General features: G+C 36.5%; 1 protein-coding gene and 1 pseudogene across 4 annotated transcripts; both read left to right on the forward strand.

Moving 5' to 3' along the window:
• The first annotated feature begins 1,449 nt into the window (after window positions 1-1,449).
• Window positions 1,450-114,700, forward strand: ATP6V1H (ATPase H+ transporting V1 subunit H). Of its 4 annotated transcripts, none has more exons than XM_016146042.2 (14): window positions 1,450-1,674; window positions 2,846-2,993; window positions 11,861-11,963; window positions 12,925-13,014; window positions 15,939-16,052; window positions 18,293-18,397; window positions 21,523-21,576; window positions 32,150-32,247; window positions 38,267-38,459; window positions 59,360-59,538; window positions 61,837-61,962; window positions 72,888-72,989; window positions 91,078-91,191; window positions 114,257-114,700. In XM_016146042.2, exons 2-14 carry the CDS (start codon window positions 2,881-2,883, stop codon window positions 114,315-114,317), a joined length of 1,452 nt encoding a protein of 483 aa, XP_016001528.1. In that variant the 5' UTR covers window positions 1,450-1,674; window positions 2,846-2,880; the 3' UTR covers window positions 114,318-114,700. The 4 variants fall into 4 exon arrangements, with proteins under 4 accessions (XP_016001528.1, XP_016001546.1, XP_016001521.1 ...); XM_016146035.2 differs by having other exon boundaries at window positions 1,451-1,704; XM_016146060.2 differs by lacking the exon at window positions 21,523-21,576.
• A 52,930-nt stretch (window positions 114,701-167,630) lies between these two features.
• On the forward strand, window positions 167,631-167,749 carry LOC118612175 (annotated as a pseudogene).
• Window positions 167,750-217,441: the final 49,692 nt, after the last annotated feature.

The following is a 217,441-nucleotide window of genomic DNA, read 5'->3' on the forward strand; positions in this document are numbered from 1 at the left end:
AGAGGGTGACCATCTGCAAGTCAGAAAGAGAGCCTTCACTATGAACTGAAATGGCCAGCACTGTGATATCTTGGATTTTCAGTCTCCAGAGGTATGAGAAATAAATTCCTGTTTTTATCCCCTGGTCTATGGTGTTTTGTTATGACAGCCTAAACTGAGAAATACATGTTCTATTATTATTATTATTATTATTATTATTATTATTATTATTATTTTCTCTACAAAAAATATCGCACTAAAAACCTTTGTACATTTATCTTTGCACATTCATACTAATAGCAGCAGAGATTCCTGGGAGTCTGATTACCTGGTTATGGAGTGTGCTTGCTGTTGGGTAGATATTTATGCTATTTTTGGGGCAGTCCCCAGCTTTGTTCAGATGCTTTCATAAAGATGTCATTCTGTAATAGTAAGGCCATGTTCACACCACAGCCTGAAATCTGCCTTTATATTTGGAATGACAAGTTAATCAGGTAGAGACAGTCATCTATCCACTTTCTCTACAGGAGCACTACTGACTGACATTTTCAGCTGGAAAATGCCTGTGTGTGGTACTGTGGTGGTGTCCTTACCAACGTTTATTATTTCTATTCTCTGGGCACCAAATGCCAGGAACTCTCTATCCCTAGTCATCGCAATAATCCCAAAAGTTCCACACAGTTTCAAGACCCCTGAGGAAGTAACTTCCCCACTTCCAGAGCCTCTGAAACATCTATTAAGTTTAAAATACGATAGTTAAGGGAATAGTTTTGTGACCCATAGCTTTGTTACCAATGAGTTATTTTACTAAACTATCATTGAGGTTAGTATCTGCAATCTTTTTTTGATTCTATTTCCACTTTCACTCTAATTCCAACGATTATTTGGTAAGCAAGTTCATTATCAACTTAGGCTAGAGATTCACATATAAAATCTACCCATAGCATTCATTTCATTTTAAAAATTTTAGTAAATAGAACAATATAAGGGATTTCTATGTATCCATTACTCAGATTTAAAAAGTCAAACATTTTGCATTAGAGTTCTTTCAAAAGTGTTACTTTAGAACTATAACGGATATCATGTAAGGTCCCTTTGTATTTTTACTCAACTACTTATGTCAAATTAGTGTTTATCTTTCTCTCTGTTAAAAGCAAGAGAGAAGCAATCTATTTAAAACATTAAATTAAACTAACTTTTCAAATTTAAGATAAATGAGTTTCGGCCTGGTCCTCTGCCTCTGGCGGGCGACCTCGGGCCCGGGGCGGCTCGCTGGGTTTCGGGGTCCCCACCTGTCCCTCCCTCCCCACCCGCCAGCCGGGGCTGGAGCTCAGCGCTCCTCAGAGGCTCCTTTGTTGCGGGTCGTGCGGACTCTAACTCTGGGATCCAAACAACTCCCTCCAAAGCGCAACGCCCCTCCTCTGGCTATTTTGAGTCCTCCCGGCTTCCGCCTTCCGGGCGGTCACATGTCTCTGGTCACCTGACCCGCTCTTCTGTCATTCTACTGCGGTCGCTCGGCTGCTTTCTACCTGAGCAACTCTCGACGTGTCCTTGGTGCTGGACCCTCACCACGTTACGGCGTCCGAGTCTCCCGCCGCCGCTTAGGCCTCCAGACAGGAGCGATTGTGACTCCGCGCCTCGGCCTGGCGGTGGCCCTGACGTCCCGAACTGCCTCCTCCTCCCAGCCGCCTTTGGGTGCGTTGTAGGGTCCTCAGGATTCGCGAAGTAAGGCCACATTCATGTCGTTCCGTTTCGGGCACTGCCCAAGTGAATTGAACCCTGCGGTGAGGGCCGGTTTCTTTGCAGCCCAGACCCCTCCTGTCTTCTTGTTCTGGGTTCCCAGATTTCTTTTTCAGGCCTCAACTAGATTTACGAAACTGCGGAACCTTCCCCGTTGGGTCAAGGAACGTGAGGGGCAGCGGGCGGAGGACAGATAAAATACTTCCCTACGGTTGGGCCTTGGCCCCGGCCTCCTGGAGGTTCGAGTTGTTCAGGGACCTAGATGACAGCACTGAGGCACCTTCAGCTACCCCAAGAGGGGCGCTGGGGCTGAGCCGGCTTGGTTCCAGGGTTCCAGCTTGGCCTGGACGGAACCAGTTTCTGCTTGGGCCCTGCCAGTCAGTCCACCTTGCTCTTGTTTAGGCAGCAATTCTCCGATGCAGAGATTAAGTTTCAAACTGATTAAGGTCATTGGGGTCTTGGAATAGAATTTTCGTTTCTTTATGGCCGTAACCATGAATTTATATTTTATGGAAAGGAACCTCTATATTTTGTGTCATGTTAAAATCAGGCTTAAACGTTTATCTGTTAGTTTAGGAGTGAGAATTACTTAAATCTCTTTTGCTAGGTTCTTGTCATCAAGTTAGACACTCATTGGCTGTACTTAAATTGTAGTTGGTATTTTTTCCAAAAATTTCTCCTAAAATTGATTTAGAAAATACTATGAACTTTGGTTGAAAAGGAAATCTCTGTCTTCTAAGAAATTACATTCTCAATTTGGCTATTTTAATTTGACTGAATACTTTTAGAAAGGACATACAGGTTTTTCACATGTCACTTCAAAATGATGCTTAGTAAAAGTAAGTAAAATAAGTAAATGGTTACTTTAAAAAATCTTACTGAAATATTGTGCCAGTAATTAAAAAACCTTTCTCGGAAGAGTAAAGACCTATAGAGAACACTTTTATCGAGCAGTACCTAATTGGGCAAGATTTGAAATATAATGATATTAATATTTAATATTTAGGATATTTAATATTTGAGTTGAATGCCTGGGGAGATTAAAGTGATAATGATATTATTAATGACAGTAGTAGTAAAAAAATAACACCTAGTATTCTGGTTTTACCTTGCATCAAAACTGAAGATCTGTTGGAAAACATTCAAGATTATAAAATTTAAATGACTAAAATGGATATCCGGGGTGCCGTGGATGCTGCTGTACCAACCAACATTATTGCCGCCAAGGCTGCAGAAGTTCGGGCGAACAAAGTGAACTGGCAGTCCTATCTTCAGTAAGTACCGATTGGCTGTGAATCATGGGTAATCATATGCTTTTGCATCACGCTTTTTCATGGTCATGCGTCTATGAGAGAAATACTGGAAAAATACTAAAAAATGTGGAAGAAAATTCTTCCTTCTTAGAATAATTAACTGTTGTAGGGAGATAGTATAGTGTGGTGGAAACAGCTTGAGGCTCCAGTGAAGAGGCAGAGCTGGTCTTAGCACTTTTGACTTTCGCTGTCTGGAAAGTAGTGCCTTTTGAGTGAGTGGGAAACATCAGAGGAGTGTTAATGACTGTGAAGGGAGGAAGAGAATAATGTGCAGAGCCTGCCACAGGCTCAGTGTGCCTTGGTGATCAGTGTGGGGACAGATGATGTTGCACACTGGCTCATACAACTAGTAAAAGGTGTAGAAATCTGAGATCAAGACCTGGGCTCGCATTCTGGTTCTGTCTACTAGTTTAGTGATCTTAGGCAAATCCCTTAACTTCTCTGAGATTTATTAAAGTAAATAAATTGGAGATACGTATCCACAGGGTTTTCGTTGAGATAATGTATTTAAAGTATTAGCACAGTTGAATATAAGCATTAATACATTTAATACACTCAATAAATTTCAGTTTTTTCCCCCTTGTGTATATTAAGATTTAGCATGCGGGTATGTATTTATCTGTAACATAAGTGTTCATTTATTCTTGACCGTATTTTATCATATGGACTTTGCTTCATAGTTGTTTATTTTGGTATATTCATAGCAGTGCATTATTAAGGAAATTCAATTCAGATTTGCACATACATTTTGAAAACACATGGAGGAATGTTTAGTTTCATGTTTAGAAGTTTTCTTTGTTGTATGAAGGCTTTGCAGTATATAAAAATGATCCATTGTTTCTGTTAATTTCATCACTCTTCAAATGTTTATTGACTGCCAAGTCTGAAGCTTTTCCCAGGCTTTGGGGCCACGAAAAGATAAACTCGTAATCTAGTAGGGAAGTCTGCTTTATAAACAAATTATTTTAATTCAGTATGTTTCCTGATAATAGAAAAGCATGCAGAGAATGATGAGTGCACAGAAAAGGGGTAGTTCTTCCTACTCCCAGGAAGTTTTCCTGAAGGGGATGTTCAAAGGCAGGGAATTAAAAAACAGCATACTAGGTGGGGACTAGTAGGTGTTTTGGAGGCAGGCCAGGGGAAGAGCTGAGGCTGGAGAGGCAACTAGGAGCCAATCATAAGGCCCAGTGTGCCATCGGAAGGGGTTTGAACTTGATCTGGTCAGTCATTGCTTTTTAAACTGATTATGTCTTTTTTCTGAATAAAATTATTAGGTGAGATTGGTTAATAAAATCAAATAGGTTTCAAGTGTACAATTCAATAATTCAAACTGATTCTTAAGCTGTGAAACCCATGGGTGAAGTCTAATAAGGAATCTCAGCATATAAAACAGATGGAAATGACAGTTGAATGGAGGTGGGGGTGTACATCTCAGAGCTTTTGTTTGAGACCATTCATCATCCTCATTAGGGTTCTAAGAAGCATTTTTTTAATAAAAACACTTTATTGACATAAACCTTTACATAATTAAGGTATACAACTTGATGAATTGGGAGATAAGTATACACTCATGAAACCATCACCACACTCAATGCCTTAAATCTATCCATAATCTCAAAAGATTTCCTCCCACCCTCTTTATTTTATTTTACTTTATTTTGTGATAAGAACACAACATAAGATCTATCCCATTAGCAAAATTTAAGTGTGCAATGTGATATTGTTAACTATAGGCACTGCGACATACAAATACAGTAGGACCTACCTTGTATAAGTGAAACTTTATATCCTTTGACTAATACTTCCCTATTTCTCCCTCCCTCCAGCCCCTGGCAACCACCATTCTACTCTGCTTTTATGAGTTTGACTATTTTAGATTCCTCTTATAAGTAAGATCATGTAGTGTTTGTTCTTCTGTGTCTGACTTATTTCACTTAACATATAACGTCCTTCAATTTTACCTATGTTGTCGCAAATGACAGGATTTCTCTCTCTTTTTTTAAGACTGAATAATATTCCATTGTATGTAAATACCACATTTCTTTATATTCATCCACCCATCCATACTTAGGTTGTTTCCATATCATGGCTATTGTGAATAAAGCTGCTATGAGCATGGAATGCAGATATCTCTTTGAGGTCCTGATTTCAGTTCCTTTGGATTTATACCCAGAAGTGGGATTGCTGTATCATAAGGTATTTCTATTTTTAATTTTTTGAGGAACCTCTGTACTGTTTTCCATAGTGACTGTACCAATTTATATTCCCATCTATTCCCATCATCAGTACACAAGTATTCCCTTTTCTCCACAACTTCAAAAATACTTGGTATCTTTTTTTTTTTTTTTTTGATAAGCAACCTAATATGTGCGAGGTGATAGCTCATCGTGGTTTTGATTTGCATTATCTTGATGATAAGTGATGTTGAGCATATTTTCATGTACCTATTGACCATTTGTTTCTTTAGAACATATATTTTTAGATCCTCTGCCCATTTTTTAATCAGCTTGTTTATATTCGTTGTTGAGTTGTATGAGTTCTTTATATATTGTGGATATTAACTCCTTATCAGAGATATCTTTTGCACATATTTTCTCCCACTCCATAGGCTGCCTTTTCATTTTGCTTATTGTTCCTTTTGCTGTGCAGGAGCTTTTTAGTTTGATGTAGTCCCACTGGTTGATTTTCACTTTCATTTTTGTTCTTTTGTTCTCATATCTAGGAAATCATTGCCTAGGCCAATGTCAAGAAACTTTCTCCCTATATTTTCTTCTAGGAGTTTTGCAGGGTCAGGTCTTATATTTTTCATTAATCCTTTTTGAGTCGATTTTTATGTATGATGTAAGATAAGGATCCAATTTCATTCTTTTGCATATGGCTGTACAGTTTTCCCAAACCTATTTATTCAAGAGACTATCTTTTCCGCATTGTGTGTTCTTGGCATTGTTGTTGAAGATCAATTGACCATGTATGTAGGGGTTTATTACTGGAACCAAGGAACCAAGATTTTAAAATCACTGTTGTCAGTATTAGAAACAACTGTAGCTTGTCAAATTGGAGGTAGATGATCAAATTTATCTTTTGGTTGGATTGTTCTACTGACAATGTAGAGGGTAGATTTGTGGGTAATAAACCTAGAGCTAGGGAGAGGCTGTGGCAGTATTTGGGTTGCTGGAATGTATGTATTTGAATAGATTTGAGAAAGCCTTAATATGGATTTGATGTGTGAGAGTGAAAAAGAATTTAGTATGATTTTTCTGAAGGGAATGGGTTATCGTGGGCCCACTGACTCCAGGGCAGCAGGTGGGACTTTCTGGTGTTTTCTTTGTTCATCTCTATCTGTGTAATTGTTTAAATCCCCTATGAAATTAGGATTTTGAGCTATGTTTTCTAATTTTAGTCCAGAGTGCATTTAGACTAGAACAAAAGGAGTTTATGTTTATAAAGCATGATTCTGTTTATAACCTAAATAGAATAATATTATTATTGATTGCAAAGCACTGGCCGACTGGCAAAAGTTGCCTAACATTGGGATTTGGAACATTTTTAGGTGCATGGAGATTTTTTGCTTTTTTTACCCCCTCTTTAATTCCCCCCCACCCCTACCCCCACCCCCACCTCACCTCCACCCCTGACCTACAGACGTTGCCGTCTCCCCTTAAGAACTGGATCTCTGAAGGCAGGGTGTCTCCTCCCACACAGTCACGTCATGCACCTGGGGCCTGGCACACCGGGGCCTGGTGCACTGGGAGTATAGTCCATGGCTCCACCTGGGGCGTGAACCCAGGACCTTCTGTGTATAAAGCAAACGTGCTAACTGCTACACTATGGAACCACCCCTGCATGAAGACTTTTAATTGCTTTCCCTTCTGTTTCTCGTGTTCTAAGGCCTCTGTACTATATGTCATATTCTCCTTTCCTCCTATTTCTGTCCTTTATTCTGTTGTCTGTCTTGTGAATTTCTTTCATAAAACTCCTCAGTTTGTCTATGCTTTAATGCTCACCAGGTATACCTGCTGCTGAGCTGATCAGTGTGGGGACACTAGTGGGTGCGGAATGTGCCTCTTCTAGAAGCGTTTCAGATTGTTAGGGGCTGGACTATACACATCAATTATCAGTGAATCTTATATCACATTATATTCTGATAAGATAAAACACGTGGACGAGTACTCCAGCGTCAAAGGCTAATCACACTTTATCCCTCACAAATGAACATGTTATTATGAAAATACAGTGTTTTAAATATATTTTTATATTTGATTAAACTTTTTCTTAATAATTCACCAAGAATCATAAAATACCATCCTTCCCCTTGAGTTTAAAGTTGAATGAGAAAACAAATCTTTAACTAAAAAATTAAATACGTTCCAGTAAGAGTTAAATGGAGATGTATGTACAGTTTTCTCAGATAACAAAAAGAAGGCACAAATAATTACCTGGGAGCTTTGGGGGCTCTTCCCAGAGCACATAAAGGTACTTGTAGGAGTGTCTCAGCAGAGGAGCTAGGGGAAACTCCTGAAGAAAACTTCTTGTGGAGAATGAGACTTGGAAGAACACCAGTGCTTTGGGGGCTTCACATAGTTTGTGGCTCCTTGCAGGCAGCTGCAGGCCAATTTGTGGCACCTTCATTCACCAGTTTTGTGGGCCAAAAACCTAGGAGCCATCTTGGCTCTTCCCTTTTCCTCATGGTCCATATACACGCAGCCCATTAACAAATTCTTTTAGCTGTATATCCAAAACGTCCTGGATCTGACCATATTCCTCTAGTTCCACTGCTACTACCCTAGCGCAGGCTGTTATCATCTCTCACATGCCCTCTTGTTAGAGCCTCTTGCCCGATAGCTGTGTTAACACTTCTTCCAAAGCAGCAAATGAGAGTCATTTCAGATAACATGAATCAGATCATGCTGTACTTACTGCTCACAGCCCTCTAGCCACTCTGCTGTTCTTGCTCTTTTTCACGGAGCAAGCTTATTGCTGCCCCAGGGTCTTTGGGCTTATACTTCTTTTCTTTCTCTCTGGAAGTTCTTCCCCCAGATCACTTGGCTCATTAATGCCATTCAGGTATCTGTGTAGGTGACCTCAGAAAGGCCCTCTCTGAAATCCAACTAAACTATCTTTTCTTTCTTGTTACTTTCTAGCTCCTCAGTTTTTTTTTTTTTTTTTCCCCATAGCATTTACAATGCTGGCATTATGATGGTGTGTGGTATGTGGTGTGAGATGCGCACATGTGAGTGTGTGCGTGTGTGTGTGTGTATTTTTAAAAAGTATTTATTTTTGTGTTTGAGCATTTGCCCCCACTGGAATGTGAGCTGAAAGATAAATGTCTAAATAATTGTATGTTGCCCGTACTTAAAGGCACCTGGCACATAGTAAGCTGCCAATTAATATTGGCTGATAAAATGACAAATGAGCAGAGTATTCTTTGGGAAGTGGTGGTGAATGTTGGGAAAAGGAAGTAACATACCTGGTACATAACATACTGTTTCACATTATTTTCATAGTGATACTATGACAAGTTTTTCTAGTCTCATTTTAAAGATGAGTAGATAGCTGTTCAGATAGGATAAGTAACATGTACATGCTTCTATAGGTTTTGCTTATTCAGTTGATTAAAAAGATTTTTATTGAATTCTTCTGCCTAAGTGCTAGGTAGAACTGCCATTCAAATTCACAGTTTGGTACGAAAGGAGTAATCTGATCAGATGTGCACTTGAGAAAGCTGCCGGGTAGTATGTAAGAGAGATGTGGAAGGAGGCTGGACTGGAAGCAGGGGACGCGTTGGACTGTTGCCATACTCCGGAGGCGGGGAAGTCGAGAGGACAGTGATATTAGGTACGAGAATTGTGAGCATTGATGCCCGACTGGGTATGGGTTGTTAGAGAAGAGACCAGAGTCCCTAACCTGCTAGATTACAGAACCCTCGAAGGAAGACTCAGGCAGAAAAGAATTTAAACAAGAAAAATAAAAGAGGATTCTTACAGCAAATGTAAAGAAGTCAGACTTCAGAAGGAATGGGTTGCCAAATAAAACAGTAATTAATTTTTTTAAAATTTATTTACATTTATTTATTTATTTAACATTTTATTTATTTTTTCTCCCTCCCCCTCCTCCTCCTTTCTGGTAACCACTAGTCCATTGTCCATGTCAATGAGTCCCTGTTTGTAAAACATTTAATTATTTAAATGGAAAACAAAGCTGCAAAATTCCAAGATTACCAAGTGTAATCTTTATCATACACTTTCTCAGTGGTAGAAAAACTCATTTTTTTCCACATGAATAGCCTATTTACAACGGTTACGACATGGTTTTTTTACTCATTAGCACAGCAAAATTTGGAGGTAAAATTGTTTTAGCGAGGGAGTTCCAGTTTATGAAAAAAGATTTCATTCATTTTGGGGCCAAAACTAGACAGGATGACCTTTTTTCTTGGTCTGCTCTAGGGTGCAGAGTGCATTTTGTCCTTCCTGGTGTGTGACATATTTAGTCACATTGGCAACAGGGCAAAGTGTCTTTTTTTTGCTGCCTTGTTCCCATTTTGCAAGCTGGGGATGGAGCATGTGTGAGGATATATGTTAATGATCTAAGTTCTGCTCTTGTAGGGTCTGGAGTGCCTCTGTGATCTGTGGGAGGACAGGTTCAATACACACATGTGAGTGGGGGTTGCTGGAGGTTGACCCAGGGGACAGACTGTGAGCCAGCTCAGAGTGTAGAGGGGAGCACTCGGGGAGAATCCATGGGATGCAAAATGAAGAGAGCCTCCCATAGAGCCAGACCACAGGGTAGGAGATGAGCAGTCTGTGAAGAGGACTGAAGAGGAGTGACCTGAGGAGGATGAAGAGAGCCAAGAACCTAAGGAAGAGAGTGTCAGGAAGTGGGCACGCTGGCATTTGCCTTGGAGATCTAGAAATACACGGACTGAACGGTCTCCTTTGGGTTGGTAAGGAAGGGCTTGTTGGAAACTCAATGCATGAGAATAGTTTTTTAAAAAGCTGTGTTAAATAAAGGAGCCTATATGAAAATAAAGTTACAGTGCTTAAAACTGCAAAATTGATGGAAGAAAGACAGCACAATGGATTACAAAGTCCAGAGGCAAATTAAAAGTTTACAAAATAGTAACAATGTAAACAGAACCAAGAAGGGATAAAGTAAAAGACTGGGATTTTAAATATATAAAAGTCAAGATCTTTGGAGAAGCACGGTATTGTGGGTAGGGGTGGCAGGAAGTATGAGAGTTCAGCTCCCTTGTCTTGGGAAGGGGATAGCTTTGATCACCTCACCTTCCCACACTCTCCTGTGTACTTCGGGAAACGTGTCCTCTTCAGGATTTTGCTTCAACCCCACCTGGGCTCTTCGCTTCCATGACCTGTGTTCCCAACTCCATCCGTGGTCTATCTTGGGAGCACTTCCTCATGGATCATCCGTACACAATCTTCATCTCGAGGTCAGCTGCCACTGAGAACCCAGACCACGACAACTCTGAAAAAGGACCACGCTTCTATAATTATGCATCTTGGGAAACCTGTTTCAAATTTGATGTTTCCCTGGTCAGGTTTTGTGGAACACTAGTCCATCAACTGACTCTAGGGGCTGGGGATCTGAAGGGCAGCTTTTTAAACTGCTTAGTTAAAAAAATATATTGATGCTATTTGAATGATGAAGCATATTACACAAAATTTTTCTTTTTTTCAATGTGTTTATACCCACCAAGTGCTTTTTCTTGTGTTTTCTGATAATCACTCAATGGAGTAGGGCAGGTAGTATTGTAATTGCCTTTTTACTGGTGTGGAAAATAGTGGTCAAAGGGATAGTGACATGTCAAAGTTTCACAATTGGAGTTGGAACTCTTCCTCAGATTGTCTCAAATTCTATCCTTTTATTACCATACTGATGGTCTGAAAGAATTGACATATATCCTGAAGTGCCCAGTCTCACAGAGACTAGTAAGGCTGTTCTGCAGACATGTCTTTTCATAAGGAAAGGTTAGACAGGGAGTTCTCTGTGATGCATTTGAATACTTGGTAGAGTGTAGCAGTTGGGAGGTCAAACCAGCCTGGAATGGAAGGAGACAGGTTCAGGTGTGATGATGCTGAATTTGTGAAAATGATAAGAGATAGTTGGAGATGGTTTGGGAAAGAGAAAAGACAAGCATGTTGATTTTAATCTCACTGAAGGTAAGAGTTTGGGAAAGAAAAATGAGATTACAGAGATTAAGCCATGTGGAGGAATCTTGAAGAGCAAAGAACCATTGAAAGGACCCCTTGAAGTAGGAAAACAGTGTAGAGTGGGGTGACTGCTGGGAGGATTGGGGATCAGGATGAAGAGGTTATTTTTTCAGAGAGGAGGAGGATGACATTTTTTCTGAGTCTGGAGGAAAAGAATGTGCTGGAGAAAAATGATGATGGAAGTTCAGATAAAGTGGCTTTGATAAGTTAGAAGGCCAAGTAACTTGATTGGTTTGGGTGGGAATAAAGGTGAGGCTTTGGAGAGTGTTAAGAGGTGACATGTTATCGAGTGTTTACTGTGGGCCGGCACTATGCTAACTGCCTTATGCAAATTGTATAATTTAATCCTCAGTCGAACCCCTTAAAGGCAATGCAGTGTTGTTGCAGTTTTGCAGATTAATTAACTCAGGTCTGGAGAGGTCACATGATCAGTAAGTGGTAGGGCTAAGCTTTGAACTCAGGTCTGTTTGATGTTAGAGCCTGCACATCAACCCTCATGGTTTATTACTGAGGAGAGAGGAGAAAGACTGAAATTCCTATTTCACTTCCTCACAGTGGCTCTTCACTCTTACTGAATACAAACAACTTATTCTTACTTTCTAGGGGGCAGATGATTTCTGCTGAAGACTGTGAATTTATTCAAAGGTTTGAAATGAAAAGAACTCCTGAGGAGAAGCAAGAGATGCTTCAAACTGAAGGCAGTCAGGTAGTAGATATAAACATATCATGAACACTTTTCTGTGTCTTTAAAAATTCTAGAAATGTTTTTTAATGACCGTGTGATATTCCATTATAGATATGCGTCATAATTTAACTACAAATTCTTTTTTATTGGAAGACATTTGAGTGATTCCCAGATTTCCTTGTTAATTTTGGAAAAAAATGTTATATTCAGCATGTTTATTCTTCTTTTTTTTTCTGCATTTCCAAAAATCTTCTTAGAATACATTCCCAGAAGGGAAATTACTTTTTCAAAGTACATGTCTTTTTTTTTTAAAATTGCTTGACTTGCTTTTTAGAATTTTTTTTTTCTTTGTATTCTTACTAGAATAACATGCAGTTCCACCATCCTTTAGATTTTCTGATATGGGGCTCTGATTGGCTGAAAGAGCGCATATGCAGCCCCGTCTGATTCTCACAGCAAACTTGGGAAATTTATGAAGAAACATATTGTCGGTGCCAGTTTTTGTTGAAGTCCAGAGAGATTGTTACATTGATGATAAGTAGTAGAATGAAGACAGGTCAAAGTCTTCTGATTCCAGTCCCCAGTACTCCTGTTGGTCTGGTGTTCTGCTTCTCAGTAAATCCCTCCCTCCCATCCCCCTAAAAAAATTTAACACCAATGATAATATTTGATTGTTTACATAACTTAATTTTTACGTTGTAGATAATTAAGAGTTGATAGTGGCTAGGTCTGTATTTTTAAAAATAGTGAACATTTTGAAATTTTTCACTAGAAATTATAAAAAAATCAGTGCAAGTCATAGAATAGTCCTCCCATACTTAATCGCACTATTTGTAAAAGGTATACATTTTATATAGTCGAAACCTGTTAATAGCAAGTGTATCCTAATTTAGGCAAGCAAAATAACATTTTATTGAAATTCCATTAATATGTTGTGTTCTCAGTTGAAAACAATGACATTGATTTCGTTTTTTTATTCTAGTGTGCCAAAACATTTATAAATCTGATGACTCATATCTCCAAAGAACAGACGGTTCAGTACATACTAACTATGGTCGATGATATGTTGCAGGTAGGTATAGTCTTTACTTAATGCAGTTGGCGACGTCATCTTTTTATGTACTACACAGTAACATTTTTGTAAGGATTCATTTATAGCATTGGTTCTTTTCTAGAGTGTAATAATATATTTTTCTTCATTATGTGAGTTGTGATTTGCTAATCATGATAAAGATGAGAATGCCTACATACAGATTATTTTGTTGTTTTTCTATATGGCTGTTTTGGTTGTTTTCCATAGGTATTTTTTCCCCCACAATATCTGAGATTTTTGTTGAATGCCAGCAATGTTCAGTGAATCACTTGAGGCTTTCTGGACGCTCTGTGTAGTCCCAGATGATATGGCTCCTTCTCTTTCAGTTATTCCACAGATTTCAATTCTCCTGTGTTTCAGGCCAGTGCCAAGCACTGGGGCTTCACTGCTGAATGTAGGCAAGGTGCTTGCCCTCAAAAGCATTGTTCATTTGGAGAATGTTTTGCTAATCATCTGAGACTTTTCTAGTTGTATAACATCTCTATTTATTGCCTTACTGTCTCTGAACACAATTTTGTATTTTACACCAGAATATAATCTAGGTTTAAATTGTCAGTGTATAGAGTAATTCTTTTTGAAACAGGCTGTCTGTCTGCTATATCCGATGCCTGTCTACATGGGTTAGGAGACTTGAAGAAAGAGTTTCAGTCTGGCTCCTTAGTGGTGGTTCTGTTAGTTTACAAGGAAAAACATTTATTGATGACCCACCATGCACAAAGCACTGTGCTAACTATGATTGAGGATACAAAGGTTAGAAAGAAGGGTGCTGTTTGCCTAAGGGCCTTCATGCCATTTACAGGAATATAGTGATTTTATAATTAAGTGAGGATCAGTATCTAGTCTGGCTGATGATATACAGGGCTGATGCATGCCTGTCTCAAATGACCTTGGTCCTCTGAGCACTTTTTTCTTTTAAAAAGCAAAGTTAAGAAAAATGGAGAATGTTGTGGTTTTCCCTGGCTATTCTGGTTATTGTATAGGACTATACCTAGAATGAGGAGGCTGTGAGTAGGCATGTGACCTTATGTCTTTTTTTTTTTTTTTAATATTATACACCTGCATATATAGAACACACACAAATATCCTCAGTTTTTATACATAGCCACAAATCTATAAATTAAAAACCGCAAGTTCATACTTTCTCCAATTTCATTTTAGTTCAACACTACAGAGTTCATTCTAGCTACCCTTTTCCACATTTGTAATCTTTTCTGACGTAGTGAGATTGTGAGGTCCTCTTATTCTTCATCTATTAATTTGTTTTTTCTACCCTATAATACAAAGAAAGCAGTTCTTTGATTCATACAACTATGAAAAACAAGCCATTTACTCAGAGTTCAGTGTTTGTTTACAGTACTTTATCTTTAAACTGAGGGTATGTAGTCAGAGTATTATATTCAAGTTTTGTTCAGAGTGGTTATGTTGTTTTCCTTGAAATACAGTTGGATTCATTTGTTTGTTTCTATGTTAGTCTTTTTCTCATCCTTGTTGATTTTATTTTATTATTTTTGATTATGTACAATAGTAGCATGCTTCTCGAAGTCAAAACTATAGAGAAAAGTATACTCTGAAAGATATCCCCAACCCTACCCATTCCTTGCCACCCTATTCCCACCTACCTGTTATAGGTAACCAATATCCTAGAATTTTGGTTTATTCTTCTTGTTTTTCTTATTTTCTTTTTGCAAAAATAGGCAGGTACAGGTGTATTTTCTTATATTCCCCTCTTTTTTTTTTTAATACAAAAATATCTTTATTCAAATGTGGCTTTACTCATATTCTCTTAAAGGTCTGCATCAGGGGTGTCTGGGACAATGATAGCTGGTCGCATATTTTAAGCAGGATTTGAAACTATAAAGGACTAATTGAGGAAGATGGGTTTTAAACTTATCTAAATGTATAAAATAGGTTCTGCTCTTTATGTTTGTAGGATACTTTGTTCATTTACATGCATGCACAATGAGAGTTAACATTTTAACTTTGGAAATGATCCACCAGTAGAGTTAAAGATAACTACCTGAGTTTTGAATCCTTTGCTAAAGTCATTATCATAACCATTTCCATTGTTATTTTAAACTATGTTTATTACTTAAGGAGATGGTAGTTTATTCCTCAAATAGGTAACTGTTAGCACAGACCAAAATTAAAACCAGTGTATTTACAAAGAATTAAATGTTGATCTGAAAATTAAAATTATTTATGTGATTACTTGCACTTTTACCTAATATATTCACTTAGGGAACCAGAAAGTGAATTTCAGCCAGTAATATGCAGAGAAAATTTAGGTGAGAAGTAGCGTTTGCATGATTTGAACTAAGAATTGTTCCTCAGATCCTAAATCTACGTACTAGTATGATACGCTGTTTTCGGCTCTCTCTGCCCTGATTTTTCTATCATAAAATGCTAGTGGTAACCTTGAGCATTTGAGATTTCTCTAATTCCCTGTTTCCCTTGCCTGCTTGTGAGTAGCTTGAGATGCTTCCTGCTGATCTTTCTGTCCAGAGCTAATTTGTGATTTCTCTTCCCCGTTCCGATTTCGTTTGTGTGGAAACAGGGTAGAGGTGTTGGAACAACATTGGGAAAGGCAGGTCAGAGGTGCAGGCTGAGGAGACATGTAACTTAAGAGTGCTACACCTTGCAGGGCTAGGATCTGTTATCTTTGCTCACTTGAATTAAACTCATCATAATAATTAAAGGTGATTTTATTTTTAAAATATTCCTGCTCCTGGCACTATCCCCTACCCCATAATAATAATTGCAATAGGGAGACAAATCTCATACACACAGGAATAATAAAAAACACAGATTGATGGGATATAAATGAAAGGGTTGAGAAGAAGTGCACAATTGTTATATCTTTAGGAAAATACATTCTGATTAGTGATATTTCTTTTCTTTTTTAGGAAAATCACCAGCGTGTTAGCATTTTCTTTGACTATGCTAAACGTAGCAAGAACACTGCGTGGTCTTACTTTCTGCCAATGTTGAATCGCCAGGATCTCTTTACTGTTCATATGGTAAATTTTGAATTGATCCAATTTCTGATTTAGGGAAGAAACACATCTGGGCCATTTATGACTTGGTAACCTCGCAGTTCCCAGAGAGGTAACAGCTGTGATGCTAACTTTTCAAAGTAGTGTTTCCTTATTGATGTGGAAATATGAGAAAGACAAAGGGGATAGGGTTGCTCTGATACATTTGAAGTTTTGTAAAGTAGAATGATTTTATTAGCATAAAAGCCTTGTGAATACATGTGCAAATAGCTCTGGATAGCTATGATAGGTTTAACTAAATTTACTGTAGAAATTAAATTTTGCTTTGAAGTAACTACTGTGTTTAATTTTTAAGTAATTAATTGCTTTTTAATATCTTAAGTACACTCCTGTTTTAAATTTTCCATGAAAGGCTATCTTTGGAAGCCTTAATAATGAAGAATCTTTGAAGGAGTATGTGGAGAAGGTATGAGAGGAAGGTTGAGAGACTAAATCTTTGACTAAGCATTGCTTCCTCCCATGTGGAGTGAGCTCCGGGGCATGGGAAGGGGAAGCTCCTGAGGCCGCTCATTTTAGTACATGTCTTTACATTTTTCAAATCAAGAACTACTGCTGTCACTGAAACAATTTTGAGCATATATGCTCGTTCTCTCTCTCTCTCTCTCCTTACATATCTATATTCACTTATTTACTACTGTATTCATATATTTTATATATCATAAAACATTTATAAAAGAAATAAAAAGGATTCATGAAATAAATTCTATTTTAAAAAATACTTTTAAAAAACCCAATAATATATTTTCTTTCGTATTATAGAGACTTATTTTTACTGTCTGGATACCTGGTTTAAATGTCTTCCTAATTTTGGCGGTTTTGTAATAAAATTGACAAATATAGTACAGACCAAATATAAATTTAGGGTAAGGTTCATCATTATTAATTGTGTAGCCAAATCCATCAAATCCATGTTTTAATTTCTTTATGATTTCAGTTGCTTTTGGCTAATCTTTACAATTTTGAGAGTCAGATAGTCATTGGCTTTCCTAATGTGCTGATGAAGAGCTTACACTCTGAGTAGAAATGTCAAGTCTCTTCTTTCTTTGTCTTTTACATTTTGATCAGTGCTTATGTTGCTGATAATATTTTCAATCCCTGGTTTTTTTACAGGAATCTTTTCAAATTATCTAGTTTGTGAAAGTTAGGTCTGTTTAAAGTAAATAATGTATCTGTAAAATCACTTAGCTAGGCACATGAAAATGTCCATTTGTCACAACATAGTGAATGATTCAAGGTGCGGCTGTAAGCCCTCCATAGTGTAGAGTTTTGGATATATCATGATGCTTGAATGCCCGACATACTGACCTTGAAAGTGTACCTTCATCACCTTGCTCAGCTGTAGCCAAGTATAAGAACAAATATCAGTCTGCCAGCACAGAAATTATTTTGGGGTTAACTAGCCATCCATTCTTTACTGGGATTAATTTTTGCTCAGTAATTGGAACTTTGAAACATTGACTTTTAGATTGTACTGAAGAAATATTAAGTTGGGTTTGTGTGTAGAGAAGAGGTATTTTATATTGCCTACTTTTTTGTCTTTATATATATAGATATATACTTACATATATATTCAGATTTATTGTGGTGTAACTGACAAATTAATTATAAGGTATTTAAAGTTACGACATGATGATTTTACATAGATACACTTATACTGCCTATTTAATTAAAACACCACGATTAGTTTTATAGTTTGAAGAAAATTGAGAAGTCTTTGAGGAGAAAAGGGTATATTTCTATATATCAAGGGAGATGGCTGTTTAATACAAGGATGTATTTTTTACCAAGATACAGATTTTTTGGTGTGAAGACTCACTAGGGGCTTGGAATGAGCAAGGTACTGGCTGGGGTTTGTTATAGAGGTTTCTCAGAACTCTGGCATCTGATGCTGAGGAAGGTTTCTGTGCTCTTTTGATTTTTGCTGGTCTTATAATGAATCCCAATCTTACTTTTGAAACTCAAAACAATACAAGGAATGTAGTGAAATTCGTAATTTAACAACTAATTTTGGTTCATTGTAATGGAAATATTTGAAAATAAATTTTTACTATATAAATATATTTTTAAAAAGGAAATATAAATATATTTTTTAGTTGAGTGTTAAAAATAATTATGCAGCAAAATGGTTACAAGTCCTGATTTTTAAGGTATGTGATATGATTGTAGAATCAATGTAGTATTCAAGTGTATCTCTTATTTTTTAGGCAGCAAGAATTATTGCCAAGTTAGCTGCTTGGGGAAAAGAATTGATGGAAGGCAGTGACTTAAATTACTATTTCAATTGGATAAAAACTCAGCTGAGTTCACAGGTAAAAGACATTTCTTTTAGTATCTTTGAAGGGAGTGTAACATTGTAATTCTCTTAAGCTATTTATGGTAATTATGTGAAATTACAAAAATGTTATATTAAAATAGTGCCATTTTGAACTTGATAAGTAAGCCAAACTACTCTTAAGTTTGGTAGTATGCTTCACTTTTTCTTTCTTTGACCGCCTTCAAATGAAACCTTTGTCCTTTCTGCTACCTGGGATTCTCCATTCATGCTTTTCAGTGGGCAGGGAGTACCTTCCATTCAGGTGGCTGCCAAGATCACACAGGTTGGAGAACTGAAAGGGTTCTCACAGCTCTAAAGAACATAGTCATGTAAGGCTTGTGAGAAAGGAAAAGAAAGTGTCCTGCAGGGGAGGGAGTGCAGAGGCAGGCTTTGCAGCCCAGAGACTTCCAGGGTCAGTGCCCTCCTCATCTGCCTTGGGACTCTGGACCACCAAGATTTGTGTGAGAAATCTTGGTTTTGGGAGAGCTCTCCAAAAGTTTCTGGTGAGATCTTTCATGCTCTTTTTGGTCATATAACCAGGCCAAACTGTCTAACTAGTTATATCATTAAACAAACTAGCTTTGGATGTCACCAGGCAGGGGAGTTTCAAGCTGCAACCAGTTCATCAGTACTTTATAGATTAGTCAATCTGCTTGTTCTAGTCTTGGCCAAGAGTCAGCACCAGGCTTCTAGGTGCCCCTGGGTGAGCCTGGAGCTGCTTGATCCAGCTATGAGATAGCTGTCTCACACAGTGGCTTCTCAGGACTTCATGGTATTGTGGGATCGACACTTAGGCCTAAGGTCTAACATGAAGCCTGCTTATTTGCTGTCTTCCTGCTTTCAGGCCTCTCTAGCTCTATTTTCCCATAGAGGAAAATAGCTTTCTGATTTAATGGCTGGAAAAATAACAAGTTTTCTGTCATTGTCTTCATGCTTCCCTAGAACAGGGTGAAAGACAGAATGCTTACGATGGCTCAGTGGAGTGTTTCTTTCTTGTAGTTTTTCAGTGACTGAGTACTAAGTGATAAGGGGAAACTTGGTGGGAATGTTCATCAGAAAAGGAGTGAAATGAAGGTGTATAGGGGTAGAGTGTTCTGGGGAAGAAAAGGTAGAAGAGAATGAGATTTGGGTGCGGGGTTGGGTGACATGGAGGAATGAGATGAGGAGAAGCAGTAATATTAGTAGTTATCGTGTTCTCAGTGTTAGATTACAAATATATGTCTATTTGAAATATGTTTTTGGAAAGTGGTCATTTAGATTTCAGTGACTGTATTTTTTAATAGATTTTATTTTGAAACATAAGAGACACCATGACATTTTATTTTTTATCATTGTCTGTCTTTGGGGGGAGCCCAATAGGTTTTTATATTTGGGTAGGGATATTTTGAAGTGTTCTGAACAAAATTAAACATTTTTTTTATGTCAATAGCATAAATTTTAACACTCTTTAGCTCAATTTTTCAAACTTTTTATAAGGGCCACACATTTGCAGATTTTAGTGTTTGTGAGGAATTTCAAAAAATGAATTTAGAACATGAAAATCTCATCTCGTGAAGATGAGATTTTAAATTTCTAAATACATATCATGTGAGAGCAGAATGCTTAAATAAACAACACTGCCCCCCCTTTCTATTTTGAAATGAGTTCTTCCTTTGAATAAATGTCATTCTGCTTTATCATTAGCTATATGGTATATTGGTAAAGTGGCTCTATTGTAGCTGGATTCATAAAATGAGCATTGGTAGGAAAGAAAATGTACTCGTAATTTGCCACTAATGTTTTGGGTTATTTCAAATGTCTTAGGCTTTTCCTCATAGGAATAATACTTATATTGTGTCTTACAGATTATTTGTCATTTTTGGAATGATTAACTGTGGTTGTAACCTTGAGCAATGGGGGAAATATTTCTACCGTCACTAGTGGAAGCAAACATTTCAATATCTAGAACAGTTTTCTAGATATTGAATTAGAATTGAGCTTCTTGGCATTAGATAAATACGCTTAAAGACCTTTTCTGTATCTTTCTAGCACACTCTTTTATTACTGAGGCTTTGGCTTTGTTTAGTTATAGTATGGCATTTCTGCTTTGCAAGTCCTTCTGCTACAGAATGCCCAGGGTGCCCAGGCACAGTCTTGCTTTGCTTCTTAGAGTCCGATCACTGCTTCTGCTAGGCTCCAGATTGCACAGTCTATCTTGTTATAGACAGACACTTTTTTCATAACCCTTTACCAGGATTAAATTATAGACTTCTCGTTTAAAGAGTAAGTCATATGGTTATTTAGGATTTAATTTGCTACTTTGCTTAATGTCGTGTGATAGTGCTATATCTAGAAGGTCTCTTTTTCTCTATCATAAGTGTTTTCTCCCATGAAAAGGACCACAATTTCATGATTCCAATAGAAATAAACTTTCAAAAGTCCAAATTAGTTACAATTTGGATATTTTGTTCTTTGACTTATAGTGACATTTAGGAGCCATTTTTGAGTAGTTTAAGCATTATACTTGGGTCACGGCGGCTCGTGCCTGACACTTAGTAGATAATAATTATTGAATAAAACAAAATAAAAATTTCCTTTCAGAAATTCATTATCACTTTTCTCTTGCATATTCAGCCTTTGACTTTCTACCTTAAAATTTCTTTTGTCATTTCTATATAACATTTGAGATTTTGATTTTCATTATAACTTGTTAACATTACTGTGGATAACCAAATTTTGAGGTCTGTGTAGTATCTTCCAATCATCAGGCACCTATTTCAAAAGCTTTGCCACAAATATAGCGTAGATCAGCTTAAGACAGTTGTCTTATTGGAAATATAATACAGTAAGTAAATCTGAGACTTAGAAATTTGTACCAGCTTCGCTTATAAAATTTAGCCGGAGGTTGGTATTTGGTTTATTATTGTTCCTTTTGAAATAATTTATTGATTAAGATATCTGGAAGACTAATGATATTTAGAATATTTCATATCATTCCCATGCTTTTTATTAGTTGATGATACTCCATTAAGTAGGAATAGGAAAAAAATTATAAAATTTGCTTAGCTCCCTATCATACACTAATAAATTAAGATAAAATTAAAAACAAAACTAAGTAATAAGTTATTTATTTCGTAATAGAAACTGCGTGGTAGCGGTGTCGCTGTTGAAACAGGAACAGTCTCTTCAAGTGATGTAAGTACATTCCTTCTTAATTCGCTGGCCTCCTCACATCTTGAATATAAGTTATTTTTGAGTCACAGACATTTAAAATTTTGAATATGGTTACTAGTTCCCCAAATGTAAATCCATGAATTTGATACCACCTCCTGTTAGGTTAATGCTATTATAAAAACTATATCTAAATATTTATGGTCTGTAGTGATCACTTTTGTGTCGGTAGACATGAGACTTGTGCTTCCCTATTGCTCTTCTTTTTAGGCCATTTTATCTCATCTGAGAATCAAAGCAAAAGTGTGAATTCAGATATACAACTGGAGGGAATCATCATAAAGTTCCTCCCTTTAAGCTTCATTTGTCCGATAAACTAAAATCTATCTGATCAATATGTGAACACTGAGTTAGGCAGTTGAAAACAGTTCAGTTATCTGATGGCGCTAAAATTGTTACTGGTACCATGTTGCCAAAGGCTTTACGTGGGGCTACATGGTGGCCAGAAACACGCCACCCCCCCCCCCATCCCTTTTTTGGCCAATCTCTCCCCACATTTTTTGTAAAGCCAAAAGTTTAAAGGTTAAAAACTAATTATGTCTCCCCAAGTTCCTTTCTTGATTATAGTTGTCTTCTCTATTTGGGAATGGTTTAACTTCTTTGTACTCAGACTAGCTCAAAATGTGGCAATAAGTTTGGAGAAGTAATACTTGGCATGATTAGAGCTAGTTGAGGAAAATGGGGGGGGGGGACATTAGAAATGTAGGTGAGATGCAGCTAGCTTCATTTGGTGGGAATATCTCATTTGTTAGGAAACTGGAAAAGCATCTTTAGAGGATAGAGTCTACAACCTGCCTATGATAGACCTAAATGCAGCTTTGTGGAAGTCATTTAACGTCCATATTAATTACCAGTACTTACATATTTTGCATGGAACATAACCTGTATGTATTCTCTGAGACTATAGATGGCAGTGGAATGAACCTCTTTTCGAAGCCTACAGTGGGGCTTCTCTTTGGGCCTGGGTGGATGATTTGACAAATAGTGTGTTAGGCTGGAAAATGGCCAATGGCTTTTTGAAATGGAATCAGAACAAAGTGTGAAACTAGATGAGCAACCTTGGGGCCAGGGCGGGGAAAGGAGGTGGTTGGTTAGAAGATATTTAAATTGGGAATCTTTATTTTATATACTTGAATTGCCACCAGCTTGAAACTTTGAAAAACTGTTTAATTCGTGTATTAGACTTATTCGTAAATTTTTCAAAAAGTGTTTTTAGAATCATATGTCTTATAAATGAATTTGAGTGGTTGGTAAAAGTGTAAGTTATTAAAGCTTACATAATAAGTTGTAAGCATTGGTGGCAGAACATTCTTAATTTGCTCTTTTCTGTTTAGTGTATTAGAAAAATAAAACTGATTAATTGAATTGGCAGTGCATTAGTTTAAGTGGTTTCTCTGTAGCCTCACACACATACATTCCAAATGGAATTAGCTTTGGGGTAATTGTGAGTAAGGAAAAGATGGCCTACCATTTCCCACGTTCTTCCCTTTAGTGCCCTTCAAATGTGAACATACTTTCTGTCTCTTACTGAAGGTTCTTACTTTTTCAAATGGCTATCAACTTCAATAAGTTGAGGGTAGGGTGTTAGCCTTCCTTCGATATTTGTATTTTAATAGGGAAGTCTGAATGGTAGCTAATACTCTTTGAGCTCTTACTATGTGCCTGGCACTGTATTATAAATTTTACATTTACATCTCCTTGAATATTTACATGCCTTCTTTGTCAGAGTTCTTATTATAAGCCATGCTTTATTGGTTTGGAGGCTGCACAGAAAGGCACACCAGCTTGCCCCAGGTCATTTAGCTAATGAGTTTCAAAACCCTTGCAGAAACAAATTACTTACTGAGAGAATTACTTTTGAGGCAACTGAGCTGGAGTTGGATCGTAAACCCTTCTCAAGTCTTATAGTCAGTCTCCTTAGACTTTTGAAAATATTGATATTATATCTTAAAATCCTTTAAGGTTTTCAAGAGGGCAAAGAAAAGCAGTTTAGTAAGCTGCATTACATGGTATTGCCACTTGATGTCAGTATAAAACAAATATGTTTCACACTGCGAAATGAGAAATAAACATGATCCAACAGTCTTAACTTTTAAAATGGCTGTGGAAACATCATCATCATTTCTGAGCAGAACGTTACATTTTTATTTAAACAACATTACATAAATGAAATTTCTTTAAAATGCATTATACTGTCTTTGCCTGAATGTGAAAATAATAAATGACATCAAATAATAAATGACATCAAATACGTACTTACCTTAAGCTGTTTGCTTAGTTCTTTACTGGCTCTTGAATGTGAATAATCAATCTTTTGTTTTGAGGAAGCCGCAAAGCCTTGGAAGTTGGTTGTTGTGCTGATACCCTGATGAAAACAGAAATACTGTGATCTCTCACAAATTTGGAGGATTTATAAAAAATCTGGGATTTTTTTTGTTTGTTTGTTCCTGTTTTCTTTTTCCTCTGCCCAATTTCATTTATACATTTGTGTAGGGGAACAAGGTGACTCTTGGCTCACATATTTGACTGTGTCCTGTTCTCTAGCTGTTTTTGTTATAGACCTAGTCTAGCATCAATTACTGCCAGATGAACATTGTTTTGCTGATAGTAAAGTAACTTGATTAAGTTGCCACTCTCTCTGTTGGTTTATTTTATCTTGCTTTTTAATGTCCTGAAGCAGTTCTGTCCAATAGAACTTTCCATGATGCTGGAAATGTTCTGTATATCTGTACTCTCCATGATAGTAGCCACTAGCCACATGTGGCTGTTGGAGCGCTTGGAAATGTGGCAAGTATGAGCAAGGAAGTAAATTTTCAGTTTTATTTAGTTTAGTTGTTTTTTTTTTTTAAATAGCTTTATCAAAATATATTTTACAAACCATAAAATATCTATTTGCAGTGCAGTAGGTTTTAGAGTATTTACAGAGTTATACAACCATTTCCAAAATCTAATTTTATAACATTTTCAACACCTCAAAAAGAAACCCTGTACACCTTAATGGCTGACCCCCTAACTTGCTCCTGGTTCCCAGCCTCTGGAAACCACTAATCTATTTTCTGTCTCTTCTGGCCATTTCATATAAATGAATGATATGCTATGTGGTTGTCTGTGAATGGCATCTTTTACTTAGCATAATGTTTTCAAGATTCATTCATGTTTTAGCACGTAATAATAGCAGCATGTTAGAATGAGAGGAAAAAAAAACAAACATAACTTTTTTGGCTTTTGGCCAAATTCCTTAAATTGTTTCTGAGGCAGTTCTAATATCTTTGTTAATATGAGGTTAATTTTACTGCTTTGGCTTTGTTTTTACTTTAATACTATGCTGATGTGGCACTTCTCAGTTTTCAGAAGAGGTGGAGTGCTTTAGTGATTTAGTTTTTTACTATGTTAATAAGTATGTTAAAAGTGCTGCACAAGTAGTGGAAATAAGTGGGCTGGATCAGTAGTTAATATATTTCAGGACTGCTCTCTGTTATCTGCTCTAGCTGGTGAATGTAGTTTGTGAGGGAGGACTCAAGGTTATTCATAATCAATTAAATATCTTTGTACAAGTTAAAAGTGCATTGTTATTTACCTAAAGCAGTTCTTGGGTACTTTTCATTATTCAATTGCCTTTTATCTTCTTATCTTAAATGCTGGGAATTTTTAAAATAGATGCACAGAATAAATGTTAAGAAAAGGGGGAAAGATAAGAACTTTTGAGTTTTTTTTTTCTGATCAGATTTTTGGAAGGATCGCTTGGAGGTATATTCAGACAATGCAAAAGAAAATTAAATGGTAAGGAATTTTAGTATAAGACTTCCTTTTGCATATGATTTTCAAAATATAGCACCAATAATAATAATAATAATAAGGTAATCTAATATTATATGTTAGATGTGTTCTTGGAAGCTGTGTACAAAGCAAGAATTTATAAAGCAAATCATTTTCTTAAGCCACAATAATTTTCCTCTTAATAAGCAATCCCAATAGTCATACAATTGATTATATGACTGAATAAATTAATTGAAAGCAATACTTGAAGATTTGTAAATATGTAAATTAATAGTAAAGTTTGTAATAAGACAAGTCTAAATAAATTACCTTCAGTTAATTTACGTGTTAATTTAATTAGGTATTATTTGAGTGTTTACTAGAGTATCTTTCTTAATAAGCCAACTTCAAAGGAATTCTGGGGCTTACATTATATATATTTTAGTTCCTGAATATAAGGTAATAATAATAATAGTATACTTTACTATTGTTTTGTGTTATATAGAAACTGATTTGAGTAGCAGGTTTTTATTTATAATTTGGTAGAGCTGGTATTATTTTTCTTTATTGATGAGAAAATAATTTTGAAGAATTTAAGTGATTTGCCAAAGACAATTCAGCAAAACCTCTTCCTCTTTCCCTCTCTTCCTTTCTTCAGTCTTTTTTTTAATGTCATAATTTATATAAAGTAAAATGCACGTTTTAAATGTTCAGCTGAATGAATTTATACATTATGTGTCCTCCTACTCAATCCTTTACTTCAACTCCCCTAAAAGTTATCATTATTATGACATCTATTATTATAGATTAGTTTTCCCTGGTCTTGAATTCCATATAAGTGGAATCATATGTAGTATGAATTCCTTCGTGTCTGAATTCTCTTGCCCAATATTGTGTCAATGAAATCCATCCACATTGCATTTAGCATAATTCATTCTTTTTATTGCTGTATAGTAATCTAGTAAATGAATATTCTTTTTATTTCTATATAATAATTCTCTTATTGATGAACATTTGAGTTACTTCTAGTTTTTAGCAATTGTGAATAATCTTGCTATAAACATTCTTGTACATGACTTTTGAAGGATGTAATCACTTAGGTCTGGAGCACTTAATTCTAGAATAGAATTACTGGGTTATATGTAAATTTAGTAGATATTGCCAATCTGTTTTCCAAAACCAATATATAGCTCCACGAACAAAGTATAAGAATTCCAGTGGTTCAAATTTCCTACTAACACTTGATATTGTGTTATTTTTTAAAGCTGAATGATAGGAGCAAAAATTAAACATTCATATATGCACACTCACTTTTAGTTCTACAAGAAGATTCCTTTAGTAGTCATGAAAAATTAAGTACTTTAGAGACTGTTAATTAGCAGTCCTCTGTTTCATGTAAAACTAACTTCTGGAATTTATTTTAGTCAATTAAGTGTTTGAAAAGTTCAACTTGGTGCTTCACTGATACCACTGTCCTGTGTGTTTTTATTTTCTATGGGTAGATGCAGACTGGTTTTTTCAAGTGCCCATGATTCCAGAATTCAGATGAATATTATCTTTACTCTTTCTCATTTAGTTTATTCTTAAGTCTCAGCATTATGCAGAGGAATATTGAGAATTTGCATACATTTTTATAACATTAGTTTTATTTTGGTACAATATCACTGAAGTTTTTATGTTTATTTTTTGTTGCCTGTTTGGTAAATCTGCAGAATATAGATCTCTGAGACCATATTCACCAGAAGGGTGAATTCTGTCAGTTGCTAGTTTCCCTATGATGTGATTATTCCCCCACAATATAGGAGAGTTTGCATTTTCACCAACATTGGAAAATTTATCCAAATGATATTCTCTTAAAGGTGTTGAGAAATAAAAATAATTTTTCTCTACCACCAAGATTTGCTGCAGTGGTCAGTTCTCAGCCCAGAATGTCTAACTCAAGCATAAAGAGAGTGGACTCCTAGTGCTGACCTAAGATTAACTCACTGTTTTTATTCAACAAATTATATCTCCTTTTTAAGCCTTGGGATCCTCATCTAAAAAAGTGTGTGCCATAATATTTCTCTTTAATTTTTAATTTCAATTTTTTGATTGAAAGTACTCTGAAAAATATATACATGTTAATAAATTGTTTTTATAAAAAGTCCTTTTTTCTTTTTTGGTAGTTTTATGGTTAGTTGCGAGGGTTAAAAGATTCATTTTGATTATTAAAAAAATAAAAAGTTTACATCAGAGAACTATGGTTGAATGACATTCAAAGAAATAGTATTTGGGAAATAGTACAATGAGTCTCTGAAACATCTTTTTTGTGTGTATATATTTTTGTTAGGCCAATCTAAATACAGGTAGCTTTTCATCATTGGATAAATGAATTACTTTAGCAATTTAAATGGAAATTACTGTCTGGCTAACTGAGTTCTTTTATCTTAAATATTTTCTAGTAAAATAAGATGACATAAGGTATAGCTAAAACTGATTAGCAATTTATATTCTCAAATTGAGATAACTTAAATAATAATAATAAAAAAACCCCAACTAGTCGATTATATAAGGTTTATAATTACCAAACAAACTAATTTTTGGCTTCAAAAAGAAATAGGATAATAGTGCTATATTGTATATATTTCTACAGTATTGAATATTATCAGTATAAAATTTTTGATCAAACTTTTAATTATTGAACCATGTCTATTAGAGCCTCATTCATTTGGAATTAGTGTAAGATATGAAGGTTATATTTTTTTCATTCATTTCAGAAATATTTATCGAGTGCTACTAGGTACAGTGCACAGTACTGAAAGCATAACACTGAACCAGATTGGCATGACTGCTGCCTTCGTAGGGTTGCCGTGTATCCTGGGGAGGAGAGCATTAGACAAGTTATTACACATTTCAGTTATTTTACTATAATCCTTGCACGGATCTTTTGAGAGTGTGCAGGAGTATAACCTTATTTGTATTTAAAAAAAAAATGTACAGATAACTCTGAAAATCTCTACAGTTACACAGAACTCTAATAGTGGTTATATCTCAAGAGTGAGAGGTGATAAGAGTGATTTCTTATTTTATACTGTTCTATACTGATTGGATATTTTATGAGAACTATGTACAGGGCATCTCATGTAAAATTCAGGTCAATAAAAATTAATTACACAAATATTAATAAGGTTCCATGCAACTTGTCAAGTTGTACTTCTGGTTTATAATATCCAGAAACTGACATAAAGGCTCCTTGGGAGTTCTGAGCATAGGAGTCCAGGAGACTCAGGGAGAGGCCACCTGGGAAAGAAGAGGATCTCAGGGAAAGCACACAGATGCTCGTCCTTATTTGATTGTTTCTTGCAACATTTCTATTTGGAAGGGGCAAAATTCGATCACCTCAAATACTACCTTGTCAGTTTGGTGGTTCTTGATACGGTGCCGTAAGATTATTTCTCTGCCTTTTAGTTCTTGTTCAATTTGTCTTTGAAATCTTGTGAGATTTCAGGATTTTCTGTGAGCAATTATAGCTATTTCAAAGAATAGTTTTCAAATGTCATAATTCCAGGAAAAAGAAGAATATATACAGCAAGAAGAGATCACTTTTAGTGTTTGCATTGAACAATATTATGGAAATCCGTTTATGGGAAATGATAATATAGAATTTGGGGGCTTCTACATTTTGTCTTTTTTAAAAAGAACAGTATCTTGCTAGGTAGAAAACAAAAATGGCGTCATCTGGAGAAAATACATTTTGAAATTTTGGGTTCTGTTTTTTTTCTGTCTAAAATCAAATGGCAAAATAGAAAAAAATAAGAAGAAATGCAATGAATTTTTAATTATTCATTTCCAAACAAGCATTTTTAAAGTGCTGTTATTTACCAGGGACTGTGCCTAAGTGCTGAGATTTAAAAAGATTGCTTTTGCTCTCTGGCCTAATAGACTGATGCACAGCCTCCCCTCCCTAGCCCCCTCCCCCGCCCCCCCCCCCCCCCACACACACACAGGGCAAGAATAGAGATTTATACATGGCACCATGAAAGTGAGTATGGAGAAATCAGAATACAATAGTGGATGTAGCAGCAAACATTTGTTGAATATTATATGACAGATACCACTGAAAACTCTTTTATATGTTAACTAATAAAATTATCCCTACACCTCAGGGGATTTGTCCTATTATTCTCATTTTAAAGGTGGGAAGTTCATGCAAGGTTACATAGCTTGTTAAGTGGCTGAGTGTGGCAGACTGGTTCCAGAGACTTTGTTCTGAACCATTATGCTTTACTATTGCCTTTCTTTTATGGTAGAGGAGTTAATATTTTAATCTAAGACTTGCAGCAGGTGAGTCAATTTAAATGGAGAGGAGCATGGGGAAAGAGCTTTGCAGTAAGTAGTTGGAGAGAGAGGCCTAGTTCTCAGGTGAAAGTAGTTGTTGGACCTGGCAAATTAAGGTCACTGATGATCCTAGCATTTTCCAGGTTAAGTAGGCTAATAAGATATGAGAGGTGGACATTTGGTGATAATTCTTTCAAGCAAACCTTTATGTATTGAGAGGAAGAAAGATGTAGAGAGAAGTACAGGTTTAAGGATAATTTAAGCATGGGAAGGATTGAGTATATTTAGAAGCTGAGGAGAGGAAACCAATCAAATGGAGAGAATGAAGATACACGAGAGGGTCAGACTGATGGAGCTTTATGGGGAGGAATCGGATATAGACCTTGCTGGGGCTGTGGTCTTGGACAGGAGGAAATCTACCTGTCTCTCCTAGGTGAGAGAGAGAGGAAAGAACGGCTGTAAATGAAATTCAGTTTGGGGAATGAGATGTTGGTAACTGAGTGAATCTCTTACTAATGGTTTCTATTTTTTCTCTTACTGCTGAGAGTAAGGGAAGAGTAGGACGGAGGATAGTGGTGAATATGTGCCAGTGACTTGGACCGGCAGAATAGACTAGAATTGCTTGATGGCTTTGCATGCTTGAGCGATTTTCTGCAGCTGTATTGAGTTACCTTAGTGTAGGATTAGAGATGGTAATTGGTTGGATTGTTCGAAGGCTGATTATTTTCTCAAAAAATATTGAATAATTTATATATGAGGCTAATAAGACAATGTAAGCGAAAGATAAAGAAGTGATACAATTTACTTTGTTTAATCAAAGGCAATAATTCAATCATTTGCCAGTGTTGCTTTCATTATATACTTTGAAAGTAATTTCTGGGATAGTATTTGGACTACCTCACAGTGCGTAATAGGAGAGTGTACAGTTTTAGAACCAGCATTTTTTATATGCTCATTTATAATATGAACCTTGAAGCTATAACTACAAACAGATTGTATTTGAAATGTGTCATGTATTTCAACATAATATGGTAAATGGACATAGAAAAAACTTACAGTGAATCAACAAATTTTTGTGTTAAGAGGAAATAGTTGATAAATGGAAGAGGAAAGAGTGCCCTACTGTTGCATTTTTATTGATGCTATGTAGAAACCTTGCTTAGTCTGTTTCTCCAAACAAGAAAGATGGAATTCACTTTCACCGAGGATTACTACCTGCTGACTTAATTGAAAAATACACATTTTTTTCCCATTATGGAAGATTGTTTGAGAGCTGAAAAGTCACTATTTTTTTGTCATTAATTTCTGCTAATGTTTTGAGTTTTCAGGCAAATTATATTACTGGGTATATTGAGCTTTTGAGCAACTGTATTAAAATCTAAGATAACCTTTTCTTGATAACTTTTGATTATTCCACCAGATATACTTTTATTATTGTGTTTTTGTATATGAATGCCTGGAATTTCTTTGAAGTATTAACTTCTAACAAACTTTGTTTAAACTGAAATACAGAGCTTAGTAGCATTGTGTGCATTAGATTTTGTGAATTTATAGAACATTCACAATTCTCTCCTTTTTCTTCTTCCTTTTTTTTTTTTTTTTAATTAGCATGTTCTTTAAAGCTAGAGTCTGAAATGTAGTCTTGTTTCTCCATTTCTTACAGATGTAAAGTTAGTGGTAAATATTTAAAGAGGAGCCCAGGCCACTTGTTACTACTAACTTTGTTAAAATGGATGAGGCTGCAACTTCCTGGGAATATTATTCCTATTTATGTCAAGTTTCAGATTTAAGCATAATTTCTTTAAGACAGTGCTTTTGAACTGATAGTTTTAAAAAATCATTGATTTTTTTTTCAAGTGTTTAATTAGACTTTATATGCTGTATAGTTTTTTTTCTTTTAAGGTTCTTATTCAGTTTCTATGAAATTTCTAGCTGTATGCTAAATGAATTACTTTACTTAATTCTAACAATACTCTCTCAGGATGCTTGGGGTGTCATCCTCATGAAAAATGAAGAAACGGAGTATTGGAAAGGTTCAGTAACTTGCCCAAGATCATTCAAATGTGGGGCTATCTCAAAGCATATACTTTTATCTTCTTAACTTTATTATTTTTCTTTGATATTTCTATAATTTTGAAGAGCAATATTCTCTATATAGTGCCTTTATTCAGGGGAAGTAAAACATTGCAAAATAATTATTAAACCATATCAAAGATATAATTACTTTGTTCTTCTTTTCCCTAACTATGTGCGTTAAGTAGCTCAGACCTGTGTAGGTTTAATTTGGCAAAGGAAATAAGCTTTATTACTTCTAAGTGGCAGAGAGTAAAAGCAAAATAAGGATTGACTTTTGAAAAACATATTGGACTTTTGGATGTCCTGATGCTAAACTCTTTTCATATATGCATCATCTTATGACTTTCAATGCTTTCCAATTTTTAACCTTGTACTTCTTCTTGTGTAGAGCTCTCAGTATGTGCAGTGTGTTGCTGGGTGTCTGCAGCTGATGCTCCGGGTCAATGAGTACCGCTTTGCCTGGGTAGAAGCAGATGGGGTAAATTGGTGAGTACCCTTTTACTTTTAATGTAGAATATCATGTAAAAGCATCTCTCCTTGACATTTGCAAAGAAATTAATGCTTTTAACCATCCAAAAGAAGTATTTGGATTTTTTTTTTATATCTGTTTAACAGTGGATTATGCTTTCATAGAAATGAATAATTAATAACTACCAGACGGAATGTTTCCCCTTTCTTTTGCTTGGTCTGGGCTATTATCGTGATAGAACAAATTCCAGGTATTCAGAATAGAAAAACATTTATAAAAGTATCTTGTGGCAAATGCAGGCAAAAATCAGTAAGAAATCTTAAACAGAAAAGAATGTGAATATAAGCCATTCTTTTTAATGCTATATAATTAGTCCATTCTTTGTGGGGTTCTCATTTGCAGATCCAGAAACTTTGAGGAGCTGCCTTCTCAAGTTTAACAAACGTATTTTTACAAAGAACTCAAAAAACCCCAAAACACACAAATGAAATCCCCTTTACTACCAGAAAGCCAATTTATATATTCATAGTGAGAGATCTCACTGTTCTTAAACAGAATAGTCTTTTCAGTTAGTGAAGAAATTGTTTCTCTGTTGGAAAAATCTATATAGGAAGCTAGTTTATTAAACTAGAAGGTTGCTTGGTGAGCAAGGCTTCGGAGCAAAAAGAGTTGAGTGAATGGTCCTGATGCCATGTCATCAAATACTAGTAGGCTAATGTGTCCATCTCCAGTGTAGGGATATACCTGCCAAACATACCAGATACCCTAGATCTTCTCGGCCAATATTTGCATGCAGTTTTTTAGGGTGGGTTATTTCTGCAAATGGGATGTTCTGATGAATTAATTGCATTTGAATTGTCATGAACTACTCAGTAGCCATCTACTCAATAAATTAGTGATTTTGTATTAACATGAAAAATTTCAGTCTGTACTTATTTTAACCCTCAGTATGTCAGAAGAAATGATCATCACAATTTACCATCTAGATCCTTTGTAAATATATTTCATCATTTTATGAATAATTACTAGAATTAAGAATAAAGAGGTAGTGAAAAACAACCATTAGAAATTCTAATAAGGATTTTTTACATAGCACACCTTTTTGTAGTAAGTGAATTTAAGCGCATTAACATAAAAGATGAAAGAAACCATTGTATGTCCTTTTAGCAAAATGGAATGGTCCAGGTTCTTATTGCAAAATGTTTTTGAAGTCTTTTATGTTTAGTGGCTAACTAGATGAGGACACCATATTCCCTTTTTTCCTTTGAAATATATTGCTCACTCATTGATTCTTGAGTTTGAAAATGAATTTATAATATAGTCATCTGAAGACTCACAGTTTGAGATTTCACTATGTGACCAATTTCATCATTGTTAGAGATTGGAATGCTGTCTCTTTGCTTTCATCTTCTTATTCATCTAATAATTGTGAAATGCCTTTCACAATTATAGACAGAAAATAAATTCTGAATTCTCAGCTGTGTTCACACTGTGTTGGAAGACTCAACAGAAGGACTCAGAGACTCAGCATTTAGTTGTTCTCACGGCTATGATTTATTACAGAGACAGGGTAGGGATACACAGCTGGATCACAAAGGACAGAGTCACAGGCTGAGTCTGGAGACATTCATGTGATGCTTTCTTATGTGCTCTTTCTTCCACGAGGGGTCGCATAGCACACTCTTCCCCCAGCAATGAAAATGCAACAATACTTGTGTGAGGTTTCTGCCTAGGAAACCCACTAGGGACTCTACCCCTACAGTTTATATTGGAGATTTGTCAGATAGACACCCTCTGCTTAGCAAAATGCCAGACTCCAGAAGGGAAGCAGATGTTCAGCATAAACGTTGTGCAAACAGTTTAGGTATAGTGAGCCACCCTTATTATTTAGGGAAAGTTTTGTGTCAGTGTAGGAACTATTTCTAGACAAGTTCCTAGAAGCCAACCAAGGGCCAGCTTTGCAGGCAGACCTTTCTAGGGACAGTGGTCAGAGGATGATGATGTGAATAAAGACACTACAGAGATGGTGTTTCTAGACTTTTTACCTTCTTAAAAAATGATGCAATATTTTGGACAATACAGTAAAAAGAATAATTATTTATTTCATTGTTATATTATCTTCCTAAGTAATTCCATTCTCTAATTTTCTTATAATTTTAGTCTTTAAATATTTTTTAAGCATAATTGGGAATATGAATGAATAATGATGAAATAATATCTAGGATGATAAATACTGTAATTCTTCAAGTTCTAGATAACATAAAATTGCTAAGATCCGATAACATATCTTAGGTGTAATGGGCCTGTATAATAATCGCAAAATAAATTGAATTTTATTCTAGTAAACAAAAAAACTTTTTTTTTTTTGTTCTTTTTGTAGTGAGAATAAAAGCCATGGGACAAATTTCTACAAACAGTTATAATTGCTCAAAAAATAAAGTCAGAAACTAAAATTTGGTTCAGTAGACTCTAATGGTATACCAAAGCTAACCAAATGCTGCTCTTCTAATTACTGGCACACGGTATTTTGGAGGACAATAAGCAATATTAACCTTTCAGTTTAGCAATAAGAACAGGGATAAATACAATTTAGAATATTCCATGTTCAACCTACGTATTTTGATATGGTAATGACCACTAAAAAGATTAGCAGTGATCAGATAAAGAGACTTTTAGGCTGAGAATAGGCATTAATAAAAGCATAATAATATGTTAATTCATTGATAATACAGCGATTTAGAAAAGTCATTTAATCTTTTCATTTTTTTTTTTTAGGAAATAAAACATGTACTTTCTACTTTTCCATTTCTTTTGTTTAACATTGAAAGTTTACTTATTTTTCTTTTCTGGTACTCCTCAAATCACAAGGGAAATGATGTGAGGAGAAAAAAATTTCAAGTGTAACTTGTTTGAGGAATGTAGAAGAGTACCGATGTTTTTAAAACCCCAGTACATTTTATCTACATAGTTTTCTTTCTTTTTTTGGTTAAAAAGCCTATAATATGAATGATAAACACTATTTCCGAATGTTTATATACCTGTATAAGAACAAAAATATACTTTGCATTGTCTTGTGTATTGTTGACTTCACCAGAAAGGCAGAAGAAGATTAGCACTGATTTTTTTTTTTAAATATTGGAGCTAAAAGGGGCTTTTTCTGAGTAATTGCCTCCACAACTGGCATTTATGAAAATAAATATACCCCAAGATTTGAAATATTTTGCAAGTATAAAGAAGTGTGTAAATGGAAGGTAAGATTTTTTTTTAAACATCGAAACATTGCATCACTGAGTGACGTTGCATGATGAGGCACAAAGTACTCGTGGGTTGAAGAGCAGCAACTAGCTAAAAATGAGCAAGTCAACCAGTAAACTAGTTGCTTTTTCTCCTTACTCCTTACATCAGTTTGAGTTTTTAAAAAACTTTAATTAAAAAACAAAATAGAAAACTAGTTATTTTGGCCTCATGGAACTTAGCCTTCTTTCTAAACTTGGATTTGATGATGATTTGTATTTTTCATGCTCTCTTCATAATGTCGTGCTATGTATTATGAGGATGCAAGGAAACATATGTGATCCTTGCCTCTAAGAAATTTCAAAAGTAATGTTAAATACCTAACAAAGGTAGCATTTAGTGTTCTATAGCATCATTTCATAACTTTTTTCAGTGACTCTAACAATAACACTAAACTCACCAATTTGAGATTGGTAGCAGAGACCTAAATGGTAATTAATGCCTGCTTGTTCTTCAGGTCTCAGCTCAAGGGCCACATCCTCTGGGAAGCCTTCCCTCCTATAGCATTAGACTCTTAAGTTCCTTGAGAGCATGGACATTGTCTGTTTTGCCCCCCATTCTATCCCCATGCCTTGCACTGTACCTGCCATATAGATCCTAAACACATATTTGTTAAATTACTATATTAGGTTTTTCTTGGACTTTCGTCTCTCCTTAGTATACCCTTCACGTTCCACTGTATTCAGACTTATGGCTTTTCCTTATTCTAGTAAATAGGAGCTTTATTTTGCCTCATTAGGGTATTTCTTATGGTTAATATTTGGATATCGAAGACTTACTCCTTTCTTTATAGAATCATGTATATTGTAGACAGATTTTAAACTCTTCTAAACTTCTCTGCAGCATTCATCATTGTTGACTACTTCTTCCTCTGAAATCTTTCTGTCTTCCTTTCAGAAGCAATGTATTGACCCTGAGCTCTCCTTCACCCCTTTGGTCATTATAAGTTTTATATTTTAACAGAGATAGTTTAATGTGAACAATCGTTAACTAAGTATACATTTGTTAACTAGATTTCTGAAAACAAACAAAAGGACTCTCGTGTGTCAGAAAGGTAGGAAGTGTAGATACCCCCAAAGCTGGGTAACAAAGGTAGGAAGTTGTAGTTACTAAATTTACATGCTTCAGGGAGGGGCTAAGAGAAGCTGCAGTATTGATCTTAGAGGGGGCAGTACTGCTCATCCAGGACTTATGTCCCTCAGCTCAGAGGAAGGGACTCTTAGGTCCAGACCCAGACAGCTGGTGCTGGTATCTCTGAGGGTGAGCAGTGAAGCTTGTTCTGCCAGAGCAATTGCAAAATAAAGTCAACTGCTGCCACAGGAAAGAATGGTTGCTGCCAGGATGAAGAAATGTAGAAGTGATACTTAAACAGGAACAGGAAGCCAATAGGAGAAAGCTCCTTTTCCTCATCCTTGCAGTCAGCCTCTAGCACCTCCTATTGGCAGAGCCAGCTGGTAAAGCAGAAATGTGGCTGAAGGTCTCAGCCACAGCATCACAAAGTGAAGTGTAGAAGGCTTACCTTAGTAGTGGGAATAATCAGAGAGCAAAGGAAACCAGGTGTCAGTGTACTGATAGGGTAAAGTTACATGATTTTGCAGCTGTTGAAATACTGACATCAATATTACATAAACCAAGTCTTTCATAACAACCCAAAGTAGAAAAGACTCAAGGGAGAAATCATGCATGAGAAAATTAAGGGCAATTCAGCATATTTATAACTAAATACAATCACAAAAATGGAGAAATGGCACAAATATAAGCCTTTTCACTAACTTAGTAATTACAGATTATAAAATTAAATTTAAAATTTATATCAATAGAGTTATTTCTTAGAGTGGTTTTAGGTTTATTGAAAATTGAAAGCGCGGAGAGTTCCCACATATACCTGCCCTTTCATAGTTTTCCTTGTTATTTACATCTTGCATTAGTGTGCTACATCTGTTTCAGTTGATAAACTAATATTGACATGTTCTTATTAACTGAGGTCCATAGTTTACATTAGGGTTCATTCTTTGCATTGTACATTCTGTGGGTTTTGAGTTCCCCTTAATCCCTCTGGTCATTTTTTAGTGATCTACTTCAATGGTTTCTATCCTTTGTTGTGTGAATGTAGGCAATCCCCAGGGACGTTTCCTTAGTGCTCTTCCTTGGTGTAACCTCTTTCATTTTCATTTAGCTTTCCCAGTTTCTTATCAGTAAAATGAGAGGTTCAATAGAAGCTTCTGAGGTTCTAACCCCCAAATTCAGTGATTGGTATGTCAAGTTTAGATTCTTAGTGGCTTTTTCCAAACTCATCCCCTCTTTTCTCTGAGTTCCCTAAATATTTTTAAAGCTGTAAATGATCCTCTTGGTCGTCCAGACTCATCTCTTGACATAACATCTGACTTCAGCAAGATGTACATCCATCGTGTCACCATGTCCTGTTGATTTTAGCTTCTGTAATGTCTGTCAGATTCTTTTGACCATTTCTTCTGTTGTATTGCAAGTCCGTGTTCCCTTTCTCATCGCTTCCTTGCAGCAATTACTGCTGCTCGCTGAAGTCCCGTGTCTTTTGGGAAGAGGAGTAGGTGAAGCTGTGCTGCAGAAGGCCCACTATGAGTAGGGATCTAGCTTGCTTGTTATTGCTGGTAAAAAAGAAACTGAGGACATAATTGAATTCCATTAGTGCAAAAAGAATAATCAATTATTTCTTCTTTTTACACTGTCACATTTAATGTTTTCCTGATGTGTTTTCCTTTTCAGTATAATGGGAGTTTTGAGTAACAAGTGTGGCTTTCAACTCCAGTATCAAATGATTTTTTCAATATGGCTCCTGGCATTCAGTCCTCAAATGTGTGAACACCTAAGGCGCTATAATATCATTCCTGTTCTGTCGGATATCCTTCAAGAATCTGTCAAAGAGAAAGTGACACGAATCATCCTTGCAGCATTCCGTGTAAGTGTTTTGTGTATTTTGTGTGTGTGTGTGTGTGTGTGTGTGTGTGTGTGTGTGGCATTTTCACTGTGGAGTATATTTGAGGGCTTTTAGTGGGTGGGAAAAAGTTGCTTATTTTCCATAGTGTTATGAAACTATGGTGTATTGGTGAAGATAGAATAAAATATCACTAATTTGTATTTATTGGGAGAGGAGGAACCCATTTAAATGGATGAAAATGCATGAGTTATCGAATACTTGTAAGGAAATGTAATTATATTACATTCAGATAGCGGAAGTCCCTTTTCATTGCAATGTGTTCTAAGGGACTATTATTGATGTTTTTCTCTTATGAGCCATTATTGTAGTATGAAGTTCTTATTTCAGATTCTGATTTACTTGAATACTAGCAGTATTTCTGAGGCAGCTATAAAAAGCTATAATGATTTTGAACAGTGAAGTTATTTTATTAGGATATTAGAATTTTGGAGATTATCTAAATCAACTTTCTCCTTTGAACAGATCAGGGAGTTGAAGACAAGAGGTGAGCTGAGCTAGTATCTGAATTCTAGGTCTTTTGTCTGTCAGACAATTGTAACAGAATAAAGTATTATTAATCGGTTACCGAGAACCAATGTATTTGCTATAACAATTGCCTTTTGATAATTTTGTTGGTTGCGTTAGGATTTAAATGGGCTTCTGAAGGATGGCTTGGCTGACCTAATGTCTTTTAAGGATGCTGCCCAAGAGTAATAATAGTGTCTCATATAGCGCTTACGTGGTGCCACGCAGCATTCTAAGGCTCTCCGTTTGTTAACTCATTTAATGCATGCCACAGCCCTATTAACATGCCAGTTATTGTTGTTATTGTTAGTATATTGGTATCATTAGTGTTAGTGTTGGTCTTCTCCCCATTTTACAGATGGGAATCTGAGGCAGAGATGTCAAGTTGCAGGTAGGTGGTAGATATGCAAATCCAAGTTATCTGCTTCAGATTGTGCTTTTAACCATTATTTGTTATTAAGCTTTCTTTAAATAAACAACAACCAATCAAAAGTAAAAAGTAGTACAGATATATTGCAGAAATTTAAATAGTATCATCACATTTGCCAAATATAATTAACGTCTTTCTGATTTTTCTAAGCTCGTAGAAATAAATATATAAATAGGTGTGTATTTTCTTTTGTATTTAAAAAATAAAAATGGTATCACATGATAAATACTATTCTATAATTTTATTCTTAATGATATATAATGAATATATTTTCATTTTTATATGTATACATCTTTAGTTGTGTGTTTTTTTTTTAATGGCTGTAGTCTACTGTGCTGAGTAAAGTGGTTTATTTAACCAATGTTCTATTGTTGACCATGTAGAGTGCTTCTAGTTTCTTTTACATATATTTACTCACTTTGATGAATATTTCTGTTGGGTATGGTTCTAGAGATGGAATTGCTGCTGAGTTAAAGAATATACTTTTTTACAGTTTTGATAGATAATATCAAATTATCTTTCAGAGATATACAAATTTACATTTTTGTCAACTATACATTGGGAGTGTATATTTTCCCATTCTTTCACTTGCATTTTATATAATCTTTCAATTGTCACAAAAATTAAGTGAAAAACGAAATCACTTTCTTAAATTTGTATCCTGTTAATGAATGAAGCTGAAAATATTTTAATAATTTTATCAGCTATTTATAGTCTTCCTATAAATTGCTTATTCATAACATTTGTCACATTTTGAATTTTAAAATTTGGTGTGTACGAAATCTTTTCAGATATTCATAGTTAATAATAGTAATAACTAATGTTTATTGACGGTTTATTCTGTGTCAGGCACTATTTTAATTGCTTTAAATTTATTATGCATTTAATCTCCCAAGAACTCTGTGCCATGGGCGCTAGGCCACAAGAGGTTAAGTAATTTGCTGAAATAGCCAGGAAGCTGCAGAGCTGGAATTCAAACTCAGGCAGTATTACTCATGCTCTTAACTATCATGCTAACCTGTGTTTGATATTAAGAATAATAAATGTCATAATTTATTGAATGATTTTCATGCATTGCCTTATTTAATCTTTATGATAATTCAATAGGTGCTATTATTATTTTTATTTTATCTATGAGGAAACAAAGACTTGGAGATTAATTTCTCAGTGAGTAAGTGATAGGTCCGGAATTTCTGTGAGATTTGTGTGGCTCGAAAGCTATGTTCTTAGCCATTCTGTCATCCTTTTTTCTTTTCTTGGTGCATTTTCTCAGGAACCTTAAGAGTGGCATTAAAAGGAGAGAAAACCATGAAAAGGAGAACCATAAGTCAAGCGAGAGAGGAATTCAGGTTCCTTTGCTGAAAATACCAGTTGAAAGCATTAAACCCCATGTTTTCTCTAGCTGCCTAACAAAGTTGAACAAATGACTAAAGGCATTGAGAAGTGAAGTTCAGTGTAAATTCCATTGAAAGAGTGGAAAGTGAAATAAAGGTGTGAATTGCTAGATATGATTAGTGCCAATCAACTAACTGTTGACCAAGTGTTGCTTTTTCTATTAGATTTGCTTTGATTATCCTTATTTATAAAAAGTAATATTCATTTTCATGTAAAAATTGTTCTGTGACCTTTGAGAGGCTTACTCTTAAGATAGGTAACTGTCTTACTTCTCTGCTTCAGTGTATTGGCTCTGCCATTAGTTTTTCTAGCAAACTATCTATCTATCTGAGGTAAATTTCAGTCTTGTCTAGATAAAATAATCAAGTCTTAAATCTTCATAGGTTGTATTAATTAATACTCTGAAGTATTTTAGTAGCTAGACTGAATGTATTTTTTCTTCTACTCGAGTGTTTCATTATCTGTATTCTTATTTAGTAAAGATGAAAAATTCTAGAAATAGGGTCTTCTGACTGTCTCCTATTGCTAGACTTCAGTTTAATCCACAAACAAGTTTTGAATCCCATTTAATTCACAAACAAGTTTTGATTCGTTAGGGAACACAAAAACCCAAGATACAACTTGACACCAAAGGGCTTATTGTTTAGTGAAGACAGATATGTAAATAAACAGTTTCAGTGCAATGCAATGATAAGTAATGTACAAGAGTAAAAGTAATATAAAAGAGGTAGAGGGTAAGAATAGGGGGTTTTAGGAAAAGCTTCAGAGAGGAGAAGGCTTCAGTTTTTTGAAAGATGCATAGGAGTTTTTTAGAAGTACAGAGGTGAAGAGAGATTGATAAATGTTAACAAGTGAAGAAAAAACCTAGAATTGTCAGTAATTTGTTCTTGTAGAAGGATTGATTATTGCCTTCCTGTCCTCCCACTCCAACACTAAAGTGAATGTTAGGGAATAAATGGTGCACATAAGTATAAGTGTGGCTCTTGAAGATACAATCCTGGTGTTTGTGGCCATTTGCTTCTGAAGGAACAGACTTGGCTGTGCGAAATGGAGTTTTTGCTTTGCTGATCTCTGTTACCATTCTGGGCATTGAACCGGGGGGCTAACATAAATCTTTCAGCCATCCTATATTGACTCACCTTGACTTGTATTCATACTCATGGGACTTTACCTCCAAAGCCAAGTGTCTTTGAGTAACACGCTGTCAGCTGTATGTTTGCTGCTTTGTTGTGTTCTCTGCCTGCTCTGATGGAGCATGAGTAAAAGCTGATTCTGCTTTTACATTTTATTCTCTGTGGTCAAACGTATATTATGTCTTTTTAACTTGATATATTCATTTTTCAGACAGCTTAAAATGCCTCCTATTTGTCCTTGTTTTGAGTTTCTCCCTTGTCTTTCCTCCTTTCTGTCCTACTATAGTCACAGGAGCCTTTATTTTATTAAACTCTTCTATTCCAAATTAAGCACCTACCATTTAAGAAAACGGAGATAGTTCAATCTTTTTCATGCTTATAAAAATAATATGGTCTTACGGTTAAAAAATAAGATAGTATAGAAAAATGTTAAGCAAAATGTATGAATTAAACATTAGTGTCACTCCCAGATATAGAAGCCTGTTGGTATTTTAATACCTGTAATTTATAATTTTTATTTCCTTCCCACATAGGAGAATCAACTCTGAATGAATTACAATCGGCACAGAAAGGCTGAATAGTTAATTAAGTTTATTGGGGTAACATTGGTTAACACAATTAAGACTGAACAGTAAGGAGTCTGAGTTCTCGTAAGATCACGCGTTACATCAATTATTGTGAAGACCGTGTATGATCAGGCTGGTTATGTTCATGCCTGGTGTGTATAGGGGAAGTCAGGTTTGCTGTGCCCTTGGGCTGGCCTCTGTACCTTCAGCAGGTTCCTTAGCCTCTCCGTGCTTCAACTTTGTTCCTGTATGTCTGGTGAGAGTAATATCTGTCTTAAATCAGTCATTGGACTTTATATATGTTAATGCCTTTTGAGAAAATAATTGTTGGCTAATGAATACTTGGCATATAGTAGGCCCTCAATAGATATGTGTGATTGAATGAGGGAGTGAACAAAAACACTGAAGTAAAAGTAGAAAAACCTTCTATAGGAGTAGAGTAGTGGTATTGAATTTATGGATTTTTTTATTAGTTTATTGTTTGAGTTAAATTTCTTTTAAAAATTTTGGCTGCATTGTTTGTTTTCCATATTTAAAATTATGATGATAAAATTTTATGACACCTATTTGCTTGGAGCTGCTTCCACATTGAGAATGAACTTACTTCAAAGTCTCCTGCATCTAGTTTACATGAGTATGTTAAGATTACAGATATATTAGAGTTTGTTAAAATAATCCACTTAAAACACATCTCAGAAAGCAAGACTACAGAGAGTCTCTATTTTCTATTAGCACATGGACTTTTTGTCTAAATTGGAAGCTGCTTATAAAGTTGGCATGAAAACTTTGGAAAATAAACTGTTAGGAAAGATAGTTAGTTACCCTTGACTCAGTGTTTTTGCGATTAGATATTTATGTCTTAGATTATTTTTATTTTTTTTTTCTTTGTATGACTTTGACTTCTGGGAAACAGAAAGATCAACATTTACCTAAGTAATTAACATGGAAGTGAGTAGTATTTTTTTCAGTTTATAGCTGCTACCTATCCTTTTTTGTGTGTTATGTATTTTTTCAGTTAAAAATATCTGTTATTCCACATATTGAAGACTATAAATATTTATCAAATTACTTCTTTTGATAATTTATTAATAAGGTAACATTATCATAGGGTAAAATATAGATATGGGAAACAGGTGCTATAGAAATCAGGGTTTTATTCGAGCTGTTCTGTTGTTTCAAAGATTATCTCTACACTTGTCTTTTTCCCTGTTTTGATAAATTTACCTGGGTTTTTATAAGTATTATTTAGATAATATAATAAGTGCTGTGAGATTTAATCTAAAGTGCAGCATAAGGTGCCTTAAACCTAATATATATATTATGGCTATTCTATCAGATCTTCGCATGGACTCCATAGACTTTGTTTAATATTTTGTCTCTGCCTAGTTTCTCCTCCCTTCTAATGATTTGTATTTTATATCATTATTTTGTAAAATAAAAGGGTCATTGAAAGCAGGTATCTCTAATATTGTTATACAATTGACCTTTGAACAACACGGGATTGAACTGAGTAGATCCTTACATGTGAATTTTAAAAAATAAATTGGAAAAATTTTTGGAGATTTGTGACAATTTGAAAAAATCACAGACAAACCACGTAGCCTAGAAATGCTGAAAAAATTAAGAAAAAGTTAGGTACGTCATGAATGCATAAAGTACATGTAGATACTAGTCTATTTTATCATTTACTACCATAAAGTATACACAAATATGTGTTAATAGACTGTTTATATTATTGGGTAAGGTTTCCGGTCAACTATAAGCTATTAGTAGTTAAGTTTTGGGGGAATCAAAAGTTAAACTCGAATTTCTGATTGCCTGAGGGGTTACTGCTCCTAACCTCGGAGTTGTTCAAGGGTCAACTTTATATTAAGTTCGAGATATTAGTTATCCTACCTTTCAGCTATTTCCTCTCTCTGTCTCTCCCTCCCCTCCCGTCTTTCCTTACCTTACCTTTCCTCTTCCTCCCTATTCCCCATTCCCCATATCTGTTCACCTGTCAATGCACTGGATGTTTACTGAAGACCGGCAATGTGTTAGTTGCTGAAGGTATGGAAGGATGACTATGACAAGACACATTTTCTCAGGGATCTTGTATTTTGTTTAAATCTTTGTTTTTCATGAAGTTACCATGAAGAATGTTTACAATATACAAAGCTCAAAAAGTCACAAGACGTTTAGAGCCCGACTGATATTCTTAGCTTTCCTTTTGACCTGATTTAGGAGCTCTCTAGATCGATCATCTATTTTTTTATGGAAAGTTCAGAAGTACAATAGAATAGCTCTTTTCAAATTTTCCTTTCAGCATGGTTTTTAGAAAGAGCGTAGGCTCCAGAGTGGACAGATCTAGATGTGAATTCCAGCATTAGATTGTTGGGAGAATGGCTTTGACTCTCAGAGATAATTTCTCCATCTGTGAAAGGTGGTTAATAATACTTAATTCACTTCAAGACTGAGGAAAGATTCAATGAGATAACAAATGAAGTGCCTAGCAATGGAAAATATATAATCTGTATTTATTTTCTTGCCTTTTTTTCTCTGTAAGAGCATAGAATAGTATCACTCTGCCTCTTAAAGTCCCCTACCTCTGTAAATTGCATTCTCGCCAAAGATCCAGTGCTCTTCTATTTGATATAGGAGAGGAAGGATGATTATTTTACTAATGTTTAGCAAAATTTAAAAATCTTGTTTAAACTTTATTTACAGTTTCAATTTTTTACTCACAATGCATGAAACTTATGCTAGTTTCTGGGCATCTATTTCATATTTATTTATTAAAAATTAAATTGGTACAGTTAATAACATTATACAAATTTCAGGTGTAGAACTTTATAATACAATATATGCGCACTGTATTTTGTGCTCCCCACCCCAAAGTGATGTTCTTATATCACCATATATTTGACCCCCTTTACTCTCTTCATCCTCCTCCCACCCTCTTCCCCTCTGTAACTAGCATTCTGTTGTCTGTATCTATGAGTTTGTTTGTTGCTTTTTGTTTTATATCCCACATATGAGTGAGATCATATGGTTTTTGTCCTTTCCTGATTTATTTCACTTAGCATAGTACTTTCAAGATCCATTCATGCTGTCACAAATGGCAGTATTTCATCTTTTTTATGACCTATACTATTCCATTGTGTATATGTACCACATCTTCTTTATCTAGTCATTCACTGAAGGGCACTTAGGTTGTTTCTATCACTTGGCTAGTGTTAATAATGTTGCAGTGAACATAGGGGTACACATATCTTTACAAATAAGCATTTTCAAATCATTTGGTTAGATATCCAGAAGAGGGATTGCTGAGTCATATGGTAGCTCTATTTTTAGTTTTTTGAGGAATCTCCATAGTATTTTCCATAGTGGCTGTACCAGTTTACATTCCCACCAGCAAGGTAGACTGTTCTCTTTTCTCCACATTCTCTTCAACACTTGTTATTTCTTGTCCTATTGATAATAGCCATTCTAACAGGTGTGACGTGGTATCTCATTGTGATTTTGATTTGCATTTCCCTTGTAACTAGCAATGTTGAGCTCTTTTCATGTATCTGTTGGCCATCTGTATGTTTTCCTTGGCAAAGTTGTCTGTTCAAGTCTTCTGCCCATTTTTTTAGTCGAACTGTTTGTTTTTTTGTTGTTGTTGAGTTGTATTAGTTCTTTGTAGTTTTTGGATATTAGCCTATTATCAAGGTGTCATTTGAAAATATCTTCTCCCATTCAATTGGTTGCCTTTTTGTTTTGTTCATGGTTTCTTTTGCTGTGCAGAAGCCTTTTAGTTTGTTGTAGTCTTTTAAATTTATTTTTGCTTTTACTTTCCTTGCCTTCAGGGTCAGATTCACAAAAACCTGTGGAGACCAAGATCCATAAGTCTAATTTCTATGTTTCCTTCTATTTATTTTTTTATTTCGGGTCTTGAATGTTCAAGCCTTTAATCCATTTTGAGTTAATTTTTCTTTATGGTGTCAAATAGTAGTATAATTTCATTCTTTTGCAGGTGGCTTTCCAGTTTTTCTAACCTATTTATTGAAGGGACTTAACTTTCTCCATTGTATGTTTTTGGCTCCTTTGTTGAACATTAATTGCCCTATATGTGTGGGTTTGTTTCTGAGTTCTCAATTATGTTTTGTTTTTGTGTGTGTGTGTGTCCATGTGTCTCTTTTTCTGCCAATACCATACTGTTTTTATTACCATAGCATCGTAGTATAGTTTGAAGTCAGGGAGTGTGATACCTCTGGTTTTGTTCTTTTTTTCTCAGGATTGGCTTTGGTATTTGGGGTTTTTTGTGCTTCCACACAAATTTTAGGATTTGTTGTTTTATTTCTGTGTAAAATGCCATAGAGGTTTTGATGGGGATTATGCTAAATCTGTATGTTGCTCTCAGCAATATGCCATTTTAACAATGTTAATTCTTTCCTTCCACGAACATGAAAATCTTTCCATTTCTTTGGTTTCTTCAGGTTCTTCCATTTCTTCAATTTCTTTCAACAGTGTCTTCTGGTTTTCAGTGTACAGGTCCTTCACTTCCTTTGTTAAGTTTATTTCCAGATATTTAATGCTTTTCGTTGTAATTGCAAACGAGATTGTTTTATTCGTTTCTATTTCTGATATTAGTATATAAAAATGCAACAGATTTTTGTATTTGATTTTGTATTCTGTGACTTTATTGTGTATTTTTCTAATAGTTTTTTTTTGTGAAGTTGTTAGGATTTTCTATATATAGAATCATACTATCTGCAAATAGTGGTAGTTTCACTTTATTCCCAATGTGGGCGCCTTTAATTTCTTTTTCTTGCCTAATAGCTTTGGCTTGGACTTCCACCACTATGGTGAATAACAGTAGTGAACGTGAACATCCTTCTTTTGTCCCCGATCTTAGAGGCAAAGCTTTTAGTTTTTTACCATTGAATATGATGTTGCTGGGGGTTTGTCATATATGGTCTTTATTATATTGAAGTACTTTCCTTACATGCCCATTTTATTGAGTGTTTTTTTTTTATCATAAATGGATATTGTATCTTGTCAATTGCTTTTCTGCATCTGTTGATATATTCATATGATTTTTATCTTTTATTTTTTTTTACCATGGTGTATCATATTGATTAATTTGGGGAAGTTGAACCAAATTGGCATCCCTGGAATGAACTCCACTTAATTATGATATATGAGCCTTTTAATGTATTCAATTTGCCACTATTTTGTTTAGGATTTTTGCATCTGGCTCATCAGAGATATTGACCTATAACTTTCTTTTTTTGTGTTGCCCTTGCTTGGTTTAGGTATCAGGGTAATGTTGGCCTCATCAAGTGAGTTAGGTTGAGAAGGATAGCTATCAACTCTTCTTTGAATGTTCGTTAGGATTCATCAGTGAAGCCATTTAGTCCTGGACTTTTGATTTTGGGGAAGTTTGTGATTACTATTTCAATATTCTTACTAGATTTTCCTTTTTTAATGATTCAGTCTAGGAAGGTTGTCTACTTCTAAGAATTTGTCCATTTCTTCTAGATTATTGAATTTATAGTATTCTTGTGTAATTCTTTGTATTTCTGTGGTCTGTTGTAACTTTTTTTCATTTCTAATTTTATCTGATTATTCTTTGTTTTCCAGAGGTTTGTCAGTTTTATCTTCACAAAAAGCCAGTTCTTTGTTTCATAAATTTTTTCTATTGTCTCTTTGTTTTTATTTATTTGTTTGTTTGTTTATCTATTTTTTTATCCATTCATTCATTCATCCATTCATTCATTTATTATTCATTTATTTATTTATTTTTGTTCTCTAGTTTTTTTAATTTTCTCCCTTCTACTGACTTTGGGTTTCATTTGTTCTTCTTTTTCAGGGTCTTTTTCAAGGTATAATGTTACATTGTTTATTTGAGATTTTTTCTTTTTCTTGAGGTTGGTCTATAGTATTATAAACCTAACTCTCAATAGTGCTCTTTCTGCATTCACCAAATTTTGCTTGTCGTTTTTTTCCTGTTTCTCTGTATTTTTTGATCTCTTATTTCTTCTTTTACCCAATAGTTGTTCAGAAGCATGTTGTTTAATCTCTACATATTTGTGTTTTTTCCAGCTTTCTTATAACTAATTTAGTTTTATACCATTGTGGTCAGAAAATATCTTTGATATGATTTTATTCTTAATTTTATTGAGAGTAATTTTGTGCCCCAACATATGGTCTATTTTTCAGAATGGTCTGTGTGTACTTGAGGGGATACATGTTTTGTCATTTTCAGACATAAAGTTATATAAGTATTAATTAGTCCATTTCATCTAATGTGTCATTTAAGGCAGATATTTCCTTATTGACTTTCTGTTTGAATGATCGAATCGTTGTAAGTAGAGGATTCAGGTCCCCCACTATTACTGTATTTTTGTGATTTCTTCCTTTTGGTCTGTTAGTAATTGCTTTATATATTTTAGTGCTTGTAGGTTCAGTGCATAAATTAGTAAGTGTTATATTTTCTTGTTGGATTATCCCCTTTATCCTTATTAAATATCCATCTTTGTTGTTATCTCTTTTTAAATCTTGGAATCTGTTTTGTCTGATATAAATGCTGCTACACCCACTTTTCTCTGGATACTGTTTGCTTGCAGTATTATTTTCTACCTGTTCACTTTGAGCCTATGTTTTTCTTTGGAGATGAGATGAGTCTCCTGCAGGCAAGGTATAATAGAGTCATTTTTTACTCCATCCCTCTTCTCTGTGCCTTTTGATGGGTGGGTTCATTCCATTTACATTTAGGGTGATTATTTATATATGAAGACTTACTCCAGCCATTTTTTTCTTTTGTTTTCTATTTTCCCCTCTGTTTCTTCTTTTTTTTTTTTTTTTTATGTTTTGTGTCTCAGCTCTGGACTTTTGTTCTGTAGTTACCATTAGTTTTGTGTAAAATGTTTCAAATATACAATATTCCTTTTTCTTTGATCGCATATTATACTCATTTACCCATAGGTGTTCAGTCCTTTTCCTCCTCTTCTGTTATAATTTTGTTGTCAACTAATTATCTTTTTATGTTGTCCATTCATTACCAGATCTCATTATTGTTATTGTTATTTTTTAATGCCCTCTTCCTCCCTTTTAATATTTATGTTATAATTAAGTGTTTAATATCCTATTCTGAAGTAGAGTTGCAGTTTTCTGCTTCTGTCTGTCAGTCTTCTCAAAGTTTTGTATACATTTGTCTTTTTGTTTTTGGTAGAAGATCTCCTTTCAACATTTCTTGTAGTGCAAGTCTTGTGGTAGTAAATTCTCTCAGGTTTCATTTGTCTGAGAAAGCTTTTATTTCTTTTTCATCTCTAAATGATAGCTTTGCTGGGTACAGTATCCTTGATTGATGGTTCCTCTCTTTCAATATTTTGAATATTTCCTTCCACTCTTTATGAGCTTGTAATGTTTCTGAAACTGATGATAATCTAAGGAGGTTTCCTTGTAGGTTACTATTTTTTTTTTTTCTTCCTGGCTGCCTTGAGAATTCTCCTTTGTCACTAATTTTTAACAGTTTGAACAAAATGTGTCTTGGAGAGGTCTTTTCGCATTGATATAATTAGGTGTTCTGTTAGCTTTCCCTTCTGAAGTCCACTTCTTTCCATAGGCTTGGGAAATTCTCATCAATAATTTCTTTGTGGAGGCTCTCTTCTCCCTTCTCCTTCTCTTCTCCTTCTGATATACCCATTATCCTTATGCTGCTCTTTCTAATGAAGTCAGATAGTTCTCATAGAGTTCTTTCATCATTTTAAATTCTTAGTTCTCTCTCTTCCTCCTGAGTCATTTCTAGACTTATATTCTCTTGCTCACTAATTTTCTCTTCCATCTGGCCGGCTCTATTTCCAGTGCTCTCGAATGCAATGCTCATCTCATGTATTGAGTTTTTCAGCTCCAGAATTTCTGTTTAGTTCTTTTTTATAGTTTCAGTCTCTTTGGTAGAGTACTCTTATTCATTTATTCTATTCCTGAGCTCATTGAATTGCTTTTCTGGGTTCTCTTTTCTCTCATTGAGCTTCCTCATAACTGCAGTCTGTCGTTTAAATCAGTCTCCCATGACTTTGAGTTTGATTTCTGGAGACTTTTCATTTTCTTTCTGTGCTCTCATGTTATCTTGGTTGTTCATTGTATTTGTTAGATTGTTTCTCTGACTTCACGTTTGAAGTAATGAACTCTTCCCTTGTTTAGATATTGTTTTGTTCCAACAATTTAGCAGGTTGAGAGATAGAGTAATTTCTTTTGTTTTTTAGTGAACGATGTTATAGTGCAAGTTTTCATTTTCTTTTACCTGCACTATTTCTGCCTCTGGGTTTGTGGTTGAGTGTTGTCACTTGGGTTAAGGAAAATGCCCCATACCCATGGGATGGTGAATGTCTCCTCTGTGACCACCTCACCTCAGTTACAGGGAAGTACTATGGTGGGAAAATGTGTTGGATGGCGGAGAACCGGTTTTGTGAGCTCTCAGTGCTGCTTTCTTTTTACTGATGGTCCCTGGCTCTGCTGTGTTTTTGAAAGCATTTCCACTGCTTCTACTGGGCTCTGTTTGGATGAGTGGCTGGCCTCTGTTTGGATGAGTGGTGCAGGGGAGTTAAGTTTGGGATTTGCAGGACCTCCCCCACTGCCAGCAATATCTATGGACACCACTGTGCTGTTTAAGGTTTCCCAGCTACCTCTTCTAGGGTCTACCAAGATGGGGAGGTGAAAAGGGAGATGCCTTTTTTGGGGAGGAGCAGTGCTTTTGCCCCTTACACTCCAGGCCGTACTATGAGGACTGCAGCCTGAGTTCTCCACCACCACCACATTCACTGGAGCCAAAGTGGATGCGAACTGTGTCCATGTTTACTATCCCTACTTTTCTCCCCATTCCACTTCCCTTACTTATCCCAATATACCCACCTTCAAATGTACTGATGCATGAATCCTTCAAGCACGTATGTGTGTTGAGCAGGGCATTCTTTGTCGAGTTATGGTCCGACTTGTAAATTTAAGGGAAGAAAGAAAGGCGTCTTCTCACTCCACCATAATGCTAATGACATATTCTCTGGACTTCTGTTTTCTAATATGGATTTGAGATTATTTAAAATAGACCTAAACTATTGGCAGGAACATTAGCTTTTTGGACTCTCCTGTGCTAAATTTGGTACAATACAGTCTTTAAGTGAATATACTGAGGACTGAAAATTAGAAGGACATCTTTAATGTACACAAATGAGTTAAATTTGAGCCATTAAAGAGGACATAGTAAAGCCATTTGATTTAGACTATCAAATGAGTGAAAAAAAATTATGTGTTCAATTTATCATTCTTAAATTCCTATCAACTTTAAAAAATATTTCACTGATAAGGCTGTTTAAGGGTGGTCCACTTAGATTTTTTTCCCACAACTTGAAACTCAGGAAGGAAATTTTTTGTACTGAAGTCTTAGGAAGCTTGCTGAACTGCTATGACCTGAAGAAATCTAGCAGCTACTAATTATCTTTTTTTCTCTTTGACTGGATGAGTTTTATTTTTGAAAATGTCAGTCTCACTTATTCATAGCAGTTGCTGAACTCCAGGTCTCTAATAATGTTATATTATTGGTTAAATCGATTTGTCAATCTTTAGTTCCTAAAATAAATTAAAATGTTTTAAGGCTGTGACTGAGAAAGACATTAAAGATAATATTCATTGTCTAGAGTTTTAAATTTATTGTGTTTTATTTCTCATTTTGGCTCTGCTTAATCAAGAACCTACCTTATACATCAGATAATAAGATAAATTATATTTTTACAATTATGTGGTTTTCAGAAGAAAGGCTTAGAAAGAAATAACATCAAATTGAATTTTCATTAGTTATATTAATAATAATGTTTAAGTTTCACACCCACACACATATAGACACACAGACAGACATGTACATAAATACATCCTGTACAGACAGTTCATAGTCATAAACCTTTCAAAGAGGCCCACTCTAATCTGAGTGTATGAGGACTGTTTTGCCCACTGCTTTGGAATGGAAATTGTATTCCTAAGTATATCCCTCATTCCTTATTTCAGGAATTTCTCAGTCTTACTTTGATGTGAGATTTGGATAAGGTCTAGTAAAACAGGCATTTTTAATCTTGAGGTGAGTCCTTTAATCTAGTGATACTTCTAGTGTGGTCTACATGTCAGTCTAGTGCTATGAACTGTTGGTTCGAAGTCTGCAATGGATAAGTACAAAAGTGAGGGTAAACATTTAGAAACGTAAAGTAATTTGACTGAATAATTGTATGTCTCAAATTTAATATTATAAATGTGAGCTTGTATTTTGCATGTCTTTTAAAATTTATTTTCCTATAAGTTCATTTTTATTATATTTTATAAAAGTAATTCATTCATGACTGAATGGAAATTAAATAAAGCTGGTCTTCACCACAGATGGTTTGAGAAACACTGCTTTAACATATATTTTACGAGGCTACCAGTTTGGTTGGAGGAAAGATCTGACTTGTCACTTGATTCAACTTGTTAGTGTAGTCACGATCCTTCTGCACCATTTCTTGGACATAGGCCAAAATGAAAGCTGCACTTTTGATTTTGTTGAGGTGAAGATGCCATTGAGTTTTAGGATGGTGACAGGTGGTTACTAAACTTATTGTGGTGATCACTTTTTAAGGCGTATAAATATTGAATCACTGTGTTTAACACCTGAAATGTAATATCGTATGTTACCACCACCACCACCACCACCACCACCACCACCACCACTACTAATAAAGAGTACCTTGCTGTCAGATTTTGTAGGTTTGTTTCTGGCAAATTTAGTTTAAGTACTTTCATTCTTTTTTTATAACTGAATTATAGCCCATTGTTTGTATGTACCACTTCTTTATTCATCTATTGATGGACATTTAGATTGCTTCTATATCTTTGTTATTATAAATAATCCTGCAATGAACATAGGGATGCATATATCTTTTCGAATGAGTGTTTTGATTTCTTTTGGGATAAATACCCAGAAATGGAACCCTTCTTCATCTGGATTCTTCATTGTCTCTTGTTATAGCCACGCCTTTGTTTTAAAGTCTGTTTTTTTTTCTGGTGCAAGTATTTCTACCCCAGCATTTTTGTTTATTTCCATTTGCATTAAATGCTTTTTTCATCCCTTTACTTTTAGTCTGTGTGTGTCTTTCAATTTGAAATGAATCTCTTGCAGGCAGCATATATATGGGTCTTGTTTTCTTATCCATTTGACCAACCTGTGTGTTTTGATTGGGGCACTTAATCCATTTACATTGAAAGTAATTGTTGGTAGACATATAGTTATTTTTATTATTCATATTTTTTATCTTTTTTCTCCCTCATCTTCATCTTAAAGAAGTCTTATGAACATTTCTTGTCATACTGGTTTAGTGATGATGAACTCCTTAACTTTTCTCCTCCCTGGGAAGCTCTTTATCTGTTCTTCAATTCTAAATGGCAGCTTTACTGGGTAGAGTAGTCTTGTTTGTAGGTTCTTGCTTGTTATCACTTTTAAAATATTTTGTGCCAATCCGTTCTGGCCTGCAAAGTTTCTTTTGAGAATTCAACTGACCGTTTTAGGGAAGCTCCCTTGTAGGTAGGTAACTGCTTTTCTCTTGCTACTTTCTAGATTCTCTTGTTGTCTTTGACTTCTTGCATTTAAATTATGATGTGTCTTGGTGTGGACCTCTTTGCGTTCATCTTGTTTGGAACTCTTCGTACTTCTTGGGCTTGTATGTCTATTTCCTTTGCCAGATCAGGGAAGTTTTCTGTCATTTTTTCAAATAGGTTTCAGTTCCTTGCTCTCTCTCTTCTTCTGGTATGATGTGAATATTGGTATGCTGACATCTATTAAACTGTTTTTTTTGTAGTGTTTTATTTCTTAGAGGTTATTTTGGTGTCACAATATACATCCTTAATTTTTCCTATTATTTATAAATTAAAATTATACTATCTTATGATCTTATATAAAATATAAGAACATATATTCATATAGATCTCTTTTCCCTTTTTTATACTATAGTTGTCATATATTACATCTACATATGCTAGAAACCCTATAATATAGTGCTTTAACTCTTCCTTTAAATGGTCTTATTTTCTTATTTATATTATGGAAGTTAAGAGAGGAAAATTATTTTTTATATTTATCTATCATCACCGCAGTTCTGCCTTCTTTTCTGGTCAGCTTTTGATTTGGCAGTGTCATTTCTTGTCACCTGCAGAAGTTCCTTTAGCCCAGGGGTTAACAAACTACAATAGCTCATGGGCCAGATCTGGCCCACCACCAGTTTTTGTAAATAAACCTTTGTTGGATCACTACTATGCTCATTTGTTTTATATATTTTATATGGCTGATTTTCCACTACAGTAGCAGAATTGAATAGTCATAACAGATCTTAGAGACTGAAATATTTACTATTTGGTTATTTTTAGAGAAAGTTTATCAGTCTCTTTTTAAATATATCTTCTACTACATATCTGCTGGTGACTAATTATCCTAGTTTTCAATATCTAAAAATAATTTTAGTTTATCTTCATTCTTTTTAGAGATATGATTGATATATAATGAATATTATTAATTTCAGGTATACAATATAGTGATTCAATATTGCATAATGATTCAATGATTGCATAATGATCACCATTAGAAGTCTAGTTATATCTGTTACCACACATAGGTACAAATTTTTTTTCTTGTTATAAGAACTTTTAACAACTGCTCACTTAGCAACTTTCAGATATACAGCACGGTATTATTAATTATAGATACTATGCTGTACATTATATTACCAGGACTTATTTATTTTATAACTGGAAGTTTGTACCTTTTGACCACCTTCACCCATTTCACCCACTTCTCACCCCCTACTTCTGGCAATCACCAGTCTGTTCTCTGTTTCTGAGTTTACTTTTTAATTTTAATTTTTTATTTTTAGTTTTCATATATAAGTGAGATTTACCATATTTGTCTTTCTCTGTCTGACTTATTTCACATAGCATAATTCCCCTAGGTCCATCCAAGTTGTTGCAGATGGCAAGATTTCTTGCCTTATTTATTGCTGAATAATATTTCATTGTATACATTCCATTTTCTTTATACATTCATTTCTTAATAGGCACTTAGGTTGTTTCCATATCTTGGTTATTGTGAGTAATGCTACTGTGAACATTGGGAACGTGTTTTCTTTTTGAGTTAGTGTTTTTGCTTTCTTCAAATAAATACCCAAAAGTGGAATTGCTGAATCAGATATTAGTTCTGTTTTTAATTTTTTGAGGGGCCTTCATACTATTTTCCATAGTGGCTGTAACCAGTTTACACTTGCATAACAGTACACAAGAGTTGCCTTTTCACCACATCCTTGCCAATACTTTTGTCTTTCTGATGACAGGTGTGAGGTGATGTTATGATTTTGATTTGCATTTTCCTGATGGTTAGTGATGTTGAGCACCTTTTTATGAACCTGTTGGCCATGTATATGTCTTTGGAAAAATGTCTATTCAAATTCTCTGCCCATTTTTAAATTCGGATTGTTTGTTTTCATTATTGAATTGTGCGACTTCTTTATATATTTTGAATATTAACCTTCTATCATATACATTGTTTGTAGATATTTTCTCCCATTTTGTAGGATGCCTTTTCATTTTGTTTATTGTTCCTTTTCTGTGCAGAAGCTATAAGTTTGATGTAGTTCTTGCTGATTTTTGCTTTTGTTGCAAGTACTTTTGGTGTTGTGTCCAAAAAATTGTTGCTTTACTCCATTCTCCTAGCCCCCCAAACTACCCTTCCCTCTGTCTGTCACCATATTGCCCACTATATTTGTTAGTCTGATTTTGATTGTTTTTTTATTTCTTAAATTTCCCATGTAAGTGAAATCATATAGTGTTTATCTTTCTCTGTCTGACTTAAATACCTTCTGGCTTCATCAAATGCCATATCTTTTCCCATCTCCTTCCTTTTCTTATGTAGGGGTCTTGTTTTCTTATCCTTTCAGCCACTCTATGTTTTGGTTGCAGCACTTAATTCTTTTCCATTTATGGTACTTATTGATAGGAATGTAGTTGTTACCATTCTTTCTTCCTGTTTTTTAATACATGTTTTCTCTTCTTAAAGAAGTCCCTCCAACCTTTCCTATAATACTGGCTTAGTGGTGATAAATTCTTTTAGCTTATTTTTGTCTCGGAAGCTCTTTATCTGTCCTTCAATTCTAAATAATAGCTTTGCTGGATAAATTATTCTTGGTTGTATAACCTGGGTCTTCATCCCTGTTGAATATTTTGTGACGAGCCCTTCTGTCCTGCATAGTTCTTTTGAGAAATCAGCTGCCAGTCGTATGGGTGTTCCCTTATATGTAATTATTTGTTTTTCTCTTGCTGCTTTTAATATTCTTTCTTTGTTTTTAAACTTTGGCATTTCAATTTTGATGTGTCTTGGTGTGGGCCTCTTTGGATCCCTGATTTTTGGAATTCTCTGAGCTTCCTGGGGTTTTATGTCTATTTCCTTCACCAAGTTAAGGAGGTTTTCCATCATTATTTTTTCAAACAGCTGTTCAGCATCTTGATTTTCTTCAGTTATGCCGATCAGATGAATATTTGGAGCCTCAATAGTGTCCCATATCCTCCTTACATTATTTTCATAGTCCTGGCATCTTTTTCCTTGCCAGTCTGATTAAATGTCATGATTGGCTTTCCTAACTTCTAGATAGTGCATTTGATCCTCTTCTTTATTCACTTTGTTTATTCCATTTAATATACTTCTCATGTCAGATAAGATGTTCTCCATTTCAGACTGGTTCCCTTTTATAATTTCCATTTCCATTTTTATCTCTTTGTTGGAGTTCTGTACACTTCCCAAAAGTTCATTGAGCATCTTTATAACTAGTGTTTTGAACTCTGTATCTATTAGATTGCTTGACTCCATTATATCTGGATCTCTGTTCTGTCATTTGGTTTCTGCTTCTTTGTCTTCCCATTTTGGCTGCCCTTGTGTGTCTGTTTCTATGTACTAAGCAGAGCTCCTAAGTCTCCTGTTCTTATTAGTGTGGATTTGTGAGGTAGGTGTCCAGTGGCACAGTCCTGAGAGAAGTTCAGCTGCAGGCCAAGTTTAGCCCAAGCCTCTACTTCTCCGGGGCTACCTGTTGCCTCAAAAGACCACACCAGAAACCGAGCCAGCTGCCTCCACCAGTGTGAGTTTCAGCAAGAAGCACCTGACTGTCTGAGGATACACCTGGATGGGGCTTGGGTGGGGCCTCAAGTTGGAGTAGGCGGGGTTTCAGGGAATCCTTTGGATGGAGCCACTGCTGTTATCCAGTTTGATGATCTCACTGCTATGGCGGCACTGTTTCTGCGCACTAGGATGGAGAAGGCTCAACAGGGAACAGTAGATATTGCTGGCACTTCAGTATTGAGTGAGTCTCATCTAGGCCCTCACTCTGACAATGTCTCCCTGTAAGTCCCTGTTGCTCACTGCACGCAGCTGAATTGGCACTGGTGCTCAGAGCGAGCAGGTCCGTCACTGCAAAAATCCGCTCGTGGATGCGGCTCCTTTAAGAGGTGTCTGCCGCTGCCACAGCCTCCATCTCACTCAGCCGCTTGATACTGGGCAGCCTCATGATACTGGGCAGCCCCACGTCCTTGCTCCGTCCTACCTTCTGTCATTGCAGGGTGCTTTCTTGGATTTCTCCATAGTTGTATGGCTTGCTCATCTAGATCCCAGGCAGTTTTTCCTTGTTGCTGCTCCTTGTTTCCATCCAACTTTGATTTGTTCACCAGAGGGATGAACAGAGACTTTATCATCAACCTATGTGTAATTTTTAAAATGTAATCATTGTACAGTTTTGATTACTGTAGCCTTGTAGTTTAATTTGAAATCATAGTGTGATGCCTCCAGCTGTGTTCTTCCTCAAGATCGCTTTGGTTATTAGGAGTCTTATGTGGTTCCATACAAATTTTAGGATTTTTTTTCTATATCTGTGAAAAATGCCTATGGAATTTATGTGGGGGTTGATCTCACTAATTTTCATGTGTGCTTATTTAGCATAATTATTAGGAATAGAACTTGCTTATAAAACTAAGTAAATTTAAAATTTAGTTACAGTTGATTTGAATTAATCGTTATTACAAGATATTTTTTTTGTGTGCCAGGGAGGGGAATTTCATTTGATAGGTCTTCTCTACCAAATTGGTGAAGGTTGATTTCTTAAGAACTTTCTTGTTCTTGTCCCTAGGCCTTAACATGGTCCTTGCTCAGAAATTTTTCGATGGACATTTTGTCTCTATAAATACTGAGATTCCTTTGTGGGTTTCATAAATGTTATTAAAAATGGAAAAATCACAGAAGAAAAGTAGGGAATTTGAACATCACAAAACTTCTGATAATTTTTCAAGCAAGGGAGTTTTTTTAAAAAAAATTTTATTGTTGTCCTTTGTGTACTTTGAGGCTGATTGGAGGGGGGAAAAAGGTGACTATTGAGAAACTAGAGAAATACTTGAAGAAACAGTCTCCCTTAGTATCATCCTAAGTGCTCTAGGTGACCAGTGAATGGAGAGTTTACTGTGGTGTGCACAAGAGCAGGACTGTGAGAAAGGATTGGGGTGGATTTCATTGTAAACATGTTAAGTGTTTTGAGGCTTGTCTGGGCCAGTAATTTAAAATGTTTAGTAGGCCAGTAAGTAAGCAAGTAATTAGAAGTACACTCTTGATATGGCATCGATGCTTAGGAAAGAAGTAAGGATTTGCAATACAATATCCACTTAAAGATGAAGTTAACTTGAGAATAGGAAGAGAGAGGATATGAAAGGAAGTACAGAGGTCTGAGAACACCAGATAACAAATATAGTTTCTCATTATGTCTTTGTCTAACCCAGAACTTTTTAGAAAAATCAACTGAAAGAGAAACTCGCCAAGAATATGCTCTGGCTATGATTCAGTGCAAAGTTCTGAAACAGTTGGAGAACTTGGAACAGCAGAAGTATGATGATGAAGATATCAGTGAAGATATAAAATTTCTTTTGGAAAAACTTGGTGAAAGTGTCCAGGATCTTAGGTGTGTTGTTCTTTTTAATTCGCATATATATTGGGCTTATATTGGCTGGATATAATGGGCTTTGTTTGACTTGTCTAGTATTTTAGGGAAATCTAAATTTGTTACTAACTGTAAACTCAAAAGATTTCATTAAAACATGCCATTTATTACATATTGGGGGATTTGGAAAAACTGGTCCATTACCATGGCAGCAATTAGTCAGAATTGTGTATTATTTCTTCCTTTTTTGGGGAGATTCCTACCCTTCTGTGCTAAAATCTGACTGGCTATACTACCACAGGTTGTTGGCACCACCACAGAACCTTTTGCGAATCTTTCCTGGTTTAGAATCTTTTTAAGCAATAGTAGTTAATTAGTGGAGAAGGTTTGCCCATATGTGGAAAGGATATTTTTTTTCGGGCTGTTTTAAGTTCCCGTTTGATTTCTTTATGTTTTCGTATTAAACATTATGGAAATGATATACATGCAGTAAAGAAAACAAACAAACAAACCCTTACACAGTACAGAAGGGACTCCATGCCACTTCTGCCATGTTCCCCACCTAGTCCCATCCTCCTTCCTCCTGGTTTCTTGTATGTGCCTCCATAAAACCTCCTAGTCCTCTGCCTTTGGCATGTGCCCCTGTGTGCATGTGCACACATGGGGTTCTACACATTTTTCTAGACCTTGTTTTTTGTTGTTGTTTAATAATATCTTGAGGATCTTTCCCCATAACTCTTATATTCTTAGATTTTTAGCTATTGACACATTTTTAAAAAAGAATTATTCTTTAGAAATAAATCTTTCTCTGTAGGTGGATTGGGTTTGGGAGCCAGACTGACTCCCATTTGAATTGTTTGGCTATTTTTTCCACGCATGACCTTGAACAAGATTCCTGACATTTTAAAGTCTCAATTTTTCTTTGGTAAATTAACAATAAAAATTCTAACTTTGTAGGATTGCTGTGAGGTCTCAAGTGTCCCAAAAATGCCTTTAGTATAGTATGTGTTCCAGAAATGTATTCACCAGATAATTCAATGCAACCAATACCCAAAGCTTTTATAGAGATGGAAAATATAACCCATATCAGTGGTTTGTAACAGAGCTTTGTGGAGGGAGGTAAATGATTTTTGGTCTTTCTATAATTTCAAATATGAATAAGTTGATTGTAATATAATAGGCTAGCAATAGGCTTACAGTTTTTATAAATTCTATTTTGTTTATTTTTTAAAATTTATCAGTTTTTCTGGAATAATGATTTAAGATCTTTTTTAAAAATAAATAATACTAGTGATAGCATTCTAAATTACTTAATCCATGTTATTGTTAATACAGTTCATACTTACTGATTTTTCATGCTGAATTTGGTCATTTGAAAAATATTGTATTGCTATTCATATAAAACTAATAGGATGATAGATACAGTTGAAAGAAATGTTTTTGCTGTTTTAGGTTTGGGAAATTAATGTTAACAATACTAGTTTACTTCTTATACTAACTGGGCTTACATTAAAGTAAATTACATATTTATTCAACAGGACACTGATCAATTTAACCAGGAAATCCTGGTTATACTGAATTACCATTTGATATTAAATGACTACTTTTTAAAGAAGTTTTTACTTGTAAGAAAGTCCAAGCATGTCTTGTCACTGTGTTCGTCCACTGGATAATTGAGTAGTTAAGAAATTTGATGCATAATAAATGATTTTTGAATTAAAGTGCATTGCAGTTTTGTGTACAGAGGTTTTTGTTTTTAATTAGTCTATAGTTAATTATTCAACTAATGAATTCCCTCTTCACTTTTGGAAATCACATTGTAAAATATTGTACTGATATGTGTGTTTTGTTTTTATAATGCAGTTTCCTAGTTTATGACGTTTATAGTGCAATGGTATTAGAATATACTATTTTATCTTCAAGTAATATACTTTTATATCAGTTTATATTAATGTATTTCGTGGTTTGGCAAATACAATATTTTAAGTTGCATGATAGCAACTTTGCTAGATTATCAGATATTTTACAGATATGCATTTATGTATATATTTGGGTAAGAATTTTGAAAGCACTTGCTCCTTTTAGTATCTCATGACAAGCATTCAAATTTGACCTTCCTACCCTGGATAAATTTCACATGATTTGTAAATATTATTTAAGCCGTTTAAACTTTGTTTAGTGGTAGTGTGTTAATGTACAAAGGATGGTCATCAGTCTTTGTAGTTAAAAGTCATCATCAATGAAGATGTTTTATTTTGATTAATTTTGGAGGATCTCTCAGATTCTTATAAACTTTGAATTCTTTAAACATTTTTATAGTTCATTTGATGAATACAGTTCTGAACTTAAATCTGGAAGATTGGAATGGAGTCCTGTGCACAAATCTGAGAAATTTTGGAGAGAAAATGCTGTGAGGTTAAATGAGAAGAATTATGAGCTCTTGAAGTAAGTTTAAAATTCCAGTTTACATTCTAATACCTATTTTTCCACATCCTCATAAACACATTTTTGTCACTCTTTAAATTTTGGGTATTCTGTGGTTTTAATTTGTATCGTGATTGTAATGTGATTGAATACCTTTTTATATGCTTATTGGCTATTTGGATACCTTTTTTCTAGAAGTGCCTTTTCAAGTATATTACTTATTTATTTTTTAATTTAAAGGAGTTCTGTTTGTGTTCTGAATAGGAGTTCTTTGTATATATATTTATCACAACTGTTTTTTTTTATTCTAGCACATGGCATTTCGCTCTTTAATTTTTAATGTAGCTTAGTTTATTAATCTTTTACTTTATGGCTAGTGCTTTTTTGTGTAATGGTCAAGAAATTTTGCCTACCCAGGGTCATAAAGATATTTTTCTATATCATTTACTAGAAGCTTTATTCTTCAGCCTCTCACATTTAGATATCCATTTCATCTGGAATTGATTTTTGGGTAAGGTATAAAGTAGAGGTCATAATTAATTTTTTTCATTACATGGTTATCCCATTGAAACAGCACCAAAAAGAAGCCTTGTGTCCTTTACTTATCAGCCGTCTATTTCACCCATCCACCTAGCCCTTAGTAACCACTGTTTACTTTCTGTCACTACAGATTTGCCTTTTATGAAAATTTCACATAAATAGAATCATATAATATTAGTTCTTTTGAGACTGGATTCTTTCACTTGCTGTGAAATGTTCAAAGTTCATTTATGTCATAGTACTTATTAATACTTTATTCCTTTTTATGGTTGGAACAGTATTCCATTATATATCACATTTTATTTATCCACTCAAAGTTGAGGGGCATTGGGTTATTATGAAAAACGCTAGCAGTAAACATTTGTGTAAAAGTTTTTGTGTGGCTTTGTTCCCCCCTCCCTCCCCGCCCCTTTCTTGGGTAGATACCCAAGAGTAGAATTGTTGAATCCTGTGGTAACTGTATTTAACCATCTGGGGAACTGCTAGACTGTTTTCCAAAGTGACTGCACAATTTTATATTCCTGCCAGCAGCATACAAGGGTCCGGATTTTTCCATATTCTTGTCAATACTTGTTATTGTCTGACTTTTTGATTCTAGCAGTCTTAGTGAGTGTGAGGTGGTATCTCGTGATTTTGATTTATATTTCCTTGATGGCTAATGATGTCAGGCATCTTTTTATGTGCTTATTGGCCATTTTATATCTTCTTTGAAGAAATGTCTATTCAGATTCTTTGTTTTTTAATTGGGTTGTCTTTTTATTTAGTCATAAGAGTTTATATGTATGTATATATGTATGTGTGTGTATATATGTGTGTGTATATATATGTGTGTGTGTGTATATATATATTTTTTTTGGATACAAGTCCCTGATCAGTTATATGATTAGCAAGTATTATCTCTCATTTTCGTTTTGTTATCATCTCACTTTCTTGATAGTCACCTTTGAAGAGGAGACATTTAAAATTTTGATGAAGTCCAATTTATTTATTTACTTTTGATTCCTCTTGCTTTTGGTGTCATACCTAAGAATTAATTGCCAAAACTAAGTTTATAAAGATTTACTCCTATGTGTTCTATAATATTTTTATAATTTTAGCACTTACATTAGGTCTTTGATCTATTTGTGAGGTAAGGGTCCAATTTCATTCTTTCGTCCTGGCTATCCATTTATTCTAGTAACATTTGTTGAAAAGAATATTCTTTCCCTGTTGAATTGTCTTGGAATTCTTATTAAAAATCAGTTGACTGTAGACACATGGGTTTATTTCTGGACTCTCAATTCTGTTCTGTTGGGCTATATAATTATCCTGATACCAGTACCACACTATCTTGATTATTGTTGCTTTAAAGTGTGTTTTGAAATACAGAAATGTGAGTCCTCCACTTATTTCCTCTTTTTTTTTTTTGAGGTTATCTTAATTTATTTAATCAGTCTTTTATTGATGGATATTTAATATTGTTGCCAGATTTTGCTGTTGCAAACACTGCAAGAATTACTATATACACACTAACTTTTAAAATTAATAGACTATAATTTTTAGAATAATTTTAGGTTTATAGAAAAACTGAGGAGAAAGTACAGACTTTTTATATACTTTCTCTTTCCTCACCAGGCACAGTTTCCCCTATTTTTAACATCTTTCCCTAGTGTGGTACATCTCTTACAATTCACAAACCAGTATTTATACATTATTTTTAACTGTAGTTCATAGTTTACATTAAGTTTCATGCTTTCTGTGTTACACATTCTCTGGGTTTTGACAAATGCATAATATTACATATCCCCTATTACAGTATCAAAGAAAATAGTTTTCACTGCCCTAAAATTTCCCTGTATTCCACTTATTCATTTTCCTTTCCTCCCTTTCCTGAACTCTCCCCGCTACAGTCTCTGACTTTTTAATATATCTATAGTTCTGCCTTTTTCAGAATGTCATATAGTTGGAATCGAACAGTACATAGTCTTTTTGGATGGGTTCTTTTCCTTAGCAATATGCATTTGAGGGTCCTCCACGTATTTTTGTGGCTTGATAGTTCATTTCTTTTTATTGCTGAATATTCTATTGTATGACTGTATCATAGTTTGTTTATCCATCGAAGGCTATCTTGGTTATTTCAAAATATGGCAGTTATAAATAAAGTTGCTGTGTCTGTCTGTCTGTGGAATTTTGTGTGGACAATTTTTCAAATCATTTGGGTAAATAATGTGGTAGCTTAGTTGCTGTATTATATGGAGAGACTATGTTTAGTTTTGTAATAAACTGCCAAACTGTCTTCCAAAGTGATTTTATTGTTTTGCATTTCCCCCAGAAATGAGTGAGAGTGCCTGTTGCTCTATATCTTCTCCACAATTAGCCGTCGTCAGTGTTTGGATTTTGGCCATTTAATAGGTGTGCAGTAATGTGTTTTTGTTTTCATTTACAGTTCTTTAATGACATATGATGTTGATCATATTTTCGTATGCTTATTTGCCATCTGTGTATCTTTTTTGTGAGATGTCTGTTTGGGTCTTTTAACAAGTTTTAAATTGAGTCATTTGTTTTATTTATTGTCGAATTTTAAGAGTGCTTTATGTATTTCAGATAGAAGTTTTTTATCAGATACATGCTTTGCAAATATTTTCTCACCATCTCTGACTCGTCATTTTCTTCATAGTGTCTCACAGAGCAGAAGTTTTTAATTCTAATGAAATCCAATTTATCTTCACGGATTGTACTTTGTTGTTGTATGTAAAAAGTCTTTATCATACCCAAGGTTGCCTAGATTTATCCTATATTATTTTCTAGAAGTTTTATAGTTTCATGGTTTTCATTTAGGTCTATGGTTCATTTTGAGTTAATTTTGTGGAAGGTGTAAGATCTGTGTCTAGATTCACTTTTTTTGCATGTGGATATCCAGGTGTTCTAGCGCCATTTGTTAAAAATATTCTCTTTGCTCCATTGTGCATAACTTTTGCTTCTTTGTCAAAGATCAGTTGACTGTATTTATGTTAGTCTATTTCTGGGTGGGCTCTCCTGTTCAATTGATCAATTTGTCTATTCTTTCACCAATATCATACTCTGTTGATTACTGTAGCTTTATTGAAATTGTAAGTCTTAAAGTTGGATAGTTTCAATCCTCTGACTGTTCTCCTCCAGTATTGTGTTGGCAATTTTGAATCTTTTGCTTCTCCTTATAAAATTTAAAGAATCAACTTGTTGATAGCCGTGAAATAACTTGGTGGGATTTTGATTGGGATTGTATTGAATCTATAGATGAAGTTGAGAGGAACTGAAATCTTGACGATATTTAGTGTTCCCGTTAACGAATGTGGAATCTGTCTCCATTTATTTAGTTCTTCTTTGATTTCTTTCATCAGAATTTTATAGTTTTCCTCATATAGATCTTGGACATATTTTGTTAGATTTATGCTTAAGTATTTCATTTTTGGGGGGTGCTAAGTAAATGGTATTTTGTTTTAAATTTCAAATTCTATTTGTTCATTGCTGGTATAAAGGCAAGTGTTTGACTTTTATATATTAACTATGTATCCTGGAACCTTGTTATAATTGTCTAATTCCAGGAGTTTTCAAATAGAGTCTTTTAAATTATTTACTTAGACTATGATGCCATCTGCAAATAAAGACGGTTTTATTTCTTTCTTGCCAATTTATATGTCTTTTATTTCCTTATCTTATTGCATCAGTTAGTACTTCCACTACATGTTGAGAAGGAGTGGTGAGGGGACATCCTTGACTTGTTTCTGATCTTATCAGGAAAGCATCTAGTTTCTCAGTAAGTTTGATGTTAGCTATATATTAGTTTTGGTAAGTGTTCTCTTACCAAGTTGAAGTTTCATCTATTTTTAGTTTGCTGAGAGTTCATTAATGGGTGTTGAATTTTGTTAAATGATTTTTCTGCATATATTAATCTGGTCATGTGAGTTTTATTCTTGGTCTGTCGATGTGATGGGTTACATTTATATATTCTCAAACCAGCTTTGCATACCTGGGATAAATTTGAGTTGGTTATGGTATGTAATTCTTTTTATACATTGTTAGGTTTGATTTGCTGCTATTTACTTGAGGATTTTGCAATTCATGAGTGATATTGTCTGTCATTTTTCTTTCTTGTGATGTTTTTGTTTGATTTTGGTAGTACAGTAATGCTGCCTTCATAGAATGAATTAGGAAGTGTTCCTCTGCTTCTGTTTTCTGGAAAAAGCTGTAGAGAATTAGTATCATTTCCTCCTTAAGTGATTGGTAGACTTTATTAATGAGATCATCTGGGCCTGTTACTTTCTGTTTTGGAAGGTTATTAATTGTTGGCTTCAATTTCTTTAATGGATATATATTTTTTAACAGATACCTATTCAGATTATCTATTTCTATTTGGATGAGCACAGTGAGGATCCAGTATGGCTGGATGTCTATATTAGTTTTTATCTTTCAAGCTAGTCCTTTCTCAATCTTCAACAATTTGTCAATCACCCTTCAAGTGTTCCTTCTAGTTGATTGATCCAGCAGTAGCTTCTCCTCCCAGTTAGATTTGAGTGCTGTATTTGCCTGTTTCTTTAGCTTACGTGGCAGTGGTTTTCCCTGGAACCTGTTTTCTCTTGGAACTCAAATGAGGTGTTGATTTTCAGTTTGTTCAGCTTTTTCTTGTGAAGATCAGAGTGATGATGTGTAAGCTCTTTACATGTTGAACTGGAAACTGGGAGTCTGGTTTTCTTTTTCAAGATGGTTTTGGCTCTTCTGGGTCCCTTGCCATTTCATATGAATTTTAGAATCACCTTGTTAAAACCTATAAAGAAGTTGGTTGGGGTTCTATTAAGGATTGTGTTGAAGCTGTAAATCAATTTAAGGAGTATTGCCATCTTAACAATATTTAGTGTTCAGATCCATGAACACGTGATGCTTTCTCATTTATTTATAGCATATTTGATTTCTTTTTTAGCAGTGCTTTGTAGTTTTCAGACTATATTTTGCATTTTTTTTTTTTTGCTAAATTTATTTCTAAATTTTTTTTCCATGCTGTTGTAAATGAAACTGTTTTTCATTTTTGATCATGACAAGTTTATAGGGATACAATTGGCTTGTTATATTGTTCTTATATTCTGCAATCTTTCTGCACTCTTTTTGTTAGTTTTAATAGTTTTTTTTTTTAGTGGATTCATTTCTATTTTCTATATACAAGATCATGTCATTTGTGAATAGAAATAGTTTTACTTCTCTCTTTCCAAACCGGATGCCTTTTATTTCTTTTCCTTGTCTAATTACCCTGCCTAGAATCTCTCCTATGCTAATGTCTTCCTGAATTCTTTCTTCTGTTCCATCATTTGTCTGTTCTTGCTCCAGTACTACAATAATTGCTGTACTTTGTAGTAAGTCTCGGTATCTGACAGCATGAGCACTCTGAATTTGTTGTTTTTCTAAGATGTCTCGAGGCCTTTGGGCTTTGTGAATTTCTATATGCATTTAGAATAAACTTATCAGGTAAACAGTTCTAGTAGAATTTTGGTTGGAATTGAATTTATAGCTCAATCTAGGGGGAACCGATATTTTTTAAAATTTGGGGGGTCTCCAGTCCATGAACATGGAGCATCCTTTCATTTATATAGGATTTCCTTCAGATAACGTTATGGTCTTATCCATCTTTTGTTAGATTTATTACTGTGCATTTGATTTTTTGGCAGTCCTGTCAGTTGTGCCATTTAAATTTTTTTCATTTTCTGTTTCAGCTTCAGTAGAACTTTTTGTGACGATAGAAGTAGTTTATGTTTGTGTCGTTCAGTACAACACAAATGTTGCTGGTGTGACTGAGAAACTGAATTTTTAATTTATTTTAATCTCAATCAATTTAAATTTAACCAGCTCCTGTGGCCAGTGACTGTTGTATTGGGCAGCACAGTTTGAGTCTGGTTTATAGAAACATTGAGAAACAGTTCTGTGTTTGAAATTAGGTTGCTGCTCAACTTCCTTTTCTGCCAGCTTAATTTTTGGTTTTCTCGTTATTTAGCATTTGTTCCTCTGACTTTTCATTTAGTATTTTGTTACTATTGCTTTATTTTCCATATCGTTTTTTCTTGTGGGTTTATGGCTTACGAAGAAAATTCTTTTACTGTCATTTTAGTGAGATGTCTAGAAGGAGCAGGGGAGGTCTATATGTGTAGCCAATTAGTATTTTCTGGCAACTCTATTTCTATTGTTTGACTTTATTTTCTTTGTGTTACCAAAGTGGCAAACCAAAATAAGTGGTTGATAGATATTGGCAGGATTGATGGAGAATAGATAAATGGGAAAGAGTGGATTATCTTTTCAGTATTGTTTTGTCCCTTTGAGTTTTTAACAACTATAGCAAAATGAGCTCATGTAATGCTTTTTAAATCTAGTCTTTGGAAAATCAATAAAAAAGGGGAGCTTTTTACAATTTATTATTAAAGCATTACATGTATTTTCATTATGATACACTAAATGAGCTTTTTGAAGTGTATGTTCTGTTTTCTAACATTAGGTTTTAATTTTTATGGCTTTCTTAAATTACCCCTTTTACTTCCGTATGACCCTTTGTGAATAGCCAGATAGAATGACATGTGACACTATAGATTTTTTTCTATTTTTATGTGATGAGAAATTCAAAGTTATTGTTTGTCTTTAGTTTTTATTCCCTTAAATTATCTGCATGAGGATGATTGATAGGAGGGGCATAGTAGTGCTGCCCTTTAAACTAGCTGATAAAATACATACAGATGAAATCTTTATTCTGCTATTACAAAAGCACAGTGCGTACTGGCCTTCTTTTTATCTGTGGAGAACTGCACTTGCATCAGGCTCTGACCTATTTTCCAGGTAATTCCAAAATGAACAAGTATGTGATATACGTTCATTTTTTCCTCTATCACTACTGAGTATGATAGTATTCAGAAACTACTTTGTAATCTTGTTATAATTTTGCAATTATTTTGAATACTTTGAAATACAATAAACCATGTGGATTTTAATTAAGAGAAAAGCAAAAGCTGAATGAGTAAGCAAGTTTATAAACTGAGGAAAAGCAGGAGCATGAGAGAACAAGAGCAAATTTGTGGAGTGGTCAATTAGAATAATAATGTAAATTCTATTTTGGATTTGAATAGACATCTTCCAAGATTACATTTCTAGCCAATGTCAGAGTCAACATTCACATTTGATCTAACTCCAAAGCTGTGATATGTTGCTGTCTGGATCACATCGTAGTATCTTATGGAATCTCAGCTTGTGGTTAATGTGGTGCTAGAGATTTGGTTTATGATTTATGAATCTGTTGTTGATATAACAACTATATTCATAGATGACTCAGGGAAACTACTCGTTTTGCCTACTATAAGAATCTCTTTTTGAACTTCTTCTTTTGAACATTTTTATTGATGATTGCTCATTGAAATAGAAAGCACGGTCAGCAGATTTACAGGTAATAATATAAAAACATGTTCATTGTTGCTGAAGGTATTCAGTGTACTAAATGGCCCTAAAGATAACCATTAAAATCGTTTCTGTGTTTACAAGAATATTTGACTAGAAAGTCTCTGTGATTCCTTCTAATTCTAGCATTCTTTGATTCTAAGTATATGCTTTTAATGTTTATGCAGATTCTAACTTAGTAGGTCTAAGGTTGGGTCTGTGGTTCAGCATTTTTAGTAAGCAGCCAGGTGATACTGTTGCTTTTGGTTTGCAGACCTAATTTTGAGTATCACAGGTCTCATCCATGTGGAGAATGACTCAGGTCCCTGAAAATAGTTTAAGGCAGGCATTGGCAAACCTTTTTTGTAAAGGCCCAGGCGTTGTGAGCCATTCAATCTCTGTCACAACTACTCAGCTTTGTTCTTGTAGTGCCAAAGCTCCCATGGACGATGAGCAGACTAATGAGTTCTGTGTTCCAGTAAAAGTTTATTTATAAAAATGGTGGCTGCCTGGTTTGGACTTAAGCTGTAATTTGCTGACCTCTGGTTTAAGGTATTCGGAACAAATCTGTTATGCTTTTAAGGATCTTATGTTAATATTATTTTCTTATTGTTTAATAAAATAATTAATAGAATTTCAAAATAATAACATCAAAGTAATTTAATCTTTTGAGATCATTAAAATATTTCAATTAAATTAAACGTAACTTTAGAATAATTTTCAAGTTGGCCTTTTTTAAAAAGAATGTTTGAAATTTAAAAAATGTAAATGTGTGGGAGAGCAACTGTATGTCTTGGTTTTTCTTAGTAGATTTTCATGAGGTCAAGTGAACGGTCATCAGGGTGCGGTTATGCTTTGTGTGGGTTAGAATCAGCGGATGATAATTCAGACCTTAAGTTTCAACATTTGCAGTGTCCTTGGCAGATTACCTCACGTCTCTAGGTCTCATTTTCTCATTTATGCGTTGCTGCAGAGGAATATATTTTCACAGAGTTTGAAATGTGCGTGTATAATAAATGCTCATTCTTTTATTTGGAAATGCAGATTTTCCAGTTAGTCTGGAAGAAGGCGCGAATTACTTCATAATGAAATGATTCTTTGATTGACAACGAAGTTCTGTGTCAGTGCTTCCTGTTGTTTATAGAGTTTAGCTATTCAACGGGTAGGGCTGATGATAGAAAAAATTAGAAATTAGGCAGAGAAACCTTGAACCCCAGTCTTAGGGGATGCTCCAAAAACTAAGTAAGCAAGCTTCATAGATTCATACGGATTTTGAACAAAATAGAGTTTATTACTTTTAAGTATTTCCTTTAATGCAAATGATATAAGCCAAAATAGTTATGGTTCAAGTTTTCTAGTAAAGATTAAGAAATAAGATATATATTTTGTAAATGAATAATTTATATGTAAACAGACAACTAAATGGTTTCAAAACTTTTTCCTCTTAAATATTTTAAATATAAATTTCAACTTAATTTTAAATTAGCAATATTAAGAGAGTTTAGCATCTTGAGCATCTTGGTAAAATTAGGTAATTTTCTTTGTGTGTGTTTGTTACTAAATCTTAGTATTCTAAGTTATATCAAAGAGCATGGACCAAGTTATTCAAGCACTTTTGAAGGCATACAGAACTAAACTGAAAAGGTTTCTTCACTGCTGTTCAGTCTCAATCTCCTCCCCAGCGGTAACCAGAGTGTCAACAGGATACAGTCTCTAATTTTTTTTGTTCAGTGACATATCTGTACCTGTACCTTTGTATAGTCATTTATACATGTCACCGATGTGTTATAAATGTGTTAACCTGTGACTTGTCTTTTTCACTTTCTAGGGCTTGGAATCTCTTAACTTAGTCTCTTTTTCCCCCCAATTTATTAAGCCACGCCTCAGTTTACCTCTTTGTAAAGCAGGGAGATCTAATAATCCTAGTAGTAAAGATTAGATAAAATGGTGGACGTTCAACTGCTTTGTACACAAAGTTATCATTGTTGCAGGAGAAAAAGCAGGTGTTGCCAATGTGGAAGAAGAAATGGAGGGAAATCCTAACCCTTCTATGTGGCCTTCCCTCTCTGGCCTCTTCTCTTAGCCATTTTTCAAGATATTTTACACAGACATCTTTATGGAAATATGAAAATATTTCTGTTATATTGATTTCTAGAAATAAACTTGCTGGATCAGAAGGTCTGTGTATTTTAAATTCTATTCAGAGCTGTCAAAATTGTTTCTCCCAGTTGGCATCACCATTTTATACTTAATTTATTCATTTTTTTCAACAAGTGTTTATCAAGCATCTGTTGTATGGTCATTACTATTCTGGGTGTTGCAGATACCATGCAAAAATAAGAGTTCTTATTCTCATTACGCTTACATTATATTTGGGAGAGAGAGACTAAACAAATAGTCAAGTAAATATATAACATAATGATTGGTGGTAATACTGTGAGAAAAATAAATCAGGAAATAGGAGTAGAGAATAATGATAGTTACTCAAGAGAGTAGGAGAGGGAGTCCCTGATATTTTGGAAACAATGAATGGCAGGGGGTCCCCAACCTCCAGGCTGCTGACCAGTGCCAGTCTGTGGCCTGTTAGGAGCCAGGCCACACAGCAGGAGGTGAGCGGCAGGCGAGTGAGCGCAGCTTCATCTGTATTTGCAGCCGCTCCCCAGTGCTCGCGTCACTACTTCAGTTCCACCCTAGATCTTCAGGCGTTAGATTCTCATAGGAGCACCAACCAGTCCCCGGTATACCGACAAGGTTGGGGACTGCTCGTGCATGGTATACACTGCAAACCTGAAAGTGACCTGTCATATATGTATAAAGGTTTGAAAACTGGTAACTTACGTGTAAGTTATTATGTGTAATAGCAAAATCTGAAGAAAAAATGATCGTAAATGTCTGTTTTCAGGAAAATATCTGCATTATACCTGTGTTTTACTACGCTCTATAGAAGAATCAAAAATTGATCTCTCTTTGCATTAAATTTATTTTAGAATTTTGACAAAACTTCTGGAGGTGTCAGATGATCCACAAGTCTTAGCTGTTGCTGCTCATGATATTGGGGAATATGTACGACATTATCCACGAGGCAAACGGTAAGAGACAGGCCATTAATTTCATTTGGGTTTCCTGAAACATTTGACATAGAACTCCAACTAATGTACTTATCTGAAATAGAGCGGTTTAGCAGAGGAACTAATGGAGTATATGAAATCAAGTTTACTATAATATTGGGGAATTATGATAACCCTAATTAAAATGAGTATTATAAAAATATAAGTACACATATATAATACTATAGTGGAGTAGCCAACAGAGATCACATTAGAAATTTCACATTCATGATAGCTATTGAATGTTGGGTTGTAAATTCAATAGCTATTTTGTGAGCTCTGGTTGTTTTTTAACTACCATTTGTAGTTACAGAGATGAATTAGACATTGTTATTGAACTCAGTAGGTTTAAAGTATAAAAAGAAATATACATCTGAAAGAAGAGTTACAGTAGATGTATAATAATAGAATTAATGTACGCATTTCAAAGTTTTGAAGAGAAATTCCGTGTGAGAAGAGATGGGTAAGGCTTTACAGAAGAGGTAATGCCGGTCACGTAACCTCTAGGTATGGAGGAATGGGTCTGCTTCACAGTTGGAGTTCTTAAGAGCAAATGAGAGAAGAAAGGAACATTTGGTAAGTGGCATATGAGAAACTACTCAGGGTATTAGTACATACTTTAGGGAAAGTAGAACATTATTTAATGCACTGAATGAGTGTTTGAACTGCAGGACATTTTCATTCTTACCCAGCAAACCCTTGTTACTGGCCTTGCAGAGAACTATATTTTAGGTGTACTTCAGAAGGCAGATGGCATGGATACAGATTCATAAGTCTGTATACAGAGTAAAAGAGCTTAGTACATTATAAGAAGCTTTAAAAACAAATAGTAAATGTTTTGAGGAAAAAAGCTTGTTTTGGAGAAAAAAATGACAAAAATAAAAGAAATTAGATTCCGTCTCACTTCGTATATAAAAGAAAGCATTAAAAGATTTAACACTATTTCTCGCAGCATTATTTGTAATAGTAACAAATTTTGAAAATAACCTAAATGTGCCATATTAATGACATAGTGTCATATGAACACTATGGTACATTCATATATAATGATAATAGGAATTTTTGATGGTGACATGGGAAAATGCTTGGTATAATATGCAATAAGCTAAGCATAGTACAAACTCTGTTATTAGATATGATATACACATACAACATGAAACATGTGTATTAACAGTTATTAAAAGTGTTAACAGTTACCATATCTCACCTGTAGGATTACAGATAATTTCTATTATTTTCTTTGTAGACTCTGTATTACCTAGTTGCAAGTGGGAAAGGGAAACTAATATTTTATGCATGGGGCCCTTTGGGCCAGTGCAGTGATCTGTCGTTGTTACTGCTGTATCTAATGCATATGAAGAATTAATGTGTATATGCTTCACTTTTCTATGCCATGAGTATGGGAGGAGGTTCTTCCAGTTAGGAGGAGATATATGTAGAAAGTATTATAAGGACACACAAATCCTTCCCACTGTCCTTTGGAATGGTGCGGATTTAGTGCAAGTGTCTCTGGCCTTTGGTGGCAAAAATTGCCACTGTATATATAGATGTATTAGTTAACAAGCCTCAGTCTCAGTGGCCCTGATGCAGAGCTATCACATTTCTGCCAGCTATGGTGGGTGATATACTCCAACAATATCCAGGGGGCTGCCTGCCAGGTAAAGTTTCTTAGGACTACATAGGCAGATTCAAAATGCTCAATTCCTCCAGCACTCAAGGAAAAACTGCTATCTTTTCAGCCTCTGCTTCCAAAAGGTATAGACTCTTTTGAGTTTTGAAAACAATATGGGCCGCACGTTGGCTTTCTCATTGGTTTATGTATTGGCTAACCTGCAAATGAATAGCCTTTGAGGAGGGCCCAGACCAACTGGCTGCACTGTGACACGTTCTCTACCTTTTGAGAGCTATTGTCACTATGACACATTCTCTACCTTTGTGGCCCTTTGATCTACAGTCTGTGTGACTGATGATTATGCCAACTGGAACCTCGGACAGAAGAAGGTGGCCTCCACCTAGAGGCACCTATTTTGAAAAGCAACTCTTTGCCTGCTACCTAAATATATAAAGCAGATATTAACAGAGCTGAAGAGAGAAATGGCAGGGAACTTCTATATCCTACTTTCAACATTGATAGATCATTCAGACAGCAAAACTGGCAATCTGGGCAGTGTGAATTTTGATCAGCACTGCAATTACTTTCCATAGTTCTCAATTTAAAGGGCCGGGGGGTGTCTCCAATATATTAGGCTATCGTTTTCCAAGTGTCAAACCAAGAAGCTAGACCATTAGCAATAGCCCAAGTGTTAGGTCTCAGTAAAAACATAATAGTTCATCAAGGAAATGATGGCCAGAGCTACAGGAAAGGCCTGGAGTCTGCCCACTGAATCGAATGACTATGTCTATGTTTCATTCTGCACAGCTGGTACTAAGGTCGAACAACAGTGGCAACTCAGTGTATATCTTCGGGTTTCAACTTCGGTGAACCATCTGAAACCCAGGCCCAGGCACTGGGGGCAACCTCTGTAAATATAGGGCTCAACTGAGCCAGCAGGTTTGCTTTAGGTGATGCAATGAAGGTGTAGTTTCCCCGAAGAGATGGCTTTCACTTTTTAAAATAAAGCCAAGATGCTGCTGGGGCCAGCTGAGTAAGAGAGGCGTAGATCAAAAGGCCTCATTTATATTTAATTGTTAACAGGAAAGGACTTATTGTTGTTGTTTTAATTGTTATGACTTTTTAAAGTTCCTTTGTTCCTTTGTGATTTATTTTTTTGTAATGTTGTGCTTTAATTCCTTTCTCTTTCTCTTTTGATTATCTATAATGTGTTTTCCTTTGTGGTTATCTTGAGGGTTTCATAAAGCATCTTATAGATATAACAGTCTATTTTCAGCTGATAACAACTTACCTTTAACTGCATATAGAAACATACTTTTACTTCTTCCCCCATATTATATGCTGTTGATGTCAACTTCACATCTTTTTATATTGTGCATCCATTTACAAATTATTGTAGCTATAATTTTTAATATTGTCTTTTAACTTTTACACTAGAGATAAAATGACTCATAGACCACCATTACAGTAATAGGGTATTCTGAATTTCACTACATATTTACCTTTACCACTAAGTTTTATCTTTTTATGTTTTCATGTTGAACTACCTTTAACATTTCTTGTAAGGGTGGTCTGGCGGTGATGAATTCCCTTAGCTTTTGTTTGTCCGGGAATGTCTTTCGCTTTCATTTCTGAAGAACAGTTTTTCTGGGTATAGTATTCCTGGTTGGAAGTCTCCCTGCCCCTCATCCTACCCCTTTCAGCACTTTGACTATATTATCCCACTCCCTCCTGGCCTACAAGATTTCTGGAGAAAAAGCCAATGGTGGCCTTACGGGGGTTTCTTTGTATATAGTGAGTCATTTTTCTTTTAGTGCTTTAAAAATTTCATCTTCATATTTGCCTTTTAACATTGTGATTATAATGTGTCTTGGAGTAATCTTTTTAGGGTCGCTCTTTCTTGGGTCCTTTCAGTTTCCTGTACCTTGATGTGTAGATCTCTCCCAAGATTTGGTAAATTTGGGGTATTATTTCTTTAAATAAACTTTCTACTTCTCACCCTCTTCTCTTTTTGAGACTCCCATTCACTCTATGGTGTCCTATAATGCATGTAGTCTTTCTTCACTCTTTTTCATTTTTTTTCTTTTTCTCTAATTTGACTAATTTCACATGATCTGTCTTGAAGTTCAAAGACTCTTACGTGATCAAGTCTGTTGTTGAATGTCTTTCATTTTTCAGTTCTATTATTGTATGCAGCTTCAAGGTTTCTATTTGGTTTTTTTTTGGTTTCTCTTTATTAAGCTTGTCATTTTCTTCATGCATTGTTTTCCTTGTGTTTATTTGTGTTCTCTTGTATTTCACTTAGTTTTTTAAAAGATGGTTATTTTAAATCCTTTGTCAGAAAAAAAATTATAGATCTCTATTTCTTTAGGATTGGTTACTGGAGCTTTATTTTCTTTTGTGGTGCCATATTTATCTGGTTCTTTGTGATCTGTGTAGCTTTGCATTGGTGTCTCTGCATTTGAAGGAGCAAATTCCTCTTCTAGTCTTTAAAGACAGTTTTCAGTAGAAAATGACCTTCTTTTTGTTCCCTGGGCTGCTGGGATTACCTTTGGAATTGCTTTCATACTAGATTGGAGCTGTTGTGATATGATCACTGGGTCTGTAGTGGGGTCCACAGTTGGCAGGTTTGTTACCGTTGTCTCAGGTGTGGATCCTGTCTATTCCCTAGGTGGATGGGACTGCCTTCAGTACTTTGTTCAGTAGAATAGTGTTGAAGTAAGGTCCGCTTCAAGCTCTATAGTTGGGACCTCAGACATTGGCCTATTAAGTGTGGACAGGTGTAGCTCTTGCCAGGTTCAGGAAGGACTGCTGCCTGGTCACTGAATGGGCCTGTCAGTAGGACGGATTGACCCTAGACCATGCCTGAGAGGGGCTAGAACTGAGCCCCAAGGCTGTATCAGGTTCTCCCAGCCTTGACTGAAGTCTACAGACCTGGTTCTGAAGGCATGGATGGGCATTTCTCCCACCAGGTCCCTGGGTGAGCTAGATTGTTCCCTGCCTGTGGCTGGATAGGCTGGAGCCAAGTTTAAGGCTATTTCAGGATCTCTTGAGGTGCAGACGTGTGTGTCTCCCACCATGTCCCTATGTTGGCAGGACTGCTTATGACTACGGCTGTGAGGAGCTGGAACTGAATGTAGGAAACTTTCAGGATCTCTGAGGGTACAGGTGGGAGTATCTCCTGCTGGTTTCCTAGGCCAGCAGTGCTGATCGTGCACTATGGCTGGGAGAGGCTGGAACTTAGTATAGAACTCTTTTTAAGGATCTGTGGAAGAGCTGATAGGAATGTCAGCTGCTTGGGTCTCTGGCTGGCTGGTCTGGCAGGCTGTATTTGTGATGGAGCCAGAGCTGGATATAGGTCTCTTCAAGATCTGTAGGGGTGCAGCTAGCAGTGTCTCCTGCCAGGTCCGTACTTCAGCAGGACTGCTTGTAGACTATGGTTTGGAGGGGGCCGGAGTCAAGTTTCATGCCCTTTAAGGATATCTGAGGCTGCAGACAGAGTGTCTCCTGCAGGGTCTCTGTGTCAGCAAGGCTGTTTGGAGACTGGCTGGGGTGGGCTGGAGCCAGGTAAAGGGCCCTTTTAAAATCTACGGTCTGACTGAGTTTGTCAGTCTTACCTATAGGGACTTCCAGACTGCAGCAGAGAGGGGCCGGAGCTGGTTCACCGACTACTTCAGGATCCAGTTTAGGGTTTAGAGCTGGGACTGAAGTCTTTGTGTCTATTACCTGATACATGGATGAGTGTGACTCTTCCCAGGTCCACTGACATATGGTGCTGGTGACAGAACCAAAGCCATATGGGGCTGTATCTGAATTCTCAAGGGTATGGAGCTATTGGTGGCCTGTAGTTGGTGAATCAGCGGCATGCATGCAAGCTTGCCTTCTCAAAATGGCTCTCCTTGGTCTTAGTCTGCATTAGTGATTCATAATCTCCTATTTGAATTCCACAGCTCCTGTGAAGGCACCTTTTTTCTGTGGCTGGATGCCAAATTATTGTTGTTGGGTCGGGGTATGTATGAGGGGTGTCTTATTTAGCTGTCTAACTGACGTCGCTTCCAAAGCCCATCTCTGCAAGTTTTATAGCAATGCTCTTTTCTCTGTTGTATCTGATACTTCCAAACCAAAGATCTGGATATAGTTAGGGAATAATTGGAGAAAAAGTGATGTTATAGCTACTGTAATGGAACACACTGGTTTTGTAGCAGTGGAAGGATAATAGCTTCAGCACCTGCTAAGAGAAACACATCAGATACCAGGAGACACAGGGAAGGGAGAGACATTAATGATGTTTATCTTTCAGTGAATTGTCCCTTGAGCTTTCTTTATGAAGGAAAACATGCAGATATCCCAAATTGTTCCATGGCTTATGTTTAATTGATTGCTGGCCATCATCTACTGCCAGACAGCTCTGCCACAATTCGATGGCCATTTCTTTTAAATTTATTGATAAATCTACTGAAAACTGAAGGGATAATAGTAGCTCTTGTACCTCCCAAGCAAAATGCCTGTCAACAGCTGTTTATGTCTTTCCCATTCCTCACCCTGAAGCCATTTCATGGGGCCAAAAAATGTCACCCAGTTGGTGGTATAGACAAATAGGGAAATCCCTCTTAAAACAAGAACTAGACCGAATTATTTGAACCGAACTGGGGCTCCTAAGGTTTACTATCCATCTGGGAAGCCACTGAAGGCACCGTCAACTTGTGCCCTGCCCTCCCAGCTGATGAAGATCTCACTTGGGTGGCCCCAGTGATTGTAAACACTTTCTTTCCAGGGACAACATGAGTACCCGTAGTATTGTACTTCTTTATGAAGGCCAGGCATTAATTTGCTTCTCTTCCTGTAACCGCAGTAATTTGTACCTTAGGAGTGGTCAGTTATAAAGGCCATTGAATATTTAGGGAAACACTACCAGCAGATCCTGTAGTTCTCAGATGAATGTGGAAATCTCTGCAAAAGCAGCTACCTTTGCTCATTCAGTGGAGCTTCCCAGAAAGGAGTGATCAATGACACTGCATCGACCCTAAAAAATACTTAATTCAGCCTCAACTCACTGGCCCGCATTTATTATGGATAATAGAATTATCCTAGACTTCTTTCTTGGGCCAAGGAAGAATCTCTGCATCCTTTACGTATCCATCTGTACCTGGATTAATGCCAAGTACAAAGGTCAGTACAGAAATTTAAGGGGAAAACCACTGGATTTCATAGTAGATTCTGATGTTTTATAGAATTTGTTCAACTGGTTAGTTCTAGAACCTTGGGGGTCATGGATAAGGTCATTACTACAGATTGGCCTTATCTTGGTGCTTGGAGTCTTATAGGTAGTAGCCTTAATTAAATGGCATATGAGACAAATTGAATGGATTTGTTCCCAGCCTGTGTCAACCAGATGAATCTGAGTGACAAGTACAGTGACAGGTAAACTTGCCAGAAGGCAAGATAGTGTCGAATTGAGGTGTTTTTATGTAGAGAGACATTTCTGTCACCTTTCTGCACTTCTTATACTTTGAGGCACTGAATACCCTTTTCAAAGAGATGTGTCTGCCTGCCTAGAAGCAAAGGGCAGCCATGCTTACTGCCCATAATGAGATTCGGGTTCCCTAAGGTCAGATATCCTCATCTGCATACTGTGCGTGCAGAGCTCATTTGGTTCTCTTCATGTTTTCCTGTGCAAATCGAAGCTTGAGAAACCAGCACAAACTGCAGATATTCTTGCTACTGCTATTGCTGTGAGTTAATAATGTTCCTTTTTTCTCTGACCCAAGAGTGTTGTGACTTCTACCAGCATCTGTGAAACTATGACAGATTTACTTGTTAGCTTTCAAGTAAGATAAAAACTAAGACTTTTCATAGTCCTTGACATTGTGATGTCAGGAACCATCTAAGAATACCGTTGAAAATAGCCTATTTTATTATGGAAAAATTAAAGACCTTTAAGACAAAGACAAATTTTACTTTAATATAAAAATAGCTATTAGCCAAGGTCCCTAACTCATCCAAGATGTATTTAACATGCCAGACAGATAGATGATTGATAGAACCCTCTTGGTTATATAACTGGGCTTATTTATAGTACTTCTGGGAAAGGAAGCTAAAAATCAAATCTAGATAAAATATCTTAATTCTAAAATCATAAAAATGAAAATCTTATTTAAGAATTTACTTTCTCACAGAAAATCTTATTTAAGAATTTACTTTCTCACAGGAACCAGCTAGTGTTTTAAATGTCTTTTTGGATCCACTGTTTATACCCCACGTGCTGTCTAATCAGAAGCCTGTTATGCCTTCATATAATTAAGTTCTACTGCCCCATCTCTTCCTTTCTCCCTTCTTTACTTCTCCCCCTATTATGGATTATCTGTCACACGATGCTTTACTTTCTGCAGACCCCCTATTGCTGGCATCATCCCCTGCAATTGTCCTTAGTGCTAAAACACTTTCCTAAAAGAGTCTCTGATCATGTTACACTTTTTATTTGTCCTTCCAGTGGCTTATGTGGACCTATGGACCAGTATATTTAGTCTTTATTCTGAAGCCCCTCAGTAGTATGTCTCAGAGTAACCTAAATTCTGTGCAATCTCCTGCTCCTTTTTGAGATACATTTTCAAATTATTTTCTCCTCATCACATAGCCTCTTGAAGACTCTCCTTCTCTTTGAACCTTCTTGAAATAAGGTAGAGTTTTCTCCTGTGAAGTCATTCCTATATCTCTCTCCACAGGAGTGTTCTTCAAACTTAATAGGTCTTTAGTGGGTTTGCAGACCAACAATTTGAAATAAATATTTTAAAAGATTAATCAGTACTCAAAAAATTTAATTGCAGTTTAAATTACTGGTAAGTCTAGAACAGAATGCTTGAGTCATACATAAGTCAAGTTCTACATTCAATCACTTTCTTTTCTTATTCTTTATTGCTACGAAATTAGAAAATGCCAACTCATTACTCTAAGTTGGCAGAAATGGCTACAAGAGTTTAAAGGCTCTTGCAGATAGTTTTGGGTATTCCAATCATATGTAGACCCAGAAAGACTTCTCACTAAAGTCTACTTCAGTAGTTCATCAGACACTAAGTTGACCAGCCATTTCATGTAAAAGCAAGAAAACTGAATGTTGTTACTTGCGAGATACAGGCAAAAAGATTCTCAACTTAACTCTGGTTGCGTTTAGCCATATTAAAGTATTTCTTTAAATTCAATTGTCACTTGTGGATATGGTTTTAAACTATAGTCTTCATTATTTTTTCCTCTATGAATAAGTTAAAAACATTAAGATTTAGAAAATTAAACTTTCAGTCATATATTCATTTTCACCACAATTCAGTCACACTAAAAATTATTTTGGTATTTCAAATTTGATGTCGATAATCGGAACGGGAGGTATTGTTATTGATATTTTTAGCCTATTCAAGATAATGACTTTATTGCTAAGTTGTTTAAAATAAGGTAAAGGACACTTACTGGCATTATCGGTACAAGTGCTGTCTTTTGTGCATCATAAAGCCAGTAATGATCATTTTCTACTAGTTATTAAAGTAAAAACAATGCCAGTAAAGAAACTGAGTTTCCTCAAAAACAAAAACAAAAACAAAACATGGCATGCTTCTGTTTGGAAAGACAGTCTTATTCTCCCTCATGCCCTTCTTCACATAGCACTCAATGCTTGTGACTGGATCATATTCACACTTCTATTTCTTTCAGCACTAACAAGATTAGTAGGCACATATTTGACTTCCAGTTCAGTTAGTACAATCTGTTTATCCACTTAGCAGTAGTTTTTCCTGCTACATATAATTAGTTCTCTGTCAATACGGAGTCCAACAAATTATTTTTTGTTCAGATAATGTGCTTCCAGAGATACCAAGCATACTTCCTCCATCTATACATGCACAGTACATATGCTAATCGCTAATGGGCACACACTTTATTATAGAATCATGCAGCGTTTTAAGTGCACAGACTAAGTATTGATGTTCAAATCCCAGCACTGCCAGCTAGTAACTGTGTGACCTTGGGTATGTCACTTAACCTCTTTCTGCTTTAGTTTTCTTATCTGTAAATGTGAGGACTAAATGAGTTAATAGTGTATGCACTTAGAAAAGCTTCAGCACATACTAGTAAGCACTGTTTAGGTGTTTGATAAATCAAATGAATAGTTTTGTTCAATTGTTAAGCGAAATCATCTGCTATCCTACATGGTAGCAATTACTCTCCCACACTGTATGTTTTTGATATTCTGTTATTTTTAAAATTACTTAATAAAGTACTTTGGTTTTCTCCAAGAACATGATGTTTGTCATTAACTTCATGGTGGGCTTTTTCATTTTCCTACAAGTTCCTTGGAGTAGAATGATTTGTACTCTCAACACACAGTAGGAGTATCAGAATGTTGTCTCTTTTTGAGTTTTGTCCCTTTCTTCATCTCAAACAGTAAAATTTACCAATTGACAGAAATTCTTATCAAAAATTTCTTATCAAAAAAAATTGCAGACTGCAGGTGAATATGTTGCTGGTCCAGCGATCAATTTTTAGATGCTTAATATCTTATTTTCTATCCATCATTTTCTTTCATTGCACTGAGATTTTGTCTACGCATGCAGATTTACATACAATATTCAAAATGGAGTTCGGTTTACTGTTGTTTTACATATTCTTGTTTTCATGGCTCCTTTGGTAATTCAAAGAAGCTCTTTTGATCCAATAACCTATTTTGTAAATTTGGGTGGAGAGCACAGCACAATTGTGATTGTCCCCATCCCGAATGCAAATTTAATAATTGTACTCAATAAGTGCAAATAACATAAAAATAAACTATCCAAATGAATTTATCCTATAACTGTACTGGCTAATTCAGTTCTTGTAAAGGACCTATAACCTTTAAGATTATAATGATTTCCAAGAAACAAATACAATTTATCATTAATCTTACTTTTCACATGTATATGGCATATGTGAATAAACCTGATCCATGGCTTTGTCTTCCAAAAGCATAAAGCCACCTATGGCCCTCACAGGTGCCCAGAAATCATACTTCGGTGACATTGCCCAACAGTTGATCCTAAGAGAATGTGCCCCATTTGCATACATGACTCAGTAGCATAAATGGTGTGGTGAACGTTGTTCTAACAGTCAAAACATTGCAACAGGCACATTGAAGCCACACCAGGCCCTCATAGGGCTTGTGCAACTGCAAAACCCTCTCTCTGACAGGAATGCCATAATGATCATTTATCTTTTTTTTTTTTTTTTTTAAGGAGTACAACATCTAAACCACCTTCTCATGTTTGAGAAATTCCCTACCTTACCAGGCATGTCCTCTCTTCAAGTGCAAAAGATAAAAATGTCAGCAGTTTACTTTCCTAAACTCCTTTACATCTCATGACATGCTCATGGCCTAAGCTCAGCAAATCAGATGTAGATGCCCCAGACTTCTAACAGGAATGTGAAATGGAGGCACATGGAAACAGCAGGTGTTCTCTTCAGGCAATAGTGATGGCCGGGCTTGGTGAGGAGGGGAGATAGCAGGTATGGAGTCTGGGCATGAGCAGAGTAAACTCAAGGTCAAGGGCCTAGTGGATTACTAATTTGATAGTTTGATTTAGATTGTGATTCAGCCTGGGTAGCCTTCCAAGTATGGTTCCCAGCCTTCTAAGGTATCATTGCCTTTCAGCAAATTCTTTTGCTGCTTTATCAAGTGTGTTTCTGCAACTAAAAAATTCTGATACAAAAGATTCTTCTCTTTTTAATGTGCCAAGCCAATATACTGCCATTAAAACAAAAAACAAATGTCCAATTTTCTGTGCTTCCATAGTGTTTGTATATTTCCCCATTATAGAGCACTTTGTACAATGATAACCTATTATATCTCTTTCCCCAACTAGACTGTGAACTGTCCAAATGAAGAAGTATGTCTGACTAGGCATAGTATTTACCACACAGTAGGGCATAATAAATGCTGAGAAAAAGAGCTACCAAAAGAACTCATACTTCTTCTCTTAAAATGTAGACTTTTATATGAGGTAAATACTTTTATTTTTCTTTGTACAAAGCTTAGTGTAGCACAAGCCAATCAAAATTAATGAATTGCTTTGATGGTGACACAAAGCTTTTATCAACCAAATCCAACTAATTTGTCTTTTCTGAATTATAGTTATCATGAAAAGTAACAAATGTTCATTTTAGAGAAAAACAGAAAAGAATAATGAAGAAAAAACATCTGTAATACTACAACCCTGAGATAAAAATAGTTTATTTATTTTCAGTTTTTTTCCTTAATCCATATATGTATATTTTTTTCCCCAAAACTATGGTCATATGACTTCTCCTATTTTATTCCTGTTTTTATTTATCATGGGTATTTCTTGACAAATTTTTAAAAATATAACTTAATGTTACCTATAAAAAATGTATTCCAGTTTACTCAAATCTTATTGGTAGATATTTGGTTTGTTCCCAATTTTATTATTATGAAAACAACTTTGCAAATATTTCTGATTATTTACTTTTGTGGGTCCCCTGAAATATATTTAATGAGATGAAGTATGTAAGTATTTTGATACTTTTAAAACATTAAATATAGACCAGTCCAGACTCCCACCAGTAATAGATGAGAATAGCATCTTCACTACCCTCTCAGCAGTGCATTGAATGCCATTATTTCTCTTTAATCTCTCACAAGAGAGAATGACACTTGGTGCTTTTAGTTTATGTTTTGATTACTGACATGATTTATGAGAAATATTAGCTGCCATATTTAACAAATATTTTTGAAGTTTGCTACTTAAATTTTTATACTCATAAAATTTTTAGCATACATGAATTTCAGTTACTACACAGTGAATTCATTCATTCACTAGTCATTGTTTTATTGAACATCTGTTATGTGCTACATACAATTCTGAATATTGCCCATGGAGCTTAGATTTCAGTGACCATGTTTGTAGTTTCTTCCACTACTTTCATGCTTAGAAAGAACTTTGCCATTTATAAATCTGGTAAATGTTCTTCTCTGCTTTCTTTTGTTTTTAAAAATGTTATCGACCTTTCTGATTTTGTGGGGAACAAAATAAACGTGATTTCTGTGCTCATTGAACTTACAAACTCTAGATGGTATATTACTACATAATTATGAAAGTATATCCTTTCATATAACTAGAATAATACATGCAACTTACATTTTTAGCAATATGTTGTAAAATCTGAATAGAATGCTAAACAACAGAATCTTTATCAGGATATTTTTGTAACTATATTATATATTATAGAACTATATTAAGAGGGGAAAAGACCTTTAAAACTAAAATACTGCTGTACTTTTTAGGATATTTAAAATTTACTCCAAAATTACATATCTCTATTTCATCAGCTGGTACATTCCTAAAATGTTCTTGCCAGCATTGAGCTTATTAATCATGTATTGTAATATTCCTAGTCTTTAAAGCTTGACATGCTGTTGACTCACCTTACTTTGAAATATGAACAAGGTTTTTCCCTATTAGGCAATGGCTAATTAAGTACTCAAATGTAGTTCTAAATTAAATTATCTAAATATCCTGTCTTTTTAATGATATCATGTCTTAATCTGCTAACTGGAAAACTTTCTCACCTTTTTTTTTCCTCAAGCATTATTTTGGATATCTGTATAATCTGAAAGTAATTGGTGGTTCAATTACATCTTAAATTGAGAAGATAGAAATGTCTGTTTATTTTATAGTGGTGTCAGTGGAGTGGAGATTGTCCATCTCTCTGTAAAACCTGTTGGAATTTCTGGGGTGGAGGGCAGTAACCTGTATAGTTTGAGAATGATGCTTAATAAATCTAACAATAAATTATTAAAAGCAAAACTCCTTAAAAAATCTTGGTTGGTGATAATATGAGAAGATATTGTAAGGGGTAAGGTTTTAAAAAGTCACAAAACACTACATTTTAGAGGGATAGGCAGTACATTTATTGTGAGGATTATAGGCAGTAAAAAATATGAAGCATTTAGCATAGTGCCCAACGTGTGGAAAAAGTGCTATTATTATTATTACTATCATCATCATTATTATTATCATTGGTGTGTGATGTTATCTCTTTGTTTTTTTAAGTTGTCATATTTTACACATAATATGGCAGCTTTCTCAGATTACACTTATTCGGTTGATCCTCATTTTTATGGATTCTAGATTTGTGAATTTGCCTACATGTTAAAATTTTTTTTCTAAGCCGTAAGTCAATACTTGTGCTTTCACAGTCATTTGTGGACCTGTGAGAGCAAATGAAAGATTGAGCTGCCTGACACACTCATTCCCAGCTGAAGGCAAACAAGGCTATACTCTCTACCTTATGTTAGGTCTTGTACTATAAACGAGTGTTACTTTTGAGATCTGTTTAGTGCCATGTGCTTTCGCATTTTTGTGTCTTTTGTTGGTGATTTCATTGTTTCCTACCCCCGAGTGTAGTGCTAAAGTGCCGTCTAGTGTCCTAAGCACAAGATGGTTGTGAAGTGCCTCATGGAGAAAATATATGTATTAGATAAGCTTCCTTCAGACATAATTTACAATGCCGTTGGCTGTGAGTTCAATGTTAAATGCATCAATGATATATATTAAATGAAGCATCTTTAAACAAACACACATAAAACAAGGTTAGTAGTGATTGGTAAGTGACAGTGTTGTGACCAGAAGTTTGGAGGAACCTAACCCTCTGATTTCCCTAGGATTTTCAGTATTTACGAAATTAGCGTTAATGGCAACTATATAGAACGTAACTACCGTGAATACTGAGAATCAACTATATTTCCATGTGTTGGAGGTATCCAGAGAGGCCCAATAAATAATCCCCCTCCTGCCTGCCTGAATTCTAAATTATTTGAGAAAGGACATAACATATGGAGGCCAAAATAGAATCTTTACTGGTAAAGTCAATATTGAAGATTGTGGTTTATGTACAATACACAGATGGCATTCCTGGAACTGGACTAACCCATTAGTCTCGGGTAGCACTGGACTGATGTGGAAGAGAAAGGTGGGGTATATCTGTGCATCTGGATTTCTGCTTCCAAACTCCAGTTACAAAAGTCCCCCCTAAGAGGAATAAGTAAGCGAGGGCATGGGGAGACAGGGGTGTTACTTTAAACAGCAGGAGTAAGAAGCTAACCTTGCCAACCGCTCAAAGTAGCTCATCCATACTAACACCAGAATGGTCAGTTGAATAAGCAGTTTATGGTGAAATAAGAATAACTTTATGTTTGTTTCCCCAAATTCCTTTAAAATTTATTCAGAGATGATAGTCTTTCCATGCCTCTGGATGAAAATCTAGGCAGCTTCACTACTTTTTCCTTCACTCTAGATAACAGCCCTATCGTCATTTTAAATCACGAAAAGGGTTTAGTCCAAGACATTTAGTAGCCCTTCTCACTACTGTTGGAAAGTAGGACTTCTCTTCCTTCTAGCCCTGATGCCCTCTGTAGGTGAGGGCCTGCAGTCTTGTCCCTTCCTGGCTCTGCTTCCCTGAGCTTCCCTGCTGTTATCTCAGTCTCCCTAAAGCTGATGACTGGGGTAGGAGGAGGCAACGGGGAGAAGCAGGATGCTGTCGGTGGCTTATGTGCCCTCACCCTGGTGGGTGTCTGAAGCTGTTCCCTTGGGAGCACTTTTGGAGCTTCATTGGAGGCTTCTTTTCTGGACCATTCAACTGCAGTGTCCATAGGCTGGGCGAGCTATTGATTGTGTTTCTTCTGGGTCATGTTGACAGTCAAGCTCTTTTACCTGTGGGCTCTGGGAGTGTAGGGTGATCCCAAAGAGCCCCTCGACCTTGCTTTTATGGTTTGCTGTGACCTCAGGCTTGTGCCACCCTCTGGCACAGGCCACTGTCCTCCAAACTGCACCAATATACACCCGTCTCTGCATGTGGTTCCTTTGGCATATAGTTAGAAGCTGTCACCACCTTTTTCTTCTCTGTAGCGCAGGGACCTACAGTATGGATTGGTGCCCTCCGCAGAACACTTACAAATCACCCTTCCCCTCCCTGGATCCTTGAATATTCACAATAGTATTCCCTAAGCGGATTAGGAATTGTTCGAATTCTTTGTAAATTTGGAGTGAGATGCTCTCTCACAGATTCACTTTAGTGTCTAATGTCTTAATTAATTGAGTGTCTGTTAACTGAGACAGGAGTTCCATATTATTAGCTTGTCGTATACATGTATACATATCAGTTTCAACAGTTCCAAAAAATTAACATGAATATAAAGATGTTGGGTAAACTGATATTTACTTAGATAATTCACCAGCTTGGACCGATCAACATTTTCTAGTGTCACAATGGATAATTCCAAGTACATATGAGAGTAAGGAATGTTGGACCTTGTGACTTTCTTTTTTTCTGATGTTACTCTTGATTTGTATACTTTTTTTTTAAACTTATAATCTCTATCATTTCTCCTCGTGGCCATCCTAGGCTACTAACAACTCTTAAAAAAATTAATAGTGGAAAGTGCTAAGACAAGTACCTGGAAGATAGTCAGTACTATGTAAATGTTTGCTATTATTATTATTATTATTTGGAATTCTAGTAATAACATGCTATAGCAGTTGAGAGAGTGTTGTCTGGCATTAAAAGTTTTGCTGCAGTAAAAGTCTATCTTTTTTAAAAGCTTACTTGTTTTTTTAACAGTATTTTGACAGAAAGAGAAACTGGACAATAATATATACTAATTGTTATTAAGATAATACATATTAATATAATTAATAGGTATTTGATGAATGCCTTCTGTCTTGAGCCCTAGGAACATAAAGTAAGCAAAACCATGCATAGTTTTGGCTTCTTGTTCAATGGGTAAGACAAGTTTGCTACTTTAAAAATAATCATTCAGGTATAAAATTGCAACTCAGATGAATACAATGAAGGAAAGATACATAGTGCCATGAATAGGGCATAGTAGGGGATTAATGTAATATGGGTAGAGAGAAGGCTTTCCTGAGGAAGCGACAATTGAGTCAAGATTTGATGATATATAGAAGTTATCTACATGAAGAGGAGTGGGAAAGCGTCTGGGAGAGAAAACAGCAAGTGCCGAGACCCTGTGGCCAGAGGACCTGAAAGGAGGCTAGTGGGGTCAGAGTGCAGAGAGCATGCGGTGTGTGAGTGTGCTCTATGAAGTGAAAGAGGGGCTCCGAGTCAGAGCGTGAAGGGCCTCGTTAGCCATTGTTTTAAGCAGGACAGATTATATTCTCTTCACTGCAGTGAAGAGAACAGATTGAAGTGGAGCAGCCTCTGTATCCTCCTCATTGTCGTTTAGCAGGAGACATGGGCTGTATTTCCTTTAGTCTTCATAGCAGCACTGTAAATGAGCTGTTCCTGGTATTCTCATTTGGCAGGAAGGGATTTACTAGATTGAATGTGACATATCTGATAAAGAGCAGAGCTGATATATTGTTTTAAAGCACAGTACCTGGCACATAACAAGCATTCAATTAATGTTTGGTTATAATTATACTATACTTTTTTTCTCAATTCAGAACATCTTTTTTTTTAAAGGATGCTTTAAAAAATAAAGTCTAAAAAGTTATACAGATAAAAGCTCTCTCATTTCTGATCCCTATCCACCCATCTGTGAGGTTTGCTACTTTAAAAATAATCATTTTGCATTAAGATGTCGTCACTGACGATGTAGTAGTTATAGCTCCCACATGGCAGTACGGAATGGAGAATCCACACTGTCGTGTAGGAGTTAAGAGACTTCCCAGTTCTATCCATAGCCACACCCTTGCAAAGATCAGAGAACCTCTTTCCATTCATGAAACAAATAACCATATTTACCTTACTTTTACATCTGTAGTAACTGGATTTTTCAGGGTGCTGGAGGTACAGTGATAGAAAGCAATGTTGGTTGTCAGTCATCTTGGTGCTCTTGACAATAGGAAGGTCATGTGGCATATTCCATTGTTATAAGAAGGGCAGATATCTTAAAAATCAGTATATTTTTTTTTCAGGAAATTAACATGGCTTCTACTGGGTGCTTTTTAACCCTGCGTTCCCTGCTATCTACATCTGAGCCCATGTCTGTCTCACAGAATGGCAACTAGTGAACTCAATATTGATCTGTTATTGTTACAGATATTGTATGGTGTTCAGTGTACTGATTTGAAGTAAGCCAGAAATACTGGTAATAAAAAAGTTAATACTCAGCCACCTAGAAAACTATAATCTGGAAATCCTACAACAGTCTATGAGATATCCAGGTAGGTGATAATTAGGAAATGAGATGATAATTAGGAATTTAAAAGAGAAAATATTTGAATACTTCAAGTCTGTGATTCGGAGAAAATGGTATAAAAAAGATACGTTTGTTTACTTACCTAGATAGTAACTTTTCTTGTCAAAATCCCTTGGCACTTTGGGATTTGGGCTTTCTGTTGACTGGCAGCATGAGCTGGAAAGTAATTGTGCTGTCTTCATGAAGTGGCTTCTGTTCTGCAGGGTTATTGAACAGCTTGGCGGGAAGCAATTGGTGATGAACCACATGCACCATGAAGACCAGCAGGTTCGCTACAACGCTCTTCTGGCTGTGCAGAAGCTCATGGTGCACAACTGGTAGGTGCCGGCCTTTTCCTTCTACTCACACTGGTCTGCGAGACCTCACTCGTCCATTCCACAGGTTCTTATGAAATGCTCTGATGAATGGTAATTTTTTAAATCACCGATTTTGATGATCTAGAAACATTTTAGCAATTCAGAACAATGACATGATAATTTTTTAAAAAGCAACTGCATTAATATCCTGAGGAAATTTACGTATATTCAAGGTACTAATATCAAACACAATTTCAGGAGTAGCTAAAAGGACCCTTATGAGATAAGTGAGTCAATCGTTTTTTGGAGTTGAATGAAATCCAGCTGGACTATACTGACTAGAGACTCTACAATTTTGCAAGGTTTAACTGTTGAGCATATGGTTAACTTTTATGGATTTTACTAGTTTACATGATTGATTTAATAAGATTTAACTCTCATATTTATTCATTATAGCCTTTCACTTTTGAAATAACCAAAGTCATTTTTAAAAAATCAAAATTATAGGCCTTTTTGTATTTTGCAAAATACAAAATTAAATTGACCTTTTAATTTAAAACAAGATAAATTAAAGAGTGACTGCTTAGATATAATGCTGAACTATTTGTATACATGATGGAACAAACCAGGATTCCCTTTGGTATGGCACATTTTAGCTTTAAGTTGGAGGATAGGTGCTTTCAGCACTCTTCTAAACACTTCAAATGCCTCTCTGTCCCCCATTCTGTGGAGGGATGCTCCAGTGTTAGACTGTTTTTGTTAAGGCACAATGAACAATATACATTGCCTATAACTAACAATAATGCTGCCAGTATTTCCAAAGGATTATGGTGCAAAAGAATTAATGTTGCATTAGAATATGTACATTTGAAAGATGCAGGTAAATACAGTACAGGAGAATATTATTCAGGAGTGCTGCTGTGGCATTATATATTAAATACTATAATCTTGCCACTTAAGCACGTTCTCATAAATACTGACATTTATTTATTCTTTCAACAACTACTTTTTGAGCTCTTACTTTGTACCCTTTCAAGGTACTGGGCTACAGATATGATGGAAGTGGGTGCAGCTTTACATAGGATGACTAGAGAAGGCCTCTCTGAGTAGCCCGAACAGCTAAGCTGAGGTAATACAGATAGAGAACCAGTCATACAGCTCCGGTATTGGAAGTAAGCATTTCAGAGAGAGGGAATGAGAAGGAAAAGACCATGAAGCGGGAACTAACTTGGCTTCTTTAAGCAATGTCTGGAGACGTTTTTATTTGACAGTTGGGGGTGGTGGTGGCACTTAGTGGGTAGAGGCCGGGGATGCTGCTAAACATCCTGCAGTGCACAGACAGTCCCCTACAGCAAGGAATTGTCTTGCCCAATATGTCAATAGTGCCAAGTTTGAGAAGCTCTAATTTGAAGGATGGTATGAGGCCAGCATGAAAAAAACGGACGAGGAGAGCTTGGCAGGGATATGATTGTGTAGGGTCTCATAGGCTGTCATTTGACCATTTTATGAGTTGAAAACCATTGAAAGATTTTTTTAACAAGGGAATGGCAAGATTTGATTCATGTTTTAAAAAGACCACTTAGGCTACTCTGTGGAGATCGGATTGTACAGGGGTAAGTGTGAAAGCGAGAAGACCATTTTAGTAGGTTCTCATTGTGGTCTGGAGTAGAGATGGTTAGTGACTTGGGCTAGAACTTCGAAGTTGAGATAACAAGAAATAGATGAACTTGGGATAGATTTCAAAGCTAGTGCTGGTAGCATTTGATGCACTGAAAATGTTTTTACTTTGTTCATATCCTCAGTGCAAGAAGAATGGGATCAAAGCAGAGGGCACACAAAAAATAGTTTTTATCTATTTAGCAGAAGGAAAAAACTTTCAAGTCTGTCAGTAAAATATAGAATACTCCCCTGGATTTTCTCCACTTGTTTCACTTTACCCTTAGCCACTTTTTTCAAGACAAGTGAATTATTTAGTAATGTATTTCTTGGTTTATGTCTCTTTCATGAAATTAGTTTAAAGAATGTTGGCATTTAATGGAGTTTGAGGCTGTTGCAACCAGTGACCTTAGATTTGGCCAGGTGTTTTTCTAAAGTTTCAGTGAAATGCAGTTTTATTTTCTCTTTTTGTTAAAATTAGGACTCCTGAAGTATAATTCCTATTTTATTAATAAAAATTGATTTTATTTTAATGATTCTTTATCTTGAAGAATTTGTTGATGGATTTAGCTTTTTAAAAAAGAGTATGTTTCTGTTGTGGAAGAAAAGATGGATATGAAATAGGATGTTGACCTTTTCTCTTTGGCAGTGGAGAAAGTGTTTTGGTTGAGAATTTTTGTTGTTCACATGATCATGCATTGAATATGAAACATTTAAAATTTGGATTTTTTCTTTGAATTTAGGGTCTCGATTTAATCTTATAGTATATTCTTTTTGATGGATGAGTACAAAAGGAAAAATAAATGTCTTTATAGACAGAAGCTAGTTTATTTGCTCTTTATCATTGACTAGCTGATGGGAGGATGTCCTTTGCCCCACTCTCTAATTATGTGCCAAGCTATTTTAACTTCAGCATTTTAATTATGGCAAATTCCCTTTTATGGAGAAGCTTAGTGTCAGTTTTTTTCTGATATTTTTCTTTATAAAGGGATTTTCATGTAAAGAAAGATTAGAATTCACATGTGACCTATAAATTTTGTCACGTCATATGTTCCTATGGCTCTCTGTGCCAGAGAATGAAATTAGTAAAGTAATAGCAGTTTTATTTCAACATCAGATCATCATGAGACCAATTGGAATGCCATTTGGAAAGTAAGTGTTCTGCAGTGTTATTCCCAAATGTAAAAGGATTTTGAATCAATATCTTTATGCAGGTGACCAAATTGTCTTTATTAAATCATGCAGGTAAAGACTGCCTTTCTACTTACCTAAAACAGAGGCTTCTTTTTTAACCTAAAATATGGTACGGTTGTTCTAAAGATGTTTCGTACCAAGTAAAAAACATGAAAGCACAGTTGACTTTGTTTCCTCTTAGCATTTTGTTTTGATTTAATTACAATGAGTTTTTATAAATGCTTTACTTTAGTACTGCACAGTAAAATAAATTAGTTGAAAATATAATAATGGATAAAAGTAAAATAAAAATGCCTGAATGGCAAAGCAGCAGTAGCTTTTCATGAAAATTTTGCACATTATTTGTAGTTATTGCTTTGCTCCTAGCTCATAATTTCAGATTTCTAGCATGCTCTTGATTTTCTTTTACTTTTCTACCATAAATTATTTTTAGATTTTTGATATTGCATTATAATTATAATTTTGGATATAAAGTTAACTTTTATTTTTTATTGGGGGAGCTGCAGAATAGAGTTGCTCGAGAAGGAGGGGATGGCTGGCACACACTGGTGTTCCTCAGTTCAGGACGCCAGGAGCAGGTCATTGCTATTCACAACCCTCCTAAGTGACACACACAGCTCTCTGATCTCCCTGTACCCACTGCGCACCCCTGCTGGGTCCCTTGTTCTTTTGAGCAGCGCTGGATTTTTATGTTCATAATTTGGCAGAATATATAAACAATAACAACTTACTCTAGAAAACTTTTATAGATACCCGCAGTTTATGATTCATAATTTAACATCATAAAATGTCATCATTTTTCTCCTACAGAATGATTTTAAATGTAATCAGCCTCTAATTCAGAAGCAACAGTATGTGCATATGGACAGCTCAGGACTTCAGGAAAGAAACACTGAATTTTGTAGGTAGAGGATCTCATGTAGAATTTTCTATTTGTTTCTAGATTCTTTTTCACCCTTATTTCAAGCAGAATAATAAGTTCTAAGAGTGTTACCCTCTCTAGATCTTTCCTGTATAGATAAATAATGTAACAGAGAAGAACTCTCCCAGTGGCGATGGGTGATACTGCTTTTGTTCTCTAATGTTTATATCTGCTTAGGATATTTTAGTTACTTTGTAAGTACATAGCCATAAATACGGTGGTTAAAATAGTTACTTGTGAACCAAATTGAAGAAAAAAAAAACCTTAGGTAAGTTTAGCCTTTTAGTATTAATAATCATATTAGTAAAACATTTCATGTGATTTCTAATAAACATATGACATTTCCAGATTTAATATTTTCCAGAATTAATTTAGAAAATTACATTCTCTATTTGAGTGCCTAGAATTTTTTACATTATCCTTATGACATTTTTAGTGGAGGAATCTTTGACATTTTCTTTAAGGTCATATGTTTTATGTATTTTCAAAACCAAATATAACTTGATTTACAAAAACATATATCAAAACTAATTCTGAGTAAAAAGGAGTTTTTTATAGCTTTTGTGTCATTATCACAAGAGCTCCCAATCTAAAACTGCTTGTACTTTGCTACTTAGAGATGTTTTGAGGCTCTACTAAATTCTTATTTTTTCATATCACTTAATTACAATCGATTTAGAAATGCCATGAATTTTAGATTGTTGCAAAGTACCAGTCTAAAAAATGAGCACTTTGAGAGTAAAGGAAATAAAACTACTTAGGGATAATAGAGTCTATGTACTTTATTAATTAAATTAAAAAATCAAATTCAGATTTCATACATAGGTGTATGTGATTAAGGTGTAAATGTCTGTGAATCAAATGCATATTGTGATTATTTGATTAGGATGGGCTTCTTTGATGTACAGACACCTGAACTGGGTTTTGAAAAATTGATTAAGCATAGACAAAAGAAAAGACTAGTAAGGAGAGGCAGAGAAAAATGAATTGACTCGCTTTGCTTTTAAATGTTTTCTTTCCTTTCCCTCTCAGTGGTCAGGGCAGTTACATTTGTGGTCACATGGATATTTCATTTAATGCTCTGTGTGTGTGTGTGTGTGTGTGTGTGTGTGTGTGTGTGTGTGTGTGTGTCTGTGTGCGCGCGCGTGTGCGCGCTTTAAATAAATAAACTTCAATAGAATGGAGTATGCTAAAAATTAAAGATTAAGCAAACTTTATATTTACTCATCTAAGTGATTTTCAAAAATTTTTTTGTTAGCTTCCTTTTGTGTCACCCATATGTTATGTTGATGGAGAAAAATTCTCATGGATAACAGAAATGAATTGGCAAGTTTTTACCACCACCAAAAACTTGAATTGATTTAAAAATGGTGATAAGCCTGTCATCTTAAGAAAACTTTTTGATGTAAATATTCTTTAATCAAATTTTGATTAAATTTATATTTTAAAAGAATTATTCAATGGTTCAGTCGGTACCTACCCTAAATTTAAACCTCCTTATCTGAATTTAATGACGTTTATTGCCAATCTTTACTTATATTTAAAAAAATGAATTCAGCAAGAAGATACCAAAATGTTAATATGAGGCCTGGAGGTTTTCCAAAAATTTCATATTTCTTACATCTTCACAGTATTGTTGCAGGAAGCAACACCCAACTGAGGAATTTGGATGCTCAGACAACTTTCTTAGAGGAAGGAGAATTTATTAGGTCGGCGGAGTGTGTGGGGTTAACAACTCCATGCATGAGCTTGGTCTGGGTAGATTTATTACAGTTTATATACTTTTGCAGTGTCCATGCAAGGGACACGTGATTCCTTTGTCTGAGATTTTACATGTGCTTCCTTTCTTAGGATGGGGATGGGGAGCTTTGGGTGAGGGGCTGCAGGGGGAGGAATTTTCAGACCACTGGTCTTACAGGTTGTTTGTTTTGCAGAACCCGCAACCTTGGAATTATCAGCACCATTATAGGATTCTCGAACAGAGAGAGAGGAGACATTGAGGCCATAAGTAGGAAGCAATACTTATTAATTCCAGCACCTGCTCAGAAGATTCCTATCCAAATTGTAACATAACAAGCAGTTTTTACCCAGTTTTGTCATTCCTACACAGCTACAGAGATAAGAACATTAGTTGGATAGCAAGCTGTGAATCAATAGATAGGAGCTAGAGAGTGGGGAGACGGCAGTCAGGAATGGACTCTAACTGGCTGCATCAGTCATTTCTGCAGGCCTTTTCCTTTGCTTTTTTTTTTTTTTTTCAGATGCCTCCTCTCCTCTCTCATTCCCCTCTTTGAGACTCTAGACATTCTATTTTTATGCTGGAGTCTCACATTTTCCATCTAAACTATCCTGAGGGATCTCCTGATTGTGGTGGGTAAAGTATTTGCAGGCTGCAGCTCGCTGCTGTACCATGGCTTCCACCATGCCTTTCAAGCTTTTTATTAGCTGGGGCAGTAGACACGGCCCTATCAGGCAGGTTCCTAGTAGTAGTAAAACTGTTCCTATTAAGGTTTTAAACCTACCAAAGGCTGAAAACCATCCTCAAAAAAGGCTATTGGGGTTCCATTCATGCCATACTTGCATGGGCACGTGTGCCAGTTTTATCATTTTTTTTCGACAAGGTCATCAACTGCTTGGCCCTGGTCAATCTATCTGTAGGCAACAGTTGATGAGATTGAATTTTCTATACACACCTCCTTCTGGTGTTAATAGATAGTCTAGTACCAAACTGTTTTGGTAGATAGCATTTCTCTTCTAAGTTTGTTGATGTGCAAGGAGGGTTAGGGCTCTCCTAGTCTCTTTGGTAATGATTTTTAAGACTGCCTGCAGATGGATAATCTGGTTTAATAGGTAAATGGGGGTATGGTATCGCCAAGATCTTCCTTTTGCCTAAGTGGCAGGCCTATAGTATTGGATTATCTGCTCTGGGAGCCACTCATTATTTTTCTTGTCCCCTACTTAGAGCTCTCTTTTTATCCATGGTAAGGGTTGTGGGACTGAGTAACTAAGCAGTTCCCATATTTTCAGAGGTAAGAGGAAGAAGGATGACTTTATCATGCCAATTATACAGTTTCCTTCTTAATTTCTGGGGAGGTGGATGTAGGCCTTATTTCTACAAATCTAGTAAGCCTATGTGGAGCTATCTAGTCTTATCTTTTATCAGAGTCTCCCTACACATATAGCAGAAAGTGATATTCAAGGTGTGAGCTATTTCCTCAGTCAACCTTCCTTTGTTCTGCAGGTGTCCTCCTGGCCTGCCTTCAGGGCTGATCAGCACATTGTAGTCTCCAAATGCGGCCAGACTAACACCTCAATTTCTCCTACCTCCTCCCTACATTATTTCCCTTCAGATATTTTATTCCCTTAATCTTAATGGAATGTTGAGGAAGGAAGAAGATCCATCTTCTGTAACTTCTTCAAAGCTGAGATAGGTAGTCCCTGCCTACTGGGAATAAAAATCTCCGAAAGCCTATTCTAAGGGCCTCGGAGGCAGATAACGTGAGGTTGTTCTAGCATGTAGAAGTGGTAGGAAACCTTGTAACCTAGAAGATATAAACTTAGCAAAAAGATAGAAAAGACAAGTCAAAAATCACTAGTAGAGGTAATTGACAATGAAGTTACTTTTTCTTGGCAATTTGTTAATTCAAGGTACACTGAAGTTCCCTGATTCCCTGGAACCTGTGGACTTATCTAGTTTCTAGAACAAGAGCTTAAGATCTTCCATGGGTTCACAGGAGTGGGCTGCACTTTCCGGTTTATTTTCTGGGGGAACCTGTGAAGACTAATGAGAAACTGGTTTAATGTGAGATAAATGTACCCAGCTGTGGATTCCTTATAATTTGACAGCAGTTAGGAATTTTACAAAACTTGGTAGGCCCTATTCTATTTGCCTTGAGGGCTGACTTTCAACAGATTGCAAAGGTAGTTTCTCTGCTAGTAGGAAACCCTGACATAGAGGCCGTTGTCTATGAATGGTTTAGCCATAGGGCTTTAGGTTCCCTATAAACGTGGTCTGTGTGGTGGGCAAGGGGGCTGCCCCCCTTTTTTGGTTGTGTCCCAGTTTTCCAGACGAGGCACTTTCCACACTGGACACTGGTCCTAATGTGTGGTAGAGAACTTCATTGCTACTCCTGGTCTCACAATGGGAAAAGTAAATTATGTTAGGCTATTTATTCCTGTCACTGTGCAGTTAGCATTGGAGAGAGGCCTATGGAATAGGTCAGGACAGAGTAGGTAGCTCTAGTATCTAGTAAAAAATAAGTTTTTCCTTCTTGCCAGGTTGAGGATGACCTGACTGAGGTTCCACTGTTGTGATCATGGTGGATTTCTCTAGGACCGAAGCTTGCAAGTGCTTGGGCCTCTATTGTTGGAGGAGGGAGCAGCCCCTTCATGAGAGGCTTGCTGCATGGGGCGAAGGCTTATGAGGTCCACCCCTTCCCAGCTTCCCAGGGCTAGATGGGCATGCACCCTGCAGTGTGCACATTGATTATGCCTCAGTACCACTTATGGCCAGCCAAGATCGAGGCCTTCCAGGCCTGCAAGGTTTTTATTGCCAAGGGTCACCTCGAGATGGTCCCTGTATTATAGCAGCTAAAATTTGCACCTTTTCTGTACTTTGCTTCCTTCTCTGTCCAGTCCCAGTTATTGGACACCTGAAAGACCTCTGGCACCAAGGCAGTCTATGGGGTTGGGTTTTAGAGTTTCCTTTGAATATTTGGCACAGACTGAGTTATTAAATGTATAGCTAGGAGTGTCTGGCCCTCAGACTTTGGGCTAATGTTAGTATATTCTCCAAAAGCCTCAGAAAACTGAGGCAATGGAAAACACAGAAATTACTTTGATTAAGCATGGAATCCTTGTTTTCTACTCAGAAAAACATTTTTTTTTTAACATCAATAGCAGACTAATAGTCTAAAAAACATTAAAACACAACTTTAATTTGTATTAACTTACTTTTGGCATTTAAATTTCCAATATCGTTTAGCTCAATCACATAAATTTCCTGTCAGGATTTCTCTTCACAAACCTTCTACTCTTCCTTCAGTTTGCCTCTTCTCACTCATTTAGAAATAACCAACTTTAAGACAAACACCTTTCCTTTAATTTCCTTCAGAATAAATCTCAATACTTTATACCTTCTGTTACTAAAAACATACATTTTCCTTTCCATCATAATTAGAATTCTTATCTGAACCACCATATTACATATAACACATTCAAATATAGATCAGAGGCCATGCACATACCCATAATTCCCCATCATCAGTATTTGTAACTTCTCTGGGGGTGCTTATCTAGTTTCCTCAGGGAGCAATGAAATAGATGGATCCCTAGAGAACTTAGACCTCCTCAGAGTCCAAGGGTGAAGGGGGAGGAGAAAACTCCTGATTATTTTGAGATCTCTGGGAGGGTGCTTTTATCATTGGGCCATTTAATAAGTCTGGGTCTTGGTAAAGGAGCATAGAAGCTTATATGTAGGGGACTTCTTTCTATTTTCCAGTTTCTTGCAAAATAAGATCTAAGTGGAGGATAGTAGTGTAGTTTAGTGAACCTTTTACAGGCTAAATTTCTTGATTCCCCTTTCATCGTTAGTTTGGAAGGAGGAGGGTCTACTATGGGTCCTCACTGCGAGGAATTGCTGCCTCTGTATTTCATTGACAGCAGGACTGTGGGGCTGTGGTTTCTGCCTTCCCTGCAGGGCACAAGCTGGGAAATGATCGTGCTGCTGGTGAGGAATGAGGAAAAATATTCTTCCCTTACTGAGAGTGAGTCGAACCTGAGCCACCTGGGCACAAGCATTGAACCTTAACCCCCAAGATGCCAGGGAACACAATCCTAGCTGTGTCTGAGTCTGAAAGCATGTTACTCACCCTGAGAGGATTGTGTGTGCGCCCTGTGGCACGGTGCTGGTACCGCCTGGAAAGGCTGAAGGGGGATGGGAGACGGCGGTACTGGTCTGGGAGTTTTAGTCTGGGGAAGGTAGTGAGTGCCTGTTTGATTTTTTTGTTGTTGTTGTTTTCTTTCAAAGACCCTTTGTTGTGTAGATTCCCAGAGTAGGAGCTTCTATTCCCCTCCCCCCCACCCCCTGCCTTTTTGGCTTCATAGAGGGGTTTAGACACATGTGTCAAAGGTAATTTGAGTTTGCATCTCTCCTGGGGTCAACTTGACCCTGTAATCCCCTGAGAAGCCTTTCTTAAAAATTTTTAACCTACAATTTTAGACAGTTGGCTTAGAGGAACCTCTTCCCCACATTTGCCTAAGGAAGCTTCCTAATGGAGGGGGAAAATAGACCTTAAAATTTCAAGAAAATAATTTAACAGAGGGCCCCTAGGTCAAAAGGGCCATTTTATCTCATAAAGGGTGCAGAGTTTCTGTAGGGTGAGTTTAACTCCATAATTTTCTGAATAACCCTTTTCTTGAAGCTCTGGACCATCGTGGCCAGGGGAGTAGGCTTTCACCGTGTACCTGCCCCCACCCTCACCCCAATGCCTTCCAGTCAACAATCACTCCACACAGAGGTTTGGGGGATAGGGTCGGGGCAACTTCAGAGGGGACATCACTTGCTTCACGCATCTCTAGCTGCTCCCCCACACAGGAATCTTTTAGGCGCCTCTTAGCAATTGGTGGGTCGGTATAAACCCCGACCTGGATCACTGGAGTAGACTCCTTACAGAGATCCAGTGACACCACCTTAAGCTATATGAGGTTTGCCACTGAACCGTGGATTGAGGCTCAACTCTCCATTGACGGCTAGGCCTAGGCCGGTCTCAGTGATTCAGCATTCACTCTCTTTCATACAACCTTCCACCATTCCTTAACCTGTCCTGTGGGGAGTAAGCAGTCACTCCTCTTAACCTGTAGAGGATGCGTGGTTACTTTCCAGAAGGTAATTGGGCCTCCCTTTGCCCAGTGTTAACCAAATACATTCCACCTTCTGCCCTATGTACCTGTAAGGTTGCAGTTTCCCCTAACTAATGTGGAGTACTCGGGTGACCTCGGGAGGTAATCAGTGTCCTCTTCTGCCCTATGGGGCAGGAACTCAGCTAGCTACCCTGTGCCCGTTTTTTTCTTACCATAGCTCTGATGTGTCCTAGTTTTCTTATTCCACTATTGTCTGATCCTTGCAGAGACTGGCAGCTGGGGCTTCCCCTTCAGTCCTGTGAGGCGTCTACACAGGGTAATCCCAGGGCACACTCAGAGCAGGTCAGGGTCTCTCCAGTGGGGTACCTGAAGTCTGCCAAACACAGGCACTGTTCCTCCTCGCTTTCAGGCCAGTGCACCAGAAATCTGCTTTAAACACCCGACTGAGGAATTTGGATGCTCAGACAACTTTCTTAGAGGAAGGAGAATTTATTAGGTCGGTGGAGCGCCTGGGGTTAAAAACTCCATGCATGAGCTCAATTTGGTTAGATTTTTACAGTTTATATACTTTTGCAGTGTCCATGCAAGGGACACCTGATTCCTTTGTTTGAGGTGATGCATGTGCTTTCTTTCTTAGGATGGGGATGGGGAGCTTTGGGTGAGGGGCTGCAGGGGGAGGAATTTTCAGACCACTGGTCTTACAGGTCGTTTGTTTTGCAGAACCCACAACCTTGGAATTATCAGCACCATTATAGGATTCTCGAACAGAGAGAGAGGGGACATTGAGGCTATAAGGAGGAAGCAATACTTATTAATGCCAGCATCTGCTCAGCAGATTCCTATCCAAAGGCTGAGCTCTAATTGTAACATAACAAGCAGTTTTAACGCAGTTTTGTCATTCCTACACAGCTACAGAGATAAGAACATTAGTTGGATAGCAAGCTATGAATCAACACATGTGAGTTGGAGAGTGCTTGAGGTAGGGGAGGTAGCTATGGGAAAACATGTTAGCTGGAGAGTCCTGGAGGTGGGGAGCGGGCAGTCAGGAATGGGCTTTTACTGGCTGAGTCAGTCATTTCTGCAGGCCCTTTCCTTTGCATTTTTTTCAGATGCCTCCTCTCCTCTCTCAGTATCAAAGCTAGAACATTTCCCTGTACATCTCGTACCTGCAGAAGCTTCTTGCCTCATTTGCCATAACAACGACTAGGTATTTGTACATGCTGGAAATGAAAATAGTCTCTTATATGATAGTTTTTCCTACTTTGCTTAAACAACCCAGAAACACCTATGAAAAAACATTTTAGTGTTTGGTTTAAACACTGCTGTTGCATTTGTACCTAGTTACTTTCCCAGTTGAGGAGTGTTTACTTTTTATCACTGTAAGTAGCTCTTCCCTCTCTAATTTAGGCAGCATACTTATTAGGTAAGTATAAGAATTATTTACTAGATACTTCAGTATGTGCTACATAGAGAGATGCGAAGTAGAAAACAAAGGCACAGCACAGCACACAGGTTCCGTGTGGTGTCATGAGGGCAATGACAGAAGTATGAATAGGTGTCATAGGAGCCTGGGAGCTGTGCCTCTTAGTCCATCTATCCTGGGCCTTCAAAAGGGAAGGTTTCCAGAGGAGGTGATGCTCAGACTGTATGAAGGATCAAGATGGAGTCAGTTGGTGAAGATGAGGCTGGAGTATAGGAAAGATTTCTAGGCGGTGGCAGTTTGTGAGTTTGCTGTATGTGGAAAGCACAGCAGTGTCACCAGAACCAAACTGGGAGTCTGGGAGTGGCTGAACTAATACTAAAAGGCCACCTTTGAAGTCATGTGTATTCTCTTTGTATTGTAGGACGATATAACTGAATACCAATTTTTTTCTTTTAGGATTTTTTTTTTAATTATTAAGGGATTTCTCTTTCTTATGTTAATGTACACTGTATGTGTTGGCAAGTCCAGAGCAGGTACAACAGCTCAGCTCAGCTCATAAAAGAACCAGGATCCTTCAGCCCTCCTGCTCCCCTATTGTTAGGATGTAGATTTCATCTTCCTGTTTGCAATAGAAAAAGGAAGTGTGAAAAGAAAAAAATTTTTCTTAGGACAATTTTTTTTTCTTTTTTAAAACTTTTTAATTGCAAAGAATTTCAGCTACTGAAGAAGCGCAAGAACAGTGCAATGAATTAGTTTACCTTTCGTCTAGTTGTGTTGACATTTTGCTGCATTTGTGTGTGTATGTTTATTGGGTGACATTTATCAACAAAATCCCATAAGTTTCAAGTGTACGTTCAAGAGTTGGTCATATATATATATTTATTGCATTGTGTGTTCACCACCTATAGACTTCTTTCCATCACCACATATTTGACCCTTTTTTTAATCTCTATCCCTCCCCGCCTTTTCTGTGGTAACCACTAGTTCACTGTTCATGTCCATGAGTCTCTGTCTGTAATGTATGTTTGCTGCTTTTAGTTTTATATTACACATATAAGAGATATATGGTTTTCAACTTTTTCAGTCTGACTGATTTCACTTAGCATGGTTATTTCCATATCCATCCATGTGGTTGTGATGGGCAATATAAAATCTCTTCTTATGGCTGAATAATATTCCATTGTATATATGTATCACGTCTTCTTTATCCAATCATCTATTGTAGGACACGTTGGTCGCTTCCATGTCTTGGCCACTGTGAGTTAGGCCGCCATGAGTTTTCTTTCTCTCTCGTACTCTCTCTCTTCCTTTCTGAACTATTTGAGACTAAGTGGCAGATCTTGTGATCCATCATCAACTCTAAATATTTTAGCACATATCTCTTAATAGGAATAGAGAAGTTTTCTTGCATAACTGTGGTTCATGAATGCAATACTATAATATATAGCTCATATTCAAAGTTCCTTGTCTATAGCAAATATTTTTTGTCTAATCCAGGATCAATCAAACATTGCGTTTAGTTATCATGTCTTTTTAGTCTGCTTTAAATACATTAGCTCTTTGGTCTTTATCTTTGTCTATTTTGACATCAATATTTTAAAAGGCTACAGGCTGTTGCTTTGTAGAATGTCCCTCAATTTTACATCTGATGTTTCTTTCTGATTGAATTCAGGTTATGCATTTTTGACAGGAACACCACAGAATAGATGCCATGTCCTCATCGTTTCTCTCAGGAAGCTCTTGAGTCATTTTGCTTTATTATTGGTGGTAACTTTCACCATCTACTTAAAGTGGTATCTATTAGGTTTCTCCACTGTAAAGAACTTTAATGAACTTTTTCCCCTTTTGTAATAAATAATCCATGGGAAAGTATTTTGAGACTATAAATATCTGTGTTTCCCAGCACACTTTCATTTTTTTTTTCTTCTTTAACCTGAATTATATCCAGGGAGAAATAAAAATAGAAAGAACACAGTGAGAGTTCATCTTTACAAGATACTTGTCAGGGCTTTCTGGTGGTATTCAGATGGCTCTGCTCTGCAGCGAGCCCGTCTTCTGTTTTTGTCTCTTCTCTGCCTGTTTTCATTGTCAGTGTCTACTGTTCACTGGCCCAGTCATTCTTTTTCTTTGTTTCTCAAGTCCTTGCCATTTCTTTCTGATTTCAGGCACCATGTCTGCAGTTTGCTGAATTATTTAATTTTTAAAACTCTCTTTTGCTTTTTGTTCCTCCCACACCCTGGCTTTTGTGCAGAAAAGTGGCTGTGTGTAACTCTTGCCCAGCAATCAGACACTCCTTTCCTGTGCACAGGAACTAATGGATCGGCCCCAGTAGGTTGATTGCCTGGCTTTCCCTTCTTTTTGCTTCATTTAATCACTACCTACTGCTCCTGGTCTTTGTTGGTGGAAAGAGATGTCTTTCTACCTCCATTTCCTGACTTGACTTTAGGTTTAGAGTAGTGCTTCTGTTGCCACTGAAAGAGAAAGTGATTGACTTCACAGGTGTTCAGAAAATGACTTCTAAGGAAAACTGCCTTACACCTAAGACTTAAACATTTTCCCCCACTTTTTTTTTTTTTTTCAGAGTGGGCAGAATGTGAGTTATAATGATTGTGGTAAGGTAAATCTAGCTTTTATCACAGCCTTTTTGCTTTTTTTCTTTTTTTAGTAACTTGGCTTTTTAAGTCATGTGGCTGATTTATCTCAGTTAATCACTTTGTTATGCCCATTTAATGATGAAGTCAAGAAAATAATTTATGTAACTTAAATGTAGTACTTTAAAATATTTAAAAACCTATATTAAACCTATATTAAATACTCATTTAAAAGTTTTTACAAGTAGTGATTTATAACCTGGCAACTTTAAGACCTGTGTTTTCTTTTGCAAGTACCTGTATTTGGAATTATGTTTTATTATTTATCATCATGCACTAAAAAAAACACTTTTATCATTTGTAGTCTCTTTGAAATAATGTTTTTATTTATTTAATTAAATCATTATTTTTTAATGCTTTAATTTTTAAATACAGAAGTTATTCTTTGGGTGAGATTAGAATGTGTTAGTTGTTTGGGCCTCTTCTTTAATATTCTGAAGTTCCCCTTGGTAGCATGGCAGAATAGTATCTACTCAGAATTTGATAGCTAGCAGATTGGAGGGTTAAGACTGGAGGAAAAATGCCAGTAAGAAGGCTGCAGATTCAATCAATTTTGAGAATGTCCACTTAGTAAGGCAGGATCCGGGCTTGAAGAGGATAGAATCTGTAAAGCTCGGTGACAAGTTGGATGTGGGGGGAAAATATGAGAGAGAAGGCCAGTGACTACCAGGGTTTATAATTGATATCTTAGTTACAAACAAAATCGGATAAACCCAAAACCTGTTATCTCTTTGTACGTAGTGTTCCAAATTTGCATAATCTGCTTATTCTTTAGATAGCTCTGAGATTCCATTCATTTTGGAGGAATAACTGGTCCACATGTTTTGATGTATTTTAGTTTTTGCATATCTTGTGGGTCAGTGATTCTCCGAAGAATAATTTTATAGATCTTTTATACTTAATTATAAAGCCAATTTAATTCACTTTCCAATACATATCATTAAAACATTGAACTTGCCTTCTAAAATATTTTCTTCACTGTGGATTTAGTTGAACCTTCTTATATTATACGCAGGCTCTAAAATCATTGAAAATTTTGTTTGAGCATTCCTTCAGTAATGGACTGGTTTTAAATGCTGGCATCTTTGTCTCTCCTGGTGATTTAGTACATTTCTCCATAGGAGGAAAATGCATCTTTTTTCAGGTTCTAACTTCCCTGTAGGATTCTTCAACTACTTTTCATTTGAATAGTTATTGAGCTCTTAGAATATGCCAGGCACTGATCTAAATACTGGAGAAAGATAAATCAGACACCCTCTTCTCTCTGATTCACTTAAGAATCTTACATTCTAAATATAATTGAAGAAAAAGTCTATAATAAGCCTTAAATGTGGACTTACTATCTTTGTAACTAATGTAGAATAAACTGTATTCTTAAAAGTCCTTATAACAGCACAGATATTTCTCTCACACTGCACTTGTATAAGTAGAATTGTATGTAATGAGGTAATTTGCGGGGAGGGTGTACTCTACATTGTAGATTGCTTTGGGTTGTAACTACTTGCTGATCAAGAACCAGAATTTAAAAGGCATAGGAAGGACTTCTGGTTTCCAGTTCAGCATGTAAGGAGCTTGGAAGCTGCCACTGCATTGCAACAAGTAAAAAGCTGAAAAGACTGAAAAATCAACAACTTTTATTGGATCCATAGAAGAGAGCAAGGAGGACACAGGGCAAACCACTGCTCCCAAGATTGGAGAGACAGATGCATATAGGGGATTGAGGCTTAATGGAGCAGAGACTCTTAGCGGAACTAATGAGGAAATCAGTGCCTGAGTAGGAAAACCTGACTGTATTTGACAAATGGCAAGAGGCTCAGTGTGGATAAATCTGAGAATTAAAATCTCCAGGAGGACCAAATTGTAAGAGGTCCAAAAGCTAGACCAGGTTTTCATAGTAAATATTGGAGAAAAATCCCCTTTGGCTTGGGGGAAGGAAAACGGAACCATTTTGAAATGCACCAGAGCACTCTGTTGTTTTTACTTAATAAGGCTTGTCCTCAGGGGAAAGTAATTAACCAGAGCCTTACCTGTGGGGATATTATCACAGTCTACTTGACCTGGGAAAGGGAAATACCCAACTGTAGCTGATACTGGCCATTCTGTCCTATCCAAGGGGGGAGAAAAATAAAAAACAACCCTAAGAAATACTTGGAAGTTCATAGTTCAGGGGCACAGGCTCATCAAAGACTGAGTCCTAATCATAGGACTATGGGATGCTTCCCCTCCCCAGCATCACCACCACATTACTAGACCTGTTTCTCCAGTTCCTTTACCCAGTTCATCATGTCCAGCTATCAAGAAAATATTACGAGGCATACTAAAAGGCAAACATACAATTTGAGAAAACACAGTAAGCAACAGAACCAGCTATGTCAGTGCTATTGGAATTATCAGACAAGGAATTTAAAACAACTATTATTAATATGCTAATAACTTTAATGGATGAAGTAGATAGCATACAAGAACAGATGGGCAGTGTAAGCAGAGAGGTGGAAATCTTAAAAAACCAAAAAGAAATGCTAGAGATAAAAGACTCTGATGTAGTTACTTTTTAAATATATATTTTCCCCCCTTTGGGACTAGAACTCATATAGACTTTACTTTTAGAATCACTGACATCTTTTTTTTTTTTTTTTTTAATTCCATTGATCATCTCTTTAGGGTTATTGCCACTCTGTTAATCTTTGAATTTAGATACTGTTAGAAAATGAATTGGCATCCTGCAGCTGTTAAAGACAGATTTCCAAATGAATATACTTAGTGTCTCAAGGTATTTATCCTCTGTGCATTTTTAGCCTTAAGACATAGGACAGTACATTCCTCTGCTTTTCATGGATGAGGGGGTGGGGGTGGGGAGGCTAGCTCAAAGGCTCTCCAGAGACCTAATAATAGTAATTTTTTAAAAAAGGTGCTGCCACAGGAAAAAGTCTCTCCGATGGAGACATCTAAGTCCTTAACACTTGTAGAATCTCTGCCACAGTGGCAGAAAAAGAAGCGTCTTTAAAATGTGCACCTTAACTCCTATGCAAGTTCTGCCAGCATGCTTTAGAGTGCTTTTGGAGCCCAGTATTGATCATGGAAAGTATAACATTGCAAGAAGAAAGAGACCTCGGGCCACAGAAAATTGAAGGGGTTTGTTTATTTAAATAAAGATGTCAATTTGTGTTAAAGAAAATGAAGTGGCTAGTGATTATGAAAGTATATTTGAGAAAATGAAAAGGACTAACATTGTGATTTTGTTAAACTCCTCATTCTCTCATCTGTACAATAATATATCTTAAGCCACTAGGAGGTAGAATAATGTACTATGAAGCAGTACTATTTAGTGATCACGACTCTGAATTTTAAAGTCAGACAGAACTGAGCGCTGCCACTAACTAGTTATCCTAATGTTAACGAAATGTCATTTATCATCGCTAAACTCCAGTTCCTTATCTATAAAATGGGGCTCATCTGTAACTTGTATGGATATTATTGTGAAGAGTAAATAAAAAATGTATATCAAGCAGTTAGTAGTACAGTGCTTAGTAAAGAGCAGGCCTAAAAAATGGTACATGTTTTGATGCTGATCACTATTTTTCCTAGACTGAGATTTTAAAATAGTGTGGAAACAGTTTGACTGTATGTACTTACTTTTGGAATTGAAATATGTTTCTGTAAATCAGATGTAGATGAGAGAGCACTGTGATTTTTACATAGTTCAGTTGTTACAGGAAAATCATAAAAACAAAATTCATTCATGTATAATCAAAATTATGATAAAAGTTGGAATAACTCAGTTTCTAACTAAACTGTAGTGAATTAGCATTAAAGAAAACAGGACTGTATAAAATATTTAAATTTAAAAATTTATTTTTTCTCTTTACCAAATAGAAATCTGTATCATAAACAACTATAAAGTCCATATTTTCTAAGACGAATTGTTTATATACATGAGAGGAATATTTCATTTATGATGAATATTGTACTCATTTGATTTTCAAGACAGTTTAGGTAAAGGCTAAGAGAAATATAATTATGACTCAGTTATACTTTGAAAATTATTATGATAAACTCTCAGGAAGACATGGGATATAAAATTCTAGGTTCATTATAATTTTAGTTAGATAATTTATACACTAAAAGAAGACTAGAGAAAATAATAGAAAAATGATTACAGTAGATTTTCTACTGAGCTTCTTGGCAGCCAAGGCAAAAAGGAAAATAAGGGAGACTGTAGTTTTCATAGATTAATGTTTGTTAGGAGAAAATTCACTTTTTTCTTGGCCCTACATTATGTAGGTGAAGTTACCATGTGGTTTTCAGCACTAAATTATATAGCCGAAGTTACTGTGTGTTTATGCAAATGATAACATGGTGTCTTCAACTATAGTTTTAAAGAAATAATAATAATTTTTAACTCTTTAAACAACCCTAAATATAGTGAAAGTTTGGCACTTAATTGTAATGCGGTGAAGGCCTTTCTGTTGTTCCAAGAGTTAATGTAGGCTAGGGAAATGCTCGCTGGTGCCCTGGCTTCTAGCAGAATAGAACCTCAGTGGTTAAGGTCATCCTCAGACCACCTTCAGATCTCAGCTTTATCAGTGGCGCTTCATGGGAACTGGAAAGCAGTGCTTCAGCATTATGATAGAAGCCGAAGTGTCGATCTTTTATGGCCATTACAAGAAGACGAAGTAGGTATTTGCTAATTACATGTAAACTGTTTCCCAGTCTACAACATAGTCTCTCTTGTGAGCTGTTTTGTACTTAGATTTTTTTTTAAGGGAAATCAATTTTCAGACTGCCTCTTTTGTCAGTTTCAGAACAGTGGAATCCCAAGTGATTTAAGTGATAGATGACGTTAAAGAGAAGAAAAATACTTCTCAAATTTTGCTTCTTAGGTCATAGAAGCAAAGATTTAATGTCAAATTTCTTTAAATCACTGGTACAAATCAGGCACTTTATGGGTGAATTATAAGTTGAATTTTTAATGTATCGATCTTTGCGTATGGAAAGACTGAGTAAAAACTCAGATTAATTCATTTAAACTAGCTCTCTTGAGGTCTTTGTTATAGATACGTTATAATCCCTTGAAACAAAATCCGTAAGTTTTTCATTTTGTCTGACAGTTATGTAACTTTAACCTGAAGAAGTTATTCATACCTGTTTATTATTTTCTAATCTGTAAAAATAGGAACAGTGTCTGCTTTCTGTACCTTCTGGGCTCTAATTGGAGGCTAGGCAGTCTCACAGTAGCAAGAGAATAGGCTCTGAGCCTTGGCCAGGCCGTTTGCTCACTTTGCCCCTGAGCAAGTTCCTGGAGTTTTCCCAGGCTCCATTCTCTCCCTGCTAATGGCAATAGTGATGGTAACACCCACCTCACAGAGATGCTGTCAAGGTGAAGGAAGGTAATGTGTGGACGTACTTGTAATCATGTTTCCATGGTGGTTGTGATAAAGTGTGGAATGTAGCAACCATTCCGCGCTCCCAGCCCCAGGCATTTGCTGTCAGGACTTCCCTGGCTGGGGTCACAGAGAATGCAGCAGCTGCCTTTGGTGAATTTTGGGAATGTTTTAAATTAACTACACTTTGCCATTTGACACCAGAGGAGCAGACTGTAACATTTTACAAGCCAAATTCAAAGGAGTAGATTTTCCCCAAAGTTTTGTTTAAGACCTCTTTCTTTTGTATAAATAGGTCCAATATCTTTTTCAGTTGAGCCTCAGTTCTCTCTGTTTTAATATCCTTCTACTTTGCCCCTATTTCAACAATGTCTTTTTTGTGAAGAAATCAGTTATCTTCCCCACCTCCAAGTGTTCATTACTGTTCCCAAAATATTAGTTAAATCTGGTATGGGAAATGAACCACCATTCATGTCTCTGAAAGGGATCAAGCCCCACAAGGACCCTTTCTGGTCATTTAACAGTTCACAGCACTGAGCTCTGGGAGGCCCAGCCATGTTCTCTTACTAGTTGTCTTGGAAACTTACATTTAGAACATGGTCCTTGACATGGTCCTTTATTGAAAGAGTCACAACTGATTATAATTGAAAGGTGGCATGGTATCTTTGAGTATACTTTTTATATTTTCTAAAATCACTCGTGTATGGGAGGAAAAATAATTTTCCCTCTACCCTCATGAGTTCTTAGCTGAGACTCCTGTAATAAAAGACATTAACAAGAGAAAAAATTTATTTATATGTATATCTCTATATACGTGGGAGATACCCGGGTGGGGGGAATGTTTAACTCCAAGGGGTAGATTTAGAAGTTAGGCTTAAATTCTATCTTAATAGAGAAGGGGGGTGGGCAGTTGTAGGCCTCCTGGAGAGTAAATGATTTATAGGAAGCTGGGTGGGCCCTTAGAAGAACAGATAAGAGATATGAATGTTTGTGACAAAGCCTGTCTGGATGTGGTGTGGACTTCTAGCCTCTTCTCTCATGATAAGAGTCAGTGCTCTCTGGCCGATGAACTCTTGGGGAGGGGTTTCTGACCATTGAGTCCTTTGTAAAGAATCTGTCTTTAGGCAGTTAAGGGGGTTCAGAGAAAGCCTCTCTCTATATTTGCTGTTTTTCATGTGCTTGTAGCTGAAAACAGTCAATCTGCCAGTGTGGGGGTGGCATATTCTGCTGCCCTTTATACTAAATAGTCTGACATTCAAAACTAGAATATTTAGAGGTTTTCCTGAAATGAAGCATATCTAATTTCAGGCTTATTAATTACTTAGGTATATATAGGAATACACACACACACACACACAAATAAAATCTGGAAACTCTACTACCCCACCAGCAAAACAAAACCAAACAAACCTGTGCTCTCAGATATTCCCTCTGGTATAAATTATGTCTGAGAAGTGCCTAGTTAACATAAGAATATGTTATGGGCTTTAATGTGACTCCCAAAATTAATGGGTTGCTAATAAGAACTTTTCTATAAGGATTTAAAAAGATCATAAGCCATTTTCATGGCATAGCATGTTTCAGTCAGTCTCACAGTATTTTAGAGCATAGCTCACCTTTGCATGCCATCTGGTGGGTTCCTGACACCTCACCTACACCAGTTCACAGAATGCCCTCTCTCTTTCCTATTCCAGTCTTGCTGCACAGCTTTGATTACTTTGGGCTAAGGTGTGATATCAGGAGGAAGAGCAGAGCAGTAAGACACTTAGATCACCCCTCTCCCCTTGTTTTTACCTCTGTGGAGAAAGGCAGGATCACATTTATTAGTAAACACTGGGAGCTCAATGGAGAATTCTAGCTTTAGATTATTTTATTTCATTGATTTCCTGTAGTTTTATTCTTGGCTTTTAGGCCTCGGGTCTGTTTTCTTTTAATACTTTTTGGTTTAAATATTGCCAGTAGATACTTTATTTCTATCCTGGTCTGAAGGTACTCAGACCAGGAGAGGTTGAAAGGCCAGTTGATGAGGAGAGGAAAGGGTGACATGGACCCGTGAAGGACCCTGCTCGCCTCTGGGCCAGGGGCTTCACACTCAGTGCTGCATTAGCCCTCAGTTAACATTACGAAGTGTCTTTGTCCCACAGCCCTGGAGCCAGCATGTCCATGAAGTGGCAGAGCTGGAATGTAGACCTCGGTCTCTATCCAAAAAGTCATGCTTTTTTACTTTTTATAAGAGGGAATCTTTTAAATATTTTTTTAAAACTCTCTTTTCTTGTCTGAAATAGTAGTTCGAAAACAAGAGTTTAGGCAAATTCTCCACAGGAAATAGAAAAAAATTGTTTTCTGTGCTGGAATTAAAGTGAGACCTGTATGTAATTTAGAGCGAAGTACACACATAACAATAGTGGGCGCGTGTTTAATTTCTTTTCTGAAGGACAACGTGATGCCCCCATCAATAAATGCCTCATCTCTGTGAAGGTTTTAGACTGTGCCATATGTAGTAAGTGCTCCCTAACAAGCAGCTCTGATTAAATGTGATTTTTGGTGGTTTGTTTTATGTGCTCTTGTGTTTCTTTCATCCCTAAGTATAGATACTTATATCTGACGTCAGGAAGTGTGGTTTTCATGTATCAGTCCTCTTCCTTGGAATCATACTTAAATTGATTTTTAAACTTCTCAGATTGCAGAAGTGGCAGCAACAGTAAACAAGGCTTTTACAAAACTAAACAGGAAAACAGTCTTTACCCGAGAAATAATTACATTGCCTTGTAATTATACTCAAAGTTACTTGTTTGTGTGTGTGATGACTTGTGTGTCCGGAATTCATATGGTATAGGTACTTGAAATTTGGAAAAGATTTGTTTGTTAGGGTGAGTTTATTAATTTTTAGATTAATATCATTAAAGTACATGACTATATATTGTGTCTCAATTTTGAAAGAGATTCGTTGTCATTTAAATTCTAATTTACCCTGTTATTTTATGCCTGTTTTTTTTAGGGAGTATCTTGGGAAACAGCTCCAATCTGAGCAACCTCAGACGGCTGCTGCCCGAAGCTGAACTGTTTTCTCCAACCTTACCATGCAACCTGTGACAGAACACCTGGAGTGTGAATCTCAGTAGTTAAATAATTTTTCATTTTACTTGTAATTTTCTTCTGTTATGTAGCTTTTCCCACTGCTGCTTTCTGATAAAAAGTGTTCGCTCATTAAGTTATGTAAAAGTAGGTGCTTTCTGTATCCAAGGAAAATATTACTGTTACATTTACTGCTTGAAATTTCTGTATTTATTGTTCTCTGGAAATGAATATAGTTATTAAAGGATTCTTACTCTAAATATAGTTTTCTCTTTACTTGGACTTTAACAAAAATCCCCGCTGTCCCCATGAGATTGGAAGAATTGTTGTAAAGTAGTGAATGGCAAATAAATGTTTTGAGGTTATATGTCTCTGTATCTGTTTGTCTGTTCATCTGTTCATCTATCCATCCATACCTACACATTGTAGCAGTTTTAAAATTTTCGATTAATTTTTAATATGAAGCTGTGGTCCAAAAGATTTGTATATGGAGCTCAATGAAGAATCTTAGCTTTAGATTATTTTATTTCATTGATTTCCTGTAGTTTTATTCTTGGTGTTTAGGGCTCGGGTCTGTTTTCCTTTAATACTTTTTGGTTTAAATATTGCCAATAGATATTTTATTTCTATCCATCTCATCTCTATTCTGGAACTACTGGCCTTCAGCAGGATATACAGAGCATGTAGGTCCCCGCCCCCCCGCCCCATACCCCACCCCAAATCTGAGCTTTTTGTTTTTTAACCTTGTCACCTGATCTCTCTGAGTCTCATTTTTTCTCTTTTCTGATGATTTCCTTTTTAAATTAGTTTCTAGTATGTGAGTCTCATTTTAAATTCATTTTCATTTTATTTTCACTTTTTATTTCTATCAGTTCTCTGTCAAGTTGTTGAGAAATGCAGTATGGCTAATAAACGGTTTATTTCGGTAAGTATTTTCTCCTGAATTTATTTTGGTAAGTTTTTTTCTCCTGTAGAAGGATACTCATTGAATTCATCTCCGTTTAAGGATCAAAGATTGTTTCATTTTCAGCATACACATTATATGGGAAAATTATTTGAAATGATGTATTTTTTTTTGGTCAGTAAGTTCATGTGATTTTTCTTAATGATTTTTTTTAAAGAGTTGATTTCATATTTGCCAAGAAAATAGGTAATCTGATCAAACCAAATTTTCTTGACTGAAAGTTTAAAAATTTTTAAATTGTTTAGACCTAGATATTTTTACTTTTCAAAACATGGAAAAATACTAGACAGAACTTCTCCCAGTGGTAATTACATTTTGCATTAGCAAAGGATCAGTTTTCATGTTAAAGTGTTAATGGTCTGTAAAATTATTAGGTCTTTTAAGACACTCAATTTCTTTTTAAGTTCTGGTAACCAGAGATATTGCAGTCTTCTGAATTTCATAAGGACACATTGATTCTTTGATATTATATGTTCTGATTTCTGTCTCATTTTGCATGGCCCTATAGTCCTCAAGTAGATCTCACTGACTATCATTTTGGAGGAAGTTGTTAGTGCTTTCCTTCCTAAGACGTGCTTTTGTACTTGGGAAGCCATACTTTCATGTTCTCGTGTTTTAATTATGATCCATATATTAAAATCAACTATCTACGCACCTTTTTCTCCTCTAAATCTTTACTCAGCTTACAAAACTTAAAACAATTACAAGAATAGTCACTTTTATTTTCTTTTTTGCTTAATGTTTTTAATTAACATTCAGTGATTAAAAATCCTCCTAAAAATTTAGTACCACTTACATGTTCAATTGAACTGCAGACATCTAACAGAGTAGACTGAAAAATCTGACATACAAAATCAAAGTAGTAAATGCTTATAAATGTAACCAGGAATATATAGGAGAGAGCAAGTTCTGTTAAGCATTTTTTAAAAACAGCCTAAACAAAGACCACAATGATTACAAAATGTGTTACTCTACCTGCATAAACACAATTTATGCAAAAATCATCAATATTCTAGGATCGAATAATTTATTTTTTCTGTACTTTTAATATATTTCTCTTTTAAAATCCTTTTGTGTCTCATTGACTATCTGTCTATTCTCAATTTGTCAGAAACAATTTCACTAAAAGCTGAAATATATTAGAAAAAATTTGGTGTAGAATTTAGGTATTGTTTGAGTGGAGTTCTTGTTGATGGCACAAAGTTTTACAGCAAACGCAACTAAGTAAACCAGTTTTTAAAATATCCATTAATTCTTTCTAATATAATCAACCTTGACTAGATATGCACAATAATTTTAAGGGGGGAAAAAACTTTTGGATTTTCAGCTCTTGAGAGGCATATAGACATTCACATTAAAGGGAGAATGAATTCATGCCTTACTTTTTAGTAAGCGCCTTTTTGAAGTATTGTTGACCCTCATATTTTAAAATGTGTGAAGAGTCTTCCCATTTGCCAGTGAAGTTTGCTCCCCCACATTGCACCTGCTCAGTCACAAATATCAGATTTATAGACTTTATCCAATTTTAAAAACTCTATTTTGCCAGACTAGAGTAATTGAGGTTGATTTTTATATAAATAAAATTTAAGTAATTTTGTAACCTCTAGATGTCACTTGGAAAGCACAGAATCAAATTTTGAAGCCTTTGGTTTATTTTATAATTACTTAAAAGATTCTCTATTCTCATTCTTTGCCTTTGAAACTAGAGAATATTTAAGACTAAATTTTGGAACGACTCAGTAGGTGTCAAATCTGAACCTTGTGATGAAATCACTTCTTAGTTTGAAATTTCTCTCTTGTTTTGCTATACAAAATGTTCTGTTCTGGTTAAGAGATGTGGTTCCTTTAACTTTCTGGACAAGTTTCCAATGGAAAAGTCATTTAGAAAGAAGAAAGAGCTGCAAATAATGTTGTTACTTCAAAATTTATGCAAATCTGACACCGAGTTCATAGAAAGTGTTGAGTACTGTTCCAAAAATAAAAGTAGAAGCACTTCTATAATTTAAGGAATACTTAGATGCTTTACCTTCCCAGTAACTATCTGTGCCTTTGTCTTTAACCCCCTCTCAAAGGAAGAAAGGCAATGTCAAGACATTTGGTTGAATCAGTGTACAAAGGTTACTAAATCACAATGTAATATAGGTAGAAATAAAATCTTTGCAACAGTAGCACAAAGGTTGTGTGTGTGGCGAAGGGGGGGGAGGAAATGGAATTATACTCATAATGTTCTTACATTATACATGAAGTGGGGTAACAAAATTAAGTAGACCACGATGAGTCAAGGATGCATATTTAATTCCATAGAGCAACTACTAAAACAATAAACAAAGAGGTATAGCTAGAGTCATTAGTGAAGATAAAATGGAATACTGAAAATGGTTTGATTAACCTAAAGAGGACGAGAAAAGAGGAACAGAGAGGGGACACAGAGAAAATAAATAGCAAGATAATAGACTTAACCCAACAATAACAATAACTACATTCATGGGAGGACTCTGGGATTCCCACCATTACACATCCAGAACTTGAACCGTTCAGCACTGTCACCTCCAGGAAACCCATTGCATCTAGTTCCCAAGATATGGAGAGAGATGGGCATTCTAGTGTGCTAAGTGGCTTGTTTCTATCACCTTCCCCATTTACCCCTTTGCAGGCAGTTTAGAGTGGAAAAAGCAGAGGCCTAAGTCAGACACCTTTTGTCTGTCCACTCTCCCGCTTCCAAAATGTTCTTGACAGCACTTGATGTCATCTTTTTGATTTGTTCTTTGTTTATTCCTTTTTAAAAATCCTTTGTAGCTTTTTTGAGTGGGTAAGAAGCAGAGATAAATGTGTGTGCTTAGTTCGCTATGTTTAACCTGTAGTCCCAAAGGTAGTATTTTTAATCAAAGTTGATGTGTAAGGTCCATATTAGAATAGAACTAGATTAAATTTGAGAGTAGGGGAGCAGATGTGCCAGTGTGTGACTCAGAGTTGGAAGGATTTTAGAGGCTGTCCGTTCTAACAATACTTAACATCTATGAAAATTAAAATTAGTATGTGAAAAGGATTGAAAATAGATTGTACTCATTACATGTGATTATTTTAGGTAGCTTGGTAGAGAGATATCCTCTCTCTCCTTGATTTATACCAGTGACGGGCAACCCGTTTTATTACAAACAGCTCTAGTTAGAATGTTTTCTCTCTTTGAGCCAGTTATCTGTTTCTAGTAATTCAAAATTTGGGCCAAGTCCTACCTTTGGAATAACATGCAACAAGTCTTATCCTTAAAATTTTACTTTCTTTTAAAACATTTATTCTAAAACAATAATTCTTTATTTTGGTCATTTAAAATTTTCTATTTAAATGCTAAACATTTTAGATCACATTTGACAGAAAGGTGAAGCAAACGTGTCACACACGTGACATGGTAGCAGTGTGGCTGTGACCCTCCTCCCCAGGCAGCCGAGACATCAGGAGGAACCATCTGGAGAAAGAATTGCAAAAGCAAGATTTCGAGTTGGTTGGTGGTCACAAAAGAACTTTAAAACAAGACATTTGCATGCATTCCAGGTGGCTCCCTTGAGGGCCTGCTTTCTTAATCACCACCAAAAGAGTCGTCTTGAGGAGCTCTGCACAGGTGTGTTGCCATGGTGGCACTCTGTGACCCTCTGCAGCAGCGCAGCTGACTGGACCTGTGATCCAGCCCTGCCCAGGCCTTTCCTGGGTGCTGGCTGGGCTTCTGCAGTCTGTCTCCTGCCCCGCTCTTCGTCAGGGTGCACTTACCTGTTTCCACCGACCTGGTTAACCTGAACATTCCTTACGAATGGGCCTGACACACAGTGGAAGATGCACAGTGTGTCTTTTGTGTGGACTTAATTCACATTAGGTTGACGAGAAGATGCTGCAGTCGGGTTTGCATAATGAAAAATGGTATAAGCTTGTCTGGGAAAAAACAGATTTTTGTCACTTCCAAATGCAAGGGTCAGGATGGTTGTATAAGAGAATGAATTTTGCAGAGTCACAAAGTATTTAAAACCCTTCCTTGACATCAAGGGAGGCTTAACCTTGTCAATCCATCTTTCTTTCTACATGTCAGTCTGTCTATCCATTCTCCCATTTTCCATGTGAATCATCGTATCAAAGTTCTTTTTATTGCTACTAATACCTAAGTGCTTTTGAAGCTTCACGGTGATTGCAAGGAGGATACAGAATACAAAGCTTTCTCTCAGTGACTGTTTAGTCTACTGGCCTCATTGAATACTCCATGGCAAGGACTTCCAGCTCTCACTCTCCAGGAGCTCCCCCTCCCCGACCCAACAAGGAAGCCCTGGCCCCAAGGTGGGTACTCTGCATTCCTGTCCCGCTGCCCAGGGGTGACAGACTCCTGAGGTAACCACTCCCAGAGACCTTAGAGTTAGGATTCATTGGGACACATTGGTCAGTCTCTGCAGTATAATAGACCCAGGTGCTGATCTGTTTTGATACAATATTATTCTTTATTTTGATGTCATTTCAAGTTTACAGAAAAGTAGCAAGAGTAGTGCAAAAAGCTCCCTTGTGTCTCTCTACTCAAGTTCATGCTAGCTTGATTATGGATACTTTAAAATCCACCATAATATCTAGTGCTGGGGGGTGAGTCTCATGTTATTTTGCTTTGTTTTGTTTTTTGGTCAGCTTATATTTCTGGATGAGATTTGAACTATTTATTCAAGTTTCAAAAGATTCCATTTAGGTTTTGATGTATTTTTTTTTAATCTATACATTAATTTGGGAAGGCTCTTGTAGTACTAACTTTTGCCATTCAAAAAATAGAATCTCTCTTCATTTAGTCACTGTGTCTGAAGTTATTGTAGCCTCAACATATAGATTCCACAAATTTTGTTAAAGCTATTTCTATTAGTTCTTTTACTTTTGTTGTTCTAAAAAGGATTTTCTCTCATTATATTTTCTAAAAACTATTGTGGTTATGTAGGAACATTATTTCTAAATGTATATAAATAATTATCCTATGTGCAGTCAATTTACCATATCTTCCAGTCTTGTGTATTTTGGGGTATATAATCACATTATCTTGTAAGTAATGACAATTGTATTTCTTTCTTTCCAATAGGTTGGCAGGTCCTTTCTGTTCCATGTCAGTAATGATGAGATCTAAGTTAAATATAAGTTCTACTTGTACTATCGATTAGATATTATCAAATTTCTTTAGGCTTCAGCTTTGTTATCTGTAAAACAAATGATAGTACCTGCTTCACAGAGTTGTCAAAGTTAAAGGAGAGGGTGTCTGAGCTTATATGTATAAGACCTTAAAAATGCTCCTTACTACTTATTGTATTGGTCTGACTCACAAGATAGTGCTACTTAATAAGGTATATTTTGCAGGTCTTAATTTTTAAGGTGGTGTCTCCAGTGTTTTGATCTTATACAAAATTCAGCTGTTGGTCTGAGACAATTACCATGTTAAGGAGAAAGATATCTGTCCCTGGCCTACTCCAAGTTTACCCCCAGTCAGTGGTAGATGCTGAATTTTGTCAGCGCCCTTATGACAGCTATTGGAATAATTCCATGGCAGTTTGTATTTGACCTATCAAGGTGATCTCCTAAGGTCACCCTCAAAATAATCTATGGATTTCCTAATGCTAAGATACCTTTGTAGTTCTTGAATATATAAATCTGTAATATATAAATATATAAATTTCGTTACAGCAAATTTTTCTTTTAATATGTAAACAAATTCGGCTCATATACTCAAATCCTTAGTTTGATATTTAGTTTATTAGCAATTGCTCTCAGCCTTGACCACCTGCACATTCGATAACTATAACTTAATGCCCTCATCCAAGTGGTTGATGAAGTGTGTTAACCAGACTATGGCCAAGATTAGAAACCAGAAATGGTATGAAGTAACCCAAAATTCCAATCAGAAGCTCAGTTCTACAGTTTATTCCTCCATATTGTACAGTTTATTAACTAAAAGGCCACAGTGAACAGATCTGGAAATTTTGGTTTGCTTGAACAACTTTGGCGTGAAAAGTATTTACTGTTGAGTAATGAAGTCTAACCTTACATAGATGTGTCCTTTAAGGTGCTTTGGCCTGCAAGTAATAGAAAACTTGCCTCAAACTAGCTTAATTCACAACCGAGTCCCACATGCAAAGCCCAGGGGCTCCGCGCTTCACTGTGCGTGTGCTCTCTGTGGGCCGACTCCGCAGACGTCACACCAGACCCTCTCACCGCATCTCTTTTTCTAGCAGACATCCTATCACTTCTCATGGCCAAGAGTAGTGCACGGCCAACAGCGGGCAGTGGGCTTAACTGGGATGGCTTCGCTTGCTTTGCAACCAGCATCTTGCTCTGACCAAAACGAAGCTTCCACTGGCACAGGAGGAGTTAGGGAGTGGGTGGGGACTGGGCTGGCATTGTGCGTGCTGCAGCCGGTCAGGTAAAGCAGGAACTCTGCGTACTGGATGTCAGACAGAGTGACTGACATGGAGCCCTGGAGGGTTGGAAGGAAGTCAGGGCCCTTGTCAGGGTTCTGCTTACAGGCCTGGACTTTCAGTTTACACTATTGCCGGTATGAGGAACAAGTCACCAGGACGGCCACCTCTTAATGTAAGGCTGATGTGTTCACCGTCCTTCCTCAACAAGGCTATGTTGTTAGTAATTCAGAAAAAAACCTTTACTTTTTATATTTATCTGGTATGCACTAAACTTAGCTTGGGTGAGAAGGCTCATAGGATTTCAAGTGTGGAATCTGTTGGTCTAGGTCCAGAAGCCAGAATCTGTCAGCCTGATGCTTTTGGCTTTCAAAAGGTACTCTCCATCATGAATTTCTCTATCAGGTAGAGTTGTCAGTAGTTAAGAAAGTGAAGTGCTGAGCGTGCAAGAAGAGGCTCTGAGAATGACCCTAAAATGGAAGTTGATCTAGCCATGCATAAAGCTTATCCTAACAATGATTGCAGCATCCCAGCCTGGTCTCTGGGACACTGAGCCCTCTCCTTAGCGGAACCTGGACGGAACCTAACATGGCAGCCCTCGAAAAGTGATGCTGCAGGCTCTGGCCTTCTTTCCAAACACGAATTCCAACAATAAACAGCGGCAGAGAAGGACACTCCATGAATATGGGTCTGTGAAGGGTAGCCAGCTATTCTTGAGGCTGAGACTTTGTATTTGGAAACACTAGTCTGAACTTCCAGTCTTTTCCATGGGGCACCTTTACTGAGGGAAATCCATTCCCGACTTTGGGGGCAGAAACTCACAGGTGTGTTTCAAACTATGTGAATATGATCCGCAAACATTTTACTAGATTTGGCTCTTAACATCTGTAGATGTACAAAGGATACAGAATGTTTTTGGCTTTATTTTAATGTGTGTTTTCTAAAAACCATCCCTCTTCCTCACAGCCTTGGATGCTGTTCTCAAATGTTTGTCTTGTGCCACTGTAAGCACGGGTGTGGGTGGCACCCCCCCCCCGCCCCCACCCAGGGCCGAGTCCAGGTGCCCAGAGACCTGAGAGATGATGGATGGTCTCCTTTCATAGGGACTGAATTAAAAAAACAAAAGTCCTTCAAAAAACATCCTCTGCGAATGTAAATATTTGAGCCATACTTATATATAAAAATCCCATTTTACAAAATGCCATTGTAATAAAAGTTGTTCTGAGAGGAAGTTGTCTGAGTGACTCTGCATATTCAAATTGTAGAGTCACTATGCAGTTTTTATTTGTGCTTTTAAATTTTGAAAGTAAGAAACAAGTCTCCTAAACTCCTGTGTATCTTGTATTTTCCTACCAAGTTGCTGCTAAATATAAATGACTATCAAGGAATGAATATTTATCATATGCTAAGCACCCTGAGCTCGGATGGGAAAAATCAAACAAGAAGGCTGAAACTTATTTTCCAATTCCCATGAACCTAAAACAGGACATGTTTAATCTTACATAATACCAGATATATACATATATATATTTTTACTAAAATAATTATTTCACTCCCCAATGATAAGATGTAGGAAGACCATAAAAGACAACTTTCATGAGTATCAGTTGGTACCTAGATGGGCTGCCTGCAAGAAGCGTCTTGGTTAGAGCTCCAGAAAGGTGCTAACATTGGCACCTGGAGTGGAGCTGGTAGCTGCCGAACCCACGTGGTGTGGGTGAACCTGGGGTGGCCCTGCTCTATGCCAACGACCTGCGAATAAAATGGGCATGGAGTTTGTCGACAGCCGATGACTGCTGGAGCCACGTCTCCATCCTGTACTTTGACATTTGAGGCCAGGAGCAGCATCAGCAGTGGTCTCCTGACATTGGGGCCCTAGCTTCAAAAACCTTCCCGCCACACTGAAATCACAGTCGTTTTCTATAAGAAAACTACAACCCCATTTGGAAGGCAGGGAGGAGAAATGATATATGGAGAGTTATGAATCTCCCAAAAGGCAATGGTATATGTAGAGTAAGAGTCACAGACCAAACTTACCTCTTCAGCGTTTGGGGCACCCATTCAGCTTGGAAGTGTTAGGTCGGCTTCAGAAATGAAATCATGCTTTATTTTCTATTTATGTAATATAATCACTGCTTTCTTCCATTAAACACACCAGTCTCAAGTTGGTCTTGTTGTGTCAGTACTTGGACTTGATGCTCCATGCTGAACTTCCCATGGCTTCCCTGACTACACACCCACATCTAGCGTCTGCAGACGCCACTCTCTGGAATGTTCCTGGGCTCCCAGTGCCTTTCCTTCCTTGAGTTTTACAGGATTGAGGTATTTGCGTGCCAAATGGTAAGCTTCTGAAATGTCTTTCATACAGGTCACATTATTCCCATTGTGGGTATTGCTTCTCCCTACTGGATTTCATGAGTCCACAGACAGTACAGGAAGAGGCCTTCTGCCTGTGCTGCCCAGAGCCCGGAGCACTCCCTCTGGGCATTGTGTGTGTGTGTAGGGGTCAGCCTCATGTACTGATGACAGTCATTTTGAAGAAGGCTGAGAAAAGAAACAAGGAAGAATAAAAGTGCAAAAAAAAAAAAAAAATTCAAGAAGATTTGGCTCAGAAAATTTAAAAAGAGGTCTGCATGGCAGAGAAGCTATGAAGGCATCAGTCATTGTGCAACGTTCTGGACTTTGGTGAACGTAATGCAGAAGGGCTCTCTCCATAGCTGAAGGAAGTGCCTCTTTATGTACTTGCTAACACATGCTCAGCAGATGGTAGGAGTTCACATTTTCATGAACTGGCAAAAATCTACATTGCCATATATAAAATATGTGCATATATTGTATGATTTTAATTTTCCCCCACCTCCCTTTCTTTAAAACTTTTATCTTAGCAGCCCAGTTTTTACCAACCACAGTCTTTCCAAGAACTTGAGCTCAGAGTTTGGAAGGGGTTTCAGTGTTGTGTGTGTGTGTGCGTGTGTGTGTGTGTGTGTGCGCGCGCGCGTGTGTGTCTGGCATGACTACACCCAAACTCCCCCAGGAAGGACTGTTTTTACTTATTCTAGAATGCAGCTCTCCTGGTGACCAAGGAAAGTTCTACCCTCTTCTGTTGACTAAATCAGTCTATTGATTTAGTATTTCTGATGAGTTGGTATTTTTCTAGTACACATTTTTATGACACACTTTTGGGAGAGAACTCAAAATAGGAGAAACAGTAATTGATGCATGTATAAAGCAGGACGTGGTTGAGTTGAAAGTAGAATCGGACATGACAAAAAGGAGAGAAGGGAGCTGGTTTACCTGCCGTGGAGACTGAGCAGCAGTGTGAAGGAGGTGATGTGTGAAGGAGGTGATGTGTGAAGGAGGCGATGTGGAGAGTAGTGACGTAATCGGCTGGAGCAGAGGGTGAGAGTGGTGGAGAGAGACAACTGGTGGCACCGAATGTTGGGAGCCTGTTTTCAGGGCTTTAAATGCTCCATTAAAGAGCTGGGCTTTGTCTTGTGGACAAGAGGCATGGACGGCTTATGAATAGTGAATGATCTTCTAAGAGTGTTCTAGCGAGATTGCTCTGATGACGGTGAGATCAAAATGGTTGCAAGCTTTCACTTTCATTGTTATGTTAAATTCGTGATTGCTTTTATCCTCTGCAGAAAGGGGGAAGAGCCATGACATTACATATGTATCACGCACCCAAGTCTCCCATGCCCCCACCCTCTTACTGCCGGCCCCAAGTTCCAGTGCAGACACAGAATTTCTTCCACTTAACTGGAGATCCATTAAACACCCTCACCTGTTCTCCAGGTTGCCCTCCTACCTGTTTTAGTCATCACCCATCATGCACTATGCATTCACTTTTCTCCCCAAAGCAAGAACGTTCATCCCTCTCTATTGCCCATCCCCATGTCCATTGCTCCCCTCCAAGTTTCTCCTTTCAAGCGTTTCTTCCAAATGTGGACAGACAGCCACAGATGCAACCACAGAATTGGCTCAGCTCCATTGACATTTGAGATGGAAGCACTCTGCCACGTGACATGGGGCAAAGAGTTGGAACTTCCTCAGTGGGGTCATCTCATAAGGGAAGATCCAGAGGCATGTTTTCAGGGGATTTGGAGTTTTAGTGACTTATAAGGGAACAGCATTTGAGACCTCGTGAGAGTGTGAAAATGGAAGAGAAGGGGGAGAGCAAACTGTCAGGGCTGCGTAGTGCCGCATACCGGACTCCTCCTCACCCCAGGGAGACTCTTCAGGGACGAATCGTTGGGATATCCCCACAGGATGGTGGTAGTGGAGGATGTGGTTCTTGACCACGGTTGCTGGTACTGCTAGAAACACTCAAGATTCAGCTAGAGGAGGGTTGGGAGCCACGGAAAAAATCGGCAATATCAGGGTAGGTGCGGGAGTGTGCACATGGGCCAACGGAACACACTTCATCTGTTGTAGCAGAGACTGTGGTCTAGAATTGTAGGTTTTTAATAGCACTCGTTGATAGCTAAAGAGAGATAATCACTGAGAGGCTAGTGAGGAGGTACATGAGGAGTCCAGGTGTGTAACATGCAGACAGACAGGCGAGGAGGCATTGGAGGTAGTCCAGGTGTGATGTGGAAATGGCTGGACCACAGTCGAGATAGGAGAACTGAGTTCTCATCATGTGCCAAATGCCAGACAAATGCATTCTATTTCTTGTTCAGAAGAAGCCCGTAACACAGGGTCTCTTTATTTCCTTTTATAGGTGAGGAAAGTAAGTAACAGATCTGAGAACTTTTTCAAGGTCTCTTTACTAGTAAATGGCTGAGTTTGGACTCCAAGTCTGTCTGAGTTGTTTTAAATCATTGTTCAAATTGCTCAGAAAGAATAAATAGGATTTGGGAACTGATCATCTGTTTGGGGGAAAGTGGTACGGTTTTGAGCCCCAATTCCTGGGAACATCTCTATTTTATTACTAGAAGTGGGAAAGGGAGAAGGTAGGCTGATCTTGATGGTGTTGGGAGTAAGAAGCAGATGGAAACGCAGAACCAGAGGAGAAGCTGACCAGGGCTGTTGCAGACAGATTCAGTACCAGAGCAGGAAATATTCTGAGAGAGGGTTAAGAGAAGAGAGCGGAGTCCTCCCAGCATTTATACAACAGAGAGAAGAAAAAGAAGCAATTCAGAAGCCATGAAGTATGTAGTTAATCCATCACAAAGTGTACAAAGGGCAGCTGATTCAGAGTGGGTCAGTTACCAGGCAAGCCTTTCCTCGTCCTCCCGGCGTTGGGCAGATGTGTCCACGGTGATGTCCAAGTGCTCACGAGAGCAGCCTGGGAGGCGGAGTCAACATTGTCTACCTCATAGCTACATATAGGGACCACTCTGATTATTTCTCTGAAGGAAAGAGAAGATCCTTAATTTTCACTTGGCTGTGCCCGCCAGGACCAGGCCTTTCGTCCAGCCGCAGCGCATTTGGTTCAGGGCTACGTGGACCGGGCAACAGCGCCGCCCTTGTGGGCGTTTGCTGCCATCGCAGTGCTCCCACAGGCCACGCTCATGTTCATTTATTTATTTTAATTCAGATCTTCCTGAATCCTAAAAAAGTTTGAAGGTGCTTATCACTTGGTATATATTCAAAAGTTCCGATCCCGTATTTTGCAGCTTTTATTCCAAGTTTGGGAGGAAAGGTTTCAGCACATGAATTCTATGTATTTGACATGTCACCTCACCGAATCCAAATCACTGTTAATTTCACAGTGAAGTGGTTTCCTGGGGAAGCCGACAGTAACCAGTAACTTTGCCTTAAGCTGTTGGCTAAGCAGAGCCAGCCTGGTACATTCCCTCCTACCACAGAGCAGGATTAGAGTACTTCTTTTTTTTTTTTTTACTTTAGCAGGAAGAATGGCATAAAATAAACCCAAATATCTATTTATTTATTTGCTTCTTTACATATTTAAGTAGTTTCCTTCTACTCAGAGAACTCACAACAAGTATATACACCTCATGCTGAAGGCAGGGAGCTCACCAAATATCTCCCAGATAAGCACAGAAATATTATTATTAGAAATTATACTAATAATACTACTATTAGACTTTTTAATAAATGCTCTTATTAGGAATTATGCCATTGTTTCCAGGATGAGTTTAATGTTAACCATTTATAATAGAAGAGGCATATCTCTAGTCTAAGAAAGTAGGTTTAATGCATTAAGTGTTAATGAACATGCTGCCCCCTTGGTTTTGGAAATCCAGGAATTGGTTTTGAGTCTTTGGGAACCTCTCTGGTCTGTCCCATTTACTTCCTTTCTGGCTCTTTCTCTGCAGACATCCCAATATCTCCTGTGTGTCTTTGAATTTTAATAGTAGAGGCTGGTTTGATACCTAGGAAGGGGTTGGGGAACTGCATCCATAACAATAACATCAACCAAATCCCAACCAAACAAACAAAGTAACAGACCATTGCAGCCAAAACATGTCTACTTGCTCACGGGACCACCTATTTTTTCCTTTGGAAAAAGAAATTGTAACTGCCTCTCCAAATCATTCAAGTTTTTTGTTAGTTATAACTGGGCACATACTCATATATGGTTTATGTGAATAAAAAAATCCAACAAAAGATATTATTTAAGTGTACTGACTGCTAAATAGATAAGAATGGCTTACTATCCAGCACTTCTGAATTTGTTACATCAAGATGATGTAACATTTGTAGGGCAATGAAATGACCATGCTGTATATGAATGCATTTGTGCTAAATATTAAAACAGGTTTTACATATATTTCAGGTTTGTCAAGAGGCTTTTGCTGAGACTATGTGGTATATAATTACACTAAGCTGCAGGGCTGCCTTAAATGGAAGTCAGCGTGGCTCATAAATCACTGTAGAGAGCTTGTTGCTCAAGACCATTCCTGTTAATAAGGAGGTGTTGATGTTCCTTCCCATCAGCTCAGAAATCTCAGCATTCAATTCAGTTTGAAGGCTTCTGCCTTTCTTTCTCTGTTTTTGCCTCAGTAATCCTCAATCTCACCTAACCTCTAATACGATAACAGTTTTAAAATTTTTACTAAAGTGCAAGAGTGAGAAAACAATTCCTCAGGAGCTCCCATGATTTAAGAGTATGGGTTTGGTTTATACCAGGCTATCAATCATAATGTCACTAGCATCTGTTACAAATAAAGATGAATTCTGAAGGTCTAGGCCATTATCAAAAAACTTATGGCTAATTCCATCCTGAAGCTGTTAGATGATCTAGAAGCAAATAGAGCATGCATGTAATGCAAATTCATGGTTTTCCAGAGGAAGTCTTGGTGTGGAAAAACCATGGATTAAGGAAAATCAAAGATTATTGATCAGGGCTTTTAAAAAAGCTGTCTCATTCTTTGAAAAGACCTTTAGAAAACCATATCTGTGCATCATGCTCACCTTGCCTGACACTACACCACTGCTTAGTAATTACTGAAAGAAGTGCTTTATTGATGAACAAAATTGAGAAAGTACCCTACTGCCACACTTTTTTTCTTCCATCCATTTCTCTGGACTCCACATCCTTGACTTTTTCTGTCTCTGGAGGTCTGCCTACCATACTGGGTCCCAACACCGGTGAACACGTGGGCATCCTCATCAACAGGAAATGGGATGAATCTTATCTATTAGGACATTATATACCTTTATGTTATAGGAAGTTACATATATACAAAAGAAAATAATCTGTCTATCTGGAAATGATTAAGCTTTGTGAAATGGTGCAGATATCTATTTCTGGAATCCCAGCAAGAGTTCTAGAAATACATTTGAAAATGTCAGAAATCAATTATTAGAGCTTAGGAATATCAGAAAATGCTACCTAACTAGCAAAGACAAATAGATACAGGGTCCTTAACGTGGAAATTAGCATTGTCCTTAGTTTCTAGAGGTTGACATTATTCTCACAGTCTGAGCACATGAAAAGCACATGAAAGACTGCTCTTCTGAGGGGAAGCAATATATATAATTTTCAGGCTGAGGCTGCAAAAAGCCCCTGGCAGCTTCTCTAGCCTCACTTTCCTTACCTTGGCAATCAAGAAGGCCACATGTTCCAGCCTTATGAAATGAGAGATATAAGTCAGAGTCTGGAAGAGGATACAAAGGGACAAGCAGCCTTTATGGTGATTGCAGCATTTATGAAAAGAGACTGTCCCATAGAGCAGGTGAGAAGTTCCCTTCCATAAAGACAGATTAAACAATGCTCCAAAGTCTGTGGGTGCTGGAAGGAGGGAATACTTCTATTTGCCATTCGATGTATCCCTGAACTGCTGTGTTAGCTGATCTGCCCTTATACTATTGCACTTGAAAAAGGCTTCATGAGGAGTGGGGTGAGAATTTGGCCAAGTAGAAAGAGGAGCTAGACTCTCTCTCTGGGTGAAAGAGTTGGGGCCATGGAGGCAGTAGGTTTGCTGGAGGTCACCTCAGTGTTGGAAAAGTGGGCAAACAGAAAAGTAGGTAGAGAATTTTTGTATGTCTGAAAAGGTCTTAATTTCTCCTTCATATCTAAAGGAAAGCTTAGCTGGACACATTATTCTAGGCTGGTAGTTCCTTTTACTTAATAGTTTAAATGTTTGATTTCATTCCTTTCTGGCTTGTAATGTCTACCCTGAGAGGTCTGAGGATAATCTAATGGATTTTCCTTTATAAGTTATCATTTTCTTCCCCCTGGCTGCCCTGAGAATTCTCTTTGTCATTGATTTTTGATAACTTTAATACAATGTATCTTGGTGAAGGCCTTTTTGTGTTGAGGGTGTTCTGTTGACTTCTTGAATTCCAAGCTCCAGCTCATTCCTTCAATTTGGGAAATTCTCATCAACTACTTGTCTGAAAATGCTTTCTAGCTCCTGATCTCTTTCCTCACCTTTGATAATGCCCATTATTCTTACGTTTCCTCTCCTGATAGCATCAGCTGGTTTGTGTATTTCTCTTTCATTATTTTTCATTCTTCCATTTCTCTCTTCTTCCTTCTTATTGATTTCTAGGTTTCTGTCTTTGATATCACTGATTTCAGGCAATTATTATCAATAAAACAGAGTAGCTGTCTCACTCTCACCATTTTCTTGCTTATATAATGAAATAGCAGTTAAAACTACCTTGGCAAACTCAACATGTGCAGAATCATGTGGGCAATTGTCATTTTTCATCTTCTTTTTCCTCTTTCCAACAACAAAGGGGCAAGCCGTTGAAAGGGGTGAGACAACAGAATCTTTCTTTATTCCCAGTCCTCCAGCACCAGGAGCTGTGCATTCAGCAGGAGGAAGCACTGGGGAGAAAGAAAGAGTAATTTCAATTAATCGAGAGATTGACATGTTGACCAGATTGTTTTAACAATTAAAAGTGACAGAGAAGTATAGAATCATAATGAAATGCCATTATGGAGCTAATTTTAGAAAAGGAAAATTTGTTGGAGAAAATTAATATAGAAACAGTTTCTTGAAAGAAATCATATCATTTTATGTATGTATTTCAGTGGGATTTCTCAAACCAATCACATATTCTTTCTATCTATCATCTATCTATCTATCATCATCTATTATCTATTTATTTATCTATCTTCTTTTTAATGTTCTCTACATTAGATCGTAAGCATCATGAGATTAGAGACCAATCCTGTTTTATGCACCAAAATATATCTAAATCTCAGTGAAGCTTGGTAAATATTTGCTCCATGGACGTTAATGGAATTCTTGTCAGGATCTGTCTTGTCTCTACTATTGATTACTACAGATTATAAAAATGTCGATTCACTTTGCTAACTTCACTGGAAATGATAAAAATAGAAACTAAAATATATTGCTAAGCACTGTGATAGGTGTTTTACATGAACTGGCCCACCTGTACCCACATAAGAATGCTGTGAGGCAGATGTTAGTCTCACTTTACAGCTGAGAAAACTACAGCTAAGAGGGGTAATAATGTACCAAGTCACAAGGGACAAAACTGGGATTTTTGTCCTAGTTTTGGGACAAAACTGGATTGAGTTTAAAATCAAGTCAGTATGTTTTAATTTTTACCCTGTAAAAGATCTTTATATCTGAAATCTTTATCAATCACTTTCTCACACTTGTTCTTATTTTAATGACTCATTACATCTTCTATGAAAAAGAGTGTGTCTCTAGACTCTTGGATTATTTTAGATGAAATAGAAAATCAAATGTATTCCTTTTCCTCTTAAAAGTAGAGTAGGATTTCTGCTTCTGCCCCTGAAATATTAAGTGTTTAGAAATTTGCTTATTATTTATCTATTGCCATGTAACAATATTACCAAAAACTCAGCAAGTCGAAATAACACACATCTATTATATCACAGTTTCTGTGGTTCCAAAGTCTGGCCATGGCTGAGCTGGGTCTCCTGTTTTAGAATTTCACAAAGCTGCAATTGGGTATTGTCCAAGGCTGTGAACATCTGAAGTTTCACTGGGGAAGGATCCTCTTTCGAACTCATGTAGTTTTGGAAAAGTCCAGTTCCTTGTATGCTGCTGATTTGAGTGCTTCAGTTTCTTGTTGCCTTTAGTCAGAGGCTTTCCTCAACTCTTTGTCATGTGTTCCTCTCCCACTGGCAGCTCACAACGTGGCAGCTTGTTTCTTCAAAGCTGTCGAAGAAGAGAGACAGGCATTATAATCTTATGTGATATAATCACATACATGTAGTCAGATATAGCCCATCGCCTTTGCAAAATCCTATTGATTAGAAGGAAGTCATGGGTCCTGTCCATGCTCAAGGGGAGAGACTCACACAAGGGCATGAATGACAGGATGTGGGAATCACAGAGACCACCCCAGAGTCTGCCCACCACACCCTCCCACTATAAACAACTAGAAAGTGTGTGGGTATATATACATATATACACACACACGTATGTACACACACACATATGTACACACACACAGACACACAAACACACACATACATATATGAACTCTTTCAGACATTGGACAGTAAGTAGTACAGGAATGTGATGCCTGAGATAAGGAAAGGAGGTACACCCTATAATTGTTTTGGTTAACTGCCCGGAGGTGGTTTTGAGACCACAGTGCAGTGACTAGCAGTTCTACTTATTTGAAGAGAAAGATCAGCTTTTGTAGAGATCAAAGCAGCTTGAATTTATGGGCAGAATACTGGACTAGAGGGTCCCGAGTAGAGCAAATTCTGAAGATCTGGCTGAATTCATGGGATGCACCTCTAGAAGGCTGAAAGGCAGTAAGCTGGACACCTCCCAGGGCTCACACAAGGCTGGGGAGAGTATGTTCCCTTCTGCATGAGGGAGAGAACTTGTAATATACGGAAAATCAGATAGAGTCCTCAAAAGTGTCCTACTCTCTTTGTGGGGCTAAATTTCCCCTAGACTAAAGGTTCCTCTAGATTTTCCCTAACAAGGCTTAAAAGCAACTGAAAGGATCCCTGTCCCCAAGTAACTTGTGTGCCAACTCCCTTAAATTAAATTTAGTATATAGCAACTTAGAAGTCACAATATCTGGCATCCAATTAAAACTTCATAAAACATGAAGAAAAAAAATGACTCAGAACCAGGAGAAAAATTATTCAGTGGAAAAAAAAGGGCAATTATAAAATAAAAGTATTAGCAAAGAGTGCTAAAAAACAAAAAAAAATGATTAGGATATTCTCCAAATGCTCAAGAATGTAGAGGAAAACATGACTGCAATGAGGAGAAAAATCAAAGATATTAAGAAAGAACTGAATGGAACTTACAGAGATAAAAAATATAAAATCAGAGGTGAAATATTTGATTTGATTAACAGTAATTGTGAAAACATAGCAGTAAACCTAAAATGAAGCACTGAGAGAAAAAACTAAAAAAGTAAGTCTCGATGAGTTGTGATATAATTTCAAGTGGTCTAACACATGTGTAATTAAAGTATAAAAGAACAGAAGAGAGAAAAGAAACTAAAAAATAGGAAAATAATGGCTATAAAATTTCACATTTGATGAAAACTACAAAACTATAGATCCACGAAACTCAATGAACCTCAACAGAGGAAAAAAAAGAAAAAAGAAAATTCAAATAGCCCTAAATCTACCAAAGAAATTCAATTTTTAGGTAACAACATCCCAATAGAGAACAGAAAACTCCACATCCAGGTGGCTTCACTGGTGATATATATCACATTTTAAGGGGAGAAAAAAACCAAACAATTTTACACCAAGTCCTCCAGACAAAAGAAGAGGAGGAAATACTTTCCCACTCATTTTCTGAGACCAGAATTATAACATCACAATCAGGAAAAATATTATGAGAAAACGATAGACCAATATCTTTCATGTACGTGGATATAAAAATCTTAAAATTTTAGCAAACTAAATCCAACAACATGTAAATAAGATAATATATTATGTCCAAGTGGGGCTTATTGCAGGAATTTGAGGTAGATTTAATATTTAAAATTTAATCAATATAATTCACTAAATTTACAGGCGAAAAAAAAAAAACCAAGATAATTTTAATGTATACAAAGAAAGAATTTGATAAACTTCAATACCAAAAATTCTGACAAACTAGTGATAAAGGGAAACTTCCTCAATGTGACAAAGGGCAATTATTAAAAACCTACAGTTAATGATATATTAAGTGGTGACAAATTGAATGCATTCTCCTAAAACTAGGAAGTGGGCAATAATGTCTGTTCTATTCAACACTGTAAGAGAAGTCCCAGTCTGTGCAATATGGCAAGAAAAAAGAAAGTGTGTAAGTTGGAAGGCAAAATGTAAAACTTTATTTATTCACAGAGGAAATATACATTATGTAGAAAAACTGAAGTAATGTATAAAAATGCTTAGAACTGATCAGTGAGACTAGTAAGATCATAGGATGCAAGGTCAATATATAAAAGTGCATTTCTCTATACTATTGACCAACAATTGGAAACTTCAATTTAAACTAGTGTAAAATTACTTTAAAAATACAACAAAATATATGCAAGACCTACGCACTCAAAATCATAAAGCATTGCTGAGACAAATTACAGATACATCATAATCATGGATTGGGAGATGCAGTATAGTTAAGATGTCAGTTCTCTGCAGTTGATCCATGGATTCAATACAATCCCAATAGAAATACCATAAGCAATTTTAGTAGAAATGTATAAGCTGATTTTAAAATTGAAAATGCAAAGGCACTAGAAGAGCCAAAACAATTTTCAAATGCCAATGGTAACTGGGCGTATATATCTTGACAGTAAGATGTGTGAAACAGTCTTGAAGACTTTCACACTAGGTGTTGTATTCTTGGTTGTAGTTCCTTGCTTTTCATCACTGAATATTTTGTGCCAATCCATTCTGGCCTGCAAAGTTTCTGTTGAGAAATCATCTGACAGTCTTCTGGGAGCTTCTTTGTAGATAACTGCTTTTCTCTTGCTGCTTTTCAGATTCTTACTTTGTCTTTAACCTTTGGCGCTTTAATTATGATATGTCTTTATGTGGGCCTCTTTGGATTCATCTTGTTTGGGACTCTGTACTTCCCAGGTTTGTATGTCAGGGGGAGGTTTTTCTGCCATCATTTTTCAAAATAGATTTTCAGTTCCTTGCTTTCTCTTCTCTCCTTTGGGTACTCCTATGATGCAAATGTTACACTTCATGTTGTCCCAGAGTCCCCTTAAACTCATTTTGGGGGATTCTCTTTTCTTTTTGCAGTTCTGATTGGGTGTTTTCTGCTACTATATTTTCCAAATCCTTTGCTTCATCTAATCTACTGTTGATTACTCCTAAGGTAGTCTTCATTTCAGTTATTGTATTCTTTATTTCTTACTGGTTCTTTTTTGTGTTTTCTATCTCTACTTTCATGCTTTCTCTCTCTTTGTCAAATTTCTCACTGGGATCATTGAGCATTCTTATAATCAGTGTTTTGAACTCTGCAAATGGTAGATAGCTTTCTCCATTTTATTTAGTCCCCCCCCCCCCCCCTGGATCTTAGTGTTCTGTTCTTTCATTTGGAACATGCATGTCTCCTCATTTGGGCTGCCTCCCTGTGTTTGTTTCTGTGTATTAGGTAGAGATGTTATGTCTCCTGGTTTTAATAAAGTGGCCTTATTTCGTAGGTGTCCTGTGGGGTCCAGTGGCACTATCTTCCCTGGTCACCTAAGCTGGACGCTGTGGGTATGTCCCTTGTGTTGTATGTGCCCGGCTATTGCAGTCAAGTCTTGGTTGCTGTTCACATATCAATTAGGAGGGATCAACCCTCAGGCTGATTGATGTGAGGACTGGCCCTGACTACAGTGGAGAAACTATTATGCAGGAGCCGACTCTATGGGGGACAATCCACTTTAGCAGAGCTCTGGTGTCTGCCAAGTCTGCCCTTTAAGTATGTTTGTGGAGGTGATTGGGTGGTACTCTGGTCTGGTCTGAAGCTAGCCACCAGGTGTGTTGGTTTTGGGGCCTCTTGGGAGGACTTCGTTGCAGGCCAATGTCAACTGCTTCGTGTGCCCTGCCTGGAGCACTTTGTTAAGAGCTACAAAGTGCTCTGCAGATGGTTGCCACTTGTACTGGGCTTGGATGTGCCCGGGAGAGGCTACACTGCAAAGTGAGACTGGCTGCTGCTAAGCTGAGGGCTGCTTAACAAGAGATATGGGTAACACTGAGGTCAGGTGCTGCTTGTTTGGGATTTGTGAACCTTTGAGAGATTTTAGGGATGTCTGCAACATAAGTCAAGATAGGCCATTTGTATAGAAAGAATATTGAAAGTGGCTTGAGTGGACTCACAAGTTGGGTGGCATGGAGTTTCAAGGAATCACCAGAGTGGAGCAAGCAAATGGTATTAGTTGGGTTGATAGAGACTCAGATATGGTGCCCGACTACATCTGCATGCTGGGAGGGAGGAGAACTCAACAAAAGAACCTGGCTTCTGGCAACATTTCTGCCTAGGAGAAAGCGGCCCCTCCAGCCCTCACCCTGAAGCCAGAATATTCAATTCCTTTCTATATATCCCTGACACCTTTCGAGCTGCTGCTCCAGAGCTGGAGCTCAGAGTGAGTGAGTCTATTTTTGATTAAGTCTCTGTGTAGGCCTTTAAAGGGGAATACCTAGAATTTCAGCAGCCCTCTATCTCACTCAGCCACAAAGTCTGCTAGTTTTCACAGCCAGAAGTTATGGAGACTTCTCTTCCTGACATTGAAATCCTGTGCTGCAGAGCTTGCTGTTGGGCTGAGATGCTTTACTCCTCAGAGGGGACCTCTGCAGCCGAGATGGCCCCTTCAATTTTTAACCACCACACATGGGTGTGGGACCAGCGCAATCTCTGTCTTCTCCCCTCCTACTGGTCTTGATGTGGCCTTTTTCTTTAGGTACAGGACTTCTGTTCAGATGGACTTCAGGGGATTCTCAAGGATGGCTGCTCTGTAGTTTAGTTGTAAATCTGATGTGAGAGGAGGTGAGCACAGTATTTACCAACTCTACCATCTTGACGGGAAGCCCTCGGTCTTTACTATTGAATATCATGTTAACTCTGGATTTGTCTTAATTGACCTTATCCTGATGAGGAAGTTCTCTTTTGTTCCTAATTTTCTGCATGATTTAATTATAAAAGGCTCTTGAATTTGTTAAATGTCCTTACTGTAGCAATTGAGATGATCATGTGTTTTTCCCCCCTCTTCATTTTATTAATGTAGTGTATTCAGTTTATTGATTTTCATGTGTCGAATCACCCTTGCATTCTGCAGTAAATCTTATTTATTTTTGTTGCATAAATGCTGGATTTAGTTTGTTGCTCTTTGATTGTGGATTATTGCATCTATTGTCATAGGGATACTGGTCTTTAGTTTTCTTGTAGTATCTTTGCCTTTGATATAAAAGTAGTAGCATATATGAGGAAGTGTTCCTTCGTAGTCTATTTTTTTAGAAAAGTTTGAGAAGGATTAGTGTTAATTCTTTAAAGATCTTGTAGAATTTACAAGTAAAGCCATCTAGTCCTATACTTTTATTCTGTTAAAAGGTGTTCGACTGATTTAACCTGTTGCTTTAGTCTGTTGAGATTTTTAATTTCTTGAGCCAGTTTTGGTAATGTGTATGTTTTTAGAAATTTATCCCTTTGATTTAGGTTATCTAATTTGTTGCTATACCATTTTTCATAGTATTCTTTAATAATCCTTTTTTCTTGTAACATTGATAGTAATATTCCCATTTTCATTTCTGGTTTTAGTTATTTGTGTCTCCTCTCTTTTTGTTTTAGTCAGTTTTGCTAAAGATTTGTCCATTTTTGTTGACCCTTTCAAGGAACCAAATTTCGATTTCTTTGATTCTCTGTATTGTTTTTCTATATTATATTTCTTTATCATTGGTCTCATCTTTATTATTTCCTTTCCTCTGGCTCTGTGTTTAGTTTGCTCTTTTTTTCTAGTTCCTTAATGTGTAAAATTAGGCTATTGATCTGAGATCTTTCTTTTTTTAATGTTAATACTTACAGATATAAATTTCTCTCTGAATATTTTTCTGCATCTCATAAGTTTAGTATGTTGTGTTTTAATTTTCATTCATCTTTAAGCATTTTCTAATTTCCTTTGTGATTTCTTCTTGTAGTCATTATTTTGAAGTGTGTTATTTAATTAGATGTATTTGTGAAATTTTTAGTTTTCCTTCTGTAATTGATTTCTAGCTTTATTCCACTGTGATTGGAAACCATGTTTCTTATTATTCTAATCTTTAAAATTTATTGAGAATTATTTGTGACCTAATATATATATGGTCTATCCTGGAGCGTTGGAGAAGAATGTTTATTCTGCTGTTGTTCGGTGGACTATTTTATAGATATCTGGTAGTTCTAGTTGGTTTATAGTGTTGTATTCTATTTCCCTATTGACTTTATATTTAGATATTCTATCCATTTCTTGAAAATGTGGTATTAAAACCTTTAACTATTATTTTAGAGCTGTCTATTTCCCCCATTCATTCTGTCAGTGTTTGCTTTATGTATTTGGGGGATCTACTGTTTGATGTGTATATATTTATAAATGTCAATAAAAAATGTCCTCTTCCATCTTCTTAAAATATTTTTGACTAAAAGTCTACTTTGTCTGATAAGTATAGCTACTCCAGCTTTTTTTGATTGCTATTTGCATGGAAAAAATTTTTTCGACCCATCTATTTGTGTCTTTGGATCTAAAGTGGGTCTCTTGTAGATAACGTATAATTGGATTATGTTTTTCATCCATTCTGCTAATGTCTTTTTTTTTTAATTGCAGAGCCTAAATCATTTACACTTAAAGTGATTATTTATAAGAGGAGACTTACTTCTGACATTTTGCTATTTATTTTCAATATGCTTTATATATTTTATGTTCCTCAGTTTCTCCAAATGGCCTTCTGTTCTGTTTGATTAATTTTTTTTAGTATTCCATTTTGATTCCCTCTGCATTTCCTTTTTGTACACACACACACACACACACACACACACACGCTCTAGGATTTAAAATTAATATTCTAAATTTATAGCAATCTAGTTTGCATTGGTACCAACTTATCTTCAATGATAAATAAAAGTTGCCCCTATACTACTCCATTCAATTTCCCTTTATGGCATTGTCACAAATTATATCTTTATATATTGTGTGCTAATTAATATACAATTTATAGTTATTGTTTTGAATAACTTTTTGAGTTTGTTTTTTGAGTAATTCTTTTAAATTGTTTTTAAAATAATATAGAAAGCAAAAAGAAAAGTTAAAAACCAAGAGTACAATTTACATTTACCCAAATAGTTGTTTATACATCTTTCTTATTTTTTCATATGGATTTAAATTGCTGTATAATATCCTATCATTTCATCCTAAAAGAGTCCTTTTAGTATTGCTTCTAAGGCAGTCCTTTTAGTAATTATCTTCAAGTTTTGTTTATCTAGGAATCTAATTTCTTCTTCATTTTTGAGTGATCATTTTGCCACATATAGAATTCATGAATGACAATTTTTTTCTTTCAGCATTCTAAATATGTTATCGCACAGACTTCTAGTTTCTGATGAGAAATTGGCTGTTAATCTTGCTGAATGTTTCTTGTACATGGTGACTGATTTCTCTCTTGCTAATTTCAAGATTCCCTTTTTATTTTTGTCTTTTGAAAGTTTAATTATGATGTGTCTCAGTGTGTATTTTTGAAGTTATCTTACTCGGAGTTTGTTGATTACCTTAGTTGTGTAGATTCATGTTTTTCATCAAATTTGGGAAATCTTTGGTTATTATTTTTTCAAATATTCTTTCTCTTGAACTGTCATATATATGTTGGTTCACTTGATGGCTTCCCACAGGTCCCTCAGGCTCTGCTTTTTCTTCACTCTTTTTTTTTTAATTAAATTTATTGGAGCAACATTGGTTAGTAAATTATACAAGTTTCAAGTATACAATTCAATAATACATCCTATATGTATATTGCATTGTGCATTTACCAAAGTTACATTTCCTTCTGTTATCACATATTTAACCCCATTTACCCTCTAGTAACCAATAAACTGTTGTCAATGTTTATGAGTTTTTGTTAGTTTGTTTTGTTCATTTGTTTCTTTCAGTTTTATATCCCACATATAAGTGAAATCATATGGTTTTCAACTTCTTCTGTCTGACTTAGTTCACTTAATGTAATAATCTCAAGATCCATCCATGTTGTCACAAATGACAGTATTTCATCTTTTCTTATGGCTGAGTAATATTTCATTTTATATATGTACCACCTCTTTTTTATCCAACCATCTATCAAGGGACATTTTGTTTGTTTCCATGTTTTTGCCACCATGAATAATGCTGCAATAAACATAGGGTGAACATATCTTTACAGATAAATGTTTCCAAATTTTTGGGGTAGATAGCCAGAAGAGGAATTGCTGGGTTGTATGGTAATTCTATTTTTAAACTTTTTTGAGGAAACTCCATACTGTTTTCTATAGTGGCCGTACCAATTTGCAGTCCCACTAGCAGTGTGTGAGGGCTCGTTTTCCCTCACCATCTATCCATCACTTTTTATTACTTGTCCTGTTGATAATAGCTGTTCTACGAGGTATGAAGTGGTATCTCATTGTGGTTTTGATTTGCATTTCTCTAATAGCTGGTGAAGTTGAATATCTTTTCATATGTCTGTTGGTCATATGTATGTCTTCTTGGGATAAGTGTCTGTTCAGGTCCCTTACCCATTTTTTAATTGGATTGTTTTGTTGTTTAGTTGTATGAGTTCTTTATATATTTTGGATATGAGCCCTGATTGAAGGCATTGTTTACAAATATTTTATTCCACTCTGTTGGTTGCCTCTTTGTTTCGTTGATGGTTTCTTTTTCTGTGCAGAAGCTTACACTCTTTTTATTTCTCCTCCTCAGACTAGATAATTTTAATTGTTATATCCTCAGATTTACTGAATCTTTCTTCTACCCATTCACATCTGCTGTTGAATTCTAATAAATTTATCATTGCAGTTATTGTATTTTTCAGCGCCAGAATTTTTATTGATTTTTTTTCATAATTTCTATCTCTATTGATATTCTGTATTTGTTCATAAATCATCATTCTCCTGATTTTCTTTAGTTATTTCTCTATAAATTCCTTTGGTTCTTTGAGCATATTTAAAACAGTTAATTTGTAGTCTTTGTCCAGGAACTCCTATAAAGTTTTTAAAGTTTCCTCAAAGATGGTGCCTATAATTTCTTTTTTTTTTTCTCCCAGTGCGGGACCATAATTTCTGGTTTCTTTTTATGCCTCAAAATTTTTGTTGAAAACTGGATGTTTGAGTTATATAATGTGGTAATTATGGAAATCCGATTCTCCCTCTTTGCCAGCATTTGCTGTTCTACTTGTCGAGGACTGCAATGATCTGTTTAGTGACTTTTCAAAAATACTTTGACAAAGACTGTATTCCTTGTCATCTGTGGTCATTGAAGTCTCTGTTCAGTTATCTCAGCAGTCAGCCAGTGATCTGACAGAGTTTTCCTTAACTGTTCAAATTAGCAACCTCTTTCTTAATTTGGCTCTTCCCTGGTTGCTGTAAGAGTTTTGTTAGATGCACTGTGTTCTGAAAAAGTTGATTCTGAATATATACATATATTTTTTGCTAACTTAATGTTTACCTTAGTGGAGGACTAAATCTTGGTACTCCCTGTGCCACTGTTTTCTGTGATATCTCTCCTATGTTTCTTTTCTGAAGGACTAATAATTTTACATTTAAGTCCATAATCCATTTTGAGTTAATTTTTGTATTAGATAGGAGATAATGAAACTTAGATTGAGATTTTTTTAAAAAAAAGTTGTCTATTTATGTCTAATTCCCTCAGTACTATTAGTAAAAAAAAAAAAAAAAAAAAAGTTATCTTTCCCTCATTGATTTGTTTCTGTACCTTTGTTAAGAAATGTTAGGGACATTTATTTAAGTTTGTTTCTTTTTTTTTTTCTTTCTGTTATGTTTCATTGATTATATGCCTGTCTTTTCCTCAAAACCACACAGTCATGATTGTTAGTGCTATAAAATAAGTCTTGAATTTGAGTAGACTTATTTCCCCACTTTATTCTTTTTTTTCAAAATTGTATGTATTATAGTTCCTTTGCCTTTCCATATAAATTGAAAAATAAATTTTGTTTGCATCTATAATAATCATGGTTAGATATTGATGAGAATTGCTTTAAACCTTAATTGGGATAATTGATATATCATGATATTGAGTTTTCCAATTTATGAACATGGTATGTCTCTCTATTTATATAGGTTTCATTTGATTTTTTCATTAGTTATTTTGTAGCTCTTAGCATAAAAGTCTATACATGTGTTGTTAAATTTATACCTACGAATTTCACTTTCTTTGTATGAGTATAGATGATATATTTTTTTAATTTTTGGCTTCTACATATTCATTGCTAAGATATAGAAATATAGTTTTTTAAAAATGTTGATCTTGCATCCTGCAACCTTATTAAAATAACTTATTAATATTAGAATTTTTTTAAAGAGTTTTTGGGGTTTTCTATTGAGAAGGCATATAATCTGCAAATGAGGACAGTTTTATTTTTTATTTTCTAATCTATATGTTGCTTATTTAATTTTCTTGCCTTATGCATGGACTAGAATCTGTTGAATATGAATGATGAGGTGATGAGAGCATTCATCTTGTTTCCAATCTTAGGAGGAAATGCATCCAGTCTTTCACCATCAAATGTAATTTAGCTTTAGGTTTTGTGTGTGTGTATGTGTGTTTGAAAATGCACTTTATCAATTTGGGTCAATTCCCCTCTATTCCTATTTCTGAGGTTTTTATCATGAATGGATACTGGATTTTGTGAAAAGTTTTTTCTATATCAGTTACTATGATCCTGTAATTTTTTTTCTTTTTTAACCTGTTAGAGTGGTAGATTACATTGATTGATTTATAAATATTGAACTACATTTGCATCCCTAAAATATAGCCTCTTGATTATAAATCTTTATATGCAATACTGAATTCTATTTTTTGATATTTTTATCTCTTAATCAGGAGGGATATTGGTCTCCAATTTTCTTCCCTTTTTAAACCTGTCTTTGTCTGGTTTTGGTGTCTGGGTAATGCAGTTTCAATAAATGAAATGTTCCCTCTTTAATTTTTGGGATGAGATTATGTAGAATTGTGGCAATTATTGTGTGGTAGAATTCTACACTTAAACAATTTGGGCTTGGAGATTTCTTTTGGGGGGGAGGTTTTTATTAATTTATTTTTATGAATTCAATTTCCTTAATAGTTATAAGGTTATTAAAATGATCTATTTCAAATGGGATGAGTGGTTTTACAAGAAATTGGTCTATTTCACCTAAGTTGTGAATTTGTGTATGTTTAGATTTATTTACAGTATTTCTCATTTTTATTTTGTTATCTCAAGAGTTTGTAGTTATATTTCCTGTTTCATTTCTGATTGATAATTTGTGACTTTTTTCTTGGTCAATCTATCCATAAGTTTGCCAATTTATTGATCTTTTCAATAAACCAGCTATCTTTTCATTTATTATCTTTACTGTTTTGCTCATCGACTTCACTTATTTTTACTCTTATCTTTATTATTTCCTTCCTTCTGGTTCTTTTGGGTTCATTCTAATGTTCTTTTTCTAGTTTTGAAAAATCTAGCTTAGATTATTTATTTGAGATATTTTCTTTTTCCTATTTTTTTAATTTAATTTTTTTTATATTTATTTTTTTACTAGATTTATTGGCATGACATTGGTTAATAAAATTATATAGATTTCAAATTTTAAAAGATTGAAATCATACCAAGCATTTCTCCAATCATAATGCTTTGAAACTAAAGATCGACTGTAAAAAGAAAGTGGAAACATTATATCTTAAAAACCAGGAAAAGCAGAACAAATGAAGCCCAAAGTCAGTAGAAGGAAGGAACTAATAAAAATTAGAGCAGAATTAAATAAAGTCGAGTACAAAAAGACAATAGAAAAAATTAATGCAACGAAGAGCTTTGAGAAGATTAATAAAATTGACTAACCATGGCTAGATTACTAAGGAAAAGAGAGAAAGAATAAAAATAAACCTAATCAGGAATGAAAGAGAAGTTACAAGATACTGGCAAAAACTAAGAATCATAAAGAATACTATAAAAGATTATATGCCACCAAATTCAATAACCTAGAGGAAATGGACAAGATTTTTAGAAATATACAACCTTCCTTGACCGAATCATGAAGAACTGGCAAATCTAAATAGACTGATCAACAGTATGGAAATTAAAACAATAATCAAAAACCTTCCAAAAAGTAAAAGTCCAAGACCAGATGGCTTCACCCATGAATTCTACCAAACATTCAAATAAGATTTAATATTTGTTCTTATCAAACTTTTCTAAAAATTGAAGAACAGACAATACCTCATAATCCATTTTATGAGGCCAACATTACCTGGATACCAAAACTTGCTAGATAACACAAAAAAGAAACTACAGACCAATATCTGTCATGAACACAGGTGCAAAAATTCTAAACAAAATACTAACAAATCAAATATGACACATTAAAAATATTATACATCATGATGGAGTGGGGTTCATTCCAGGGCCACAAGAATGATTTAACATACATAAATCGATTAATGTGATACACTACATAAACAAAATAAAGAATGAAATCATATGATCATACCAATAGATATAGAAAAAGCATTTGACAAGATACAACATCCATTTATGATTAAAACACTTAATAAAATGAGTATAGAAGGAAAGTATCTCAATATAATAAAGTCTACATAAGACTCACCTAACATCATACTTAGTGGTGAAAAACTGAAAATCTCCTTAAGATCAGGCACAAGGTAGGACTGTTTGCTCTCACTACTATTATTTAATATATATTAAATATAATATAGTCCTAGATAGAACAATCAGACAATAGAAACAAATAATAGGCATTCACATAGGGAATGAAGAAGCCAAATTATGACTTTTTGCATATGACATGATTCTCTATATAGAAAACTCAAAAGACCCACTAAAAAAGTATTAGAAGCAATAAACAAATCCAGTAAAGTTTCAAGATACAAAAAAACTGTACAAAAATTCATAGTTTTTTATACTCTAACAATAAATTTTCAGAAAAAGAAATGAAAAGATCAATTCCCTTAGTAATTACAATGAAAAGAATACCTAGGATTAAACCTAATGAAGCATATGAAGAACCTATACACTGAAAACTATAAGACATTATTAAAAGAAATTGAGGAAGACACAAAGAAATGGAGAGATATTCTGTGTTCATAGATTGGAAAAATCAACATAGTTAAAATGACCTTATTACCTAAACAATTATACAAACTTAATGCAACCCTAATCAAAATCCCAATGACATTATTTTAAAGAAATAAAATTAAAAATCATCATATTTATATGGGCACAAAAGATCCTGAACAGCCAAAACAATCCTGAGGAAAAAGAACAAAGCTGGAGATATCACACTGCCTGACTTCAAATTATACTACAAAGCAGCAATAATCAAAACAGCATGGTATTGGCAAAAAGACAAACACAAAGACCAATGGAAAAGAATTGAGATTCCAGAAATTAACTTCTGTATATATGGGCAAATAATTTTTAAGAAAGGAGCCATGGAGGAAAAAAAATCCTTTTTGATAAATGGTGCTGGGAAAATTGGAAAGTCACATGCAAAGGAATGAAACTAGACTGTCACTATACACCAAATTTATTCAACATGGATCAATAACCTAAATATAAGACCTGACACAATAAATTGCATAGAAAAATACATAGGTACTAAACTCATAGACCTTGGATTTAGAGAGGATTTTATAAATTTGACCTCAAAGGCAAGGGAAGTAAAAGAAAAAATAAATGAATGGGACTATATCAAACTAAAAACGCTTCTGCACAGCAAAACAAACCATCAACAAAACAAAGAGGCAACCAACTGAATGGGAGAAGCTATCTTCAAACAATGCCTCAAATAAGGGGCTTATATCCAAAATATGTAAAGAACTCATACAACTAAACAACAACAAAAAAAAACCCATTAAAAAATAGGCAGAGAACCTGAACAGAGACATTTTTCCCAAGAAGACATATGAACAGTCAACAGACATATGAAAAGATGCTCAACTTCACCAGCTATTCGAAAAATGCAAATGAAAACCACAATGAAATAGTTTCTCTTTTCTAATTAAGCATTTAATGCTGTAAATTTCTCTTTTAGCTATGTCATACAAATTTGGATATGTTGTATTTTCATGTATCTTTTATTATCCTTGAGATTTTCTCTTTGACCCATAGATTATTAAGAAGTGTGTTGTTTAGTTTTCAAGTGTTGGAGATTTTTCTATTATAATTCTATTATTTCTATTTTCTATTTTCTATTATGGTTGGGAGACATCAATATTTTTTAAAAAATTTGTTGAGGTTTGATTTATAGTGCAGGATATTACCTATCTGTGTATATGTTAAATGAGCACTTGAAAAGGTATATATTCTGCAGTTGTTGGGTGGAGTGCTCTGTAAATGGTAGATTATGTTGGTTGTTGATGACGTTATATTCTTGTATGTCCTTGCTAATTACCTATATAGTCATTCTAACAATTGTTGAGAAATGAATGTTTAAGTCTTTAACTAAATTGTGGATTTTTGTATTTTTCTTCAGTTCTATTAGCTTTTGTTTCACATATTTTATAGCTCTTTTATTTGATGCATATAAATCCATAGTCTCTTGGTGAATTGACTCTTTTGTCATTGTATAATGTCATTGTGTTGGATCAACAATTCTCTGACACTACTCGGGTATCCTACAATTCACATAAGCTTTAACTCTTTGAGAACTTTTTCAGCTCTGTTCTCTTTCCACCTCCAGAACTCCAATGACATGAATGCTAGATCTTTTGTAATAATCCCCAATTTCTCTAAAGCTTTGTTCTATTTTTTTTTAGTCTATTTTCTCTTTGTTGATTATATTGGGTAACACACAGTTTTACTTTCCAGTGTACTAATTTCTTCCTCTGTCCTGTCCACTCTGCTGTTGTACTCATCCATTGAGGTTTTTTTATATTTCAGTTATTGCATTTTTTTTTTAGTTCTTACGTTTCCATGGTTTCTCCTTTGTATCTTCTGTTTCTTTACTGTGACTTTTTATTTCTTTTCTGAGAACTTCTAGGTTCTCATTTGTTCCAAACATGTGTGTATTTGCTCATTGAAGCACATTTACGATAGCTACTTATCATATTATTGTAATAGTTCTGTCATCTTGTTGTGGAATCTATTGATTGTCTTTTTCATTCACTTTGGATCTTCTTGGTTCTTGGAATGATGAATTTTTTTGATTGAATCTTATGAAGCAAAAAGAAAAAAATTAAAGAACTCATCATTATGTTTTTCCTTGAATTCTGAGGTTCCTGGATGACTTGCCTTCTCTCCACTTTTCGGAGTCTTCTTATTTTTCTTTTAAAAATATGTATTCTCTAAGATTTTTAGTTTAATTTAGCAGGTGGAAAAGATAAAAGTACATCTCCTCCATCTCCCTAAAGTGGCAGTCTTAGAAGACCACATTACTGAATCAGCCTGGGGCAGAGCCTCAGACTAAGTGAAGCAGGCAAGAACCAAGCAGGAGCTGGCAACAAATGGCAACAAAAACCCCTTTATAGAACCCCTTGCAGGTTGTATTGGTAGTGATCTCAGGACAATACTACAATTCAAATAGACTACAGGGGCAAAGTCAAATTTTATAGTATCAACCTGGCAAAATCTTTGAAGTCTATGATTAGATTTATTATGTTTTTTTTGGTCTTTTTTATTTCTTTGTTTTTCTTTCCAAATAGCAACTGTCATTGCCTGAGCTGTATGCCTTGATCAACTTAGAAGTCATGTTTTCATGAGGTCTGAACTGGGAGAGGGACAAACTTTAGCAGGAAGCCACTGAGGTAAGATTTATGAGGATGAACCTGATTGTTGAGCGCCTCATTTTGGGGTTATGTAATTTATTTATACCTTAAGGCCCCTCCTCTCCATCTTGTGGTCTAATAGAGAGGTAAGATACCAGGATATTTTTCCAGAGAGTCAGGCAACAGTGCAGTATGTGTCAGAGTCACTCAGGGACCCAGGCATACTGCTTTGGAGTACTTATTTTCATCTTCTTTCTAGAGAGTCACTAGTTACTGATATTTCTGTTATTTTCTATTATCTTTCTCTCTGTTTTTGTTGCCACTGCTCCTGTCATCCAAAGCCTGGAATATAGTAGATGCTTCCTCACCACTTGGATTTAGACGTACTTGTCCTTGGTTACCATTTTTATCACTCCATTCCCTGCTCAAAAACTTTTATTTGTTCTTTATTATTTCCTATCTTTCAAGGCTTCACAAATCTGGTTGTATTTTATCTATTTCTTGTCATCCTTCATGTCTCTGCTTACCTTTCTTGTGTCTGAAAACTCATTAAGAAAAATAAGAGACTAATAGCTCTCATTTAAATAGCACTCTACAGGTTTGTGGAGTGCATATAACTATTATCTCATTTAATTTTTTCAACTACTTGGAAAGTTGACCAAATAATGATGCTATTTTTATTATTCAGCGAGAAAACTGAGACAGGAAAGTTAAGTTAGTGAGCTTCAAAAACATCAAACCTGGTCCCTTCCTCAGGTCAGAATCTATGCAAGTGAAGCCTGGTGATTGGCATGTCTTAGAGGCTTCCCAGGTGAGTGAGGTGCAGGCAGCACCAGAAATCAGTGGGTGAAATGCTTCACCTTAGCTCACTGAGCTAGTGAGTAATGAGATTTGGTCCTCTTATGCAGGGGTTAACACTTTGATTCAATCTTCCAATCCACTGACCACGTTTAGAGACTGTTTCTTCACAGTTTAGTTTATACATCAGTGTTTCTCGAAGTGTGATCTCTAGGCCAGAACATTATCATCAGTTCAGAATTTGTTAGAAATGCAAATTCTTGGGCCCTACCCACACCTAATGAGTCAGAAGCCATGAAAACGGGCCCAGCAATTTGTGGTAAACAATCTCTTCAGGTAACTTTGACATTCCCTCCTGTCTGGGAAGCATTCCATCTTTCCAATATACCCTCCTTATTTCTTATCAGTTGTTTCTTCTCCCAATAGTCTGGTGCTGTGATTCCCAGCCTTAGCTGGGTAGCTTATGAGAATCTCCTGGAACGCTTTAAAAAATGCTGATGTCTATTTCTTAGTTCAAAACAATTAAACCAGCCAAGTTGGGGATTACTGTTAGACTGCAGCTGCTCCCTCAAAGTTCACCAATGCCCTCCTAATCACAAAATCAATTGCTTTCCCCCACACCTCCCTCAAGCCCTCTGCAACAGTATACACATGACTTTCTTGGCTTGGGATTCTTGCTCAGGATGCTGCTTGATCAAGGCCTGTCTCTTGGTTCTGTCTGTTCCTAGCTCTTTTTCCTCCTTCACCTCAAGGCTATGTCCTGAAGCCCCCTCTGCTCTGTTTGTTCCTTCAGATTTGGCCCTCAAACCTTTGACCCCGATCTTTCATGAGATTTAGTACTACTTTTGCTACCATCCTGATGTCAGCAGCTCAGGCTTGACACAAATCGACCCACATCTCATTTAAGTGCACCTTTGTCCTCTCTGTCTGTTAGGGGCACACCATTCCCTCAGTCACTAAGGTTGAAAAAACCCAGAATCCCCTTTTGACTCATTGTCAAAATTTTTCAATTTCCCAAGTTGTGTAGACTCTATTTTATACATTTTCCAAGTACTGTGCAAAGTGCTGACATTACCAAGATAAATAAGAATTAATCCATGCCTATGAGGAATTCATAGTCTAGCCACTGAGATCTAGATGTCATTTAATTTTAAAACACGGCCTGTCTTAAATTCCAATTGCTGCTTTGTACTTTGATCTTATAACCTCTCAATTGGTGAACAGCCAAGATGCCTACTTGACTTTCTAATTTGTGTGTGTGTGTGTTTTTTTTAACTCAAATCAATTCTGTATGCTGTTATTAGATGATTTTTTTCCCCCAAAATCTTTGCTCCTATCGCTTCCCACCTTACTTTTTAATCTTGGCATCCAAAGGCCTTTACAGTATGGTCCCTAGTGACCAGTCTAGCTTAGAGTCCACACTACTCTTATATGATAACTTATGAGCCAAATGACACTTAGCCCTGTTCCCTAAATATAGATCACATTTTAACCCTTTGGTGCCTCTGCTCTGGCTCTTCTTTTTACCTGGAATATTCTTTGCCCCCATTCTCTCAAGACTTACCCATTTTCCAAACCCTGGTTCAGGTGCAACTTCTGTAGTCTCCTCTGGTCCCCCCAGGTGGGTATGTTTTCTCCTTTAATCTCATGTAAGTACCTGTGCCACGCTGATGTCTCTTCTCTCACTTTGCCGCAAATTAGTGCTATGTGCTGTTTTTTCTCTCTTCTCATCCTTTGCCATGAGTACCTGAATGTGAGGGCCATGTCTTCCTTTTACCTTGCAAAGGGTCTTGCATTGAGCAAGTATGCTGCCTTCAGCAACCACCAAGATCGCCCTGCTAGTGTGAATTCCTCATCCACATTGGCAGGAAAGCTGAAATCTACTCTCTCCAGATTTCCTGCTGTATTAACCCTGTATTATATTTCTTAAATTCTGATGCTTTGACTTCTGGAGGCTTGCTGATCTTGGAAGGACAGCTTCTCCCAGGGCTACACAATTCTTAGAGATAGTGAACAACTCGCTTGTCATTGTGTCTTTTCAAATGCAAACCAAGCAATCCAAAGCCCAGACCCTGACCATCTCCCTTGTTGGACTCCCATTCTGGGCCACTATTCACCTGCCCTAATCACCCAAGACAACTATGGACAGACAATTCTTAGTTCCAGAGCCTACTAAAATTATTCAAGCTAGCTGATCCTAAACTTGCTAGGCTGTGTTGCCTCTTCCTTTCAGAAGAAACCACATTAAAGACTTTCTTGCCCACTGTTCTTCTCTCTCTTTGCTTTCAACCAACCTCAGTATTTTTCCCTGTGGCCCTACTTAGTGTAGTGTGTACCCACTTCTTGGGAACTGTTAGTCCTTTCCTAACCTGTTGACCTTCCTACACCACACATTTTCTACTAATACACTATATTTTAAAGCCTGATGCTAGGGTTCTGGACAAGAGTGAGAATTTACCATTAGATGAGATCTGAGAAATGCCATTGAAGCAGGTCCCGTCTTCCCGGTGTCTTGGCTCCTCATGTGGGGGAGGTCAAGCTTTTGCAGCAGCACCTACGTCCAGTTCTAAGGTCGAGGCGTTTCAGAGCTGGTTAATGTGGGGATAGCAGTGGTTTCCTGATCCTTCGTTGCAACTGTGGTATGTGCTCTTTATGCAACGAACCCAGTGGCAGCCTCTGGCTCCCCACATTCCTGACAGTGACCGTGGTGGTGGCATCCTGACCTTCCTGTCCTAGGAGTCAATCTTGAAGGTTCTTCCGAGAGCTTATTGCTGCCACCCTTTCGGTAAGCAACTAATTCCCTCTATTAAATGTCTTTCCTGCATCTTAGTCCTGGCTTCTACACAACTCAATACATTTTGTTTACTTGAATACAATAATAAGAGAAGTTGTCATTCACAGAAGAGCTTTTATATAGATACTACTATTAGCAATAAGTGGCCAATTGCGAATCAGAAGTATATATTATAAGTAACACAGAAACACAATAAAGAGGTTTGCATTTTGAGCAATAAGATATAACTGGGTCCTGAACTCATGAGGTCAAGGTGTAGTCTTAGATGATGGGGTTGTTCTCTGCATAGCACCTGTTTGAATGCATCCACTGAGAGAATAAAGGAATAGACTACGTGAACAAGGATGACTTACTCAGCACTGCCCAGGAGAGAGTAGCTTTGCCAGCCGACCAGATTCTAGGGCATCTTTTCAGTATGCTGACAGGAATTATATAGCCTATTTTAATTTCAGGGGGAACTTGCAGGGGGTACTTGCAGGAAAGCACTCCTAACCAGTCCCATGCCAGGAGGAAGAGAAATTCTGTAATAGACCATGGAAAACTATTGAGTCGTACTGTAGGCTGAAGAAGAAAGTGTGTTGGTTTGGCATTGTGAACATGAGTCCTGGACACTTGGCTTTCTAGACCAGAGAACTGGCATTTTGCTTACATGCAACTCTCTGTTGAATTGAGCACTGGAGAGGATGATCAGCTTTCAGTGTTTTGGTAAAATCATGGTTTGGAGACTGAAAAGTTAAGCAACAGATCTTGGAATATGGATATGTGAGAGAGGTGGACTTATGAGAGGCCCATCTGCCTTGGCAAGCACCACTTCAAACAGACATGTGTGATAAATCTTCAGGTTGTATTCAAACCACTGTTTGCCAAGTATATTAAAATTCAGTTAACATTCAAGTGAAACTAGCCTAAGCATTGAGCTCTAAAAGGCATGTTGTGCGTATCCAAGCTTCAAAGGGATATTTAATAAGCATATGATTAATGTCTGGTGCAGATTTATTCAAATTAAATTTTATTTTGAAGTGAGATAGAAATAAATCAAGTGATTAAGAATAAAGTTTCTGTATTGCCACTGTATAATCCAGCAATAAATCAGTGAAATAGAATACTTTTTAAAATGTTAATAATTTTTTGATGTATAATATATTGATTCAATTCAAATCAACTAACAGTTATTAAAAAACTAGTATGTGCACGACTGATCTAAGCACTTATTATGTCTAGGTGCATGTGGTGGGTGAATAAAGGGATGTGCGAGAGACAGTATCCATCTTCAAAGAGTTTATAGTAGATATAGAAAGATGAATCATGGCAATAATATAAAGGCAAATGTGATACACAGTGTAAGAAAAACTTAAAACATTTCATGTAGGTGCCAGGAATGATATATTGCTTCTGTTTGGAGAAACTTAGAAAAACATTAAAGAAGAAATGATGAGATTTGAATTCTGTAACATTTCCCTGGGGCTTTTTTTTTTTAAGTCCTCAGCTCACTGTCATCTGGCTTCCTACTGCACTCGTCCCAGTGTAACTGTTCTCAATTACTTTACCGATGACATCCTTGTTGGTAAATGGAATGAGTACTTGTTGGTTCTCACATCAACAGACTTCACAATATTGTCATTCTTAACTGCCTCTGCTTTCTTCGAAGATGATCCATTTTCAGCTTTGACTCTAATCCCAGCAAGAAGAGAGCTCTCCCACCCATTCAGGAGAGAGAGAACCACTGTGCTCAAGTGAAAGAGCCTCACACAACCACTCTTGGTATCATCTAGCAAAGATGCAACTATTAAATATGGCACTTTGAAAAATTGTACCAACTGGAAATGGGTGTTTCAGAGAAGAGTAGATCAGACTGGCTGGGCAGAGGCATCCTGGGACCCACAGAAGAGGACCCAGATCAGGCCGGCACAACAATAGAAGATCATCACCTGTTCATAGTGAGGAGGAAGCAGACAGTGGTCTCAGCATCCACCTGCATCTTTTATGACAGCACCCTTCACATAAGCCATGCCTACAAAGTCATGACTGTTCTTATAATACAGGAACAAGCTGAGATGTTGGTGCTGGTAAAGCTCTTTCTCAAAGTTCCATAAACCCATGTGAAGGTTTCTGGCATTCCCTGTCTTAAATATATTTAAGTTAACAGTGAAGATGACACTAGAAATAGTACTTTGGTCCATATTGGGATGTTCTGAATTCAGACATATTGCAGAGTGAGGCAGTGTGAGAATGCCACTTTTTATTTTGTGCTTCATATTTCATGCCCTGAGCAAGGCATCCCTCCTTAGGGAGAGCTCCCTGAGAGCAAGGCTGGAGAGTATCATGAAAGGATTAAAGGGCAGTAATGCCATGACATCTTATCCATCTAGATACAAGCAAACCACAAAGCTCCAGGACGTGTTTGAAGTATCCATGGAATCCAATATTAAAGTCTTGTGAAAAACATCCAAGGAAGCATCATCCACTCCCACATGAGCCCTCTGCCTTGTCACCATTCTTAGAAATGAGACAGATCTCCCCTTTTCTTAGACTGTGTCTCAGTTCCCAATCTGGTATGGTTTCAAGGAAGAGGAGATGAAAAGATTCATATTTACTTCTGGTAGATAAATGTTACAACTTTTTAAAAAGGCAGGTATACCAGAGATACATTATTGTTTTATATTTTCACAAACTTTTATTTAGACTCACATAAACAAAAATTTTCATTCGTGTTTGCCAGATTACTGGAGACTGAGAGTACACTGCACTTAAAAATTATTAATATATCTTTTGTAAGCTCCATACCTACTAGTAACACACTAGCATCTCTTCTTTTTGCTGTTTATTTCTACAGAGAAAATTATCTTATACTCTTAAAAGGAGAGTGTCTTAAGCACGAATAGAAACAAAATTTCCTCTATATTCAGTCAATACTCTGACTTCAGAAAACTAGTTTAATTATAGTTAATTCTCACTATAGTTAGTCTTAGCACATTGTAATTATGTCAAATTCATTATTTTAGATTTAACCATTCAAAATTATTAACTATTGTTAATTTATTTATGTATAATAATTCCTAAGTATTTTGTCTACATTAAGGCAGGTGCACACAACAAAGAATACGGAAATTCAGTATGAAGCTGTATATTTTAATTCATAGTTAAGGAGAAAAATCCTAAAATATGAAATATTCAATTTTACATGTTTTGTTTTCACCCTAGTTGTATATTAGCTCCATAAACTAGGTGTTTCTAAGTTAAAGAAAATCAAGCACAGTAAAGAGCCATTTGATAAGTCAAGGAAAAGCCTTTTTCTGAAATGCTTTCTCCACACTAAGCAAGAGAATGACTTGGTAACAAAGTATTTTGACAGTTACATGATTTTTAAATCTTTACTTTCAACATAATTGAAATAGAACCTAAGTGAATTGTCAGTCAACAGACCATTTAAAAATATTTTTTTAACACTGTCAATATGTGCCTTTTTGAGGTGTATAACGGAAGCACTTCAGAGAACTCAGTGGCAGTGCTATAACAAACTCCTTCCTTTCCCATATGCTTGTTATGTGGCCAATTGTTCCTTAACACTTAGAGACATATAAATGAAAAATGGCATATAAGTAATGTTTACCCATGCTCTTATTTTAGTAATCAATAAACTTCGTGAATGGATGCAAAACAAACAAACAAACAAACAAACAAAAACAAAAAACAAAAAAAACCACCTAGCCCCATTAATTTAGTGGAAATTTCACTTATGTTTAATAATTATTAAAATTTGTAAAATATTGATGTGAAGACCTCATTCCAAGAGAAGATGCTTTTCATATTTAGAAAACAAGAGTGTTAAGAAATTAAAAAGAATTCTATCATCTATCTATCTATCATCATCATCATCTATCATCTATCTATCATCTATCTATATCATCTCTCTGTCTCTGTCTCTCATCTCTCTGTCACCTAATCTATCATCTATCATTTATCATATATCTATCTATCTTTAAGAAAAGTGATCAATAAAAGATTATAAGCATAAGATTCTAAGTTGGATAAAACCCTGCAGAGGAAAAGACTGAAATTAGGAATTTGAGAGGAAAAAAGAATGATATACATTTTCTATTACATAATAGAGCTTCCATCAGTATGTAAGCAAATTAGTGCATGATTCTGACTTCTCAAAACATTTTTTTGCTCCTTCAATAAAATCTACGTCGAAGAAATAATTTAGGGATGGTTTTAATAGTCATATGCAGATTGTGTGGACTTCACAAGTTTTTCCTGAATTTAAAGCTAAAATTCTGGTTCCTAGCCTCTCAAATGAAGAATGTCATTTTATAGGAGCCTTATTTTGGGGGATTATCTCTTAATAAATTGTAGCTCTGTCTGGATGTACTGTGTGTCATTTAACCCCATATGTTTCCAACACATAATGTTTATACCAACTTCATAGAGTTTATGGGACAAATCTTTTTTTTATCTCTTTTTATGGTAAGAATAATGAGACTAGATATGAGTGGGTTCTTAGTTGTGGAATTCTTAACTATATTCTCAACTCTAACATAAATTTATAAGTTTTAACTTGCAGAATTAATTTTTAACTCTATAATAACCTCAAAGATAGTACAAATTCCAGAATAAAATTTTACTGAAAAAGTAACTTCAGGTTGCAGTTATTACAAGTATGAAAACAGAGTGGTAGGATCTGTGGAAAGAAAGGCGTGGGAAGACAGTCACCGTCTCTTAGGCTTGCTCCATTTTAACTCCTATGGGATACTGCATTGCAGTTAGCATTAAACTGTCCTCCTGACCCTTGGGGACCGTATCACTGTCCTCTGTGCTCATCCTGGTGCCATAGGATGCAGGGGAGTTCTCAGGCTCCCCCTGAGCTCTACACAGACCCTGCTGCTTTGACATCTCTGTAGCACAATATTTTTCTGTTTTTCCGTAGCTTTGCAAACTATGGAGGTGGTTTTGAGTTTCTGTCTGCTCTGAGGAGTCAGCTTCTTCAAGTAACAGGCATTAAGCAGCTTGTCTAAGTTTAAAAATTAAACTGTACATTTAAAAATTGTTAAGAGTAAATTTTGTTATATGTATTATCATGATTAAAAAATAGTTGCTAATTCCTTCAATGTGATAAAATTAATTCCTAGTTGTTTGTGTCAAGGAAGCAGAACCTCAACATAGATTGCTGAAAGCTGGAGAAACCCAATAACACCTGGTCCCCTGGTCTATTTGTGAGGTTATAGTTCATTCCCACTAGGAACAGGTCTGTGACTCTGAGCCAAAAGGGGCCCTGTAGGGTGGATAGTCCGTTACATCAGAACTGAGCATGCTTGAGAATGGGCTTGACTATAACATAATTTCAAAAGCTCAATATTATACACTGAGATGTGTAACAAAGTACCAGACTGAGTAACTTATAAATAACAGAAGTTTATTGCTCACATTTCTAGAAGGTGAAAGTCCAAGTTCAGAGTGCTACCATGTTTAGGGTAGGGCCCTTTTCTGGATTGCAGCCTGCTGATCTCTCATTGTGTCCTCAACACAGTGGAAGGGGCCAGAGATTTCTGTAAGGTCTCTTTTATAAAAGCACTAATCCTATTCATAAGGGCTCCACCTTCATGACCTAATAACCTCCCTAGGCTCTACCTTCTAAAACCAGCACCTTTGGGGGCTAGGATTCAACATATTAATTTTGGGGGGACACGAATATTCACATCATAGCAGATGGCGGCCTGAGAGTCAGGCCTTCAGAAATGCACTGGCCTGAGGTTGAATCTTGGCATGGTGACCCACAGGCTATGTGACCTTGGGCGAGTTACTTAACTTTGTAAGATGCTTGTTTTCTCTCCTCTAACTTGATTCATAGTAATAATACTTACCTTAGAGAGTGATTGTGCGAATCAATGAGTATACTTCCGTGACAAGGGGACTGTTACTGTGATCTCAATACAAGTACCATTGTGACGGCCCACGGGTGTTTTTCCAGCTCTACGTTTGGAAATCAACCAATTTGCAATATAGATCAAGACTCAGGGATGTGTCAAAATAAAGGTCTGCAAAGAGGAAAATTACAAAAAGTTAATATTGTATGAAATTCACTCATTCATTAAAACATTTATTGAATGTCTGTTAAATGCTGGACTTTGAATCACGGTCTGAAAGTTGAACTCTGTTGTTAATGATGCTGAGAGAAGCACGGTGTAGGGACCATTCAGGGACCACAAACTCTGCATTTTTAAAAAACTCAGCCCCATTTTGTTTTGAAACGTTAATGGCAGAAAGATGAATTCAGGTCAAGTCAGTTAATTTAGGCTTTTCTGAATCAGTCCAAAGTTACCTCTTCTCTTTTTCCTCGGAATTGCTGTCACTTGGCAGTTCCCTAGCATTGGTGGCAGCCCTTGGTCACCTCTTCCTATCTGTGCTGGCACCTGCTGAGATGGCACCTGCATCCTTCCTGTCTCTGCCCAGAGGACATAACTACTCTGTGTCCCCTTTGTCCTGAGAGGCTTCCTTGGCCTGCCAACTCTTGCGAAGTCACAGTGAAGTTCCTTTTTTAATGCTTTTTTTCTTCATTGGCACATAGCATGCTTCAAACATTATTTGTTGAATAAATGAACCTGTCCTCTAGAGGGGCAGAGAGGGATTTGCGAGAAGCTCAGGTGCTTTCCCGTTGTTCTGAGGACATGAAGGTGTGGACTCTCTCTGGCCTCATCAGCATCTCAGCTCCTCCCCCCTCTCTGATTCTTCTTTCTCAACTTGTGATATATTTATTATTAAGTCTGCCTTTTCATCAGTGCTGCCTAAATCTGTTGTTTATCTGCCACATCTATTTAGAGCAAATTGTCGCACTTAGTAAAGACACAGAATTTCTGGATCTAAATCAGGGTTTCTCAATGTTTTTGTGATTTCATAGATCCCTTTCAGAATTTCATGGACCTTCTTTCCCTCAAAATGCAAAGAAAATGCACACATAATTTTACATACTATTTGGAGGGTTTTGTGGGCTTTTTGAAACTGAGGATTTCATGTTCTTGGTGTCTGCTGGTCTTGATAATACATCAGGCAAAAATTTCATTACCCAAATTTCCAGAACACAGAAGACTCTTCAAAACAGAATATACTAATAACTATTATACTTTGAAATTATGGAGCATAGAACAGAAAATAATAGGAAAAGTTTTAGATGTCTTTATTTCAATGATATTTCAATGATTTTATAGACAATAGACGATTGCCCCAAGTCACTCAGCTGCAGATGAAAGATAAATGTTCAAGCTCCTGTCACTTGTCACATATGCTAATGAATGCTGTTTAGTTTGTACAACTCTCTTCAGGCAGGAACAACCTGGTCTCAGTAATACAGGTAGGACTTGACTGTCACTAACTAGGTCATCTGCACTGGTCACTTTCTTATTCAATCCATATGTTTTTTTTCTTATGTGAGAAGTAAGATTAGAAACTAACAAACGAACTAGGTAGCTTACTCCCTCCTTTTATCCCTCTCTTTCCTATCTTCCTTCCTTCCTTCCTTCCTTCCTCCCTCCCTCCCTCCCTCCCTCCCTCCCTCCGTCCTTTCTTCCTTCCTTCCTTCCTTCCTTCCTTCCTTCCTTCCTTCTTCCCTCCCTCCCTCCTCCCTCCCTCCCTCCCTCCCTCCCTCCCTCCCTTCTTTCTTTCTTTCTTTCTTTCTTCTTTCTTTCTTTCTTTCTTTCTTTCTTTCTTTCTTTCTTCTTTCTTCTTTCTTTCTTTCTTTCTTCTTCTTCCCTCCCTCCCTCCCTCCCTCCCTCCCTCCCTCCCTCCCTCCCTCCATCCCTTCCTTTTTCTGTTTCTATTTCTTTGTTTCTCTTTCTTTTTGGTAGCTTTTTTTGCTTTTTGGTTTTATTGATTTCTTTTTTTCTTCTTTTTTTCTGTTTCTTTCTCTCCTCCCTTTTTCCTTTCAGTTCTCCATAATTCCTATTTTGGTAATTTCTTACTGTTGTAAGTTAGACCATCTAAGAGTAGTCAATGAGGCAGTTTGTGGTGAAAGATATGTATTATGGATCAACAACTATGAAAGGAAGAAGGAGGAGGCAGTTTGGGCAGAGGAAGATAGTGAGCTATGATGTAGGCCCTGCGTAGCCCTGCCTGCCCACCAGGGAGTCTGGAACAAACATTGTCCCAAAAGGTTGGGCCTTTATACCTCTCTGCCTTGCCTAGTCTGTCCTGGGAAGGGCTGTGAAGCTTTGGCTCTCTGCAGCTGAGCCAGGCCCTGAAAGTGAAAAAACATCCAATGCTGTCTGCTCACCATGCTCTCTGAGGCTGGGCTGCATGTTGCCCCTGAAGGAACACTGGGCATTTCACATATGTGTAAGGAGCAAGTATCCTGGGTCCCTCTTGCTGAGGGGAACCTCAAGGAAGTAAGCTGGTGGGACAGACGGCAGCCTCTGCTGTTGCCGCTGGTCTGGTGGTAGCACAGTTGATGTTCATTTCCTCTTCCCTTCATTACCCATCCTAGGTGCTCCTCACCCTCAGACGCCACCTTTGCTGGCCTCAGTTGTGTGCCTGGTTGTATGTCGCAGACTCTCATCTCTGGGTGAATCAGGTCCTGCTCTTCCTGTCCATTTGCAGCTATATCTGGGCAAGAGATGTTAGAACATCTCTGTGAAGGAACTTGGCTCCCTCCAGGCCCAGGGGCAGCTGCTGCTCCCAGTAGACGACACATATTTGCTAAAGTTGACAAAGTTCCCCTTATTCGTTATTGAAAATAATGTGGAGGGGAAGGGCAAAGGATTTGGTGTATAAATATCTGGAACATTCAAGGACAAGACAAGGCCCATGGATAAGGCAAGGCCCAATCAGCATCAGAGAGCTCTGTACAGTTCTGAGATTTACAACAGGCACAGGGCACGGAGTGCTTCCGGGAAGGACCCGGCTTCTCCCCAGTCAAGATCGTTTTGGGATTTACCTGATTCCCATGGTATGGCAATGTTATGTGCTGATAAAATCTATAATTCCAGCAAGTAGTCTCTGTCTCGGTTTACGTTGCTCCACACCCCAAAAGAGCTACAGTGTTGGCAGGACGTGCTTGGGTTGCACGGTGAGTGCTTTCAATAGCCCTAGAAACTACCTCATTCCTGCCTCATGACAAATAATAATTTATTCCAGAGAAATAGAGATGGTTGATATCACCTTAGGAAAGGAGCTGGAGTAGGTATGAAAAAAATGTAGCTAGACTTTACCATGTTTGAGTAAATTGTCAGTGAGGACTCACGGGTGACCAAGTGGACCAACCAATCTGGATACTTTTGGCACAGAAAGTAACTAATAATGCTGAGGAGAACTGATGCCATTCAGAGTCCCATTTGACTTAAAGAGCATCATAAGACACAGAATGAAGGCTATCCCTCAGTTTGCTCCGGAATGGAAGGAAAGTGCTAGCCCAGTGAAGAAAAGAAGAGAAAGCAAGAGAAAAGTGAACCGATACTGACTTCTGGGGTGGAGACAGGGAGTAATTAGAAACCCTGTTTTAGAAGGTGATAGAGCAATTCGTTTCAAGATCTTTAAAAATACTTGTACCCTTTGATTCTGTCATTCTATTTGTAGGAGTCTATTGGAAAGAAACTGTAAGTAGTACTCACAGAGATTCATCAAAGCTATTCATGGAATAGCTATTCTAATAGACTAAAAAACAATCTAAACAATTAATAAGGACATTTATATGCTAGGATACTACACAGACACTGGAAATATGTTTAAGACTTCTTAGCGATACAAGGCAACTTTGCATGATATTTTAGGTACAAAAATAAGAAAAGTAAAAAATAGATTATAATTTTAATTATGTGAATTAATAAATGCCTGTATATATTTATAGAAAGCAAATCCAGATTTTGGATTGTATTGAAAATGTAGACCTGTTATAATCACAATGTACTATTACAACCTATGTTAGGAAGAAAGAAACCTTACACATGATTTTTCACAACTCTGTGAGGAGATATACAGTTTATTTTGTTATTTTGGTCAATTAAAACAAGGCCAACAAAGTCAAAGTTAGATTAGCTACCACGAGTTCGACAAGAAACTTTAAGTTTTTAACACCCATATGATAAATAAGTAAAATGTCTCACAAATAAGTAGAACAGCTATTACAGTCTTAAGATCAGAAATTTTGTAACAGTTAACCATTTTGATTAGATTATAAGTTCACAACAGTATTTGTTGTAATTTTCTCTATTTCATGGTGAAAAATAAACACAACTTCAAAGAATCTTCACTTGACTTGGCTCATTTGATGACTTTCAGTATCTCCAAAGAATCTGACTTGTCATGTTCTCAAGAATTCTTTCTTCTCTTTAAAACAGGCCATAAAGTTTGGTCAGTACATTCTCAAGGTTATAAAGCTCCACCTTGATTGTGTTTGGAACTTGAGTCCTTCAGTTTGTTAAAAAATAAACTGAGACATTTTAAACATTCTAAAAGTTTATTTGAGCAAAAATCAATTGGAATCAGGACAGCACTAATTGGAAGTGGTTCGGGACGCTCTGCCAACAGGTGCTTGGAGCTCAGGAAAGACTGATACAGAGAAGCTAGCAAAGAAAGGAAATTATGGATTGATTATGTTGGCAAGCTTAGTGGCTGTTTGTGGTGGTTGCTTGTCCTTAGGTTCAATTCCATAAGCTTGAAGCATTTACAGGCAGCAGGGCTTGGTTTGCTTATGAGGCTGCTAAGGCATTAGAACAACTGCAATCTAATCCACTTTGTGTTTTCCCCGAGAATATTCGCTGTTGGCGCTGGTGGCTACAGCGCTTACCCCAAGATAACTCACACATGACAGTCCTGACCTTACCTCCAAATTTTTCCATGAAATATCTTGCTTTTATTATTATTTTTGCATCATTCTAGTATATAAATAGTCTTTGGAAACAAATGACATTCTAGTTATAACATTCTGTTTTTAGTAGTGATATTTCCATTTACGAAATATAGTAATTCTCAATCGCTGAAAATGTCAAATTCTAGAAAATGTAGCATTCTTACACGTGATATTAACATCGTTGTCAAACAGTTGTTAGCTGAAGATTCATTTGATGAATCTGATTTATGTATACATTTTTGTTACATTAGGATTAGAGACAAGTTCTGTTTAGAAATAACTCTAAGAACAGTTTTTATACTTTATTTTCACATTGAAAACCAGTCAGATTTGCTTCAGCAGTGAGTTTATGTAAAATTAAATTAACGCTGGCAGTGAGCTTGCACTCTTTTTTTCCCCTGGAACTGGGCTAATGCTCTCCTTATTTAATTGATTCAACAGGTTTTAATGAAGATTTTAACTGAAGCTGAATAAAATTATTGAATATCGGAACTCACACTTCCCTCTTTATACCTACATTTCTCCCAATTTTACCTATGGAATGTACTTTGGATCAGTGGCTTCTCTTGATCCCCACACCCACCCCCTTCCCCTCTGGCTCCCTGCGCATTTCACTTGAGGGTCACTGGGTCTTGGCATGTCATTCCCTGCTTAGACTTTCTGGTGTGCCCTGCTTCACTAGGGCCCAGTCCCAAAGTTGACCTGGCCAGAGAACAGGACCCTTTCTCACCCCAGCCCCTAGAGTTTCCTTGTAGGTACCTCTTGCTTCTCTCCTGGTGACAACTACTAATTACTCTAGTCTTGGTACTAGATTCCGCAAAGCTGACTGATTTCCTCCTAGACTCCTTCCCCAATCCCATTCTAATTAGTATTCTCCCATTATTCTTGTTCACAGCAATCTCTACTTTCTTTCAGTAACTTGATGACAAATTATAATTATGTTTTTTTGTTGTGGGCTTTTTGGTTGCCTCTCTCTAGGGCTGTGAGCATCTTAAAAGCAGAAGATGCCTTTGACCATCCTCAAGTAAACAGCAGATGCCCAATTTGTGTGTGAATAACTTACCTGGGGAGTGAAATAATGTACAGAAAAAAAAAACCCCTATCAATAGATGATCATGTTGTTCAATAGTATTTATCTCTGTTGGGTTGGATCATGGGTGGTTTTAATTTGCTATTTATACATTTTTGTTTTATATAATTTTTCTGTAATGAGAATTAATTATTTTCGTAATCCAGAAAAGCCTTCAAAAAGGAAAGCCATCTCAGGAAAGAAGGAGAGGGAAGGGATTCCAGGGCAAAACCTCAAGAAGATCTTGCTTGGTGGGTCCCTGAGGAGGTATGGGTTCCAGTGTTCCCTTGGGAAGTAGAAGGGGACAGGCTGATAAGCTGCTTCTGCAGTCCCAGGCCTTGGGGCACTGGGCACTATGGAAGACAGGCAGCATTCAGCTATTGATTGGCAGAGAGGTTGAACAATGGAAAAAGAGGGACACTTTGAGATTAAATTGGCCTCCTTTTGAAGTAGTCAAGAGGTAGAGGATGAGTTGCTTTTTTCCTTCCATAGGCAGAAGGGCTGGGAGGCATGAGATGGGGTAGTGAGATGCCTCCAGTGAAGAATGGTAATTTGCATCATGCTTCCTGGAGCATTTTTCGAGCTGCAGTTTTCCATCAATAAAATAGAATTAATGCTTACCGGATAGCATTGTTACGAAGATAAAATGAGACCATAAATTTGAGTTAAAGGCTTATTACAGGTCCTTACACATAGTTGGTGCTCAATTACTAACTCCAATAGTCAAGAACAAGTTAATGGGATCATCTTATAAGAATGAGACTTGCCAAGGTTGGACTGACCTTCACAGCTATCATGTACAGTTCGGTTTAGAATCAGATTTGGGAGCCATCATCGTGAAGCACTCACTAGTCTGTAATTATTAGTCCTATACTTTCTCATGACCTAAATTTTCAAGCTGCGTGGTTGTTTTCCTAGTTACCTGCCAATATCCGCTTTTTGAATAACACTTGGCAATTACTGTTGCTACGTTAATTTAGGTGAATAAAACACAGATGGGTTCTTTTTCAAATTTCCATTAATGCAAATGGGTTTCTGGAGTTGAATATCACGGCCTTGTTTTGGTCGCTGTTTTGTGGTGGGTGGACATCGTGAAATGTCATTCCCAATAGCTGGATTGCTTTTTCTAGAACCCTGACCCACAGTGAAGTCTCTGCTATTCCATTCAGGGAAGGAGACAATGAAAATGACATTTTGTACTCTTGCTTGCTTGCTTTTGTATGCACATCTGGACAAATTGAAAGCAGAGCGGAAAGCTATGCTTTCTTACACTTTTCAAAGGTGCATTGAAGATAAACGTCATTTGAATGGTCAAGTCACTCTTCATAATAGAGGAAAGAAAATTAGGAGCAGCACAGAAGGAAAACTGGGGCAAACAGACAAAAGAGCAAGGTGTGACTGAGTCCCAGCCTGCTCCCTGCAGATCTGCGTGTGAAGGGCATAAGGACAGACAAAGGTGAAGGTAAAGACTGCAGACTCTTGGCTGATTCCTTTGGTCCAGCTTGAGATTCTTAACTAAAGCTCTTACAGCCCCTGTTCATCAGTTTTATAAATAAGCAAACAACTCGTAAAGACAAATTATTTATGCTAGTGAATACTACAGATAAATTCAGGCCAAACAGTAAGCACACATTATATTTTAGTAGTAGTTTCTAGCAGAAACATCAAATAGAGCCCTTCACACCCATTCTTGACTCTATGTGGTGTTTATGGAATGCCTCTCTAGCTTTATAGTAGTCACATCTGCTCCCTTAAATGCTCTTGGATGACTGACCCCAGGCCAGCAGTGGGGAGGGTTAGAGGTGTGGATGGGGTATGTCCTACTCAGTTCTGTAGGCACTGCTGTAATCCAGAGATTAGGTGAAGTTGGAATGTGTATCAGGATGTGGTAGTAGGGACAGATCACAAAAGCTGGGGAATGGAGTCCAAGTAGATCTTTAAAATAAAAGGCCATAGAAACATACACGGAAGCCAAGAGACTAAGAATCAGGAAGGAGGGACAGGATACCTGGGATCAGGCGTTGCCTGTGGGGTTTTCTATGGGCTCCCACCAGGGAAGTGGGTGAATAGGATGGCTGTGCTCAAAAGCCCAGGATGGGGGCCAGGGGTGCTTTCCAGATCACAGCAGCTGTAAGGTAAAAATTTCTGCATGCTCATGATCAGGATCTTTTTGTCCAGCCAGGTGAGGCTCACCAGAAATGCTTTTCTTGCTTTGTGTAGATATTTCCTCACCCAGGGCACACTCAGGAGCATTCATGGGCATCAACGAAGCATCCTGATACCCCGTGACTGGTGGCCCTGCAGATGGCTAGCATTCGCATTTGTACTGACTCTGATATATCAACCCCGGTGACATTGCACCAGAAAACCGTTTCCCACTCTAAAACTCAAGGTGCGCCATCACATGTTTTATCCCTTGCCAAGGTGGTATGTTAGAAGTCTGGGCTTCGGAGCCAGTCAGCTTTGGTGTAAGTTCTGGCTCTGCCACTCACTAACTTTGTGACCTTGGGCAAGTGACTCAACCTCTCTGTGCTTCTGTTTTTGCTTCTGAAAGGTAGTGATAATAGTACCCAATGCAGAGAGATGTTGTCAGAAAGACATGCAATAATACAGGACCTTAGAATAGACCCTGGAGAAGTGCTAAACCCATTCATTACTGACTGATGGCCCTGTATGTTTTTTGGATTCTCCGAACTATAACCATAAACACCATCAATAACAGCTGACACTTCTAGCATGAATGACAAGTGAGAGCCCCAGGCTGAAGATCTGAAGAATTTAACCAGGAAATAAAGCTTCGTTGTTTCTTTTATCCAGCCCTAGAATCTGGGGCTGAATTTCCATCAGCCATTTTATTCCATCCCCTGCTTTTAAGCCCAACTGCCTCTAACTCATTTCAGATTGGCAATTTATCTCCATGATCTCTGGGAATGATCATCCACTTCCTCCTGTAATAATTTATTCTAATCACATTGGCTTGTTTTGATTCTCTGTTGCTAAGCAATACTAATTGGAGTCTTTCTCTTTTCCTTTTCTGTTCTTCTTCCTATCTAGTTTAGTACAAGTTGCTCCTTTTGAACCAAGCATGGGATAGTTCACAAAAGCAAATAACAAAAGAGAATGAGTGTCAAGGGGAGTGAAGTGGTCTCAGCCCCACTCTTCGGGAAGCCCTGAGTTTCTGAGGGTTCGGGCAGCAGGCAACTGAGTGAGGAGGATTGGGAAGGGAGTTGTGTTTCTGCCGAGAGGAAACTTGGCAGGTGCTCAGACATGTAAGCTCAGCCCACTGCCAGCTGCATGGTCACCTTGACAATGCTGAGGACTGCCTTAGTCTCTCTCCCCATCTCCTTGTGCATGTTCTCTCCTGTCCCTGGCCTTAGTGTGAGCAATATGGAGCGGGGAAGGCGGGCTCCTTACTGGTGTGACCTTGAGCCCAGAAGTCTCTAGAATTTGCCTCATAGAATGTGAGGTAAAGGTCATTTGATAAGTTTATAGAAAAGCTCTTCAGCCCAGGAATGTTATGGCCTTAACCCAAATGCTGTAACACAGTCATTTGACTTCTGGTTCTGCCCAAACTCTGAGTTAGCCACCAGGGGCCATACTCAGTGCACATTTTTCCAACCTATAAGTGAGCTGAGTGCTGTACCTCCTTCTGGAGCACAGATGGGACCACTTTCTCTGTGGAAAGAGGCTGCTTAGAGGTCATAATTGTTCTAGTATTTATTTATTTTTCTAAAGCACAGAGGAGGCCAGTATCAGGAGCCACCAAAGGATGCTCACTCACAATGTTCTATGTCAGATGGATTTGCATCCCTCTGCTGGAGCTAACCTTGGTTCTGGAGCATCATCTGACCTATCCCATTTATATGCAAAATGAGAAGCCAGAAAAGTTCCATGCCCGGGCAGCCAAGCGGGGGTCACTAATGTTTTCTGCCTTTCTAACGGTAGTTAAAGCGATAAGAACCAATACCACCTCTTCACTTGCATGGGATCTGACATCTCTTTGTTTCTCTTTTTGAATCATAAACTTTTTTTTTTTGACATTTTATCATTTTTATTATCAGGATATACCTGTCAAATCAAACCAAAAAAGGGTGGAATTAGAATATTCTATCTTTGTCTACAGCCATGCCACCCTGAACAAGCCCAATTCTGTCTGATCTCGGAAGCTAAGCAGGGTCAGGTCTGGTTAGTACTTGGATGGGAGACCACCTAGGAATACCAGGTGCTGTAGGTGTAAACAATAAAAAATAAGGAATTGTAAACTGACAAAGTCCTTGAAATCTGTGAGGTCAACTAAGGGTTGCCTTGCCTAAAAAATAAAATAATAGAATATTCCATCTTTAAGGTATAGTGAAGTATGGATTATTTTGTTGCCAAATTAGATGGCAAAACATTATTTATTATGCAACGAACCTGTATCTGTGCTATAAAAATACAGTATGTCGACATTACCAGACCAAGAACTCATCACAGTGTCACCAAATCACAAAAAACATTCAGGAAAGTTACAAAAACTAAAAGCTATATCTCATCATAGTAAAATTCTTCACAAAAAAAAAAAGAAGAAATGAAGGAAATGAAGCTGCAACCAAAGTACATGTCCAAGTGTCTCATTTGCTAGCCATGCAAGAAATTTAACGTTGATTGATTATAGCAGCTGAAAAATGTATCCAGGAAAAATAAACCTGTTGAAGACCATTAGCCTTTGGGTAAGAACAGCTGATTAAAGTGTTGAGACCACTGGGAACAACATCAATAGTCAATTTAAATTATTTAGTGAAGGCAAATTATTTTGAGTGGTTTTCCTTGGCTCGTAATAAGTTGACAGGTGGCAGGATACTGTTCATTTGTTACTGTTTATTCGGAAGTTAATATTTGAAGTGACTGAAGAATTAGCCTCTCGTAATAGGCTACATGAAACAGGTGAAAATATTTTTGAAGAAGCTGAGAAAACACTAATTTAATATACATGAAAAAAAATCAGCTCTGCTGTGTTACAACTTATGGAAGTAGAAACAGGTTTAGTTTGATAGATTTACACTTGTGAAAATGTATGTCTGGAAAGGTCTTTATTTCTCCTCCATATCTAAAGGAGAGCTTTGCTGAATACATTATTCTTGGCTGGTAGTTTCTTTCACTTAATGGTTTGAATGTTTGATTCCATTCCTTTCTGGCTTGAAAGGTTTGTGCTGAGAAGTCCAACGATAATCTAATGGGTTTTCCTTTATAGGTTGCCATCTTCTTTTCCCTGGCTGCCCTGAGAATTCTGTCTTTATCATTGATTTTTGATAATTTTAATACAATGTGTCTTGGTGAAGGCCTTTTTGGGTTAAGATAATTGGGTTGAGATAATTGAGATAATTGTTGACTTCTCGAATTCCAAGGTCCAGTTCATTCCTTAGATTTGGGAAATTCTCAGCTACTATTTGTCTGAAAATGCTTTCTAATCACTGCTCCTTTTCCTCCTCTTCGAGAATTCTCATTATTCTTGTTTCCTCTCCTGATGGTATCAGCTAGTTCTTGCATTTCTCTTTCATTATTTTTTATTCTTCAATTTCTCTCTTCTTCCTTCTGATTTATTTGTAGGTTTCTGTCTTTAATATCACTAATCTTCTCTTCCAGTTGTTGACTCTATTTCCCAAGCTTGCTTTTTCATTTTTCATTTCTTGCAGTATGTTCTTCACCTCCAGAAGTTCTATTTGGTTCTTTCGAGGGTTTCAATCGCCTTGCTAAAGAATTCATTCTGCTCATCTGATTGTTTTTGCACTTCCTGAAATTGTTGCTATGACTCATTTTAGACCTCACTGTTTTTTTTCAGAAGTGTCATTCTGAATCCTATATCATTTAAGCCACATATTTCTATGTCTGTGAGCTAATTTTCTGGAGATTTTTATTTTTCTTTCTGAGCTGCCTTGTCACCTTGGTTGTTCATGATGTTTAATGGACTATTTCTCCACCCGGGCATTAATAGAAGTGTATTCTGTCCCCCCCCCCCCCCAGAAAGATTTATTATATAAAGGTCTCTCTTCAACCCATTGCAAAGAAGGCATTTTTGTTTTTGTTTCCAATAGGTGACATCTAAGACTCTTGGATCCCTGCTTTATATACAGTCTTAATAATGCCTTTTTTTTTTCTTATGTTCAATCATGCTCACTACCTTCAGTCTCAGTCCCTGTCAGTGTTAGCAACAGTTTTGGGAGCATTTGCTCAGATTCACCTGAGGCTCTGTGGTGTTTGGTCTCAGAGGGTATGGAGAGAGTGCCCCTATGGGTTGGGGGATGGGGACTTTGGCTCAGTTTCCCATTTTGCAACCAGGGCTGGTAAACATTAACCATTGTTTCTCTGACAGCTCCTGAAATCCTTGTAATCTCCAGAGTGATGGGAGCGATAGGGACATCTTATACAGAGTTCCTAAATCTCTTGGTATTTCTTGGATGATAAGAGCATCTTTTCTTCCAATGAGGCAACAGTTGGTGGACAATTCTTTGGGGCTGGCTACCAAGAAAAGCAAGCCATGATTCAAAGCTTAACACTTTTAGCCCTAGCCATCCATTCTCCAGGGAGGGGAGAGAAGCTGGAGATTGAGTTAATAAATCAATCATGCATAGATAATGAACCTCTATAAAAATCCCTAATGTACAGTATTTAGAGAGCCTTCATGTTGGTGAATACACCCACCTGCCAGGAGGTGTGCATCCCAACTCCATGGGGACAGAAGTTACTTTGATCACAATCCTTTTAGACCTCACCCTATGTATATATCCATCTGGCTGTTCATTTGTTTCTTTTATCATATTTTTATTATATAATATACTAGTCAATGTATATAAGCCTTTTCCTGATTTCAGTGAGCTGTTCTAGCAAATTATCAAACCTGAAAGAGGGGATCCTGGGAACCCCTGATTTGTAGTCAAGTTGGACAGATTGTGGGTAACTTGGGAACATCTGAAGTGGGAGCAGCCCTGTGGGAATAAGCCCTAAACCTGTGGGATCTGATGTTAACTCAGAATTGAGTCAAATCGTAGGATGCTTAGCTGGTGTTGAAGAGTTGGTTGGTGTTGGAAAAACCCCACACATTTGATGTCAGAAGTATTGAATGAGTCCAGATCAGTTTTTTTCTTTTACAAAACTTTCTGGGAAAGTGGGCCAACACTGTATATCACCCCCGCATGCTCTCAGTCACTATGCCACATAAGTGGGGGTTCAGGAAAAAGAAATAAGAGTACAAAAAGCTACAAAATTTGTGCTTTATAGAAGGCTGTCATGAAGTTCTAATAGAACATTGGCTAGAATTTATTTGTATACAGGGTTACAAATTGTTACAAATCTTTCGGACTTATTTAATGCCCACAGTATTTTATCAGCTGTATTTCATGAAAAAGTGGTATTGTACATCCACTTCCTACATTGACTGGGTGAGCATTATTTGTGGTGTGTGGAAAATCACCCAAGAACACTACCAGGAAAGCTGGCCCAGAGGTCACAGAATAGAAGGGCTCATGGACCAAATTAAAATGCTCAAATCACAAGGTTTATTTAATAAATTTATATTGCAGTGAGAAGCAAGAGAAAAGAGAAGGGCAAATTAAGACACTCAGGATAAAGTGTACTCTCTGAACATTTGAGTACTTAATGCGTATTGCCTGGGATGAGAACAGATGTTAACAATGGGTAGCCAAAGGTAGGCCTCATGATATTAGGTACTTATGTGTGTTCAGTACGACCTCCTAGGTAGGGGTTTATGAAGTGCCTCTTGTACGAATATTACATTATGAATATTTAGTAACCAAGTTCCTCATGATAGTAGATCTATCCTAAAACTGCCATCTATCTATGTTTAACATACATGGTATACTTACTAACTACTGACGTGTAACACACTTACGAATTATATTTATGTTGAGCAAACTTTTTACTTTGTAGCTTCTCATCCATTTAAAATATGTGAACAAGTTTTACTTGTTTGAAGCACCATAAATTTCTTCCTCTGATAGAACTGAATAATCTTAAAGCAAATGTGCAATACAGTTTGTAAAATGGCAATTTCAGGAATCATTATTTTTGTCTGTTTTAAACAAAAGAAACATATCTCTGTAATTAAGGTAGTTAACAGTTATATCTAAGAATTGAGCATTAGTGGAGTTATGTTATTTTACTTAATGTTTTAATTATCTAGATTGTGTTGTCTAATAGGGTATCCACTGGACACATGTTGTTACTGAGTACTGGAAATGTGGATGGTCTGAACTGAGATGTGTTGTAAGTATAAAATATGCACCAATTTAAAAATAATAGCATGGAATAAAGAAAGCAAATTATTATATTAATAATTTGTATGTTGATTGCATATTGAAATATTTTATTATATTAGATTAATTAAATCTATTAAAACATTTCAACTGTTTCTTTTTATTTTTCTGAATGTAGCTTCTAGAAAATCTAAAATTACATATGTGGTTTGCATCATATTTCTACTGAGAAGCACTCAACTAAAAAATAGCACTATTTAATTGCTTCTTAGGTTTTGAAATAGACCCATAAAGTGGATTAAAAATCCCCCTGTTGGTTTTTCAAATCTTTCTTAACTTACTGAGACATTTAAATAAAGTTTTTTTTTTTTTTTTGCTCAAGGATGGCTGTTTTTTTTTTTTTTTGTAAAAAATCAGTAACAGAGTTCTAGTTCAAGATGGCAATACAGAAAAATCCTAAACTCACCTCTTCTATAAACACATTGAACCAAAGGTACATATGGGACAATTTCCTCTGAAAATACCTCCAAACTAGCTAAATGACTTCTGTACAAGTGAGAAAAAAACCTACATCAAAGTGGGTAGGAGAGGCTGACACGGTGTTGACATAAACTTCACACCTGATGTGTCAACCCACAATTGGGAGGAAACTCAAAACCTAGAGCTTCTCCCTAAGGAATGAAGGGTTTGAACTCTGTATTGGGGACCCCAACATTTAAGACCTGAAACTGAGACAAGCTCCCACAATATAAAGCTCTGAAAACCAATGAGGCTTGCATCCACAAGACCCATAGGCTATAGCAATCTAAAAACTAGCTTTTAAAGGGCTGAGGTGCTTGGACTCACCTACCCCAGGGCCCAGGGCAGACACAGCCCATGACAGGTGCCCAAATTTTATGTGAAAGAGACCTATTTGCTTATCTTAAAAGTGCTGGCCTGAGGGGCAGGCATCTAATTTAACACTCATTTAGGGATACTCTGTTAGAATGGAGATCTTCCTATGCCCTTCTCCAAAATGCCAGTATCTCCCAGAGGGGAGCTTTTACATGCATCTAGTGCTCCAGTTTTTATTGTTTTGTGATCAGGTTTTTGAAGCCACCACCCAGGGTATACCCCTTGACTGCCTGGCTCTGGTGTCTAGGGGGCTTGCATTTTGGGTTCCTTTGGGACAATAACAATAGAAAGACAGTTCTTGGAAGGCTATCACTCCTGGGACACTGCACAGACAGCAGACTGAAATACGCCCCCAGTCTTTCTGTGAAAGAGGCCTATTTGCTTGTCCGAGAGATTCAGCCTGAGGGTCAGGGTTCTGGTTTGGCACACATCTAACAGCTTATGAGAGGCCTCTCAGGGAATGGAGGGCAAGTGATGCCATATTTGCTTCCTTCCTCTGCCCAGCTTCAGCTTACCAATACATCCCAGAAAGAAGCTTATACCTTATTTGGTGCCCCAATTTTTGTGGCTGTTGCCAGGGGACACATCTAGGTCACCTGGCTCTGGTGTGAGTGGGGCTTAAGCCAGAAAACAATTGCAAAATGACAATAAATACACATGCCCATCAATAATTACTTTAAATGTAAATGGAATAAATTCTCTAATAAAAACACAGAGTTGCTGAATGGATAAAAAAATAAGTAAGACCTATGCCTAAGCTGCCCACAAGGTATTAATTTCAGATGTAAAGACACACACAGACTTAAAGTGAAGTGAAAGAAAAAAAGATATTCCATGCAAATGGAAACTAAAAGAAAGCTGGGTAGTTATCCTTATTTTGGAGACTGTAATATGAGACAATCAAGGGCATTACATAAAGATAAAGGAATCAATCCAACAAGAGGATATAACATTTGTAACTATTTGTGCACCCAACATAGAAGTACCTAAATATATAAGGCAGTATTAACAGACCTAAAAGGAGAAATAGAAAGCAATACAGTAATAGTAGACTTAAATAGTCTATTTTCATCAATGTGTAGGTCATCCATACAGAAAATCAGAAGAAAACATCTGTCATAAATGACACATTAGATGAAATGAACTTGAGATATATACAGAACATTCAAAAGCAACAGAATACACATTCTTCTCAAGTGCACATGGAATATCCTCCAGGTTAGATCATATATTAGGCCACAAAAGAAGTCTTAATAAATTTAAGAAGCTTTAAATCATATCAAATATCTTTTATGACCACAATGGTATACAACTAGAAATTAATTACTAAAAAGAAAACTGGAAAATTTATAAATATGTGGAGGTTAAAACAACATGTCACTGAACCAACAATTGGTCAATGAATGGCTAAAAAGTTAACCAAAAAATATCTTAAGACAAATGAAAATAAAAGTACAACATACAAAATATTATGATATGCAATTCTAAAAGTGAAATGGCTATATCAAGAAACAAGAAAAATCTCCAGTAAGCAGCTTAACTTTATACCTCAAGAAACGAGAAAAAACAAAGCCCAAATTTAGTAAAAGGAGGGAAATAGCAAATATCAGTGGCAATAAACAAAATAGAGACTAAGAAGACAATAGAAAAGATTAATCAAACTAATAGCTAGTTCTCTGAAAAGATAAATAAATGGAGAAATCTTTAGCTAAACTTCATAAGAAAAAAAAGAGGACTCAAATAAATAAAATCAGAAATGGAAGAGTTGACATTATAACTGGTATCAAAAATAAAAGAATCATAAGAGACCACAGTGAACGATTATGCAACAATAAATTAGACAACATCAAAGAATGAATTAAATTTTAGAAACATACAATCTACAAGGACTGAATCAAGAAGTAATAGAAAATATCAACAGACCTACTAAGAAGATTAAATCAGTGATAAAGAACTTAGCAACAAACAAAAGTCCAAGACTAGACAGTTTCCCTGGTGGAGTCTACTAAACATTCAAAGAAGAATTTATACCTATTCTCAAGCTCTTTCAAAAAATACAAAAGAAGACAATACTTCCAAACTCATTTTCTGAGTTCAGCATTACCCTACTATCAAAACCAGATAAGGAAGCCACAAGAAAATGAAATTACTGACCAATATTCCTAATGAATATAGATGCGACTATCCTCAGCAAAATATTAGCAAACCAAATTCAATAATACATTAAAAGGATTATATACTACGATCAATGCAAGGATGGTTTAACATCTGAAAAATCAATAAATAATATTATGTTAATAAAATGAAGGACAAAAATCATATGATCATCTCAATAGATGCATAAAAAGCTTTTGACAAAATTTAACGTCCACTGATGATAAAATATCTCAACAAAGTGGGTGTAGAAGAAATGTACCTCAACATAATAAAGGCTATATTTTATAAGTCCAGAACTAACATCAGACACAATGGTAAAAAGGTAAAAGCTTTTCCACTAACATTAGGAAAAAGATAAGAAGTCCCACTCTCACCATTTTTATTCAACATAGTATTGGGAGTCCTAGTCAGAGCAATTAGGCAATTAAAAGAAATAAAAGTTATCCAAATTGGAAAGGAAGAAGTGAAACTGTCACCGTTTGCAGATGATATGATATTATATGTTAAAGAACCCTAAAGACTCCACCAAACAACTTTAGAATAAATAAATTCGCTAAAGTTGCAGGATACAAAATAAATACACAAAACATGTTGTATTTCTATATACTAATAACTATCAGAAAGAGAATTAAGAAAACAATCCCATTTATAATTGAATCAAAAAGAATAAAATACCTAGAAATAAATTTAATCAAGAAGGCGAAAGACCTGTACAACTGAAAACTAAAAGACATTGATGAAATAAATTGAAAAAGACACAAATAAATGAAAAGATATTCTATGCTCATGGATTAGAAGAATCAATATTGTTAAAATATTTATACTTCCCAAAGCGATCTTGATATTCAAAGCGATCTCTTTAAAAATTCCAATGGCATTTTTCACAGACAAAGAAAAAATAATCCTAAAATTTATAATGAACCATGAAAGACCCCAAATGAATAACCAAACCAGTCTTTAGAAAGAACAAAGGTGGAGGCATCGTGGTCCTGGATTTCAAATTATATTAGAAACTGTAGTAATCAAAATTTTATGTTATTAGCATAAAAACTAACACATGGATCAATGGAATAGAATAGAGAGCTCAGAAATAAATCCATACATATATGGTGAATTAATTTTTGGCAAAACAGCCAAATATACTGCAAGGATAGTCTCTTCAATAAATGGTGTTTGGAAAACTGGACAGCCACATACAAAAAATAACTCAAAATGGATTAAAGACTTAAATGTAAAACCATGAAATTCCTAGAAGAAAATTAAGGCAGTAACTTCCTTGATTCCAGTCTTAGCAACAGTTTCTTGTATTTGACAACAAAAGCAAAGGTAACAAGTGCAAAAATAAACAAGTGGGGCTACAACAAACAAAAAAGCTTCTGCATAGTAAAGGAAACCATTAATAAAATGAAGGTATCCTACTGAATGGAAGAAAATGTTTCAAATTATATATCTGATAAGTGGTTAATATCCAGAATATATCAAGAATTCATACTACTTGATAGGAAAATAAACAAAAATGAACAGTGTGACAAAAAAATGAGCGGAACTAAATAAACATTTTTCCAAAGAAGACACATAGATGGCCAACATGTACATGGAAAGGTACTCAACATCACTAATCAGCAGAGAAATGCAACTCAAAACTACAATGAGATGTCATCTTACACCTGTTAGAATGGGTGTTATCAAAAAGACAAGAAATAACCAGTGTTGGTGGGGATGTGGAGAAAGGGAAACCCTTTGCACTGGTGGTGGGAATATAAATTGGTGCAACCACTATGGAAAACAGTATGGAGGCTCCTCAAAAAATTAAAACTAGAACTACCATTTGATCCAGCAAATCCACTTCTGGGTGTTTATTTGAAGATAACAAAAACACAAACCCAAGAAGATATATGCATTCCCATGTTTATTGCAGCATTATATACAATAACCAAGATATGAAAGCAATGTAAGTGTCCATTGATAGATGAATAGATAAAGATAATGTGGCATATGTATACAGGAGAATGTTTTTCAGCCAAAAAATGAATTAAATCTTGCTATTTGCAACAACATGGATGGACCTCAAGGGGATTATGCTAAGTAAGTTAAGTCAGACAGAAAAAAAACAAATACTGTGTGATCTCATTTATATGTGGGATAAAAAAACAAACAAACAAAAAAAAAACCCAAGCTGATAAGTACAGTGAAGAGATTGGTGGTTGCCAGAGGCAGGTAGGCAGGTATGCAAAAAGGATAAAGGGGGTCTAAAGGTACAAACTGCTATTTAGAAAATAAATCAGTCTTGGGTATATAATGTACAACATGGTGACTGTAGTTAATAATACTGTATTGTGTATTTGAAAGTTGCTAAAAGAGTAAATCTTAAAAATTCTTATAATAAAAAAATTGAAAATATGTTAACTAGACTTATTGTGGTGGTCATTTCACAATATATATAAATACTGGATTATTATGCTGTAGTATTATACATTATAACAAATATAATGTTATATGTTAATTGCACATTAATAAAAATATAAAACAATGTATTAGAAAAATAATCAGTTGTACATTTTCAGATTACAAACTAATGACGCCTCTTTTATAGGAAAAGGCTCTAGCTCTTAATTATTCCAAATGTATCTAATTAATTTTTCTTTTTCTTTGACTTTGTCCATGCGGACTTGCTGAATATAGATAAATGTAAATGTTTTCTTCAGTGGAGTTTATTCATGCAAGTAATTTAACTAACCCTCCACTTAGTTTTCCTTCCTCATGCTCTCAGAGTTGTGTCTTCAACTCTAGGTAAAAAGATGGTTTTACTTTACATGGTTTTATGTTTGATATCTAATGAGGATAATTTAGGCTTCTTAAAATGTATTAAATGCCTTTTTTCTTTTTCTTTCGCCTAGGACTTACCTTGTGAAAGGCAAAAAGAGAATTTAAAAACTACCAAGTGATGAATAAATTTGGGGACCTTATAACTGACAACAGAAGAGGCTGCTTATAAGATTCTTGATGATATAATCTGAAATTTAGATTTTGTTTTTGTTTACTACTCAGAGGCACAAAGGACATTGCCAATTATATTTATGAACCTATTTCAAGCTCGGTAAGGAAGGCACGGTGTGGACAAGATGGGCATTTAAAATGTGACCCTCTTTACCCTGACTTTGCAAGCAAATGTATTCATAGTTCCTCTGCAGAAGGCTAACTGGAAGGAGGGTGAGAACTGCCATTCTGATGGGTGGTAAATGAAGGCTGCTCAGGACACAGTATGTGGTAGACCAGCTGTCAAATGCTTTCAACCAAATTTTAGTTTACAGAACGATATTATGCCAATTATATGGTGATTCCTTTAAAAAAGGGCATGTGTTTTATTAACCAATGGCACCCTAATGGCACCCCAATAAATTTAATTAAAAATAATTTAAGATAAAAAATAAAAAATGCCAGATGAGATGAACCATGTGTAAACTATTTATGCTCATTAAAGAAATCATAGGTTTAGAAATCTCAAAATACACTCACAAAGTTGACCTTATAGGTGATATCCAGCTCTATGGCTTTTTTAGTATCTAAGAGTTAGAGGAATCATGTCAAAGCTACATTAAACCCTCTTGTAGAAAAAACCTGTAGAGTGAAGGCCTCCTTTTCACCACTTGTAGCTCACAGCTGGTGTTGACAGGCCTACTGAAAGCTCTCAGCAAGTGAGTAGGAGCCGAAGGTAAATCATTACCTAAGCTTGTGCACAATCAGTGCATAGGTCCAGGGCAGATCAAGGGATGGATAATGAAAGCCATCTAGATGTTCCTAAGACATGGCATGGTCTGGGGGCCCCTCTCCCTCCTGTCTTAAGTCTTGGCTGCCACCACATCAAGGAAGTGGCATTAGGAAATATCATTTTGGAGGAAGGGGGCTTGGTGATCTGAGGGAGCTTGGTTTAGAGGACTCTTTTAAGCAAGGACTTGCTTGAATGGATTCTGATCATGTTTGCCTTAAACAGGTCAGACATAGAGCCCAAGACTAGAAGAGTAGGAACCTCAGAGACGATGTGAAGAAATGTTCAGCAGCAAATGGAAAAATTTGTGTGGCCGTCTTCTTACATTTGAAATCTGATATTGTCCTCCAATATTGTCATGTGTTCATTTTAAAGACATTTCCAAATGAAAACATCACTTTTCTAAAAGGCACATGGAGAGTTCTAAGTGATTGCACAGTAACAATGCAATGGATATTTACTCAGGCGTTCATGTTGGCTCTCCAAAAATACATGGTTTTATTTCTAATGGTTTCTTTCGCTCTCCTTTATTAATTAATTATAATTATTTATTATTTGGTTCATTCACACTCACAGACTTTCAGTTTTAAAGGACATTGGTGAGCTGCTCATTATTTGAATTGTCCACTCCAAGGCAAAACCCCGTGCCTTGAGTGATTCTGGGTCAAAGGAAGACAAGAAAAGTAATTTAATTTCTTATTTGCACACAGTGTCTTGACACATTAATAAAACAAATCCTGAATGACTAATCATAATTTTTTCAAGTTATAATGTATATATCTCATAGCTGTAATCATTAGTCTCAAATGAAAATGAGGGCTAAATGAAGATTTTAGCCATAATTCTGCTTTTGAGTTCCTTAGGGATAAACATCATACTTTAATAAAGCTATAATTTGGGAGAATTTTGCTATTGTAATGAATCTTGATGTAGTATTAATGCTTTAGAGAAAATTCAATTATAAAAATCTTATTTTCCATTCACACATTTAAAAATATGTTTAGAATTATTTTTTTTATTTTCAAATTTAGTTATCAACTTTTAATTATTAATCATTATTTACCTGCCCCCTAAAATCATGTCCTTTATATGTACCTCAGTGTCTCTGTCCTTGAACTCTCCATCTCTTGGGAGTCAACTTCCTCTTTAATACCTGAACAAAATAATTGAGCCCATATCTTACATGGTCTCATCCCAAAAAGTGTCTCTGAAAGTTCTGGGTGATAAGGATTTTTTTTTTCCTGGTTGTTACTTTTTCCTTCTTGCTTCTAGTGACTTCTAGCCATTTGTCGTCCATCTCTGACCATGCATGATGTCACTGTATTTGTGAATCTCTCCATCCATTTTATTCCTGCCCTTTCGTCTATAAAACAGAAAAAGTGAGCCCAAGGCTGATATGGAGGCTGGGAAGTGATACAGCAGAGTTATAACACAGAACAGGAGATGGTTTACATCTCTCTATCCTCATGATTATTGCCTGCACTCTCAGAACTTTTTTCTACAATGCCCCCCTTTCATCAAATACCTCCTCAGGGTGGCAGAGGTGGGCAGCATGTCTCCTAATCATGACTGCCTCCCCCTTCACCTACAGAACACCAGGACCGCAAACTCCCTAATTACAGGTCTATCAGGGATAACTCAAAATCTCTTACCTCATAATAATCCCCACAGAGATGCATTTCACCCCGGTAATAATAATAATAAAATGAACATAGTTGGAAGCATCCACATTTGGATTACTTCACCCAAGTTCTAGCTTATACCTATGTGAACAAAATTGCTCATAAAAATGGTCCCTCCCAGGACAGAGATAAAGTCTCCCTATAGATAAATTTCAGCTTCCATCCTGGATGCATAAATGACTGAAGTTTTAAAAATAGCACATTCTAGTGAGTTATCTATCTGTCTAGTGATCTATCAATCTATTTACCTATCTACCTATTCATCTATGCAGTGGAGGCATAACTACATACATATGTAGTAAGTATATACCTATAATGGTAGAAATCTTTGATTGTAGAGGTCGATATCCACTAATAGTTGTGAAGTGCATCTTTTGTATATACTGAGGAGTGTTGCATGAACTACAGATGACTTGGGATCAAAACTTAAATAAACATTGAAATTAAGTTGGATAGTAGTGATTTTTTGGAATAAATAAGAGGTTTTATTTTTCTCACATAACGTTCAGAGGCGGGCAGTCCAGTGCAGGTGAGAGAACTCAACACCATTTCCTTTGTCTGCTCCATCATCTCTCGTATGTTGCTTTGTGGTAAGGTGGCTAGAAATCCATGGGGGGAGGGGAACAAAAATGAAAAAGAATGAAGGGATGAGGTGGCACCAGCAGAGTTCTTATTCTTGAGTCAAATATAGATTATATTTCTACATCGGTTATCTATTGCTGTGTGACATATCACCCCAAAATGAAGTGGCTGTAAACAACAACCATATATCATTGCTCATGAGTCTATGGGTCAGCTTAGAAGTTCTGCTGATCTTAGCTGGCTTGGCTGATCTCAGCTGGGCCCACTCTTGTGTGTGTGTCAGCTGTGGTTAGGTAGGGATGATGGTCGATCTCAAATGATCTGGTGGATGGTCATCACATGATCTGGGATGGCCCCACTCACATATCCGGCATTGGCGGCTGTCAGCTGGGGCAGTGGAGCATGTGTCCACACCATCCAGCAGAATAGCCCAGACTTGTTCACATGGTAGCAGGGTTCCGAGAGAGAGAGAGAGAGTAGAAACCTGTGAGGTCTCTTGAGGCCTAGGCTCAGACCTGGCACTCCTTCTATTGCCCCAAAGTCATGAGGTCAGTTCAGATTCAATGTTGAAAAACAGTCTCCACCTCTTTTTTTTTTTTTGAATGTTTCAATTTCTTTTTATTGAGGTATAATCGACATATAACATTATGTTAGTTTCAAATGTAGGATAATATTGATTTAACAATTACATTTAATGAAACAAACAAGCAAGCGAACAAACAAACAGGATATGAACCAGGTAGCTAGCTATAGTCACTATTTACCACAGATACTTGAAGATTAAAAGAGGTAGTACAGTGTGGTGGTCAGAGTATAAACAGACTATCCGCGTTTAAATCCAGGCCTTACTACTGATTAGCTTCACAAGCTTAGAAAATTGACTTAATTTCTCTGAGTTTCAGATCCTTTATCAGAAATGATATTGATAGTAATAGTGATGATGGTGATGATGGTGATAATGATAATGATGATGTCACTGTTCCATTTTTCTTGGGAGGCTTGTATGGGATAATTCAAGTAAAGCCCATAGCATGGTGCCTGATATATAGTTCTTATTATAATGCATCTGGACACTGGTTAATTCTAAATTTCAGAACACCTGGTCTTTGACTTCCTTTAGGAAAACATTTCAGTTGGTAGTCATGCACTTCCTTATATCACCTTTTCAAATTCACTGACACTTTAATCTTTCGTTTGATGAGCAGGTTTTTCCTTGAGACTTCTTGAGAGCATTTCAATAATTCTGTTTGTTGGGGTGGGGGAGGGGGGAGAGAGAGAGAATTATTTTAAGGAATTGGCTCGTGTGATTGTAGAGTCTGGCAAGTTCGAAATCCATAGGCTAGCTAGACTCAGGTAAGAGTTTATCTTACAGTCTTGAGTCCAAAAGCTAGAAACTTAGGTAGAATTCCTATGCGCAGGTTGGAGACAGACTCTCTCTTCCTCTTCTTTGAAGAAACTCAATCTTTTCTCTTAAGACCTTCAACTGATTGGATGAGGCCCTACACTATAGAGGGTATAAGTCTATTGATTTAAAATCTACTAACTTATTCTAAGTTCATTGATTTAAATGTTCAGCTCATCTAGAACAATATTCAGAGCAATGATTGGTGTTTGACCAAATAAATGGGCACTGTAGCCTAGCCAAATTGACATATACAATTAACCTCACAATGACCTAAGTTCCCTCCATTATAAGCACTTGGGTCAGCCTCTGGCTCAGGATATGGTGTCCAAAAGAATCTGGGGCCACAGGGAATTCTTTCTGGTAAGGAAAGAAGCATGGGAAGTACTCACTTCCAATGAAAGCAGTGGGGAATTTCAGCAAAGGGTCCGGGGCCTGCTTGTTGGAGATGGCAGCTGGAAAGGCAGTGACAATATGGAGATCCCCTCAGGGACAGTTTGTGCTAGACTATTTGCTTGACTATGTAAACTTAGCCACTAGTTCTCTAGCCCCTGAGGGCTACTTTCAGCAGCTCAACATCATTTACTAAATTCTTCTGAATTAGTCAAATTTTATTTTTATAGTTTCCAGCTGATTCAGGAGGTCATAAGAAGGTGAGCCTGAAAATTGTGATATATTGAACTTGCTTCACTGGGTGTCTGGTGTTTTGAATAAGGGAAGCATTTCAGCAATGGGGGAAGAAATCATAGATAGAAGCAGAAGTGTGAGGTGATAGAAATACAGCTAACGGAGCCACACAGAGGGGATGAATAAGGCCATAGGAGACAGCAAAGGACACTGGGAGTGATTTATGATGGAAATGTAAAGGCAGAAGTCTGGTCTCTGATTAGCCTAACAGATAATTGTACATCTTCTTGTCATCCTTTTGATTCAGGACAGACTACAGCCTATATTAAGAGTGAATTTTGCACTGATTTCAACAGAAAAAGTAGAAAGGAAATTCCAGCATATAGAAGCTCATGTGGTACTGGCTTCTACACAAAGCAGATGTGATTGCTGGCTGAAAACCCCAGAGAAAGAGGACTCTCTTAAAATAGGTTAGGCAGATATTTCCAATGCCCTTGAAGCATACAAAATAATTATTTCTCTCTGCAGATTTTTCTCTTTGATTGCTCTGGGCTACTTATCTTCAAATACTCATTTGGCCCTGATACAGTGAGCTTTTCCATATTTTGTAAGTTTATCAGAATTCACAAGGTTAATTATTTCTTCAGATACCACAGAGAGGACAATGAGAGACAATAGCAGTAGAATAATTGTCATGTTTTGAATGGCTCAGAGCTTTGTAGTTACATGTAACTTTGCAGCATATTTTACTTGCTCTTCCAATTTCTGTAGTAAACTTTATTTTTCACATGTAGAGTCAAACAAAGAAAATGCTTGATGCCCAAGCCTACATGGTAACATAACAATGTGTTAAAATGAAAAATTGTTGGCCTTGAACTTGGCAGACATTCTTCATCTCTCACTTAGAATTGAATATTGACCTGGGAATAATTTAGCTTGCTTCTGTTAGACACAACAAATCTCAAAAACTGATAAACAGTGATAACCAGATATATAAAACTTTTAAAAATGAATGAGAAAAATAGGACTTAAAAACAGTATATCAACAAGGAATATTTGCAAGTAGATAACCAAGCCAGAGGAAAGCGAACAAGTTACTATGAACACAGGGGAAACACAACAGCCCTACCAGTCAGTTTGGGGTCCAGGAGAGCTGAAGGAGCATCACTTGGGTGGCTCCATCTCTGCAGGTGAAGGGAGGCAGGCAGTTGCGATTTTATTGAGAAGTGGTGAGTGAAGAACAAGAAAGGAAGGAATGGGAAGAGTTATAGCAGAAGGTTGAAATATAAATAGAGCTGGACTTAGAAGGAGGCAAACCTGGAAAGGGTCAAAGGGGTCAGCAGCCTGTAAGTCATCATGAGGTAATAAAGTAGGTGTAGTGAAAATAAAGGAGGAATAACAGTGCAGATGAAGTCAACACAGTCAGAGGGAGCTGTCTTTCGACTTATGGTTTCAAAGGTGGAGCAGTTTTAAGTGATGGAATTTCTCAGGCCTCTTGATGGGCATGAAAGTGAAAGAGGATGAAGAACAAAGGGCATGGGAAGCAGGAAGTTAGGGTACTGAGAAGCCAGATTGTTGGATGGTTGGCTTCATGTATATGGGAAACAGACAGGATAATACATGGGGTTAGGGAGAAGGTTTTGAGCCATGTGTCTAAGTCTTTGGGGTGAAACCAGAAGGTGGTATAGCTGAACGGCAGGAACTTTAAAGAAATAAAGGTTCTCACTTGATAGTGGGGGAATCATAACTGGGAGGGGAATAGAGACAGAGAAGGGCCCAAGTGTTCCCCATTCCTGAGGTTTATGGGGAACTAGAGCATAAGCAGCAATGATTCAAGTGGCTTCTAGCAGGTGTGAAACTCAGGAAGGTAGGGTCTCAGTAGAGATAAGGAGTGGATGGGAGAATTTGGAGAACAGATTTATTGGAGTTTATTCGCCAGGGAGCAGGGCCTCAGTGGCAAGGCCTTGGAGAAGGCAAGCAGGGGGCCATTGAGTTAGGAGTATAAATTCAGGACTTGCAAGACCTGTAGCAAATCTTATGCCCAGCAAATCCCACCAGAAATCATAATAGTTGCTTATATCTATAACATGTGGTGATAGTTAATTTTATGTTAACTTAGCTGGACTATGGTACCTAATTTTTGGTCAAACATCAGTCTAGATGTCACCATGAAAGTATTTTGAAGATGAGATTAACTTTTGAAACAGTAGATTTTGAATAAAATGGACTGCCCTCCATAATGTGGGTGGGATTCATCCAGTCAGTTGAAGGCCTTAAGAGCAAAAAGTTAGGTCCCTGAGAAAGAAGAAATTCTATTTCGGGCTGCCTTTGGACTTGAGCTGAAACCTCACATGTTCCTTAGAGTCTCTAACCTACTGGCTGGCTCTGCATGTTTTAGACTTACATCTCATGATCGCATGAGCCAATTCCTTAACCTTTCCCACTCTACCCCCCCGCCACCCACACACACATACCTGCATGTATATGAAAACCTGTGTATTTTTATACACACATCCTTTTAGTTCTGTTTCTTTGGGGGGAACCCTAACTAATAGATATACTTCCTATTTTCCAGTAATTTTTCTAAGTACTTTTCATTTATTAACTCGTCTTACTCTCACAGGCACATAAAGCCTTCTGGTGCTGGTGATGGATAGGAAGACACAGGCCTCCTTGGAAGGATTTAGCAGCATCCTGGCCTAATCTTGCCTTAGGTGAATTCCTGGCTGAAGGTTTAGGCTACTAGATTAATTAGACATGTCCAAGTCCTTGGGCATAAATTAGACTGTGCATTCAATTATGTACATTTTCTTTTTCTATTCAAACAATGGTGAATCTGGCACTATGATTAACACTTTATTTTATTATTATTTTTATTTTTTATATGCCAGTTTATTTATTTATTTTTTCATACCATATATACATAACTTTTTTTTAACATTTTATTTTTTTATTTCTCCCCTCTTCCTTCTCCACTCCCTTCTGGTAACTACTAGTTCATTGTCCACGTCCATGAGTCTCTGTTTGTTTGTCCTTTTCACTTGTTGCTTTTAAGTTTATATTCCACGTATGTAATATCATGTGATTTAAAAATTTTTCTGTTTGGATTATTTTGCTTAGTGTAATTATTTCAAGGTCCATTCATGTTGTCGAAAATGGCAGCATTTCATTTCTTCTTATGGCTGAGTAATATTCCATTGTATATATGTACCACAGCTTCTTTAGCCAATCATCTATTGTAGGACACTTTGGTTGCTTCCATGTCCTGCCCACCATGAATAATGCTGCTATGAACATTGGTGTGCAAATATCTTTTCGGATATGAGTTTTCAAGTCTTTGGGGTAAACATCAAGTAGATGGATCATATGGCAGATCAATTCTTAGTTTTTGAGAAACCTCCATACTGTTTTCCATAATAGCTGTACCAGTTTGCAGTCCCACCAGCAGTATATGAGAGTTCCTATTTCTCCACATCCTCTCTAACATTTGTTATCACTTGTCCTGTTGATTATAGCCATTCTAACAGGTGTGAGATGGTGTCTCATTGTGGTTTTTATTTGCATTTCCCTAATAGCTAGTGATGTCAAGCATCTTTTCATATGTTTGTAGGCCATTTGTAGGTCCTTCAGAGAGAACTGTCTGTTCAGGTCCTCTGCCCATTTTTTCATTGGATAGTTTGTTTGTTTGTTGTTGTTGTTGTTGTTGTTATTGAGTTGTATGATTTCTTCGTGTATTTTGCATATTAGGCCCTTATTGGAGGCATTGCTTACAAATATATTTTCCCATTGGGATGGTTGTTTCTTTACCTTGTTGACGATTTCTTTTGCTGAGTAGAAGCTTTTTAGTTTGATGTGGTCCCATTCATTTATTTTAGCTTTTCCTTCCCTTGCCTTTGAGGTCAAATTCATAAAATCCTCTTTAAGTCCAAGTTCTTTTAGTTTAGTTGCTATGTTTTCTTCTATGCATTTTATTATTTCAGGTCCTTAATCCATTTTGAGTTAATTTTGCTGTGCGGTGATAGACAGCAGTCTAATTTCACTGCTTTTCAGGTTGCTTTCCACTTTTTCCAGCAGCATTTATGGAAGAGGCTTTTCTTTCCCTACTGTATGCTTTTGGCTTTATTGTCAAAAATTATTTGCCAGTATAAATATGGGTTTACTTCTGGCCTCTTGATTCTGTTCCACTAGTCCCTGTGTCTATTTTGCTCCCATACCATGCTATTTTGATTATTGTTGCTTTGTAGTATAATTTAAATTCAGGCACAGTGATGCCTCCAGTCTCATTCTTTTTCTCAGGATGACTTTGGCAATTCGGGATCTTTTGTGCTTCCATACAAATCTGATGATTTTTTGTTTTATTTCTTTAAAAAATGCCGATGGGATTTTGATGGGGATTGCATTAAATCTATATAATGCTTTGGGTAATAAGGTCATTTTAACTATGTTGATTCTTCCAATCCAAGAACATGAAATATCTTTCCATTTCTTTGTATCTTCTTCGATTTCTTTTAATAGGGTCTTATTGTTTCTAGTAGTGTTCTTGTGGATTCTTTTAGGGTTTTCTATATAGAGAATTATGTCATCCTCAAATAGTGACAGTTTGACTTCTTTCTTTCCTATTGGATTCCTTTTATGTCTTTCTCTTCCCCAATTGTATTTGCTAGGATCTCCAATGTTATATTGAATACAGTGGCTATAGTGGACAGCCTTGCCTTGTTCTTTGTGTTATCTTTACCAGGTTTTGGTATCAGAGTAATATTGGCCGCATAAAATGAGTTAGGAAGTATTGCCTCCTCTTCAATTTTTTGGAAGAGTTTGAGGAGAATAGGTATTAAATCTTCTTTGAATGTTTGGTAGAATTCTCTGGTGAAGCCATCTGGTCCTGGACTTTTACTTTTTGTAAGTTTTTGATGATTATTTAAATTTCCATACTGCTGATTGGTCTCTTTAGATTTTACAGTTCTTCTTGATTCAGTCTAGGAAGGTTGTATTTTTCTAAGTACTGGTCCATTTCTTCGAGGTTACTAAATTTGGTGTTATCTACTTTTTCATAGTATTCTTGCATGATCCTTTATATCCCTGTGATGTCAGTTGTAATTTCCCCTCTTTCATCCCTGATCTTATTTATTTGTGTTCTTTCTCTTTTTTCTTTAGTGAGTCTAGCCAGGGCTTTGTCAATTTTATTAACTTTCTCAAAGAACCAGCTCTTTGTTGTATTTATTTTTTCTATTTTTTTTTTTCAATTTCATTTATTTCTGCTCTAATTTTGATGATTGCTTTCCTTCTGCTGACTTTAGGCTTCAGTTATTCTTCCTTTTATAGTTTTTTAAGATGAAATGTTAGGTTGTTTATTTGGGCTTGTTCTTGCTTTTGGAGACAGGCCTCTAATGATATGAACTTTCTTCTTATGACTACTTTTGCTGTGTCCCATAAGTTTTGATATGTTGTACTATCATTATCATTCGTTTCTATGTATCTCTTGATTTCTCTTTTTATTTCTTCTCTGACCCAGTTATTCTTCAGTAGCATGTTGTTTAATCTCCATTTATTAGTGATTCTTTCCGCTTTATTTTTGCAGTTGATCTCTAGTTTCAATGCACTATGATCAGAGAATAAGGTTGGTATGATTTCAATCCTCTTATATTTGTTAAGGTTATCTCTGTGTCCCAGTATGTGGTCAATACTTAAGATGTTCCATGTGCACTAGAAAAGAATGTAAAAGCAGTTGTTTTGGCATGGAAGGCTCTGTAAATGTCCATCATGTCCAGTTAGTCTAATGTATCATTTAAGGATGTTATTTCCTTATTGATTTTCTGTTTGGATGATCCGTCCATATATGACAGTGGGGTATTTAGGTCCCTTACTATGATAGTGTTTTGGTCTGTTTCTCCCTTTATTGCTGTTAGTAATTGCTTTATATATCTTAGGTCATCCTGATTGAGAGCACAGATATTAATAAGCGTCATGTCTTCTTGGTGCATGAATCCCTTTATTATTGTGAAGTGTCTCTCAGTATCTTTCTTTACCTTTTTGATTTTGAAGTCTATTTTGTCCAATATTAGTACCACTACTCCCACTTTTCTCTGAATGCCATTTACTTGAAATATCATTTTCCACCCTTTCACTTTGATTCTATGTTTGTCTTTGGAGCTGAGATGTGTCTGCTGGAGGCAGCATATGGTTGGGTTTTGTTTTTTGATCCAATCTGCAACTCTGTGACTTTTTATTGGTGAGTTCTGTCCATTTACATTTTTGGTTATTATTGAAATATGAGGTTTTTTTATTGCCATTTTATCTTTTGCTTTCTGGTAGCTAGGTGTTTCCACTGTTTCCTTGTCTTTGTTTATGTTTTCTTTATTTTGGTTGGCTTTTGTGAGGTTTCCCTCTGGTCCTTCTTGTTTTATGTTATATACTTCGGTTCAAAATCTTTGGCCTGTGGTTATCATTACAAATATGAAAAGGATAGTTATATATACAGTTCTCTCTTTTCTTCTGCACGTCCCTTATCTCCATTTTCCTTTCCGAATTTGGATCTTTGAATTCTTCCCTTTTCATTTATTGTTGTCTCAGTTTGTTTCTGTGTATGCTGAACGTTAATCACTATCTTGGTATAGCAAATCTCTTCTTATTTTAAGTTTATAATGCCCTGTTCATAGTAAGAGGTGCACTCCTCTGCTTTTACTATCCTGCTAGTCACCTTACTCCTAATTATGCATTTTTTTTGGTCGTTTTGTTTTAAATGAGCTGATCCCTTTCAGTATTTCCTGTAGTACGGGCCTTGTAGTGGAGAATTTCCTCAAGTTTTGTATGTCTGGAAAGGTTTTTATTTCTCCTTCATATCTAAAGGAGAGGTTAGCTGTATACATTATTCTTGGCCGGTAGTTCCTTTCACTTAATAGTTTGAATATTAGATTCCACTCCTTTCTAGCTTGTAAGGTTTGTGCTGAGAAGTCTGATATAATTTAATGGGTTTTCCTTTATAGGTTATCATCTTTTCCCTGGCTGCTCTGAGAATTCTCTTTGTCACTGATTTTCATAATTTTAATACGTTGTGTCTTGGTGAAAGCCTTTTTGGGTTGAGATAATTAAGTGTGTTATTGACTTCTTGAATTCCATGCTCCAGTTCATTCTTTAGAATTGGAAAATTGTCATCAACTATTTGTCTGAAAATGCTTTCTAATCTCTGTTCCTTTTCCTCCCCTTCGAGAATATGCATTATTCTTATGTTTCCTCTCCTGATGGTATTTGCATTTCTCTTTCATTATTTTTTATTCTTCGGTTTCTCTCTTCTTCCTTCTCATTTATTTCTAGATTTCTCTTTTGATATCACTGATCCTTTCCTCAAGTTGGTCGACTCTATTTTCCAAGCTTGCTATTTCATTTTTCAACTCTTGCAGTGTGTTCTTTATCTCTAGAAGGTCTATTCAGTTATTTTTGAGGGTTTCTATCTCCTTGCTAAAGAACTCATTCTGGTCATCTAGTTGTTTTTTCATTTTCTGAAATTGTTGATATAATTTGTTTTGGATCTCACTGTTTTTTTTCAGAAGTGCCATTCGAACTCCTATATCATTTAAGCCACATATTTCTATGTCTGTAAACTAATTTTCTGGAGAGTTTTCTCTTTCTTTTTGAGTTTCCTTGTCACCTCGGTTTTTCATGATGTTTAATAGACTATTTCTCCACCTGGGCATTAATGGAAGTGTGTTATGTTTGTTTGCTTGTTTGTTTTCCAGAAAGAGGATTTATTATATAATGGTCCCTAGCCCATTGCAAATAAGGTGCTTTTCTTTTGGTTTTCAGTAGGTGGTATCTAAGCCTCTTGGGTCTCCGCTTTCTATAAAGTCTTAATGTATTTTTTTTTATTTATAGATGTTTAATCATGCTCACTACCCTCAGTCTCAGTTCCTGTCAGTGTTAGCAACAGTTTCAGTAGTGCTTGCTCAGAGTCTCCTGGGGCTCCGCGTGTTCGGTCTTGGGGGATATTGGTTGAGGGGCCCTCTGGGTTGAGGGATAGGGGCTGCGGCTCGGTCTCAGTTTTGCAACTGAGACTGATAAAAATCAACTGCTGTTTTTCTGCCATTCCCACTTTTATGCCACCCCTGTTTCTCTGCCTTCTGTACTGATGATTGGGCATTGCCATTCGCCACATGGAGCTCACAGCACTCTCAGGCAAGGCTGTTCGGGAACTCTCCACCAACCATAGTTAGTGAGTGTTGCCTTCTCAATGACTTAGGCTTACTGATTGCCTGGTGGTAGGGAGATTTTAACTCCTTCGTCAACTTTAATTGGTTGGTGAAGGCTGCTTGGAGTATGGTACTGAATGAACTTTTGAGACTGGCATTGCCCATTCAACCACAGAAAATTTAATTGAGCACCTACTATTTGTAGGCAGATATTGAGGATAGGATGGCAGATGATACCATCCCAGTTTCTGCCCTCAGAGAATTGAGAGCCTAGAAAGAAAGACAAGTAATTTAGTTATTCCAACGGACATGACAATGCTGTAGTAGTACAAGCGTGGGTACAGTTGAAGCATCTCACATGGTCTGGAGTGTGTCTTGGACAACTCCCTATAGGAAGCAGTTGTATCTTTGTGGGTATGGAGAGAAAATGGACAGATGGTATTTGCCCTGGGCAAGGGAGGAGCAGTGACATATTCTGTCCCATACATATTTTAACTAATTTAGAGGCAGACTTATAACCACTTAGGCAAGTTTTCGAGATATGTAATATGGTTTGGAGGTGCCTTGTAACTAGCTCTATCAGGCATCTGGGGTAATAAAAAATCAATAGCAAGACAAACTGGAGGTACTTCTTAATCTAACATTTATTAGATGAAGTGATAAACTGTGTTGCGGGGGTCTCCAAAACCACTCCCAGTTTCAGTGATTCACTAGGAGGAATCATAGGATATGCAGTGATACTCATGGCTATAATTTATTACAGTGATGGACACAAAGCAAGATCAGCAAAGGGAAAGGCTCAGGGGCAAAGTTCAGCAGAATCAGGTGCAAGCTTGCAAGGGTCTTTTTCCAGTGGATCTTAGTTCCTCCAGAAATGAGATGTGACAACTTGTGAAATGTTTATAGAAAAGCTCATTAGATGCTCAATGCCCATAGTTTTTATTGGGGGTCACCTGGCAAGTAACAAAATTTCAGACTCCCAGGAGGAAAGCAGGTATTCCTCAGAAACCACATTTATATAAATGGTTTAGGAGCAATGAGCCACTCTTATCAGTTAAAGTGGCAGAAACATTTCTGAAATCCAATTTTCTAGAAAGTAGCTGAAGGTCTTTCAAAGAATAGCAGTCAGGTTCAGTATGTTAACTCTTTTTTGCACAAAGGCCAATATGATATTATACCTCATATATGCACATATTATATATATATATCACACATATTACATATATGTCACACACATGTATACATATGTATATCACACACATACACATACATACATACAATAACAAGGTGTAGAACACTGAAATACTTTTTAAAGCTAGCATGCCAAAAGGTTTTAAAGGCCTCCTGCAAAAAGACCAGTGAAACACAGTGGTGTGTGCAGAAGGCTGGGTGGTGGAGCCAGAGCTGTGGTTCTCCTTGGTCTGCTGAGTTGCTGTGGGAGAACCTAACCTCCTAGGCACAAGCGGTGGAGGGGATTAGACTGTTAGGATTGAAATCCCAACTCAGCTACTCACTAACTGTGGGATCTTAGGCAAACTATATACCAACTTTGAGCCTCAATTTCTTTACTTATGAATTCAGATAATTGCTTTTTCAGATTATCATTTTACGAATTAAATGAAAGGAGGTTTGTAATGTGCCTGGCACATTGCAGGCTCTCAATCAATGTTTGTTCTGTCAACCCTCAGAACGAACTATGGTCTCCAGGGCAAAGATTCAAATGTAAAAATATGTGAAGTTGATTATCAGACCACATTCTGATTTTTTAAAAAAGTTAAATTGTAACATATGTACTATGTTTGTGTAATCTGACATTTTTGTGAAAATAGTTATCATTGTAGCACATTAACCTTAATGTACACAATTACTTACTAGGCTATTAGTTATAGCTATCGTATCTCACCAATACTTAAAAATTCATATATAGCCTTCATACACATTTATTAAAATCTTGGATTTTTAAAAATATTTTTTATTTTTCAATTATAGTTGGCATAAAATATTATGTTAGTTTCAGGTATACAACATAGTAATTAGACATCTATATATTGCACAAAGTGATCACACCAATAAATCTAGTACCCATTTGATACCTGCTATAATAACATTTACACATAGTTACAACATTATTATTAACTATATTCCTTAGGCTATCCTTTGTACCTTCATGACAATTTTGTAACTGCCATTTCGTACTTCTTAATCCCTTCCTCCTTCTTCACCAACCTCCAATCCCTCTCACATCTGGTAATCCTCAAAATGTTCTCTGTATCTATGAGTTTATTTCTGTTTTGTTTGTTTATTTTGTTCTTTAGAGTCCATACGTACATGAAATCATATGGCATTGTCTATTTCTATCTGACTTACTCCACTTAGCACTCCACACTAGGTCCATCATGAGGTATATTTTTCCATCCATATACTTTTAGTCTGTGTATGTCTTTTAATCTGAAGTGAGTTTCTTGTAGGCAGCATATGCAATGGTTTTGTTTTCTTATCCATTCAGCCACCTTATTTTTTGACTGGAGAATTTAATTCTTTTTCATTTGAAGTACTCGTTGATAGATATGTAGCTTTACTATTTTATTATTCATATTTTTTGATATCTATTTTTTTCTTCTTCTTAAAGAAGTCCCTCCAACATTTGCTGTAATACTGGCTTGATGGTGATGAACAACATCAGCTCTTTCCTGTCTGAGAAACCTTTTATCTGTCTTTTGGTTCTACATGATAGCTTTGCACAGTAGAGTAGTCTTGATTGTAGGTCCTGGCTTTTCATCACTTTGAAAATTTTGTGCCAAACCCTTCTGGCCTGCAAAGTTTGTGTTGAAAAGTCAGCTGACAGTTTAATTGGAGCTCCCTTGTAGGTAACTAATTACTTTTCTCTTGCCGCTTTTAAGAGTATCTCTTTGTATTTAACCTTCGGTATTTTAATTATGGTGTATTTTGGTGCCGGCTTTTTTGGATTCATCTTGTTTGAGACTATCAGCACTTTCTGGGCTTGTACGTCTATTTCACTGAGCTAAGGAAGTTTTCAGTTATTATTTCTTGAACTAGGTTTTCAATTCCTTGCTCTCTCTCTTTTCCTTCTGGCACCCCTGTGATGTGAATGTTGTTGCACTTGATGTTGTCCCAGAGGCCCCTTGAACTATGCTCATTTTGGGGGATTCTTTTTTTCTTGTTGCTGTTCTAATTGAGTGTCTTCCACTACCCTTTCCTCTAAATCACTGATTCAATCCTTTACTTCATCCAATCTGCTGATTCCCTCTAACGTACTCTTAATAACACTTATTGTATTTTTCATTTCTGACTGGTTCTTTTCTATGTTTTCCATCTCCATTTTTATGTTTTCTAAAGTTCTCACTGAGTTCCTCTATTCTTCTCCTAAGTTCATTAAGCATCCTTATAACCAGTGTTTTGAATTCTGCCTCTGTTAGATCGCTTGTCTCCATTTAGTTTAGTTTTTTTTTTTTTTTTTCTGGAGCTTTGTTCTGTTCTGTCATGGGGGACATGTTTCTTGGTCTCTCCATTTTGGCCACCTGCCTGCCTATGTCTCTTTCTATGTATTAGGTACAGCTCCTAAGTCTTCTGGTCTTAGTAGAGTGGTTTTATATAGCAAGTGTCCTATTAGGCCCATAGGCACAGTTTTCCCTGGTCACCCGAGCAAGGTGCTCAAGGTACATCCCTTAAGTGAGTTGTGTGTGCCCTCCAGTTGTAGTTGAACCTTGGTTGCTATTTTGCATGGTGATGGGAGGGATGGATCATTGGGCTCATTGGTTGTAAGGACTGGCCATGAGGGTCTGACCTTGTGGAGCAGGATTCTCTTTAGCAGGACTCTGGTTCCTGTCCTGTCTGCCTTTTAGATGTGTCCTCCTCAGATGCAGTCTTAGGTGGTGCTCTGCTCTGAAGCTGGTCAAAGCAGGCCACTGGATGTGCTGGCCCAAAGGTCTTCTGGGTGGGATACATCTTCAGACCATGTATTTCTAGGGCCATCTGTAAGAATCACCGAGCAATGGGCAGATAGGTGCCTCGAGAGGGCAAACCAGAAAACTTAGCAAGAGATATGGGGCATGCCGAGGCCAGATGCTCCTTCCTTGGGTTTTGTGAGCCTTTGAGAGATTCTAGGAAAGTCTGCAGCATGAGCTGAGCCAAGCCATTTGTATGGAATAAACCCTGGAGGCGGCTTGGGTGGGCCAGTAAGTTGGGACAGGCAGAGTCTAAGAATTACCTGTATCCAGTTCTGGAGTTCAGTGAATGGGTTCATTGTGACTTCTTACCCATTGTATCCCCACTGTGTGTCTGCCCTCACCAATATGCCATCTCAGTCCAGAGAAGAAATGTGTTCAGGGTCTTTTGAACATGATTATATCTTTAAAGTAACTTTAAATTTTATTCCTTAACCAAATAACTAGCAAAAACATCAAATATCCCCTTGTTTCATTTATTTAATCAATAAATATTTGTTGATGTACAGTGTCCTAGTTAAGGAAATAAACTTATTACTGCTTTTGCTCAGTAAATATATGTGTATCTAGGGCTAGACACAGGGGCTGAAATTATTGTTGATCAGTGAACTTTGGGTCACAGATTCCCTGGGATCTAAGGTTGGTTTTGGAACTGAATCTGTGTGGATGTACGTTCTCTTTCTTTATCTGGAACTCCATAATTAATTGCTAAGAGCAATTTTAACTCCCCCATGGGGGTTTGGGGGCATTTTCCTGATGGCTAACTTTTTTCAGGAATGGGAAAAAATAAAATCAAAGCAGCCCATAGGCAAGCTGTTTCCACCTCTTCTCGGTAGTGCTCAGGGACACTTTCTTCCTGGACATTCCTCTTGGTAGATTCACCAAACAGCAGCTAACCCACATTGAACATTTTCTATGTCCCAGACTCTGTTACAAGCACCTTGCATGTATTAAATTATTTAACTCTTACAGAGATTCAGTGAGATAGATATTGTTATGATTCCCATTTATTTCACAGATGTGGAAGCTGAGACACAGAACTAGGTAACTTTCCCTATGTCTATAGCTAGTGAATTACAAAGCTTGGAAGCCTGGCTGCCAGTGGGTGGGGGTGACCTCTGAGCTAGAGCAGGGCCATGGAAATTTTCTCATCTTTGTGGTGAGTGGCCTAAGAAGCTTCTTGTTTTGACATTGGGAATCTCTACCATCTCTCTCATAAACTTTGGTTGACATGGACCCAATTTCAGCAGTTGTGATACCATGATCCAGCGGGCTCCCTTCTTGCCCACCTGGTGTGAATGGACCCTTGGCTGGGGACAAGTTCAATGTTTCTGGTTGTCAGGAGTAGTCCCAGTGTCCTCATACACCATGTACCCTTGGACACTCACTGGGATCTCAGGCCTTGGAGGGTTTTAGTCTTAGGAACCTTGTCTTTGTTTTTTGAACATTGCAAGAGCTGTAGTTTATGTGGTTTTGAGGTATAAGGTGGAGCCCCCCTTCCAGGCTCAGTTATGATGGAGTCCACAAATTCCCCCGTGACACCTCAAAAGCAAATCAGTGGCATGAATCTCTTGGGGGATGAACTCTTTTGAGTGTTCACCATGTGCTAGCAACTGTGCTGACACTGTCACTTGCATATTCCCTCTGCCCATCATTAATTCTACTTTTGTGGGATCCCTGCACAATGAGAGCTAGAGACTGGAGTCTGCTGAACTGGATCTTTACTTTTAATTCATACAAATACATTTTATTAATTCTTGAGAGAGAAAGAGCAATTCCAATTATTTCCAATGACATGGCATTTCTAAAATAAGGGTAAACTTGTTTATTTCTTCAAGCCTGGAGTGGGTATTATGCTCATCTTTTCAAGTACCTGCCTGGAGGGAGTTATCTACTATAAGATAGTAATACTCATATTTTAAAATGGTAAAATGGATGACAAAGGATTAAAAAGATTATTCAATTTTCTTGCTCTTGGGAGCTGAAACAAACCATCTCATTTCATGGAGGCCAGAGGGGACTAAATAAGCAAATTAGAGTCATGCAGTTTGTTAGTGGGGACTTCAAAGAGTCATTCATAGCACTTTCTGGCCTGTCACACTACTTAATTAAGGGGAGACCTGAAGAAGACAGAAGCCAGTTCATAAAAGAAAGCCCAGGGTGAAGCATGTGTTCAGTAAATATTTCTGAAAGAATCTTAAATGAACTAGTGACACCTGAAGGCATTTTATATAAAACAAGATTTTCCTCTGATAATGTTAAACTACTCAATTATACCAGATAAAATGGACAGAGGGAAGGCTAGATAAATCACATTATTGTTGTGGGCTTCCTTCCCTTCTGTCTCTGAGGGCCACCCATGCTCTCGTGAGTACCTGCTGTAAGAATCTTTCCTAAAGGAAGGAGATGGGACTCGAAGTTGAATGCCTCCCCTGGTAGGTAGTTCGAGGTGAATTAGAACTTATTGTTAAGTTTGGTACTGAGACAGGTACTGAAATCTGGAATAGAGTAAATCAGCTCTTTCCGGGATTTTGCATGTAACCAAATCAGGCATTTCTGAGGAAAGAGACTGCCACTGAGACAAGTAAACATACGTTTTCAAATGAACTTTCTTTTGGTGAGAGTTTTAAAAATTGATTTAGCAGCTAGGATCTAAAAAACTCTTCCGGGTACTGATGAGCTCTTGATCAGGTGCTAGTTCTCCAGCCTCTCGTGTTTCACTCAGATTTCTGCCCTAGTGTCTTCACTGAGATCACCACATACACCAGACGGGCAGCTGCCACTCCTGGGCAGAAGATTCTGGAGCCACAAGCCATAATTCTGCAGGTTTGTTTGGAGTAGAGTCAGAGCCACCTGGGAGCCCGCCTCTGCTGCCTGTAGGTTCTCCCTAACCTTTAACCTCACTGGGCACTGAGCAGGAGGCATGCAGAATGACAAAGAGATCCAAACCCAGATGTGAGTTCTGGTTCTATCGAGAGCAAATTACTCAAACTGAGTTTCTGTTTCCTCACCTGCAAAATGGAGGTAATGATGCTTATTGTATAGGGAAGTTATGAAATTTGAAGTACTATGCACATAAATCCAATAAATCTTTCTTTGGCTAAAAATTTTAGTGGAAACTGGCTAAATTTATTATCATATATAAGTTACTTTAGGCTAGCATCAGGTACTGATTAAACCTAAGCATTAATTCTAGTTTTTAAAAGAAAAACTGATGGAGTTTTAAATTTGTAAGTATTTTCCTTATGAGAAGCAGAAGGTTGTAAAAAGAATAAATTTATGGAAATACAAGTTCGTAAACATCCCATATCCTCCTGCTTCGAAAAGCGAGGTCATGGCTAAGAAGGAGGTGGTTATAATGTCGTAGGTTTCCCCTGCCCTGTGTGTGGGGCAGTGTGATCGGCCCAGGGAATGCTAACATGAATAGCCCATGAGCCCTGCTATGGCAGAAGTCAATGGTGAGCTGAAAAATGCCATGCCTGGGATTTTTACTGTGTGTGCTACAAGAGATAGCAAACGAGACTACATATGAGACAGGTATTGTAGAAATATAGTGTTGAGTGGGCTCATGGTGAACTCACTGATGGTAGAATTAGGTCGTATGGCTGGTGGGTTTTAAGAGGGTCCCACTGACCCTACCTCCTGGTGTTCATGTCCCTATGTTATCACTTCTCTTGAGTGTTGGCAAGACCTATGACTATGGCAAAATAATAATATGTCAATTTTGTGATGCCATGAGACTTTTCTCAGCAGGCCCATTTTTCTTCCAGTAATGTTTGTCCCTATCCTGCAGCTACTTTATGTCTTTGGGTGTCATTCATTTCTGGATTCCTGAATCAGGGTGTTGCCCAACACACTAGGGTGCCCCAGCGTCACAAGCACCATTGACTCCTTCGTCCACGCCTGTGTGCTAAGTGTTTAAGAAAAGGTGCTATGATAGTTGATAGCCAGTTGACAACCTCAACTTTACTGTGGAGAATTTTAAAAGAGAATAGAGGAAAAAGACAGCATATTTCAGGAAAACATCAGGCCAAATAGTGGGTGCTCAAAAAAAAAAAATAATAATAATAACACAGATGCAGTCTTCTGGGTTCTGCGTACCTCTGGCTTTCTGAGAATTTGGCTGACCTTGGCAGGCAGGGGTGTGAGCAGAATCCCTGCCAGGTTTCTTACTCCCCATCTGCCAGATTCTTTCTGTTTCACCCAGGTGCTACCAAGTTGCTGCTGGAAGCTCCAGCTGAGCTGAAATTCAGTTGAAATTAATTTAATTTGGCGATGTTTAGATGGCTAGGGTGGTTCTTTCAACTCCTCTGATAAAGATGAAACCCTTTAAATTTGCATTTAAGACACGTTCTGTGTGCTCTGCCATCTGCCACTCAAAAATGTTAAGTTACATATGCTATCTAGTGCAGTGTTTGAACTTGATGGAGAGGAAGAGCAACAGATTCCACCTTTGTTAGTGGAGATAAGGGTGATTAGCAATTTTTCTCCCTAATTTTTCCAATGAAGATAATGAACAATCTCTTACTACCCCTTTCTTTTCTTCTGTTTTAAAAGGGTTTTGATTTTGTGTTATAGTAGTGAGTGAAGTGCTTGTACTCAACTCGGAGACAGTGAATGGCGTTTGAGAACGGACCAGTCAATCTGAATAAAATCTTATCATATATCTTTTGACTCGATTTCAGACAAAACTTTGCCAGGTCTCCCCAGGGCATACCTATGGCGGCATCAGTTTCCTTGGAGAACACACAAGACATACTGTCCATTCTGCTGTCTTGAAGGACTTGTATTTCTTTTATGTCTGTGCTAGGTTGGCCAACTTGGTAGAGAACAGAGTTTTAATTGGTGACCTGTGGTGAGTGACAACTGCACATTTCACTTACTGTGGAGGTGGATCGGGAGAGGGAACAATGGCCATATATTCTGCTGTGGCATCTTGGGAATTTGTGTTGTCTGCTTCATGAGTATTTTGTTTCATCTTTCACCATCGAAGGGTGAAACTATATTGAAAGAAGAAGTCTGAAACTGATGGTTCCAGCAGAATAAAATGGCTGTGAGCACAAATACACATATAAAGCCTATTGAGGGAGACAATCATGTTGACAGCTCATTTTGATTTCCAGAACCGAAGTGAGAACTTTCAACCTCCTAAAAACTTTCAGCAATGCACCCAAACTTAGAGCAATGTTTAATGACTTGCAGATGTGTTCTTTCTCACTGCAATTTCAGTGAAAACTACTCGCTTGGTTTATTTTTATTACTAGGAGCAGAGAGCTTGGATGAAGAAAATACAATCGGGACAAAGATTTAAAACAATGAGCTTGAAATACCTTAACTTTTCCATGGTCTTTTTCTGTTCTCATGGGAATCTCTTGCTTGAGAAAGAGAATGTTCTTGGCATCATGAGAAGAAAACACCTTGAGTCCTGGCCTGGACACTTTCAGGTTTATGCTTTGACCAAGCAGCAATCACTCTGAGTCTCCAAAGATGATAGTCCTTGGTCTGCTTCTCACCCAGGATCGTTGTGTAGGCTGTGATGGCCTATGCTATTCAAACAAAGAATAGTAGTATTATTCTCCTAAGTTACAAAAAATTTTACTTTTCCTATGCTTATAATTTTTTTTTTGATAAAATTCTGGAAATGATGCCTAAGTATTTGCTAACAGCTGTTGGGTTGTTGTTTAATAGGCAGTCTCTCCACAGTCTGCAATAGTCAAATCTCCATGCTCATTTTTAGATAATACAATGAAAAACATTTTAGTTTAATTTCCTCCAAAGTTGAGAATATTTCATTTCCTTCTCTGTTTATTTATGTTGTTCTACTAATTAGCCAATGGGCACAGAGGGGTTTAAAATGTAATTTATATGGTTTTATCATATTCATGTGTTGTACATAGTGATTTAAAATAATCCCAATGAGATACAAAGGTATATCAATTTAAAAAAATTATCTACTCGTTTGGATTTTCCAAGTGATTACCTACAGCCCATTACTTGGATTCATGAGAGTCAATTTGAAGTCCCTTCTCTACACCTGAAAATGAATATTTTAATTTTCTTCTATAACATTAGAATAAAGTATGACATTATGTAAATGAACAAGAACCTCTAAGTTTTTAAGAGGCATAAAATGATCACAATGATGATTCCTAAGAATATATTTCTCATCAAAAATTAGAGGTTTCTTCTCTCTCTTAAAAACATTTATTTGGAGTTTTAGGATTTATGAACCTGAATTGACTTAGTGACTCTGGGCAGGTTTTTCATCTTAAAACTTGGAGGGAGAATTACATTGATGAGATGTTAAATGTAGTGGGAAGGATGATAAGTTCATGTCTTTTCTACACAAAGAAAAGACTGCATGTGAACTTGGATGAGGAAGACAGATACTTGGATAGTTTTACATAGTTAGTTGCTACCTGTGGTTGGTTGTTTACTGTAAGTGATTATCAGATCTGTTTTTTAGTAACTTATTTTCTAAATCTACCATAAATTTTTACAAACTCCCTTCTGTGGTTCTTTTAGAATGGAAAAATAGTTGATAGGTACCTTTGAATAACTTTCTAAAGACATTGTGAAGTCTAGAAAATATTGAGTAGGGCTTAGAATAAGAAACCAGGTGAAGCTGTGCCTTTATCTAAGTTGTATGAGTTTTCCTCTGGCTAAAGGGAAAGAATACTGAACAGTGTGTGATTTCTAAGTGGAGTTTATCACAAGAGCTATTTTTTTTCTGCCATAAATACTTTGATCTTTTCATACCCCCTATCTAGGAAGCTCAATAACTACACATTTTTAGTGGGGCACATCTTTTAGAATTACTGTTCAGAGAACAGGCGAAGGGTGAAGGCTCATAAATTTAGATTAGACCTTTAAAGTGGTTGGTGTCAACTCCTTCTCAGACAAGATTACTCACCGCCCCCTGGGAATTTGCTGCTTCCTAGGGCCCTCTGCTGTGTAACATTTATGCTCCTGCATGACGTCTGAGACCAAAATGTGGGCTATGATCTATGAGTGTCTCCTTGGGTTTCCAACAAAAATTACATGCGTGGTTATCTGTTAAACCCACACAATCTGTAGAAGCCAGCAGAGGTGTAAAAATTTTTATCATTATGTTTTTAGTGTTAATTTTTAAATAAATTTTTCTATTATTTAGCATTCCTGGATTTTCCATTCATTATTTATTCTTAACACTCACATTTGTTCATCTGATACAAAGAAAGAAAATTAACCTTTTAAGGTTTAGAAACTTCAAATCTTTTTGGTCAAACTCACAGATAAAACTATCAGAGATGGAACGTTCTTGTGTTATTGTTCACTTGGAAAAAACCTGCAAAGGCAAATTACTTTTGCCAGAGCCCACCGGCTCAAGTCGAACAGCACCTGAAAGAGGCGGGTGAAGCCTAAGGAAAAAAAAAGAAGACAGGAAAGCACTTCGGGAGGGCATACAGTCCATGCTGCAGCCTCGAGTTTATTTAGCATAGCCTTTATATATCTTTTTGGATACAATAACAAAGCACAGAGTACATACCATAGGAATGCTGACATTTACATAAGTTCCTAAAACATCCTTTCCTCAGGGTACAAACATTCTTCTTTTCTGGGCTGTAAAACATTCCACTATCTTAAAAGGATTTCTTTAGGAGGCAAACCTCCCCTCCGGGGTCAATAACGTTTAACTCAACACCCTGCTTCTTAAAAACATTGTTTCAGCAAACTCAGCTGCTGTTTTATGGCTATCAGCTAGTGACTTCTTCAGTGTCTCATAATGCCTCCCAACATACTTTGGCTTGATTATTCCTGCCCACAAGCTGACAGAATCCAATGAGGGCAACAAAGACTATTGGAAATGTTTGGTTGGCATTAGGGACTCATTAATCATGTCTTACAGTTCAGACCAGAGGTTCCTCAAAATGAAGTGCACACAAGTAGAGGAAACTGATTTAAAAGGCACAGTCCAGTGCCCATCCTAGAAATCCTGAATTCTGAGATGTGGGTGAAACCTGGAATTCTGTACTTTTAAGGAATACTCCAGATGATTCTGCAGCAGGCCTTCTGAAGACTACCCTCTGGAAAACCTGGGTCTAGAGAACCGATACCAAGTATCTTGATGTAAAGCAGTGGCTCATGGTTTAAAGGCTTCCAGATTTCCTAGAGCAGCTTTTATTTTTATTTTCAAATGCATTTAAATATTTTACCAAATCTTTGAATTATACCGAATGAAATATTCAAATTCTTCACTCCTCTAATTTCTTAGAAATAAAGAATATTTAGTACAGTTCTGAAGTAAGCTCAGTAAAGTTTAAGTTCGGTTTGCTGGTTTTCTGCTCTGTGATGTTTCCTTCCTCTACCGTTCCTGTCTTCATCTTCCTGCATCTCATCTCAACAGGTTTCCTTCTACTTCCCCAATTTCTCTGCAAAACATTTTTTTTTGAAACACTTACTACTTATCACACTACATTGTTTCATTTTTGCTGTGTGACAACCATTGGTTTGGCATTGGGATAGATGCTTTACCATCCCCCAAATCTCTTCTCTCAGCTTTCTAGAAAGGGCTTACATCATTATTCTCAATTTATAGAGTAAGAAATTAAGGCTAGGTGCTCAAAGTAACAAAGCTGCTAAGTAGGAGAGTCATAAATCTCAGCTAGGTCTGGAACTCTAAACCCCATGACCTTTCTCTCTCACAACAAATGTCAAGTTAACCTCCTGGGAGAGAATTACTGAATCCCAGTGCTCAGAAACCTCCCAGACTATCAAATCCAAGTCTTTTACTACATAGATGGGAAACTCAAGCACAGATTGGTGAAATTACTTTCTAATTCACACAAATTTTAAATGTTAGACTCAAAATGAAGGTCCACATTTTATTCCAAAATATTTCTTTGTCACCTCTTAAATATTTAATGTTTATAAATTAGAAATCATAGAATTTAGGATAAGTAACAACTTGTGTTTACTTCATTTTTTTCAACTTTCTGTATTTGGAGTCAATAAGATAAGATAATTCTGTGGATGGTAAATATTTTGTTCTTATTTTCAAGATTGTGTAAGATATGAAAATTAGGATGTCAAGAGCTTTAACACAAAAGAGAAGTTAGAGGCATTTTTATAATCATAGAGAGAGAACTATATTAGATGGGAAGCTGTGTATTTCCAATAATTCTAAGGGGCAAATGTATCACTTCTCTGTCAAGAACTCAATTTTCTCCCTACACATTTTATATTTCTAGTTGCAGATCTCATTTTTTTCTGTACAAACCTGCAAATATCAACAGAACTGGTATGTCTGAAATGCAATGTGTTCACCTGTGAGTTGTAGTTAGATACCTTGCTTAAATGAGCACTTTCACATATGTGCACAGACACATAAAGTTGCTGGAGCCTACCTTTATTTTTTATGGGCATGAAGCTTAAATACTGGCTCTCCAGTCTGGAAGAAAGAAGCTTTTCTGGGGTTAGGATTGGTCCTCCATTAAAAACAAGAAACAAATAGAGAAGCTTTGATCAAGGTGGCAGAGTACATAAATGCTATGCTTGCTTCCTCTCACGACCACATTAAAATTACAGCTAAACTGCAGAATAGCCATCATTGGGAGTCACCTGAAGTCTAACTGAACAGAAGTCCTACAACTGAAGACACACAGAAGAGGCCACCTTGAGATTGGTAGGAGAGTTGGAAACACAAAATGGCTGGTCTCACACTCGTGTGTGGTGGTTGAGTATTAGGAAAAATATCTTGGCTGGGGAGATACCCCCGAGGAGTGAGGGTTCCCGATCCCACACCAGGCTCCCCAGCCCAGGGTTCCTTTTCTGGGAAGAGAAGTCACCACAACTTCTGGCTGTGAAAACCAGTAGAGATTGTGGCAGAGTTGAATGGATGGGGGAGTCTCAGGTTCTCTTCTTAAAGGGCCCCATATGAACTTACTCAGTGATGGACTCACTTGCCCTGAGAGTTAGCACTGGGGCAGCAGCTTGAACGGTGCCAGGAACACATGAGGAAAAACGGAGTTGTCTGGTTTTAGGGCAAGGACTGTAGGGGCAGTTTTCACCTAGACAGAAGTGTTGGCATAAACTATTGCTCTTTTGATGAGCCTTCCCCTGCCCAGCTTGCAGTCCCAGGCAGCTGCCATGTCTGATTCTCCATCAACGTAGCTAGCACTGGTTGTCCCAACCTGTGGTTCCCTGAGATCTCGTGCCTCCAACTTGCGGGCCTTCCCAAACTGCTTCCATTGAATTTTCCGTACAAACAGCTTGTCTTGGCTTATGCTGAGGACTTTCCTAAAATCTCTCAAAGGTTCACAAATTCCAAACAAGCAGCATCTGGCCTGGGTGTGCCCCATATCTCTTGGTGAGTTGCCCCAAGACCAGCACTATTGTAATAATCATGTATGGTGTCAGATGGGTACTGGATTTAACAGGATGATCACTTCATATATTATATAAATGTCTAATCACTGTGCTGTACATTTGAAATTAATACAATATGGTATGTAAACTATATTTGAAAAAAAATAATAAAAATATAAAGAATAACCTGGTTGAAAGGATCGATAAAAGTGAACTTTGCCTAGTAACTATTTTGCCTGACCTATCAATGAAGTATAACCTAGCTGTTACCTGTCAGTACCAATGAATTTGCTTGTAAATAACTTATTTAATCATCATCTTTTTTTTTTCATATGAATATCCTTTGCTTTAATTCTGTAGTTTGGATGTTATTCGGGTTTTTACCTAAATCCACATACCCTGAATTACAATTCTTTAATCCTAAATAAAAACTTTGTCCCCTTGAAAAAAAAAAATAGAACAATAAATAAACAAATAGCAAATAAAATGAAAAAAAAAAACTCTTAAAATCCTGCTGATTATACAAACCCATTCATTAGTGCATTTAAAAGTGGTTCAACTAAAGGTGACGGGGAGTAAACTACCTGCTGCTAGCTCGCTGCTCCTCTTGATGCTAAGGTCTGTGGCATACTTTGGCCCAGACTGAGTTTGCCTCAGACTCTAGATTCAGATTGTAATGGCCTCATCAAGCCGATGTGAATGCTTAGTTAAATTGTAATCATTAGTTGAGGGTATGTGTGTGTCTGTGTACTCACATGTCTATGTGTGTGTGCATGTGTTTGTATATGTATGTGTGTATTGTGTATATGCATATGTATGCATGCATGCACATCAATGAAGATAGTTGAAACTGCTGAAAGCTGCCAGTCCTAAAGCCAGGAACACTCTTAAAAATATGGCATCTCCTAAAAGATATTGCTGACTGCCTTTTAGTATGCAAGTGGTCTTGAATTTGTTGCGTAGGCTGTGTTGATCAGTGTTTGTGGACTTAGGCTCTGGAGCTGTACTGCCTGGAATCATATAACTGCTCCATAACTTACTTGAGATATGATCTTGGGAAAATGGTTTAATCAGTCACTTTCCCACTTTCTCCAGCTGTTAAATGAGCATGTTATGGAACCTACCCAATAGTCCTCAATTGTGAGGACTAATTGAGTCAATTAATAATTATAAGTACTTGGAACAGTGTGTAGAACATAGTGCTTAGAAATATAATCTAACAGTATTATTTTTACTAAGAAGTATCAAGAAGTTGATGTAGGCAGATAAAGCTTAAACTGGACCACAAGCCTAACACCTAAGAGAAATGTCATATATTTTGTTGGGCAGGCATCATCAAGAGATACAATCAGGTAATAAAAAGTGCTGGTGTTGATGAATCATCAATAAGGGCAAAGGAAAAACAAGGAAGAAGAGATGATGAAATTGACATAGACTGAAGAATTTTCCTTCTTTCCTTGTAGATGGAGATGGTTACTTAAAGGTTGTTTACTTTCAAGTGTCAGCTATTGTAAATAAAACTATAAGGAGTTGACTCTAACGATACAGAGATGACTTATGGAACCCAAGGCAGGAATCAACTGGGTCTCAGGAAAGACGAACAGGCAATGGGAGAGGCTCTCTCTTTAACTCTTGTCTTCTCTCTCTGATTTTATTCAGGATGCTCCCTTTGCAGAAGGACCTTCTCTGCTCCTTAGCTGATGTGAGGTGTCGGAGGTGGTCACCAACAGCTCAAGTTCATATGGGCTATTCTGCCATATGGTGACTAGTACATTCTTAGCCTCAGTCACAGGCACTCTTCATTGGCCGAGGGAGTGAGAGTTATGTGATGCCGATATGGCAGAAAAGAACCAACCTCACATCTTGGAGATGTGCTGTGAAGAAAGGGCCACCATGCAAAAACCTCCAGAGACCATCGTTCACATGGTCCACAATGGCCACCTCAATGGTGATACTCCACATTAATGCTTCTTTATTTGGAGTCAGCATGTATTCAAATCAATATCCCAGAACAATTAACCAAATTAAATATGTTACCTTCACTTTTCGAAGTAATACCATTAATGAATTAAGCGGGTCAGTCTATGGAAGACAAACTTTATTGTCTTGCCAACATATCCTTATCTTTTCATCACTTTCATAGAGCTATATCTTTTTTTTTTTTTTAAGTAGCAGATATATTTTTCATCTGTGGAAGTTATCTTGTTTCTAACACTGGATTTCTGTGAGTGTGTCCACTCTGCCTGTGATTTGAGGTGAAATGAATCTAGCTACTCACTTCTTGTCCAGGTGCCTTTTTGTTCCTGAAACTTTGCAACTTCCTCTTCATCCCACATGAAATTATAGTTTTCTCAGCTTAATGTCACTTGGGGACTTTAGTTTTCAGGTGATTGACATTTCTGGTGGAATAGCTCTATAATTCCAGATCACTATGGCAACAGTGGAACTGTTTTTTTCCTGGGTGATTGCTGCTTCTATAAACTAACAAGATCACATATGGTCCCCTGCATTTTTGTAATATGTATTAAAAGGATACACAAAGAAACATTTAAAAATATATATTTATCACTTCCCTTTGATGGAGGTCACATGATACAGCCAGGTGGTGTACATGAGTAAGTTATGATAACATCTGCATTCCTTTCCCATACCTAGCATAAGTCTCTTACTAAATATGGTAAGAATATATGGGCTATAATTAGAAAGTTTTAATGCTAAAATTGAGCATTTTATTTTCTTTCTAGGATTACAGAAGAACACCTTACCAGGTACCAATAGCTCTGTAAGGATTTAGAAATTTCGTGTGTTCAATGAGAGAAATCAGCAGCCAAGTTTGGCTAACTTTCACGCTCACATCTTTTTGATTCTCCTTCATATGACCTTCCACATCACACCAATGACCAGTTTAGTGACTGGCGAACTGATGAATAGGTGTTTTACAAATATGTTGATTGATCGATTATTAACCAGCTTCTATTAATACCTATTGGTTTATTGCCTCTAACTCCCCACCATCTTGCTCCTCCTCATTGGATGGATACATTGGAGATTCACCCAGAGAAAAAAGAAGAGACAAAGTCTTAAGTTAAAGAGGCAAAATTAGAAAGGATGTGGAGCTAGAAGGATAGATCTAACTTCTACACAGCCAGGTCACCTGTGTGCCGTTCTCTGGGTTTCCATTTTTATGCTATAAGGATTTAGTAGCAGACACTTATACCCTAAAATCTTTCCAAATCTCACTTTCAGTAGTCTGTTTTAACATTTCTGCCAATAGTGATGTCAGTGCATATTAGGTATGATTATGCTCATGATTAGTTATTTCACAGGCCTATTTTAGCTTCTTTCCTGTCTCTATTTTATGTCTGGAATGTTTTTTCTTTCTCTTTTTGCCTTCCATTTTGATTTAAATTATCTGATTAGATTCATGAGTCCTTTAGGTTATCTTAAATCTTTTCTGAAACAAGATAAAATAATAATAATAATAATAAAATATGAGATAGAATGTCTTGAATGATTACCTAATCTCTCTGTACTTGAACATCCTCTTACTTCTTCTGTTTCTGAAGCTAATTTTATTTGTATTGTCTCATGGATATTTATATCCCTGGAAGAGGTATTTATGGTTTTATGAATGCTCTAAGTCTTTTGAAGGAAAAATAAGATATTTAATTTAAAAAAAAAAACTTCATTAATTTAAAGAATAGCTTCATTACGGCTATTTCTTTTTTGAACTATACAGTATTTCAATAACACCTTAGTCTAAACATATAATTTCTTTAGTTTCATGTATTTAACAGGAATTGTGGTCTATCCTCCTTCTTTGTTCATTTCGTTTGTAAGTTTTAAAAGTTTTTATTTGCAAAGCAGTTGCCAGAGTAATTAGAATGCAGTGACCTTAAGCTTGAACACGTTTGACGGGCTAAATGCTTTTTGAATGATTTTTTCCTTCTATGAGACTTTTAAAATGTAAACTTCAAGTAACACTGACCCTCAGTGTCAGCCAGTGTAGCTGATGGGCTGTAACATTTTTGCTTCTGCCAAGAAGCAGTTAGCTTCATTGAGGAAAAAGCATTTCCTGGATGAAGAAGTTAATTAGGGATTTAGCAGTTTATCAGAAGTGAAAATAAATTATCATTCACAGCTAAGTTGTTTTCGCTCTGGGCTACTTCCCGGTCTCAATTCCATAGATAAGAAAATTATGAATGTTGCCTTGGACACTGGGGACAGAGCAGCCTCCTAGGGATGGGGTAGAGGATGAGCAGAGCCTAATCAAGTAAACCAAAAATTAGAAAATACCTTCTCAGAAGGAGTAATTTTGTAAGTTACTGTCACATATTTGAGAAAAATAAAATAATATACTGCTCCTTTGGAATGAAAGAAAATCTTCCGGAGAAATAAATAGTAACTTTGAGAAATTTACCAGAGTTCAGCCTCTCTGAGCCTTGGTGAGCCTGAGAAAGTACCACCACAAAGCCAGAGGGCCTTCGTGTTGGCTTGCAGGACCAGGACTAGGGTGGGGTCATTGAAATATTTGCTTAGAGAACAAAATTTAAGGAGAGTACCAAAAAATGCTATCATCAAAATAAATCATATCTTATTATAATATTTAAAAAATAAAAATTGATGCAAAGACACAGGACAATAAGTGTTCCTGTAGTGACTTATAAAGACAGATGAATCATTGGGTCCCCTACAATGGGTTGACATCTCATTGCTCCAGAAACACTGACGGAACCTGCAGAAGAATGGGAAGAAACTCCCCACATGACTGAGGCTGATTTATTTGTCCTATTAGGTGGGAATAGGGGCTCCAAGTAGAAATTAAATACATATATTAAAACATAAACTTGTGTAATGTTTCCCACACACTTTAGTTTGTGAACTAAGATTCATATTCATTAGGTTGTATAATTGTATTTTGCCAATATTGAGTTTAACATAATTGTCTCTGTTCTTATCACCAGAATACACCATGTAGAAATTTGTAGGTCTTATGCACTGCTGTTTCCTCTTGTGTAGAGTATCTGCTTGATCAATGATGTGAATAAATCAAGGACTCTATGCAAGGTGATGGTTTAGACTCTTCTACATAATAGAAGAGAGAGCAAGCTTCCAGTTTACATATTAAAGAATTAAATAATATCTAATATTAACATATTTTTATGTGTATATATATATATAATAATAGTATTTGCTATAATTTATTCATTGAAGTAAGTTGCTATGGACTGAATGTTTGTGTTCCTCCAAAATTCATATACTAAAGTCTCAGTGTGACGGTAATTGGAGCTGAGGCGTTTGGGTAGTAATGTTATGAGAGCGGACCCCCATAATGGAATTAGGATCCTTGTAAAAAGAGGAAGGAGCCAGTTCTCTCTCTCTCTCTCTCTCTCTCTCTTGGAAATGTGAGGACACAGAGAGAAGGCGACAATCTAGAAGTTTGAAAGAGGGTTCGCACCAGACATAAGATCTACTGACTCCTTGATCTTGGACTTCTCAGTTTGAGAAATAAACTGTTGTTTAAGCCACCCAGTCTGTGATAGTCTGTTATAGTAGCCTGAACTGACATAGTAATTTGAAAATTATGAAGTGCTCTACATGAGTAAGACATCTATAGCATATTAACATCATTTTCATAATATTTTATATCAAATATCCAGTGTTGAAATACTCATAGTCTCTATAGACTGAATCAAAATCCAGATAAGTATTTATGTTACAATTGGTTGATATGTCTCATTATTTATTTATTCCATAGGTTCCCACTTTCTCTCTTTTTCCCTCACAATGTATTTGTTGAACCTTAACAAGATCTTTCACAGAGCATATGTTTTTAATTTTAAGTCCAACTTATCAAATTTTTGTTTAAGAAATCATGCTTTTAGTGTTATATCTAAAATGCTTAAGGAAGCCCTAGGTCCTGAAGATTTTTTTTTATCTTCTAAAATTTTTATAGTTTTAATTTATAGTCAGTTTTGGGTTAATTTTTATATAAGGTGTGAAGCGTAGTTTGAAGTTTATTTATTTTTTTTTGCCTGTGGATATCAAATAGTTCTAGCTCTATTTGTTGAAAAGGCTATCCTTCCTCCATTGAATCGTTTATACACCTTTGTCAAAAAAACAGGTGGCTGTATGTGTGTGGCTTGCTTGCTTTGTTTGTTTGTTTGTTTCTGTTTCATTGGTCTTTGATCCATCTCTCAGCCAACACCACACTGTTTGGTTCTTGTGACTATATAAGTCTTGAAATCAAAGAGGACGATTCTTCTGATTTGTTATTCAATTTTTAAAATCGTCAAAGTCATTCTAATTCATTTGCCCTTCTCTGTAAATTTTAGAATAATCTTGTTTACATCTCCATAAAAATCTTGCTGATACTCTGATAGAAATCATGTGGATTAGTATAGCAATTTGGGGAGAAATGACATCTTTACTTTTTGGGTCGTTCAATTAATCAACATGATATGTCTCTCCATTTATTTAGATATTTTCTTTCATTAGTTTTTAGCATCAAAGTCCTATACATGCTTTATTAGATTTCATTTTTCTTCAGTTATTATAAATGGTATTGTTTTTTTTAATGTCAGTTTCCATATGTTAGTTTCTGGTAATGTAGAAGTACAATTGCTTTCTGTATATTGATTTTATGTCCTGAGACCTTGCTGAACTTACTTATTTCTATGTGTGGATTTACCTCCACCCCCAGGTTCCTTGGGATTGTCCATGAGGAACATTGTAATCTGCAAATAGGAGCAGTATTTTTTTTTTTCCTTCCTTGTGTTTCTACCCCACCCCCCTTATTGCCTTATTGCTCTGGCTAGAATTCTACAATATTGAGTAACAATGGTTGCAGTAGACATCCTTGCCTTGTTCCTGATCTTATGGGAAAGCATTTATGTTGTTGAGTTTCAGGCAGCTTAGTCAATCTGTTGGTTTACATTTTTTGCCAAGTTTGGAAAATTTCAGCCATTATATCTTTGAATAATTTTCAGCTCCATCTTCTTTTACCTCCCCTCTGACACTTTCATGATAAAATATAAGACTTTTTGTTATAGTTTCATTAGTCCCTGAAACTCTGCTTTATTTATTTTTATTCTATTTTCTCTCTGTTTTTAAGATTGATTAATTTTTATTGTTCTGTTTTCCAGTTTACTGATTCTTCCCCTTTTCATTCTCTATTTTCTTGTTAAGTCCACCCCTTGAATTTTTTATTCTGATTATTTTAACTTTAATCTAGATGCTTTTTAGTTCTAAAATGTCTATTTTGTTCTTTATATCTTCTATTTCTTTGCTGAGATATTATTTTTTATTTGTTTAAAGTATTCTTTTATGCATTCTTAAACATTTTTATGGTGACTGCTTTAAAATTATTATCAGATAATTCCAATGTGTGTGCCATCTTATTGTTGGCGTCTTTTGATTGTCTTTTCTTATCAGTTTAAGAAATCGCTTGTTCTTAATATGGTGAATGATTTTCTATTGAAAATTGGAAATGTTGGGAACTATAAGATTCTGATACTATTTAAATCTTTTGTTCCAGAAGTTTACTTCTGACCCTGTTCCATCGTGAAAGGGGGAAAATCGTCTCGTTATTGCCAAATGGGAGTGAAATTCACGTTCTTCATTCAGATTTTATTGACAATTGGAGAAAAGAGGCTCCTTGTTCTGGCAGGTAGAAGTTTAGCCTCCCACTACATATCTTTTGACATCACCAAGTATAAGAGGAAGATGGACACCTGATTACTTCTTCCATGAGGCAGCCACTGACACTGGTGATGGCAGGGTCTTCTTAATCATTGCTGAGCAATGATGTGAGCCTTGACTTTCCACCCCAGCCTGGAGAGGGTGGGAAACTTCACTGTCACTTCTGTGAGTTGAATCTATGCTCCCTACGTGACAGGGAGGGGCACAAGAATAAAAGTCCCAGTTTCCAACTTGTCCTTCTCTAACACCACCGTGCAGAAGGGGGAAGATGGGGCACTTTGTTAATGGTTCTGGGTCTCAGCCTTTGCTGGTGGGGGCAATTGGATTTTCAGTTGTCTGTGTTGTTTGGCTGTAGTAAGGTGGCTATTGTCAAAATATTTTCCTCTTGTTAGGCTGCCCTTTACTGATCCTTTGTGTTGAGAGAGCAAATATTTTTTTTTGTTGTTGTTCTTATTTTTGTCTGTGCCCTTGGTTCTTCTGAGTTGTCAGTTTCTCTGGTCTTCGGTCTGAGTATTTCATGCAAAAAACCCCTCACTACTATGTCATTCTTCATGTCTTGAGATCTCTACCTTCTTTTCAATCTTTTTATGTTTGAAATTATATACACACGCACAAGCATACATATATATAATTTGAAATTTTGTATATATAAAATTTGAAATTATATATAAATAATTTGAAATTATATATATAATATATACTATATAAATTATATATATAGATACTGTTCAGGGTTTTTAGTTGTAAGTAGCAGGAGCAGCAGAGAAAAGTATGTTTACGTCATCTTCTTGGAAGCAGAATTTTCTAATTTTGTTTTGTAATCATAAAATGTTAACATATTTTTGAGGTCAAATCTTCAAAATGAATTATATTCAGATAAGTCTATCTTTTATTGTTAATTCTTCTACCCTCAAGCCTCTTTCTCCTTTAGACAATATATTTTTAGTTTCTGGTTTATGTTTCTATTTTTACTATAAAAATGTGTATATATATAAACACACATAAAATATATATATGAATATATTTTTATTGAGGTTGAATTATAGATGTGTGTATATGTATAAACATACTTTAATCCTATTAAAAATAATAGTCTACTATATGCACTTTCCTTCACCTTTCTTTTTTCCATGTATTATATCCTAGGGTAACTACATGGTAGTATTCAGAGATAGTCCTCATTTCTTTTACACTGTGGTTGTGTATAGTTTATTCAAACAGTCTCCTATTGATGAATTTTTGTGTTGTTTGCTATCTTATGCTAGTTTGGCACTTTTCTAACCTTAAGAAATTTATTTAAAAAGAAAACAATGTTACTATAATAAACGGAAAACAATTTATTCTTACTAAGTATATAAAGTAAATATAAAAGTGAATAGAATAAAAACAGAACATTTTAATTAAATTATTTTCTATTACTATTACCTGTTAGTACTTTCAGATATAACTTGATTTTTCTTTGTTAAAAAAAGAGATCAATAACAAGTGATTGCATTAAAAATGAATGATGACTTTCTTTTGGTGTGATTATATTAATAAAAATATTATTTAAAAAGTACTTACTCTTAGCATATACGATTCTACTAATTCCTTGTCTTTGTACCATCAGCATTCAGCTGTAGAGGAAAAATGAGTGAAGGGGGTCAAAAAATAAAAATAAAAAAATAAAAAAGAGAGGTAAAAGACAAACAATAAGCCATACATAAACACTGAACACAACTAAACGTTTATAAATGCAGTATAAATTTAAAGTTACCAGGTTGTTTGGCTACTCCAGCAATGAGGTGTCAAAACATACATTGACAAGGAGCTTGACAATAATATCAAGAAAAGTGATCACATTCTTGATAGGTTTGCAAAATAATGATTCAAAAATGGTTCAAGTTACAAAGCAAGTTAGAGTCTATTAAGCAGTAGGATTATTCAACTGAAATCTTCTTTCATAAATATTTGATTAAGAAACATTAGATTAAGATGACATAAAGATACATCATCCTTTACTTCCTTATTCTCAAAAAGTAAAATGGCAAAATAATTTCTTCTTACTGCCTTTAAACTTATATTGTTCTCATTCTTAGTAGAAGACTCAAATTATTGATAAATGTCTAAATAGTACCTAGGAATATTCAATGGCTACCTTTTGTCCTAAGGATAAAGCCCAAATTCCCTTCATGACAATATGTTCCTGCCAATTTTCCCAACCTCATCGATCATCTTCCTTTCTCTCTACTTACTTCTATCTCTTCTTATCCCAGAAAACTATACCTCAGACACAACAAACTTCATTTACTCTCCTGAAATCACCCTCGTGTTCAGCAGTTTTGTGATTGGAAATATGCAGTTGCTTCTTCTTAGAATATCCTTCTCTGCCTTGCCTCTTAGCCCCAGACCAAGCTCAAATTGGTGAAAACTGTCCTAACCCTAACTGCTTGAGCTGATAGTTTTCTTTTCATGCCAACACTGAACTCTTTTAAGATAACTTATCACAGTGTATTGCGATTAGTGGTTTGTATAACTGACTCACCTATTAGAGTAAACTGAGACCAGTTACCTATTTAGATTTCTGTTCTCCAGAGCCTGACATAGGCTTGCTATATTTTAGGCTCTCAACAATGTTTGCTAAAGTAATGAATAAATGGAAGTACTTACATTTACAGGGACATCACACTTTTATATTTAGTGAAGTAATTTATGATTCAACTTTCTCAGGATCTTTTTAAGCTCTGCAATCATATACCCATCTTATAGTATTAGAATTAATTCATTAAAAAAGGAATTTGTTTTATTTTTTTCAGCAAATATATAAAATGTGAACCTTTTATTGCACCAGCATGGCTGAATAAGAATGACCTCGGAGGCCAGTTAAAAAATGTAGATCCCAGGGGTTTACCTTCTGAAGTTTGGATCGGGACCCAGACATCTATATTTTTAAAAAAGCTTTGTGCTGTAATTCTGATGTACAACTAGGCTTGGAAACCTCTGAGTCCTAAAGTTTACTTCCTGACCTCTACTTGAGTTAACAATATTTACCCATTTTCTTACTAATAATGTTCTTTGTGTATGTCTTTTTCTATGAGCTTGTAAGATTGAGGGCAGTGACTATTTTTATTTATCTTTATAACCTCAATAACATTCAGTTAGTATTAAAAAATAAGAATTGATCTACCATATGATCCAGCAATCCCTTTACTGGGTATTTACCCCAAAGACTTGAAAACCCATATTTGAAAAGATATTTGCTCACCGATGTTCATAGCAGCATTATTCACAGTGGCCAGGACATTGGAAGCAACTGAAGTGTCCTATGATAGATGATTGGATAAAGGTGCTGTGGTACATATATACAGTAGAATATTACTCAGCCATAAGAGGAGATGAAATACTCCCATTTGTGACAACATGGATGGACTTTGAGATAATCTTGCTAAATGAAACAAGCCAGACAGAAAAAACTGAAAATCATGTGATATCACTTATATGTGGGATATAAACCTAAAAGCAACAAATGAACACGACAAATAAGCAGAGACTCATGGTCATGAACAATAGATTAGTGGTTATCAGAAGGTAAGGGGGAAGAGGTAGATGGGTAAAAGGGATCAAATATGTAAAATGCATATAATAACACTTAATCTTATGTGGTATGGTATGGTGATTAAATGAGATAATGAATGTGGAACTTAACCAGTAATAATATAGTTTTGTAGAGAGCAAATGATATATAAACAATGACAAAGTCCACTTAGGACTTTTTACAGCTATTTATAGAAATGTCTACTACAATTTTTGTGGTATATTTTAAGAAATAGGTATATGTGTGAGTGCCAAGTTAAGATTCATGGTAATTATACATGCATTAGAAATTCACGATTAAACAAACCCAGAGATGTTAAACATCATGAAACTCATCCTGGATGATTAAGCTACAAACCCATCCAAAATTTAATTTGATGTTTCTGTAATAACTTGACTTCATTGGACAAATTCTCAATTTTCCAAAGTCCAAAATAATTTGTAAATGTCCTCCTAAGAAGCAGACCTCCATAACATTCTTAATTAGGTTCATTAAGTGATATATTTGAGAGAAAAACCAAAATCTTTAACTATTTAATTAATATATGTAAGCAAGAGAATAACATTGGATTTTCATTTTAGCAGAATGTCTTTGGAAATATGGGTTGTGCAGACTAAGCCTTGAATAAAGAAATATTTTAGAGCCTGAATATCACGTTCTCTTACTGATATACTGATTTAGTCACGGTCACTTTAATTTTATCTAGGATCGGACATTGTGATGTGACTCCTCTTCAAGGCTGTCTCTTTTCCTGTTTTCTTTGGGAACCTTATCTATTAGTCAGCTCAGAGGAGTAT

Source organism: Rousettus aegyptiacus, unplaced genomic scaffold (assembly GCF_014176215.1).
Source record: "Rousettus aegyptiacus isolate mRouAeg1 unplaced genomic scaffold, mRouAeg1.p scaffold_m13_p_15, whole genome shotgun sequence".
Taxonomy (NCBI): Eukaryota; Metazoa; Chordata; class Mammalia; order Chiroptera; family Pteropodidae; genus Rousettus; species Rousettus aegyptiacus.

Bases quoted from the DNA above. Each gene is read 5' to 3' on its own strand.
- ATP6V1H (XM_016146042.2), top strand. From the start codon at position 2,881: ATGACTAAAATGGATATCCGGGGTGCCGTGGATGCTGCTGTACCAACC. The intron at 13,015-15,938 runs GTAGGTATAGTC...TTTCTTTTTTAG, and splicing joins TGGTCGATGATATGTTGCAG to GAAAATCACCAGCGTGTTAG. The intron at 38,460-59,359 runs GTAAGTGTTTTG...TGTCTAACCCAG, and splicing joins TCATCCTTGCAGCATTCCGT to AACTTTTTAGAAAAATCAAC.